Genomic DNA, 267,596 nt, shown 5'->3' on the forward strand with positions numbered 1-267,596 from the left:
ACAGCAAGCTATAATTGTTTGGTGTCTACTGTCTACTCTGCCATGTCTCTCGCCATTTCACAGGAAGAATTTATGACTCTATGATATAACAATATGGCACAGTGACCATCTCAAAAATCAAAAAAAATATTGTGTAGTCTGATCTCAGCATAGAGAAATTTTAGATTCAGATTTCCTTTTTTTTTGGCATGAGCTGACATATTTGACACCCTCTTCTACTCCCCACTCCAAACATTGAAATTCTATACTTCCCAGCAGGATAGGTAGATTTAATTTTGTTGAGTGTGTTGCCCTCTTCCTTCCAAGCTTCCTCTGACATACGGGCTGAATTAGCAACATGAACTGCCAACAATGAGCACACAACCACTACCTAGTGCTCTTTTAAAATAAATAAGTAATATGGCAGCTCTAACTTTTTATTGCTTTTAGGGTTTTTGAGGAAATATTGAGAGTTTTCTGGGACAGACAACAAATAAGAGACAGCCTTCCAGCGCAGTAGAAACCTGGGAAAAACAAGAGGTATGCTGAATGAACATGTGTTCAAAGTGGTTCATTTGTAATATGATGATGAAACTTGTCTTTGATTAATGGTGCTTGGAAACGTATTCAGGGGTCAGAGCCTGTCTTCTTCTGTAGCATCGTGCATCAACACCCCACCCCATCTCTACCAGTATGGCCAGAGGCTCGAGTTCTCATTTGCTTGAATATAAGACACAGAGACACAAAGCATGACCTGAAGGACTAAAACATGAAAGAAGACACGCACTCTGTCTCTTGCATCTTATTTATTCCATTGTTCTATCACTTTATTATTGCTGCTTCTCTGTAAAATGCTGTGAAAAATGTCTTGCTCATCTCCTTCTTCATCCTCTCCTATCTCGTTAAATTTGTTTTCTTCCCTCATTTCTCCTTCATCCTTTTCTCCCGCTCTCCCTATCCCCTAATTTGTCCTCCTCTCTCCTTTCCATACACCCCTCTCCCTTCCTTCGTTCTCTCCGTCCTTCCTTCTTTACATCAGCGCCTCTGCTCTCATCTTCCCTCCAATCCTCTGCCCTGATCTCCCTCGCTCTCACCACCTCCCCTCTGCACTTTCTTTTTCTCCGCCTCCAAAGGCTTGTGGTCCTGCTTAATAATTGATTCTGGCTGTCACAGTGTGCTGACAAAGACAACAGTAGGGCCATTAAAAGTTCCTCGCCTGTTCTTTCTTCCTGTTTTTTTTTTTTTTTTTCCTGTCTTCACTTTACAGACACAGACACACACACGCTCTCTCTCTCTCTATCTCTTGTCTCTCTCCCCCTTCTGTTTTCTCACTCCATTCAGCCCCCCTCCCTCCCCTCTTCCTCTCCGCCTCCTCGCCGCCTTTCCTTCTGTTCGTTCAAAACAGGCAAAGTTGACTTCTCCATCTGATTTTCCTTTTCTTCTTTACCTCTCTTGCCCCTTTTTCATCCCTCCCTTCTCATCTTCCTCCTCCCGCTGGTTATATATCCTTTGTGGTCTTCACTCATGTTTTCAATCTCATCTGAGTGACACTTGATGTGCACTGTGATGCATTACAAGCAGATGATAATATTAAGTCTGCAGAAAGATAGTCATTAATAAAGAATAGCATTAGATTCATGTCATTATACATACAACTCCTCTAAACATTTTGTCGACAAATTAAGAGAAAAAACAACATTAAGTGTCTTGGTGATGTATTGGTTCCCCATGAGCCTCCAAAGCAGATTCAGTCCTCCTTGGTAAAGATTACCCCAAGTCTCTGGAGGGATGAACACAATTCCTCCAAAAGATATTCCCTCCTTTGTTGTTTTGATGATGGTGGTTGGGTGTATCCAAATTTATTTCCTCTACTTATTCATTCTTTTTTTCTGTCAAAAACTTTTCCTAGTGAGAAAGTTTGATTTAACTATTACCTGTACTTGGATCTGAATAAACAAGACTAATAGTCTACAACCATGCTAGCTGATCTGTGACTTTTGGCACAGTGGTGCTTTGAGATAAATGCTATCATCCATAAGCTCACAATGACTGTGCTAATATACTGATGTTCAGCAAGTGTAGTGTTTACCATGTTTACCGTATTAGTAAGCATGTTAAAATTAGCTAATTAGCACTAAGCATAAAGTGCATCTGAGGCTGATGTGAATGTCATTTCTGTTGCAGGCATTTGGTCATAAACTAAAGTATTGGACAAAGAGAAAATTTGATCTAATGATGGCGCTAGATGAAGAGTGATTAGATAACCAAAATTATTACAATTCATCCTGAGGGGAACATGATTGCCACTTAATGCAATAGTCATTTTAGTCTGGACCAAAGTGGTGGACGGACCAAAAGTCAGACCAACATGCTAGCTGCGTGGCTAAAAAATCTAAATGATACAGCTGAAAATATGTTGATCCAGTTGGTTCTGACTACCTTGGTCATAGCACAGGAAAAACTCTGATCGACACAGCAAATTGTTGGAGTGAGGGTGTTTTCACAGGTTCTTTCTACATATTTTCTTACTTAATCTTTAACGATGCTTCACCTGGTGACTTTGGCAGAGCCATGAGATTCCAACACTTCACAAAGGTTCAACATCCCATAAAAAACACATCATCATCTTTTCCAATCACAATGAAGAAGACACGTGATTTTATTTGGCAGAACAAACATGTAGAAAACGAAGAAAGTGAAAAAACAACAGACAGGAAGCCTGTCGCAGTAAGAAAGTGTTGATAAGTCATCAATCATGTAGAAAACAAATGTTGTGATCATTTAACAAAGCACATTGCACCTGAAGAAGAATGTTGCTAATACCTGGTTTTTGGCAGTCATGCAAATACTCATGGATTCACAGTTTGCTTATTATGCACTTTAAGTGGGGGGATCCATAGATTTAGTATTGTCTTCTCATAATATTTTGGGATGTTGGGGTACTTGTGAGAGACAGATTTTAAAAGAACGCTTAAAATCTAAGACGCAGAGATATCCTAAAGTCTCTAGTATGGGTCAAGCTCAAAAATCCCTAGATCCTACACTTCCCACAATGCAATCCACAAGATGAGTAGTACCTACCATGACCAGTAAACTGAACCTAGAGTTAAATTGGTATTTTCAAGAATTTCTAAGTTTTAGTTTTACAAAAATAACTTGAGCTTGAATGGAAACATACTCCTCCTGCTTTCCACTGTTGCTGTCACAGTCCTCCTTTCTCTTTTCTTTGTTGAGTTCAATTCTCTCGCTCATCTTCCTGCACTTCCTTCCCCCTCCCTGCCTTTTGTTCTTCTGCGTTCCCTCCTCCCCTAGTCTTCATTCCCTCCCCGTTGTTTTCCACATGTCAGAGCAGCACCATACGAGTGTGCGAGTGTATACACACACAAACACACACACACAAAAATGCACACATCAATAACCTTTCACATTGACATGCAGTCTAAGCACATGTACACATACCTGCAACATGTACTGGATTACACACACACGCACACGTCTCTCTTTTGCTGTCTCTTTCTCATCACCCCCGCATACCCTCCCCACACACACACAAACACACACATAGACAAATACTGTAATGCAGACACCGATACACAGACTACCATTTATACACACTCCCCCCACAGTTCAGGGAGAGACATAACAGCACTAATCTGTCACGCTCTGTCTCTCCCATTCATTACCCACACTATAATCCAGCACACCTTCGATGTGATCAGCCTCTAATTAGAAATCCATCAAGCCCAAGGTGCGTTTAATTGCCTTGTCGGAGCCGCACTTCCCAAGCCGACACCTTTCTCCCTCCCAACTCTTTGCTTCACCTCACTCTGTGGTGTACTCCTCTCCGGCAACAGGATGTAATTTCACATCGACACTGCCACGCTACTACTGACAATGCTGTTTATCCGTCAAATGTTTGTACTAACAGATTCGATATGGTGTTCCTTGCAGATGAGCTCATTGATTGAGGTAGTGCTGCACAGTAGTGTCATTTACTCTACAGCTGTCTGTCGATGTTTCAAAGCTAATATGAGCAACGTTTATGTCCCCTAAAAATGACAAGGAAGTATAAAACATTGCTGTACAATGTTTTGAAATTTGAACTGATATACAGTAGAGGTCTTATTGAGGTGATGTTGTTCTCTCATTGCCATGCAGAATACTGGACCAAATTCCTTATAAACCCATCTGCTTTCTGTCACGGGTGGGTTGTTCTGTTGCAGAGTAAGAACATAAATTGTTAAAGGCATGCTACTGTAAGAGGATGTGCTAAGCTAAAGTAAACTACACAGTTTGAAATATTGGGCCTGAGATTAAAAGGTACTGTTTGGAGTTTTTGGTCATTTATAGCGATATGGAGCAATGTTTTTATGTTGAATGTTTAAGCTCCTGCCTCAGGTTTCATGCCATTGCACTGATCAACATCTGCCAACAAAACGCAGCACTGGAAATAAACAAACGTGGATGTAAAAAAGGCAGAATTCAATATATTTTTTTAAAAAAAGTTCTGTAGATGTTTTATGAGTAGGGAAATATGTTCTATATCCATTTCCTTTTTGTGCTGTAAAGCAAAAGCAGATTTCCTGACAATGCTGAACTCACTGGACAACAATGTGAAATGCAATTCAAAAGTGGTTATTATAGTATAGTATAGTATAGTATAGTATAGTATAGTTTAAATAAGCCATTCTATGGATGCTTTTATTCCTGGATCTATTAGTGCCCTAGTCTGCCCATTGTGCTACAGTAGCATATTTTAAATATAATAAATGAGTAAATCTATATTATACATTTGAGTATATTTTACATTTGAGTGTATGAGGAAACCAAAACATGGCTATCCATTCATTCCGATGAAAGCTGCTCATGCTCTGCAAAAGAAAAAAAAAGATTTAAGTATGTTCTGTATTGGACTCATGGCTCAAAGTATAATAATTCAAGAAGCAATTTTTGAATGTGGCACTCTTTTGCAATGGATGTGTATGGCCAAAAAAAAAACCAACATAATGTGCAATTTCAGCTGTGGCCACGGCAATGAAAAACCTCAGTACAGCAGAACTCCTGACAGGCTGAATGTGCCTAATCTAATCTCTAACCGTTTATCTGTTTGCTCTCTGCTGTGCTAATTCAGCTGTTAGAAAATGACAGTGCAGATGTCATGTTTAACTCTACTTTGAGTCTAAATGCATCTGTGAGATTGACAATCACATTACTATAACACTACCAGCTTGCGATGTACACAACAGTGTTGCTTTATGCTCTGTGAGATAAAGATACAGAGTTTCAGTCTAAACTAAAACAGTATTGACACAGTTAAAAATTGACTGTTGGCATGACTAAAGCATACTGTGCAATACTGAGGAATCTGCTCACAAAATACATACTGTTCTAATGATATTAGGGACAGAACAATGTTGCTGAAACCTTGCCTCTCAGATATCAGGACATGTCCATAATTTATGATTTTTATTTCTCTTGTGTTGCCTGTTCTGAGAACAGTTTCATCATGATGAATTAAAGTTGGTGAGTGGTATTTGACATGTGAAACACATAAACTGTGACAAATAGAAGTGTATCTGCTAGATGACTATGCCTGATTCCCACCATACCTGTCCACATTTACACTTGTTAACAAAGAAATCTGTCAGGTAGCCAGAATTTTGCCCTACCTTGATGGAGCAGCTTTCCAATCTTCCAGCCCTGTTATGATCATGGACAGTTCAGTCAATAGAAAAACATGAACAAGACATTCCCAAAGCTAGAAAACCCTTAATCTGCTCTAACATCAAACAATACATTTTCTGCTCCATTGACAATGTACAGGAGGGTGAATTTATGGACTCATAAAATGTTTGCTTGAGGTTGTACACCCGAAGGAGCTTTAGATCACAGTAGCACTAACGGCTATGGTCTAGAAAATGTGCCTATATCCCCAGAAAATAACTCCAGTACAGTGTCCAGAGTTGTAGCTCCAGAAAGCATTGCTTGAATATATAACAGAGCCTCAATTTTTCATTTTTTTATCTTTAGTTTCCCCTTGTAGATGGTGCTTTAGAAGCTGTAAGCATATAACACTGACACACAGTACAAAACAGTAGTTCACCAACTGTGCAAGAGGTCACTTAAGCTTTCTGTAGTGATTTGTCTGTGTAATTAGCATAATTAATTCAAATACAATAGCATCAAGCATATACATCCTGTGATGGGCCTTTATAAAATGATCACTTTGATTAACTGTGTATTATCTCAAACACAGGAACAATACAAAAATTATGTACTGTATATCCAAGATTTTAACAAAAGTAGTTAAAGGGGTGTGACTCTCATTTAGTGAAAAAAATACTTGGCAACATGGACAACAACATGTTACATGGTAAAAACAAGCATGGAAATAAGAATAGCATTTAAGATCCAAATAGATTTTAAAAACCACTACTAAAATCTCAAATCTACATGAGAGTGCTTTACATAAAACATAAAAGGCATTAAGAAAATAATTACAATTCAATATAAAAGGATTATGTAAAAAAGACAGAAACATGGGATTTAAAGGGAGTAAAATAAAAAAGAAGATTGGAAGTTTGGATTGGATTGGAAGACTGGATTAGAAGTTGAGTCAGAACAGACTTCAAGTTTCTGGGAGTTTGTTCCAGATATGTGGTGGATAAAAACTGTTTTTCCGAAAGCAGAGAGGTCTTTATAACGTAGCAGCAGATCAACATTTTGCAGCTGTTGTTTGCAGATTTTCAGTCACTGAAAATGTGTTCTTATTATGTTGATTAAAAAATGTCATATGGGTGGCATTACATCTTTTACAAAACCTATTAGCTGTAGAATAATTAGTAGTATATAAATGTAATTTATAGAAGACAGGGTTGTGAGACTGAAGAGAGAAGTCTATTATGGAATGTTAAGCCACCAAAATTGTCTGATTACTATTTTATGTCCTCTTTTAATGGAGCTCCTGTGTTCTATGGCTTTTATACTGTACGTGACTGTACTGTACATGACAGTGACACCAGGGAGCTGTTTAACAAAGGGCTTGATGTGAAAAGCCTGACCTGAGTTAACCCAACAAATGGAACCGAAATGTCACGTAATCAAACCCACTCTGAACAATCGTGATGAACTACGAGTTCCTGGTTTCAAATACACACCCAAGATGTCAAGCATGGATCACACAAACTGAGAGAGCAGTCATATTACGTGACCACAGGACAGCAGATACCCATCAGGCTGTATGGTGACTGAAAAAACTACAGAAAGGTTACTGCTGCACCACTTTGAAAAGCACAGAGAAAAATGTGCTGCTGTCAGTCTGTGGAGTGGAGTGCACTGACTGACAGCAGCAGGGATAAAATGCCCCGAGGGGAAACACCTATTGGCTCAGCTGGCTAAAGTGTTTTCTGTTATTCCAACATTTTGGCGGGAGTTGTATTGGGATTGAGCCAAATACTCAATTGAAATGAGTATCTACTAAAATCTACCAAAGACCAATCGGCTGTGTGATCACTGAGTCTAACCTCCATCTATGGTCTTCTCATTAGCTCAGGTAGTCTTGCTTTTAATTTGAAAAGTTTACATTATTAATTTCTAATTGACATTGTGGGTGTATGTGATGTGCTGTTGTGTGTAGCTTGGTATTTTGTATGGTGTGTTCTGTGTGTTTTTTTTTTTTTTTGCTTTGTACTGTTTGTTGTTGTGCTGTTGTATGTTTTGATTGTGGGGGACTAAGGATGCAAATTAGCTTCGAGCTAACTCCGTTGCAGTGCATCTTTAATGTTTAAAACTGCACACTGTCCCAATCAATAAATCAAATCTACAAATCTGGTATGGATAATGTACTTTTTACAAGCATGAGTATCATCCGAGTAAAATGTATCAATATCTGTACTCATGATGAAGGAAAATCCTTATTTGGCAGCTGTGTCCACATCATTTTGTGATAGGCCAGCCATACACAGAGCTCCTCCCCTACACAGAGCCTATACAAAATTTACTGCTGCTATACTACACAACAAAATCTTGCCATTGACACAGCCACAACTTCTGTTAGGCTCCACCCACTTCTGCTTTAAGCCCCGCCCATTCCAAGTACAGATACAGATCATTTATTTGTTGGTTGAACAGATACAGATACAGATAATGGTGTATTAGCTCACCTCTACTTTGTATCTAGTTCTGAAAGCTGAATCATCTCTTACCACTGTCTTCTGAGTCTTTTACTCTGACCTATCTAATAAAACAGCAATGTCTGAGATTAATCTTTTAATAGCCACTTAGTTTCCGCTAAATTATATTAACATCTAGTTTAAACATCACAGGTTTAAAATGGAACACAATATATTTCACAACTTTAAAGCATTTCACATCATCAGATATATATCATGGTCTTGGCGAGACAATGGAAGTAGGATGACAGAGAAGAAGACCAGGTGCACAGTCCAGTTAAATCCATTACTGGAAGTGTAATACCTACTGGTCGAGCCCCAGTCAATCCTGTAATGGCTCCTTTAAGACACAATAAGCTCATTAGCGCTTAAAGCCTTAGTAATCTTGACACATTCTGGCTTTTAAGCACTGTACTAAAGCTCAGGAAATCATATACTGCATGTCTTTCCTTGGACTTGCAAGAACACAAACCCGTCTGCTTTGATTCACACAATAAAACAAAGCTCTTTATCGATGGGGAATTTCACCCTAGCATGAACAGCACATTCATACCTGACATTCATTCCTACTTCTTTCAAGGACAGTTTGTTGTTAATTAATGGGAAACAAAAGAACACCTTGCTTGTTTATGGCATCTTATCTTGTCAAAAGAAAAAGATAGTCAGACAGCATGAAGCCATTAATAAAGTATTGCTTATCAACTACATATCAAAACACTGACCCATATTGTTTTCCATGAATAGAAAAATGGTGAAAGAAATATCTTAAATCCATAAAGGAATTGAAAGAAAATGACTCAGTGACTGTGAGGCCTTTTCATAAAAATATACCAATACTGTCTTTAAAGTCAGCCTTGAGCATTCTTACTATATGAATACAAATACAATATTCAGATATCTCAGTCTCACTGAAACACCACACACACACTGCTGCAACCAGTCCACTCTTTACTGTGGTGGCAGGATATCTGATGTCCATCAAAGGAAAACATCCATAAATCCTTCAGATCCTAGCTCATACTTATCAGATTCAGTCTGTTTAGTATTAACAGTAATCCAGGTCACTGCTGTCTGTACAGAGTAAACGGGAACAGCTAGAAGCCATGCTGTGAAACAGATCTTCAAAAACTGTAAACAAATAGGCTACAGATCATTGGAAGCCTGTGCTACATAGCAGGATTTGGGGTTAGCGAGGTAACTTCAGGTTTAACTCTGGGTTTTCAGTCCTATGACGGTGGTTCACTTCTTACTGGGGTATATCGCCATGGTAACTTATGTTGAACAGCTAACCTGCTCTGAAGCAGGTTAACTTCAGAGGATAGGATCACAACCTGTCAACACCCCGACCACTGACCAATCAGATCACTGGGAAAAAAAGTGACAAGTAAAAAAGAGCAATATATGTTTTTATAGGTCAGTGGAAAAAATGTATTGTTCCAGGCTTTCTATTTACACTCTGGTTTTAAAACAGGGCTTCTAACAAACAGAGAGATTGTTTACTAAAGACAAAATGATGATTTTAGCTGCATTTTAATTGTACAAAGCTGATTTTATCCTCTGAGTGACAGCTGACAGTATGGATGATTTTACACTCTGATTCACTGAATCACTGCAGAATAACATGAGACATCTGTGTGATGATAACTGGAAATGAAAACGAAAGATTTTATTAGAAAAATAATCAACACACTGTTAATTGGCTCCCATGATTATAAATGCAACATTTCAGTCAGATAGATCTCATCAGTCATTAACTACTTTTCCACTCTGCTTGGGTAGCAGAAACAGTCTGACATTACTTTATTTTTTTATGTGACATATTCAGAATGGTTTATCATCCAACTAAATAGCATAAAATTCTCACTCTATACTTTAGTCATATAATAATTCCTACATGTATCTTAAACCTTTGCCTACTTTTAATACTTGGAAATTATTTCTAGTGTGTCTGCATCTTCTTATCCTGTTGTATGATTACAGGCTGTCATTTACATCTCACTTAGCTGAATATGACTTTTTGCTGTCCCTAAAGAATTGTTCCTCAGTTACTTTTCATCCCATATGATATGAAGTACTTCATTCATGGTTCTGATGATGTCGCTTGTAATTAACAACCCCTTGTAACTGGAAAAGCCAGAGTTGGCTGAGATAGCTGATGGCCAGCTTCGTAGTAGTGGTTATCTGGACAGCAAATGTTAGGCTCGGTGAAGCCAGATAATAAAAAGATATCTGGGGTATGTTGAACTTGCTTCATAGTACAAACCCCAGATTTGTTTGGCAGTGCAAGATTAAGCTTGATTAATGTTACTCAGGTGTTGTTTTTACCTCATGATGTCACATGTAGCATGAGCAGGTGGACCCAAATGCAGAGACTGAGGCAAAATTACTGATTTAAGATCTTTACTTTGAGTTCAGCAGTCAGGTAACATAAGGCACAGATAACAGGCTGTCATGAAATAAGAACACTGGCAGCAATCTGATAAACAACTAAGAGAACAGACAGGTATATATACACAGGGGATTAATCACAAAACAAGGCACAGCTGGGGTTAGTAGGGACCAGATTATGGAGGGAACATGATGATTGGGTAACATGGTGATTAGGAGGGTGTGGCAGGCAAAACACAGGATAAGGCTGACAAGGCTAACAGAGGACAGGTGAGCAGGGGAAAGCAGGCTGAGCAGGGCTACAGGAAAACATAGGAATAAAAGCTTAGAAACTGTCAAGAATAAAAGTAAAGCAAGGCAGAGATAAAACTAAAGAAAACACATGACTTAGAGGAAAAAACAATACGAAGCTCAGGCACTACACATAGAAACACAACTGGTGGATGCAGTTATCACAAACAATTTGTAACCCAGAGCACATTCAAAACACACACAATCCTCTTTATCACTGAGACAGATTATGTGCTGTGCGAGTTCAGATCGGAATGAAAACAAAGACGGACCAACCAATATACGCAACCCAAATGATCACTATGCAAGATAGTCTTGTAAAGACACAACTCAAATCAGCTTTCTCTCACTTGGTACAGTCCAAACAAAAATGGAGAAAAGTCTGATGGCCTCTGGAGGACCGGTGGAGAATAGCAGCTAGAAACATAGAGTCAGACTGCGAACAGAACCATAACATATGATCCAATATTGAAGCTTGGCACCTTGAAAACCTTAGACGGAAAACTGACAAGATGATGTAAGGGACCATCTTAAAGGTTCATGCTTTGCCACTGGCCAAGAGAGATTTCAGATTTTCGTCTATAACTTTCTCACTTTTGAATCATAGATGCTTCAGACTAAGATCCATGTGAGCCCTCCCCGGTTATATGCACAACTTCCCATTTTTAAGGACAAATCATGTAATATTGTTCAATTAGCTATTCTGACTTTTAATTTCTATTGTTAAAACCTCTCGTTCTATTCATTTCCTCCCAGACCATTAACAGTTACACAACACAGACTCAGTTTAGACATACCTTCTTTGTTTTTAAGTAGGGTTCACATACAAATCATCAAGGGTAAGGCTGGTGATTTTCTATATTATAGTCAACAAATCTCATGTGCAAACCAATAAGGAACTTATCCTACTTACAAGCATTGTGTGTGTATCCAAAGCATGATATGACTTTGTACTACATTGTAAATTTCTCAGAGATCTTCAGCACAAAGTCAACAACTTGTGTTATGTAGCACAACAAGCTATGGAACTGTGTTCCCACGCATTCTCAGTGGTGTCTGCCTCACACAGAACTGCTCCCCGTAGACTGAAAACATAATCGCTGTCATTAGTCTTTGGATCTTTGGTGTGACTGAAATCTTCGGGGCTAAAGGAACATGTCACCCAGTGTAGCTGTGTGGTTCACTGATGTGTTTTTAATAGTTTTGGGACAACAACAGAGATCTACGACACAGAGGTATAAGATATATCAGGCTTTGGATACACACACAGTACTTGTCAATAGGATTACTTCATTTTTGGTTGAAATTCTCTGACAATAAGAAAAATACAGAAAATCACCAACCATATCCTTTAGTACATACAGTATGATGTTATTTTGTAAGCAGCTAAACAAACACATGTGTTTCTGAGGAGTAAAAATGGCAACAGAAAACAATAAAGTAGTCTTGATTACTTCTAGTGTAAACCCCTTCCACGGATATATTGTATATATTTTTTGTGAAATAATCAGATACAGATAGTTATTTACTTTGCATCACACTTCTAGCTCTCACATTTGTGTCGGTGGGGAGAGCTGCACACGAGAGCTCCCTGGCTGTTTAAATCCAATATTGCAAACAAAGACGTTGAGAAGAAAAGCAAAGGATACACAAAACAATCTCATTCAAAGCTGAACTGCTTTCAGAACCAAGGACACTTCTTTGTTACCTTTACTCTGCCTAGCAGCAGTGACGGCCTCCATTAGATTTGTATTTTTTGCTTTCTTTTGATTTTATGGTGAATGTCAGTATTTTAGCAATTTGGGTGTAAGACTAAAGAAGGACTTCCAACATACTTCACATATGGAAAGGTGAGCTTTTAAAACCTAACAATGAGGGGAAAAAAGGTGACTGGCTTTATTGACATATCCATTCAAAACACCAAAGGTTAAGCAATCAAAACCTCTGTCAACATCCAAGAATGATGTGTACACATGGCAGAGAGAACAGGGTCGTTCTGTTCTGCTTACCTCACCGTGGCATAAACTAGGAAGAAATAGATGGAAAAAAATCACAATATGTGTCAATCAAATTCTCAGCGAGACCTCTCCAGAGGTATTGAGAGGGATGAGAGAAAAAGGAGCTGGAGAGCAGACTAGAGGGACAGAAGGTGTAGGAGAGTGAAATCATAATTCTGCATTGTGTTCCAAAGAAATTTGTTGGAGATGGATCCTTCAGTTATGGGTCCTGACATCCCACTGGTTCTCTGTGGGATGCCAAATGCTAATCTAGGAAGTACTGGAAGTAACTGAGGTAGAAGTACACATGGTTTTGGATGATAGATACACATGGATACAGTAGCAACAAAATTACACAAAAGAATCTAATAATCATTGCAATCAAAGAGAGCTGATATACATTTAGTAGCTAGTTTATTAAGTACTGTAATGAGGTACAGACGGTGTCAAAAAATTCAATTAATATTTAACATAACTTTAGAAGAGACAAGATGAGTAATTTAAGCAGTTTTGAACATGGTAGAAGTGTTGGTGGCAGAATAATTAGATTAGGTTAGAAACATCTGCCCAGTCTTCAGAATTTGCATATTTGCTCAAGCTAATGGGAAGGGCATAATGCACAAATAACAGCTCAGTGGGGATTCTCAAAGAGTACAGCCTCAACTGCGCTGGTTTGGTAGCTTAGTGCTCCACAGGGGGAGGAGAGGTGCAGTAGAGGGTGTGGAAATGCAAATACAGTAGCTCATTGCAATCTTGGTGCCAAGAAAGAGTGTGCCTTGCACCTTCTGCTGCTCACCTGCTCAGAGCAGGTCAAAGTATTATGTTCCATAACATTTTGTTATTTTATTTGGTCAGAGCAAATTCATATAAACCTCTTAAATCACACAAACCCCTTTATTCATTTTACTTGTCTTTCTACTTTCTTTCTTTGTTTTCTCAACTAGTTGACACAAGATCACACTATCTGATTATGGCATTAATGCTTGTGAGACTGAATAAAGATTAATGACTGACTCTAACCAGCATCTGTCATCCACAACAGCTAGTCTTCTGTACTGATGGCCTTCCTTTACTCTGGTGAATGCAATGATGTTGTACACTGTCAAAGCACAAATATACATGGCTGTTTCACTGGTTAAATTTTTCCGCAGAATGTTGCAAAATAACCACAGAAACCTCTGTGGCTTATGTGCACATGAAACTTGTCGGTTTTGATTTTCTGTACAGTTTCTTATGCAAATCAACTCTATATTTGTGAACCAAGCACTGCAGCGCAGATCACAGACCACGATCACAGTATTTTCATGTCCAGGTGCACCTGTGGTGCACTTGTGACGCACCTGGATACGGGATGCAATCAGAGAGAATACATTATCATACATTAGGGGTGGGCATGTTAGAAGCTGTGAGCATCAGGGCTAATCACATTCACTACTTTCATCCCCTTTAAACACAGGGCTGTCCCCGCCAGGACACACTGACAGTTTGAATCCTGCAGAGAATTTTCCTCACATAAATACAGCAGCTTAAATATACCACCAATGATGTCTCTTAAGTTGAATTCCCTTTTCTGGACATGATGAATATCTGACAGTCACAATGTTTTCAGTGCATAATAGTTCACGATTTAACTTGGCATCATAATGATCCATACATTAAGCATCTGCGGTTAAATACAGACAGGGAGAGGATGAGTAACTCCTGAGGGAGCTATTAGTGGAGAGAAAAAGTTCTAATTGGTCTGTGATTTTTTTTTTTTTTTGGAACACAAGCGTTCAACCTGCACTGAGCAGGCAGGTAACGGACCGGGCTCAAGATTTCAGTGCACTACTGGATTGGCAACAGCACACCTTCTACCACTCCTCCTTCCCCACTGGGACGCATGGCTTGTCACTAAGATACCAACCAGTGCAGGCAAAGAAATAACCTCAGTGTGTCCTAGAAAAATGCCAGCGATGTGAGCGCAACCAAGAAAGAGCCCTTTAGGTGAGTACAGAAAAACTTCCCCCTTTCAGCAGATGAATACAAAAACAGCCTTCAAACTTTGCACATACAAATGCTGCATCATTGTGAACACTGAAGAGAAAGTCAAACATCCAAGTGAAGTATAATTTAGCAAAACCCTTTCATGAGTGAAAGGAGACATTAAGTTAATTTCTGCACACTTTCCAGACTGCAGCCCTGTGAATGAGAGAACCAGATCACAGAAGAAATGCATCATTGAAACATCTGACTATAGAATTCTGTCAATTCAAAAGAGAGTATAGTGTATACCTTTTGTTTCCTTATGTGCTGCAGTTCTTCTGAGTTTTTCCTTGCTGTCTTGGAAGTCTTGGCCGGTTAAGCCTGATGTGTTTTTTGGATGACTATACAATTAAACTTGACTTGACATGTAATCTCAAGACAAAAAAGTCCCTAAATTGAAAGATAACCCACAGTTTAGCTTTCCGTTTATTCGCTTTATCATTTAACAGTGTGGTTTGATAGATCTCTGCATGCATCTCATCAATGGCTAATCCAGTTAAATTTGATTAATTTACATTTTCATGATGTGCTGTGAGGAAACTGGCTTCCAACGGCCAAAGAGAATAAGATACTGTACAAGAGATAAAAGATACATAAGAGACTATTGGAAATGATAAAAAAATAATCACCACCAGTTATTAAATTCAACAATTCATTCAGTTTGTAAATAGCAATACCAACTTGCTGTGTTTTAAAGTACATAATACACAACATTTAGAACCAAGGACATGTCAACATCACATAGGAGCTCTTTAATGTAAGATCCAATCACACAATGTGGCACAAGGCCATGTTCATTCAAAAACAAGAAAGATCTAGCAGAAAGTTTTCTTCTATACTGAAAACATAAAGGGGAAAAAAAAGATTGGATGTTTGTTGAATGCGCAAATATGCCCATTCCAGTCAGTGAATAGAGCAGGTAGTAAAAGCCAGATCAACACTGGTTTGTGATACCTGGCAACATCTTCATGCACAATTTTCACTTGCCGTATTTTCACATCCAAGTAAGATCTGGGTCACAGTCAAGACATTCATGCTGTCAAGCTAGAGAAAGGAGGCCTTCAGATGCAAAACCTTGTAGCCTTCACTGCTTTTCTTTCAGTTTTTTCCTCTCAGTGTCTCCTGTTTGCATTCTCCTCTTCTTTCATTTGCTTTTCACTTCTATGATTTTTCATTTTGTCATCTACAGTGAGAAAAAAGTGGAACACTGTTTGAGAAGCCGGTGTCCATGTCTTACAACAGGCGTTTTGAATGTGAGTGATGTGAATTTGATATGCAGACTTGTAGTATGTGACAGCTACCTATAAATATGCCTTAACATTTGCAGCAATTACTCTGACACATATGTTCTTCTAGCTTATGCCGAAAGGACAGAACGTGTGTTGGAAGGACGGCAATAAAGCACATACAAAATAACCATTACCTGTATGTGCACTGCAGTATGTAACAAGCTCTACTATTACTTGTATATATATCTCTGAGAGAGCAGCTGTAATGTATTATATACCTCAGTAATTACACTAAATAACCCTCAGGTCATTAACATTGATATTCTTATTACACCTATTATTAGCTGGAGTGGTCGGCAATAGCAGTAGTTTTATTGTCCATGCTGAGCTGTTAGTCTAGTCATGGAGCTGGCTGGAGAGATTTGTACTCCTGAGACTCTCCTTGTCCTCTTTAAAATAACAATCTCGCCTAAGCATTAGCTAAAGAGACTAATTTTCCTATTTCCACAAAGAGTCTGAAACCAAAAGACCTGAATGTATTATATTTCTACCGTAAGGACTCTTCTATAGTTATGCCGCCCTGGTCTTCACTTCAATAAAATAGACAGAGTGATTATGTGAGACTGAACTGGGTTAATTGCTGGTGAATTGAATCAGAGTTAAATATAGTACCAGTCGAAAGTTTGGACACACAAATATATTCTTCATTTTGCTGCAGACCCACTCAAAGACCCTGGAGAGTTCCCAAACTCCAATTAGAGCAACACTAATCTACACAGAACACAACTGGTAATTTCAACACTGAAACATTGTATGGTTTGTACAACATACTTTTGAAAGAAGAAATCACACATTATTTATCTTACAAATGAACATTTGGAATTCATAAGCAATAAACACACCATCTGGTATGACCAGTTATTGGTGAAAATGTTTGCTACTTTCAGCAAATTTCAAATAGATATTGCTGCATAACAGATGTCACTGAGTTGGTTTAGTTTGGTTTAGTATCATTTAGCTGTAATTGTCACTGACATAACTACATAGTCTACATGAGTATACATACCAATATGCATTACAACCATACATAGAAAAATGCCAGATATATACAATAAGAAAATATATCACACATCTGGAATAGGTCAATATACACACACACACACATATATATATATATATATGTATGTGTGTGTGTGTGTGTGTGTGTTACAGTTTGGCAAAAATGATCCACTTCCCAGCTCTTTTCAGAGCTTTCATCATCCATTCTAGCCTCCTTGATCTCACTCCGGACACTATATATAATATATTATACTTTTCTCTAAATGATTTTAAATGCACTGTGCAAACCCAGCTTTTTGGGTTAATAAAGTTTGATTAAAAGGAACGAAAGTCTACCATCACACCAGCTGCTCTGTGAAGCTGTGCTTAGATAAAGTGGTGCTTAGAGCCAAATGTCAGTGTCAGCAGATTAACATGCTAACATACAGATGTTTAGCAGGTATAATGATTACCCTGTTCACCGTCTCAGTTTAGCTTGTTAGCATGTTGACATCTCTTAATTACACTAAATACAAAATGCAGCTGAGGCTAATGGAAATGTCAAAGATTTTTCAGGTATTTGGTCATAAACCAAAATATTGGACACATTTAAATTTTGACCTCTGGCAGCACCAAAGTGATTACAATTCATCCTGACAGGGATATGGATATCTGCCAATCCAACCAGTAGTTGTTGAGAAATGTCACACAAAACCACAAATGTCAACCTCATGATGGCACTCCAGGAAAAGTCAGGGGATCACCAAAGTCATTGGAGACTGTCACGTGACTGTCTGTACAAAATTATGAGAGTCCATCCAAATACTCATTGATATATTTCAGTCAGTATTAACTAGGTTCTGCACTTGTAGATCATCAAAGGGAATGCAACTACTACTATAGACACAAACCACAGAAGACTTATTATATACTAATACATCTCTTAAAAATCTCTTTAAAATCCCTGGTCTAGAATATAAATTACGATTTATATTCTAGTTACTGTAATGTACAAAATGAATTTTCCCAACAGAGACTTGTAAGATGAAGGAAGATGAGAAAAGCTTTTCTACAACCGAATCTTTTGAGTTTCAAACACTAATCCACTGAATGCTTGCATGGTGGCAGTTCAAGGTTAGTATTTGGCATCTTCACAGAAAACAGCAGCTGTGGTCAGCTTGAAGTCTGCAAAGGATTGTAATGGTCACTAGTTTTTCATAGCAGAAATATGGCAACACTCCTTTACTATCCAGTTGCTGAGTATGTTGCACTACATCATTTTTTGTCATGATATGGATGCTGTGTCTTCAGTTGTATTTCAGTTTAACAATAACTGCTTTCATTTCTTCTGCCTTGATAACTTATTAATAGAGAATCAATGGCAACCATCCAATCCTAATTCAACTGTAGGTAGAGTATCACTTTAAGGTGGGTTACCCCTTGCTAACACCTTTTAATTACCAATACTGATTATTTCTGGGTTGATGGCACGTGCAGTGGTAAAGAAAGCCACGCATGCTAAATGCTGAACACAGATGGGAAATGGCTACCAGTTTTCTCACATGATGGCAAGTTGATCAAAAATCTGATTTGCTTAAATGTTGGTGTGTTCCTTCAAGTCTGCATCTCAAAGTTTTCTCTCTGTGCCACCTCACAGTTGGGCTGAGTGAAGCGGAACAGAAGCTAATTGACTTGTAGTTGTGTTGTAGCTCTCGGTGTGGAGACAGCTGATTGAGATGAGCTGTAAAGGCCTCCTGTGGCTGCACACAAACAAACACACACACACACACATACAGGCATACACAGAGATACAGGCAATTACACACGCTTAGAAAATCATGAGGTTTTAATTGTCTGGTGTGCGTGTGTGCATGCATGTATGTGTGATATTTTTTTCTTGCTTCAAGATCCTTGTATGCCAACACACTCGCACCTGCCTCTATGGCTATACATGCATACATGCAGCTGCTCTCATTAGCAATCCAAACACAGATTAAAGCATGTAGACGTGCTGCAAATGAGTGTACATACACACCCACACACACCTGCAGCATGTATTCAAACCCACCAGTGTTTCTATCAGCCAGTAATGAAAAATGACAGTGATTAGCCACCAGGGGATTAATCAGTTCTATTTCTTCAAACACAATATACATGATAATAACTATACTTCTGTGTTTAAATGTTGATGGTTCAGCGTAAAATAAAAGATGACATGTCTACATGAAGGGTTGGAGAGAGAATGTCAAAAATTACAACTCACACCACTTCTTAACCCTCTATTTCACTAACATGGTCAATGCATGTAGCGATTAGTTAGCCTAACCTAACCTCGTCATTAGGTTCTTAAAACCAACTGAATGCTTAATTGGGAAATTTAACTACTACTGAACACAAAGTGTTGGAAGTTAAATACCATCACATTTATAGAGCTGAAATATTTACTATGAAAACTATCTGAATTTTTCTGTTTGAAGTCCCTTCTAAGAGATTTCCAGCAGGTACTTTCAAGTCGTGCAAGTTTAAAAACATAACAATTTTTGGTTTGTTTGTTTGATTGATTGATTTAGGGTTTGCAAATTCAGAAAATTCAAGTGCCAAATAGTCAATAAAAAATATATTAAGGTTGTTCAAATTCAATTTGTCAAATTCTAATCTAAAAACATCTAGTCATGTTAAAAAGTTTGCTTAAAATTGGATCCAAAACACCATAAAATAAACAAAATTTAAGAATATCCTGGCTACCAATCAATTGAATCTGAAAAGAAGAAAGTGTCCTCCCCAGAAAAATGCAATCATAATTGCCATTGGCCCAAAATGACCTATATTTACATCAGTGGCCGTTGTAATTATAACTGGAACAAAGGAGGAAATCTGATGACTTGAATATATAGTAGAGGTGGAAGGATGGGTCAACAAACAGGAGATCATCATTTGTTTCCCTTCTCCAACCACCAGTCAAGACTGTTTTTTAAAAACTGCAAGTACTATCATCTCCTAACCACATGGTTATTATTGTAACCATGACCTTAAGGAAGTAATGTTAACCATTTTTCCCTTACCTTAACACATTGATCATTTTACCACAACCCATGATCTTTTTCTAAAGCTAATCAAGAGGTTTTTGTACCTAAACCTAACCAGATCTTAACCACAGTGTTGTCACATCATAAAACATTTTATTTTTCGATAGTGATTTGTAATGGTTTTGGAAGGCATAGATAAATGATGTCATCCTGCAGATTTAACATCTGTCCTATCAGATGATCCAGACCTCTAATCAGTCTAAAATACAAAAGGTAGAAGTTTTCTTGGTAGCTTGATGTTCAAGATTTTTAGATCAGAAATGGATTAATATTCATTTGTTAACTGAATGTTTTACTCTTGAATTCTATATCTGAGTCAGTGAAAACAATGTTCAAAGTCAAATTTTTGAAATTGTACTATTTAAAATGATGTACTGAGAATTCAATTCAAACATAAATTCAGATAGATGCCTTTCAAAGCAAAATATTGCAATGCAATAAATTCAATGTTATATATATTTCAACGTTAAGTATTCAGTAGTGGTCACATTTCACAATTAGTTATTCAGTTACTAATTAAATTCAAATTTTTACCACTATTATTTGATTCCATTTAAACCTTTTTATACGGTTTTGCTTGTTCCTCTTATGTTAATTGATGGAAGTTACACTCAATGACACTCAATCTCATGTCAATGTAATCAAGTTATTTTGTTTGTCTTTATATGTACAGAATGATGTTACATATAGAGGGATATGTCATGATTAAAGGCAAGCATGGATTTCTCTTATTCTTAACAGTAAATTGTAAGAATCTCATTTACAACATTTCACATTTCTTGTTTGGAAAGGCATAAGTAATAGTTTTTCAACAACTGACAGGTACAAGATAAAATTTCAGGTAAAATGTTAAAAATTAGTTTTTCTGATTTGTATTTTGCATTTCACAAAAAAAGCTCCTCACATTTTCCATGCATGCTGTGACTTGAGATTTTGGGATGATGGGCAACATCAGAATCAGTAGATTTACCAACATCAGTGGTAAATCTAATGATGGTACAAAACAGCCAGCACCATTAATATTGATCAGACCAACCTTGTCTGTGGGTAGATGCAGGCACACATGTGGTTGACTCTGTTTTAGCCAATTGGACCTGAGAGGAATATGCTCGTAATTATTAGACACCACTTACCTGGCAGAGATTAAAGTGGTTTTAATTACATTTAAAAATCAGTACACTAATGCGGACACAGACAAAAACACACACTCACTCTGCTCCACATACAAATGCATCAGACCAGGTTTAATTTGACTTAAGGGCCTGAGGGAATAATTTAGAGTCAGGTTATTCAGCACACATCGCCTTTCATGTGTTCAAAATAATGAAGCTGATAATCTAAAACGAAATTCTTCTTTCTGCCCAGTGGTTATGAAAGGTTGTGTATGTATGACTTTCTGTGTTAGAGTTTGTATATGTGGAAGGGGTTGGAGATGGAGAGGGAAAAAACAAGATAATATTTCTTTCCCCAGATGCTCATTTATATACAGCATAGAAGCAGCTCGCATGCTGAGATACAGGTATTCGGGTAAACCCTGCATCTGTGAGTATCTTATAAAAATCTTACCATGTCCTGAGGGCAAAACAAGCCCGACAGAGGATCTCTGCCTACCTGACGACAATGTCAAAACACATGCATGCAAGCACAGTGCATTACCACTGTGCAACTATCTGTTAGTCTATGTTATCCAAAGGGAGACTTACAGTAAATCTTCCTACAGCAGTATAAACAGCTTTCATAAGCATTAATTGCTATGTAGCGATGCACTGCTACTTATACTTCAGGAGAACAGCTCCTGTAGTCCACCTGCTCATTGCCATCGTGATATTATGCATGGGAAAGCTCATGGGAGAGTCAAACCTTCACCACACATATCATTTGGTGGATGCTTTCAGCCAGTGGGCCTAATCCTAACACATGGTTTTGGATCTGTGTAGTGTAAGATGCAAAGTGGTTCTTTGGATCATAACTTTCTTTATGGAGCTGTAAACATTTTAGGAAACCACTTCACCATGGTCAAGTAGTTCCACACAGAACCTTTATGGTGCTGTAAAGACACAGATGTTTCACAATGAGATCTATATGAAGTTACTTAACCTTCTCTTTTTGAGATCCCATTAAGCCTTCTTCACTTTGATGTTTTCTCGGAGACCAATCAAACTATGTTGGAGATACTTTTTTTTAAATTTTACTGGTGCTCTTTTCTTTATTTGAAAAAAAACAAAAAACACTCATGTCATTGATGTACTCAATATTTTGGAAAATATGCTAATTTGTCTTATTTCCAAGAGTTAGATGATGTAACCAATACCACTCTCATGCCAGTATGTTAAGTTTGGAGCTGGAGCCGGGAGACAGTTAGCCTAGCTTAGCATAAAGACTGGAAGCTGGGTGAAACAGCCAGCCTGGCTCTGTCCAAAGTTTAAAAAAAACATTTTCTAACAGTTCTAAAGCCCACTGATCAACATGTTGTATCTTGTTTGTTTATTCTGGACATGAACCAAAACATTAAAATGTCATTTTATGTTTTTAGGTGCTTTGTTATGTGCTATAACAATTTCTTGGTGGAAGCCAGACATAAGCTGTAAATAAGCAAACTGGCAGCCGGCTGTGGCTTCATATTTTCCAAAATGTCAAACTATTCCTTTAACACAGAGAGATGGGAGAGGAGTTGATCTTTTTTATCTAACTCTTGTTAACAAAAGGGGAAAAACAGCATTTCCCAGAATCTTGAACTTCATGTTGACTGTGTGTACACATGAATGTCACAAAAACAATTAAGTGATTCTGTTGTACAAGACATTTGAATTTATATGGTGTGTAACACAAAGACTTATTTCAGATTGTTTGTGAAGTCATTTTGTTTATCTGAAAAAGCTTTGGGATAGTGGGTGTCATGTGACGTGCATTTCCAACTGTGGCCACCTTGCCAAAATCACTGTACAGCCCAGCTATGAGAGCATGACTCATGCTAACTGTCATCTTCTATTTTTTCTAAACAAATGAATAAGACAAAGTGCTTCCTGTGCACCAGAGGAGCCTCCCCAACAAAGTCCTCACATACACTGGGTGTTTATATGCACATCAGATAACTACCCTGAGAAGCCTTGAAATTCACTACTTGTCATCCCTCATCCGTCCTTCCAGGCTTTTTCCTCTACTTTTCCATGCTTGGTTTTCTGTTTCTCATATCTTTATTTTCCACATCCCCGTTCTTCTGTTTTCTCTCACCTCCATTTTTTTCCATCTGCATGGACAAACCAAGCCTGGAGAGTTATGCAAGCATGAATAATCTAGCGCAAGAGTGTTTTTGTCTTCTGTGTGCAGACACCTGCAGCTTCTAATCTGCACCCAAACACACACATACACACACATTCGCAAAATGGCCCCTGGAGCTAATACACACAATTATCAAGAGACAATGGAAACAAAGTCTTGAGCTGATTTATAAGCAGCTTTATTTGACAGGGACACATCTTTCTCTATACTTCCCCCTATTCTCCCCCCCTCTCTCCTGTCCTGGTTCATCCTCCAGAGACAGGGAGCTGGCTTTGAGTTGAAGTTGAGACAAAAAGAAAGAGAGAGAGATAGGAGACAAGAAAGGCGAGCTCGGGAGGGAAACCTGAGAAAGAGATAAGCAGAGACTCAAATATCTGGCTCTCCCTGTCTCTCTTCCCATGCAGTCTGTTGCAACATCTTGCAGTGGAGTCTATTATGATCCATTCATTTGAGCTATTTGGCACACCGATGCTAATTGCAGCACTGAATTCATTTACTTTTAGTTGGCACATAATTCTGCTTCTGCTTTGCCTCATCAGATCATATCACATCACAATGCTAAATTTGGGCAAAAAGAATCCTTTGCTTCTAAATTGAGTATTTATTCATGTTCCTAATAGGCTTCTTTAGTGTCACATGGGGGAGTGAGTTTACCTCAGCATTGAGCAGGATACAGTGAGACCCTATACACAGGTTGCCAGTCTAATTTTCTTAATCCCAAGGTGCTGAAACACATGCCAGTGGCTCTGTAGATGGCAATGTTGGTCTGTCAGTCGGTAAGTCCACTACTTTGGTCCAAACTAAAATATCTGAACAGTCACTGGATGGATGGTCATTGAAAATGAAGTGTTGCTGGAGTTATGATGTGAAACCAGAAATCCCTACATCCACCCCTATATCCCCTTTGCTATTATAACTTATTGAAGCAATTATTGTTAATTTACAACACTTGTTTTGTAATTCAGGCAAACAAGAGGAACTGGCATCGATTTAGGTATGGAGTAGGTATGTAAAACAGGTCACACTTTTCCAGTGCACTGTTGTTTCTCACATCTTTAAAAATCTTTAAAACCGTCGGGTTTTTTGGGTTTTTTTTTTTTTCACAAATTTCCACTTGAAAATTTACAGATTATTTTAGAAGGAGCCAAATTTCATGTAAAAAAAAAATTAAAAAAAGGTTTCTGTTTCATGCTGAATGAGGACAATGTTCATTATCACGTACAAAAAATGAGGCGATAAGCACAGCTCATAAATGGCTTTTAATGATAAGATAGGAAGATGTGTTTATTGTGTTTGACTCCCTAAAACAACAATGAAAAAAGAAAAAATTGCTCTGTAAATAGTATTTTTTAAATCCAATTTCAAACATTTTCTTGCACTGTTTGTTTTAAATCCAATTTTCACCTCTTTTATTTATTCAACAAATAGAAAAAAAGTTATTCACACAGACCAACCGTCATCCTCAGTTTGTGAATGTGTTTGAGCCTTAGCGAACTTTCAAACCTGAAAGTGCATGTTGAGCTTCAAAAACTCCCCATGTGGCCTCACTTTTTTTTTTTTCTTTCTCTTTACATTCTCAACAAAGCTGTAAACCCTGAAGTGAAAAGAGGAAAATGTATCACACAAGACTCAGTTGTCAAAGATCATACAATTTTTCTTGGTTTGGAGCATTCTCTTTTTTTTCTTTGGTCTCAAAATGAGACATCCGCTGTCTGAGACACCCGCCATTATGTTAAATTGACTGACAGCACAGAATGAAACTAGAGCAGTTTCATTTAAGGACGCTATGAAGTCAGAGAAGGTACTTTTTACCCACAATGTATCAAACAGTACCCATATAGTGTTCATATACACCCAAAGCAGGTTATTCATTTAAAGAGATATCACTAGAGTAACTATATTTATTTTGTGTTATTTAAACTTTCTTTAACATTCAGCAGTCCACTGATTGAAGAAACTGTTTCCAACTGAAACAGGATTCTCTGCACATCTTCCAGCAAAATGCAGCTGAATCAGATCTGACTCTGATGAAGACACAGTAGTGTTGAAACATTAGTCTGTTTGCACAATTAAAGGCTGTGAATTAATCAGTGTGCTCCAGTCCCTTTTATTCTCTGAAGAAACTGTTGCTGTGTGTCTGAGAAACAAGTACAAGTAGAATAAGGAAGACAAGTCATTGTATCAGACACAGACAGACCTTGTCGTTGGCCTCAATAATTTGTGTGAAGTTTATTTCAGTGATCATTAAGCATTACCAAAGTAGGACAGTCATTCACCGAGATGGCATTGCTATTTTTGACGCCAATTCTACAAAAGCTCTGCCTTTCCACACAACTGGCAGTTTATATCGACAAGAAAGGTGGAGGAGAATGACATACATGGTATAATACAAATTTGTGTTGCCAATCTTTGGTTACATGACCTTAACATGGTGTGTCTCCTTGACACATTTAATCTAAATGTAACATGCTTTATGTTTGCTTAGTAAGGTTATATCAGAAAGAGGGAATGAACAGTGTGAAATTGGTTTAGTGATGATGGTATTTCATTAAAATGTCAATCAAGGCAAAAAGTTGCATACTGTAGGTTTAGAAATAGCATTACAGAGTTGGTGAAAGGAGTGATTGCTGCATTGACCTGCCCAAGCCAGCTGCTTATAGCTCAGAGCCTGGAGGAGTCATTTGGGCTGAATTGATGACTGGCCCCTGGAATAGTAAAGATGAATCAGGTCGTGCCCACATCCTCCACAACTGTGGTCTACATGGCATATTTATTGGTTTTAAAGGTGGACCAAGGACATGGGAGTCCACTCTGTGACTCCTTCAACTCAGACTGGACAGAGGCTTCTCATTTTCTACCTCAGCTATCTCTTCTTGTAATGTGGGTCTCCTGAAAGAGAACAGTCCTCATCATCTCTACCTGTGTCAAATGATTACGATGAAGTAATGCGTGCAGTTGCCAATCAGTGGAAATTGGTGGTTCATGGGGCACTATCCAAGGTTCCCTTCCAAACCATCAACCGAATCTATCTCAGGATGTTGTTTATTGAGACAATTCAGGTGCTTGTCTTAAGATTGGCCAAGAAGGATGAGTGAGCTTTGCGCTCTCTCAGTCTGTCAAAGCTTCATGTTCATCAGAAGATTGAAGGTTTTAATACTGAGGCAGAACCTGTTCATTTTACCTAAGAGAATTGGGAGTTCTTTCACGTCCGGCACAGACCACGTGGATGCTTATAATCCTCCACCTCTCTGGGGAAAAAACACATTTGAGAAAGAGAGATACAAGTGTAAGCATGCATATTATTTCTTTCTTCCTTTATTTTATTGTTGAATAAAGAACACAACAGGAATGTCAATCTTAAATCCAGTCCCGCTGTGGAAAGCCCGAAGTGTTACAGCTCAATCGAAGATATTATGTACAATAGTCGAGGAAAAAAGAAATTGGTAGGGGGGCATAAGAGGAGGAAGGAACAGTGAAATCGAGATGAAAAGAGGAGAGAGACAGAACAGAGGGAAACTGAAAATCAGAAACAGGAGGACAAGCAGAGTGATGGAGTGAGTGGTTTGAAATGTGCCCCATGCAGAGTTTGTGATGGACTGTTACTGCATGGAGCACAGCGTATGCAGCAGGAGGACACTGAATCAAATCCTAAAAGCAATGCTTCGGGTTGTGGCTTCCACATCGCTGATGCTGTCTTTATTAAGACGTTGATTTTTTCAAATCAGTGACCGACTTGAAAATGATTATTATTGGTAGTGATAGTATTCCTGAAATGTGTTTTCTTTTTCATCGCAATCAAGTAAATGAGTTAAGTGATAGAAGGTTAACCGAAACCCCACCATGACATTCCTAAAAACTGCCATTGTTTATGAGCCTTTAAAATTTGGTTTTGCATTTAATGTATCTAAAAGTTAGTAGTGTTGTAGGCATAAAGAATATTCACAGGTATTTGAAATATTTCATCACAACTTTACATTTGAGCTGGATCAAGTCCTGGCTGGCTTTGTAGGGGTCTTATTGGTGGATTTATGTGTGTCACTGATAGAATCAAAATTTAACCATGAAGAGAAAGAGAATTTCACCTTCCACAGTTTTCAACTGGAGATAGTGCCTGTTTCTTTACTCATTGCCCTCTTAATTAGTGACTGCAACATGTATTCCTGCTGACTTGACACTGCTGAAATGTGGGAAATGTTGAGAGATCTTTCCTTAAAGGATAAGGCTGGTGATTTTCTGTATTTTTCAGATTGTACTACATTATACATTACATTATGAATAAATTTAGTATAAAGTCAAGAGGTTGTAATACTTAGAACAACAAGCTAGGGAAGCTGTAGACTGAAATCGTGGCTGTTATTAGTCTTTGGAGCTGTTTCTAAACAACCTGTCAGCCAGTGCAGCGGTGTGGCTCATTGATGTTTTTTTAATAGTTTTTGGACAACAACAAGTCTACAGCACAGATGAAGAAGATATATCAGGCTTTGGATACACACACAATACTTGTAAGCAGGATCAATTCTTTGTTGGTTTGGCTCTGCACATGAGATTTGCTGACAACAAGAAATATATAGAAAAGCCAGCCATATCCTTTAAATAGAAATGCATTAGGTAGGTTGAGAGCATGGATATACCAAAGGAATTCCACCATATGAGAATCACAAAATAACTTTGGGAGTACCCTTAATATTATACACTTATTTAAGTCTTTAACAGTGTGAAAATATAAGGCTTTTCCTTGTCTTGAAAGGGGTAATCAACAGTACATACTTGAGACACGGTATGAGTTCCTCTACAGTACCAATTACTTGCTAACCTTTTTGAATAGTCCACAGCAATTCTCCACTTTATACTTGCACATGTAATCCTCTATACAGAGGTAACAAATCATGTGTTATTATCATGTATGCTATAATCTATTGAAACCAAAAATGCATATTTTTTAGCTTTGTTTGTGTTTTTTCAATAGCAAGGTGAAAATAAATTGTAAGGGTGTCTGCATGGTGTTGATTTTCTGTCATCACAATAATGCATGTTCACTTGCCAACTGACAGAAAGTTTTCTACTGTTTTTTTTTTTTTTTCATTTTTATTTCATTTTCAGCAAAATGTTGCTGAAAATGAAACTACAAAGTCTGAGTTGAGCTTCTTATTCCAATAATTTAGACTTCTGACTGATCCCCCTGCTGTGTGGGACTGCACAGATCAGTAAGCTATTTTTTAATAATCCTGGTAGTGGAAGCTAGGGGGGCATGTATCAGTGTCATTGTAATAACATTGTGGTCTTATTAGCTGAAGTTGTGTGTGACAATGGGAGACATTACATTACATTTCGGCCCACTAACTTAGTCTGAAACTTCTGTTCCGAGAATTCAAAAATGCCAAATTAAAGTAAAATTTCCTGTGAGTCCACATCAGTACACAAAATGTTGCCAACAGCTACAATAGCTGCTTCAGCATCAATGTCAGAAGAATGAGCAAGAATCAAGTCAACTTTTTTGAATAGTACAATATCACATGCAGACATACAGCATCTCAATAGGCTTGTCAACAACAGTTCCAGACCTGACCCAAGTTCTCTAAGAATGGACTGTGTATATACTGTATTGGACTTCTCAATAGGACAAAGTGTTTTGCAATGTCTCTTTTTTATCTGTTCACATGCATTCTTTGGGTTTCAGCATCTTACTCAAGGACATTTGCTCAATCTTGCTTTTCTTCTTCAAGCTGAAGAAGAAAAGGGAAAAACTGAGGACAAAGTTCAGGGAAACACACAAAAAGTTTTAAAGTTAAACAGAAATACTTCATACAATGAAGTTATATCTTAACAATATGATTATGTTACTTCTATTGAAGTCAGTGCGAGGTCAGCAAATAAACACACCACTTTCTTGCTTTTCAAGTGATGGATAATTCAGTTCATAACAACCCCCTTATATCCTCAGGATAAGGACTCACTCAAAAACAGACACTCTTGGAGCTGATATTATTTTTAATGATGTGTAGAACACCCTTGTTTAGGTAGAGTACCTCCCTCTTTTTCACTTATTTTCTGGCCTACTTTACTGTAAGTCACGACATGATGAAAGCTTTTCTCAGAAACACATGAATGAATGGTGAAAAGGGCAGAAAATTAGATGATGCATCGCACAATGTCAGAACTCCAATAATGACCCATTATTATAACAGAAAATCTGGTTGTCGGGGTGGCCACATATTGAAATCTTTGGCTATCTTGGAGAACATTCTACACTGATATACAGAATCAGTGTCTGGATTATGAAAGATCAATACATTGATATTTTTTAAAGTGACATCATTTGGAACTTTGAAAGCTGTTAGACTTTGTAGGTTGAAAGATGATTGTAGTGCCAAGCCAATGTGAGAAATCAATATGCAGGCTGCTTATAGAGATGAGCTGACCTTTACTGAGAAAAGGGTGAAGCCTGACAGATGTGATGACAGTGAAGGGTAGTAGAGGTAAAGAAAAGAAAGACGAATGTATCAAATGTATTCAAATAAACATTCTTTTCTCATTTTGGTTTGTTGTTTTGACATAACTGTATAATATCACATTCAATCTGTGGTTACTGTTGCTCTATCTATCCTGGCATTGCTAGGTTGTCCATGCAGATAATACTCATTCAGGATGTTTTTTAAGGTAAGTTTCTTTTGCTGGTGCTTTATCTCTTGTTGGTATTAATTGCTTAATTAATCATTAATTGATTGACATTAATTATTGCTGTTGCTAATGTCATTGTAATACAGTTGTCAATAATGATACTGGTGTTGATTTTATGGTTGTTTTCTTTCGTCCATATCCATGTGAAGTTGAATTTATGGTCCGCTAAGCCCCTCCCCCGAACAGTGATTTTCCAATCATAGCTTAGCAACCGTAACTGGGCACGGCAGACCTGTTAAGCTCTGGATGTCTCCGCATGCTGAAGTAGTGTCCTTGTGCCTGTTGTAGAAGAATAACACTCAGCATTTTCATGCAAATTTGACTGGACTGTTTGAGTAGACTCTATTTATTCACCCCATACCAGCCAATTTACCAGTGTTCCCTGTTTGTATGTGTTTTTATGTTGGTTAGGCGACTGATCTCAGAACTCATCTGAAAATCCAGTTCTTACTGTTTTCTGTACTTCCTCATGTCTTTCTCCTTTCTCCTGTTTTCTCTACATCTGTATGAAACCAGTCTTACTTGGGGTTTGTGATTTGACAACATTTTCAACTTGCATGTTTGCGTCTTCACCTCAATTCATGCTGCCCTGGATGAATTCACATCCACTCGCGTCTTTCCATTTTTCTTACAACCTTTATTTAGTCAGGGAAGATGTCTTTTGCATTCCTGTAAAAGAGAACTTCCCTGAATACACAGTCTAAAATTTGCTTTTGCATTCTGTCTGTACACACAGTAACGAATGAATTAAACTGTATGTTTAACAGCTCTAACGTAAGCTGCAATCGATGGCATGTCAGGCTAAGCATAGCTTACTACCTACAATAGTAAGTTACCTCAGAGGTGGAGGAGCACATCCTCAACTAACTAGCATACATTAGTTAGTGAGTTTGCCTTTTCTCTGATAAAAGTAAAAACATTTTGTTTGAAAATATGTAAAGATAAGCAGCTAAACAGGATTATGTTAGAATGAAACAACAATGTGCTCTTAGCTTTAGCCTCAGTGTTTCAGCACATCACATATGTAGCCATCAAGTACATATTTAAGACCCCTTTTACAAGATTCTGTTAAAAAAAAAAGTCAGCCAGATTGCTTTAGCTTAATTAGCTAGCTAGCTGCCGCTAATAGAATTGAAAACTTGACAGCAACAGTAACAAAGGGGGGCAGGGCTTAGCGAACAGTTGATAATGTTGCAGGTCATGTTGTTAGATTAGCCATTAGTGTTGTTTCTGTGTGAAACGATACTAGCGGCACTGGTGAAACATCACATTAGTCATGTTGTTGTTGCTGACAGTTATGTATTGAAGCTTAAGGTGTTACACTTAGTGCTGTCATGGCTGATAATCCAGTTGTTGATGCGGATATCTGTCAATTATATTTTTATTAGCAGGTTTGTTGTTGTATCTGCACTCATGAGAATTTTTTCTTTGTCCTGTATTTGTCATTATCTCTTATTATTTTTCTTGTCATTTATTATTGCTTGACAATACTGATGTTGCTTGGGTTTTTACTGTTTTGCTGTTTCATGTGTGGTTGTGGTTATGTGAGTAAATATACTGCATCAAAATGGTGTTTGGATCAAAGATAATTGAAATTCGAAGAGCACATGGTGTGTGGGGGGGATTGCTGGCTCTATCAGTGTATCTCATTGTGCAGTCTGTAGCAGCATCTTGCAATGGAGTCTATTAGGAGTCATTTATTTGAGCTGTATGGCAGATTGATGTTAATTGTAGCTCTGAATCCATTTACTGTCAGAGAGAAAGACAGACAGAGAGAGACTGCGGGTGAGAGAGACTCTCCAATATCAACTTTTCAGGAAAAGCAGCCTCTTTTTTAGTGCTTATAATGTTTTCATTTTGGATTTTTTTCTGTGTTTGTCCCAAAAGGTGTAAATGTAATCTGTGTAAACCCCTTTCATATGCCATAATACTTGCATTCTGGAGTTTTCACCACATTTTTAACGGAGTAAACTTCGACAACTTCTTTTAACTCACATTACAACAGCATCTGAAAGCAATATGAAGGACATCAAAGATGCCAGGTTACATCCTGCCAATGCAAACCATTTTGTACAAAGGATTCCCTTTTAAACCTTTTCCTATTTGACCTTTAACAACAGTGTAGCAAAGACAGTTGGGGCCAGGAGAGACTTTGTGAGTCATCGAACAAAATGGCATAACCCTAATATGTACTATCTCGCATGAAAAAAAAAAGATGAAGAAAACAAGCTGATTTCATGGTTGTAGGGTATTAAAATACAAAAAGGTTTTGTATTGTGGTTGTTTATTGTAGGGTAATCAAGCTCACTGAAATGCAAAATTGCAGACAGACAGAAGACTAGAACAGACAGAGAAACTATTCTATCAGATTTGCATTTGAATAAGTACCGATGGTATTATTAGATGTCTGAACAGTGATTTATTCCCCCAAATATTTGCTATCAGTGAAAACTATAAAGGCCATGATGTGCTCCAAAATAGACACAGATGTGGACAGCTGACACCTGTGTGATTCTAAGATATTGGCACAACATGTTCACACGTGCAGTCAACACATATGGTCTGTGCATAGCATACATACTTGGTTGTTTGTATGATCCATGCATAGACTGAAGACTCACACGGACATAGGGAGATGACAGAATGTACATCACACAAACCATTTCAGCTATGCAGACACAAAGTATCATTTTAGCTGAGGGCATCCTTTTTCATTTACACTTGCATTTTCATGTACACACACTTACACCAAATATTCTCTGCTAGCCAGATCACACATCTGATTGCCATTCATCTTGGTTTTCTTGGGCTACTCACTATTCCAGCTGCTGCTGAAGCTGACTGGCAAAACTACCAGAGGGCATATGCAGTTTAGTTCCAACAATAACACTTAGCAAGCTAGCTGTCTCTAAAGTAGTACAAACACATGGAATAAGACAAACATTTTATTGTTTTCATGGGCTCTCACTCACACAGATCATCCAATGGTCAAACAGATGCGATTCAGCTGCCTTTATCACAGGCGATGCAGACCTCTTACTGATGTAGTTACTCTTGGGGGGAGTAAAGTTTACATAGGCGTCTCGGAGAGACAAATGCATTTACACCTTTTCAACATCTGACTAGAATGGAAACAATCTGTCTAGAATGTTTCTTGGATGTGCTTATAGTTTTTTGATTGTCTTATTATAAATGGATACTGTTTTCAGTTTTTAGTTACTATTATTTGCAAATACAAAATAGCATGTTTGTAATGCCAAAGGCATGGTCAGCTACAGGGTGCTGACTGAATGACCGATAAAATGACAGCATGGTAGCACCAAGGGATCACCCGTCTTCCCAAATTATGTGTGTAACATGACTGACAGCTGTCAGTAAAGCTGTGCTGCCTCTGGGGTTTGAAGGGCTTGCTGTCATTACTGGTGACCATCAGTGATAAAAGGGTTTATTCCAGTCACATACAATTCCCGTCATTTACAGTTGTTACTGAAGTCATCATATCAGTGTGTTTCATGGTACAGTTAATGCCTCTGGGAAATCCAAATTTTCTATCCAAACAGCAAGTGCATGATCTGATTGAAGACTATGTTTCTAGCATTCTATCAGTATTGTTGCAGTCTTTGGGAGTCATGTTCAGGTGCTAACACAAGACTATTCAGGTGCAGTCATGTTCAGGTGCAATCAAAACATTTCACAGTATCTGGCTCAGCTAACAATCACTGTCATGTAAACACACATGAGCTAACATGATAGTACAGTAGTTAGCCAAACGTGTAGCTATACTATAGGAGTTCTTTGGCTTTACCTCAGTTCAGTCTATGAGAGATGGCTTATACATACAGAGGTTCTCCTGAGAGTAGAGGTAGCCATGTTGATATAATCTGAGAAACAAACATCTGTTTTCCAAAATTGAAAAAAAAAAAAGAAATATCTTTCTAACAAACTGAGTTGAAGCTTTATTGACATGAAAATTACATTTCTTTGGCCCCGGTTTTGTTTCTTCACTTTCCTGACACCTATGGACACCTGTAATAATGTAGAACAAGCACTTTGAACTGTACCTGCTTCAGCAGCCATTGGCGGATGGCATAGATCTGTGAATCAGTGTGCAGATGCATCAAATCATCAAAATGCTTGAGGCAAGAGTTTCCAAAAATGTGCTGGCAATGGAGATAAATGGTTCTTCTGACCTCTCCAAATCGCATCTCCCAGTTAAGGATTCGTCCCTAAAGTCGAGTATGTACACTGAGAGTCCATCCCTCTCCTGCAAAAAGGCACTCATGGGGTTCTAGTTGTAAGTGTGCATAAGTGTGCTCCTCCCGCTGTGCAGAGATACTGTATGATGAGCACCTGTATGGAAACATGTGTGACAATCACTTCAAGTTTATCACATCCTTTATGCTACTTTATCCTAACCTGCCATCTCCCCTATTCATCCCCTAGTAACAGAGAGAGTGCGGGGGCAGAGTGGTTGTTTAGTTGAACATGTTAGTCTAGTCTGCCCGACTCATTGATCCTTTATCTGACTAAGGCTTATGCAAGTTAGAATCTATTTAGTGTCCCTGTTAAAAATTAACGAATCACCTACTGTATGTACCTGTAGTCACAGTGAAGGCTGACAGTTTCATCATGGGGACATGTGCTTTATCATTTCTCGGCAGGGGGGGATATTGTCAACACTGGTTTCACCTTGTTGTCAAGCATGTGCTTTCATCATTTTCAGGCCAGCTGATAATTATTTTTAGAATCTCTACGTTGTCAACATCGCTGTCCTTGCCTAAATATCTTCTTATTTACAGTGATGGATAGGATGGGGCTGATTTTCAATATGTTTACACAATGCACAATTAGGCATTACTATTAATCTTTGCAAGGTTGTGGGAGGTTGTGAGGTCAGTAGCTTCACACTAGCTCACATGTTTAGCTTATATGTTTATGTGTATATATATATATATATATATATATATATATATATATATATATATATATATATATATATATACACTATAAAAAAGTTACAGTGATAATTTACTGTTGAGATCTGCGCAAATAATTTGAAGCGAGGAGAAAATACTTTGGAAAACAAGCAACCACTGGAAAGGTGAAGGCTTAGATGGATCAGGGAATGGGGCTAATTTTATTAACAAGAAGTGAACCAATATATTTAACATTTATTTGCCTTTCAGTTTATAATTAACATGGCTGATAGACACAGGTACTACAGACCATTCAGTAATGCACTGCAGTAATGTTCACTCTAGTTGTGGAGCAGGCTTTTCAAGTGGTTTTTGTTTATTTAGCTAATGCAGCAGAGTATGATTATTAGTATTTTGTCTGCAAAAGTGGTGAAATAAAATTAGTTTGAAGAGACCTCAAAAACATAGATTGGAGTGAACTGTATTTGGATTCTGTGTTGTTTACTGACCACTGCTGCAAATCAGGGGCGGTTCTACGTTTGGTGTATATCTGGGGCTTGCCCATAAACCTGTACTGAGAAGTTACATAGAAAGACTGGGAATGTTTTCTTTTTCTACACAAAAGTTAAGCATTTGATATTGATCTCAGAGAATGCTTAATATGAATGTCAAACTGTATCCGATTGACCTAAATATGAGTTACTAAATGTAACACTTTTCAAGATCTTTCTATCATTATTCTTTATGTACAAATGTCCCTAAGCCAGTCAGGTGATCCTTGTTTGCAATGCACACTGACATCATTTGTAATTCAATTAATAAAATGTATTTTCATAAGCTGAACTTTGAATGATCCACATCAGACATAAAAGGCAATGTTCCTTGACTGATGAACAAATGATCACACCTGATCTGAAACAGGCCATCAAAGTGACATTTAATGGTTATGCCAAACACAATGATAAGTTAGAGTTCAGGAACATAAAGACAGATGAATAAGATAATGATGGAAGATGAAAAGTCCTTCTCCTTTCTTCGCTGGCTCTCTGTCACATCATATTGCTGCGCATGTCAATGTCACATGTCTTTATCTCTGACTTTGCTTTCCTGTATCTGCTTTGATTATCTGTCCAGACTCTTGTTCTCTTACAGTGAAACCAGATTAATAGTTCTGTCTGAGGCATTGTTGTGACAGACATTTCTATCTTCCACACACAGTTATCAGTCATAGCATCCTTTGGTTCATTTCACACAAATAAAACAAGTTAAAACACAGCTTTAAAAAACAATACACTGTGTACGCAAGTCACTCTGGCTCCAAAGTCTCTACATCATCTGTATCCAACCAATCTGTCACTGTGTGGTTAGCTAGACTGCTGTTGCTGAACTACTGTACACTGACTGGTGATCTGTTTTAACAAAGTCTTGCCAGAGGCAAACTTTTCACACTTTTAGGTTTTTGTTTTCAAACAAAGAAGCAGAGGTACAGTGAAAATTTCTGCTACACGAATAATAAAAATAGTTTTTCTAAATAACTTTGTGTCTGAGCTGGTCAGAAAGAGGAAGACAAACAACAAACTATAGCTTAAATCATAACTTGATGTGTAACAGGCTTTGTTCCTCAAGTCCAATTAGCACTTTCTACAACTTACTGAGACCTTGAAAGCATTAGAATATAGTATATTTTACATGCTAGAGAAAGAAAACAGAGAAGCTGTCATGGGTAGCTACTTTTACCTGTCTCTCTGCTCACTGCTCAGCTGCTGCTCTGCAATTGACAAGACAAGGTGCTCTGTCAGAGCAAACAACTGTAGACTAGTGGCTTTCTCTGCTTCCGCAATACTATAAATCTCTGACATCATTTTCTTCCAAAGCTGAGAATTGGGAGTATGTCATGAGTGCCTGTGATTAGAGCTCTTTGTGTGAGTCTTACACTCATTGCATAAAAGTTGGCAGCGCAGGAAATAAGACATTATAAGTGATGAACAGATAGTTATTAAAAAAGAAAATTCAAGATTTAAGCCCTCTAAGCCCAGCAGTGCCGTTACAAGTGGTGCAAATTCACAGGACTTCAATTTTAATGATAATAACAATGCCACTTCCTGAAGATCAGTGTGTGCCACAGTTATTGTTACAGATCTGACCAGGCCACAGCAAAACCTCACCTAGCCCTGCAGTGAAAATAAGTCTGCCCAACAGGCTTTCTTGACAATCAATCAATCAGCTTTTTGACACTGTGCCAGCCGGTCATGCAAAGTAATCACCTCTCCAACACTGTGAGCATAAGACAGAAAGAAGATGAAGACTAAGGGGAGGTAGGCTAACCCCTCCCTTCACTTCAGAGGAAAAAAAAAGAGAGGAAAAGAAAATTTAAGAAAAAAATGTGAGCAGAAAAGAGATTAGAAGTACCTCTGGTTTAAATTACTATTTCCCCTCTCCTGTAATGACCCCGCTGTCAGTTCAGTTATAAATATAGACAGACCCTTAATCACTTCCATATGTGTTAAACAGCAGATAATATTCATCCACCTAGTGTAGTGTGAACAGTAGCAGAGGCTCTCACAAAAGACATTTATAACCTAAATGGTAATTTACACATTTACAGTGCAGTTTTGGTGTTTTTTTAGCACCCTATAGCATGGGCCTGGGTTTGAATCCCAGATGTGTGTGATGTTTTTTGTCTGTTTATATTTCAGCCTTGTGATGAGCTGGCAACATTTTGCCCAGTGCATGCTGGCATAAACTGTGACCTGTTTTCCAAAATGTGTGAATTGTACAGAGATTATTCATTCTCCACTTTCTTAACACTCAAGATCCACTCATTCAATCTGGAATAATATGACATTATATTGATTTGGCAACCAAAGTCACCAAAGTACAATAAGTTCATTCAAACTCAAATGCACAAGAGATACATCTCATCAAAAATTGAAAATGCAACATGCTAAAAGCATGACAGAAAGCTACTAAGTGCTCAGTGCAGTATGAAAAGATGGCAGTGATTCTGTTGTTCAGACTTCAGTGGGAGGTTCCACCACTGTGAGGCCACAACAAAAAAGAGCCTTGACCGAGAAGAGCGGCCACAAGGTCCTTGAAGTGATGGGGAAGCCATTTGTCAAGAGTCGCAGAGCACAATGGTAACGCCAGAGTGTAAGATTTAACTGTGGCTTTGAGGTGGATCCCTGCAACAGGGAGCCAGTGTAGTGAATGGAGAGGAGTGATGGAGGAAAACCTTGAGAGTTTAAGAGCAGGCAGGCAGCAGCATTCTGAACTAACTGTGGAGGTCTGGTGGAAAACGCAGGGGCTCCAGGAATGAGGGAGTTGAACTAGTCCAGGCGGGAGATAACAAGCGCCTGGTTGAGAACCCTTCTGCCCCTTCCTTCTGATGTTGTACAGGCACAGCCTGCCCTGACCAATTTCGTGCCCTAGGCAATGTTCATACACTCACACAGAAACTGCATAGCTTTATGTCTTTAGGTTTTTCTTTATTTTAGAAACAAAACAAAAAAACCTCACAAAATAAAAACAGTATTAAAGAACCTGATGCTGCATCACTGGGCTTGTCTGAGGTGGAGGGTACAGGAGAGCTTGATGCTGCATCGCTGGAAGGTGCTGAGGTGGAGAAGGTGTCTGCAGGTGACCCAGGAGTTGCAAGGGTGGGATTAAAATATTTCAAAAGTGCATCTGAAGAGAGAAGAGGAATATATGTAACCATTGGGTGCTACATTGTATTAATAAAAAAGCTGCTGATGGTGAAACTCGGCCAATAATAGCTCCTAAGCCCCATTATAGCCTATAACATTCTAAACAGCCAGAGTAGACCGGGGGGCAATTGTAACATCTCAAATTACACCAATCAGAAACAAGACAGAACCATGAAACTCATTATGCACACAGTCTGTGTTGATCCCCCTCTGCCTGCCAAAGAACAAACTGATGTCTCTAACTATATCTAAATGTTGCTGAAGAGAAACCCTGTTTTATTGTGTGATCCTGTTTCTGTTGCTTATTCATTAGAAATTGTTCTTATATTTGTATAATTATGATTAATTATACTGTTTTAGTTTAAGTGGCATTAATTGTTCAGTAGATATTAAAGTGTTTTAACCATATCTATATTCTTGGGCGTCTATTGTGGCCCTTGGTATTTATATGAAGGTATTATGTGTGTTGTTAAAATTGCCCCCATATGCCCATATTGCCCCTGCAGGTGGCTGGCTGATGTAACATTTGATTTCTAGTGCTTCAGTTAATATTGTGACTCTAACATTGCTTGTAAAAACATTTGATGACTGTTAACAAGTAGAACACAGATACAAGTTACCTACATAAAAATTGTATCCATATAGTTCAAGAGGTTTTTGAGGATTGACATCAAAACCAAACATTGTTACAACTATTACTTCTACTTGTTACCACTACAAGCAGATCTAACATTGGCTAACTAGACTAAGATTTCAATAAAAATGTCTGCCTGGTTTCTTGAGGCAGACAGTGGATGGTTAGTGCAGCAGCAGCACAAAATTATTTCTCAAAATTATGTTGTAGGTTATTCACCAAATACCTGAATAGTCTCTCCAACTTTTCCTTATTAATTTAAGGTGGGAGTAACTGATGTTAACTCTAGCTATTTAATAAATTAGTGAACATTACCATTGTCCAAAGTAAGCTAGTAACACTGGCACTGGGCACTATAGGGCTTTCGTCTTTTTGACATGATATATATATACATTTGAATTAAGCTACTGATGTTAATCATATCATGTTTCACAGTGGGTGTCACTCACTAGCTTGTGGAACAAAGCCTATTAAATAATGTCTATTCAATAGGCTATGCTATGTAGTTATGCTGTTGTGATTTGTTTTTTTGGTATTATTTCAAAATAATAGTATTAAAATAGTATTAGTAAAAAATAGTTTCTCTTCTCTCATTCTAGCATTCGACTATACCACCTGTGCCATGGGCCTGGTCTGTGTGCAGGAGGAAACTACAGGAGTGGGCTACTGCTGCAATATTTGGTTAGATTGACAGTTTGTCATCCAGAGTCACATTCTGGCTCTTTGTTGTCCAAGTTGGCACCACCACAGTATTGTCAGTGGTAATGGACAGGTTTTGACACAGGCATCCTTTCCCATGTCGGGACAAAAGCTTAGTCTTGTCCAGGTTGAGCTTAACATCCACTCTGTGATATCTGCCAGGCAAGAAGTGATGTGTGCCTCCACTTGAATGCCATAAGGAGGGAAAGAGATGAATAGCTGGGTGTCGTCAGCATAGTGATAGGGGAAGGAATGCAAGTCAACCCATGTAAGTCTATGACAGCACCTGCCTTATCTGCTACCATAAATGAGTTAAACTAAAGAGAAATATTCTAAATGTTACCCTGTGAATTTTGATTTTTTTTTTTTTTTTAAAATGCTTTAACTATATATACTATATATTTCTCTTCTATCACAACAAAAAGCCATGTCAAAAAACAGAAGCAACACTGGTCCACCCACTCTTCATTTGTAATTACGTGATAGTAACTGCACAGATTTTAACATGAAGTAAACCATCGAAACCATGACAAAGAGCATACTGAACCTTGTGACTACGTTTGCTCCTTTGTTTCAATAAAGAATGTTGATTTCTTGGAGAGAAAAGAGCAAACTCAGAAGTCTCAGTGTCTGGTGAAGAATACACCGACTATACCTCAAAATGTCAACATATCCCTCTGCTGATATAGTCCTACATGCAAAGTGCCTTACCACTTTGAGTGGAATACATTACCAGTGTAAGTGGTAGTTCAGAAGGAGACAGAGATTAGATGAGAAATAAAAGGAGAACGAGGCAAAGAGAAATTGCTATCCACATCTTTGTCGTTAGCACTTATATGTTGCTGTGCACATCATTATTGCTGCTGCTATATGTCTGCTTCAGAAAGCAGAAATGTATTGAATTCTACAGAATGGAAAAAATTTGAGATGAAGTGGGCAGCGACTAAAGCTGAGAGAAAACACACAGAGAGACAGTATTTTCCTTTGAAAGCGTATAGAGTTCTCATCATGCCAAAAAGACAAAATTTGCATATGCAATTATTATGTGCTTTACAATACTTCTCTTGCAAGTGCAGTGAAGTGCTTTGAAAATGTATACAATAAAAACATTCACTCTCAGTTATTGGTTTTATCGGAGAAGTACAGTATGATGTTTATTCTCTTTACAGCCATTCGGCAATTGTGGTGTACCCAACTTCATTTTGGAATAAAGAAATACTTTCTTGAAATGACTATATTTCTATGTTGTGCATTTTCTTTCCATTTATGCTTTTGCCTGCGCTCTCTCTTGCCCATGGCGACTGAAAAGCAGAGTAACACCCATTCTAACTCAATTACTGAAACAAGAGAACTCTCCCTGGGATTATTACCCTAGCCTGTCAAACAGATCTTAATATTATCTGCAAGGTTCTTGTTTTGCTGATTGTAACAGCAGCTTTGGACTTAAGACATCAGCGCGCTTTGGTAGCCCAAAGTATTGTAATGATAAAAATGCTCAGTGACACGGTGGCTCCTTGTATTTCTTTTACCTTTTCAGTATTCATACCAGACAAGTAGTGTTTTGGATTAGAACACTAAAATATAAAAGCTCTTATGAACTGACTCTAAAATGTGATGCCAAACAGCTAGAAAGAGTGGCAGAGAGAATGTATGAAAAAAGCAATAGAATTAGAAGTCATGCCTGGAACTGTCTTCAATGAAAAATCACAAATGAATGTATTCATATACAATAGAACTTGGTTTAAGATTTGATTCAGTGTTTCTTATAGGTTTTGCTATACAACAGTCCACCATCTCAAACTGAAGCATAGTGAGCTGACTCACTGCATCCTGCTCTTCTCCCACTCACTGCCTCCTCTGACTCTCTGACTGTCTCTGACTTTCTTTTCCTATGATGTCTAGTGAAGACATAGCAAACCAATGCCAAGATTGAAGCTTTCTGCAGAATCGTGATCACCATGCTTGGTTCCTTACCTTTTATTCCGCCCTTACTTAGTGATAACTTCAAGTATGTGCATGCCACCTGAACATAGTAGAAGTGAAGGACAAATTAAAGTTTTCCTATTTCAGCAAGCCTCATCTGGTGCTGAAGGTTTCACACAGCAAGCACTTTCCAATACATAGCGCGCCGGAAAAGTTTAGACAAGTTGAACTTTTGCCGGATTGCATTGCAGGGGCATCAGGTAGTGAATCACCGATCGAGTTTGAAAATCAGCTGAAAAACATGCTGAATTTACAGAAATGTCACTCTACTGGGCTGAAAATCAGACACATTCCCAATGATGCAGACTTTCCATACAAATCTCAATTTCAGAACCCCATGAGCCATCAAAACATCTCCATTCATCTAATTTATTGGATTGCCAATGCAGTGCCAATAAATGTTTAAAGTATAAGACTGGCATTACTCTATATTACAGCACATTTGTACCTACTGAAGATGTAGATCTTTAAAAACAGGTAACAAATTCATAGTTCTATTTTTAAAAAGGCTTAGAAATTTCCAAATATAACTGACCACTGTGGTTCTTAGCCAACATTACTCATACATTTGTCAGGGAGTATTTTCAGCTGTGAAAACACATTTGATGTGTATTCGGTTGATGAATACACATTTGGTTCATTAGTAGTGTTGACGGCAGCAGGACGGTGTGTGTGTGATGGACTCAAAATAAACTACCACCAGTTCTCATGGTAATGAAGGAACATGTGACTCTGTTTTACAGTGTGGCTCATTAATATGCTTTTGGACAACAACAGAGATCTATGGCAGTGAGGAATAAACAATTCAGGCTTTGACTAAGCAGGCAATACTTGTTAATAGGACCAATTCATTGTTGGTTTACGTGTTGTCATTATATTAATTACTGGCTATTAAAAAATAAAGAACACCCAGCTTCATTTTTAAATGTGTTAGTGGTCATTTGACCCTTCCTTCAGACCAATTTTGCAAAGGCAACTATCATTTTACAATTTAGAAAGTGTTTCTTCTCAGGCAGCATGCATCGTGGCATTGAGTCATTGTTTGTAATGTGTAGGCATCAATAAAAGAGCTAAGTGACTCTCAGTTGTCAGACAATTTGGCAATTGATTCAAAATGAGAACCAGTTTTTGATTACCACCACTAATCACCGACCTCATTTTGGCAAATACAAAGTGTGATTCATCTTGTCGCTGTTTGCTTTTTTAAAATGACTCTAACTGACTTGATAAAAATGCAAACATTTAAAGAAACATACCGTATTATCTCATGCAATCTTAATGAAATGTAAAGTAATGACACATCTTGACCCAAGAGAGACCTGCATTAGTGACAGTGCACACTATCTTTGCTTTGTTTCCATGTAGTATTTATTTTAAATGATTTAATGGTGTGTTACAATTTGTCTTTACATTCTACAGGCCATGTTTTGCACAGTAATGGTCTATCACCCACCCTGCAAGGGGTCCTTTAGAGACTCAAACCAAATCTTTTTCTCTCTTTCTTTTACCTTTTCTCTCTTACCCTTGTTTCTCTCTTGCAATGTGAATGTTTTGGGGCTTACAATACATCTGCCTTGCCCATATGAGCCTCTTAGAAACTCTAAATTTGTTGCTCATATCAGAGTGTAGACGCTGAGTTTATTAGTAATGCCAGCCTTGTTGTTGTTCGGCGCTGAACAAATAAGAGGCTTGCAGGGGAGGCTTATCTGTCAGGGTGCACACACACACACACGCACACACACACACACAAAGCCATGTGAGCATGCATGTAACCCCAGATAGTAACACATCTTTTGACACACACATAACATGCATTAATGAAGGCAAACTCACAAACACATTCACACACAAACTCTCTTTGGCCATGCTGAAGTGCAAATAAGTAAAAGACGGTCTCAGAGTGATTGTGGCCTTGTCTTGTTAGGTGCTGCGTGAATAAGAGGCTTCCAAGGAAGGCTTATCTGTTTGGCAGTACACACACTCTCTTGCTCACACACACACACACACACACACACACACACACACACACACACACACACACACACACACACACACATCTACACACTTTTAGAAGCCTTATCTGAGTCAGGGTAGATAACATTGCGAGGCAGAGAGTAAGGAGCAGATCTCACCATGAATGGAACATGTACCTGGCTTAGGAAAGTAGTCACACAGTCAAACACACACACATGCACGGTTCCCTAGGTTACGGAGCAGATGTTGTGACCTGAAGCACAGTCGCCCGACAAGGCGAACATGACTAACAACACTGTTTGCTTGGTGATATATATGCACCAAGAAAGGCATATGGCAGAGCTTGCTGATAACAAGACTAATGTTTGGGGAGAAATGCATCACGCTCAGATGATAGCAGTCTGTTGACAAAACAGTTAGAGCTCAATCTGTCAACTGCAATTGGTTAATATAAAAAAATAAAGTAGAATGATATTGATTAGTATCTAGGTTTGCTACATTTTGATAGTCAAAGTTGAACTGAAATTAACATTCTTTTTTTTTTTGCTAAGAAAGAGTATCCTTGGTGTTTGTTTTGACTTGTGTACTTATGTCGAAGTTGTAATTACCAAAAAGACAGTCAGTACAGGCAATTCCAGTGGTGCTATATCTGTTCAAAATAAAAAATATTACTTCCAACAGCCAAACAGGATGTTAACTCACTGGAGAGCAGGCATCTTGAGCTGTTACTTAGTCCCATCTGTGATTTGAGCACTCCTTATTTTACTTCATGTCATGATTTAATACATGGTATAACATACTGGGTGCTAAGGTTACAGAACTATCTGTTTCAGGGACTTTTCAAAGTCTGGTAAAAGAGATGTTAATGCTAGCTAGACCTCCTCTTTTCTATAATACAAACACAACACTGAGTGTGCAGCAGCTGGCAACTTAGCAGGTCTTGACATGAGTGAAAGGTAATGTCAAGTGGTAACAGGTGTTAACATTAGCAGGCTAGGCTAAGCAGCTTCCATTCAGAGAGTGGACGATAGCTACAATGTAGTAAAGGAACACATTGCTTTCATCACTAAAAATGCATAACCTACACTATGTGGACTTGGAAAAAGGGCCGAAGACATTTTATGTTTCAGTAACAAGGAAATCTCCATTTCTGTAATTTTGTTTTTTAACTTCCCGTCTACACCGCAGGTGGGGATATGTTACATTGTGTACATTGACATCTGGTGCTTTTGATCACCTTGCACCTGCATTTTAGCAAATATCTGACAGTTTTTCACCATAGACATAGTTACAGCAACACAAAGTAATGTGGACATGTGTTCCCAACTTTGAGATAATGTATTGTAGGCTGTGTGAACTGATCAGGACTAGAACTTTTTACTTGTATTTACTGTAGCCAGCAATAGCAACCAGAAGTTAAGAGAGAAAACAGACTGGAAAATGGGCAGGCTGCAAAAGGTCAATACATCATGACGTTCTCTAGTAAGTAGTGCACCATGGAAGTTTTCAGCTCATCTACTAGCAATGCTGGCCCTTAGATATCAGTCAACTGCTGTCAATGAGAAACACCCTCTCAGAGGCTTGAAGCTTAGTGACTGTTTCCACAAATACTTCAAAAAATGGTTTTATCGCCTTTTGAAAATTAAAAGGATATGCAAAATAACTGCAGTATCAGTGAGTGAAAGTGAGTGTTGCATGATGCAGGATTTTAGCTCTACTGTGCTGTTGCAAAGACAACTGCAAAGTTCTGCCTTATTCTCTCTCCCTCTCCCTCTGTGTGTGTGTGTACGTACGTGTCTGTGTGCGCGCACGCGCTTTAGTATGGAGAGAAAGTGTTTCTTAGCCTTATTATTCTAGAACAGAGCTGACTGTGTCAGAGCTGTCAGAACTTTGGCTGCAAATGAACCTCATACTTTAACTGTAGATGCTTCATGCACTATAGATGACTCAACCACATAAAAGGCCAACTTTAGTGTTAAGTGCTTCACCAGTGGAGGTATTTTTTTCATGTGGTTGCAGTTTAACAGATGATAGTTTTATTTTAATCCCTACAGTTGGAACATACTGATGTCTTTGCTATAGTCAGAAGTTCATACTGTCTGTTCTAAAGTAGGTTTTAACCTGCCTAAGTCGCTGGCTCCAACTGTCCAGACATCCATAAAAACAGCTTTAAGACACATACTGTTGTACTAATACACTCAAGGTTTCAGAGGAATTATCAGCATTATAACTGCATATAATCTAAATCATTTACCATTTAGTTTTAGGGCTGCAACAAATATCTCTTTTTGTCCCTTTTGTAGTGAAACTAGTTCCCTATAACTCAACATATTGTCAGCAAAAATGTTATCTTAGAGCAACAGAGCAAATGGTCTACTGAGCACACAGTAGACTCATGTTAACAGTAAAGCAAGATACCTTTCCTGGACAGCTGTAGGGTCCAATTCAGTGCTACATCAATCATACTGGAGTGTCTAGGACTCCAGTGCCAGCTAAATAGGTGGCTGATCATTTGCAAACAAATCACACAATCTTTCCTTTAGGGTTCAAATAAGAGTTATATCATGAAATAAAATATTGTGTTCAAACAGATTACCTCTTAAAATAAACTAGGAATCTAAAGCACCCACTTTAGGTCTAGTTTTAATCAGTTAGTTTCAGTGTAGTACTAGTCTGGTTCATTTAATTATTTCTTGATCAGCACCAATGCAGTGTTGATGTGACTGCAGCGCTGTCCATGGTGCTGAAGTGCTGTTCACTGATCATCTAGCATACTAGATATTTTAACTGCAGATGTAAAACCTCACTCACTCTTTACACAGTAGGTCTGTCTGTCTGTCTGTGGTGGCAGCCTGTCCAAGATGCTTAAATTACCTCTAGTTTTAGCTGCTATGCTGAATTTAATGAGGGTGAACACTCATTAACTTGAGTTCCACAACAGGATCAAATGAGGCCAATGAGGGATTACTCATTAGTCTGGCTTCCGTGTTAATGATATTCACTTTCGCCTAAAAACATTGAAGTGTATTACTTTAGTATGTTGTCAGTTATTTGAATATGCAATAATGCAACAACTGCAAAAGGCTATTCCTAGTGGGATGAAAACATCATGGTTACAGATTAGAGTCAAATAATGTGGTCAGAAATACCCTAAAGATTAACTTCTGAATAAAATCCTTGAATTGCAATGTTTCTTTTTCCATTTTCTCTCACCTTATACTGAGTCATTTGCTTGAAATGATATAATTACAATCCTATATATGTGGCCTGTAGTTATGAAAGTAATTAGGCACCTTCAAGTCTTGTAATTATATGTAACCTTGAGTCAATTTGGTGATATTCACGGGGCTACATTCACTTGATTAACTGTAGGTTATTGGTTATAGGCACAGTAATTGTTTAGTAAATGTAACATTGGATGAAAAATAAATGACCTGACTTGGCCAGCATTTCTATTACTAAACTTGACTTTGACCAGACAAATCAACATTATGCATAATATAACATACTGTTGTTCACTAAAGAGAAGCGCTTTCACCTTTGTGTTCTTAGTATTTGAGACACAATGATGCTTTCAGTTGATGCAAATGGGTTACAATTAATAAATGTAATCTGTATTTCTTCAAGTTTCTTCAAGGTCTCTCTTTTGGCATTGTTTGCCACAAGCTTGTGTCTAATAAAAAAATGATGATAGGATGACATACCCAATAGACATATATATATACATATACCAATACCAATACCACCAATTTCACACATGAAGTTCAGTTTACTTGTCATACTATTCAGCCTGTAAAAATAAACCTAATGATGTCATCAGGGTTACAAATTGGGGGTGCGGGGTTTGAAAGATATGGGCAAACAGTATAGCCAGGCAGGCGAAGTCTAACAAAAGATCCTATTCTGTTAAATTATGGGAAATGTAAGATCCAGCATTTCATTTAGAGCTTGACCCATACTTAGGACTAAAAGCCAAGATATCATTTTTAAAATCTGACTCTCATGACTCCCTCTTTCATGGTTCTGTCCTAGTCTGGCTCTATGTCTCTCCACCAGTCCACCAGATGCCCTCAGAATTTTTCCAAATGTAAGGAGAAGGATGGATAAGATATGTTGCAGATAATATTAAAGGACCACTTGAAATATTGTTGCTTTTTGCATTGAACCTTTGTTCAGACATTTTACTGCCTAGTTCGTCATACATGTGCTCAATTGGAAGAGCATACAGAACCGAAGTGAAATCTGAAATACTTTTGCCTTCACCCGGTTAAGAATGGTTTGTTTTATGACCAATTGTTGTGAGAATGTATTTCAGGATGCTTTCTCTGAGCTGCTAAGTTTTGTGCTTATCATGCAATTCACACTCCAAGTGGTGATGTATCATTTTTTGGGTAATGGAACAGATCTATGTTTTGGACTTCTAGGGTTGCATGTCTCTCAGATTATCTTGCAGCCCACTTAGCTCTGTAGCACAGAGTGTTTTTTGTTTGCATTTGGCCTTCTGGCATTTTAGGCCTTCTAGAGCCTACTTACTGTGTTTTTCTGGGTTTTTAGTTTCAGTTTGCCTTGTGTTTTTCCTCCTGTGTCCCCAGCCTGCTTTTCCCTCTACACTTCCCTCCACACCTGCCAAGCATCAGTCTTGTTAGCCCTGCCCTGCTCCCTGTGTCTTCCCCAGCTCCTTTCCTGTTTTTGTGTTCCACCTGCGCCTCATCCCTTCATCAGTTCAGTTTTTGTTGGATCCTTTGTTCTGCTCTGTTTGTTCTGTATAGTTCTGTTTCTGGTTTGCTTGGTACTGCCAGCTTTACTTTGCCTGCACAAACCGAGAATAAAAGTTATTCCCCAGCCTTCCTCTGCCTGCAGTCTCCGGCATTTGGGCCCACCTAATCCACTATTCCTAACACCCCCAACTTCATGGAGGTGCTGCAGTCAAAGTTTACTCTCTTAAACTTACAGTTTTTTTCACCAGTAACATGACTTGTGTGTTTTGATTAACAAACAATAATATCAAGTATAAGTGAAAGAATAATATACAGTATGTGTTGCAGTCCAAAACAACAGTTGATCTCCACTGGCATTTTTTGGGTCAAGTGTTTAGCTCACTGATAGCTGGATGTAGCCATCTAGTGAGGCCATCAGCACTTCTGTGAACATATCAGAACAATTACGTGGTGTAAATGTTATTCCTGAGGCCATTACACCCCACTAAAGGAAAATGAATGCCTATTTGAACCACAGGTAAGAGATGCAATTGAACAATTCGGGTGAAGCTTTAAGACATTGCTGAGTGTGTACTTTCCTGACCACTCATGTGTGTGCAAAAGGATTTCAGCCAATATGACCTGCTGCTGTCTGCAATAGCCATAACAGCTAATCAATAGCTTGATCCATAGTGACAGAAGGCTAAAGCTTCAGCAGCTTATGTTGATACTGACAGTACTTTTGTGCTCCCATCCACAGCTTTTGCCTCAATGGATAGAGTATGACACAAACACTACCAGGGTTGGGGATTTTATAGCTTTAGGGGCAGTCAATGATAAAAAAAAAAAAAAAAAAAAAATACTGCCTGACCAATCCAATTTTGGCTGGTAAAGGGAATTTAAAAGATAAGCTCTGAGGATTTCAGGCTGACGACTAGAAATAAATGGAAAACAATAATTAAATAACATGTACAGTCATTATCAGTAAAGCTGTATAAGATTCATCATAGTGTTAGGACAGGTTAAGAATATATTAGAAGGCTAATATGTTAAAGCAAATGTTTTGAAATGATAATAAAAACATCACAAGAATGTAGCTATCTTACACAACCTTACAGTACATCAGACCTTATCTTGAATTACTACATGTCTACCTTTCTGATCGCTGATCCAAGTCTCACTGAAGGGATTTCTATCCAGCCATCCAATTATTTCAGTCTTACCACTGTTACCAACATGGTCCCCAGATGATCAGACAATCAATGCACTGATCAGCACCACTGGAAGCCTACAGTTTTAGTGGTTTACGGTGTCAAGAGCATTGGCCAGTGACCAGTTGTGACACTGTGCTTGTTAAGAAAAGCCCTTGTTATACATTTTACAAACTGTGGGTTAGAATGATTTTTTTAGGGTTTATAAGGAATGAGGCTTTACTGGTGAGCTCTAGTAAATCTAATACCACAACACCACACCACCGAAATATAGGGCAAATTTTAGAAAGTGAAAGGGTTTGGGGCATTAAGTATGTGCTGAGTCTCTACTTTGAATTTAGTAATTATCTGCAGAGCAATCCTGTAAGCCAATAAGTCTATCCCATATAGTCCCCTATAAGATAACCTCCATATGTGTGAGCAGAATCCAAAGGGATAAGCTACTTCTGTATATTTTCCACAGATCTAGACTTATTCAATGCGGCTTTTAGAAGTACCATATGTTGTCTGATGGATTTTGTTTTACCTATCATCTTTAACTTGACTGACAACAGCCTCCAATATGAATAAATTAATGTACCAAAATGCGTGCTAATTCTTCAAGTAGATGTTCAGATATTTTACTAAAAACATTTGACTTGCATGTAGAGATAAAGCCAGGGGATGTCTTTTTTTGTTTGTTTTTTTTGATACAGGGAGGTGGAGCTAAACTGGCTAGCTCATTTGATCCTTTGCTATTAACCATCATGGAAACAGATGGAGCATCATATTTTTGTGTTTGTGTGTTCTTCATTTATCCATCCAAAAGAAAACAATGCATTAACTGCCTTTTAAAATTGTTAAATTGTTTTCTGTCTTTAAATAATATTTGATAATCTTTTATTTTTTTTAATTTGCCGTTGGAATGCTAAGGTTTTGTTTTAAACCAAAATAGACAATTTCACTTGCAATAAACTTAACAGCTTTTTCATCTGTGTAATCTATTAAAGTTGGATACCTTAATATTTCAGTCCTTGTTGATGATTTGGCACTACCCATGGTTACCATGGTAACTGTGAATGCGTTTCATAGTATATCACTTGTTGAGCAGCCACTTTGTCAGAAATACAACTGGTGTATCTGTTAACAATGCAACCAAACAACCTCATGTTGTCTCAGTGAAGTTGGTCAAAAATAATTGCAACCACAATCTCATTTCATGCTCCACATGGCATCGGCGGTTTACCACACAACAGCAGGACACAGTAAAGTTGGTCACCTTTCTGAGAAGTTGGAGGTGTGCAGCCTGTCGCCTGCTATACTTCATCTAACAGCTCACTGTGGCTGCTGCTTCTTTTTCCATTACCCCCTTACCTTTTTGATCAACAATAATGGTCAGCGCTAATTGCTGTTTCCTGTGGCTGCTCCACAATTAAAACCACCATGTGGTTCACCAGTTGAACACTTTTAAAGTGAAGCAGCAGCAGCTTGATGTTCCATGCCTGGTTTGCATTAGCAGTAACTTAATACTGTTGAAACTGTGTAAAGAGAGCGAACAGTAGACAGTGAGGCAGATAGCAATTGCGCTGGATTACATTCGTGCTTTGTTTTCCTGTGAATCCCTTGTGCTTAGGTAGGCAATCTGAACACAATTCAAAAAGTGAGTTTGACTTCATCGCAAGGATTATAACTTTGAGATTGTTTTTATTCTAAGTAATTTATCATATTTTAACTGTGTGCAGATGAATGTAATACATTTTCACCACAAATTTGTTGAAAAACTGTATTCAGTGGACATTTTTTGTGGTCAGTAAAACCATAAAAAACTGCATTCATTGTGATCATAAAGCGTCTCTTAACTTTAACAAAGTGGTATTCCAGAACTGATTATATGACTGAATGGCGACGCAACTTGGAAAAAAATTAGGCTTTAAATGGTTAACCAATTGTTGATTGCCCACATTAATGAGAAATGAATAGTGATTTCAGTAGGGAGCTCTCCAATCAGCCGCCTGACAAAGTCTCAATGACTTGAACAGCTGTTAAGAGCTAATCAATAAACTGATTGACAGCAGCAGTTGCCTGGAGGTTAGATTATGCTGGTTTATTGTCATGACCAATCATTCTGTGGTGGTGAGGTAACACTGATCATATATTACAGGATTTCCAGCTGTGTTTTGTTCAAATAAGCCCACATTGCAGAGAGAAATGATAAAATAATAAATTAAGTCTAAGTTGCTGATCTAACTGACTACACCTATTTTTATAGTCCCCCATGTGGCATGCAAAGACCAAGAATCAAGGTTGAATGTAGCATGCATATGTCATTTGTGTTTCTGTGGAAAATTTGCTCTCATTAAACACAAATCAAAATGAATCAAAACTAATCAAAATACCACTTATCACAACTTTAGGTCATGGGCTTCTGTAGAATAATAGATGTGTTTTATTATTATAGTTAGTTCTGAGTCACAGCAGAGGAATTTTGCAATTTAGCACCAGAAACTGTCCAACACATTTTATCCCATATGTGATACACAATTAAACTCCAGTTCTTTTGTCCAACATGGATTCATCAAATCACTATGTGTAGGCCCAGCATTGTCCAACACAAATCTAACTTGGCTGTTATTAAAGAATGGCATGCAGTACATTTATGCCACTTGTTAGATTCCCTTTAGTCTTTTAAGGTATTTGAACCATCAAACCGCTAATGATTTATACAGTATCATCCAAACCCAATTTCTGAATTCATACATGATACTGCACATCATTTGTAACTTCAAATCATATGATGTCAAATTTTGCTTTCACATATATTGATTAACTGGTGATGAAGAGGCCTTACCGACACTTTAAAGGTTAACGCCAACAAGATGATGGAATTCACTGGTCAGTGATCCCCTGCAATTGACAAAAGAAAGGTTGACAGAAATATATTCTACTTATATGATTTTATCCCACTATGAGGGTTAGGGTTCGAGGTTAGGGTGATTAGGGTGATACATAATACTAATACTTAGTAATAAGTGTTAGTATTGAAAAAAACATGCTCTTTGCACTTTGAGCATTGGTATTATATTTTCCTTGCTGGGAAATGGAAGGAGGGACATTTTTTGTTCACTTCTCCCTCCTTCCATATTCCCATCTGGTCCAGAGACCAGATGCAAACTGTTGACCTTTCAGTCTCTGCTTCAACAGACCACCACCAAGCTTATCAGTGCCCAGCAGAAACCCCATATCTCCAATTTTGTCTTTTATGGCACTGATAGTCACCCAGATGTTATGGCAGAGGCATCGGCTCAGTAAACCCTTGTGGACTCCTGCATCTGATGTCAGTTGCCACCTAAACTTAGAAAAAAAATGCAAAGATGTGGATACAATGTGAAACAATGGGTGATGAGAGGCAGAATATTCTTAGGTTATCAAAACTCTTGAAGGCATATTGATATATTGTTCCGTTCCCACACAGAATCAATCATCCATTTCTCCCAAAATCTAAATTCTCACACTGTATAGTTGTATTTCTTCCTCCCCACCTCTCTCACGTCTACCTTATATCATCCCCAACATATATTCTACGTGAGAAACAGATAAAGGGAGAGAGAGACAATAGCCCATACCACTCTCTCATCCTTTAGGACTTCATCCTCATTCACACAGAGAAACGCCTTCTCAGGGAAGAGGACAGATGGTTGAGAGAATGTATTTTAGGAGGTGATATATACATCTGGTGTTACGGTATTATTTAGTTCCAGATGGGCCAGAAAAGAATGGCAATCGCACTTTCTCCTCAATTTCTTGCACGGTCTGGTTTTATCTGCGTCGCGCGGAATGATTGATGAGCAGGGATGGCGAGATGGACATTCAGAACACACAATCTGACAAATGATGGGATAATCAATATCTAAGAAATGATGTGTGTAAATCTAACGTGAGCCCATGTACCGTCCAGCTGAACACGCAGGGTGTCGGCCACTACAGTGCGCCATACAGGGAATAAAAGGGTTTTCACCAACTTCAACGCAGCAGGCTTTCTTAAACTGCATCAAGCAGGACAGGGTTATCAAGGCGTACTCCGGAAATCAGGCAATGATTACTTCAAAATAAAAGCATCTGTATTTTTCGAGTTTGTCAAAGTGATGATGCAGGTTTGGCTTTGGGGTGAGGTGGGGCAGAGCCACAACACCAACCTAAATCTGGCTCTTGTTTGTGTGTGTCTCTCTCTTCTTTTTATAGACCAGATAGGCCCATAGCAATAGACATGGAGTAGATAATGTAGTTTTACTTCTCACAAACTATCCCTGTAGTTGATTGTTACATATACTGCAGTCGCTTAAGCCTCAAAGTCACTGGCTGTTCATATCAACAGGCAAAATTGTTTTTTAAATAAATGATAAATGATATCGTAAATTATAAAAGGCTTAAAACTCATTTTTGACATTAGACTCTTGTGTGAGAGATGGTAGGTACTGAGATTTAGTAATAATGTAGGGTATGCTCATTTCAGTTTCAGTTGATATTGCAATTTAGCAATGCATATTCCTAAACATATTCACAAGAGGTTTTACTGGAGGTGGGACAGTTGATCACTTCACCCGCTTGGTAATCCAGCCATGGCTAAATGTGGATCCTGTGATGTGTACATAGCATACTTTCTGAGAAGCAAGGGTAAAATAAAAATGAGCGCCCATAATGTCTGCACTACTGTAAATTTTGGGGTTCGGTTCATTTGTTTAGCCCAACGGTCACACCACAACTGACCAGCATTTTGAAACTATTTGGGCTAGCTGATCCAGACAGATGCAGGGGGACTCGAGCCATTCACATACTACTCTGATTGGAAATGAGGCAAAAATAAAACACAGATCCATGTTTTTCCATGTTTTATTTTTCCCTAATTTCCCACCATAATCTATATATCAATTTACAGATTATGATTCGGGGCCTGATACAAGAGTCTTATTTTGAAAAGAGCACCAGGAAGTGATGTTCCTTTAAGGTTTCAAACTTGACTGTTGTCATAATCGCTGCGCTATCTGGATTAACTGCGCAGGAGAAGCGACCGGCGAGGAGGACCGAGGATCAGCGGGACTGTACCGTTAAGCTTTCGGTGTGAGTGACCGGACAGACAGTTAACTCGTCTTTATCTTATTATTTTTTAATTCTAATTTAGTCTATTCTACTTTCGACTGCAGAGGAGACGCACATAGTCGAATAAACAGAGGGTGAGCGACATAAAGACTCAGAGACAGAAAGAGAGAGAGAGAGAGAGAGAGAGAGAGAGAGAGAGAGAGAGAGAGAGAGAGAGAGCCAGAAGCTCGCGACTGTGAAGTGAAGATCCAAAAATCCGTTGTTGAAAATGTTGGAAATTAATGGTCTCTATCAAACCAGGAAAACTATTATTTTTGAATTTTAGGAGTGTTCAATAACCAACAAACTCCACCTAACCCATGGGTAATTTTTAATGGAATAATTAAGACTTTTCCGCCCTTTTGCCTGGGATTTTTTTTTTTCTTGTAGTGGAATTCTTCCTCTTTCACCTGCGCGAGGACAGCGACCGGCGGGAAAGAAAGAGGGAAGGAGGCACTGCTGGGAAGAAGAGGAGAAAAAGAGAAGAAAAAGAAGCGGTTGAAGGGGAGGGGGTTGGAAGGGGGGGGATCATTTCAGTTTCTCTCGGATGGGATTCTTCCCTTACCCCGCGGATGGAGGGATGAAACCGGGAGAAAAAAACAGGGAGAGAGAAAGAGAGAGGAGGGAGAAGAAGAGGATGTAGTCGTCGGGCGCTGTGAGAATGCAAAACGGACGCACCCCTCTGGAAGACAGGATTGAACTATAAACCTATACGGAATTTACAGCCACCCAAAGGATATCACACATATTTACCTCGATATATACACATATGGGGCATATACTACTATTTGGAGCCTATTTGTGTGGAGTTACAACTGTAATCACATTCTAATTATGGGATTTGGAAAGATACTAATTGCGCCCTGACACTCGGTGATCGAAGGAACCATAACCCCCGGAAAGAGGTAAAGTTTTAACTGTTATATTTCTTTTATACGTGCAAAATGACGGCTCAGTTCTTTCCTTCCCTTGTCTATCTGTTTCTACTTGTTCTTTCTTTCTGGCTGCGTCTGTTTGAGCAGAGGAATGGTGGTTGTTCAGGGGTAAAAACGGGGCAGTGGTAGAGTTATTTCTACATTTTCTTGTATAGGCGTTTAGTCTGGATCCTGAAATGGGGCGGGAGGCAGGCAGTGAGGGTGTACTTGAGTAGCGGAGTGGGCTGAGGTAGAGAGAAGGAAGGAAAACCAGCACTGAGTACATTGCAAGGTCAAGAAATGAGTCCGGTACAAGTTATATAGAGGCTCTGTGTGTGTATGTGTGTGTGTGTGTGTGTGTGTGTGTGTGTGTGTGTGTGTGTGTGCGCGTGTGCGTGTGTGGGCACCCTCGCACCGGAGACCGAGGTCGGTGGACCCAGACGTAGGCTAGTTTCAGTAGGCTAAATTTCAGCAGCTCTGCACCCAGCTGAGTACTGTGAATAAACGCTTGTGTGTGAGTGTGTGTGTGTGTCTGTGTATGTGTGTACGAGCGCGCACGCAGAAGCGCTGCCAGAGAGAACGAGAACTTGTGTGTGTGTGTGTGTGTGCGCGCGCGCGTGTTGTGTGTCAGCAAGGCCCTTGTATGTTCATGTAGGCTACAGGATAATTTGAGAAGCCTGGGAGGACAATTAGGGCTCAAACGCAGAAAGCACTGCGCCTCTGCCCTTTTCTGCGCGCCACTACTGCACCTGTGTGAAAAGAGAGAGAGAGAGACAGTGTTCTGTGTTTGTGTGTAAGTGTGTTGGTTATGTGATGAGGTTATACAGCCTACTTTACCTATGCTGCTGTGAAATTTAAAATAAAAAAAACAGCACCAACAGTATAATATATGGATAGAAGATGCATGTGTTCGTGCGTTGTGTGTGCGCGTGCGCAACTGAACCCCAGCCCTATACCTTGTTGGAACAAAGCTAGATTATGATTGCTCGCGCATTGTCCGCCGTGTGTGTGTGTGTGTGTGCGTGTGTGTGTGTGTGTGTGCGCGCGCGCGCTTGACCGCATGTATAGTATCACGCCTCACTGGTCAGTTTCAAATGAAGATAGGTGTGTATGTATGCGTGCACGCGCGTGTCCTGACTGACAATACTGGATATGTGACACTAGTGATGGAATAGGAGAGAATCGCACAATTGTTAAAGTCCAACACATTGCAGTTCATTTGGGTTCCACTTTAAACAAAACAAAACAAAATATGGCGCTTTCTTTCAGTCGATATTAGGCATTCAAGGTTCTCCTATGAACTGATCTTGAATAAATGTAAGGTAATAATGTGTTTTATACTAACATGCTATAGTGAATTTATATTTAGAGCTCATCATGTTTTGTTAGTAGAAGCATTTTTTGAGCTGTTCTTGCAATAAGAGGTCTTTTAAACATGTCCTCTCGGAGCAGGAAACATGACAAATTTGGGATCTGGGAAAACACATCAAGGAGAATGACACCCATGTCTATAATGCTTTAAGTAAAGTAATGACATTTCTGAGGTATAGGCAGATATAATACATTACAAGCTGCTTATAGGTCACGATAAGTGGTCATTGTTTGTTTTAAGTAAAGTGAAAAAAAACATTAAAGCTGTGCAAGAACAACACAAAACACTAAAATTAATTGATTTGTTTAACAGGTCATAACAGACAATGAACTGAGAACTGGGTGATAAACTGAATGATGGACATTTACATTTCACTAATGCAATGTTTCTAAACACTTAATTGACTCAATTTATAGATAATACTTGAGACAATTTCTACTACTTTCTACTTTCTACTGTACCTGTAGCTGTATATTTTACTTTTATGTCAACATAAGTGACTCTTTAAAAACAACTTGGTAAAAAACAAAACTTGGTAAGTGATAAGTGATTATAATACATTATAAAATGATTAGAATGTATCACAAGTATGGGAATTATAACACACTATGATCCTTTCAAAGAATTGTCAGCAAATGACCATCAATTATGAAGTATTATGATACTTGACCTTACAAATCAATACAAAATTCTCTATAATGTGTTATGATTATTGTTATGAAGCATTATGGATATTTATGAGTGCTTATAACTATCATTATAAAGTGTAATAAGCGGAGTATAACACATTATAAGTATGTTTATAATGCATTATAGACGTGGGCGTCATAGAAAGTGTTACAAGAAAATCAATTGAAACTACTCTGTTCTTTGTCAACAATCTTTTGACAAAGTATATTACGGGTGAAAATTGGTTTAAAAAAAAGAAAAAAAACACACTAAAATGAAGAGACTTACACATATTTAAACATGCTGCATGAACATTTGTTTGTTATTGTGTTGTTTCTTTGCTCTGACCTGCCAAAAGACCATAGATGTGAATTAGTTTGAAGCTATAATCTGTCTGAGCTGCACACTGCTCCTTTTAAATAAAATAAATAAACATTTGCATTGATGTATCACTTACTTTATATGTTTTTCTCAATATTATAGTTTGTACAGCCCACACAAATCATTTGAAGCCTTTCAGAAACACAGAAAATCATTGAATCCTTATTTGATATATTTGCATTTTGGGTCTAGAATCTTGCTTGGTCCTTTGACTTCAACTTACTCTTGATGTGAATACTTGAAATATAGGAATTACTTAAGGAATGACTTAGGACACATGGCAGCATTAACACTTGCCCCAATACATTATTCTGGGTTATACTGAATGTTGCCAGCACCAACCAGGCTGAAACTGAAAGACTCATAAAAAAATAGTGAAGTGAAAGCAACTGGCTATGCGAAGTTTCTTCAAGTTCCATAAGCATGCATGATGTACATGATTTGAAATGGCATTTGGACATTAGCAACAATTGTATGCATTATTGTGGTCTTCTACCAAAGCTAATACCACCTGAAAACATGTTTTCCTGAACTGCACTTGCACTGAAAACAATATCCACTTTTTTTTTTTTTGTACCAGTGAATATCAAAGTGGGTTTTTTGACACTGAAATCCTTGCAGAGGGTACTTTGGGGTCATCACCAAATGAGAAGTTATTTAATTTACTGTGATTATAATGTACGATGAGAATCACTAAAAATGATCTAAAATTACCATTTTAATCAAACATTTTCCCGTTGAGGCTCTGTGGAGTTTAATGTGTCTCTAATTTAGAGAGACTTTGACATGTCAGCGTTTGAAAATTGCCCTTTTTATTCTCTTTGCCATCCAACTTTTGCTGGATTGGAGTTTCACTGGTTTGTACCGGTACAGTAGCTTGCATTGATTGATCAAGGCAATAAATTTATGCACACGAGCCACTCATGCTGGTGCTAATGGCCCGTGGATATGGAGGCATTATGCAAATGCTTCTCTGGTTCTAGAAAAAGAGTGTGGGTGAATGAACGAGGGAGAGAAACTGGTGATTTTCTGTCCATTTTAGTTGTGTTTAGTCTCCTATTTACGTCTAAAAGGAATGGTTTGCCATTCCATTAGCTTCAGGATGAATGGCAATGCATTTGTGTTACAGATTGTGTTTTGAGTTTTTAGCGGGAAATGTAAGACAAGAAAAGAAGAGGTTGTAACTTAAAGCTACTTCTGACTGTCACTTCATTTATGAAAGTGAATTTCCTTTACTGGTTAGTGCCAAATAAATAACATATGAAGTTGGACGAAACTTAAGGATAAACATCAGGTGCACTTGTATGACTTTTTGTGTGCGTTGCCATGTTTATAATGAAAGATCTTGTCATATACAAATACATTCCACAATGGCATGTATAGGGCAGGCTGAGGTGAGGCAGAAGCAACATATCTCTTATCCTCTACATCCCCCCTCTCATTATTTTTGTCTCTATTTCACCCTCACACCACCCAAAGAAAAGGAAAAATGTGTTGACTCTTGTCAGACTGTAGTAGAGGCGAGCAAAGAGGCTGTAAGGACTGTTCTTTATTCTTTATAGGGGCAAGGGGGGATTTTTACAATGCCCGTCTTTCTTCCTGCCCTCTGTTTATCTCTCTGCAGCTCTCTCTCTCTCTCTCTTTCTCTTTCTCTCTCTCTCTGTTTAGCTATCTGACAGAGGGCTGCAGGATCCTGTGGAGTGGGTGGTGGAGCTCTAATTCAATTTATTCTACTGCTCAGAGAAAGACAGAGAAAGCAGGAGAGAGAGAGAGAGAGAGAGGGAGAGAGAGAGAGAGAGAGAGAGAGAGAGAGAGAGAGGCAGTGAGAGAGAGATAGGGAGAGGGATAGAGACCACAGATGTTAGGGAACATTTCCTATTAGCAGTGGAGAGGCAGGCCTTATAAGAAGCTGGCTTGACGTTGTGACATCTGGATTGATTCTGCAGGTGACTGAAATGATGTGCGTGTGGCCATTACAGAAACAATGAAACAATATGTGTTTAAAAATGCCAGCAGTAAGTCTGAAGGTAGAAAACAAAGCCAGACCCTGTTTTATTTCTTCATTACTCACCTAACTATCAGCTGAAATACAGATGATTGACAGCTATTATTATGTTCACTCAACATGCAAAAGTAGTGATGAAAAGATCAGATATCGGTTGCTTACATTATCGTCATTGATTTTTTTTTTTTCCAAGCTACCATTCCTTTCCAAGGATTTAGAAAAAAAAGATTGCATGAAAAAAAAAACTTATGTGACTATAACTGACAGTTTGATACCTGACAATCTGGTCACAAATAATATTTCATTAACAGTAGATGCAGGCAACACTTCAGTGATTCTTCGTGGGCTGGCATCTCTAAGTAGTGGATGGCACAAAAAGCTTTTTGCAACTGAATGAAATCGAATCCAAAGTTGTTCTCATTGTTCCTCCTGAAGCTGAATTCCAGGAAGAACTCGGTGGGCTGCCATTGAATGTGAAGCCTTACACAGAATCATGGTGCTCTTTTTGATGTTAGTAGTGGTGGGTCAGGTAAAAGTGTTATCAATGAGTTTTGTCAGCACTGTCTCATTCTCTTTTGTAGCATCTGATATCCAGAATCAAATCTTTCTTATTCTCTTACACACCTAGCACAGGTCTGTTTTTATTTCACTTCATCTCTCAAAATGCAGCAGCCAGGCTTCTAAGTGCAGAGGAAAGGAGCTGTACTACCTCTATTTCAGCTTCCTTGCAGTGGTTTCCGTTTGAATTCAGTTAAACTTTACTTCATATCTTCAAGATCTGTGTTGAAATTCACATTATCTTGATACACTGAATAAATAAATATTCTGCCAAATCATATACAGAACAGTGATGAAAATATTTGCACATCCTTAAACACATTTACACCCTTAAATTCTAAAAAAAAGTAACAGTAAGACGTTGCTTTGTTGACATACAGGAGTTAGTGTTACGTTGGCACCGTTGTTAAAACACAGTGACTCTAAATAAATAGCATGTCTTTGCCAAGGCAGGATTAGTCTTTGCAGGCTGGTAGCTGTAGTTAAGTTCCTGCTTAAAATCCATTACATAGTCTTAAGTACATTAGAATAGATGTGTATGTTGTTGTTGATGTTGTTGTTGTTAATGTTCAGTGTCATTTTCTTAGAAATTTAGCTCATCTGCTGTGTCTTTGTACCAACTGCGACAAGTCATCTTTGTTGTCGATTTTATGTGGTAAATGCTATTTGGGTGCTTTTAGTTTCTCAGTTGTAGACAGTCTACATCAATAAACTTTCTTTCTGTCTTTCTTGCCTTGCTATGTCAGTTAAATTACTCTTTCACCCACATGACCCAACACCCACCCACCCACCTGCCCACCACCACCCCTTTCTCTTCACACAACTGCTGCTTCAAAACCACCTGTGACGTGTATGACACTGGATCTTACTTTAGGAGAGCAGTGGGAAGGATGTGTGTATGATAGAGTGAGGGTGAGGATTGGGTGACATGACAGATGTGAAACATGTTGGGTGATAATGAGCTGTTTTCAGGACAGATGACTGGGTAAATGTGGTACAATATAGACAGACTACTGGCTTAGTGCCTACGATTGAGCCATCGATCAAATAAAATATATTCAGATATATTCATAGCTGATAAACTAGAAATTCATGTTAACATCTGTCTCATGAACAATAAATAGGAAACAAAAAAAGGGAAAAACTTTATTTGTAGCACTTTTAAACAGCAGCTCCCAAACTTTTTGGCTTGTGACCCTTAAAAATGAAGCCACCATATGTCTGCTTGCTTGTGATCTTTCTTAACAGGTTACATTATGTCTGTTGATTTCAAAGGGTGCTTCTCAGACTGTTTAATTTCTTTAGAGGCAAAAGAACACAGTCATTCAGTCAACAAGAAAAAAATCTACGATTAGAGGAAAGTCTGAAAAAATAAACCTAAGTTTATGTAGCAAAATTTGTTCTTTTCTACTTTTCTATCTGTTTATCCTCTTAATACCGCCTAGATTTATTTTTATTTATCACCAGGTTGGGAACCATTGCTTTAAATCATCGTACATACAGTATGTGTCTGTACAGTCAGTTAAGAATTCTAAATTTAAACTCAGGCAAATGGGAAAAAATAGTATTACTCTTTCTTCCTTGGCTCTTTATAAAAGTCAGAAGAACTGACTGTACTGTTTTATATATTCTGTCTAGAGAAAGGCTGAGGATGTCTCTGCACTCAGTACGCTCAGTAGAGTTTGTTGCACTTACTAAACATACCACAGACCATGGAGTGGTTGCATCAAGTCATTGGCAGTTTCACTGTATATGGGGTATGTCATAATGATTTGGTCCTTTCATGGTCAGCTGATGTTTATGTAACATGTTTACATTGGCATTCAGCCCGATGTTTGTATGTAACCAGAACAGCTACAACATGTTGCCTGTATAAACTCTATGTGTATCAACAGTGTTAGAGATACATTAGCCAGTTTAAAATCTTGACTAATGAGTTGCACACACTTTGCATAAATATACTAATTAACATAAGTCATCTTATATTAACAAGTAGTGCCAGAAAACAGATAACATTTAGAGGAACTTGGAATTTTTCATGTGTACAGTCTTTTAAGCCTACACGGGACCCAAATTCACTGTCATCATAAGACTAATTATACATATTATACACATTTCAACACTGAGGGATTCCATCAGATGTGGTACTCAATGTATGAAACTGGCCCACACTTCATATAAACACTGTTTTAAATGGCACCATCCAACAGTACAGTAGCTCTTCTGAAAAAATCCCAAGGGTGAAACATGTGAAAAATCAGTTCTGTGGAAAGCTTTTTATAAATTGAGAGGGATGCTTTGTAGTATTGCCATTTGAAAAAAGAAGTAAAATTCACTTTATAGACAGCCATAGCAAGATCAGACCAGGGCACGCGCATTAAAATACTCTCCTCTTACACATCTATGATAACATTATCTGAACTAGAGTGCATTGAATTATTGTTTATCTTCCTTGTGTAAATGCATTCAGATATTACCTGCACTCCATGGCCTCCCATTTACAGTTACCACTACTTAACATTTACAGTATGCACCCTTACCTTTCTACCGCCTACAAAACAGCTGACAGACTTGCTGAGTTTGTGCAACTCTAGATGCCTGTAAGTCCTCAGCCTCCGGTAGCAAAGCATGCTGACAATGTGTGTGGTCTGTGTTTTTTGCAGAACTGCAATTGTATGTTGTACCAAACCAACACGTTATGTCCTGTGTGAATGGTTTTTATTTCAGTGTCTTGCAAAAAAAAAAAATCCCTTGAATGTTGTCACAATTTTATCTTTGAACTTGCTGTTAATTGCTTTATTACTCTAGGATGGCACTAAACCAGAGTATGCATCCAAAACACAGATCAGGGTGATAAGAAAATTTCTAAGCACCCGTATGGTTTTGTCTTTTGATTCCAGGCTTCTACACTACACCAACAAATTGCGTTGAACATCATTATTTGTGTGCTGTGCTGAATTAACTCTTAACTGCAAAGAATGTATTTCTTGATACAAAGTCATGAGAAAAATCAGCTATGAGGAGAAACAAACAACAACAAATACTTGGCAATTATAAAGCACCCCAATCCACTGCCAAACATTGCTGGAGAGCACTTAAATACAATGTGTTGAAAGATTTGGATAGAATACCTAAAAACAGTTAATTACTCTCCCTTCTGTTTTTTGTTGTCTTTTTGACAACATAGACTCCTAGAAGCTAACTCTTTAAAAAGCACCCAGTAAATATGACTATTGTACATATTAACCAATATTACATACACCGTACAACACTGCACTGATGGGCCAACTCTAGGTGCGATTTTACATATGTGTGTGTTTGTCTCCTCTAGAAAGTAATCCCCTAGGCCCTTTCCATAAATAACATTGCATTCTGAGTCAACTTGTCAGGTTAAATAAGGGTTAAAAACAATCAAGACCACCCCTGCTCTCTAAAGACTTAGTCATAATAGTTGGAGCATTAAGATAATGAATAAAGGGTTCTTTTAAGACATCAATGAGATTCAGTTTATTCACTACACACAATACATGTGGGCTTATCATGGTGAAGTTGGTGTAGATGTAAGACTTAGCCTATATCACAGTTTTGTGAAAGACATTGAGATTATGGACGGGGATTTGACTTCTTACATATTTGACTTCTTATATATTGAATTGTACTCTATATATTAATGTTTTAACTTAGATATGTGTAATGTAGACTTTTGATTTATGGAGCCACTGTAGAAGACTGCATAAGTAAACTATGTTTTGACACTTTATTAGTGGAAGTGGTCCCACATGATTGGTCTTTTAGGCATTAAAGACAGTAAGTCTATAGAGAAACTCTTGCATGCAGTAGAGCTCAACACAAATATTACTAACATGAGACTCGGGGCCCCATGTGATGTATTGCAACAGCATGTGATAATCTCCTGATTGCACCTAACACATCTTCTTTTGTGTTAACTGCTATTCTGGATGTGACATCAGGTATAAATGGAAATGCTTGACTCTGTTCATTGTCCATTAGTCTACACAGACTTTTTGGCCCACTTATAAGTGAGAATAAAACTCCGAAAGACAGTTTCCATCTGTGAATCCATTACTATCACAGAATTTCAATGACACTCCCATTGGGAAAAAATGGGTCACTGCAGTAGCAGCAGCAGCAGCAGAGAAGAACCTATAGATAAGCAAAGCACAAATACAGTGAAGAAATGTTACAATAGATAAAGTAAGATAAAACATCTATTGTCATTAAATATCAATGAAACAATACATTTTCTTTGTAGTCTATCACTCTGCTGCTGCTTGCAGGAGACATTTAAGGACCATGGAGAGCTCTATGTATCCACTGTTTGTGTTGCAGAGTAAATCAGCACCATGGACAGCTCAGTCTGCAGCAGTTCAGTATCACATACAGTTCCATGTGATCATTGACTGACAAAATCTCAAATTCAAAACATCAGCAATAATAGATTATGATGGATTGTGCACTTTACTTTGTCCATCCAGTTAATCTATATGTCATTTTTCATTTTCCCAGCTATCTTAAGTATATTTGCAATGTTGATCTTTTTGAGAAGTGATGCATTGTTTTTGCAGTGAAAGTTGGTGCTTCCATTTCCTTCTTGTCAGTCAAGTTGCCAACTGATTGAGGATGTAACAACATTTTGTATTTTGTGTTACTATTTAATCTAAGTCTCTGAATTTAATACACATTTGAAATTGAAATTAAAACCATTATAATGAAAGGTAACTCTTTGTTGTATTGGAAATGTATGAAGTTGTGACACCACTCTTGAAGATCAAATCGTGAATTTCACCTACTGATGCATGTCACTCAAGTACCATTATACCACATTTGGTTGATGCTATGTTGTGAAATTAGTTGCTGTATGTTGCTGGAATGGCAGGCTGCATACATTTTTCATCATTCAAATGGTTGAAAAGCCCTGAGGAGGTCAGATCTGGTCTACCCTGGACATGTTGGCAATATGTTGATGCAAATGTGAAAGTACAGTCAGTCAGTGAGTGCCATGGCTCTGTTGTCTGCAAGTTCAGTCCAAGCAACTAGTCTTGGTATTGGACACCTCAAGATACATGCATCTCTGACTCTTCTCACCATAGGCTCTATGAACTTCTGTATAAACATCTATACAAAGTATGTATCCTTGTTTTATGCACCTGCATATCCTCAATTATTGGTCCATTAATATCACCATGAATAGCACTGTCTATCCGAAGCTGTTGTAATCACGCTTTTAACAATATGGATTTGCCATCTTCATTGGCTTGGAACTAACAGTGTGTACAGTAGAGTGAAATGTGAAAGAAATAATTATATTTAGTTGATAGTTATCAGAAACAGCATGCTTATTGGTCATGCTGATCATCATTGCTTAAAAACACTGCCTGTATATGGAAGGCTTTATGACATTCTAATTACTTCAGTTAGGCCTGGAATTTCATCATTCTAGGGGCAAGGCCATTTGGCCTTTGTTGTTGTCCACTTTTTGAGGACACAAAGGCCAAATGCCAGGGCAGCAAGACCATCAAATAAAACAATGATTTTAAGTCCATGGAAAATGAATTTAACTTGAGGGTTAAGGATGATTTTACTTTTAATACATAGTATAACTATCAGTGAAATAAATTAATAAAAAAGCTGTTTCTTTCACAAAATAATTTATTGGTATTTACAAATTACCAATATTTGTGCAATCTCTCTAAAATGATACAGTAAAAATGCTTGGTTTTGGGTTAGTGTGTAGTCAGGGTTGTCCTGAACTCAAATATATCATTGTTTTTTTTTTTTTCTTGCAACCCAAAAATAAAGAATAGTCCCTCACAATTTAGTGGGATGTTAATTTATGATGGACACAGATAACATGTTTTATGCTTCCTGTGAGTATAATTAAATTAATCTAATTTCCATATGTGTTTTTTGTATATACCCTGAGTTAACATCGTATTTTGAAAACCAGACATAGTCACATGTGTATCTATGTGCTAAGTGCGACACACTTTGATGAATTGTATTGAATTTGGTGTGCTCGAGTAGAATAAAGATGTCATAGCCTCTCTTTACGCAAGTTTCATACTGCAACACTTGTCTTTGTAAAGTGAGAAATTTGACAGAATAAAATCAATGACTCTGGGCCCTTTCAGTGCATTTGCTATAAAGGTGGGAATACATGTGCACTCCAAATTTAGGGGCAGCTGGTTTGACCATGGAGTTGCAACTTATGGCTAGCTGGACTGCAGTGGTTTTCCAGTGGTTCATACCAGGCTTTAAGTCAAACCCACCACTGGTAATGTTGCCCAAGAAAAAAATCAGAATCACATCAAAAGACAGTGGTTTCTAAAAACCGTATTGACAGGAAAGAAGCAGAGGAGAAAACGATGAAATCAACTATGCCCACAGGGCATATCGCTTTTTGAGGGGCATAAGGCCAAACTGAGGGGCATGGGGACCATGGCCATCATAGGCCCGTGAAATTCCTGCCCACTTCAATAGTACAATGTTCCAACCACCAGGACGAGGAGGTCATCAGTGATGAACAGTGTTGTTTTTTGGAGCAGCAGAGGGGCTGAAAACTGAGTAGATTAAATGGTGCATTTAATTAAGAGGCTTGGGATCAGGAAGTCAGAGATCAGTCTTGGCCCATGCCAACGGGAGCTACATTTAGCCTAGCTTGTTAGCGCATGCCATCTGTTCACACACAGATTAACGCTACACTGCAGGCGCTAACTACGGGTACAGTTTCTGGTTCAACACAGTAGGCTACTATTCAGTCGACCTTATTCCCTCAGAAAGTCTTTGGGTCCTGTGATCCAAAATGAAGAGGTTACATTGGTGGTGTGTGGGTTTCTGTTTTTGGGTTTCATTAAGTTTGGAATTAAATTAGACCCACAATGCAGAGTATGACTCTTTGTGGTATGGGAAACCTTTTATTTTACCTCCATTTGCACTGCCTCTACCTTCCATATGCATAAGATACTGTGTATCTCATTAAACTCACCATCTGTAACAAAAAATTGTCAGTCATATAAGCAGCTCAGATAGTATGTTAAGACAATGAAAATCTATCCTAGAACAGAATTCTTGTTCTTCACATGACTCTCAGTATGTGTGAAGCAAAATAAGTTGCTGCTAAAGAAAAAAAAGGAAAAAAACAGTCTCTTTAGGACATGACAGATCAGGGTGTTTGATCTGTTATCATCTGTGAACCTTTGGGGTATAACTGTTCAGCAGTACAAATATTGATCAAACCCCGATCATTATATTGATAACAGCTTTTAGGTAGATTTGTTTTCTTTTCCTTGGTAAGATTCTCTACATTATTTTTTTTCTTCTCTGTAGTGTTCAATGTCAACAAAGTCATGATGCTATCCATGTGCTTACATTTACAATAAAATGCAATGAAATCCAGTTACCCAAATTTCTTACTTACATTTTTTAAATTGGTTGTTTATGATGATTTACATCCATGGATCTTGATGATACACTTTTGTGGTTTTGTTTCCTACTAGAAACCTATTTTAATGTCACACATCATATCAATAACACGTTTAAGTGTCTCTATGCTTTTACATCAAAGCTAGTTTGATAGCTCTGGCTAGTTAAAGTTTATCCCATCTGCTTTACAAGCAGGGATGACTTCCAAATCACTGCATCCCACTTAGCTTTTACACCAAATACTATAAATAGCATCCAGCTAATCCTAGCTGTTGGCTGGTTTTATTTATTTTTTATTCTTTCTGTTTGGCACTAACCTGAGCTAAGCAAGCTGCTACTCACCAACAAACAATCCAAAATCTGATGGCTTGATATTTTTGGCTGATTGATATGGTTTGAGGCAGTTGCCAGGGAATTAAGTGGATATTGTTATATTATTGAATGACCCAATTCATTATTTCTGAGTAAGAACAACCCACTGCTGGGGTACAGAACAGCAAGACTAGAACAGAAGTGAATGGAGGTGAGAATGAGCTGCATGTTTGAGGATGCAAGATCAGAAATAATAACTATTGCTTTGGAAATCCTGTTTTTAGTGGTGCTGTTGTTGTTAGGCCCATAGGCGATTTATAACCTACCTATCAAACCCCCAATGCACACAATTCATCAAGGTATCATGACGCCTTCTTTGTTGTGACATCTTTAAAGATGTTTTAAGAATGAATTTAACCTTTGACACTCCAACAAGAAATATTAACAGTGATATAACACATCCTGACCCCTTAGTAGTCCATCCATGGTTCGGTCCTTTGACCTTGATGATGAGATGGCACCATATATTTGCTTACAGCTTCTTGTGGTATACAGTTGAGAGTTTGGCCTTTAACCAGTTTTAGATTAGACTAAATTAATCCTTTGAATTCATGTAAGTTGATAATTATTGTTTGAAGTTGTTTCCTATACAGATAAAATAAATGATATATTTTCCTAAGTACTGTGTGCAGTAATATTAAAGATTAAGAATTAAAAGTACCCTGTGGCATTTTTCTGTGGCAAGTTATATTTACATCCAGTGTTTCTTACCAAACACGTTGAATGCATTTCCCTTCTCACAAAACACTTGAAAGGCTGCTTTTATTATTTTGCTAACTTGAAATCTTCTTTTTCCTTGTATGTTACTACCACCAACTGTCAATCAGCAGAAGAGAATACAACCATCAGCAGCACTGTTTATCATGTCTCCCAAATGCATGTGCTTGTGCATGAACATTTCATGCATGTACTAACAAAACCAGACCCACTCTAAAAAACATTGTTCCATAGTGCTACTAGTGAAAACCTCTGCAGGGTACCTTTGATATATGGATTGATCTAATGTATGGAGGTGGCCTGAGATAACTCTTTTGAGCAAGTGGCTGTTAGATTGAGTAGATAAAGATAGGATGGATGCCAATAAGATAGTCTTTTGGCTTGAGCCCTTATAAAATGTATTTTTTAAAAGTATACCAACAATGGAAGTAATATACAAGGACCAAATAGAATTGATCTATTATTATTGAAGTTAGTTCTATTAACTCTATTCTAAATTGAGGTGCATATTGCCATGTCAACAAGTTACTGTGACAAATTGTTAACTTATTGATTGCATTTTATGAAATATTTCTGGGTGTAGATCAAATTAATACAAAACACCAGATTTTCTCTGTTCAATCCTCTTCTGTAATTCATTGGGATAAGCTAATGGAACTGTGTGTGTGTGTGTGTGTGTGTGTGTGTGTGTGTGTGTGTGTGTGTGTGTGTGTGTGTGTCTCCATACCCTTGGGGGCTGTTTGTCCCTGATAATGAGCTGTCATTTTGAAAGTCAGGATGGCTTGATCTCTCTGCCACCCTGCTGACACACACGGAGATACACATACAAACTTCTGACTGCACATACACTGCAGTGCCAGAGTATTACGGGCTGCCAGACAAAACAGAAATGGGTCTGCCTTTAGAATCCTTCAACCTCTACAGCCTCATCTACGGCAGCACTGTTACTGTAAAACACACCTTAACACACAAATACCTTTATTAAACAAACACATGAAACTATGGTTGATGCCTTTGCTTTTTGTATTTGCTAGTTTGCTTCATCCCCCAGAGGATTTAACACATCAGGGTTTGGGTTGTTCAAGGTTTCAGAAGCTGCAAGGGACCAATAATTTTAGACCACAGAGGACCCATTTAATCAGTTAATTAATTAACTTATGAATGAAAAATGACTAAAACTGCTACTCTCAATTTATTTCTGAACTTACAATCTGTTTTTCATGTTCTTATTATATTGAAAGGATAAGGACTCAATGAAATAATGATGCTTAAGAAATACACAACAACAGAGGAGACACACAAATGTGTTTAAAATATGTGTATCTAAAGTGGCTTAATCTGACAGACTGTCAATCAAAAAGATACCAAAGATCAAATCCAATTTTACCAGATGAAATTGTTGCTATATTACTAATTTCATTTAAAGCTATTTTAAGTTTTCCACTTCAATAATTTTGATATTTTTTGCTAAGGGGTGGATTTGAGCGACAAAAATTAAGTAAATGCAGAGTGTAGTTCAGGCGAGTAGAAAGAGAAGCAGTGGCAGTGAGCTGAGATACAGTTTTCCACGTCTTCCTCACATTAGAACAATAGGGTTCATGATATCATGACTTACAATCTACTTATCTCACAGTATCAACAGTGTATGTTGTTGTGCAGGAAGAGATGGATGAGACACATAGCACAGTACCTCGTGGATTCATAAAACACAAACATAAACTCTTAAACGCACTACAAGACTTCCCTGCAAGCTCTCACAGACTGCGGATACAAAGTACTGCAGGCACACAAAACATCCACTCATGTAGGCAAGAATCTGCATACACACACACACACACACACACACACACGCAGCAAGTGGGCCGATAAAAGGATGTACAACATTACCACAGCTGCCCTCTGGGAACTAAAGCAAAAGCATGACTCAACCATTTACCAGCACCACACAGTGAGTCAGCACATTTGCAAGATATGGACTAGGCTTAGTGAGACATCCACTGTACAACACCTGTACACACATATTGGACATGCAATTTCTACATAGCAGTTTCTAGGATATGGTCGATGATGTGTCAGATTATTGCTTTATTGTGAGGCTGTGACAAGATTATTCTTGTCTGTGACAAGAGGACTGCCATTGGTTAACTCTGGTGTCTGGGCTCCAGACTACATACCTGTAAACTTTATTAGAGAACAACTGTGCTAGATCTCGTATTAGGGACAAGCTTTGAATGCAACATTATTTGCCTGGGTGCATTTACACTTTAAAGGGGACCTGCTATGCTTTTCCTTATTTTCAGTCTTAAAAATATAATGTTACAGTGTAGGATGTTCATATCTCTGTCAGATTCTCTAACATATCATGTAGCCTCCTACGTCTCCACTGTATTACCGTATATCACACAGTATTTGTGCAAGCACATTAGACTACCATATATGACAGTTGTGGTTGATATTTTTAAGAAGAATGTGATGATGATGGTAATGAGCTCAACCCCACGGTATTGCGGTAATGCGGTTATCATCACAGCCCTAGTGGTCAGAGGTGTAGTAGACTTGATACTTTCAACCAGAGAGAGCAAACAGCCCTTTTAAACCTGGTGTTGAAGGAGAGGTCCATGTGAACATTTAACATTTTCAGCAGTCTGAGTTAGTCAAATAAAGTGAGTATCTTCCACTGTAGCTCAGCATGGAGACAGCGGGAATTTTAAAGTAGAAAAACTAACTTTGAAGAAATACCAACTTGATTTGACTTACTCGGGCTGATGAAGCCTCATATTAGCTTCAGCTAAATTCAACAATGCATTTTTGCATAGAATGAGGACTGGATTTTGTCTCCCATCTTTTACATTTGAATTGCATTAGGAAGGGATCTCTTCACAGCCAATATGGACAGGAGGAAACATAACAGCAACCAGTAGCTCTGTTAATGTTCAACTTCAAGGATAAACTGCTATGGACTTGCTTTCAGCCCAAAATGTTGGAATAATTTAATTTTTAATTAGTTTGTTAACCTATCACTGTGCTAAACATTTAAAGAGAAAATAGTGAATGTCTCATACATACTGAAAGTTTATATCAGCGCTCCGAAACTATCTGCAGTGAAGTGAAGTAATGCCTGAGAGAGAAATGCAAAACATCTCAAATCCTGCTGGAATCGTCCTTTAAGTGACGTGTCTATGATGCTTTTATCTTAATTCACAGTGTAACGTTATTATACTGGGCCTGTTTGTGTGTATTTGTACTGTTCTAAACTGAGTTAGGACCACAGTCTGTCACTGGCCTGTTGTCAGCGAGTTCCCACTTTTAACCATTATTATACCCACATTGTATTCAAACTGGAAAATCATGTCATCCCTCGAAGAAAATTCAGTCCATAAAAGGCTACACTGTACAGAAACCACCAGCATTAACTTAAAGACAGGCATTGCATTTTTTTTGCTCTATATATTGAGTCAACACATCAACAGTTGCAATTTTAAAGAAATTGCTTGGCAGTAATAGATGCGCAGCAGCCCAGGTCAGTGAGAGCTCTATGCTGATGCCTCTTTGTGAGGTGGGGGTTTTACTGAGTCCAGGTATATTGCAACATACAGTGAGTCACAGCCTGTGACCCAGTTGAGCTTTGTCGCTCAGCATGACCTCATTCTGACTGCACAGTAAAACAAATCTGATGCTACTGCAGATGTTTTCGTCAGACGTGGGACAGAAGAATGCAAAACTTACTTGAGCATTTCAGATGATTTCTGCTTGATTTAGATCCAATTTCACTGATTTTCATTGTGCTATTAAAACTAAGCAGCGGCTGTCAAGGCTGTTTAGCAATGTGTATTATTTAAGGACCAGCGTGTAGAACTCCTAATAACTGACAGTGAAACGGCAAAGAATTTTCCTTTGTGTGTGTGTTTGTAATTGTGTGTGTGTGTGTGTGTGTGTATTTGTACGTGTGTGTATGTGATCTCAGGTGATGTCGAGCTTGCAGACAACAAGCTAGTTGGCCTTAATCCTGCATCAGAACACAAGTACAGTTGTGTGTGTGTGTGTGTGTGTGTGTGTGTGTGTGTGCATGTGGTCGTATTAGATGTGTCGTATGTAGCACGTTAACAAGTGCTCACAAGACCGCACGCACACACACAGTACGCGGCAAGATAAGCTTGTTAGTGAGGCTTTGGCTCAAAGGAAGTATCTGATTGTGCTAACAGTATCTAGGCAGCATTCTTCTTTGTGTGTGGCTGGGATGAAGGTGTGTGAGGGTAGGAATGGGTGTGTATGAACATCAGCATCAGGTAGAAAGGAAAAGAAAATCCTCAAATAATGTCTGGTTTCAACTTCAAAAAGAAGTCGGTCAGGCAACAAAGCAGTGAAAAATTAAAGAAGAAGTGAATATAGAATAAATGAATGGATAAACAAATGGAGATGCTTCCATTCAGGGCATGATGACTCACTTATGGGTTCATTAGTATGAAAATAATTTATATGCTATAGTTTTCACAATCATTACATCTCAACCTGGTTTAACACCTCTCCACCACCATCATCAAAACAATAAATGAGTCAATATGTATATAATATAATACAATATAATATTTGGAACATTTTTGGTGGTTGCCTGACTTTTCCTCTAGCACCATGAGGTTTACATTGGTTTAAAGAGTGTCTCAACAAGTATTGGATAAAGTGCCATAAAATTTAGTATACATGTTCATGTTGCCTTCAAGATGAATTCTTTTCATCCATCACCATGTCAGGTCAACATTTGTCCAAATACCTGCAAAACAAGTGTAATTCCCATCATCCTCAGCTGTACTTAGTACTGATTAGCAAATGTTAGCATGCTAAAATGCTAAACTAAGTTGGTAATGGTAACATTATACTTGCTAAACATCAGCATGTTTGCATTGTTATTGTGAGCGTGTTACCATGCTAACATTAGCATTTAGCTCAAAGCACTGCCGTGTGTAAGTACAGCCTCACAGAGTCGCGAGTGTGGCTGTCAACTCTTCATCTTGTTACTTTATGTTGTTTAGCTTATTGTGGTCGACCTTCCCCATATTTTCCAATGTAAATGGGTAAGCAGGCATGAAGAAAAAAAAAAACAAGCTAGGACTGCTCTGTCTGTGTTTTAGTGTGTTATATATGTGTCAGCATTCTTTTAGATCAGTGTTAAGTATTATTGTAGTTAAATGTTGTGTCCCATCTCATCTACCCTAATATGGAAGTAACCTACTACAATCTTATCGTTTCTATTAGCCTACAATGTTCCCGGGGAAGATTTTGGGAACATAACACAGCCAGCAATCCTTGAGGACCAGCTTTAATCTTACAGTAAGCCTCAGACTTTATTAAACACATATAGATTATATTTAGAACTATTTATTTACCCTAATTTCTTTCCTTTCCTGGCTTATCAACATGTTTGTTTATCATTGTAGTGGGGCATCGTGGTGATATCATATCGCCACTTAAGTCTTTTGGCAGTTAAATTCTGCACCCAATTTTAACCCCCTCTCCTGTCTCCACTATGTCTTTCTGATGCTTGAGACACTTTAGAAAGAAAGACATCACAGTGTGTGTGTGCGCTTGTTTCCCTATGAGTATGTTTGTGCATGCATGTGTGTGTGTGATCATTATGTCGTGATCTGAAGCCATCTGGGTTGGCTGGCTCATTTGCATATCTGGTGTTAAGCGTTATAAATATTCATGACCAGGGTCTAAACTGGTATGAATATTCATTTTGCCTCCGGGCCGTAGACGGGTGGAGTGGCTGTGATTCCAATCAGCAGAACAGAAATTAACTCAACCTTTTGTGTGGTGGACGAGAACACTTGATTGCCGTGGGCCTCTCGGTATGCTCGGCGAGCTCCATATGTATGTGGGTTATTACATTTGCTTTAATCGCATGGCGAACATATTTGATGCACATCATACTTGGGAAACAGTGCCTGGAAGACAGAGGCAGATGGCAGCACAAACAAACTCAACTCATCTTGGACTAAAACATTTAAAGACACTGAAATTACTCTTTAAAATGGGTGAGGAGCTGCAGGGCAAACTATCCACCAAAGTCCCACTCAGAGGCGGCAGCAACAGGATTCAGAGACATAATGATGATGTTGAACCACAGTGTTGGCTAATGTGTGAAACTGTCAAACCAACTAGGCTGGATACTTAATTTCTTTCTTAACACCATTAATTGATAGTTTGACAGTTTACTCGCTAAAGCTACTGTTAGTTCATCTGAGCTGTTAGAGCTGTTACTACAGCTGCTAGCTGCTATTGATCCAAACTGATCAAGTTGGTTAAGAAATAAATTTAACATTCGCATAGAGACATTTAGAGTTGATGTTATGTTCATCCTCTTGGCCTTTGATTCATTTGGACCTTGACCAGCACTGATCATCATGACAATAACATCAAAGTAAAATTTGGGTCTATATTTAATTTATTCAATTTAGTTTGATTTTAATCCAATATGGCTGATGTGATTCTGTCTTTGATGTGTTGACTCTGCTCTCTTATGACTTTGGATCTGTCTCAGTGCTGCCTTTCTGTTCGCCTTTGGTGAAGTAGGAAATGACAAACATGATGATGATGATGATGATTATGATAATAAATGTGTGAAAATGGTAACAAGCAATGCTGGCTGGGTAGATATGACTCAGACACACGTATCATTAATTAGCAATAAAAAAATATGATGTGGTTTTGCAACCACCCCCTCTAAATATCACTTTGAAGTTGACTGAACCTGCGCCCTCAGATATCATAACTCTGCAGGTCCCAGGAGAACCTACTCCCATAGAACCATGTCTTCAGTAATGTAAAATAAAACAAAGACACAGTGTGAGATATATCAAAATGAAATGGATTGCCACCATCTTACCACATGCTAATTTGGTCAAATGGGAGGAATCTGTGATGAATGTTAAATGTGAAGAGCACCATGGCTGACTCTGATTGGCTGACACACCTGTCAATCAAGCAATCAAGCACACTCATTAACATCTCTGTCAAAGACCAGTTATTTTGACAATCACCACCAAGATGCACACAATGTTATTTTGGGGAAACTGATACCAGTAACAAGCCTCCTTTCTCTCACTCCGGTTGACGTATTGAATGTAAAGGTGTGTGTGTGCATGTGTGTGTTGGTGTGTGAGAGAGAAAAAGAGTACATCAACATGCAGGACAGAAGGTTTAGGAAGTGCCAAACTATAATGATCTCTCATCTTCAATAATACACACACATGGCATTGTTTTCAAGTGTTATGGTGAATACTGATAAAAATGGTAATGTGAGGCATACACAGGGATACACACATTCACTCAAACACACAGCACACTCTAGACATGCTATACAGAATTCAAATAAATAAAATGAATTCTACTTTTATCCTTTCACACTCCTACTTTTTTTGGATTCAACACAATATATGCAAATACACAACACGGGCGAGCACATTCACAACACACACACACATATTTACTAGCTTGCAGAACTCGCTCTCGATTTGCAGAACTCTTGATTTTCCTCTCGTCTGGCAAAAACATTGGTACACAAAGAACAAAAAATGTGTGCGCTAATGTGTGTGAATAGAGTTAAAGTAGAAGAATCTGGGATGAGTTTAACTTCATTCAACCACACAAACACTGCATATATATATACACACACACACACACACACTATCCCAAGTGCTTTAAAAGAAAACACTAGGGGGGAGAACAAAGAGCCTCCTTGAAGAATAGACATGAATTATTCACTCCATCAGATAAGAGGACAGAGAGGGAACGAGAGAGAGAGAGACACAGAGGGAGAAATGAAGAGAGAGAAGGAGATGGAAGTGTGGGTGATACAAAGACAGAGACAGAGCCGGATTGACAAGGACGGTAGGGTATTATATTGTATTAGCAGTAACGTTGACAGAGACATTGAGAGGGTCCGCAAGAGATTTTAGATAAAAGAGCACAGCTTGCCATCAAGCACTAAACTATATCTGAAAATCCACAGGGTGTAAAAAATATTAAACAGACTGAAATAAATAAATAAAAGAACTCCTTCACCATCAAAATAAATGGCATTACTTATCTGTAGAAAGCAGTTACTTTGGAAATCAGGATCCTTCTCTGACTGGAGGGCTGTTTTTTCTACCTGAAGGAAAGAGTTTATCCTGTGAAAATCCACAGCCAGCAGCTTAGCTACAGCATCTGTGCTGCTTTCCACCCAGTTACATTTATCAGAAAGACACATGGAACCTCTTTTGTTTTCTACTAGTAATGCAGTGATGCTGTAGTACTTCAGGAGCAGCAGACAATGCAGGTGCTTTATTTAATATGAGGAAATATGATATTAGAAGTACTTTGCAAACAAATGCTTTATCAGCTGAAACAGTTATGTAACTCTGTACTGTACTGCTGCAGTAATAGAGGAGCCACTGTAGTACATCTAGTGGCAGGAATTATTCATTATTAATTAAGTACATTTACTGAACTACAAGTGTGTTTTTGCTACAGTGGTCTTCTACCACTGCAGTGTTCCCACTATAACTGCAAAGGAGAACAAGAACCCCCGCCAGGCCAAAAAAAAAAAATTTTTAATGCCAAAAATAACACCATTTATCCATTCATTCAGAAATCAATAGAATTTGGGAGCCTCTGTGCAGCGCTTTTCCAAAATGTGAGTCAACCTGTGTGTCATTGCCTGGGAAACTCTTGATAGCGTAGCTCCTTTAATAGGGCAGTGCGTAATGTGTGTGTGTAGTAAGTGAGTGGTTGAGTGAAAGAGCGAGTGGCAGAAAAGTGACGGTGAATGCAGGTGGACCAGAGGAAAAGGTTAGCAGCAAGTTGTCAGTCTGGCAGTGAATGTACAGTATAGACTACAGTGTTTCAGTTCATAAATGCTGCAGTTTCACTAGACCAAGAAAAGCCTAACCTGAAGACGCTAAACAGAGAAACAGAGCTGCTTGTTAAACCACAATGTCTTGTTTTATTTTAATACGTCTAAAAGCAGAAGATATGATGTGTGGGTGTGGAGTCTGTAGTTGTTTAAAAGCCTCTTTTACAGAGTTGAGCTACCAAAATAATGCAAAGAATGATATAGCTAATTACTTTTGCTACTGAGTAATGAGAAAGGCGACGTTGTCAGTGAGTAATATGTAATGAACCCCATTGTACCCTGCCTGCAGTATGTACTTTGTCAGATACAAAAAATTAATGTTTGAGTTGCTGTTTTTTGAGAGTCTGTTTTTTTTCCAGACACAATGTTTTTGCTGCCTTCATTGCTGTTACTTGACCTTGCCTTTTCATAACTTACATAACTAAACACTTTTGAACAGAGCTGTAGCTTTGCGACTATAGCGGTACCACACATAAGTGATGCTGAACTGTAAAATGTAAACAGTCCCTTTTTGGAGACAGACTGAGGGTGTATGATCACTTTAAGTACTTTATTTATGTTGCACCTTTGTTCGAATAAAGATGGAGTGTTTTACCCAGACTATGAAAGATTTCAGCAAAGAAACACTAGTAGTCTTGTAGCAATTATCAAGAGGAAGCCAGACACATGAATGTAAATGGGCTGCATTTATATACACCACTCAAAGCACTTTACACTACATGTTAACATTCACCTATTCACACACTGATGGCAGAGGCTGCCATGCAAGGCACCAACCTGCTCATCAGGAGTTCTAACACTCATTCACACATACACACACACAGCCTTCAGGAGCAATTTAGGGTTCAGTATTTTGCCCAAGGACACTTCGACATGTGGCCTGGAGGAGCCAGGGATTGAACCACCGATCTTCCGATTAGTGGACGACCCGGTCTACCTCTGAGCCACAGCCGCCCCAATGAGATAAAAGAGAGGATTACAGGACAGACAATCACAAGGAAAACTTTGCAATCTCATCCTTTATTCAATTTCAGAGATAAGAATAAGAGACAGTAACACAGGACGAAAAAGGAAGGGAAACAAAATACTGGAGTGATTGCAGAGCCAGATTGAATTTCATTATTTATTCAGTAGCCAGGGAAAAGGAGAGAGACAGGCCAGGGAGGGAATGTGAGAGAAAGAGTGAAAGGGCTTAAGAGGCTTTAAAAGACCCTGTAAGAAGTTTAATATCAGGTTTCCTAATCTTCTTTCTCCATTTCATCCCTCAACCATCAGCTCCACAGCTGGCAGACAGTCACTTGGGAAGGCGGGCCCTACAGTACTACAATGAGGTAATTTGCATTCACTTATGCCTTTTCTGTCCCTAGTTACACTTAAATTAATTCTTGCTGGGAGGACACAAAACGGCCAAACTCACAAAGGAACTGTGGCATCAAGAAACATAAAGAGGTTTATATTTATTGTCAGTATAGGTTTTGCAGTAAATGATGATGGATGGGGAAACGTCACATGTAGAGTGATAAGTTCAGTCTCTAATGAGAACCATGAAGGGCACAAACCCAAATAGGTTACATTCAACATAAGCTTTTTAATTCATCAACACAGCTGCAGGATTAATACACACGTGGTATGCTACTATAGCAACTATTTACGGCGGCAGGGCAGTGAAAGTGGGAGTGACCCAAAATAAACTGCAGTTGCTGGATGTTGCTGTTTCTTACTGCAACTAGCAATGGTTTTATTTATTCATTTCACTGTCACTTTTCAATTTATCAGTTAATTGTTTGGTTTTAAAATGTCAGCAGTCCAAAACCCCAAGATTGTCAGTTTACAGTCACATTTAAAACTGCAAGTTGCCACAGTTGAGAAACTACTTTGCTTAAAAAGTGACTTAAACAAGGTCTGTATTAAAACAATGGTCAGGAGCCCAAATGACCATTGAAATTGTTTTTTCTTGCCGTAATCATTCCTCCTGTTCATATTGACCATTAGAAGATCCCTTCATAATGCACTTACAATGTAAGTGATGGGGGCCAAAATCCACAGTCCTCCCACTGTGCAAAAATGTATTTAAAAGTTTATCTGAAGCCAACATGAAGCTTCAGTCGTCCAAACGAATCAAATCAAGTAGATATCTTTCAATGTTACAGTCTTTTTAGTGCCAAAGTCCCTCTTTTTCTTACTGTACTTCCACCACAGCTCAACAGGAAAACACTGTCCGAGGAAACACTAAGAAGGAATATTATGTATGTATATATATATATATATATATATATATATATATATATATATATATATATATATATATATATATATATATATATATATATATATATATATATATATATATAATCTATATAATCCAGAAGATGTTGGAAACTAAAACTCTGAATTGACTGAAGTGCATGGCTGTTTGATGATCTATATGTTTGCTGTACTTTGTCAAGTAGCTGATTGGATAAGATGTGGCCATTTGTTTTAGTTATAGCCCGGGGTGACACAGGAAAAGTCCTGACTGAATAATGTGACTGCATTTCTAATTTGTCTCCAAACCTGCGGGGAAGCCAGCTACTTGTTATCTGTTAGCAGCTGTTCCATTCAGAATGACAAGAACCCAGCGCAACACAGCCTACACACCTGGTCACCTAAACACACACACACACTGGACCAGGTTGCCAGATGCTGTCCAGACAAGGTAATTGAGAGGAGGAATGGACGGACAAAAAGAGAGAGAACAACAAGGGGAATCGAGAGAGTAGAAAGTGTGAAAGAGAGAGAAAGACGCTCGGAAAGTCACAAGGGAGAAATGGAGGGAGGTGCGAATGTTAAGAGGAGAGGAAACAGGTAACACAAGAAAGTCATATCGGAAAAGTGTGAAAGGATGCAAAAAAGGGGGATGTCGTGACAGAGGAGAGGAAGTGGTGGGATAGTCATAAGTAATGTGGAGGATGGATGGAGAGGTGGAGGAGCTGCACGACAGAGGTAGAATTAGAAACTGTAACGGTGTGCATCACATCACATCACTCTGGAGGAGCAGGGAGAGGACAAATAGAGACAGGGAGGAGGGGAGAGAGGCGGACAGAAAAAAGCATGAGGAAGAGAAGAAGAGGGGATGAGGCAAAAACTGGACAGGCACAAAAATATGTAATACTTTTGTTAAAAGTACATTTACCATCAAAGAAGAAAAAACATTTTCACTTAAAGGATATTAAAGTTGAATGTTTTGGGAAATAAGCTTAACTTACTGAGTTAAATGAGGAGATTGATACAACTCTCATGTCTGTGCACAGGAGAGGATTTAGCCTGATAATTAGAATGAATTGCCATTTTGTTCAATGTTTTTCACATTGATCAAAGAAATATGTTGATCTAAGAGTTTGCATTCCTGTACGAAGACTTACAACAACTTGTAGAATTGTGTCAATCTCATCTTTGATTGTCACTATTTTTCTGCTAGGCAGCTAGCTATGTAGGAAGATATCTCTCCAAAAGCCATGATGAGCACAAAACCATACCTGTATGAATCACTGAGCAAATCCAAGATATGGGCAGTGACTAGCAGTCTGGAACCAGGTTAGATGTGATTAGCTTAGTTCAGCATAGAGACTGGAATCAGAGAGAAACAGTTGGTTGGAGTCTGTTAAAACAATCAGGATACAACATGTTAATTTGTGAGCTTTGGAGGTGCTGTTACTGTAGGTGGATTTTTGAACTTTGAACATAGTAACGCTAGCTTTATCAGCTTCAAGTCTTTGTGCTAAGCTAAGCTAATCACCCACTGGATCTAGTTAAACTTTTCACAGACATGACTTTCATATCTATCTTCTCATCTTACTCTTTGCAAAGTGTATTTTGCAAAATCTTCCTTTAATTTGAGAAGTGCATAAATTAGTTCACAGTTAGAGAAAGGATAAAAGCAGGAAAACACCTAAATGGCTTTCAAACATTTAAAAACAACAACAACTACAACAAAAAAAAACCCCTCTACTCCTCGTGTCATCCCGTTTTTTCTTTGGTACTTTGTGGTTGACTGCATTTATTCTAAATGAGTTGAAATCAAACAATTATTTGATGTTTTGCTCTGATTTTTTAAAGGATAGCATTAGTATCATTACTGCTTCTTTGCCAGCCTGGCATGACAACGCAAGTTTTGTTCTGCTGCTTGATCTTAGTAATTACAAGAACTTTTTTTTTTTTTTTAATTGGCCCCTTCTAAGAAGCTGTTTGATTGCTGCATTTGTCTTTGCCAAACCCATGTTTCTTATCCCTGCTTTTCTTTCTTTCCAATCATTTTCTCTATTTCTCTGCCTTAAAGGACCAGTGTTTAGGATTTTCAGGTGATTATGTACTAATGAAAAGATATTTATGAATATTATAATCCATTTCTGCCAATAGAGTCCCCTAAATTTTACACACTTGTCTTTTACTAATGTCCTCTCTCTCTTTATCATCTCTCTCAACCCTCAGCCCTATCTCTTTCTTTTGCTCTCTCTCTCATCTCCTTCACACTTGAATCTTCAACACTCAACACTATAACATCATATTTGTCTCAATTCCAAAACACGCACGCATGCACACACACACACACAGACAGACACACACATACATTAGCCTGACCGTTTAAATGCTGTTTGTACAGCTCAATTCAGTTCACAGTGGGCAAGCTGGGAGCAGCTTCACAGCCAATTCTTGAAATACCCCTACTGTGTGTGAGTGTGTCTGTGTATGTCTGTTTGCTGATGGGAATATGGTAGTTGGTTAACTTTGCCAGAAAGCCTGTTCGTTTGGGTTATAATTACGTCAGTAGAGAGACAGACAGGAAGACACACAGTGAGTCGTGCTTTTTAGAAGAGATCTTTTACTCAGATGGGAGTGAGAGAGCATCAGAAATACCGGAAAAGAGAGAGTTATTCTTATTTATTTGGTTTAAAAAGTAGAAACCTTGACTTTAGTTCAGTTATAAAATCCAAACGCACCAAGGAGCATCTCTCCTGCCAGTTGGTATGCGTCTGTTCAAACAGGAGTTTAGCCAACTTCACTGCATTTAACACCACAGCTGAGAGCATCAGAGCTTGGAACAGGAAACACAGTCACTCTGCGTCGCACTGCTGTCCTCCGCTTCCATCATCTCATGCCGATTCATTTTGAAAGAGCAACGGTCAATGGGGAAACTCCAAGTCCTCCAGCACTCAGCCAACTGACCAATGGTGTTACTTCATCACTTACTTACTCACTCACTCACTCACGGACGACCATGGTTATAGGGCTGGACAGTGGCCTGTCCAGCCAAAAAGGGGAAACATCACATCTGGTTAAAAATGAAAAAAGACATAATTTCCACTGATAAAACTATTCTTTTATGTGCAAATTATATTCCCCCAATAGAATCTCCATATTTCAATGATGAGATTTCCTCCACCATAGGGAGAAGAGATCAGTCATTTCCAGGCCCAGGGATCTGTGCTGATCACTGGAGATTTAAATGCCAGAACTGGTGAGGAGCTAGACTTTACTGGTACTGAAGATAACAGTTACATCACTGGAACTAACCTTAACTTCCCTATCCTTCCCAACAGTAATAATTATGACAGAAACATACACATTGTTAATGGAAGGCTGCGGGGGGTGGGAGGGGGGACTCCTTTGGATGTTATATGTATTGTTCAAACCTTGGCAGCAGCATTGTTGATTATGCTTTAACAGATTTAGACCAAACCTCTTTGAGAGCCTGCATGGTGAGAGAACAAACACCTCTATCAGATCATTCTCAGATCACTTCATATCTGAAAAGAGCAGACGCAGGTAACATATGTTCTCAGTCCTGTAAGCTGTATAAAATAAAGAAGCAATACAGATGGGCACAAAACAGCCTGGAACAGTACTAGGAAGCAATGGCCAGTGAAGAAATGCAGTGTCTTATAGACCCTCGGTCCTTTACTACAAAATGATTGGGAAAAATGGGACAAAAATCCAACTGACACCTTGCATGCAGAGTTCTACAAAAAAGTATCCTCCAGGTACAAAGAAAAACCTCAAACTCTGCATGCAGGGCTGAATTAGGCCAATATCCTTTACTTCTAAGTATTCAAAAAAGATCTATTAAATTCTGGAGCCAACCCTGCCTGTTACCATTATGAAGCCCTCGCCTGCCAAGAGTTGAACAGAGTTGAAAGGAGTCCCCTCAGCCAATTGGTCCTTAGGCTGGCTGACCTTTCACTTCTGACACCACAAACCCCTGCCAGCCCCAGAGCAGGTTCACTCAGAAGATTAGATCTAACCCAATTATAACTAAAGAAAAATATATCACTTATTGGAATGATATTACACACTCATAACACAGACTAGAAACACATTTGGCCCTAAACAGACAGTGTACTGCGGCAGACTACCTAACTACAGTAAATGATAAGAACCTGAGAAAGACATTGACAATGTACAGACTGAGTGACGATAGTCTGGCAATAGAGAAGGACAGATGCAGGCGGATCTTGCTGTCCAGAGAGGACAGGCTGTGCTGTCATTGTGATGAAGGAGCTGTAGAGATAGAATTACACTTTCTAACAGAATTTCAAAACTACAAAAATATTAGGGAGGTGTTCTTTCCAAAATTTGAAAACAATTGCCCCAAATTCTGAAGTCTGACAGAATGGGAGAAATTACCCCTCATTCTGGGGGAAAAGAAAGAATGTTCAGTGTCGGCTGCTAAATATGTCACTTCTTGCCAAAATAAAAGAAACAACCAGCAGGACATAGACATATAGACAGAGAGATATTTATACAGATACTTATACTTACCATATTCCACTCACTGCCACCATCTCCTTTTTTTTTCTTTTTTTTGTATTTATGTTGTTATTTATAGACTAATGGCTGTCTTGTATTAACCCTACTATTGACATCTCTTTATTTTATTTTATTATTAGTAGATTTTCTTTTGTTATCTATAGAATGATAGATATCTTTATCCCTACTAACGTCTCTTTTATTATCAGTAGATTAACACTTGCATTGGGTTTGTTTGTCTTGCATTGTTACACACACACACACACACACACACACACACACACACACACATATATATATATATATACATAATTTTTGTTAATTTCATTCCGAAACATTGTCTTTCATAATTATAATCATGCTTTGGCAACACATGTCAAATGTCATGACAGTAAAGCCCATTGAACTAAATTGATTTGAAATGAGTGGGTGATGCCAATGAATGCCTGAGGCCTGACTAAAGTAGCCTAGCCATTCATACTTCCAACACACATATACTTACATAAGCACACAACACATGAAGCATTGCAAGCACAAGGAAATTTGTTTCCTCCTTGTTAGAATGAATTATTAAATATGCCCCTGCCTGTTAATTTCATTATGATTTGGGGGAAAATCTGATAGAAAACAACAAATTGCCTCCTGCTATTCCCATAGTTAAGTCTGAATAAATTTCCCACTGGGTGCACGCACACACACACACACAAACACACACACACACACACACACTCTCTCTCACATGCATTGGATAGGTCTCAGTCTTGGCAGTGAGCCATGCCTCTGTGCTCCCTGACAAACTAGGGGCATAATGGATCCCACATAACACACACACAAAAACACAGGGGAAAACATACAATGAGGAGGCATAATTGAGATGTTTCAACATGAGACAGAGGAAATCAACGCACAGTGGAAAGCACATATGCAAAGCCAACAAACAAATCACAAACACACACACACTACACACCCAGACACAGAACGCAAAGCTATATAAGCCCAACCATTAGTCTCCTCAATGATGAGATGGAGGCTTAATTTACTGAGGCTTTTAGTGACTATAACCATAGGAAATTTTCCTGTGGAGCTCTAAAAATGTGTGTAGATTGTATAAATGTTTATCAACATGTATTGAACCATTGCAAATACTTTATGGCAGTGTTCATTTTCTTGTCTGTTTAATAAATGTTATATGCTTTTGCTTCCCTGAATCCTGGTAGACTTACACACTCAAAGAATTAGGGTCAGAATGTCTCTTTCTGTAGTGTATAGATGGAAATGGAGGAGAGCACAACTGGAGAAGTGGAAAAGAGCAGCATCCTAATGAAGTATGTCCATGTTGGACAATTTTGTACCTCATGATTTATGTCCATTGCCAATGTTTAATGTAGCAAGTGGTGTCAGTCAGTCAGTCAATTTTTATTTGTGTAGCCCAATATCACAAATCACAAATTTGCCTCAGGGGCTTTACAGTCTGGTGTGACCTACAAAATATGCAATTAGGTGAAAAGTTTGGATGTGGACGTCTGGGTAGCGGATCTGACTTTCATGCAGGAGACTGGCATTCGCATCCTGCTACATACCTGCAATTATTCACTTTTTTAGTAACTGTAACCATGATTTCCTCTACCCTTATCCAAGTGATTTAGTTCCCTTACCCTAATCATACCTTAACTTTAATTTATTTGCCATGATGATGATCTTTCCTAAACCTTAAAGAGGTACTGCAGTGATTAAGAATTGTACTCAAAGTTTGAGCACATGTGAAAGGAAAGATTTAAAAAAGAATGGTCAGTCAACATTGACTTGTATTCCCTCGGCAGACTAAAGCTTAAAAAACACTGAAACCTACAATTCCCATCATTCAACTTGATAGTGTCTTTCATTAGACCTCCCTGTCTGGTAAACAACCATATATTTCAAACTCCACACCCCTACTTTGGAATGCAGACTATCCCTTAAAGATTTGTTGCCTCTGAGCCCAAGTGAGATAACCCTGGTAATGTTAGCAAGGTTATTTTTTTCAGAAATCACCTCAAGAGCTACAGAGGATATTACAGCCTACAGCTGATTTTATCAACTGGATTGTACTCCCCATGATGCACAAACTGATCTTTATGCTTAAAATTGGTGAAATGCCCCTTTAACCATGCAATAGTTGTGAATTTCCCATCTAGGGATCAATAAAGTTTTATCTTAGTTGCCATACACAGGTAATGTGTAAATGTTTAAAGAATGTAGCCACCATATGATTAGACTAACTGAAATATATTAACATTGGCTGCATTTATAACAAGGTTTCAATTCATACTCATCATTCCTAATAAATAATAATAATAACCCAATAATTAACCTAAATCTGTCACCTACCTCCATGCTTCTTCACTCTCCCCTCATTTCTCACCATCATTGATTTTTAGTAATACCAACAAATAGTGTTTTACAAATACTGTGTATGTCTTTGAGGCGATGATATGCAACAGTACATTTTGTAATTTGTTTTTCTCGTGTATACCATTACCAAATTTAATGTCCAATTATAAAGGTGTGCAAACATGTCATAGCACACATATGAGAGGAAATAAAGCTATTCTTTCTCTGTAGCCATTTTGCATTTATTCCATTGTTGACCCAATATACGCATCCACAACCTGATCATACCTCAGTGATCAGTAGAAGGCGGATTTCACACAAGATACCAGCTGAATTATACCATGTCTTTCCCAGCCTTCACTTCTCTATGGACTGCAACATTAGCTGCCAGTTTTTCTGTCATTTGTCCAAGAAAGGTGTTTGCTGAGCACTGTGTTCTTTTCCAGCAAAGTCGTGCCTCACATTCATTCACAGTTACACACATTCACCGAGCAGGCTTTTACTGTCAGCCATACTGGGGGCTTCCCAGTACAACCAGACTTTTACACTAATGATCTACCAATTGAGTAGCATCACATCAATTTGTCAAAACATCTTTCTTCAGGGCTTCTTAACAATGCATTTTTTCTACCATTTAACACTTTTGAGAATTTTTAAGTGTTTTCATTCCCTAAATAGACCCATCTCTCTCTTAAAAATCAATCTCTTGGAATTCTCTAATAGGTATAATGTCTTGTAAATTAAGCAGTAGTGAAAGCAATCTCTTCTTCATTTTGCTAGAGACTCTCTGGACCCTCTTCATGGACCCTTGGGTGGCCCCAGTCCCTTATTTTCAATTCTGCTGATTTAGGTCATCACTCCCCACAGATAAGGATGAGATAAATGGAGAGAAAGGAGAGCTGTAACACGGTGTGTATGTAAAGTTGACAGGTGTTAGAGTTACAGGGTCATTACCACCGTAATCACCTAGTAATGACACACTGGGTGAAATGGGAACAAAACACTTCCCTCTCTCTTTCCCTCTGTTTGTCTCTACCTCTCTTCATCTCTCCGTGTGACCTTGCAGCAATCAATCAGTATGCAGCAGATTCCTCACTGATTGCAAACTGTCTGTGCAAGACTTTGTGTAAAATCTTTTTGGAGACTTGGAAACTGTGTTTGGCGGTCCTGATTTTGAGCTTTGTGTGAGTGTCTGTGTCATAACATCATTGTGTGTGTGAGAGAGAGAACGCGACTGTGCGACTTGATCTGTGCATGATGAGTCAAGAGGAAAGTGGTTGTGACATGTGACATGCTTGGTGGGCAGCAGCGTGACAGTATGTTGCAGGGAAGCAGAGCACACACACACACACAGAAACGCGCTGAACAACCTGTCACCGTTGCATTAGAAGCTTTTAGCACTTTTTAGCAAAAGCGGTCTTCCTTGAAACTGTGAAAAGACACATCCCCCAAAAAAGGAAAAAAAAACCCAGCACAAACATTCATCCAGCATTTCTCTCATACTGTGGGGAATAGAAGAGGATTTGCAGTTGGAAAACATGTTTATGATCAGATCAAAAAGGTTTCTGGTTTGAGTATCTGGACTGCATTTGGGAACATGGTGACAGAACCCTTTCTTCAGATAAAAATGGTCTTTCAGCAAATTAAACTTCATTTCATGTCACATACAGCTGCCAGATGATTCCTCTGAACTTCTTGCTAAGAGCTTCCTCTGGTGGTTTTCCATAATCCACATAAGGCTTTGATGGTACCCTCAGTAACAAGGAGGTTAGGAAACAGAGTTCTTCAACCTGATGTTGGATTTACTATAAATATGTTTTTGGTTGGTTGCAACATTGTGCTGCATTACAGAAAATACTCTCTTGTAAACAGTCTTATTCCTCCTTACAACTGACCTATTGACACAATGTTCTGCATACAGATACCCAGACTCTTTGCAGTGCTTGGGCAAAGGATTCTGTTATATATACTTTTAAATATATTTAATCTTTATTCAACTGGAAGTCTCTTGACATACAATATCTCTTACAAGAGAGAACTGCCCAAAATAGAAGCATGGACTGGTTAACACAGTCACATAAGAGCATACAGTATATAGTTAATTTACATCATACACATACGACATAATAAAATAGGACTTGAGAGACATGGAAGAGAGTTAGAGTCCTCATGAAACATGTTTTGAGTATGACATTTGATTGCCTGATGTACAATAAAGGCAGCATTTCCAGATGGAGTTTATCTTGTGAATATTTCAAGCCCAGGACTTACTGGAGTTAAACAATGGAAACTGTGACTGATATCAGTGGTGGACTCAGGCTGTCTGAGGGGCAGGGGCACAAAAATATAAAGGGCACCTGATACATTCAATGGGCCCCCATCAGCAGAGAAGAACAATGTGTATTTGGTAAAAAGACTATACCCTCAATTAAGATTAACATTTTATAAAGTGATTCAGAATATAACACCTAACAACTCCTCTATATTAGATTTACATTTTAAAAAAATGTTTTAAAAAGTCATAGAATTGGCAAACATCCTTGAAAAACAGCGCAGCTCTATCATATGTCATGCATGTCCAGTTACTTGGGGTGGTACGGCCCAGACATAAAGCACTATAGAAGTGCACTAGCCCTCTTGCCTTTGTCATGTATGTATTCCAAATTTCATAACAGTTTCATGATAGGATACATTTTTAAAACGTTTTAACATGCCTAGGCAGAGGTTTAGGTTCTACTAGGCATCTCTTTAATTGCTAATGGTTAATGTAGACGTTCTCTTATCTCCTCCCTTGCTGTCTCTCTCTTTACAAGTGCAAGTTAATCCAAGCCAAAGTGTTGTAAAGGCATTTTGGGAAAAGTTCCTTAAAGATTTTACTGCACAACAATGTTGTTTCCAGTTTGTACCAAATATTTAGTATATAGATGGTTAAGTATGTATCTAGCTGGCTAGCTACTATCCATCTAGCATATTTTTAGCATGTTAGAGCTTTGGACAGGCCTACATGTAAAACCAAATCAAAAAATACAGTCTACATACATTTGAAATGCATCCCTAATAAAATTTAATCCATACAGCTGTTTTAATTGCAAAAATGTAAATTAAATTTCAATTCAATTCAATTTTATTTATTTAGCATCAAATCACACAACAGAAATGATCTCAGGGCACTTTTCACATAGAGCAGGTCTAGACTCTTTATTTTACAGAGACCCAACATTTCCCCATGAGCAAGCACTTGGCGGCAGCAGCAAGAAAAAACTCCCCTTTAAATGTGGCCCACCTCACAAATTGTAGTATGATCAAGGTTGCAGTTTGACTTACCTGACCCAAAGAACAATCTAAAGGGGGTGTGACTGAACAAACTAGTGAGCAGTACTGTACCAAAATCAATCAAATCAATCAATTAATTTCTACCTTAAATGGCCAGTTTTCTCCATTGTAAGGACATATTATAGGGCAAAGTAGCTCATGTTCTTCAAAACCATACATCCTCTGAATGCCTTGTTTCTCTAGTTTGTGGTTGTAAAGTTTCAGGAGGCTGTGATTATCCTAGAGGTCACAATAGGTAATTTTATACAGTGAAGTCAAGTTTCAAAAAATGGTCTCACTACAATGAAATGGCTACTATGGGGACTAACATCATCAGACATGAATAAGATTGGGCTCATTGAATCCACAAGAGTCTCAGCTTTCCAGTCAGACCCAATTTTTGCAATTCCAAGACTGTTTAGGGACCCCAGTATGCAGAAATATTCAAATACACCATTTTTAGAATAGGTGAAAAGAAGACATTTATACTGCATGCAAAAAATGCATGGTCTTTGCCCAAAACTGCTTGGGATTAGCATTAAGTGGGCATGTCTGTAAAGGGAAGACTCATGGGTACCCATAGAACCCATTTTCATTTAGATACCTTGAGGCAAGAGGTTAAGGGACCCCTTTGAAAATGGCCATGCCAGTTTTTCCCTTGCCAAAATTTAGCCTAACCTTGGAGCGCTATTTAGCCCCCTTCCCATCAAGCTATCATGACATGGTTGGTACCAATTGATTCCTTAGGTCATCTAGTTTCATATGATACCAGAATCAACATTCTACAGCCTCTGAAAGACAGTAATGTCAGCCAAGGACACCATTGTCCTTGGAAAGTTTAAGAGGTTAAACACTTAAGGAGAGGATTTGAATGGCTATTTTTATTTTCAATTCTTATCATTTTGGTTCTGGGGATTTTCCTTTGATGCTGGCTAAGACCTCTTTTTCCTCTATGCAGGAAAAACTCTGCCATCCATCTAGGGTGCTAGTGTGCAGACTTACAGCTCTCTGGATGGACTGAATTTATGGTTTAAATAGAGACGGTTGCTGCGTTTATGTTGGCTAAATTGTGAACAAGAAAATTGCATGCGATTACGAGAGCACATTAACCAAAAGGGGTGAGGAATAGCGCTAGCCTGAAGGATGATCAGATCACTACTGAAGTCAGGAAAGTCGCCCCATTACAGAACAGATCACAACTCTGGTGAATTCTAGCTGTGGGCTTTTCTGAATGTGTGTGTATGTGTAAAATCAGGATTGTGTGGGTGTGTGCATAAATGTTTTTCCATGTGGGAGAATGCTTGTCAGCAATGAGCGATTGTCTTTTTGCCTTTGTAAGAAAAAAGGGGCAAGACTGAGGAACCTGGTATGTGTGTGTGCGCACCCAGTTATTCAACATGGAGCTGCCCTCCAGGGCTAAAGCACAGAGACACTGTTTCATGTGCCATTTTGACAGAAAGACAGTGGTTAGTTAAGAATCTGCAGAGCGACAAGGGTATTGTAGAGTCTTTGTTGTGTTGTTCTGAGAAAAAGAATATTTCTGAGATATGAACAAAATCACTGCATGCTGTATGCTTGTGTGTGTGGTGATACATGCTCATTTTTGTGTTCATGCATGTGTGCACTCCATAATTGCTGAAGTAATTGTCAAATGATTATTAAATCATATGTAATTATGCTGCAAATATTTTTACTCAATATAGTTCAAAATTAGCCTAAACTATGAGTTTGTATTGGACCCACTGGGTTGAAGGTACAAAGCGACTGGAAATGTGTGTATGTGTGTGTGTGTGTGTATTTGTTTGTGCAGAGTGTAACAAAATAGTAATTAGTTGTACAGCATAACGTGCATGAACTGTACTCTCAATTGTAAGTTGTTCACTTCAGTTATTATTCCAATAACATTTACTGCAGGTGCAAGCACAGTGTGTGTAGTTGTGTACAGTATATGTGTAAGTGTGTGTGTGTGTTTGTGACTGGTGTATGTGTGCTTTTATTCGTGTGTGTGTGCAGGTTTTTGCCTTTGTAGTTCTCATATATCATCTGTGGGCTGACATTGGTAAAGATACTGCTCTGATTAATCACCTACACACACAGACACATATACAAACATAAACGCACACACACACATCACGATGTAATTCAAGGTTACGGTCCAGATGTTTTTGCCTCTGAGTACATCAGAAGGTGACTTTGTTTTGGCAGAGCAAGGGAGTTGATGTTGTGTGTATGTGTGTGTGTGTGTGGGTAGGTGAGCGTGTGCTTACTGTATATCCTGTGGGCAAAAAATCCTCACTGGGTATTAAAAGATAAAGAAAAGCCTAAGAGTAAAAGCCATTTATAAGTATTATTTTTATTTATTCATGTAGTTTCAAATAAAAGTTGTAGAGAACTCTCAACTAAATAGGTTTGTGTGAATGCATGGTGAGAGGAGAAAGGTGCAGAGAGGTCAGAAGAGCAAGTGAGCACAACTGTTATATCTTGCTAAACAGACTCAAGTTGAATACTTAAAAGCATGCAGAGAAGAAGAGAAGGATGATGAGTTTTCAGTGAAGAACCCTTAAGTGCTGTAGAGAGAGAAACAGGGACATGTTGACCTATTTTAAAAAGAAAGCATTCTCTCACTTGTGTATGATTTTTGCTGCTTAACAACAGGCAGGCAGCTTCCATTGAAGCTACTTTGACAAATCACAGTAAAGTGGAGGAGGCAATGATAACAAATGACCAAAATAGGATTTCAAAATCCTAATGATCAAAAAGAAAAAAACAAAAAAAATTGCTGCTCTGAAGGATGTCGCAGTGGCTTAAGCCTTTGAATGTTACTCCGAGATAACCTTGTTGAGAATACCATTGGTATTTTAAATGTTTCAACTCTGAATGCAAGGTTTTCCAGAGGAGTGCTTGAGTGTCAGGCTAAAAATGCAGTCACACATCAGAAAAGGACAAATTTCAATGCATGTTTCACTAATCAGCTCTGAATCACTAGCCTCTCAATGGGCACCTTGTATCAACCCTGTCTCTACATATGACACTATAACATGCTAACACTTTCCAACATCATAAGGGCCACTAACAATGACTTACATGTCTTTTTTGCATAAGAGATTTTGACATGTCACAGTAGGAAAAGCGCAGGTGTAAAAATAAATGATTGATAGCTGAATTCCACTTTAGCTGCTCCGGTTTCACGGTCATGGTATTGTACATGCTTTCTCACTGTCATACTGTCATGGCTTACTGGAACACTTAAACAAAGCTATCGTTAATGTGATTAGTAACACCTGTGCTTTTCCAATGGCAAGTCAAAATATCTGCTCTGAAAAATATCTATTTCTTTGCCAGGTTTTCAGGCCAGGCAGAGCACACACAAAAACTGTTGCAATTTTTAGACCTACGATATAAAAATGAATTTAGGTCTCATCTTATGGACAACATTGAGTAGTTTTCAAGGACATTTGGAGCTTTAAATACATGTTAAAGCTGCTAGTAGAAACATTTTTAAAAGCATTTTTAGCTCATGGTTTTGGTTTTACTTTACCATTTTGGTTCAGTCTCGCCACTCTCATTTGCATCTTTTCAGCCACAGCATGCAGCTGTTTACAGCCGAAAAGCTTTAAAAATCCACTGTAAGTTACCTACCTAGCACTAAACCATAGATGTACAAAGTTAGTGACTAGCTGGTGAACATGGTGGAGCATTTAGCAACTAAAGAACCGGTATTTTACTCAGGAGTTGGTGGAGACCAAAATAGAGCAGAAAGCAGAGTGAATAATGGACTAACATTTGTTCGGTGGACAGAAACATGATTCCAAATAAATGCTAATGTTACTCAGTGTCTGCCCAATGAGTAGATAAGCTACTGTTTTCTAAGGATTTACAACTTTAAGTGGATAGTATGTCATTGTTGTGTTCTCCAAGGGTTATAGTTAGGCTTAAAGGACCAGTGTGAAGGATTTAGTGGCATCTAGCAGTGAGGTTCCAGATTACAACCTGCTGAATACCCTTCCCTTCACCCTTCCCCTCCAAGCGTGTAGGAGAACCTATGATGGCCGCAAAACTTGTCGAAAACGAGAAAGGCACTCTCTAGAGCCAGTGTTTCGTTTGTCCATTCTTGGCTACTGTAGAAACATGGCAGTGCAACATGGTGGTCTCCTTGGAAGAAACCTGCTCCCTATGTAGATATAAAGGGCTCATTCAAGGGAAAACACAACAATTCTTATTTTCAGTTGATTATACACTAATTAAAACATACTTATGAACATTATATTCCATTTCTGCCAATATAGTGGATCCCCCTAAATCTTACACACTGGTCCTTTAACTGGCAAATTCTCCAGGATGTTTCCTGACCTTTTGCCTGTATACAGTATTTTTGGATAGGCTCCAGCTCAACCATGACAAGGAATCAAGACAATGGATGAAAAAATTCTAGACATTTTAAGATACACGTATATCCAGGAATTCTAGACACTATAGATTTAGCCAGATTCACACCAGTTCTTACAATATGTCTTCAGATTTTACAATGAAATTTTCTTCTCTTTCTTGTTTCTTTGTTTCACTGTATTCCCTTCTGTTGGATTTCTTCCAAAATGCACGTTCCTGTACACATGATACTGACTTGAAACACATCATCCCACTTGCTCCAAAAATATCTGCTCATCATTCATTCTTTTTTTCCTTTTTTGACCTAGTACAGTGTGTGACTCTCTGAACTGCTTGTTTCCTGGTTCTGTTACTGTGCCTTACTTTTCTTTGTTTATAGGCCTGTGCCCAAAGGTTTATTTCTGTTTTTGTGTTTTCGCTATAAGTTAAATAAGACTGACAGACTGCTTTTACAGTACATTGGTGGGCCAGTCATGTCTCTACTTAATTGGCTTATTGGCTGCAGTTACAGTGGGAGTTTTTTTTTGTGAAAATGAAGAGAAAAGTTATTGAAATGTTGCTTTGTAGAGAGGTGGAAAACAAACTGATGGCAGTGACGAAAGATGGAGGCAATTTTAATGTCAGTGACACAAAGAGATACACGGATAGTGAGGACAGCAGTAAAAGTTACAAGTCAAATGGCTTTTAAACAGAAGCACAGTCACTGTCACCCTCGCAAGCCTTCAGTGTCCAATGACAGAGCGAGACTGAGAGAGCGAGAGAGAGAGAGCAAAGTAGAGCAAGTGTAATGTCATCTCCGAAAGTGAGAGAGGTAAAGGCTATGACCTGTGTATAGCTCACAGTGCCTGACACAATGACTGTTAACAATGTAATTACATCACTGTCTGGCAGGCAGCCCAGCCTTGCCTAACCCAATATAATACAACCAGCTTGGTCGGAATAAAGTCTTACAAGAGAAAGACAGAAAAGACACTGTCAGAAATCCCAGCACTGCCTAAACTAATACAGAACAAGACATTCTGCTGGTCTATGGGGCCCTGGATTTTGTTTTATTGTGTATAGTGTACACTGGTTTATTACCTGGTTCTTGGGTGAACTGCAGTAAGATAAAAAAATAGATGTTTTTTGGTGAGTTATGCTATTTTCAACTCAAAGCTAGGCTCCAGAACTGGAAGTTATTTTAGTCTCGCTAGCAGATATTTTTTAACAAACTGTGTGGAAAAGAGCACTCCTAAATTAACAGCATTCAAAATCATGTAAAACCCAATATTCATCTCCAAAATACATTCTAAACATTCACCATAAACAGTGTAGTTGGGTTGTCCTCCCCTGGCTGACACAAGAAATAACATAATCTTCCTCTTACAAATGAAAAGTTGAAATCATAAGTGATCAATTCACCCTTGCTGAGTTCAGTACACTCTGGGCTTTCTGTGGCTACAAAACTTAATTGGTTTGGTATGACCATAGGTTATAGCTAACATAAGCTAATGTTAGCAGCCTTTAGATGGTTGTTGCAGTGGTTACATTACTGAGTCAGGTGGCTGACTTTATGATTCTTTTCTACTTGTGTCACTGTTTTTTTTTTAGCATATAAGAGATTAACACTGCAAAGATTTGATCACAAAAGTTGCTGTTTGACTTCCTGTCGTCTTCCTGTGCACATGAATGGAATAAAATTATTCGATCATATGACCCCTCTAAAGTTTCTGAGTGTTATTGCACCAAATGGATCAAATTCTGATTGTACAAAGAATCATTTCAGTCATTTCAGTCTTTTCAGGGGGTCTGTAATATGCCACTTGTCTTCTAATGTATAGGAGAAATGCTTTTTGGGTGTGTCACGTAATGCTACTGCAACACATACATACATTTATTTAGGCTCCATGTATATTTTGAAACAGGGCCCACAATTCAGATAGACAATTGCAGTTCAATAAGTAAGTTGTGTACATACAAACAAGTACGCTAGATTGTTGTGTTGTATTGCATGCATTAGCGTGACTGAAAAAATTGGATATTATTCATAGTGTCATGGCAACCAGATGGTGGGTGTTGATCTTATGTAATACACATATAGGTAGAGTAGGCTTGCATTATTATGCAATATTAGTACAAGGATTATAGAGTAATCTCTAAGAGAATGTGTCATACTGAGGGGCAGAGTGGAGGGCTTAAAGGTGGGTCATGGGCTAGATGAAGGCATATCAGATCAGACGAATGGTATCAACTGTTAGTTATGGACACAATCAGCTTTTAAAGCAGCTTAGTGCTGGAGTATTATCCATTTACCTAAGAGACAAGACAATATTGGTAGTAGCTCCCGTGCAATTCAGCTGAATGGATGGTGTAATGTTCACGAGAGACACAGATGTTGTTTTTAATGTTCGAAAGAGACACAGATGTTGTTTTTAACACTGAGCATATTAAAGCTTTTATATTATGCAGCGGCACCGGTCTGTAACTTCAGCATTTGTGCAATTTTGGCCACACATGATATACATGAATTATATACGTGAGCTGAAATTATAAGCTGCACATACTGTATATAAGCATGTGTGTATTGGTCTATCAGTGTCTGTGCTTGTGTGTTCAACTGTGTGTGTGTCTGTATACATAATGTATAAATAGACGTACTATATGCAGTTCGTGGCGCGGGGCAGGGCAGAGCACCAATGCTGCCAGTTCAGTGGATTTAGATCCACTGGGGCCAGCAGCACTGGAAAATATGCACAGGACTCAGTGAACCTTAAGAGACTCTAGACAAAAAAAATGTGATGCATAAGCTTTGTATTGGGTAATGAAATAAACAAAACTTTGAATGATCACTTCAGAAATAATGAGACACTTCCATGCAACTCAAACTGTTCTATAGAGATGCAATGACTCAGAACTAACTAACTATAGTTTGTGTTTACCCCCATAGGCTTGCACTGAGCATATAACTACACTTATGAGTAACGTATGGATATTAATTTATTCGGAAGCCATCCACTCAGGCTGAACGGGCCACTGATTTCACACCATATAGGACTGGAAACAAAGAGGAAATTCCACCTCGAAGCAGAATTCCATTTGCTACTCTAGAAAAAAAAAATCTCGCATCGGTTTGTAAACATAAACAAATTGACCCCTCCTTACACAAATGTTCACAAATCTCGATCCAATTTTACTGAGATGATTAATGATTAAATGAGCAAATTCTGGGGTGTATTTTTCCCTGGGAGTGTTTTAATATGCATGGGCCTGATTTATCAGGCGAGGTGCAAATGTGTGTGGAAAAGCAGTCAGAAGCACTTTAACTGCTAATGAGACTTGTGAGTGCTGATAGACATCTTAAATGTTTGGAATGGATTTTGGCCCTATAGTTAAGCATTTTCCGAAGCTGTGGGTGTAGAAAAACATTTCTAACTAATGTCCAATAACCCACAGATCCGATTGGCTGCTTCTGAATTGCAGAGTTAAGATGGAAGTAATGAGACAGTATGTGAGGAATATAGTCCTCAGCTGTTGAATCACATCCTCAATCAAAAACACATTATTTAAAGATATTGTTTTTTATTGTGCTGTTGTTATTTTCTGTCTGTGTGTGTGGTGCTTGCTATTTCTTTTTTGCTTATTTTCTCTTGATTATTTTAATTTTTACTTATGTTTGGAACTATTTTGCCAAGTGAATGAATGGTAAGTTTGCAAAAACCAACAAGGAATAATGCACAAATTAATACAGAAGACATAAAATACTTGGTTTGAAAAAGTTCTACAAAATTGCACAGTACATTGACATCATTGTGTGTGTGTGTGCGTGCGCGTGTGTGTTCTGTTTCCTTTTTTTTTTATCTCCCTCTCCTCTCTGTGTTGTTGGACCATCTCTCCATCCTCAAAAAAGGCATTTGTGTATCTCAGAACTTCTTCTACTCTTTGGTGAAAGATGCAAACTTGGCAAGAATACAGACACTACATCTGTTCTACATAACACACACACACACATACACATGCACACGCACACACATTCATGTAGACACACACTCAAAACACACTGCTGCAGAATATATTCTGGCCTGTTTCTCAAAATAATGGGATATGCAGTGTGTGTGTCTCTGTACTTGTCTGATGTCCTTTGAAGTCCACTGACATTTTGTAGAGAGATACATAATTATGCACACACACATACATGCACCGTGTGTGTGTGTGTGTGTTTATGTGTAGGCTGGCCAGTTTCATGGGGCTGCAGATCAAAGGCGTTTGTGTCTCTACGGTGGACCAGCTTCTCCCTCTTCCTTCCAACTATTTGCCGTTTTTCAAGGTTTGCAGAAGTTATTTTTGGTGAAATCCAGCGCTGTCTGAGGAGCTGCATGGGATGAGGGATATCACATCACCTAAAACTGATATTAACTAAAAATTCAAATCTTTATTGTTGTTCTATTGGTTCAGATCCAATGCTCCTTCAATTGTGAGTTTGGTATGTGTACTTGTATAGATGTGATCCCAAAAAGCAACAACAAAAACCCAAAAAACCCACCACAGAGCCATGGTTTCTACCCAAGATTAAGCACAATTTTCTTGGTTATCTTGTTCAATTGCAAAAGCCAACTGCTCTACACACTGGAAGGCGAATAACACAATTGGGTGAATATATCAGCATTACCGTCATCCATTCACATGATGTATGTTCTGAAAACACACCTTGCAGTGTGAAGTGAAGGTTAATTTTCTGCAGTGGCGTCAATGCATGCGTGTAAAACACAGCACAAAAAGCACGTCTGGGGAAAGCTACAGTTAGACTTGGACGTGGTCTGTCATCCATCTCAAAATGGTGATATGCTCCCATGATTTTCCTCTCAAATGTGAAACCTAACTGCTCCACACACTGGAAGTATAACAACGGTGAATAACATCGGTTGAAGGTATAACATATTGAACTATATGACAGTTGCTTATTGACACATTCAGTAGACACAGAGCAACATTAGCGTTCATTTGAAGTCGTGTTTCTGGCCACCTGATGAACTTTAGCTCTGTTTTGGTCTCTTATTCCTGATGGAAACTGGGCTGGTCAGGTAGTGTACAGTGTGTTTTTACTCACTGAAAATAGCTGTGGCTGGAAACTTAAATGTTGCAAAAGTAGGTAAATCTCTTCAGTTGAAAGATGCTGTAAATCTCCACAGAGCTGAGGGGAAATACAGAGGTGGGTGATTTTCTGCTATGAATTGTATAAGTTGTCAAATGATCCATTATTAATATAAAAATATTGATTGTAGCTGTTTTAATGTTTATAACAATGACAAATGCACCTCATTTATTCCGTGCAATAGTACTAGGATACAACTAGCAACAGCTGTAGAATAATGACAGAGGAGTGTTTACAGAAGTAGTGCATGTAATGGATGTGATGTAGACAGTGTACAGTGTTGGCAGGGATGTGTTTTGTAAAGACAGTTTGCCATTTGGAAAAGATTTTCAGTAATGATGCCCCCATCTCTAAAGAATGAAGGAACAAATCCACGTCCACACTTGGACAAATTTTAAAAAGTTCTCAAATTAAGATCTCTCCTCTTCCTTGGATAAACTTTGTCAACCAGAAAACGTCTCTCCGTTTCTGTATGCAAACATCTGTAAACTGCTTGAAAAACCGCTCTACATATGTACTTAACACCATCATTCAGCTTCTTTCTTGTTCTCGTCCCCGTCTTTTTATGTGGACAAAACATCTGCTTACCAGGCCTGTGAAAATGCATTCAGCTTTACATATCACCGAAAGGCAGCTCAATGGACTTAACAGTCTGGAACAAATAACACTATTATTCTGAGTGGATTACACTTACGCATGCTCGGGCCACCTGTTTCATGAAATCAAAATGGCATAAATCCCAAAATGAAATAAATAAGTTCAAATGAAATAAATAAATAAAACTTTATTCCAACGCAGGAGATTAAGCCTTTGTTGACTCAGTGAGTGAACTGACAGAAAATACTAAACAGCTGTCTGGCATTGCTGTTTCAAAGAAGGGGATGTTCCTGTCACGATAACCTCTTCAGAGTCTGAATTGCTGGTAAATCCTCAGACTACCTGGTAAAAGACTGTGGTTGCTACCAGGATAAAATTGCCGGCTGCAATTGCTGCTCTGATTCATCCATGCCTCAAATGAGACTGCAGCAATTTGAAGACCAGCGATAAGTCACCGGGTGAAAGAGATATAAAAGAGGCTGTGTAGCCAAGTTGTTCTGTAGGGAAACGATCCTGCTAGATTAAAGTCAGATTTAAAGTGCTTTTGTTTTACTGAGACGAGATTCTTTGACTGTAATTACCTAATGTGGACATTTCCTCCATGATGAATCTGCTATACCTGACAGTTTTACACAGTTCTCCACTTTGGTGCAAACTTTCCTCAGTTTCCACCTGCTGGCTGGGATTAAAAAAAAAAAAAAAAAAAAAACAGCCATTGCTTGAGCTGTCATCTAATCCAAATGCATTTTACTACACACACACTTGACTGGGAGACCTACTTAATGCTGAAACAATTAGATGATTCACTGAAAAGTCGATGAGAAAATCAGTCATCAGCAATTGTAATAATTGTTTAATCAGGCAAAAACACTAGCCGGTTCCAGCTTCTCAAATGCAAGTATTTATTAATTATCTGTGTTGTATATGATTTAAGCTTAATTTAAATTGAGCTCTTTATGTAGACTGAACTTCATAGACTGAATGATTAATTGATGAATAGGAAAAAACAAGTCGATAGATGAATGCGTAATGAAAACAACCATTAACTGCAGTGCTACACCTGCTCTACTACACTTCACCTTTGCTTTGTTGTACAAAGCACATTGCAGTAAAATCAGCAATGTCAGACTGACTGATAGAGGAAGTTGATAAAAGATGAGGCGAGATATCAGGTTTATTAACAGATCTCAGTCTTTTTTTTTTGTCTTTTTGTCAACACCACACCTCTTTCTGAGGTGGTGAATCTGGAGTTGACAGCAGCTCCAACTGAGGTATTGTTTGCACGCTTGATGAGATGTGTGTCCTTGGCTCTCTGTTGCTGAATGAGATGTTTATCTGAGATTGTTTGCACCTTTCTTACCGCATATGGAAATCCACAGCAAGTATGAAATCGACACATGTGCAAACAATCTGCACAGGTGTTTGTGTGAGGTGTGAAAAAGGCTCAAAGCTAGGCAGCTAATTAAAGCAGAGATCCAGGGATTTGGAGTGTCTTGTAATTCTGCTGAGTGGAAAGTTATTGTTCCAAAACAGTGAATGTGTATTGGAGAATGAGTTTTGAAAACCAGACATCTCAGCACTTGGCTAAAAAATATTCTTGTGGTCATTTAGTGTTATTAGTTAGCAAAGGGAATCTGAGATTTTCAGAACACATGTAAGATACCAAAATAAACTCTCACGAAGAATTAAACTCAGGAGATTTGTTATTTCGTTACTTTAGCGTAAAGATAAAAAATCCATATGATTGATACTGCTGGTGATGGAAACCTCCAACATGACAGGATTTCTCTTTTTTTCTCCGGCGCCAATTAGGCAGTAGCTAATAAATAAATAGAAGAAATATCAATCTGAGCTCTAGCAGGAAATCAGAGATTTATTATTTACTTTGAATTTCTTTGAAATTACCCACATAACTCATAAAAACTACATCACTGAACCTTTCCAGTGTAATGAATGCCATGTTGAGGGTATATACAATATGCAGTATACTGTATATGCAGTAATGACCTCCATACCGTCATTCAATGAAGTTGTCTGATAGTGATTTACCAGTTCCTTAGCAACAGCTGTGTTATGTTAATAACGCGCTGCCAAATATAAAAGGCTGAACTCTGCTCTGATCCACGGTAATCACAATCCATGGACCTGCGTAACTTAACTCTGGTAAACTCATGTTCACTGATGAGTCCGTCTGTGCTCTGTGTTGATTACAGCCCAAGCAGAGATATAGAAACAGAGGCTGGCACTCTTTGTGACATTAGGTGTGATTTGTGACAGAAAGTGCTTAAAATGTTGCTTTAGCATTTCTCTTTTGTTAAAGAAGAGGCAACACATGCATGCAAATGAGGCAAAAAAAAAGAAAGCAAAATGTCTTCCTCGTGGGTCGAGAGTATCTACTGTATCTGTCAAAATGAGAAAAACAAGCTGCGTGAAGGGTGCGTTCTTGACTTCGCACAATAGCTTGTTATTGACATTTGCAGGCACTCTGTGTCACAAATCCTCTTCGATACACAGAGGAACATGTATGCGCTCAATTCAATTGAAGTAGACACATCAAAACCAGTTTTAACTTTGAAAGCAGCACTTCAAATCCAATATTCCAGGTTTTAGACTGACATGTGTAGCAGCATTTTGTTATGTTCAGAGGTTTTTTTCATTGGGACACTGTGAAAGGCTCTAGAACCAGAAAGGTGGCCTTTTGCAGTGTGTCTTTTTTTTTTTTGCTGCCATTTGCTGCTTCTGTTAGTGTGAAAAGAGCTTAAGTGGAGCTAAGTCGCTACCAATGGGATTTTAGAGGAAGCCCCGCTTGCACTGAATGCAACTTTACTAGTGTGTCGGTGCTGAATGTGCATCTGTGTAGGAGTGATGCTGAAGTTTTAAAGAGTTGGGATCCCACGTTCTTTGCCTCGCTTCTGTTTTCTTTCAGTTTTGACATTCTCAGCCTCTGTTTTTGTCTTTTTTGATGAAGCCATTAGTGGAAGGTGGTTTGATGATAGTAGATTCGATGTAGCTTGAACGCCCCTTTTGTCATTCAGCTGGAGTTTAGGGCCTGCCAGTTAGCGCAGTTAAGTGCCTTCATAAGAGGAGAAGCATGTATGGCCACAGGGCTCTGAATCTCCAGGTAGAGGATAACCTTACTCACCGTTGTGTTTCTCATATTGCATATAACATAGGATTATACGCTTAAGGGGGCACTGGGAGTTCAGAGCTTATTTGTCTGATAGTGGAGTGGAGCAATAAGCCTCTGCATACATGATCACATACTTTATATGTTCACTGCCCTGTAGAGCCAAAACACTGGAGCCAGACTGAAATCTGACTGTTTTGGCGTCTGTTTCAGTATATGAACATTTTTTTACCATAGATATGTAAATATTCCATAAAGACAGCATGTAAAATTTGCAGTAACTACAAAACAGAGACAAAAAAACAGCAATTAAACTGCGTGCTAGCTGTGTAGTTATTGGATTCTGTATTCTTGCTTTGCATTGCTGCACTCTCTGACATAGACAACACAACACCTAAAGAAAGAGCGATAGATCAAGGAAAAGATAGCTGGATGGATATCTATGGCTAGCCTTAGCTGAAGACTTTAAACCCCTTTTTCTCTGTTTCTGTAATTACTGTTTTCTCTCTCTCTCTCTGTCACCTAATTTCACATAATCTAATTCTTTCACTCTGCTTTACTATGTGGATTTGTGTGCGAGTTTGACATCTGGACAGACAGACAGACAGCAGAGACAGTATTTCTTTTCATGCACACACACACACTCGCTCACCAGTCTGTTTTTTTCTTTTTTCTTTTTTTTACCTCCCTGCACTCTCCATTTGTATCATTCTCCTTCTGTCTTGCTCATCTCCCTCATCCATCCCTCTTTGCTGCAGCTAAATGACAAGTAGGATGCATTCGCAGAATAACTTGGGCATTTACATCCTAATTAAATACTATAACTCAAGTGTAAATGTGATTTACCATTTGGAAACAGTGGCATCCTTGTAAAATATGTCGACAAGAGCTGAGTTTGTTCAGGACGAGTGTGAAAATAAAGCCCATAACTGCTAGTTAGATTTGTAACTGCGGTTTTAAATCTTGACACATGAAATACAAAGAGGGGTTTGATTCTGCTCTTCTCCTCTGAGGCAGATGGGGTCCCCACCATGACGGCGCAGCGCAGTGGGTGGGTAGAGCCAGATGTACAGAGGGATGATGGGAAGGGGAAGGGAGTTGGGTGGGCAGAGATGGATGGAAAGATGGATAGGTGGAGAGAGAGAGAGAGAGGAGAGAGAGGAGGGGTGGGCAGCAGTCACAGACACGGAGGAATGAGGTGAAAAAGAATGACAGATGCAGAGATGAAAGATAGTCCAGCTGGAGAGACCCCCCCCCCACCCCCACAACATACACACACACACACGCTATGTTGTCATCTGGTGTTGACATTTTTGCAATGAGCTATGTAATATCAAATAAAAGCGCAATGTAAGGCTGTAAATAATGGGGAGTGAGACACAGATTGCGGCCTTCTGTCACTGCTTTTACCTTTTTACCCCCCTCATTTTATGGTAAGAGATGAGTGTCAGACATTTTCCCTTATCGAGTGGCACAAAATGTTGTACAGTGATTCATGGTCCCAACAGGATGATACCTACTGACTTTTCATCTAGCAACATTTGCAGGTCGACATTTGTGGTTTGAGTGAAGTGTCTTGACAGCTGATGTATGGATTACCGTGCAATTTGGTGCCACCGTTCAAGGTCTCTGTGAACTATGGTGCTCCCTTAACTTTTCATCTAGCACCATCATCATCAGGTTAGACTTTCAATTTGTCCAACACTGCGGTTTATCTATCGAAGTGTTCTCTTGAGCATCGCGGTCTCGCAAAAGCCGCTAGTGTGGCTGTAGAGTCCGAGGCTTGATAAGTAAAGGTCAGACAAGCAATTTGATTGGTTATGTATTAAAAACTGTGTTGAAATGAAGAAGTCGTTGCAGTGTGGTTCGGTGGGAAAAGCATTTAAAGAAAATAATGCCAATTTTTTTGGTTTGTCTCAAATGCAGTTTTTAAAACGCTGCAAAGCCAGAGATAATATCTATCGCCTTGTCCGAGTCAGTTTGTTTCTGTTTTCAAAATCCAAAGCACACACTTGTACTCTAACAATATGTAAATCAGCACTTAGCCAGTCACTGCATAACTGAATTGCATTTGAACATAGCCACAGCTAGTGTTTGATGTGCTTTCTACAGTAATGCCATTGTTTTTGGCGAGAGTGTGTATGTGTGTGTGTGTGTGTGTGTGTGTGTGTGTGTGTTTGTGTATGTGTGTGTGTGTGTGTGTGTGTGGCTTGGGGTTTATTTGCATTGACTTAACTTTCACAGTTGGTGAGAGTTGAGGCTTCACAGCAGTGAGCCACTTTTCCTTTCTAAAATTTAGAATGCCTTCTCTCATACACACACACAAACGTTGTGTAACCACCAGTGATTGACCACACCTCAGTTACATAACTGCTCTCTGTAGAACACTACCAGCTCTGTGCTGTTTCAGAGCCACTGCATGAGTTAATATGAGTAAATGTGTGGGAGCATCCATATTGCGCTTTATTACAACAGAGTGGGTTTGACTGGAAGATACCGCTGATCTCATTAGACTTACTCATCGCTTCAGTTCACTATATACACTCATCTATACCTGAGCTGAGGCAGTATAATCTTTATTATCACAGAGGGGGCATGGGGGTGTCAGCGACAAAGAGAACAGGTGTAAATTGGAGAATGAAAAAATATATAAAATACGGTTAGAAAGCGTTTAAATGCATATAAAACAATCAGCATCTTTATGGTGTGAATAAAATGACGGCCTCCGGGCTGAGAGTAGATGCAATTGCACATTTCTTCAGTCAAGAAAGATGCATCCAAATTATGCAAACTCCGCTCCATAAAAATGATATCCTAACCATCGTGAAATGGGGTTGTGATACTGTTTCACTCTCCAAAGTATGTAGAATTTCCTGCAGAGGAATCACACAGCTGTTCATCTGTAGATAAAGCTGAAAAATATTTGTTTTTCATGAAATAGTTAGATGTGCGCTGACTTTCCTGAACCCCTCGCTCTAATGTATGCACGACAGTTGCATTATGTCATGTGTATCTAGGAAAGATATGTGGAGTGTCATGATTTAGTGATTTATTGATTTATTTAGGCATACTGTCACTGGTGTGTAGCGTAGATCAGAACAGAGCAGAGAAAGTAAGAGCAGATCTTTTACTTTATATGCTATCTCAAATCTCATTTGGCTCAAAACTCTGAGGATTAGTTCAATGCTTCACAACCTCAAAAAAATCTTATTTGTGCAGTTCACCAGATATCTTAATTATTGTTTGATTTGTTAGTGTACTGTTGCACTACTTAACAAATATTATTTATCTTAAAAAACATTGCTCTACAGTAATTGTTCTGTGTCTCATTTGATGATTGAACACCTGAGTGGATCCAAGCAAAAATCAAAATAGAACAGCTTGTATTAAAAGAACATTATTCCTTTTTTTTTTTTTTCCCAGGCACCGTTGAACAGATGCACTGTTTGTGCATCTGTTCCATTGGTTGGTAAATATTACAGCAGCACAGATCAGAGGCTCCGTCTACCTTTCTTTATATTTATCTCATCTAGGAACATCGGTTAGCCTCGGTGACTCTGCACCACTATTTATTGTATCTGCTGCTATTGTTAGGAGGAAAAAACAGAACAGGAAGAAGATATTAAAATGTTCTGATTCTTCCTGCAAATTCAAGGGAGCGTTTGAAGAAATGGCGAAATACAAAGAAAATCTGTCAACTGAAATACTTAATTGTTCAAAAAGTGTGCTTTTTAATTAGCACTTTTTAAACAAGTCCAAGTCATGATTTTATTGCTGTTAATTGGTGTAAAGTATGTTTTTCATGAAATATGAGCAGTGTTATCTAACTATATTAACTGTGACCAATACTATTTAACAGCAAAGACCTTGCACAATAGTAATCAGTTCATTAAAGGCTCTTTTGATTGTGCTCGTCGGTGTTTTCTGATAGATTTCCATGTTCAGGAAACCACCCAGCTGATCGAAACACACCTCGCAAGACTTTGAACAAATCAATTTATGATCTTGGGTACAGCCATTAATTCCCCCTATGCAGTGCTGGCTTGAACAGAAAGCTTAAGATGTGAAGCTGCAGTGCAGTGCTGTACACACAGTCAGACAGTTGTAAACACACACACACACACACACAGACGCTGTTTTCCTGCTTACTGACCTGTTTCAATAATTCAGACGAGTGACTTGCTGGCTGGCTGGCTGGCAATGGTTCTCTATGTATGGACTCGGTCAACTGTTACGCAAATATGTACACACACACACACTCACATAAACATGGTGTTTCTTATGCTTAGCAGCTTTACAAACATGCAAATGTACACCAAACCAGCTTTAGAGATTTGAATCCATAAGGACATCACATGTTTGGCATCCATATAGTGTACGTATGCATGTGTGCTGGTGTGTCTTGGTGGTGTAGGTTGGCATGTGTAATTTATATATCAAATACTGAATGCAAAATGTCTGCTTATCTCCTGCATGTATGATGTATTCCACTCCCATAATGCCGTGTAAAAACATGGCAGCTAATGGTTGTAGTGAATGGCAGCTATTTTCTTTGTTTTATGGACACGACTGCATTTCTATTTGTGTCTCCGAGAGGATTTAAATATGCGTATGTTCATGTGTTAATCTGTGTGTGTGTGTTCCAGGTGTGCAGGTATACGGCAGGTTTTTCTGTTTGATGACTGAAGGGAAATATCACCCGAGGGAACTCATAGACTTAAAACAATGCTTTTCCTCTTTTTTAAAAATAGAAGACATTAAAGTACTGTTCAAGTAGCATATTGTAGTAACTAAGTCCTTTTGAAAGTAATGGATAGAGAGAAACCTCCAAACCTTTACAAACATATTTTATTGTGACAACAAAGGATTTTCTAGTCTTTGAAGTCTAAGCTGTGAAAAATGTTGGACCAATGGCCATAACTGTCTACAGCAGGCATCAAAGAAAGCATTTCTGTGCAAATCTAGATCCTTCTTTAATCCAGGGTTTCCACCAGTGTATTGCAAGCCCGGCGGCCCGCCAAAGTTGACCCCCTGCTGGGCCTAAGCATCGGGGAATTTTTAAAAAAATGTATTTTAAGATGTTTTCTGAACTAAAATGTGTTTTACAAATAGCTCAGTGCAGTTGAGAGAGAGAGAGAGCATGTGTGTGACACTGGTCACACACATGCTCTCTCTCTCTGGTCTGCGGCACATACAGATGTGGGGATGACAGATGCCAGAGGACAACCATGTTCACTAATACGAAAGAGTTTCTCTACATCAAAAATCCACGATTCATATCAAGCAAAAATATCAACTCCTCATGTCTACTTGCTGTAGATTTGAGTTCTTTTGTCATATTTTGTGATGTTACGTTGGGATTTGTGGTCTCACTGGAAGTAGAGCTGCAACAATTAGTTGATAAGTCGATTGACAGAAGATTAATTGCCAACTATTTTGACAATTGATTTTTAAGTTGTTTTTTTTTTAAGAGAAAATGCTAAAATTCTGTGGTTCCAGTTTCTTAAATGTGAAAATGTTCTGGTTTCTTTAGTTCTCTGTGACAGTAAACTGAATATCTTTGGGTTGTAGACTGTCGGTCAGGACAAACCAACACATTTTGAGTTCAATCTTGGGAAACAGTGATCAACATTTTTCACAATTTCTTGACATTTTATAGACCAAAAAATCAATCAATTAATTGAGAAAATAATCGTTTTACTTTATAGTCTTCTCAAGCAGAATAAAGGGCTATTTTCTTTTTGCTAAATATGGTTCTATTTGGGAAAATCTGCGCGACCATGCACCTTTTGTTACACTGTGAATAATATCATGTTGTGACGACTGGCAAACTTCCTCTTTTTGACTACGAGAAACATCTATAGAGTCTGTACACATTGTCCATGCTGTGAACTCTAAAATAAAGAATAAACAAGCTGTAATTCAGCAGGATTCCTGTGGCTATGCAGCCTAGTTACGGCTTTCCATAGTTTGGAGTTACATAAGATACTGAATAATTGAAAACAGTCATTCTTTTTAGGAGACTTTTTTTTCTGTGGACAGAATAGAGAGTCTTATTTCATGTGGGGATTCTTCGAAGCTTCCGTCATCATCAGGAACCCGTGTTGAGAAATGTTACTATGGCATTTCACCCCAGGATACATGTACTCTCACAAAGTCCACACCAAAACTGAGTAAATGTAGTCGCACCATGGAGATGCAAGCCTGCACCAGTTGTCTTTTCACATACCGTAGAGAATCTACAAGAAACTAACCACTGACCCGCAGTTTATGTAACGCTGTTGTCTGGTGCAACTTTAATGACTTTTGTGCTGTTGTGGATTTCAACAAATTTTAATGCTGCTGCTGACTTTGTAGACATAAAATCTTTATATTTCAAGCACATATAGACAGTGAGGTGGGATAAATAGACGAAATGTGATTAGATTGATGACTTTTATACTTTTATTTGTCTGTCTGTTGGTGTCTGTAAATAGCCGCTGCAACAAATGTATGGTCTGGAGTTACATAACAGGCTTGGAACAAAAATGGAACACTTTCTCATTTTGTAGTCCTAAACCCTACTCACACAGGACTAGTATTACCTGGGGACCTCTAGTAATTTGGAATAATTGCAGGGGTCATCTGGTATCGTAATCCCGTGCAAATCTGCCACCATATTTCGTCAAACACAGAGGTCATGTGATAATATTAGTCCAGGGCGAATTGGCATCTTGTTGATTTGGGGTTGTATTATTATTATTATTATTATTATTATTATTATTATTGTTATTATTATTATTATTATTATTATTATTATTATTATTATTATTATATTTTAGCAAGATTATTTGTTTCTCTCTGTGCCTTTTTTCTGCTTTTTTCCTGGTCGATAATAATGTGTGCTGCAGTGTAAATTATAAATGAAAGTATTGATGGCATTTTGGGTGCTAATTCAGGAGGCTCATCTTGCTACACAGCATGGAGATCCATTCACAGAAAGAGTCGAGCTCAAATCCATCAGAAGAGCGAAATCTCAAAAAATGATGAGATTGATGATATGCATGGCAGCATGAAAAAGTAAAATAGTGTACAGGAAGCTGATGTTACACAGAGCCTTGACATTTTTTAATCATATCCAGGGGGATAATGTGAGTAAATCTGAGTAAAGTACAGACTTTGCTTATCCCATGCTAATGCACAGACGTGGAGGGGTAATTTCTAAATCACACGAGGTCCCCAGGTAATACTAGTCCTGTGCGAGTAAGGCTCTAGTTGTGTTCTCTTTTGGCATCAAATTCAGGGTGGAACAAAAAAATGTTAAAATGTAGAAGAAGTTCATAAATAAAGCAATATTTAGAGAAGGTACCAAACAAGATTTTTTTCATTAAATCAGTCATTCAATAATTTGCATCATTTGGAGGCAACACATGTTCCTAAAAGCTAAACTAACATCGTTAGGCAGCTGAAAATACAGTATATGCTGAATGTCTTTTTCCTGCAGTGCCCGCTGGACATAAAGCTCATGCCCTTTCATGCAGTACAGGCTGTGGTCCTGCATATTAACACCAGTCAATCACTTTTGCTGCTCCTGACGGATTTGCTGACAAAGAGACTCCTTTTTTACCATCATATATTTTAGTAATGGCTTCTCAGTTATGTCCAAGGTCATATTGAGAGTGAGGAATTAATAAATAACAACCCTTATCCATCTATCTATTTAGAGTAGAGTCTGATATGTAGAAGCTTTTCACTAACTTTTTACATCAATGCTGTGATGTCTTTGAGATCACGATAATAAATAAATGAATAACCTGTGTATAGACAGTGACATGTGACATCAACCCATTGGGCAGATTTAGGAAAGGTAGATACTCTGCATGTGATAAAATGGAGTGCATGTGTTTGTGCTGCTCTAGGCAGATTCATTATTGGCTGACTGTGATAACTCTTAGTGTGTGTGTGTGTGTGTTATGGTGCTGATACCAGACACCAAGTAGCCCTTACTATTGATGTGAGAGCAATCTCTAACTCTCCTCTGCATCTATCTTTTCACTTTCACATTTGTCCACTTTTCCCTTTTTTTCTGCCTCTGCCTCTGCCTCTTTTTTTTTCAGTAACATCCCTCTCCATCTTCAGGTTCTCCTTCTCTCGCTTTCGCCATCCCCATGCTCCCTCTTCACTTTTTTAGTTCTGTCCTACTCACCCTCCCTTCCACCTTACTCTTTGCCCTCATTCTTTTCCTCCTTGCCTCATTTTGATCCTTCCCTCTCTCTCTCCATCCTGCTGGCTCAGCTGGTATAGAAGCATCCTTTGTTTCAGCTGTGTCCTCTATCCTTTGAAGGAGGAAAGCTGAAAGCGGAGGGAGGGAGGGAGGGAGGGAGGGTTGGAGGGAAGAAGTGATCCATGGACAGGAGAGGAGAAAAAAAACAAGGAGAGGAGAAAAAAAATCCAAGTGGGAAAATGGGATAAAAAGCAAAGAAGGGTGGAAGGATGAAGGGAAGGGAGGAAGGAAGGAGGGAAGGGGGATATATTTGGATCAATGGCCAGGGTTGTTCAAGTCATTGATATCCAGTAGCAACAGCATGTGAGGGCAGATTTCCTGTGTGGGGGGATCAGTCTGTAGGATGTGTGCTGTCAACTTAGCACACTTCCACTTGGTTCAGTGGTGCACACTTGCAGCTCTTTAGCTTTCAGTTAAAGGCCAACCAAGCAGTTTATTGATAATTAAGCTGTCTGCAATGCCAGAGAACCATGAACACCTTTACTGTGCTGTAATGTAGGCCAATGAAGATGAAAAAATACAAAGGTATCCAAGAGCCATTTATATGGTCTAAAATACTGTGTTCTTCTCTTTCTTTGTTGAATTTGTTGATTGATTGAGAGACATAAGTATTGAATATCTATCCCTCTATGTTTCTCTTGTTTCTTAGAGAGGGAAAACTGACAGAAGATTTTGGACTGCACCCTCATCCATGATGTTATCGCCACGGTAACATGTGATTCCTGAAGCAGAGTGTTATCCGCTTTTACATCTCAGAAGGTAAGATTTTTATTTTTATTTTATTTTATGTTATTTTTAATGGTTTTGCTTAATAATTACTAATAGGAGGCTTGTAATAAAAAGGTTTTGTTTTTCTTGCAACTGCTTATTAAAACTTCTTACTTCTTACTAAACAGTCAAATACCAAACTTACTATAAAAATGTTCAGCAGCGTTTGTTTGAATTTCCTCATGGTGTGCAGTGTTCTTACACATAACTATTTCATCAGTGTTTCACTGATTCTTGTATTAGTCTGGTAAATAAAAACAGGCTGGATCTGGTCAGAGGTGGCCAGCAAGGTGATTGGGTTGCAACAGCCTCAAGACATTTATTGTAGCAGATCATCAGTAAAAGTGATTCTTGCACTAACTTTTCAGATCATCCACTTCATAAGGAGTTTGAGCACCTATCCTCAGGCCACTTTAAACTATATTTCCTTGGAGATGATATAAAGTTGAAGTTAGCCTGCTGCAAGGCTACCTTAGCTTGGTCTTGTGGTCGAAATGGAGATGTTGTAGAAACTATGTTAGCGTTAGTTTTGGCTTAATCCCAGGATCCATGCTAACTTTGTTTGACCTTGTAGTGGATCCCAAGCGTGGTCTTTTTAGTTCTCTTTGCCATGGAAATTAGTTAGGTCCTGTTTGGCCCGGTAGTGGGAACCAGGGGGTCTTGTTTTAACTCAGTGTGAATGTACCATGGAAACCAGCTTGGCCCAATTTGACTGTTTAATTAGGCTCTACTATGGAAATCAAGCTAGCCCCATTTGGCAGTTCCAGTAAGAATCAGCAGAGCCTTTGGTCTTAACCAGTGGTTATATTGCTCTCCCTTTTTGTTAATAAATCCCTGCATGTGTTTCATTCTCACCCACTTTTCCTTTCTCATCATCTCTTATCTTTCTGATAATGTTTCCAGGCTGAGATATTGCAGCTTGTCATCTTCATATAGGCTTTTCTCTGTAAGAAATCCACCTCTAACCTCCCTACCCCCTGACACTGTGCTGCTGATTCCCTCTCCCCCATGCCCTCTCTCTCTTTTCCCCTCTTCAGCTGGCTGTTAGATCTTCTAACCTCGATACGTCCCTCTGGGATGCGGCTGACTGCTGAACTCAGCTAGAAAGAGGCAAGAGGAAGGGAAAGAGGGAGAAAGTAGGGAGAAGAAAGAAAGGGGGAATTGGAAGGCGGAAGGTGGGCGAATGAAGAGTCAAGAAACAATCTATCAGTATATATGTGAAAGATGTAATTTACAGCTAAAATCAATTTTAACCTTGATGCTATGTTCTCAAAAACCCTACTGGAACAATCAAAGTGACGATGGAAGATAAGATACAGATTGTGTGTGTGAAAGCAATACACTCATAAGCCTTAGGCGGAAGTGAAATCTGTTTTGACCGTAACAAATGTCACACACATGCATATAAAGAGTGTTTGCTGAGATATAATCATAGCTTCAGGTAGAAGATGTTCACAGCACATTATCCACTAATTTTACTCTAAAAAAAACTTTTTATAAAGTATACCACACGTCCTTGTCTCCTTTAATTGACTTCTCTTGACAAAAGGATCCCTTTAACCTCTCTCAACTCTATTTCTCATATACAGTTATTCTTGTCACAGGAATATCAAGAACTCAACACTGACAATTGACCTTGAGCTAACAGATTACTGTAAAACACAAATGTGAATTTTTTAATGGTTCTCATGGTGTCTGTAGGTTGTAAATCACTCTATAGTCCTCCACAGATGTCACCCTTTCAGCTCTCCTACTGGGTGTTTTTGCTTAGTTTTTACTCTTCTCATTCAGAGGCTTATGTTATTTTCACAAATGTCTTCGCAAGGCATGTTATATATTGTTATATTAAGAATAAGTTAGACTACTCAGAAATGTTTACATATGGCATGTCAGTGGTACTACACATGTTTTAGGACATTTTTTGGAAAAACATGAAGTTTGTAACAATTTATTTTACAAGTCTAATTTGGGACTATATAATTTGGCATACAATTATATAAATATAGACTATGTTTAATTGATAGGCAATTGTTATAATGGAGTCAGTAAGCAAGTGGTGGGCTCTAACTGAGCCCCATTTTTTACCCTAAAGTTTCATATATTATATTATATAGATATTAAATCATGGAAAATCTGCATATAGAAGACCAAGCTGTATTAGCTGCTAGTGTGCACTGTAGCTATAGAGGTGCAGACAATAAATTGATTACTTATAATAATAACAATAATAATTTTAAAAAAGTCAAATTAGATGTTTACGAGGCAAGAAATTAATATGGGGCATTTTTAAAAATAAAAATGAATTTCATTCTGTAATAAAACAAGTTTTAATGAACTTGAGTGAGTGGCACAGATGAAAAATAGCTGCTTAAATTAGTCGTGACATTAAACACAAAGGAGAACAAATAGGCAGGCTTACATAGAAAATATATTCAGCATGTATGACTTGTCACGGGTGTGCGCGTGTGTTTATGTGAGTTTCAGTTCACCTGGTTCATCTTTCTTTTCACTACCTGTCAATCAATCTCTCTAGTGAATGTGCAGACACACCGAGGGTGAAAGCGAGAGACGTCGCGAGATAGAGCATGTTTTTTTTTTTTGTTTTTTTTTAAGGTACCGTCATCGCTTCAGGGAGTGAGAGTGAGATGCAGACGCAGACAGGGAGAGACTGAGAGAGATCAAACACCAGCCTCTGTTTGTTTTATCTTTTTAATGAACAAAGTGCCACACATTTCACTGCTTTGGAGTTCACTCAGAGGCCTGTACGCCGATGGGGGAATTCAACCCGCAACCCTTGAGCTTCTGAGAGCGATTTCAACTAATGCTCTCTTTAGAGCTGGATCACACTTGTGTGTGTGTGTGTGTGTGTGTGTGTGTGTGTATGTGTGTGTTTGTGCCCTCAACCGCTCAGCAAAACAGATCAAAGTCAAAGTCAAGTCTCCCTCTGTCCCCTACTCACTTTGATGAATGGAGGCCTGGAAGGATGGATTGATGGATGGATGGAGGGAAGGAGGGATGGATAAAAAGGGAGGAGATGGAGAGAGGGATGAATGAATGACTGAAAGTACAAGGAGTTCAGAATGGATTGACGGATGGTGGGGGTGGAGAGAGGACGTGAGCTGGAAGTAGATGGATGACTGGGTGGACGGATGGGTTTGACCTTTTCATCACCCTCTTCAGAAATGCCCTGTAAGGTACAGATGTAGTCCCATTTTCTCTCCCTCTTTTTTCTCTTTTGATCTCCATTTTTTGTCCCTTCTTCACTTTGTTTTTCTGTAATGGACTTTCCCTGGTTCCCCCATCTGCTTCTTCTGTTTCTCCTTTCCTTTTACCTTCCTTTTCTCTGTATGTGTACACTCCTTTTCTTTCTTTATTTCACTTGCCATTTTTCATTTCTTTTTCATCCCATATTCCCTTTCCCTTCATTTTCCTATTTTTCTTCTTCAATCACATGCCATTTTTACTCTCCTTTGCACTCCTCTCATCTCCCTCTTTCCTCCGTTAACCTCCTCCTTACCTTCTTCTCTGGCAGCTTGTGAGTGTGTGCGTGTGTGTGTGTGTGTGTGATAATCTCACTGGGTTGTGTGTGTGTGTGTGTGTGTCTCTGCATGTGTGTATGTGTGTTCTCTCTCCCAGAGAGTTGAAAGACTGCCTTGATCCCTGGGGGGAGTTTGGCAGCCGAGACCTGCCGATGGCCAGCAGGGCCTGGGTCACCAAGCTAACCTCTTCCCCCTACTTCGCCTCTGGCCCTCTGGGATAATAGGTGTGGGGAGGAGGAGAGGAGAGGAGAAGAGAGGAGAGGAGGAGAATGTGTAGATAAACTAGAAGAAGAGAAAGTAGAGGGGAGGGGGTCGTTTATACATAAGGGGGAATGAAAATACATAAGGCACGTACCCTAAGGTATTTAGTTAGTCATGCTTTAAACTCTCTCTCTCTTTCTGTGTGCAGTTGTTCATCATTCTGAACACTTCCAAAGTGGTCGATGCTTTATTTTTGTTTTCCCTTGGTCAGCAGAGAACACACATTCTCAGCTTGCCACAGATACCTAACGTAAGATGTAAACAGATGCAGCTTAACATGATATTTGATATGTTTGCTTTAAAAAATACTTTGAAACAAGAAGCAGAAAGAGGGCTTGACTCAAGGTTTGTTCTTTAAAGAACCAAAAATTCTTTAAAGCAATGTACCAATTATTTTGTTTGTTTGTTTTACAGCAGTGAAGTTGGGGAAACATAGTTATAGTGCAGACAGATTTGTAAAAACTGTAGAAAAAAACAAAAAAAAAACAAACGAGACCTCCAAGATGGAAAAACCTGAAAAAAAGAAAAAATGAGAAAGAAGGAAAAATATGTTATCTCTGTTCTGTACGGCCTCCTTTTCTCAATAGTTTATTTAATATGATAATTTAATAATCAACAAACATTGCTAAACATTATAAAAATGCTACTTTTATCAAGAAGTGCTCAAAGTAGTTTTTTTCCCTGAAAGGGGAACTCCACTTATTTTACACATCAAAGTCTGTTTACAGGTCTAGAGGAGTACTACTATACTGTATGTGTAAAAAAGAAAATGTATAATGCCTGCCTTTTGTGGCTCCAGAGGGAGCTGTGCAAAGTCTGATAAACTGCCTCAAGTGCGTTTGGGCTACAAGTTTGAAAATGAAAAAAAGCGGGTGGTGTGTAGTTAGAAATTAGGAAAGAAATTAGGTCATCAGACCTCTGTAGCTCACTCTTCATATCTGCTTGAGGCTACATCAACTGCCATTACCATAACATACCCAAATCTCTAACTGAACTGTCTGTGGTCAGGTTGAATTGTGGGTGATGTAGGCACCAGGTTTTGACAGGGAAGAAGAGTGTAAGGAGGGAAAAAAAATATATATCTCTGATTTTGCTGCATCCATTGTGAGTACATCAGTGTTGAATGAATGCAATGCTAATACTTCTACAAATACCACTACACTCCACTGGAATACTCCATATAAACAATCTGACCATAAGTAGCATATTTCAAAATGTGTGTGTTTCTACCAAACACTGACCCACAAACACTGTCAGTGCAGTAAGACTTAAATAGAAAACAGTATAAATAACCATACATATCAATAACAGTCTTTAAAGCGCACAAAAGAAAAAAAAAACAAATATAAGCAAAAGTCTGGACCATGGAGGAGATTTTTTTCTCTATTTGAATGTACTGCAAGAAAGCATGTAGTACTTCCTATGGTTTGATCTTCCTTCCAAACAAAGGAAGATTTACTGATCCTAACACAGTAATAAGTTACTTCTTGTTATGCGATCTTACAAAGAATGCCTCTCAGGATTGAGTTATGTTTTGTTTAGGAAGTGAATATCTATCTCTATCTACCTCACCACAGTACACATACTCATATTATTTCTCACTTCCTCTCTAAAAATTCTTGGGTGTTCTCTCCGTCTCTGTGTTGTTCTCTCACCGTAGGCAGCAGTAGGAAATGGAGTGTGTGAAACAGGATGTGAGGGTAGCCATACTTGTTTTTTTATACTGAGACCCCTACAGCCTGGCTAGAAACCACTGATGGATGACAAAAATGGACAGAGACAGTGACGTTAGGGACACAGACAGAGGCTGGTTTTCCCTCTCTGCATTCCTTTATGCCAGTGATGACATTTCAGATTACAGAAGATTAAAGACAATTGAAAATATTGATCAGTGCTTCCCAAATATGCTGGAAAAAGGTTTGGAGAAATCAGTAAGGAGAAACAAATTTGTGAAGTGTAAACAGGCTGCAGATTAATTAAGATGTGTGTCCTGCTGCCTTCAGATGGCTGCAGAGATTAAATGACCTTAAGGAGAAGCTTTTCATACAGCATAAAGCAGCTGTGGACATCAGATACCATCAGAATCAATCATATTCATTTATAAATCAATGCAGACTACTGCTTGAACCACATCAAACTTTATATTTTTGTGCCCATTTAAATGCATCTATTGGCTGGGGAGTGTTTGATTAAATATACTTTATTTATATTTTAAGCATTATTCCGTTATTTCTGTGCTTTTGCTAAAAGAATTTAGTTTGCTCTTGTTGATAAAATCATGCAAGTGCCAGCTGAGTGACATGGCTTCAGAAACAGACATCTATTCTCAGCACAGCAATACCAGCAACTCGCTTTGCACTGCTTCATCTGAATAAACCCCCTACCTGTTTTTTCCTCTCCTCCCGCCTCTGAACCGCGTGTGCTGCGCTTGGCACCAAAATACACAGGCAAAACAAATTCAGGAATCGTTTGGAGCGCTACTTGCGTTGGTCGTTACAATCAGTAACTAGAGACGTCTCTCCCACTGGGTCTCTCAGCTGTCTCTCTTACTTGCTTGCTCTCTCTCACCAAAATAACCTGTTAGCTATTGCATCCAAATAACAATCAGCAAGCCAAGTAATTCACAAAAAGCTTCAGCATAATATTTCCATGGTCATTCTGAGGAGGCTTAGCCTCACCTAGCCTCTTATTAGTGACTCTCACTCAGTGTGAGTTCATTTACAGAGTACTGTAGATACAAAGAATATGTTACTGGTAATATGCAGTATTCTCAAAATACATTCAAGGATGTCTGACAAGTAGGGATTGGTATTGTTAGGATTTTATTTATACTGATATCGATACCGATACTGCTTATCAATACCAATACTTGATACGATACTCTGATACTACTCTCCGTAATTTGGTCCAAAAATTAAAGACATGACTTGAAAAAATGTGAAAAGATTCAATAGTTATTTATTTATGAACATTACAGCTAATTCGAAGTGCTTAAAACCAATGCTGTGTCGTGAGGGAATAACTACAGACTTATTTTTATAACAATTAGAGCTGTAGTCAACCAAAGAAAATCTTGGTTGACTGAAATTTTACCTACTCTTCAACCAATGGATTGGTCGATGGGGACAAAAAAAGCAACATTCACGTAATATAGTTAACAAGCCAAGTTAGCCCTCTGAGCTTAATAGGTGAAATCGTGGTGATATCTAGTGTCGGCAACATTTTTTACCAACACTAGATATCAAGCAAAAGCCAGAGACTATACTGTTTTAAGTTACTGTGAGCTGTAAATTCACCACTTTTAAGCAGAAGGCAGAAGATAACGTTATCTTGGAGCCTGACTCTCTCTTCCTCTGGGCAGCTCTCCTGCTCCTGCTTCTGTCTCAGACTCACCCTAGTCAGTCACCGAGGAGACACCTGCAGCTGTACCTTCTTTCTTCTATTTTATGACAGGTGGCAACCAGCATTAAGGTGCATTACTGCCACCTACACCATCTGTGTTAGAATGAATTAATGTTACATATATACCAATAGCAGTATAGTTTGTCCAGTGGCTCATCAATATTTCCAAACTGACCAGTCAGGAACCGGAACCAATTTAGTACTGGTTCTTGATACCTATCCCTACTAACGAGTAAAACATTCTTTCCAAAATTTATGTTGTAGGCTGAGGCACTATTGATATCCAGCATTAACTACTTTACTCCAGCCCATCAGAAAGCCTTTACATAAACAGTATCTGTATGTATTTTAGAAATATAATACAAACAGAACTCAATATAGTGAACTTTTATTTGTAGTATTAAGGACACAGTTCCCCCACACACTCAGTGAGGTGTATAGCGATTACATGTTGAACTCTTTACAGCCTAGGGCATTTCAAACAAGGATTTCGTCAGTTTTTTCTCTTTCCCTAGTCACCTCTCTTCCCTCCAACTCTGCCTCTTTTTCCACCTCCCTGTCCCCAGCCTCTGTCTCTTTTTCTATTTTAGTCATTCCAACTTTATCTCCCTCTGCCTCTCTCTGTCATATCTATCACTTTGTCTTCTCTGTTGTCTCCACCTGTCTGACAGTGTGAGTATATCTATATTCATCTATATCACTATTGCAACCTTAAATAACTTTACAGTTAGAACACACCAATGTATCTGTATGAGTATTCCAGGTGTGTGTTACCTTTTGCTATTGATTGACAATGCTTATGGTGAAACTGTAAACTTCAGATGCTAGCATTTTCACAGCAATAAACTACTAGTTATTCACAGCAATAAACTACTTCAAAGACCTCATGTTATCCAGTGTTCTATGAGTATTAAAGAACCATACCATCAGCAGGTACCCCACATTAATAAGGTGATGGGAAGTTGTTGTTTCTTCCAATCAATTTGTCAATTGTACTGTGGGATAGTGTTGATGACCAGCAAACTGGCCTTTTTAAGTACACATAACTTTTTCTCACAGCACAGTAAAGACCTGCATTCTCAAAACACAGTTAAAATTGGTATATAGTTTGGGATTGGGACACTAGCCACAGTTTTCAGAACTGTGGCTGCTACCTATTTATAACCACATATTACTTATGTCAAGCAACATTCAAGTCTCCTACCATACTGGGATAAATTTAAACCAGTGACTGCCTGGAGTAAATGTGTGTACTAATGTAACACATTTTGCAGTGCCATGTAATATGGCAGACTACTTATACTTTTTATTTTATTTATTTATTTGACAGTGACAATGTTCATTAATCATCAGAAGAAAGAACCTTAAATTAGCCAGAGTTAGTCTAGAAGGCTAATATCCATCTGTTGTCCCTGGAAAAAATTAGGATAAAATGACACAAAAATTCATGGTACACAACATAATAAACACAGACTAAAAACAGTACACATCCACCAATAAAACAATGTCATACACAATATAAGTAACAACAATAGACACTAAGTTAAAGAAAAAAACAAACATACAAAAAGAAAACTCAATATACACTCAATATATTCACATAAAAACCACATCACCTTTTTTTCCAGAGTCAGAGTTCTGGTATGTGTCAGCATACTTGGTCAGTAAAATTGATTCTTAATACACAGAATCAGGTAAGCTACTGACTGTTTTTGCTTTGAAAGCACTTTGTTTAGGATATTGCTTTGGGTGAATTTGTTTTTTGCTTATGTAGCCAGAAGAGGAATGTGTTTTATTTTAAATGTATTAGACATATTCCCTGTTGTGCTTTTTAATTTAGCTGTTTCATTAATGCATGTCATCCTCTCATCGTTTGTTTTCCCTAAGATGCCTCCATTTCCCTTCTAAAAGCAATGTGTTTAGTTAGACAGCTTGCAGATGCTATCCTTCCCTCCTTAAAGCTAAATATGTCTCTACCAACATGCCTAGCACTTTTTCATAGCTCTGGTCTCTGCTGTGCACACTTCTACTCTCAGATTTCTCTTTCTCTTTTTTTCTGTGCTGGATAGACCGTATCTCTTTTCATTGTCTCTCAACCTGTGGTCAGTTACCAGTCGTCATCTCCATTCCTCTTTCTTTCTGCCTCATTACTTATTGAGCACCTTGGTTCAATGTTATAAGGTTTCATTCTGTTTCTTTCTTTCTTTACCTTTTTCTTTCTTTCTTTCTTTCTATCTTTCTTTCTTTCTTTCTTTCTTTCTTTCTTTCTTTCTTTCTTCATCTTAGTCTGTCTCTGCCTTTTGTGTCTTGACTTGCTTGTCGATGTGAGTCTGAATACCTTTCCTCTCTTTCTGTACCCCTTTGTGTATACCTTCACCTCCCATTTCTTTCCGATGTTAAAAATAGATACTCCAGCACATCCTGAATTCTTAACAGAAAGTGTGTGTTGTGCTTGTTTTCCATATTTTTTGGTGGAGAAGTGTTCTCTTGCAGTGATCAAAGGATAACACAGGTACTTTTTAGGGTTATTTTGCGGTCATTTTGCTCTAATTAAAGCTGTAATGTTTTGCTTATTGGTTATTGTTACTTGTTTAAGGTTTTTACTGAGAGTTGCAGTGCCCCAAAATGGTTGAAAAACTATTCCAGAGGCTTTTCAACATTGCAAATGTGTGAAATGTAGGCCTGAGCTAAGTAGATAATACTTGTGCCTATGTCTGTATCCATGTCCAGAGGTCACCCTACATAGGTACATGATTGCACAAAGCTCTGAAAAAATGAAAATAAATAAAATATCAGAAAATGAAGAGGGTGCTTCTGTGCAGATTTATACACCAGAGTACTGTCCATAAATAAAATTGTCCAATCATTGCTCAGCAACTGAACAACAGGCCTGTCAAGCTTGGGATTTTTCAACATGCTCAAGCAGCGTGCAGTGGGATGTAGAAAAGGGGATGGACTACTTGGCATTTCAAGAGGGTAGAGGGCCATGTATTTTTTAAGCCTTTGGAAAACTAAAAGCATAAGAGAGAAAGTATATGGAAGGGATTCATCAGTTTGTTTATCTGTTCTAATGTAAGCTGCAAATGTTAGCATGCCTGGCTAACTAGTTATCAACAGTAGTAATCCAGTGTTGCTTCCAAAGCCAAGAGGGAGCATCCTAAAGACCAACAGACTTAATATTGGTCAGAAAACTAACCACAGCTAATAAAATCTGCCAGCTGCAGTCATCATTTCAGTTGACAAAATCATTGGTCACTGACTAAAAATGAGAAGCTCAGTTTTGTTTACTACTGTCTGAAGTCAAGGACTCGTTGTTTCAAAAATTACTAAGGATTTTGAGAGTTAAATTTGCTCCAGTTATCATTGTAAACTGCATACATGCTGTGCTAGATTGGTGTAGGTGTAGCAACAGTAACAGTAACTTATAGTTGTGGGTGACTTTGTGGAGAGCATTTGTGAACTTTGTTCTGAATGTGTTGGAGATCCTTTATCAGTAGGCAGAGGTTTAAAGATTTTGTCAGTGTGCATGTGATGTGGCAATGTATCTCACAACAAGCATTAGTTATTCTATGTGAGATACTTGGCCACTTTGTCTGATGTAGCATAGCTTAGTGTTTCCAGTCAGTTCCCTGGGTACTTCATCATAACGGATAGACTGACACAGCAGCAGACTAGACTGTGTTCTCATTACACTGAAAGCATTTTTAACCCTTTGGATTTGAATGTTCGTGTACTCTGTGGAAGTATGGTAGACATTTTGAGGCGTTTTGGTGGCTTCAGTCTTCAGGTCAGGTTTGGGCCATGCTCTAGATAAACAAATTAATAAACACACAAACACAGAGATGTACATTTTGAAAAATGGGATTGAGTGGGTTTATGCACCACTGCATCATTCTCTCTCTTTCTTTTTCTCTCCATCCATCTGTCCCATGATGCCTTTGTTAACTGCTGATGTATGTGGAACACTTAGTCAGGAAGTGCACTGCGGTTATCCAAATATGGACGTAGATGACTGTACCCATTGGAGAAATATGTTGTCAACTCCCTCAACAGGAAATGTGCTGCCTACACCTTTTAAATAACTTATTTGTGTGAGTGTGGGTCTGTTCTGTAAAAAAAACATTCTAGTTTACAAACAGATCTGTAAGTTCAGGCTATGAAATACAACATACAGACAGTTTGAATAATGGCTGGTGAATGTCAATCCACATAAAAGGCTAAAGAGGATTAATTAATTTACTGTTCATAATGGTGTACTGTCAACTGTGGTGTAATTCTTAATGTCAAAGAGGAAAATATTACAACATTTTCTCACACTGTTTCCAGTTGGACTGTCTCATCCGGTAGACAAACAAGACTGATGTAGTGGGTGGTGAGACTGCCCTGTGTCAGGTTTCTATTGGTAATTAGAGGTAATATCACACTATTTTGTTTTGAAACTGCATATGTTGCCCAGGATTAATAATGAGGAAAAAAGGAATGAAAGTCTATAGGCATTGCTGTGGGTGTTTTGTTACCTGGTGCCCTTTTCTGGAACATTGCTTGCTTTACAGTTTGATGGAGCAAATTGTAAAGCAAACAGACCAGCTTTTGGATTTAATCTACTATGCCAGCCGCTCCAAGAGAAAGGAGAAATTCTGTGGCTGAGAGAGGCGAAGGGAACCTAGACCACCCAGCTTGTTAATGTAAGATGTTGCAACCGCATTGTCCATCCTTAGCAGTATGTGTCGGTATTGAAGCTATGGAAGTAAATGACAGAAGGAGAGCAGTATTTCCTATAGCTCCAGGACACTGATATGCTGGTCTACCCATGGGTCAGGTTTACCATGTGCTTTGTGCACTGTGCACACCCCGTCAGGGAGGGATCTTCCACCACAAATTCAAGATGCATACTGGCTCCAGTGAACTTCCATTGCCAATTTTGTCTTTGCTCTGCCACCTGCATAGGACTAACCATAACCTCCTGAAGGCAACCACCATGGGGACGGCTCAAGCTCTGGTAGCTCACGTGCAATAACCTGATTCCCTAATTGTTCTCAATCTCCTAGGAGCCCTAGCATTCATGGCACAGTGTAGGAATTCACCACCACCAGGCCCAAGAACTGAGAAGTCTGGAGCCTGGTCTTAGCCTAGGCGAGGTGCATGTCTAAGTGCTCCAGAAGTTGAATTTGTCAACTTCCCTTCAAAGCTAAACCTAAGCAACCATCAGCGCCCTTTCCAGACTAGAATCTGAAAAATAGCCATCCTCTATGTTCACAATAACTTACTCACAATGATTTTGCAGGATAGCAGCCGTGGATATGTTGAGCCTCAATGAATGTGAAGGAGAAGATTCCCATCCTTGTTTGAGATGTGAAAGGGCCTTGCAGGGCCTGGGTCTTGGCCCCTAACAAGACCATTGACATCCTGGAAGCTGGTAATTGGACATAGTCCAAAAAAAAAAAAGTAAAAGAAAAACACAGGGGCATGCTGGGTAAGCACTCACTTGCCCAGCAATGTAAATAATTAAGTGCTTGGAAACAAACTGAATGTGGAATATGCTTAGCAAATGGTGGGCATCTTCTACTGCTGTCATGTTCACAACTTACCAAGAGAGAATCCACCACCTCTAGAGGCAACTTGCTGTTGTGCAATCAAAATAATCACTGAGGGTTTCTGTAGACACAGCTGCTTTTATATGCTGCAACCTCACAGATGGTTTGTCTTAAAGGCAATCATCCTGTCATCTCTGGGTCAGTCCCTGTACAAATAGATAATGACACTGGGTGGAGAGATGGTCTCACCTTGTTCTTCTGTATTTGATTGAATGGAAAAAAATAGTGATGCAGTCTGACATCCCAAAGCTAAGCATTAGCTGTATATCAGCACCATGGAGAGCTCTTCCCTGCTACTAAATAGTGTAAGCAGTCTGTTCAGCTTCATTTATGGCAGCTATGTGGCTCTTCAAACAGCAATTTAGAATTTGGAAACTGTTTCTTCGCAAAGCTGGTTATACCAGTACTATACCAATTATCATAAATGTAAGCACCATAAAAATAACTGCTATCATTATACAATACTCACATTTTTATAAAGCACTGCAGTGTTTTAGCTCCTTTGTAGGGCAGGTGAATCCATTTAGCAGCTTTCAGAGACACGGTGTGTCAGTAATTGCGGCCTCTTGAGGTTAACAGATTGAGTTTGAAGCTCCAGTGGTAGAGCGAGATACACACAGTATTCTACACTACATTGGTAATTCAAATGTGATCCACTCTCCACCATTCTTATCTCTGGGGGACCAGCCTCATGTCAGTACAGTTGATATTGAACGTGGCTTTCCTTATTGAACCAAAACAAAATGACTACTAATGAGGTCATCATTTTGAAGAAAATAACTCACAGTTAATGGGGTTTGATTGCAAATGATTTACAAAAGAACCACTCAGCTGTGTTACTATTTTAGGGGTGGACACACTGGAAGAGCTGCTGTTGTTTCTTAATTCTGTTATTCAGTCCGAAAGCCTTTTAAAAACGTATTTTAATGTAAACACAATTTGAACAAAGCATTGCTTTAAAGTGCCACTAGTGGTCAAAAACTCCTCCTTATTAACTATGTGGATGTAAGCTGATGCTGAAATGGCTACTTATTCTCATTAACAGGTGTGACACATTTAACAAGGTATTTATAGATGACAATGTAACGATTCAAGGAAAACGCAGGGTGAGTGAACGCAGCTTTTTCTGTCTTACACACACACACACACACACACACACACACACACACACACACACACACACACACACAGACTTATCATCTTTCACAGTAGCCAGTGAATGATTCTATGACTGTGAGGTGACAAGTAGCTTTTGATGGATAAATTTAGATTAGTCACACTCCCAAGTATTATGAGGTGATCACACACAGTGGCATGCAGGTATTTTTAAGCAAGGGCTAATCACACACACACGCACACACACACACACACACACACACACACACACACACACACACACACACACGCAAGCTGTATTTAGCCTAGTTATTGTGTTGGTTATTTGTGTATCTTTGTTTGTGTACTGTACACCCATGCAAACAAGTACATACACAGTGGTGATCTGTATTTAACCTAGATATTGTAGTGATTAACCAGTAGCTATTGATAAGTCTCTTGCACATTAAAGGCAACATAGCACAAGCATACACACACACACGCACACACACAAACACATACACACACACACAGAATGAGGATGACATAAGACATGGCTCAAAGACATTTGTAAATTACCTTCCATATGTGTGAGGTTCACTGCACTAGCATCAGGTATCAAATTGAACCTAATTAACTGAATACACTAATTTGTATCAGTTTCTCATTTTCATAGTACCAGGTATTAGTCTATGATGAAACTGCAGGTTTGAATCCTCCCTCCACTTTCACTGTTATGGTTCTGTTCACAGTCTGACTCTGTGTCTCTAGCTGCTATTCTCCACTGGTCCTCCAGAGGCCCTCAGACTGTTCTCCCTTTTTGTTTGGACTGAACTAAATGGGAAGAGAGAAAGCTGATTTGAGCTATGTCTATAAATGTCTAATATGTCTATGATGATTATTTGGGTTGCCTATATTGGTTTGTCTGTCTTTGTTTTCTCTCCAGTCTGAACTCGCACAGCATACTCTGTCTCAGTGATAAAAAATAAAGAAGGTATTCTTCAGCCTTGCTTTGCTCTCCTGAATTTGGGGTCCACCTGCTCCATTCTACCTAACATTCACGTTTTACAAAAGAGCTGTTCGAGTTCATTAAAACTGATTTTAATCTGAAAAGGTCCAGCCAATTAACAGAAGAGATCAAGACAAGTCTAAGACATCATTAGAGTGGTTTTGACACTGGTGCTGTGCGCCAGTCTTGCTTAGCTGTCATGATTTACACATTTTGTGTTCTGTATGAGATTGAAAATGCTCTAATCCATTTACAAAAGCAGACTAAATCCAGAGATAACTGCTGGTTGACCCATCCATCTTGTACATCTACAATGAGAACCTCTAAAAGAACGTCTATGGTACAATCTGTATGATTGTCGCAAGTCAGAATGCTACAATTACACTTTCTAGGCAACACAAGATATAACCTTTTACTAATGAAATAACTTAATGTGCACAATATGCGAGACATAGGAGTAGCATTCAGAAAAGACAATAAGAGGAATTTGAATTTGACAGTGTGTCAAGTAGTCCACTGTCTCTCTAAACATCTGGTAAATTAATAAGTACAGTTGATTCCTTCAAAACACATTATATCATATACTGTATTAGACCTGGTAGATTTTAGGAATAGCCAGTCTAAGAAGTAAACCTTTAGTGAATGATAATTATGATTTTCTTTTGTATTCTCTCTTGCACCAAATGTAGCTATAGTTAATATTTTTATAATCACAATTTATGAAATGACAGTGTGTAATGTGAGAGGTGTTGCTTGTAGTGACAAATCTACAGAGAATTATCACCTGACTCTGCAGCTCCCATCGGTTTTACAAAGCTTTACAGCAAGTTTCAGCTCAGTGGTTAGCTGTCCAGCTGCAACTTGACTGTTTTGGTTCACTGTTACCACTCTCATCTGTTGTCAGCTTAAAAGCTCTAAAAACTCACTCTACACTACCTGCTCAGCACCAAATGCCAAACAGACACAGTCTGTGACTAGCAGGTGAACATAGTGGAGCATTTAGCAGCTAAAGAGCCAAATATTTTTCTCTCTATGTAGCCAAAAAATCAGTTATTGCAGCTTTAAACTATACTGCATGTCTTGCTTCACATTGATTCAACTCACACACTGACACCTGGGAGCTGCCTAAAACTGCAGTCTGCTACTTTAAAGTGGCAATCTGGAAGATCTCTGTTTCATTCTCTTTGGCAGCACCATATGGCGTTAAGCAGTGATTGCAGGTGTGTTTTTGGACCTGACTCAACCTCACTCCCTGAGATCCAAACTGTCGCTTCATGACATCACGCAAGCATAAGCAAATTGAAGAGTGAATCTTTTGCATTAGGTCCGCCGAGCCTCTCTGGTGGATCAACCACTGGGTGATGGAAAATGCATCACTAACCCTGCCGCTTGTGATTTGAATTCATGGCGGTAAAGTAGCCACCAACACTTGATTTGTAATAATCATAACACTGCAAATGCAAGAGCTTTCATCAGCGGGCCATAGGCTTATAACCATTGTGTTACCTCATTTGGTGATAGATAGTGACTTGAGAGACATTTATTTAAATGAAAATCTTCGAGATTATAACTTTAAGCCACTGGTCTGCTTCAGTGGAGCAGGCAAGACAGCTCAAGAATCTTGCTCAAGGGCAACTTGTCTGTAGCTTTGTATGTAGGACAATATAGTAGATGTTCATTTGCAAGGCTAAATAAATCCCTGAAATGTGTATTTAAAAGCCCATGTACCATGGGCTTCTGGGAAAAAAGTACTGGAAAACAGCAGCTGACCTGACTACAACCCCCCTCTGTTCACTTTGAACACTTTGAAGTACTCTGACTATTTTTATTGCTATGACACAATGGGACACCAAGGAGCAAGGGAAATACTGAGAGAAAGGTTTATGGAAGTTTAGTATTTTCCCCACATAGCTGCTATATATTTACTATCCATGTCTCTCGCTGTGATTCACCTTTACTTCTTTTCTTCCTTGTTCTTTTCTCTCTGCTGCTTTGTGTCTCGGAATATCTTAAAAATTAATGGTAATTCTTTTTGACTGACTTTTTCAATACTGAATACATTACATTTGGCATTTGTGTGTGTGTGTGTGTGTGTGATTGTGTGTTAAATGCGGTGCGTGTAAATAATGAAAGAGTGTGCTCATGTTTGGATCACTGTAAATTATTTAACCAAGCCCACACACACACACACACACACACAAATACACAATCCCCGGCGACATTCTGCTTGCACGCCACAGTTCTACCTGTCTCTTTCTGTCGGTCTGTCCTCCCCTCTCGCTCTCTGTATCTCATTTCTTATTGAGCACCTCGGTTGAAAATTACAAGGTCAAGACAGCTTTTTTCAGGAAGTAAACATCTCAGTGGGCTGGCATAGGACCAGCAGTTGCCATAGTCTGTTTCAAACTTGACCGTGTCTGAAGTACTTCCTTGAGGTGGACTCACAGGGGGGAAAAAGATATAAAAAGTCTTTATTTAGAAACCTTGATAACAACAGGATGGTGGATGCGTTAGGAACAGGTCCCATGGAGGAGTCCACAGGGCTCTGCATTTTCATTTATATTTTAACCATTTAGTTGGCAGTCTTACCCGGGGTAACTTTTATACTTTTTCTCTCTTACTAACAAAAACAGTTTTTAGATTTCTTTGTACTGCGTTATTCTAGGTACATACAAGTAAACAATAGTTGTAAAGAAAGCACCATTGTTGCACCTTTTGGCAACATTTGAAATCGTGAAGAACTCACTTGTACTCTGCTGTAATCCTCTCTAATATTATAATATATGAACACTAGCCCAAACCTCAATATGAGCATCTCTGCAGACCTTTACTTATTTTTCTATAAAATGATCCATGTCAGCTATGTTGCTCTGAGGCTGTACTTTTTTCTTTGATGACACTGTAAAGAAAGTCTGAGGTTCACCAAAGTCAGGTTTCAAAGTAGGTTTCATCCTCTGGGGACCATGAATGTTTGTACAAAATGTCACAGCAGTCGAGATATTTCAGTCTAGATGAAAGCGGTGAACCAATCATTGACTGGCAAACCGTAAAGGAACACCACTAGCGATGCAGGACATCAAGACAAAGTAAAGTGTCAAAAGTTGAGATGTCTGATAATGGTCATGTGACCGAAATGTAGCTTTTTATAAAGGTATTGGGGAATTTATGCACACTGTCAACACTAAAAACTGCTGGCGACAAGACATTAACATCCATCTGCTCTAGGATTATTAAAGAATAGAGGAGCGTTGTTATACATGGTTTGAGGGAGTCAGTTTATCTTGAGGCAATGGCAGACAGTTGTCTTATATTCTTAGTCAAACATGCCTTTCAGAAAGAAAAAAAAAAAAATATATATATATATATATTGGACTGACCAAAATAATGACACATTTTATTTTTGAAAAGTCCTTTTTCTACAATCCTAGCTGTCCCTTGTACCCATTTCTAGGGCCTCACTGAGATTAATTTGGAGTTCCAGGTGCAATATTCTCAACAGTGCCAACAAAGGCAGGAGTGAGAGTAAGGTTTCCAAAATTACAATATACCACTGGAGATGTGCTACACTATGTAGCTGCTTATAATGGAACAAGCACATAATGAGCTATGTGTATTGCCTTCAGAGCTTTTCTCTGTCAAAGTAAATGGCAGGGCAAAAATAAGATATTTTATAATTAGGAAGATTTTTTTTTCATGTCAAGTAGAGTGGGTAGAGTAAAGGTATTATTCTTTGGTAAGAAGGGTGAAATGAAATACTTCTTAACCAGACATCTTTCTTCTTGATGGCTGTCAATGCTGAGCTCTGGCTATTGATGAAACTGCCAATACGGTGTTCTGACTGACTTTCCCTGGAGACTGAAGGTAAATTACTGTCAGTTAATTACAAAGTAATGACCGTAAATTAAAAGATAATGGTGGTAATTATTGAGTCATGTGCAAATGAGAAGAAGGCACTCTTTACCAGAAACCTTACTGCAGTTTAAAAAACAAGGCAATATGTAAATGTGACCATCAGTGATTACATTGTAATGACTGGAAAGGTTATGGCATTTTAATCTTAGGAGATGTAAGATTTTTAATTTAATGTTTAGCGTAAAGGCCACAATACACCATGAGGGAAAGTTACCGAAATTACCACACAATGCCATGCATAAAATACACTGTAAAAATATAAAAACACAACCTAACATACTAGTTTCAGTCTGTGTTCTGTTAGTGGTCGTCCAGTACTCCCATAATGGTGTAGCAGAGTAATTCCACATTAACAAGTGAGTGCTAATTAGCCAGTAAAAAGTTGTTACCATTAGTCCATAGCTGTGAAAAATAGCATGAAATAACAGTCTTGAAGTTCACATGTAACTAACCTGTCCATCACCTGTAAATTACAATCAGTGCAGTATGGATGAAATAATGGTGCACTTTGCAAAAGGCAAGTTAATGAGAGAAATAGCATCGTTCATTCATTCTGATTGGCTAAAGGGGTTGTTGTCTCATTACATCTGACACCTCCAACTGAGGCTTCTAATCAATATTGTAACGTTAAATGAAAGCAAAGGAATTAACAGTCCTCTCCAGCAAGATAGAGAAAGGCACTATGAATGAGTGACACAGTTAGTGATGAAGGCTCATGAAAATAATGTAGTTGGTGCAACACTGTAAGCAGCTAATATTACATATTCCCAGATGTACCTGTGCTGCTTGGGGGAAAGTTAACTCAGGACATGTTTTGAAATCTATGTCAGGATGATTGCAGCTAATTTGTTTTATTTCGTAAAGTAAATTTAGAATTAAATATGCATTAGTTATCAGATTTTGTACAGTCTCAAATATCCCAATCATTGCCCTCATCTGTGCAAATTTAATGTTTGGTTGGATCGTCTTTCAAGAGGAAATCTAGTTAGACCAAGAAAAAAAAGAACATTTAAGCAATTCATATTCAAGGTAACGTTCAGAGCTACAGGAGCTGTTGGGGATTGTCTTGTATGCGTGTTAGAGACTGTAGCCGTTTGATTGCTTCTGTACCAACACAGAAAAAAAGTCAATAGTTGAGATGTGAGGGGCAAGCAGCGGGATGGGGAAATATTTGGGATGGGCTCTAAGCTCCCACAAACCTCCGAGCGGAAGAAAAAAAAACTGCTCCTCCTGTAAGAATTATCCTTTCAGTGATATTTGCCATGCTCTGGTTTCCCAGTGAGAATTCAGATGTTTTATTTTTAATTGTTTGGAAGATAAAAGATGGCTGCCTCTTGGTTGTCATTTTACTGTAACCACTATCTCTCCCTTCCTCTCTCTCTCTCACACACACACACACACACACACACACACACACACACACACACACACACTTACTGCTATCTCTGCTGTTAAAGCCGCCAGTGCACTACAGTAGAAAATAAGATGCGAGATAGACAGGAACAGAGATGAGAGAGACAGAGATTTATGCTTCCACATTCCCCGTTGTTCTGTCACACGAGCTATTTTCAGACACCACACTCACACACGTAAACCAACAATGTGTCATTACAAGCTAATGCCATAATATGTTTGCCATGTCCTCCCACAATGCTTTGCTCCGCAGGCCAATGCCATTTACTGAACTGCATATAAACAAACAAAAACAAGGTCTTTGTGTATGTGTGTGTGCATATGTGTGATGGGTTTTGTGTGTGTATTCTTATGTAAACACACAGCCTCCTCTTGCCTCGAGGATGATGATGGAAACAGTTTGTCATCCTCCCACTTCTCTGTGTCTCTCTCACCTGCTCTCTTTCTACCATTCAACCATTCAAATCAAATATGCCTTATTAGCATACCAGAAACATATCCGGGGTAACAAAACTGTGCAGACATACACAAATGACTAATTAATTACCAATCTCAAACGCATATCAACAATGATGTTTGTTACTTGAGCTGTTGTCACACACTGTCAGATGTTAAGCCCCCCACACACTTCTGCAGGATTGCAGAGGAGAGGTGAGTGGATGATCCTACAGTCTTTTTGTAGACACTGCCATGGCTCCAAACAGCCACTAGAGGTGAAGTGTGAGTGAATGAATGTCTATGTGTGAGTTGCCTGGATCACTCACTACGTTACTCAAAAGAAATGCAAAAAAGTACAATAATGTCACGCTGTCAAAGTTACCCTTTTATAAATAAGGGACCACTCCGCCTTTTTTGGTTTTAGTGTAATTTTTCCCAAATCGACCAATTGGAGATGAGCACATACCTTTATTGGGCTTACTGTTAAAATTCCAGCTAAAAACATACTACGTTTTTGAAAGTAAAAAGGTATTAATCTCCAATGGTAGTAGCTAACAGTACTAGCCTACTATTTTAATAGTGCCCATAGTAAACCTACTAGGTTATTCATGTCTTCTAACACTATGTTGTATGTATTAGTGGAAGTTGCACTGCTTAATATTTTTATATTAACATCTTTATAAGGAGATAATACAGCAGTAGTTTTATGGCTTGTTTTCGCTGCCCCAAGCTGCAAAAAAAAAAAATATGGTTACTGTTTTAATATATTAAAATATGAAAACATATACTGAGAAAGACATATTTGGCAAATTCTTTATGTTAGCAGTGTGCACTAGCTGATGCACTTGAATGGAAACAGTGTCTTCTCTCGTTTCGTTTCTCTTTTTCTGTGTCCTTCTTTCTTCTGAGATCTCGCTTTCTCTACTACTGTAATTCAGTCCATTACTGTCAGTCTGTCTCTTGTGTATTTTAATATAAAACAGCCTGAACTAAATTTAGGCTGCTTAAATAAAATATTCAGTGTCCCTTCATGTTTAATACTTTTTTCTCACCCTTGTGAGCCCATTATGAAAATAAACCCTTTCTGTGTAACCCCCCCCCCCCACCCCCATCACACTTTTTAGCCATTTAGTATTTTCTCTGATTTTCTTTTGAGTCATCTCAGTTTGACTGAGTTCCCTTCACATCAGCATCTTTTATTTTGTCACATTTTTATGAATTCACATTTCGTCAACTTCAGTCTCCTTGCTTGAGAACTACAGCACCCTGTGATTATAAAATATTCATACTGATATTCACAGTGTCATCCCTTCTGGTGATGCTTAGTTTGTTCATAATTGCACACTCACTTTGTTCCCTGATGGACCACAGCCATGTCATTCTTGAACACACACATACTTATACAGAATTTATAGCAAATGCCTTTTATAGCAAAAGTCCAAGGTTGTCCAACATATTTATTTACTACAAATTGTACTATTTTCTAATGCATACCATGTTTATGTACAGTATACCTATCCAAAATAAATGTTTAATTCTCTTAAAATGAAATTTAATCGCATACTGAAATGAAAGAAGGTCTGACATCAACTTAAATACATGAAAAATGGTGGAAACCAATGTGTACAATTTTGTAGTAATGATGTCAAACATTCCAAAAAGGTGTTAAGACCTCTAAAAATAGCATACATCTTTCACATCAGTACTTTGTTGACACCACACACAAGCATACGCTGAGTTATCCTGTCTAAATAGCCTGTTCAGAATCCCCGGTGATGTAGTCTACAGAAAGTTAAAATATCTTGCTATTTTGTAGGGGTGCGCATGTGTGGGTGCATGCGGGCGTCTGCTTGTGTGCGGGTGAATGAGAGAGGAAGATGCAGTGCTGTGAATCAAAGTATATTTGGCAGATTTAATCTCAGCAGATACACAGAACGCTATCCATTAGAATTAGGTCTGATTGTTTAAAGCAAAACGTGTGCATGTCATGTTCCCATCTGTATACTGTATATGTAAGTATATTTAGAACACCAAGGCTTCTCAGTGCTTCCCCAAGTGTAAACGTATAATATAAAGTGAATGAAGTGTATTTGTAATGACAGGTAAGCTTAATAGGATTTTTTTTGTACAAAAATGGAACATATCTCACCCTGTTCTTTATGCTTTTGGCAGGGGAGTGTATCCATGCATTGTGGCAGTTTGGATGACAGAGTGAAATAAATGGTGTCATTTTATCAACATCAAACAGTTCCATACCACAGAGAGAATGAGAATACAGCAAAGAAAATCAGGACTTGTAAATCTAAGAAGGCTCTCATTGTGTTTCACATTTTGAGACGCTGCATCCTTTGGCAGATGTGAGTAGGAAAAAAAAAATACAAGAAAGCATCTGTTCGTTCAGCTTCCTGTGCCTTTCAGTGTGGTAGTGTTATGGAAGACATTGTTGTACTGTACAACCAACACCTCTTAAGACATTTTCACACTTATTTGGTTTGCAGCAGTCATTTTTAACCCTGGAGTGCTTTGTTTTGGTGTATGAGAGCACTGTAATCACAGAGAGACCCTGCTGGTTTGTCAGTACATTTCCAAACAAACCTCGGAGCTTTGTTTGGAGCGTGATCCTCTGCAGCTGCAGAAATCACTGAGCATTATGGGTTAAATAAACTGTGAAGTATTAGTTAATGACACACTCCCTGATTTTGTTATAGTGCCTAATAGTGCCTGTAAATCCCAGTATCTCTGCCCAGCTCACTGAGGATTCTGATTCTCATCTCTCTATGTTCTGGCAAATTTGACTACTGGAGTGGTTTTTGCTGTCTGCGTTTTTTACCCACAGAGACAATAGACATGTTCCGCTCACAGTACAGAGGCTTGGTTTAGTTGCCTGTGTGTCTGGAGTGCGCCGGGGTATACGTGTATGGCAGACTGATTTCAGAATTTAGCAGGTAATTCTTCACATCTTCTTTTTGGTTGTCTCACAGGAGCAAACACAGGATAACCTCACATCTTTTCGCTCAAGATACACCTTTTTCAATTCAAGCGCACCCTGTGACCCTGAACAGGATAAGCACGTATCAAACGTAGATGAATGAAATTGGAGTGGAGCTGTCTTCACTGCAATCCACATCTTCCCATTGACCTTATATGCACTCACACCACCTCTATGTTTTGCTTTGCTTTCTATCTGAGAGCACCTTTCATAGTCTTCAGTTGCTTCTTGTTTGCGTGCCGCTTTGAGCACTCAGTGTGCTTTTCAAGCAAATGCTAAATGCCAAAATCCAAATCAGCTTTTATCAAAAGAATGCTGCATTTCAAAAGGGATTCAGTAGTCTCATACTGTACTGTAGCAAAGGCAAGACCTGCAACAGATGCTTCTTTTACGCATCTTTTTTATGCAACCATCTAAAACACAGATGCCCAGCAGACACAAAGCCTGTTAACCTAAAGAGAGCATTGCAAAGGATCAGTGCACTGCCCTAGAGCTGCACTTATGGCTTTAAACAATGCGTATTTCTAACGAGCTATACACTAAACACGCTACAGCTTTATGCATTCAAGCATTGTAACATGTGGTATTACTAGCTGTATTGATCTAGTCTACCATGAGAAAATTGAGAAAGTTTCCCTTTTTTCTTTTTTTGAGGTAAGCCTATATGTCTCCATCATGAAGTCTGAAGTGATTACTGTGCAAGAATAATAGCATTCAAAAATCTGAGAACAATACTAAATGTTAACTATATAGAAATTCACCACTGTGTAGTCACTGACTAAAAAGGCTAATGTCAGCATGCTAACATGTTCACAACAATGTTAGCCTGCTGGTGTTTTGCAAATATAATGTTAACCTTTGTCACAATCTTAGTTAACGGTGGTATCATGCTAACATTTTATATTTATCACTGCAGTTATTACTATCACTACGTATCACTATGGCACGAGAGGGAAAGTCATAGGATCATCAAAGTGATTACAATTCATCCTGAGTCAGACTTTAATGTCTGCACCAAACTTCACTACAACCCATCCAACGGTGGTCGAGACATTTCACTCTGAACCAAACGCTGCTAGCGTGGCTAAAAAGTATTTTGCATTAGTTATTACCCTGCACTCCATGACATATGCTCTTCTGTCTGAATTGTAGCTGTTTGAGTGTAGCTTACAAGGCATAATGCTACTGAAACAGCTTAGTGCTCTAGATTTTATCCTGGGCCCATGATGTATGGACTGCTTTACGTTCTAAAAGATAGGTCACATGTCTTAATGGCACCACCAGTCCTTGATCTCTCATAAAACAATGAGCTGAGAAACCATTTCACATCAGATACTCTTCAGCATCACTGATATATGCGCTCGCATGCGTTTTGAGGGATAGTGATAGTAATGTTATGGCATAGAAATTGTCTTGTAAACACGATATCATCTGATAGCTGTTGATGGATGCACTGCGGTCTGTTCTGAAAAATAGTTCTGTGATGTAATGGTGTGGAAATAGCATTATAGACCAGATATTACACAGCACCATCATGAATCAGGCCCTTAAAGTACCACTTTTAGATGCCTACCACCAAGATCTCCTATTACACATCTTCCTCTCTCTTTTTTTCTTTCACTGCTTCCCTTTACTTCCCAGTTATAAAATGGGATCTAAAATCAATACTCAAGTAGTCCATGTGTGTCTGGATATACATCTAGTGTGTACTTCTGTGTGTGCATCAACATTTACATTGTGTGTAAGTGCTTAAGCATGCTCACATGTGTGTTCTCTCATTGCACTGCTATCCGACTGACCTTGGCGGTGATCGTCTTGTATTCCTGGCAGCTCATGCACTCCTATAAATCATCCAGCTGGCTGTATGTGGCTTTGATTGGTTTGATTTCACCTATTAAATGCAATTTAGTCAGGAGATATGGGCAGGTTATAGAAGGATTTCTAAGCCTCAACACAATGAAAACATGCATGGTGCAAAATGACTCGCAAGTCAATATGAGGAAAGTGGATGGATTGGAATTGACTGTTCGCTACACCCCTCCCCCAAACTGTGATTGTACAATCATAGTCTTAGCCACCATTTCCCCACATGCCAAAGTGGTGTGCATGGGGCTCTAGTAGGAGCAATATTCTGCATTTTAAGACAGTTTGGAGGGTGGTGTCTCCTTTTCCTAGCTTTTCCAAAAACAAAAAAAAAAACAAAAAGCCCATTCACTTCTAGCATAAAAACCGCCCTGTATTTTACAACTGCAGCTCTGTGCTCTTTATTGCATTTGGGGAAGTTTACACTCCAGCAACACCAGCCAACATTACCCAAGATAGCATTAGTATGTTACTTCAGCATTATACATCTGTTAGTCCTTATCCTAAAAGTATTTTCTCTTGGAACATTAAAAGTGAAAATACAATTAGAAAATACAAACAAATGCAAGCCTGTCTGATTTTAGTGGTGAAGATGCTGATTTTTTGCCTGAGACATTTAGCTTTAGGCTCAGTCTTTTAGCACAATGCCATTTACTTCTAATGCATATTTAAGACCTCTTTTACAAGATTCTCATTTTAAAACCAGTCAACAGAAAAACATTTGCCATTTTCAACCAAATTATAGAGCTAATGCCACGTTCACACTATGTTGGATGGATAGGAAGAATCAGAAGGGTTCCCTTGTTAAGGGCTTGGAAGTTGGTTGTGTACATGTTCATATAGGCAAGTTCAGCATTTCTTGAGCTTGACAGAGTGTGTGTGTGTGTGTGTGTGTGTGTGTGTGTGTGTGTGTGTGTGTGTGTGTGTGTGTGTGTGTGTGTTTGGTCTTGCTCAGTGCAGCAGTCTCAAAGTGCACTAATTGAATAAAGAGTAATTGTGATGTATTCAGGCACCTGCTGTCCCCCGTTGTTCAAGTGGGTAAAGCCATTATCTTAACTAGGGATGAGAGAGTACACCATTATCTGTATCTGTATCTGTTCAATCAACTGAATTATCTGTATCTGTATCCGCACTTGGAATGGGTGTGGCCTAAGTGGAAGTTGATATTATAAGTCTGAAATGCATATGGGTTGATCAGAAGTTGTGTTTTTGATCACAAGAGTAAGAGAATTATTTATTCATTCAAGTTTTTTATAAACTTGAATGAATAAACTTCAGTGAATCAATGAACACAACACATGCAGTATTAAGAAGTGTTGCAGGTTTGATACTTAAATGAAGCAGGGTGCCAGTCAGAGTCATATCTGACAAATAATGGTTATAGAATAGAAAGAAAATAGCTCCATCAGACGGCACAAAACAATAAAGCAAATAACAAGTAGAAATGTAATATACGTCACCAAAAACCAGCACTGTAAAAATAAATAGACCACAACACAATTCAGATATCAATAGGTGTATTAAATCAAGAAAGCAAAGCAATATCGGTATGTGTGAGTGTGTGTGTTAGTGTGTGCGTATCAAAGACTCGTTCCACAGTCTCATAGTTTAATCCAATTGGTGAAGAGTCCATTTTGTTTTCCCTACAACCCCAAATCAGTTTAGTTCATCCTAGTTCACAACCACAAAAAGAAAGAATACAGAAAAGTCTGCTCCAGGTTTTACCTGTTTTACCTTTTAACTCTGACAAGGAAATACACACATCCAATGGATTATTCCTCTTCCTGACACAGACTCCAGAGATAAGGCTTATGTTTTACCACGAGTTGGTTACAATGACACGAACATTACAACGCTATTATCACTAATAATGGATTTCCCGTTGGTTGGTTTCACACTGAGCAGGTTTTTTGAGGGGTTGTGATTGGATTACTGGATGATTGTGGATGTTAACTGTGGGAAAAATGAATGAACTCTTGACAGGTGGGCGGTGATGTAATTCTGATGGCTGGTCGCTACAGAAGTATGAAGTAAAATACATCAGTAACCGATGTAGAAGCAGTGAGAGTCGCGAGCTGTTAATCCCTGTGGACAGAGCGGCTGTGATGATGGCAAGATTGTGTTGTGTGGCGCAGCAGCAGTGAACTCTGTATAGGCTCTATGTAGGGGAGGAGCTCTGTGTGGCTGCCTGGACTATCATAAGTATGGATATTGACACATTTTACTCTGATGATACTCATGCTCGTACATTAAAGTACATTATCCAAACTGGATACTTGTTTCATCCAAGTATTTGGCTCAACCCTAATCCTAACCATAAGGTCAACTCCAGTGGACACACAGAAAAACAAAGTCAAGGAGTGGAAGCGAGAGAATAGGAAGGCAGCTTGGGCATTGGTGCTTTTTTGTTATGCATTAGATGCTGGTACAAACAACCAAGGTACATGCATGAAGGCACAGAAGACCATGTAAACTATTAATTCACTTGAGAAAAAACAGGAGCTAAAAAGGTTTTCCAGCAGCAAGAGCAATATACTATAATCCATGGGTGTAGATTTGGGTATGGACCCTACCAATATTTTTACCAATCTCAAACAATCTAACTGCTTTAAATCTACATAACGTTAATGGTAAGATCTCTGCAGAGTTGCCAGGTTTGTATGTTTCCTGCAAAAAAAGTATGCTATTATGATAAAGAGTGAAAGAGCAGGATATGGAGGATATCCAACTTGATGATGTGGCAACACTCAACTTCAAGCTGTACGCATTGTTGACTAGCAGCAGCAGCAGTAGTGGAGTCGGTGAGGTGGAGAATCTGAAGCGAGGTTAGTATTTATAGTTTAAATGTTCCAAATTTCACAGAATTTCACAGATCATTTGATATTATATTTAATTTCAGGCGTTGATGTCAGCTAATTTGTGGTTGTTGCTCAGACATGCTGTTTAATTAAATAACTTTATTACTGTTGATGGAAATTCCTCCCAGAAGCAAATTAAGACATCTGGTCCTTTTTAAGAAGAACCAAAGTGTCAATAACAGTTGAGCTTAGTTAGTAATAATGTTCTACAATCAATCAAAACATTAATCTTTTAAATTAGTGGGAGGAATACTTACTATTTAATGCCATCTCTCCCCTTTTCCATGAGTGGATGAGGAGCAGAGTTATTAATGCATATACATCACTAAGACATGAACATTATTCAGAAGCTAAATTAGCCATAGCTTGTCCACCTGTTTTGTTTGACTGTCAGGCATCATTTAATTATGAATATCCTGTCTGCAGCAGCCTTAGCAGCACAGAGACACACAGACAGGTGAGCTCTGACAGCACAGTCAAAGACCTAGTCATAAGTTCAGGAGTTAAATGAAAAATAATACAAAAAGAAGTTTTTGAGATGATTTAAACTGTGACTCTGTCATGAAACTCTTGAGTTGTGTCGCCCAAATCTACAAACTGAAAGAAGAACAGAATCTCAGGTGAGGTTTAAAAACCTTACAGCAGCACATCACCTACAGGTTTCTATACATTTATTGTAACGTTTATTGTGTACTTAACCACATTAAAAATAAACACAGTATATAATTTAAAGACCCCATCACCATGTTTGACCTTACATAACACAGATAGTTTGTGTATAAAAGACCTTTCAATCAAAGGTTCAAAGATCATTCTTAACATTGGAAATGGAAGTTAAGAAAATGATCTCACTATAGCTGTTTTAGAGCTTCCTGTCATATGATCTTCATCAGCAGATGGAGTTGTCACAGAGCTTTAGATGTTCAAATTTCTATTTTTCTGAGCACTTAAAAAGGCTACTTTAATAGCTACTAAATCTACTGTGTGGTGAGATTGTTTTCTTAACTTCTGTTTCCAAGGTCAAGAGTAGACCTAGAAACTCAGCTTTTAAGCCAAACTGAACAAAAAGTCCTTAAAGTGTTCAGGAAAAAAATGTAAATTGGAACATCTACAATTCATGACAACTGGACATCGTCATCGACTGAAGGAGGTTGTGTGATATGATCACAAGCTCCGGAAGAATTAGTGAATGGAGGTCATAAGACTGTTTTTTCACCATTCAAACAGTTCGGGAGTTTAAATCATTTTAAAAGGTTGGTTCACTCATTTTCTCATTGACCTTAAGCAGTATCTACAGTAGCTGTCAACAGTTTTAACTGATCAATTATTAAAGAGATATTGCTGTTAAATGCTTTAAATATAATTTTCCAATGTTGTTAGCACCACAAATGAAATTTCATTAATTTTATAGGGGGTGGAGGCACAAATTTCTGCATTACTATATACTGCACAAGAGTTAAGAGACAATTTGTCATTGAGGTTAACCGACCTTTTACAGTTTGGTGGTGGGGCTACACTGTTGTTTATCACTGGATCACAGATCACAGATGCATTTACTGTAACTTTTTTTGGTCAGATTAAGTAAATGCAATGCTGATACGCAATGTGTGACTGTATATGATAAATAAAATGAGAGCACGTGCACATGTATCCTCAACAATACATATACAATCAGTGATCCTATATATTATAATGTCAAAGTTCATACATTATCTTAATCTTCGCATGCTATGTTCCATAATGGCTGATTGAAATACAACGGAGCAAATGCTCCATGCCAAATGAAATGAGATATGCATTAGAATAATCTGATATCACTCTGTTCAGCTGCAGCCAGCAGGAATCTGACAAATGAAGGAAAAATCTGCATAAGCTTCTCTTTTTGAACCACCATCCTAATATCTGTACAGTAATCTAAAAAGAAAGAGACTGTTATGAAATCTAGTCTGTGTAATGGTCTAATTTTGTATTACACTTAAAATCTTTTGAGCTCGTTGGTCTGCGTGGAATTGGTGCTGTTTGAATAGTAGTATGTTGCAGTAAACAATGTTGCTCTCCTCAACAAGAGCCTGGCGCTTTGAGACTGTTGGAGAACACTTCAACATATGAAGTGTTTTCCTAACTCTGACATGACTAATCTATTTTAACACCACAAGTACCATAGCAAACTACCTGACACTCCTCAACAAAGAGCCCTGCAAACCACCAGATGACACTTTAGGATGTCAGAGTAGTTTCCTACCTCTAATGTCATATCCACGTCCTGTGGTAAAGATAGTGGTTACGGGCTCTCTACTGAAAAAGTCAGTCAGCCAGAGATACAGTAAATGCCAATATAAAGGTGCTGTTCAAATAATTTTTTATCTCAGCTGTCACCAAGGTAACAACTTCACATCCAGTGTTAACATTGAATCATCCTCTTCCACACTATGTGACAGTATACATTCGGTCTTGACTTGTTCCACCTCTTCATTGAAGCAATACGATATTTACACTGAGTGAAATGTTAAAACCCAGGAAGTCATGTTTTTTATGGCTGTATTATACCATCAAATGGCTTGTTGGAACGAGAGAGAGATGAGCTTTTGCCCCACACAGCACTGACTCCATCTTGGCTCCTTACATAGTCGAGTGTCATCAGAAATGAGTAAATCACCTGCAGATGTCGGTAGTAGGCGGACCAATCACCTGCGCAGTCTGGTGAACACCTATTTGCAAACATTATTACTCACTCAAAACCTGTCAAACAGATATAAAGAACACATACTGACAGCAGTCCAAAATACCACCTCATTCGTAACACCTCCATTCCCAATCAATCAACCAGTCAATCTCATTTATTTGTATAGCTCCTTTCATACAGGTTAATGCGGTTCAAAGAGCTTCACAGATGACTGAAAAGGTAATAATAAGACAGAACAAGGGAAGTCTGTAAAAACAACAAAAAAGGAAGAAAAAAAAAGCAAAACAATTTGAGACCAATGAATGCAAGAAAATACAAATGATGAAAATGTAATAAAGTCGATTTAAAAGCTAAAATAACAGTAATAGTAGTACAATAGAGTTAAATAAAAACTAGATAAAATTGATTAAAAAGACAAAAAATGATGGCAATGGAACACAATAAAATTGATTTAAAAGTTTTAAATAACGATAATAATAACGATAATATCTTATCTATTATCAACATCTGTGGTGGACTCGGGCTGTCTGAGGGCCAGGGACAAAAAAATATAAAGGGCACCAGATACATTCAATGGCCCCCATCTGCAGAAAAGAACGACGCATGTTTGCTTAAAAGGTTAAATCCTCAATTAACACTTTATAAGGTGATTCAGAATATAAGGAAAACAACACCTCTGTATTAAAAAGCATTTACTTTTTAAACATTTATTTTGCAAACAACTCTGTAATCCAACACAGGGAATGGGTAATGTTTTAAATGTTTATTTCGTAAGCACATCTGTAGTAAAAACATGGAACTATTAACATTTTGAGAATTAGCTGTTTTGAGCATGTCAAGGAAGTGAGAAGCAAGATTGTGAAATAAAAGGAGAGTTCTTTTGGCCATGACTTTGTGAATGTTAATGACCTTGTAATGGTCAAATGTGATGTCCGTTAGTGGACAAAATCTGAGAGCCTTCCCTCTCCACATCTGTTTTTAAGCTGGGTCTTGATCAGCTTCAATTTGGAGAACGATCGCTCAACTGATGCAGTTGTCACTTGCAATGTAGCATTTATTTTGAGGGGTTTTGTCAGCTTTGGGAAGACTGTGTCCACATCATTTTCTTTAAGGCACGTCAGCATAGCTTGAACATTGCTGGTAGAAGGAGCATAGGAAGAGTGGAACACTTTAGGTTCAGTGACAATACTGTCTTCCTCCATGTCATAGAATTGGCAAACATCCTTGAAAGACTGGGCAGCTCTGTCATTCATCATGCCTTTCCAGTTACTTGGGGTGGTAAGGCCGTGACAAACGGCACTAGAAGTGCACTAGCCCTCTTGCCTTTGTCATGTGTGTTTTTACCCCTACCAAGGAAGTTGTGTTTTCCCTCCTCTCCATTTGTATGGCTGTTAGCAGGGTTCCTCAAAAGGTTCTCTTCCAGATTTAATAACATGACAAGATACATTTTTAAAACATTTTAACATGCCTGGTCAGAGGTTTAAGTTCTACTAGAGATCTCTTTAGTTGCTAATGGTTAATATAAACGTTCTTTTATCTCTCTCATCTCCTCCCTTGCTGTCTCTAGCTGCATTTTGCAGATCCCTTCGTATTGTTTTCAATTTTCTGTCTCTTCTTGGCATTCTGTAATTATAGGGAAAACAGGATATTAGTATACTGTCTGTGAAGGCATGCATCTGCCTCTTCCTTGACACTGATAATTCGTCATGGAGCTGTCCATAACTGTGTTCGACCTTCATCAATGAGAGCTGCTGCTAAAGATGGGTTCGGGGCTTTCCACAGAACAATATAGGCCTATGTCTCTCAATGAACTGAACAAGAAGAGGATCTTTGTTTAAGATATGACATATGATCTTCACATGAATAGCCACTATTGTAAAGATGGCATTTTGATTTTATTCTCATTTTAGCTTCTTATATCATCATTACACATACTTTTGAATATAAAAATGTATGCATGTTTTACATAACCAATGAAATGCTTTTAAACAATATATGATATGTGCAGATAGCTGATAGGACAATCTTAGTAAGACCTCCTCTTTGTCCTGGAGTATTACAGGATGTGTATTCTTTGGGAAGAAGGGTTGGCAGACAGCTTTTGAGTTTCCAGTGGCAGTTGGCAGATTTTTTTAAAACTATTTTTGCATGCTCTCTTTTTTTGTATTTTTTTGTATTTTTTACTTGCTTTTGTGCAAAAAAATCCAAGTAGATCATCTTGATCTTCTGAAAGGCAGAAAATTCTCCTCTTTTTTGGACTGCTAAACTTTACTCATCCAAGGCTTCTTCAACTACATTTCGGTAAGGTACCTTGCATATTAACTATTCTCTAATGTGTTAATAGTACTAATTTGGATCTCTCAAAATAGGGACCAGCATTAGAAGTGTTAGGACAAGAGCCACCATATTGGGGTAAAGCCTAGAGTGAGGGGTGTAGCTGCCCTGGTGCTGGGGCTCTCTGTCAGATACTAACATACTTCTAGGAGGAGAAGAGACCTCTTTAACACATACTGATTTCGCTGATAATAATAATTTACTCTGTTATTGTAATTATCTTATCCCCTGATTAGAGACACTGGAAGTTGGATGGAATAATGTCAGCTACAACAACTTTAACATGTTTTTAAAGGTGCTTTTTTTCCCTAATGGTCAGCCTACATAAAGGATACATTAATTTCTACCATAATGGCCAGTTTACTCCATTGTAGGGGCATCTCATTGGGCAAAGTATCTCATGTTCTTCACTGGAAGGGCACTTCACCATGTTCTTCTCTCATACAGTGCACCCTATTGGGCACTTTTTTTCATTGAAAGGGCACCCAATTCTGCTCTTCAGTATGTTAGATTTAGGGGAACCCTAAATTGCACTTTTTCTTTTTTTTGTCCACTAAGGGAACCCATACAGAAACTCCAGCTCACCACATTATGGCAACTCATAGGGCATTGCATTACATCCTCTTCATTGATAGGGCACATCATGTTTTCTCAATTCCTGGGGTACTATCACATTTTATCATACTGTGGGGGCACCTTAGAGGGAATTTTATCATTCTGTGGGAGCACTTTAGAAGACACTTTATCATACTGTGGGGACACCTTAGAGGGAATTTTATCATTCTGTGGGAGCATTTTAGAAGACACTTTATCATACTGTGGGGGCACCTTAAAGGGCACTTTCGTTGTATTCTTTTTATATAAAATATATATAATAATTTTAATCGCATATGATTGATGTTTTTATCAGCAGTTTCAGAGGTTGTGTTTTGATGTATACAAGATTGGTCATGACAGTGTAGATAGAATCACAGATGATCAGCATCGCCACTGCAGGGGTTCCAAGGCTGGAGTTTTTGCTTAGGAGGGAGAGATGACTCCAACCTGCTCAACAGAGTGGTGGTGGTGACCCACCTGAAGGGACAAGACCCAGGGAAGGCACCTCAACTGTCAGGTCCAGGGTGCAGCAACAAACACTGCATGCATGGCGTAGAGCAACCATCTGGGGAGAGCGTTTGTACTCCAGTACCAGGACACCTGCCGTTTGAAGCCAGTGGGGGCAAGCAACCAGTGAGCGCAGCACCATCCCTGTCCTGATGCACAGAAACCGGTCTCCCTGACTCCTCCAGCACAGCAAACCGGTTGTCAAGCTGAATCGGAGAAGCTGATTTGCCTAACTCCTCCGAAGCAGCGGACTTGCTAGCTGGGTGCAGTGGCGAACGGGAAGAGTGTTTACCCTGCTGGTGTTTGTGCTTCACTGAGACCCATGCCTCCTGTGTGTGTGGAGAAGAGCAGGCCTGGGCAAGTGTAGGCCATTGGTCGTCTGACAGAAGCAGAGGTTATAGAGCTGGACCACGGCAGTGTGACATCAAAGTCCTGAGCCACAGAGAGGTGCTTTGGTCCATACAGCCAGATTCACCCAAAGCTGAAATATGCTTCTGGGCAGTTGCAACAGTAGAAAATGCCAACATAAGTTCATCCTTTTTTCTCAGTTCATTTTCTAAGCGTTGAATGTTCTGTTGTAGCTTTGTGTAGACATGTTTACAATTTACACATACACATTACAAAAATTTAGACAATGAATAAATAAATATACAAAATTAAAGGTGGATAAATAATAAGATACAATCAAACCCAATGGCTATCTGTCTGAAGATGATTTAGCCTCTGGGGGCAACGGCCAATAATTTGGGGGTTCGGGGGTAGCCAGCAGATATTTGGGTAACAGATAATGGATATTTGGGCCAAGGCTTCCTCTTTCGTGCAACTTCCCAGAATTCTTCAGGTCTCACACCTATCCTTGAACTCCGACCATGGATCCAACAACCAGCTGCCGTAGGTCATTTTGGTCTATGATCTGTGATGTCATCCTGCCAACAAAAGCCCAGCTGGCCTCTGTTCTAACTCTTCTCTTCACCGCTGCTGCAGGTGCCTCTCCCTCCGAGCTCTGCCCTCATGTGTAGTCTGCTTGAAGTAGATGCACAGAACTGTTTTCTTCACAGCAGTGGCAAAAGGGCAAACCTGATCCAAGTTATTTAGCACTAGTGGCTACAACACAGAAGCCGCACAGCGAGCACAGCTGATCTTCTGCTCACAGTCTGCCAGCTAACAGGAACAACTGGTTTCCCTCCAACCCGCACGACCGGACCACTGACTGCACAGAAGACTGCACATCAGCACTGGAACCAAAACTCTTCCCAGCCTGGCTCCTCCACAACCGACAGATCGCCAGCTAACAAAGCAGCGCGCCAAAGCAGCACGCCAAAGCAGCAGGCCAAGGCAGCACGCCGAAGCACCCTTCTCCCTCCATGGATTGGTATCAAACAAACTGCGCAACAGAGCATAGTACAACATGGGTGTATTGATGTATTGATTTAGTTTAGTGTTACTCACTGAGCTTTATTGTTATGATGTCTTTTCATTGTCAGGTTATTGGATAGCCACACCGCTAAGTTGATTTTACTATGCTTGCACACATATTCATAGCACGGGAGTTACATCCACCGACTACTAGGCCTTGCATGCAACTAACTAACCTCTCTTTTAACCTGGCACCTTTATCCTACACAAATTGGCCTTAAACATAGATTCGCAGAAACTCAAAGCACACACATGCGGAGGCAGAGCAAAGAAACATGCACACTCTCTCCCTCACAGGCCATGCAGTCCGGGTGGCCATCTTTGATTCTGCCATCTTGTTTGTAGTTTTCCTTTGTCTGCCATCTTGTTTTCCTTTATGTACCTCTCACACACACTATGGGATCTCAGCTACCATTTTGAGTCAACCATATTGTTTTTGTCTGTTTTCCTACACACATGCACAAGCATACACACACACACCTGTATAAAGTACCATTAGTTAGATTATATATTGTGTATTTTTAATCCTGTTATCTGTTAAAATAACTGCTTTTGGATATACCTGCTGGTCTATTTAATCAGCACAAGAATCAGTGTTGCCAACCTCTACTCTGCAGAACTCCAAAACCCTTCAACCTTTACTAGTTATTGATATGATCATTTTGGTTGTAGTTAATCAGAGTTCCAAACTGATAATTAGTATATTTTATGAGACTGAATCAGTGAATTAGCTATCCTTTCCCTTTTAAAGGGTGGTGCCCAGAGGTGGATATAATGTAAATTAAATCGTATTACTTAACGTAATTATTAATTATTTCTGATAGCCAAAAATGGATAAGCTGTCACACCTTCAAAATGCCCTACATTGTCCTATCATTTACCTTCTAGTTGCAGATTAGAGTATTAGTTATTACCACAGAATAAATTATCAGTCATCTACTAATCTAAATAATATTGTAGAACGTTGTTTCCCTATAATAACTGTCTCCTTACAAGCTGCTGCAGTTCCAATTATCCTGTCTTACATTAAAATTATAGTGGGAATACAATACATCTACAGTATAATTTGTTCAAACTTCACCTGTGGTTTGGTATAAACCCAGTTCCTGTCTCCTGTAGAAATCACTTAAATGCCACTAGAATTCATTGCATCCTAGGTTTGAGGTCATGAACGTCATTTCTTCAGCTCAGAACATTTTACTAATTTCTTAATGATAAAATTTTTCACCATGTATGATTTTACAGAGGCAGCACTATTAGATGTGTCAAAAAAAATGTGTTTGCTACATTTAAAAGGTGTTGAATCTGCCTCAATTTATTTGGATCCATGGAAGAGGGTTACTGATTATCTGACAAACTAAAGAGATCTATGTATGAGCAAAGTCTAGTTTTTCAGGAATGCAGACAGGAGATGTCTACATTCTCCTCAAAGTGTTTTTCAATGCATTTAGTCACAGTAGCTCTCAATGGCATACACGGGCTCAAGGTACGAATATCAATAATTATATGAATATAAAGGGACCCTGATTATAAGACAACCCCTCCCCTTTTCCAACAGCTGTTTTTGGAAAAATAGTTAGAATATAGAATATAACTTACATCATAGTATAGTTACATACTCACACACTCTCCTAGCAGGCTCTTTGAAGCATTAAAAAATGATTTTCTCTGGCAGATAGCATTTATAAGACTGCCTGTTTGTCTATTTGAGCTTCTTATCATCTGTGACAGTGGTATTTGGCAGCTTGACATATTCCCTTTCTGCAGTAGAGACGTCAGAAAACACTTTGGACTCGTTTTCCTTCGTCATGAATTTATTTTCTCTGTGGCAGAAAAACATGTTAAACGAGCCCTCAGAAACTCCTGCAGGTTGAACTGGACTAACGTAACACTTTTAGTGCTGACTGACTCTAACACACTCACTACAAACAGACTTTAAGACACTTTCTAGCCTAATAACATTTATGCTACAGACAACCCATAATGCAACACTCCGTGTAGGAGTCAGTCTTACACCGCTACTTAATCAATTCAAAAAGAATATCTGATGTTGTGAACACGTAATTGTCTAGCCAGTAGCAGAGTGTGTATGCAAATCAACCTATAGACTGACATGCATATTCAGTAAAAAATATTAGAGGTTAACCAATAAACGGTTAACTGTTGACATCCGTAGTTTAAACCACAGCTTCAGAGGACCCAACAACAGGGTTTAAAAGACCACGTTTTTGTTTTATACACCAGCAGCTAAGCTAATGACATAATAACAGCTCCCATTAGATTTAGATAGGCAGAGAAACCCCTTACCTCAGCTTTCAGATTCAATTAATACACGGAAAATGAGGGTTGGAACTTGCTGGCTTTTTTATTTGCTCTTAATACTTCAGTGTATGGTTTGCTGCAAAACACATGACCTCAAATGCATCACTCGCTAATTGGATGTGCATTAAGTGTAAAAAAGCTGATCAGGAGCAACAAAAGTCTACAGAAATCTTCAATCATGCTTTTCTTGGCAGCTTCAAAAGAGTTTGAATGTGTGAATACTTCCAAGCCGTCGCTTTTAACTGCCAAGTCGTTCCGCTGGTTATCCCTGTGAGATTTGAATACAGCCTAAGATCAGTTTCAGTATATGGAGTGTGTGGAGAATCCATTTGAGCTGTCCGGGAAGCCAGTTGTTCATCAGTGAGCAAGCCAGGGGGGAAACTGGCTCTACGGAGGACCTTCAGGGAACTGGGGTGTCACTGTGGAAGGGTTTCAAAGAAGTAGATAAAGCAGCCTGCACACATATGTGAAACAGAATCGTATTTTACACACAACTACAAACAGAGCTTAATTTGTCTCCCTTACCCATAATCCCTTTGGTTAATTCACCATTCCATTTGATCCTAGTGGTCCTACATGTCACCCTTAAGCTATACTGAGTCAGTAAGTTGAGTGTGTGTGATGTGTTTGTGGTGAGGACTGAAATTGAGCTTCATGCTGATGTATTTTTTTTTTCTATGACATATAGCCTATACATCCTCTCCCATATAGTGAATGTTGTATATGGTTTGTGTGTCATGTGTAACCGTGACAGCATGACGGCAGCATCAGCTATCCCACCTCGTCTCCTCTTGCTAAATGAAATTCGTCCCTCTCCCCGTTTTCCTTTCACACCTCAGCACTCATTTTAATTAGCTCGCTCTCTGATCTCTCTTTTTTTCTCTCCCTCTCTGATAATTCTCCCCCGTTTCCTTTGCATTTCTCTGTCTCTCTCACTCATTCACTCTCATTACAGCCATTTCTCAGTGTAATTAATGAGCTGATATCTGCTTTCGTGTCACAAGGGTCATGAGCTCCCTCTCCTTTTCTCTCTGTGTAGCGCAAGTGCATATGAGTCATCCGGTGCTCTATTTAGCTGCCGCTCTGTCTTTCTGCTCTTCTTTTCCTACACTCAAATAGAGAGAGAGAGAAAAACAGGGATTCTATGACCTCCAAATTCGCGGCAGATTTCAGCTCAGTAATTACACTGAGAAATTAAAGAGATATATAGAAAGTGGACCACACAACTAGACAGATAAAGGTGAATGGCTTCTTAGTCAGACTAGTGATTTCATACAATATGAATATGCAGCATTTGCATTAACCTGCAGCAGGGGTTTATCACACAGACACTATCAGGAAAAGTGTCAAATTACTGAAGCAGATACTAAATAGATTTCCAAACACTATTCTCTGATCGTCCTTCTAGCAGTCAAAGTACTGTCCCATGCTGCAAAGCCCAGTCATTTGACTCCCATCACAACATTAAACCACGACAGCTGCTGTATTTGCCCAGATCAGGTTTGCTGGTGTACAGTTTCAGAGCCACACATTAAAGGAAAGGCTGCAAATATTCTATATTTTTCATAAGAACTGGACCTAAAATGGCCTGTCTCAGACCAGTATAAGTTTTTTTTAAAACTGTAAATCATGCAAAGATATTCCAGTAGAGCCCCAGAACATAAATATAGACCTGGAAATGTGTATGATATGTCCCCTTTAAACAAGGATAAAGAATATATTACCTAGAATGGCTTCATGTTTTAATGCTAATGAATGACATTGTCATTTTGGCAACATCAAGTGAAAAATTCATTGAAAAAGTTGAATACCTTGAAGCTTATTGGAGTTAATATGGCATGGTTGTAAATGAGAACAAAACTAAGTTTATGGTGATAATTGGCTCTGATTGGGGTCGACACTAAATCAACCTTGGTTCTTTTACAGTCAGGCATTGTGATAGATCCAGTTATCATGAACCTGCATGTAGAGGAAAAAATAAAACACTTAAAAAGACAAATTACGATGCCCCATTTAGCATGAAAAAGAAAGTGTTTGAAGCTGCCCTCTCTTCTGCTGTTTTGTGTGGATGTGAGGATTGGCTTAAAGTGTTTCTAAAACTCCATTGAGACCCCATACATGGCTGCGGCGAAAGCCTCATTTGGAGTGAGGACCTCCACACCCAGCTTAACCTGTTTATTAGAGGCAGGACTTCTCATCAGTACAGGCTCTAGTGAGAGAAAAACAGTTCTCAAGTTCCTACATAAGATGAAGCATCGGCTTCATATGCATGAGGATCCTTTGGGTTATGATCTCAGATTGACTCGATATAAGGATCATGTCATGAAGTCTCATATTGTACAAGGGATGTAAGTGAAAAATTATATCAGAACTGACAGAGCTGTCTGATGTTTGGTCATAACTCAGAGAGTCATATTCATGTTGCTTACTTGCCTGAAAACACTGGAAAGTGACCAGGTTGTTGGGTGAGTTTACTTTTCAATTTGAGCCAATCCCACATACACCATCCTGCCGCAGTAAACACACATTTGCACACCAAATGTGTATAACTTGCAGCTTACAATAGTCCCCAGCGAATGCACCATTCACTCCTCCAACATGCCACACTTTATTGCCCATTAGGGTTGTATCTGAGGTTGTTTTTTTATGTGGTTCATCATTTAGTGATGTGACTTGCAACCACCTTTTCCAAAATAACTTTTATAATATTTGTGGTGAAACTATGGCAAAATGATATATTTGTGAGCCGTTTTTATAGATTTACATCCTAAATATGACGCATGGGCTTGGAGCTGAGTGCCACAGAGCAGGAAAGTCAGAGAGTATTGAGAGACGGGCTGCTGCATGATAAGTAATCTGTGGCTGTGATTTAATTGAATATAACTTATAACTCTTTTTTTGCAAATTACTGTGATGTGCATTTCTTCACACCTAATGTCTGGTACTGTCGTTATCTTGAAGTAAATGTCCACTGACAAACAGGTGGTCAGGTTTATGTTTCTAGTTTGGAATAGATAAATGTACTGCAGGGTTAGCGCGAGCTGTGACAGCCAACAGTTCTGGCTGCACAGTTTGACTGACAGGCTATCTCTGGGAAGTGCAGCACAGAAACACCACAGTGATTAATTCACACCACAGATGGAGGCAAAATAGAGCAAAAAACATTTTGATTGTAATATCTCAACATCTTGACTTAGAGAGAGAAATTACAGCTCTCTGATGGGAACTGGATGTAATGGGCTCTCTTAGAGCCATTCAGTTACTATTTGATTACACTACTGAGACAATTAATGATATGAATAACAGATAATGTACATATTGATTAAATTAACCTGCTTTGTCACTACTTAGCAAGCTAAAATTGTTCTTATTGATATATTATAACTGTAAAGAAGCATTATTAAATGAATTATTAACATGAATAAAGCCATTCGTTACAACTCATACACTCTTACTAAATGCTGACTCATTAGAAAGTGGTACCTGAAGTGTATTACTCATTGGTTTGATTATTAATGCCAATACTCTTGAAGAAACTTTAAAAAGAAAATATTATTTTTACTAACACAATTAGTCACTGTATTTCCATGCAAATTACCCTGCAGCTCACCAGGTTTTCTTCCAATAATATGATAAGTGAGAAAAAGATTCATTGAGACAAAACCTGAACTGTTGTTTCACCCTCACCAGACCTGTGTTGGGTTTGTGTATCATGTGTACATATATATGCCAGTGCCTATATGTGAGAGTGTGTGTGTGTGTATGTTTGCACGTTGATCCCTTTAATCCTGATTCTCCCATGTCCTTCAAACCCCAATCAAGGTTGTCATTAATGAGCATTCTCTCTCCCTCGCCCTTCTCTCCCTCTTTCTCTAAACCTTTTCCTAATTAACTACAAGCACCACTGCTTACTAATGATGACTGGAAATGTGTGTGCACGCATGCACATGCACGCACAGCAACACTGTTGGGCAATAAATGACTAATAAACATCTTCTCTGGTTTGATTAGCAATGCCTAAAAGTTGTTGGTGATTCAACTCAGAAGCCTTTGGGTCCATCTCGTCATTAAAATTTTTAACTTCATCAAAATCAGATTCACTCCAGTTGCCAACTGTAATAAATGTTTAGAGGTTATTCATTGATCCGCGCAAATACTGAAAGTAATTCACAATGCATACATAACACAGTGCAATAGCAACAAGCCCTTGTACAGTGCAAGTCCAGCACATACTGCACTTACCATCCTACCTACAAAATACACTACACACTCAGCTTCCACTACATGCACTTTAGTTGATATAGAAGGAAGTGCAGTGGGTGATAAGTAGTCTATTAGTCCAGCATACCATGAAAAAGTTATACTCAATAGACTGAACACTGTTGAGCAAAGTGTCATTGTGCACAGTGTGAAGCACACAGGTTTTTCCTTGCATTTATACTCCAAAACTTAGCAAAAAACCCCACTAATATTAAAACCATGTCAATAAATGGATAATAATTACCAATAATTTGTTTGAGAGAAGAAATGCCTTTCAATTTCTTGCTTTTTTCTAGTATTTTATTTCAAATATTTATTTCTAGTATATCATATATGCCCAGTTTTAATATGCATTTCATAGTCAGAGAAAAAGTCCAATGTCAGTAACGTCTCCATGTCTCTCTCTCTTTGTCTCTCTCCGTCTCCTTTTTCAGGTGTCGAGTCCAGGTGGGGTGGTAACCATGGAGAGACTGTTGCTGTGTGTGATGCTGGTAGTTGCCATAGCAGTGCGGGCACAGATCTGCCCGAAGCGCTGCGTATGTCAGATCCTGTCACCCAACCTGGCAACCCTCTGTGCCAAGAAAGGTCTACTGTTTGTACCACCAAACATTGATAGGCATACAGTGGAGCTACGGCTGGCTGACAACTTTGTCACAAGGTAACTGTCACACATCACACAACCACCAATCTGATATGTTTTTAACCTAGCAACTAGCCAAGGTAAGATCCTGATAAGGGACACAGGGGTATTTGTTCAAAGATTTAGTGTTACATGATTTTGAGAGTATACATGAGTCTACTGTTTTTTTTACAATTATATTTTGTTTTATTTAGGACCTGATAGTTTCCTACTGATATAAGCCTTGAAACTCACGATTGCATTACTGGAAAAAGCCTTTTAAATGCAATTTTAGTCTGACCACCCTATGCCACTACTACTCTGTTACCTCCAATAGGCCTGCTTCTTGTTACTGGTGTGACAGTTACTTCTGTTGGAACTACCAGTGTTGTTGTTAATGATAAAGTTACAAGTAAATCTTTTGCTAATTCTACTGCTACCACTACAACAGCTGCTTCTGTTAATGCTGTTAGCCTGCTGCCATTAGGCTATTACAGTAGCTACTACAGCCAAAAAACTGCTAATCTATTACTGCTCAAACTGCTGGCACTTAACCTCTTAACATCCACTGGGTCGCCGGCAACCCGCTTAAGCCAGTTGTAAGCAGTAGAATAACACAGTAATGAGTAAAAGCAATTGGCACAATTTGGCCAATCGGAGACAACTGGAGAGGTTCGGGGACACTGGTGACACCATAAAACTAAAAAACTCCCTAGCTCCCATAAGGTTAGACCTAGAGGTCTGGAATTTTATACAGGTTGACAAGATGTAGAGGGTATGTGGTGATTTGCATGGTTCTGGCATAAAGCATGTCCTAATTATACCTGGAGTAGTGATATTTTATAAGCCTCTATTTAAATACGTTTCTGGTGCTGTAGATCCTCCAAATTGATGATATCATCCTGTCCTCTGAAAATCTGAAAAAATCTTAACACAGTAAGCTGCACTTTGACAGCTGTGGGAATAACCTTAAAAAAATAGAGCTCATCTTTAATATTTGTGCTACAAATTTACCAGACAAATTAAAGTTCAATCAGGAGAGACAAGTAAATGAAGCAAAGATAATTGTTTATTGTACAGACGATACTGATAATTAGTCTTGTCAAAAGTCTTTGGACTTAGACTCCACAGGGAGATTTTGTAATCGAGGGACATCAATCCTGAGCAGCAGCAAGATAAATCCCACCATGGAGTCCAGACGCTGGTGGTGGTGGTGGCTGATGACTTCCGCTGAGACTGATAAGGCTGTTGAGGTTGATGAAGTGATGAAGTGATGAATCTGTTAAGACTGGGCGGTGATGGGGAGGCAGTGGGGCATACATAATGGCAGCATGAAAGCACTAAAAGCAGAGAGGAAGAAAAACATATTTAAAAAGACAGCCACAAGATGATAGTGACAATGGAGGTGTGTTGATGTACTATTGGATGGATTTTACCAGCTGATGTAATAGCTGATAGCTCAATTGACAGCCCCAGATAATGACAGCAAAGGAAATTATGAGTGAGCATGCATGAGAGATGTGAAAGGCATGATGGTATGAGAAATATAACTACAGGCTTATGTATGCAAAGATAGTCTTCCTGACTGAACTTTTGCATAGCTCCATTAGTCAGAAAATCTCCAACAAGACTCATTAAACCACTCCCATTGTATGTGGAAAATGAAAAGTTATCATGATATATAATTTATGTTTTATGATATTACTACTTCATTGACACTGAATTATTAACAACCAATATCTAATACTCTGGTGCGACTTGGAGATCTAGTAATACTTCTCCTTGGAAAGTTTGGTCTTAATCTGTGAGGAGGCAGAGACACTGATCTATGATGTCATCAGGCAACAAAGCCTGGAGCTTCTCCGGTGAAGACGATGAATAAGACGCTTAATTTTTTGGATAGAGCAGCAACACCCAGGGTGCTTTTTATGGGGATATGAGTGCATTATCTGCTGGCACTAGAATGAAATAAAACTCATTTGGGTGTTAAAAAAGCACATTCTTCAAGGCCCCAAAGTCATAGTCGGTTCATAGTCAGTGGAGCAGCTCAAGGCTGTCTCCTGATGGCATTGCAGTTTAAAGCCTCAGTTCTCTAGTTTGTAGCCTTTGGAGAGAGTTGTTCACGCTCATGAATATTGAATGAGCTGCACAGGATAAAAGGAATTCCACATGTGAATCCTGTTTTAGCGTGAATTCTGCTTCTAAAAATTGAAAGTTTTCCCATAAAATGTCTCTTTCAAGTCTACCATGCATTGGAACACTTAAAAGACAAACATGCAGCGACACCTTTGAAAGGAATGCTCTGTAGTAATAATCTGCAGCTTCACTCTGACAGCTTCACTTCTAAAAATTTGGTGTTGTTGGAGTTTTTTGGTAGGATGATTAGAAAAAGAGTATATATATCTTTGTCTCTATCTATTTTAACTATGCACACCTCCGTCTACAGTGTGAAGAGAAAAGATTTTGCAAACATGACACGACTGGTGGACCTAACGTTATCCAGAAACACCATCTCCTACATCACACCTCATGCCTTCACCGATCTGGAGAACCTCAGAGCTCTACATCTCAACAGGTAACATACATACTGTATACTGATATGTGTTTGTGATAGATGAGTAGGCTGTAGTACAAAATCCTTTCACTTCACATGGAAGGCTACAAAGTACTGTATGTGGACAAAGATTTCTATTTCCTCAATTTCTCTCAGTAACCGGCTGACGAGGATAGGCAATGATACATTCAGTGGGATGTCGAAACTCCACCACCTGATTCTGAACAACAACCAGCTGGTGCTGATCCACCAGGGAGCATTCAACGACCTGCTGGCACTGGAAGAATTGGACCTCAGTTACAATAACCTGGACTCAATTCCATGGGAGGCCATCCAGGTCAGGATCTCTTTAAACTGCAGCAGCCTTTCAAACCTGTTTGGCTGGAGGCCCTTAAAAACATCTGAAGCACAATGAAAGTGTCTTTGAAATTAAAATAAGAGGTCTTAGGGGCTTTTGGACGGAACAGAGACCATTTCATTAAGACCATATACAGTCACTGAAGACGATTTTTTAATATTTAAGCATTTTTATTTGCTCACAGTTACAATTTTACTAATGCTTTTTGTCAGTTAGCTAGCATTTTTTATGTATTATAAATGTCAGGGTCTCTGTGGATCAGCTTATAAAAACATTTGGGACAGAGATGTCTAAGTAGTTACTATACAACTTCCAGTTTTTGACTATGCTGTTTTTAGTTCAACTGTACATTTCTTTTACCCAGGGAGACTAAAATGACATATTGTGATAATGATGTGTCATAATGTGATAATTTCCAGGATGCACCCTGGAAAGCCTTAAGAAATTAAATTAAAATTGCTCTTTCTCTACATCCCTACACCCTTAACCTAACTGTGTTACACCTTTGTAAAGACTTAAAGAGAAAACAAATGAAGAGAAAAGAACTATAAGAACTATAATTCTTAGGAAAAAGGAGCAAAAAGATAACAAAGCTCTCTGTTTTTCTCTTCCTACAGAAAATGACCAGCCTCCATACATTGAGTTTAGACCACAACATGTTGGACTTTATTCCAGAGGGAACCTTTTCCCTGCTACAGAAGCTCAACCGGCTGGACGTCACCTCCAATAAACTCCAAAAGTTGCCACCAGACCCTCTTTTTCAGCGAGCACAGGTATTCCAAGAGTTTGTTTTTTCCCCCCACTGCAAGTCTAAAAAAAAATGCCTAAAACACAGCAATGAGGCATTTCATACTGAATGATTTTGCATTTGTTGTGTATAGAGGGCAACAAAGTACATACTCAGCTATTCAGGTGGAAACTGGTTGAATTACACAGCTCATTGAGAATATGTGGAACTGGGATTTGCTAGACTAATTAAGTTTTTAAAAAACACTATGGTTTCACCCCGTCAGGTTCTGGCCACATCAGGGGTCTTGACCTCCTCGTCTTTTGCGCTGTCATTCGGTGGAAACCCTCTCCACTGTAACTGCGAGTTACTCTGGCTGCGAAGGCTGAACAGAGAGGACGACCTGGAGACATGCGCCTCACCCCAGCACCTCTCTGGCCGCTACTTCTGGTCCATTCCTGAGGAGGAGTTCCTCTGTGAACCCCCGCTCATCACCAGATACTCCCATGAGATGAGGGTCCTCGAAGGCCAGAGAGTTGCACTCAGGTATCTGTGTCAGTTCTTCTCTGAAAAACATGAAAATAGGGAACACACAATCAGTAAAAGTTTTTATTCTATTCTACACTTTCCTTATTATTCCTTAACTACTCTGCAGTCTTCTCCATTTCCCCCTCACACACAAACACACATAGGCATACTCTCTTTTAATTCCTGCAGTTGTGCATTATGTTTACAAGCTGCTCAGGAATACATGAAATGCCCTACTGTTCAATGAAGCACAAGACAGGGAAGTCACACTAAAAATTTTAAGGGGGACAAAACTAAATCAAGACAACAATAGGTCTGAGAGACGATGATTACTTAATTTGCATATATATTGGTCACACACTTCCAATCATGATAGATGTTATGTTTTCAAGTATGGAAATACGATGAAACCGGGAAGAAGGAGCAAAGGAAATCAATGAGGGGCTATTATTCTTTTTCCTTTATTGTGTCCCATCTTTGGCTCCATGTATAAGGGATAAGTAGAGATTAGCAAAGGGTTACATGTTTTAATGTATGAAAATACATAATGCCGGGGAAGAGTGGTGGTACTGTATATTATGGAGGCACATATTTAAAATGATAATGTAAACTTGAAAATGAAAATATAACTCCACAATAGCATTATAATTTTCCACATATGTATGTTGTTAATTGACTAAAAATTAAGATGAAAATGCAATAATCCAATTTGCATTTGCAAAATGAGAACAGCATAAATACAATAGATTGGGGGTGCTGTTTTGTTTATTGCATTTAAATATTGTCCGGTGTAAATCAGGTTAAGCCTTTGAAAATGAAATGTCAAATGCCATTGTTAATTTCATTTTCAAATTGTTAGAAAATTGCATTTTAATTCTAATTGTTACTTAAACATTGCTTGCATATATATATATATATATATATATATATATATATATATATATATATATTGCATTTTAATTTTCAAATTTGAAGTAACATTTGAATATTGTCCACTGTACATCGGGGCACAACTTTGAAAATTAAATGTCAAACAGCTTTTCCATTTTCATTTTAATATGGTCATAGAACGCCCATATGAGTATGTGAAAATGTAAATGCAAATTGGATTATTGCATTTTAATCTTAATTTTTACTCAGATAACTATTGTGGAATTACATTTTCATTTTCAAGTTTACATTATCATTTTAATAAAGTCCCCTATGGGCTTCCATATCACATGAATAGGTGTTTGATAATAGATTTTTTGTATTTTCTGGTAATAACTGATAATTGTTTACCCAGTTTTCATTTTCCATTTCATAAATATGTATAAGGTAATGCTTCTAAACTGTACAGCTGTATGTTGCTTTCACTAGCCCCCTATCTTCTTCTTCATGCGATTTGGAGCTCACTTTATGAGAATGTATTGAGAATGTGAAGTGTGATCCTGCAGCCAAGTCCACCAAAGAATTACCACACACCTCTAATTCTATTATTTTTCACAGCCCTTTACAGGAATAGAGAAAGGTCACATTGACCTTGCCATTTGCACTCTATATGTTTGACTGCTTATAATTTTGATGACATAAAAGGTCTCTATTATTGCATCCACTTCAAATTAGTCATATGTTCAATTAGATGAAAAATCATTGTAAGAAATCCAGAAGTATATTTGTTAGGCAAAATTTTCAAAATATGTGACATGTACCTTTTTGCACAATACATGTTTCAGTTGTCAAAAGGCTTAAAAATCAGCCATTAACCTGTTTTCTGCCCTGCTTTTGCATCCCCCACTTCATGACAGAACTAAATTAACAGGTCAAATCATTGGGATTGTAGCTTGTATGGCCTCAGATGGTTATTGTTATTTACAGAAATTTACAGAAAATTATGTATACTTATAAATGAGTCAAAGCTTCATAGCCCCAAACTATAACTGTACCCTGTGAATATTTAATAGACACCTGATAGATGAAAAAAATATACTTAGTCTGAGTGTCTTCGGTGCAAAATTGTTGCCCCATTACTCCTTAACTTGTCTTTATTTCTTATACCTACTTTTCTGTTCCACTGGGTAGCTGTAAGTAGTTCTTTGGTATCCAATATGTATGTACAGCAAGATTACACTGTAATTTGCGGGCTGTAATGTAACCCAGTAGGTACCCAATATTCTAACTTTAAATAAATGAACTCTGTCTAAAATGTAGATAATGTTCAGGCTCTTTTTCCCTCCCATTTTGGTCCCAGAGGGAAAGTGGAGAACCACCATCCAGCATTGATATGCTTTTACTGTACAGTCGACCCCATTCTGTCTTGTTTCTAATATGTTCCACTCCACTGGTTTTCACTCCTTAAAGGTGTAAGGCAAGAGGTGACCCAGAGCCAGCCATCCACTGGATCTCTCCTGAGGGCAAACTGGTATCGAACTCCTCCAGAACATTGGTCTACACCAACGGTACTCTGGATATCCTCATCAGTACTGTGAAAGACACTGGCTCCTTCACCTGCATCTCCTCCAACCCTGCCGGTGAAGCCCACCAAACTGTAGACCTGGCTATTATAAAACTCCCGCATATCTCCAACAACACCAACAACATCCAGGAGCCTGACCCAGGATCATCTGATATTTCCACGTCAACCCGCGGCGGGGCCAATGGGAGTAACGTGACGGGCGACGTGAAGGGCGGGGTGGATAAGAGGGTGGTGACAGCCGAGGCCACGTCATCAACGGCACTAATCAAGTTCAACTTCCAGAGGAATATTCCGGGCATTCGCATGTTCCAGATACAGTACAATGGGAGCCAGGATGACTCACTGGTGTATAGGTAAGACTGACAGAATCACTGCGTCACCATGAAGAGTCAGACAGCATGACAGACAGCACACCATGGAAACAGAACAATGACACGGCCAATGTGGAGGGAGAGAATTACATGTCTCAGCTGTATAGGTTAGATTACATTAGATTAGATGCAACTTTAATGATCATGGTGGAAATAGAGACACAGACAGACAAAAGTGGATGGAATTAAGAATATAAGGCAAACAGGATGAGGGCACTACAATGTTACAATCGTGTGAATGAAATATAGGCTACGGATAAACAAGGGCAGGCAGCATATATGTACTATGTAGGAAATAACACTCAAGATATCAAAAAAAGGCAATTAAAATATATAAGAAGCTATTTAAAAATCAAAAATGTGAATTAACCAGGATGAGTTAAATTTGTTGTTGTCAAAAGCAGAAATCATTGTAATGTGAAAGACTCTATGATCATTGTTTTTCTCAGAGCATATGTCATTGTCACAGTTAATAACATTGCAGAACAGACAGATAGTAAAATGAAAATGACATGGAGATAAAACAGGGATGGAGAGCGAACATGGCAGACAAACCTGAGACATGAGAAACTTCATGATCTACCATCAAACCTGGCAGAACAAGGGAGCACATTCCAGCCTGCTGACTCACCAGGGCGGCCTTGACAGGGAGAGCTCTCTGCTTGCTGTTCTTGACTTTTGCCGTTTGCTCAGGATTACGCAGATTAGATCGATCTCGCTGGGAATGATTGTTATTTGAGCTAAATATTTACTCCAGTGAAATGGGGGTGAGGGAATTAACAAACACAGAAAGCATTTGTAGGGAAATCGTCCAGTATTATCTTCCTTTCATATCATTGCTAATCCCCATACATACTTCATCAGTACACATCATCATCAAGAGATGCGGGAGCATTAGGATTGACCGTCTGAGTCACAATCATGACAAAGCCCTAGGTTGTTATGAAATTCATCTCTGAAGACAGACTTTTTTTTTTTTACTATGAGCTATGAATTTGTGATGTTGATCTTTTACAGTATTTATCTGTCTATACTAACATACAATAACAGACACTGATCATTCATAGAAGAATCTGGTATTATCTGCCTTGCATATTATTCCTAATCTCTCTACATAATTCATCAGCACTTATCCCTATTCAGAGGATGCATCATCAAGAGATGGCACCGATGGGATTTATAGCGGTCTGTCTTGTAAAATATAACATCATAGCCTTTCACTTCAAGATCGCTGCAGAAACTGTTGCAAAGAAAAGCTTCTTTTCTTCTCTGTCTCTCTTTTTCTGTTACTCTGCCTGTCTTTCAGCAAATGCACACCAAAGCCTTTGTGCATTTGTAGGATTTTTATCCTACAAAAGGCAGCATTTATACTTTTAGCCAGAGACTTGTTGAAAAGTATGAGATTGGAGAGTATGATGGACACAAAAACAAACAGCTTCCTGTGGGGGCACGGTGGATGAGTGATTAGACAGCCTTTCACCACCCACCCTGATACTTGCTCGCTCTGCCACGTCACTCAAAGTCTGCCTTTCCTCCTCTCTTCTTTTCATCCACCCCTCTTCCTTCAGCAACCCCTTCCTCCTTTTTTTCCAATATGAAGAGCTGAAGTCATTTGCGTTTCTCTGTGTTATTTTGCAGCTCTCTTGTCTTTAGATAGCGGATTGATTTCCATTCAGTGCCTCTGCTGGCACAAAGCAGCAACACCATTGATTCTGCTTTTTCATTACCCTAACACAGAGAAAAGGGACAGGGAGGGGACAGGCAGAATAGAAGAGAGGGAGAAAGGCAAAAGATGAGTGAAAAATGTAGGGAAACAACAGAGGGGAGAGAGGGCTAAGGAGGGGAAAGAGAATGACTCAGACAGTATGCTTACTTTTCAGGTTCAATGAGAGCTTATTGATTTGCCACACATTGACATTTCTGCGCTTTACTCCCTTCCAGTTCAACATAATGCTCTTGGGTGTGGTGTGTTTCTGTATGTTTCTTTCATACTGTGAATGCAGCTCTCTTTGTAAACAGGTGCAGATGTGTGTGACAGTTTAAAGCTTTTACAGGCATATTGTCCCAGTTATGATAACTTCCTGGACATGCAATATCTGAAATGTAATAGTTGTAATACTTGATTCCAAATTGATCCCTACAGGAAAACCCCCACCCACTGCTCCTCTCAGTAGGAGGTCAGGGTCAGCTGCAGAACAGCACTCCTGGAGCTGACAGGGATTCAGTGTCTTGCTGAAGGACACTTGAGACAGGCAGATGTTTATTGATACAGTACTGTTGTTCTAACACCAGTCCTCCCGCTTAAGTATTGTGTTTCTGTTCCGGAGGCAGGCCTGTTGCCCAGTTGTGTCACAATAATAAACCCACAGTAAACAGCAAACTATCTCAGATTAGTGTCTGGTCATTTCTTGATATAATGATGGGTTTTGTCCTTGTGGTCACGATCAACTAGAGTAAAAAGTAGTGCTGAAAAATTCAAATCAAATCCATCAGTTATTTTTTATATCAAAATCTATTTGTTAGAGTGCATGTGAGTCTCATCATAGCTTTAAATTAACAGTGAAAGTTTTTGCCCATGACTGTTGACCTCACCGGATTTAATGAAAACTGTCATATAAATTTACTCAGCTGTAGAGATTAACTCAGCTGTGGAAAATTAACATTAACTGCATGAGTTGGTGAAACAACCAAAACCTGTTACCTAGTTAACATGCTCTCTGCATGCTGGAGTCTGAACTATTTCCAGTCTTTTTGCTGTTCATAAAAAACCCACTGATTGGTAAATCCCCTTCTAGATAAACATCAGTGATGGCATCAGTGCGGTTGTTGTCAAGTGTATGACAGACAGCTGCTGAACAGAGTTGTAAGCAAAGCTTGTTTTAAACACATTATATCCCCTTTTGAAGATGAATCTGGACCTCTGATATAGGGACTTTGAAGTAGTTTCACTGTCTCTGTGAAACTGACATTGGGCCAAGCAGCTACAGTGTAGAACTGTAAACTGTAGTGTTAACTTATTGCTGTAATTAGATGTCACAGTCAGATATCAAACCATTGTCAAACATCACTTATCAGCAGTTTGTCATTCTAACCATAACTAGCCAACAGCTGTTATATAAATACACCAGTTTTGAACATCTTTATTTACTGTAAATATTACTGAGCTATGTAAAGTACACCACATCAGATATTAATCTGAAATGTGAGCTAAATTCATAGATTTTCTGCAGAAGTTGACTTTTGTTTGACTTACTGGTTTGAACCCTGGTGTATTGCAATATTTCATATGATTCTATTCATGTCATAACAAAACAAATATGCGTGATAAAAACATATCTTCTTTAAAACTATGTTGTGTTTGGATCTTTCAAGATCACCTTTCTATCAAACCAAAACTAAGAATGATGCTAATGTTGTAGTGTCTTCAAGGTAATATTCCAAAGAACTACAATATTTCATTCAGTAGTGATTTGAAGAGGCTTTAGCAAGCTGTATATATATATAGCTTTTATCACACAGCTACCAAAAGGTTTTATTTTCCCCTAATGCTACTCAAACATAAGCAACTCTAAAACCTTGAATATTTTCTCTCTTCCCTTTGACGCCTCTTAAATGGAAACTAAGGTATGAAATTGAGTCATCCACACAGCCCTTATCTAAGCCTCAGCTGTTAACCCCTTATTTCAGGGTCAGGTCAAGGGAAAGCTGATGTTGATGAAATAATGTGGTGACCTTTTACACATGGCCTGTCTCGGCAGAGGCAGCACATGCAGTCTTTGGCCTTTACACCTCGATGGTTTTATTGAACAGTTCACAGCCATGTTGATGATAATAGTAAAACACTCAGCCCGCATCGACAGCGACAACAATAAAATGGCCACAAAGTAGAATGTGCTCTTGTTCAGACGTAGAGCCAATTATCGCCCTTAATTAAGGGTTTTGATGAATGCAAACCAATCTGAGATGATAGAAAGAATGAATTCACAAATTGTAAGATGAATAGATGTATTGTTTAGTAGATGAATAGATGAATGATGAATGAGATGTGTCTCTTGAACAGAGACAGAAAAGAGCAAAGAAAGAAAGAAAGAAAGATACATAGATAATGATTCCTAATAAGGTTAACTTAATAAAACAGTTTAAAGGTTGTTACTAATGTCTTCATTAATGGCTAATAAATTGTGTGTTAATGCTTTATGGATCAGTAATACACCATTAATAAGGTTAAGGTTAGTAAACATTAACAATATTTGAGCTGACAGGTTTTTAAAAAAAATCCTTTTCTACAGGATTATAAATGCACTAAAAATAAAAAAAAAATAAATGCAGTACAGGAGTAAAACAGATAGACATAAAATAAGACAAACAATAAAATAAGAAAAAGATGAATAAATAAAACAACTCTTAACAGTAAGAGAATACAACATCCATAAAGATCAAGGCAGTAATATGAAATCACTAAAGCTTGTCTAAATGCAGTAGCTGAAAATCAGTGTTTCACTGACACCTCTGGTTGACAGTTTAAAGTCTGTTTCTTCTCTGACTTTTGGCTGTGGTCAGAAATGTGCTGTACCATACCCAGCAGTGATGTCATGGGGTCCTGAAGTACATCTATATGTCAGTGCAGCCAGGTGACAACCACTGGTGGTCAAAACAAGATTTCCAGGAGGTGTTAAGTTACTCTTTAATTGCAGCAACTGAAAATTCAGTAATGGTGTCAGTACACATGTTAACATGCAGCTACCTATGACAGTGATTTGTGTGAGATAGTGTACCTGTGACTGGCAGAGAGTTACAGTTTGTTGCTTTTCTTGCTAGTTTGTGGAGAGGGAGATGTGTCTATATGTGGAGCCCAAGGCCCAAGGAAGAGGCTGGTTCAGAGCTTTCAGTGATAGCTACAACCATGACTAAGATATGTTACCCCAAGGTCTCGAAACCCCATTAAACAATGAAAAAGTCCATTTTGGTGTTCATACAAAACAAGCAGGTCGGCAGTATAGGAGCTAAACCAAACTGAAAAATACTGAAAATTAATCTCCAAATTTTTGAAATGCTGTTTTCCATGCATATATCCATGAACACAAGCCCTACACAAATGGTTCATTTAATGCTTAAGTAGGTAGAATAGTTCCTTCACTGTACCACAGACATTTAACCATCAAAACACAGTATGCTGCTAAATCTACAGCTAAATTGTCTTTGATAGGACACAAACTCTACTTTGACATTCACTATGTCACTTAAAAGCACACACCAAACCTATTCTCCCTCTATCCTAGTCCTCATCTGCTCTGCCCATTGTTTTTTTTTTCCCTCTATGCTCTTTCAGCAGTTGTTTTCCACTCCAGCAGACCCATTGAGCTACAGGGGCTGGTTGCCATTTGCCAAAAAAACTACACATCAAGCAAATTGTGTGGCAAGCTTTTTTATGAGGCTACACAACAGGGGGTGGGGGGTGAATCCAGGCTCTTAAAAGGCATACCCTCTCTCTCTCTCTCACTCTCTCACACTAGCAGGAAGTACTTTATCCTTGCCAATGGTCCCTGCGGCCCAGGTATAACACCTCGCTCAGCTGTGCTTAAGGCGTGAAAAAACATCCGCCTTTATCCTGCCGTAATGTTCCAATTCTTATTTTATAGCACCATAAACATATCGCAGGCCTAACGTAACAGTGTTGTTGTTGTAAGTAGTCTATGGGGTTTTAAACATGGACAAGTAGTAAAGAGGGAACAGCAGTCAGGGTGATTCTGCTGGACTGGAGAGAAAGGACCAAAAAAGTGCAAAGGTAGTAAGTAGTAGTTTTAGAAGACAGGATATTAAAGAAAGAAAAGGATGTAATGAAGGGTAATTACAACAGGAGGGAGGGTTAAAGAAAGATGAAAGGGATCAAATTGAAAGAAAAAGGCAAAGGAGAAGGAAAGGGGGAAAGAAGGAAGGGTTTTGGGTAGGAATGACAGGACAAAAAGAGGATGGTCCAGATGCATAAAAATAGAGGGAGAAGGAATGAAGGATGTAAGAAAGGGAAAGAACAGGAAAAAAAGGGATGGAAAGAGGAAAGATGAAATAGAAGTTGGACAGAAGTGGGAGAAATTACATGAATGTATGGGGAATCAAAAGGACAAAATTAAAAGTAAGCATGCATATGGAAAGAAACAGCAATGTGGAGGAGGAAGCAAGGGAGGAGCCAACCATAGCATTAAGCAGCAGTGTGGATGACTCAGCTGAACTGGAGGAATGGAGCTGAGCTGAGCTGGGCAGGTGGAGGTCTACAGCCAGATACACATAGTGCTGAAATGTCTTCCCTGCATCTAGGACAGCTTTGGTTGCGTGGAACTACTCTGCTGTGCTTGTTTGCGCTGAGCTCAGCAGTAATGAGCCCTTGCTAAGTGTGGATCCTTCCTACTTTTGTTTTGGAATTAGAAAATTACAAAAGTGGCAACTAGGCCCTGTGCTTATTGTTTTCATTCAAGAGAAGATCCCAGAGTCTTCCCATCTGACATAGTATATAATATACTTATGTGTTTTGATTCATTTCATGCATTCATTTCATGCATCTTTCACCATAGTGGTCAATAAATATATATTTTCAAGCTGTTATCACTGTTTTGGCATAGAATGGAGGCAGCAGTGTTGTCCTGTCTTTCATGCCCATCACTTTATGTTTTAAATTACTTGGCAATGGTGAGAGTGAATCAAAACACTGAAAACCAAAACAATGAGCTTAAAGACACTGAAATGTTCCATAGAGCTGAGTGGGACTGCAGAGTAAGATGAAAATTCAGTGTACGTCCATCACTATTAGTAGCTTCTTTCATATTTCACATAGTCATTTCATCCATTGCTAATATAAAATGATATTGACTAGTGTAGCTTTAACCTTGGAAGTTAAAGGTCTTTTGACTACAGATTTTATTTGCTAAAGCTCTTTTTGAACAGCAGTCGTAGGCATGTTACTCCCTAACAGTAAAATCTTATTCATGGAAATAATTGAATTATAATTTGTTTCATTTCATCTTTTATTACTATATCCCAGCATTAATGACCTTGTAAAGTCCTAATATTAACTGATAGAGGAGAACAGATAGCACTGATGTGTGATGTCTGTGGCATCTTTTTGCTTGATAAGAGGAGTTTTTATGTCAAATACTTCCACAAAGAGGAGCTAAACTTTTGCGCAATGTTTAATCTCAGCAATTTTAGTGTGTGAGAGTGATTATGAGGAAATTAAACCAAAGGGTGGGGATATTTATAGTTTTTGGATAATACTGCAACAGTCTGGTATTAAATGAGGTGGCAACGTGTTTTATTGGAAGCTATAATATTATGACAGTAATTAAAACAGTAATTGTTAGACTCTTCATTACTGAAAGAAAAAATATTCTAACCCTTTGAGTAAATTGCTACCACCAGTGTGAACTGTTATACTTACACTGGAAATGTTGCTAGACCAATAGCTAGTGGCTACTATTGACTTTTTCAGCAAGTGCATGACTGTTCTCTTCAAGTCTGACTTTGAACAGGGTTTAATGAATAAAAATGGATGGGGAGGTGTTAGCAAAGCCCACCTGGTCTGGGCTTAAAATCCCTGTTCCACCTCTGACTACAAGCTGTGTGGTTGCTTGTTAACCATTAGCTCTGGCATCAGGGGCATTATGCATGGTAAAACAGAGATAAAAAGCTAGGTTCTGCAATGTTTTCTGTCTGCCTGAGAGACTCAGACCTATTAGCATGGCTTTGTGCCATCTGCTGTGTAAGCCACATTAGCTTTGAGGTCAGCAGTAATGGGGCAGTAGTTGAACTACCATTAATACTCTTCACTTTGTGCTTAGAAACCAGTGATTCTTAACTGGTTTGATTGTATTCACCAACCATACAGTGGGCTGGGATGTCATGTAAGAGTGTCTGTTTAATTGAGATATTTAATTAAATGATATTCAGTATCAAAGAAACAAATTGTGCAACTGTCATGGTATCGTTTAGTGGATGCATTGTATAATAATGTGAGAATATGAAGATATCACATGTTTAAAAAGTGCAGTGTAAAGAAAAGTTTTTTAAACCCATAACTGCTTTTGCATGCTATTTTGTTGGCTTATCTGACAAGGTTTTCCATGTTTCAGGCTATTTAATTTAGACTAGCTTGCATTACGGTAGCATGGGAGGCTTTAGCCAGAAGCACTGAATACCATTTTCTAAAATAATTGGACTGCCTACTTTTAGATATGTATCTGTGACCCATATTTGGGTCCTATCCTCTTTGAGCAACACTGCTGTGCAATTTTACATTGTTTTTTTGTTTAAACACTTCTAATGAGAGTGGATAGTGGTAATATAATGTAGTAACCTACTGATATATGCACCAATTTACTTGTTGCTTTTACTTTTACCAAGTCAATTAAAAGATGCAAATAGCTTTATTATCAGGATTTTGGTGTGTAATGTGATAAAAGTAAATGAGAATTGAATGACAATGTTTTTTTGCACAAATTAATTTATCACCAAAACAGTAGCTCTTTTGGTGCTTTTGATGATACCACAGAATCTCCCTCAGCAGATCAGGTTTAGTCAGTATAGAAATGTAGATGCTTCTTACCCATGTTGGCTTAAAGGTTCAGGTTCAAAGATCGTCCCTGAACTTGAAAACAGCGGCAGATAAATCACCACAAGTTCCATTTAGTAGATGTTCTTGAGCTTTTGATCATATCACATTATGTTCATCACCATGTAATTGTATATCTTTGGGATGATGATTGAAATTTTGCTTCCAAAAACAACAAAACATTGTTTATCCATAGACATAACATCAAATTAATGACACATTTCTTACTCACTTTTGTTTTACTCTTAAGATGTAACATGCAACATCTAAATATAATAGAAATCCAACTGTCAATTGTACATGTTTTTGAGTAATTTTCATCAATATTTAACAGTTCATTTTTAGGACATTTTACAAAAAATTTGGTGCAATTTGATACAAATTACAAGGAAAATGAGGGAAAAAATGTTAATATTGTATATTAATAGTGATATCTAGTGGGTAAGTACTCACTTAATATATTAAGCTTCATATTTAGTTCTTAATTAGCAAAAAAATTAAATGAATTATATTCTTAACAATTATTGAACAAACAGAAGATAACTTACTTTTCAGTGTGTCATTTTGTGTATACCAAATTGCACAACCCTGTCTGTAAAATGTCCTAAACTTAATAATTAATTAATAATTACTCACAAAATTTCCAGGAAATTTGTAAAACATTAAAGGACCTGTACAATAAAGCATTTTAACTTCATTCTTAAAGGAATAGTTCAATATTCTGGGAAATACACTAATTCATTTTCATGCCCTTTAGCTTAGCTTAGTACAAAACCTGGAAACAGGGGGAAACAGCTTGCCTGTCTCTTGCCAAAAATTGCAAAATCCATCTAGCAGCACCTCTAAATCTCACTAACTAAGTCATTATAGCTTGTTTGTTTAATCTGTACAAAAAAAGACTCCAGGAAGTACAAGAAATTCAAATCACCGCTATCAGGAACTGGAGAACTTTCACTTGCAAAAAAACAATATTACCTTGAAGCTACACGAAACTACTAAAGAGCTAGCCCAGAGTAGTGAATATCATTTAAAAACATTGGAAGTTGTTCACCCAGTGTATCACACATGGTCTGACAGGGCTCTGCTGCTAGCGGAGCCGCTGAGTGAAGACTACAGCTGAGTTATTAAGAGCCCTGGCCCCTTATCGCGCAGCTCCAGCTCGACCTGGAAGCCCTGGTCTTGTGTGTTGAATCATTGCCATGAATGCCCTTTTTCCCCAGGAATAATGCATGTTTGTGGCCTGAAGGCTTTGTCCAATATTTAATCAAGTGAAATGGCCTGAAATAGAACAATCTGGTATCATAGTTCACTGTTCTGTGCATGGAGGCAATCATTTGTCTTGAGACAAAAAGCTGAGAGCAACTAATGGAGATCACATTGGCCTCCTGGCTTTGTCCTCGACCGGAGCGAGGAAAGCTAGAGTTGATTAACACGCACACAAACTCCTGTGCACTCACATCCGTGTGTACACGCGTACACAATAAGGGTTTGGGGTGCACCAGCATGTACTGCTGTATCAGTGATGAATGTTGGCAGAAAGCCAGACACAGTGACAGCCACTGGGAAGAGGAGGGTGCCATGGGAGGAGAAGATTACTGTAATGGAACTCAAACACATGCACAAACACACACACACACATATTTATACAGTATACTGCAGACACATATAGACATGAGTACACGAATGCATACTCATAGAGCAGCATGCACACAGACCCTTTCCCTCGCTCACACTATTCATGTAATGAAAGTGTAATGAAACCCAGAAACACACACACATACACACACAGGCGCCCTGGGCTGAGGGCTTGGCAGAGCAGAGTAGATAGATTAGTGTAATTGTCTCGGCCAAGGAAATCATCTGCCCACTGTAGGGCTTCAAATACTGGCAGCGAGATCCAGCTCAGACACAAAGAAATTAGCTACAATGAATGAGTCAGTTTGGAAGAGTTCACAATGCTAACAGCTCACACAGTAAAGAAATAATCGTATGCGAGACAAAAAATCCACTGATTTGCATGGAAATGTATTTTGTAGGGTCAGCATGCAGCGGAACAGAGTCCAACATATGCCAAACACATTCTCAATATCTTGATTGTTCCTTGTATCTATGAATTATAAATGATGACAGCTTGGCTTACATGATGATTGTCATGTTGACAATGAAAACTAACTATGCAACGCGAGTGTCATTGGCTGGAGCATCCGGTTGGATGGATTTTGTTTAGGAACATTCTAATTTGGTGTGTGTCCAGGGGGAGTCATGTAGCTAATGGTTTCTGGGAAGTAAAGGTTTCTGAGGTGGGGAAAAGAGAGAATGTCACGTATTCATGTGGATACAGGGCGAAACAGCAAACAAACCCTCAAACAAGACACATAATAACTGCCCATTCACAGATTTTCAAAACACATCCAGTAGTTATCCAAATAAATAGTTTAATATTTATCAAACGTTGTATTATTCCGTTAATGTAGCTATAACACGTTGACAGAGATAGAAAATAGATTGCATGGTTTGAAGCAGATGTGAGGGGCAGGGGATGTGTATTTCGTCGTTTTAGAAACACAGGCAAGTCAACTTTAGTAATAGAACCGAAAACTACAACTTTGCCTCAAAGGGCTTTACAACGTACACAGCATACAACACCCTCTATCTAGACCCTCCATATGGATATGGAAAAACTCCACAAAGAGCCTGAAAACCTGGAAAAAAGGGAGAAACCTCAGGAAGAGCAAAAGTCCAATAATATCTGTCTTCCAGGACAGACACAGATGCAATGGATATTGTATAAAGAGCGAAATAAGAATCGTGAAAGAAAAATATAGAGAAACAGAATGATAAGTATAACTATTAAAAGTGCAGACTGTGACAAAAGAAAACTCTGAATAAATGAATGATGTATGGCTACATAAACTACGCCACGCCATAGCCCTCACCCTCCCCCTTTTGGGAGATTTTGGAGCAATGTCATTGACACAACATGAGGGAATATCTTTCGGAAGAATGGTGTTTGTCTGTCCACAGAGTTGCACAGCTTTGATCATTAATTTGGCACTTCTACTCTGTCTTATTGACAATGCTGATGAATGATGACAACAATTTCTTGCTACATGGAGACGTTTATACTTAACACATTAAATGATATTTAAAGACTTTCACCCAGAATGAGATTTGACTCCTTTATAGATTCCTTTATTGTAGCTTATTGTCCAGTTTACAATAAACAGAGTGCCCTGTAGTGGCAGACCAACAAATATCATATAAATCAGTGTGTATGTTTGCCAATGAGAAACATAAAAAGAACAACTTTAAAATAATATGTCATTGTTAAAAATCCACTACCAGCCAGGCACTTTATTAATGTTATTGTGAAAAACTAGCAGTACTAAAACTGTGACTGTCACGTCTCCATGTCATGGATATAAATCATATACTAATCAGACTACAGGCACTTACACCAAGGATACATTAATATTTAAGAGGCTCAGCCATGTGTGTGTGTTCTATCACTTTTAAGCATGATTATATTAACTCTTATGTGTGTGTGCATGCATGTACCATCTGCCTATGTGAGTGACTAAGGGCACTCACACTGTCCAAATCATCAAAGAATCACACGGTGCCAGCTTTCAGGGTCAAGAAATGTTCCAACAACCCACTAAATATTCATAACTCTGTTTACTCTGTCTCTCTATTATATGCACACACACACACACACACACACACACACATATATATATATATATATATATATATATATATATATATATATATCAGAGACATACTGTATTAATGAGTTAATGAACAGCAGCCTCTGTTTGAGAATATGACAGTGTTTAAGCCTGCAAGAAAAAGATGAACCCAGAATGTGCCGGCAATAGACTAATAATAAAACAAACTTCCTTTTTTTTCACAAAGATATTAATGCTTTGCTGACTAACGCACAGCCACACACACATTTATAAACAGAAATGAAGCCCAAGGCTGCAGCAATAATATGGAGATTAATTTCTGTCTGTGTATGTATGTGTATACAAATGTGGCTGCTTGTATCTGAGCTTGTAGGAGCAGGTGACATTCGCTCCTGTCATTAACCTGCACACTTCAATGTCACTTTATGTGTCCCAGCACAGAAATAATGGCATTGTGTGTGCGTGGGTGCATGTGTGTGTGTGTGACTTTGGCGGCCAAGGTTCGCCTCCTTAGTGATGAAAACATCAAGAGAAGCAAAAGGGGAGAACACTCATGGTCAGCCAGCGTTCAAATGGTCCTATTAGTATTCATGGGGTCATATAGATGCTCACACACACACACACACACACATTCTTACAGCGTTGTACTGTTATTCCACTGAGGGCACTCTAATGACCTACCTGTACATCCATTCCCTGGCTCTTAATACCAACCATTAAACCTGAACATGTCTTCTAACCTTCACTTAACTCTAACTCTAAACCAGATGCTTAACCTGGCCAAAACAGCCCTCTGCTCCACTCAGTGCACACCAGGCCACGGGCTGTGAACTAGCCGCCCTCACTGGTTTTAATGAGGAATTCCATTAGCATTTTAATGAGGAAATCCAGGAAAGCTGACAAACCATTTTAGGGAAACTGAAGGGCAGATGTGCAAATTCCCCGGTCAACGTGACAAGTCTACAGTGAAGAATAACAAACTGAAACACAAGTGGCAAAGAACCTTTGTATTTGTCTAAATGAATATCCGGATTGATTCACTGTGAGCTGAAAACAAATTCCCTTTTATGTTTCATTGTGAAACCTGAAGACAAAACACAAAATATTTTGTAATAAAGAACACCTGTACTTGGGTGCAACTCTCCAGTTTGTACACAGAGGAAGGGCGTCTGCCTGAAATGTCCGTGCAATAATACATCATTTAATTGGAGTGCTGTCCTGCTGCTGTCTTCTGGGTTTTTGTTTTTGAGGATTCAGCACCCAGCTATACACAATGGAGCTGAGCTTGTTGATTCTTTATCATTTCAATCCTTACATATTGTAGGAGAGTAGAAAGAATTGTAGTAGAAAGAAAGCACAGGGTTAATGTAGTATTTATAATGTGCAGAAAGCATATGTATTTGCTATTATCACACACTAGACTCCTTTGCCTTTGCCTGAGGACATGTCCACCTACTGTTATACAAAGGAATATAGCTAACATTTTACCCAAGTCATATGACAATGAGTGAGTACGGATGGTAGAGTTCTGTACAACAGCAATAATCACTATTTTTATATTAACCAAGTATCAAATGACTATTTGTATGTAAAACGGGTCGTGCATAGTGATGAACCTACAGAGAACGATCAACCAATTTAGCGTTTTAGTGTCTTTTAACTCATTGTTTGGTTTTACGGGCCACAACTTGACTGTTTTGGTTCACTCACACAGCTCTCATCAGTTTTGTTTCCAGATGCAGCAGGCAACTGTTTTCAGCGCCAAATATTTCCCTTAGGAGTTAGTGGAGAGGAAAACAGAGCTAAAAGGAGAGTGAATATTTGACTTAAATTTATCAGGTTTACACAAACATGACTCCAAATGAATGCGAATGTTGCTCCGTTACTGTGGGATGTGTAAATCGACAACTGTTTGTCTACAACTGTTTCAAATTAAAAAGTGATTATATGTCAATGTTGTGTTTGCGGATTTTATTTTATTATTTTTTAAAAATAAATTTTATTTACTTTTTTGCTGCCCCCAAGTGGCCAGAACATCTGTTATTGCAGGTGTAACATTTGCACTGAGGGCAGATTATAATGAATGAGCAGGTAGGGCTTCAGAGTTGTTGATGAACATCAAATTGGCTGTTCTTGTGATTTCAAAGAAGTACAAAAGTACAATATGACTAATATGCCTTATTTCAGACCATATAAATGACAACTATACAGTAGTTTGAGGAAATTTACAATGACGTGAGTATATATATTGTTACAACCTGATTGGTCCCAATGGGAATCCAAACCCTAACTTTCCAGTGCATTCCTCTACTTATTGCGCATTTACATTGTTCGTCTAGTTGTTGATGTTCACAAAGATTTAATATTTTGTATTTCCTGTCCACAGAATGATCCCCCCATCGAGCAAGAACTTCCTGGTCAACAACCTAGCAGCAGGGACCCAGTACGACCTCTGCGTGCTGGCCATCTATGACGATGTCATCACCTCGCTGACAGCAACCCGTGTGGTTGGCTGTGTGCAGTTCACCACTGAGTCAGAGTACATGAGGTGTCATTTTATGCAGTCTCAGTTCCTCGGTGGGACTATGATCATCATCATCGGAGGGATAATAGTGGCCTCTGTGCTCGTGTTCATCATCATTCTGATGATACGGTACAAGGTGGGTCTCTGTCTCTCTTAATGCACTCTGGCCAGAAAGTAGAGAGAAGAAGAGGAGAAGAGTTTTCATTATGCATGTGAATTGGCATTATTGGCATGGCAGCCATGTATATGCCTGGTCTAATTCTGATTAACTGGCACACCCATGATTTTTAGTGCTGTTAGTGCTTTCATGCTAGGTTTTCGCTACAGTAGACAGACACTCACAAGCCATTTTCGACCATTTAAGATATAACAAACACCCAACCAAATTCCATTGAGTCTCTTTGTTTCTACATGATGATTATCTCCCATTTCCTTTTTTATGGCAGGCCATTTCTGCCAAGAAAAAAAATAGATGAAAAGTTAGGAGAGATATTTATTTATTTTTGCATTCTGCCTTCATTGCATCATGATAGTGTTTAGGGTATTTTTTTAACATTTTTTTTTAAAAAACCATAACGTTGTGGTGTTTACTGTTGCCATGACAACAAAGGTTGTATAACTTAAAGGAAGTATAGACCACATATATTCAAGTGATCATTTTAACCCAAATCATGATCTTTCCCTAAACCTAACCAGACCTTAACCAAAGTTGTTTTTTTAACAGTGATTTCTAACAGTTTTTGGAAAGCCAGAGTCCATTACTATGGCTGCTAGATGCTGTTGTTGTTTTTTATGAGGATGTGTTGTCTTACAGTCATAATTTTGACTCTATATCATCATTTTATTTGTCCTAAAATACAGCTAAAAAAGTGGTGTAGTTTTTCACTTGCATACTCGAAAGGGTTAATATGCAAACAAATCATACAAGAAAAACACTCAAAACCTCCTTGTTTCCCTCTGTGTTTGTCTCAGGTGTGTAACCCCGGTGAGGGTGGTAAAGGCGTTTCAATGTCGATGACCAACGTTCACTCACAGACCAATGGGCAGCAGTCGCAGGGATGCACTGTGACTCCTAGCGCCTCTAAACACGGCTCAATCGGATTAGAAGACCACTCAGGAGTCACAAAGAAAAGAAGCGGCGGAGCAGGAGGAGGGGGCAAGGATACGATGACTCAGTCGTCCGACTCTTCCCTGCCTGACTGCTCCACAGCTACATCGGTACTCAGTCAGACTTGGACAGCCAGAAGCCCGACAGGTGGAGCCGAGGAGCGAGAGAAAGCAGGTGAGGAGAGAGGGTCTTTGGCCTCGGAGAGAGCTCAAGCTGGCGTCTTGTCACCCACCGCCTCCGGTTCACTGACCAAGCCAAAGCGCAAGCCTGCTCCGAGTAAGCCAGGCTCGGCTTGCTCGAATGCCTCAGCCACCCCTGAAAATCTGCCCTCTTCCTCCCCTCGCCCTCCGTCCTCCTCCTCCTCCACCACCTCTTCTGCTCTCCTCACGTCCTCCACCCCTCTGGAGAACCTCAACACCAACCGCAACAACTCCACGTCTCTCAACCAAACCCCGCCTCCTTTCACCCCTTCCACTTTCTCCAGCCCTTTCGCCACCCCGAGCCCTGTCCCCTCCATCCGATTCAGAGAGACGCCCATCCTGCGCCGGGCTCCTCGCGCTTCTTCCTCCTCCTCCACCAAGTACCAGACTCTCCCTGTGGAGGAGGGAGGGAGGAGCAGGGCAAGGAGGAGGTACTCCCTTAGTGAAGGAGGTTCAAAGACTCACTTGTCCCATCAAGGAGGAGGAGGAGGAGCGCCCAAATTAGGGCGCATAATGCGAAACAAAAGGAGCCAATCAATGAGCGGGATGCTACTCCCCAAAGAGGGGGATGGAGACTCGGACAAAGGGCGGTGTGACTCTGACTGGATCTTAGAAAGCACGGTTTAAACTGGAACGAGACAGAGACCATAAAATAAACTTTGGTTTATCCGTTATTGTTTATCCTCTATGAGTGTGTGTCTGAGGTTGTGTGTGTATGTTCGTTTAAATTTGTTTATAAGTGTATGAATGAAGGTAAAAGTGTGTTTGTGACATATGAAACAGAGCGTGTGTCGTTACTGTTTAGAGTGTGCGTTTTCGGTGTGTATGTGTGTGTTCATGTTTGCACTTTTGTTTATAGGTGTGTGAGAGGATGATTGTGTGTTTCTGTGTGAGAGTGTGACTTTTTCTTTTTCAACCAGTTTTTTTTTTTCTTTTTTTTTTATTGTCATAACTTTTTGCAACAATTCTTTGTATTCAGTTTACAGTTTTTTCCACTTTGACAGTTTCCTATCTGTTTCGCAGTCGGTCATTCAGCGAGTGGATAACTTGCCTTGTCACGTTGCGTCCTCGAGTTGTCTCGTTGGTTCCACTTTATAGCACAAAAGAAAATAAGACAATGGGCTCGCCACGTCATTTCCCAACTCACACTCACCTTATCTGAAAATACAACGAAAAGGGAATTATTGCAGGAAAAAAAGGAATTAAGAAAAAAAAAACAATACAAGAACTGAAAAGCACACCATTCTACGTTCACACGCCCACAGAAAGTGTGTGTCCATACCGTGGCAAGAGAATAGCAGTCGGTGCCTTCTTTTGCACAGACCCTCTGACAGATGATATAACCGGATTTAGGACTCCACCATGCTCCGCGAACAAGGGATTAGGACGGAGGGGACAAAGGAAGAGAGAGATTTCACACATAGCCTTTCTTACCTACTGAGGAAAACAGACGTTTCTTGACATATACACTGACACAAACTGAGACAAAACGTAACAAACAGATGAAGACTTTAACAGACCTCTTATGAAATTGATATTTTTTAAAGGGAAGAATAAAAAAAAGAACATAAAAACCTTGTGAGCTTTTGACTGATATTGGTATACTACAGCCTGTGTTGGTCACGAGCTCCCGGAAAACTTCTGTACAGAAAAAGACAACATGTACTGTGTTGTTATGTTGTGTAAAATAAAAAGGGATAAAATGAAAACTGGAAATGTGACAAGTGTGTTTTATGTTTAGAGTTGACTTAAATCCATGGTTATATAATTAATGGAACTCAATCTATTACATTTGTTATAAATCAGTTTTTAAGTGCACACATGTCTAAAAGATATTTTGGCATACAGAATAAGTGAACATTTGAATTTTTGTTCTTGTTGTGATTTGATGTATTGATGATAAGCTAAAAACCCTGAACCTAAACCCACAAACACATTATCTGGCTGTTTATTCACAATTCTTCCACTTTTCCCTGACTGCAAATGCATTCATAGGAGTGTAACACTTCAGAAAAAAAATGCTGCCATGAGGCTTTGACAGTGTGCCAATGACTAAGACTCATGGGATTTGTTGTTGTTGAATGCTAACAAAAATAATCATTGTTTTATCTTTGTTAAAATGCTGATGAATTTACAGTAAATGTTATTATCTAGTGCAGCAGTAGACTGTTTAGCAGCTTTTTAGAGGCATCAGTAAATAAAAAAGCTGCTTTGGGAAAACCAGTGGAGCAGCACATGCTTGTGGAATGGAAAGTAGACTAGAGATGAGCAGGACTTTGGCTCTCAGCAACTACATGAGGAACTTAATAGGAGTAGCTAGATATAATGGTTTTATTGCTAAGGTTGCTTTTACACCTGTTCTGTTGGTCCACACTAACATAAACAATGACACAGTACATTGTTACCTTTTATTTCTGGTCCATTTCATGCTCACACTGACCTATACAAACAGAACAAGACATGTAAAGAAGGCTTTACATGGACTGCCAGGTAAATCATTAACTGGACAGTTCTGTTAAACTGGATCATCATCATGGATCCACATGGGGAAATCAAATTCTGGTGGCTGATAGCAGGTCAAGCTGCATTTTACCACACCATGTGTGTTAATTCATCTTTCTTGGTGGTCCAAAAAGCTCAAGAAATAACTTTTTTTTTAATTGTAAGTTATGTTGCAAAAGAGGATGGACAGATGAGGTACAAAAGGGGCAAAAAGAGGCGTTTGTACTGTTACATTAAGAGTAAGGGTTAGTTACATTTCCCTTACTTTTTATCAAACTGCTCAAATCTAGTACAAAACAAGCAAAACACACTGCTGTTTTACCTCATTTTCAGAGGTCAGAGAAAATACCAACACTGGTAGATACTTGTTGCCATGGTTTACGGATCATTTTTTCATAAATATATACAGTTTGCTAAGAAAAGCAATTCCTTCACAGCTCCCATGATCAGCAGATAGGCTAAATAGCAGCTTATCTTTTGAATTGCTGCTAAATTTACATCCTTCACAAAATACTTGAGTTGGTCTTTTTTTCTTTCAATCAATCAATCAATCAAACTTTATTTACATAGCACCTTTCAAACAAATCAAACACAATTCAACATGCTTTACAAGTGATTGGAAAAATGTAGGATGTTGAAAATGGATTTAGAGACTAATGTAAACCAAAACAACCAAATAACCATTAAATAAAACCACACAATTATAAAACACTTCATGACAGACAAAAATATCAATATTTTCCGCTCCTCTCAGATCCTCCTGAAGGCTGTTCCAGTGGCTCGGAGCGTAACGGCTGAAAGTAGTTTCACCAAATGTTTTTGTTCTGCTTTGTGGAACAGCTAAAAGAGAAGAGCTAGAGGATCTGAGGGGCCTTCCTGGTTCATAAACCAAAAGCATTTCTGAGAGGTAGCTTGGTGCAAGGCCATGTAGTGCCTTATAAAGCAACAAAAGAATTTTAAAATCAATACAAAAACTAACAGGTAGCCAGTATAAAGACATAAATAATTGTAATGTGTGCTCTCCTTTTGGTCTCAGTCAGCATCCGTACAGCAGAATTTTTTATTAAGTTACTTTACCTGATTTATTGCATTCTTTGTAGACCAGAAAGGAGAGAGTTACAATACCATATTTTCTCTAATAGTGGCCGGTATTCAATTAAAAACCAGGTTTCCAATAATGGCCGCGGGTGTGGTCGACATGAAAAAATAAAGGCCGGCCCCAAATACAGGCTGGGGAGGGAAAAAACAAGGATATATTGAGGCTGTATTCAGACCAAATCAGGTGTTGCTGCGCACCGCTAAAGGGTTGTATGGTGGTGTGCGGGGGTACTTGACTGGTCATACTTCACACAAGTTATATTGAAATGTTTGCATAATGTTTCACAATAAAAGTCAGGAAATTAAGGCTTTTATTTTATTAATAGAATAATGCAGTAACAAAAATTTAACAGAGCAAACGGAAGCAGATCAGAAAACAGGGAGGCTTCATACTAAAATATGAGCAAATATACTTATCAAACAGAGGGAATTAGGAATAAAGGCCTCTCTCTAATATAAGCCTGCTTCCAATAAAGGCCCGGTACCCTCTGCAGTTGAGGTAAATAAAGGCCCCGGCCACTATTAGAGAAAATACGGTGGTCTAGCCTACCAGTTATAAAAGCATGCATCAGTCTCTTTGTGTTGCTCAGAGAGAGAAATGGCCTCACTTTGGAGACATTCTTCAAATGATAAAATGCTGTTTTTGTGACACCCCACACATGAGCCTTGAAATTAAAATCAAACAAAAATCACTCCTACATTTCGTCCTTCTTGGCTTGGTTTGGGCCCCAGTATATTCAGTTTGGAGGCTTACTTCGCTCTCTGAGCTTCTGAACCAATGATCAGTACTTCTGTTTTATCCTTGTTGAGCTGCAAAAAATTGACATCCAGGCCTGTATGTCTAAAATACAGTTAAAAAGTGAGTCAATCGGCCCAGTGTTATCAGGAGACACAGCCACATAGAGCATTATCAGCATAGCTGTGGAAAGAGATGCCTCCTGATGGCTCTGCCCATAGGTAACATGTACAAATTAAAAAGTAACAGTCCTAAAATTGATCCTTGTGGTACCCCACAGGTAACCTCATAGTGTTTGGAGGAGTGGTCATAGATACCATTTTTTTTCCCCTCAAAGATAGGAGGTAAACCAGTTAAAAACAATCCCAGACAGGCCAACATGCTCACTTAATCTATCTAAAAGAATCTGGTGGTCAAGGCAAAGGTCAAAGGCAGCACTCAGGTCAAGTAGCACCAGAACTGAAGGCTTGCTGCTGTCAAGATTTGTTCTAATATTGTTCACTACTTTTAGCAGGGCTGTCTCTGTGCCATGATGTGTCCTAAAACCTGACCATTTCTAATTTAGTGTTTGAGTTTAAAAGGGTATTTAGCTGATTAAAACTAGTTTCTCTAAAATTTGCTTAAAAATGGGAGATCTGAAATCAGTCTAAAATTGCTGTTAAAATATCCAGACTCTACACCAAGCTGTATGGTGTGATTTACTAGGGCAAGGATGCCTTCAGATACATAATTAAAAATAGTTTTAAAAAGGGAGGCAGGAATTGGGTCAAGTGAACACGTGGAGGGCTTTAGTTCTGTTACTATTTTCAGCATCAACCAGGTCAAAACGTTCCAACTTGATATCACTCTGTATGCAGGATATAGGTAAAATGCAGTGTGCTTGTTCTGCTGGCAGATCCTAGATATTGATTATTTTCTCCCTAAAGTAGCCAGCAAACTCTTCACATTTAGAACCTGGAAGCTTAATACTGTAGTTAGTTGTTGGATTTACCAGAGAATCTACTGTACCAATGAGCAGTCTGGGATTGTGAATGTTTATGTTTATCAGGTTTGAGAAGTATGCTTGCCATGATTTTTGAATTGCCTTGTTGTAAGTTTCAAGTTTTTCGGTGAGTATATTGTGATGTATTACTAATTTTGTTTTTCACCATCTGCGCTCAGCAATTCTGCAGTCTCTTTTTAGTTCCATGATTTGACTATTTTTCCATGGGGCAACCTTTTTTGTAGTTATTTTGTGGTTTTAATTGGCACAACTGTGTCAAGCACTGTTTTCATTTTATGCTTAAAATCATTAACTAAGTCTTCACAGGATGGCAGTAAGATTTTTTTGTAGGCTGTAATATGTGATGTGAGAGTTGTGGCTACTTCAGGGGTAATGCAGCATTTTTGGACGATATGTTCTGTGGTACTCGGCAGAGAATGAACAAAAAAGTTAAAAAAGACAGTGGTGGTGCTAGACAGCCAGATCAGTGACAGAAGATATAGTGATAATAGGACCATATGATATAATTAAATCCAAGGTGTGTCCATGTTTGTGAGTTGGCAATGTTACTATGCTGTTTAAAAACCATACATTCCAACAATTCTTAAAACTCTTCGGCTCTGGTATCTGCCAGATACATGTATGTTAAAATCACCAATTAAAATGCAGGTATCATAGCTTGTGTGAATGACAGACAGTAAGTGTGAGAATTACGTTTAAAAAGAGGGGATGAGGCTGAGAATTTTAAAAAATGGTGTTATATTAAAAGGCATGAAATGTGCCTAGAAATGTGTCCTTCATTGTCTCTGTGTAGACTGCAGCTGCCCCTCCACCCTTCTTTCCCTCTGGACGAATAGAAAAAGGTGTAGCTGGGTGGACAGGCTTCAGTCAGTGTGGCAGGTGCATCTGTGCCCAACCAGGTCTCAGTAAGAATATATTAAAAAGAGCCAGTGCAGTGTTGATTTCTGTCCGTTTTGCAGACAAAAATGAGTTCCTATTCATGGGAACTATAACCAAACCATTTATACTGATAGCTCTGTTGGCAGTGTTGTGTTGAGTTTTAGCTGATTAAAAACTAGTTTCTCTAAATCTTAAAGTTTAAAACTCATGGTGAGTGTGTTGTTGCTGCCAATGAGTGCCACCACAGTACTCAGCGTGTTTTCCAAGCATGGCTGGAAGCTGTGCTTTGAGGTCTAGCACACAGGCTCCGGGGAAACAGTGGACTGCTGCAGCGGTTCCATGAGAGAGGAGCGAGAGCCTCCAAACAATGGGATCACCAATCACCACGGTGGAAGCAAGAGATGGTGGAGGGGCGGGTGCAGCGGAGGGATGGCGGTCAAGGGACGAGTCTGGGCTCAGTGCCATAAAATGTCTTTCCAGCCTCAGCTCTGGACAAGAAGGTAGGGAGCAGAGGATTTCCCTCTGTCTTCCCCGCCTGCCTCTGTCACCCACCTGTTTTGACTGATGTTCCCTCAGGCATGGTGTGGAGCAGGAGCCCGTTGAGCGTGCCACAGCTGCAGCTGCCACATTGGTGGTCAGTGGTGGAAATTGCTCCTCGGCCAGTGTTTCCACACATGGCTCTTGAACCGGGAGAGTTGATGCAAGGAGCGCCAAATTTTGTGCTCCCATGCCAGCTGATCCAATTAAAATCGTGGAGTTAAAAGTGTCTTGAAGTTTCAATGTCTCTTTTAAAACAGTGCTTAGTTCTGTTATTTAATGAGTTTCATGAGTTTCATGTGCAAATCAATCAGCTTCTCTTGCAGTTATTTTATTTTATTGCATTTGGTGCAGATAAAAGTCCTCCATGCTGATGATGAAAAACACATAAGAGAGTTTGCATTTTTGAGCCCTCTTGCTCTCAGCCATAGTTGGTCCTTGGTCCTTCCCAAATAAATTCTGGAGTGGTTAGTTTGTGGTGGGAACGTGATCTCCCATAGCCAGGTGTGCTTTGCATACTGGTATGTTTGTGAGCAAAACAGTTGCTAGCAGCTAGCTGGAGAGATCCAACCTGGACTAGTACAACAAAGTATGTTGCATCTGGCTGGAAGACCTTCTTAAGGACCTTCTTACTCTGTTCAAGTTTTTGCTCCCTCCCCAGACACAGCTAACCAGTGAACAGAGTGAACATTCTCATGTTGCTTTTTTGGGTGTTTTCAAACCTATAGTTTGTTTGCTCAGGTCCGAATCAGTGGATGAGAAATTTGATGCATTTTTCCCTTGGTTTGGTTTCTTTGCAAACAGGGAAAAATCCAGGTAAATCAAAATGCATCACAACAAGCCACATGAGACCACTCACTGCACTCATTGGTCAGATCTGGGGTAGGAACAAAAGCGTAGGGTCTTGGAGAAGGTCCTATCTGCCAATTATCAAAAATACAATGTACTTTGTTATGCTAGTCCATGTCAGACCTCAGTTCATTCTCAGACTAGTTGCTAGCAACTGTTGATTTTGCTCATCCGCACCCCAGTATGCAAAGCACACCTGGCTACAGGAGCCATTTCGCTTAAACTTGTAGAGTACACCTAGTAGTTGGGTTGGATCACATTCCCAAACAAAGTGCTCCAGAGTTCGTTTGGGATTGGACCAAGACCACATCCTCAAAGGGTCTCAGTATGGTTGTTTTGGTCTGAACCAGAGTATGATTGCTCTGCTCAGACCTGCCCAAACGAATTGCACCAAGGGGGAAAATCCAATCCAAGTCCGATTCAACCAGACTAAAAAGTGCAGGTCTGAAAACGCCCTTAGTGATGTTTTTTGGTTCGCTTTAATTTTTTCTGTGAAAAGAAACCAAATCTAGGGGAAAACACAACAAGTATACCAACTCTGACACGGATTCAGACCAGAGTAAACAAATTTACTCTTACTATTATGTTAGAGAATACCCTTAGTCTGCACCCAATTACATGCTCAGATCTGCCCGAACAAATTTTACCAAGGGGAAGACAAATCAGAATTTGATTTAACCAGACTAAACATCACAGGTTTGAAAAAAGTGACAAGTGACAAAATGAAATTGGAACTCAGATCTCAAACTCCTCCATAAACAAATCCTGCTCTAAACACTACTTTAAGAATATATTACTGACACATCATGGAGCAGCACATACAGTAACAAGGTGACCTGGGGGCCACAGCCAGTATATGGTGAAGTCACTATCAGTTAACATCAAAGCAGGAAATTGATTCATGTTGTAATTAAATTACTGAAAAGTGTTTGACATGACACAGTTCTGACAGACAATTACAAATGGATGTTCTCACTTCAATTATCAGACATTGCTGTTTTAATAAAGTAAATTGAATTGACTGAGCTGATGGTGAATCATTACTGACTTTTGTTTAGAATATTTATTCTGTGTTTTTCAAATGTGGAAGGCTCCCTCTGGATTATTAGTATTGTTAATAGTGAAAGAATAATACCTTCCATATGTCCCATCACTGAGAGAGACATGCTTCATCCTGACAAAGTTATTTAATTTAAGAGAGTGAAGCGCTAGCAGCACTAAAACCCAGACTCCTGTGGGATTAAAACCAAAATTACCCCCAACCACCACCACCACTATCGTATCCCTGTCCCATTCGAGTTCTCTCCCTGGTTTTACATTTCAATAGTCGATGACGGCAAAAGACATCAGGTGAATGTTTAAACAGGAACCTGAGTCACTGGAGAGTCATACGAGAAGATGAGAGGGAAAACAAATTATCTTCCCACAATTCTCCTTGTTTAATTTGTGTAAAAAGCCCTTTGCCTCTGCTGTACAGCTGTCCCATACAGCCACAGAAGGGAGCTCCCACACACACACAAGCCTCCTCTCTTTAAAAGTGTGTCAGTTACGTCCTGGTTCACGCCTCCTTGACTGACCTTCCTATGCCTTTCTTAAGCTGTAAATGCTTAATGGTAAGAGGCTTTAGAAGAGAATATCCCTCTCTATATCCTTCCTAGTTTTCTCTCCCTTTTAGCCCCTCTCTCCCTCCTTCCCTCCATCCCTCAGTTTCTCTCATTTATGATTTTATATTTTACAGATTTAGCAGCTGCTTTTGTAGAGATAGTTTGTGCAACAGCGGAAGAAGCTTAAGGTAATAATCTATGACATTTACACTGCATTACAGCTAATAAAGGCTCCATCACATTCTCAATTAGATGTTAAACTAATGAATGAAATTTTGGTGAAAATTCAAGAGTTACATGATCCATGACTGGGGAGCAGAACTTGGCAGAGAGTTCTAATGGAGCACATCTGATCAAACCCCAGCAGGAGTTTGAGTCAGCTGGTGGAAGCAGGAGCTGAGTAGCAGAGGTTCCTGTGAGACAACATACTGAAACTGAGGAAAATGAGTAGACATTACAAGACTGTGCACATACAGTATGTAGGAATTTGTGCACTGCTTTATTATTTTATGGGGGAATTATGTATTATTATTGTGCACAACTCAAATATAAAATTATTCGTCTAACGACAAATCTCATATCAGAGTAGGTATAATATCAAGTAAATAGTCCTCCTTGTTGGCCAAACAAGAGGTCAATTAGAATTATGATTGTTATAAATCTTAATTATGTTTTTGCAAGGATATAGGTCTTTTAAGGTTAAGTGACTGAGATGCAAGCACAAGAAAACACTAACAAGTTCACTTTAGTTACATACACATTTATTACTAATACTACACCTACAATTACTAAACACTACAACATTTTACAAGCAAGACACAAGAGGGAAAAGGAAACTGGTACACAAATCAATGGCCAGTGAATGATTTGAATGCATGATGCAGAGTTATCTATTTTGCAGTTGGTATGAGAGACCTGATAAACAGATGAGATGACTGATGTTACTTGGGAAGCAGTGAGTCAAATCAATGGTTCAACAGCTAAATTGTGAAGTGCCAGTTGAAGTTACAAATTATGAAAGCACCAAGGTTTAAGCCAGTTGATGAAGGTTTTGTAGGAATACTTGCTTGCTCCCTGGGGTGGCTTCTCGCAGAGAATGGGGTTCGGTGTGCTGGGGTGAGAAGCTGGAGTCTGGATCTTGTAATGATGAGTAAGTCGGCCGGTCTGGACAACACACATATGATTTACACGCATATATCAACATGAAGTGTTAATTGTCCACAGACATGTCTACATATAAGAGTTTGTGTGTGTGTGTTTGTGTGTGTGTGTGTGTCCATCCACGTTTGGTGTGGATTGTTGTGGTAAATGTCTGTGAGTGTCTGTATGTCACTGATAATGATATGTTGTGCTGCAAGTTCTGCTTGTTTTTGGTGGTGATGACTTGCAGGCTGTCTGGTGCTCTTATGCTGGTTTACCTAGTGATCAGTGCTTGGGTTGGTTAATCAAGTCCTGAAAATCAGTTCACAGTGGGATTAAAGTTAGTGCCAGCTCATCTCTGTGTGTGACTGGCTGTTAGAGGTGAGTTATAATAACAAATGGTGGAGGTTGTTTATCCAAGTGGTTCTATCAATTCACACTGGGGTGTGAATTGGTCTTCCATCTTGCTGGCTCTTGACCATGCAGGAGATGGGGGTTTCCTTATCTGATCCTTTCTGTTGGCAGGATGTTGTTTAGATGGTCTGGTCATGTTATGTGTTATTGGCCAACATTCCTGGGGGGTTGAAGAAAGGGCTGGTCTGTTGTTTGATGCTTGTACTGTCTTCTTTTGAAAGATGCAGGGACTTTACCCTACAAGCATATGTAGCAGGTGGGCATATAATGTAATTCGCTTCAAACTTTTCAAGATTTAGATATTTGACACATCATGCAAAAACTTTTTTTTTAAATTGAATTAATTAGATATATTGCCCAGCCCTGGAGCTATCATTTATTTAACCTCCTACTTTTTAAGTATGAACTGCTCCACAAAAGAGGAATGGTTTTCAGACAGTTATGAGACAGAAATTGATGGTACAAGTATGTCTTTTGAATTAACTGTGTGAACTTGCTGTCCTGTTAGTGACCAAACTAACACACTTGCTAAAGTGACACTAAATAACTGACATTTAGATTTTTTTTTCACTCTTCAATAACTTCACTGAATGACATGCTATACATCCCGAGTACAAAATACCTGGATGGAATAAAAGGCACAGTACAGAGAGAGAGAGTAGTAGTGAGTGCGTAGTTGAGCAAGTGGCAGAAAAGTGACTGTGAATGTGAGCGCAGAAGAGGAAAGGTTAGCAGTAAGTTGTCAATCTGACAGTAAATGTACAGTAGGTTACAATGTGTCAGTTAATAAATGCTGCAGCATCTCAAGACCAAGAAAAGACTCATCTATTGAAGGGCGTTAGCCCCGAAGTTAGCGACAATGCATTAGCCTAACCTGACCAGGCTCACTTCAGGTGGACTAACGTTTAAGGTGGACCAGCTATTCTCATTTTAGTGTCAATCTCAGCCACTCTTAAACAGAGAACGGAACAGGCACACCATGACACTATTTGCTTGGCAGCGCAGTTTGAGGTGCATTTATTTTTGTCTCATTTGCACAGTTGCACAATCCTTTTGTGGATTTGGCCCAAAGTGTTTAAAACAATGCTCCAGTTTACACATGATGTGCCTCCTGTTATCTTGTTATTGTATCAACGACAAGAAACCGACAAGGAACCCATCAATCAAAACTCAAATTGGTGAAAAATCCAAAGAAGACAAAGCAGTCCCCTCCACAATCTCTGACTGTCAGCTAATCTCAAAGAAATACAGCACAAAACCATCACAGCAGAGTCCAGCACCAGCAATAAACTGAAGGTAAGAAATAAGAAAAACTGCTAATTACACTGAATGCAAAAGTAGAGTAAGCAGCCAAGGCCACAGTGACAATATCATTTTCAGTCATTTAAAAGAGAAGTGAGCTGCATCCCTCATTTCCAACCTCCAGGTTAAGGCTAAAGACTCTAAAGCTGAGCTTGTGTTTCTTTAGTCATCCATCCATTGAGACATGTCCACTAGAGCTGCAATTAATGATTATTTCCATTATCGTTTAATTTGCCTAATATTTATTTGGCTACAAAATGTCAGAATAGAATGAAAATGTCACTTATACAGCCTCCTACAGCCCAAGTTGATGTCTTCAAATGTCTCTAAGGGGGCCGAGAGAGGGGCTGTTGGTTTGTTTCCCAGGAGAAGGTTTGGTGTGTTGAGTCTGCTGGGAGCTGAGTTGTCTTCACATTTTGCCATATTTTGTGTTTTATATTTTTTAGACTTTTAATTGAAACCGCAGTGTCTGGTTGGTGTCCATGAATGATATATTTTTTTTAAAATGACTGCAAACCACATTTTCTAGCAAAGACAGTAACAACTGATCGAGAGAGAGAGAGAGAGAGAGAGACAGAGAGAGAGAGAGACAGAGAGGGAGAGAGAAATCTGAGCTGGTGCTTATTGAATTCCTCCACCACAGTATCAGATAGTCTTCTCATTGCCAGCTTCCTTCCACCTTCTTACACCATCCATATGGTTATATGAGCATGTGAGCAGGTGTATCATGTAGTGTGGAGACACGTGCACACACACACACACAATTCTGTGGGTTTGCAGTAGATTTCCCATTTTGAATTATCTCTGCCTTTAGGGACTGTGGTGTTGTATAATGAACTGAACACTAATTATTCTGCTGTATGTGTGTGTGTGCGTGTGTGTTTGTCCATCTACAGTAATAGACTGTACTTTACTTCTGCAGGATCAAATGTCAAATTGAAGGATTAAAAGAGGTTAAAATTAGAGATGTAATGTAAGTAAATGGATTGTTCTCCAGAGTAGAATAACACAAATGTGTGTGTGTGTGTGTATGTTTGTGTGTTAGAGTGAAATTATTCTGCCTCTCTTCCTTTGCTCACAAAGCCAGAAAGAATGCTTAATGAGTGTGTCAGCATGTGCTGACCAACTGTGGTGATGTGTTTGTGTATGGGAGAAACAGGGCGTCAGCATGTACGAGAAGCAAGTAAGTGTGTATGTTTGATTTGGTTTGTACATTTGTGAATGTGTGTGTGTAGAAAGAGTGAGTGAACATCACCTCATCATCAGCTCAAAGGAAAATAATGAGTTTCATTTTTGAATGGTATCCTATTAAATAAGTGCAAAGTGTCAAGTTTGGAGCATCATTTAGTATCAAGTAAATGGACTGCACAAGGAACAAATGAGGCTCTACCTATTTCCCTCTGAGCAGGCGTTTGAAAATTACTCACCGAGGGCATGGAGTTCAGACTGCACAGCAAAACAGGAAAACAGTTAATCAAATTATCATCTAAGAAAGAAAAAAATAGGGAAAGAGTCATTGAACTTTAAGAAATAGGGTAAATCATCTGCAGAAACCTTGCAGTGTCTTCTGTTTATCCCTAAAAAAGACATTCTTGGCATGATATTACTTATACATCTCCAAATGCATTACTTGACAGAGAGGCGAAACAACCACTAAATCGTCCTCAGAATAAATAAAAAGGTCCTTGAAATAACAAAGACTTACGTAAATGGTTGTGTTAGTGGATCTGGCATCATTTATCAAGGACTTTTCAACAATGTGTAGCTTTGTGTGATTTCTGCCTGACAAGAGCAAAGCCTTCACATATTTCTTTTAGGTAATTTTAAGTATTTCTTCCTTACCAGGTGAAGGGAACACTGGGGTTCTATATGGAGAGAAGAAAATGCAAGAAATTAAATGAAGGGAAATCACCAGTTTATACCTGGTAGACAAAAACAACAACAACTGTATTACAGGAAAGAGGTTGTGATGGTACAAATAGGGAACAGAATCATATTTGGAACTCAGGTTCATCTGGCCTTGAGTATTCATACCGTGTGTTATTTTGAACGTCCTCTTCGTTTGTGGGTGGTTTTATTTTCATTATGTGAAAAAACTCAAGGCAATATAAAAAATGACTTGCTGAAACAACTGAGGAAGGCGAGGTAGTTTACTATGCTGCCTCTGATGTTAAAATTACAATCTCTGTCGAAACAAGGACAGTGACATTCACATCAAGCTACCAACACACACCGCAGTATTTCAGAGAGGGTGCAAAGTGACATGTATTATGAATCCAAATAGCCAAAAGGCTTATTGTTATTGTCTGGATCCATGAGATGTGTGTTACACGTAACACACTGTTACCACCCATCAAATATCTCTTAATGGAACTGAATCCTTTATTTGCTGAAAATATATCACAATTTTAGGGTTTAGGGTTAGTTTGGGTTTTTTACTTTTTTTAATTTTGCATTCATTCTTGTGGTAAGTCAAGCTTGTGTTTCTTCAGTCATCCATCTATTGTGACATGTCCACTGGAACTGGCTGGAGGGAGATCACCAGGGAGCTGGAAGTTTCTGGTTAAGCTCCTGTTTGCTATGTTAGATGTCATTTCCACTAAAGAAACATCTAAATATCACCATATAAAACATGTGTTTTCTATTTAAAAAGTAGAAATGTAGGACAGCAAGTACTCACCCATCTGTCACTTGAGTGGTTACGTCTCCAGTCTGATCTTCAGTGCACAGCTGATAGGTACATGGTTTTTTTACATGACGTAACAGAAATGCATATTTAATGGATTCAGTGTGGACAGAGAGCATCCGATGTTATGTGATGTGACCTGATAGTCAGACGATTACTTGCTGCCAGGACACAGTGTAACTTCTTTTTCCTTGCTGTCACAAAGAAGCTCATGAAGTTCAAATTAGCTTGATACAAATGACTGTATTGGACTTTATCTGCCATTATTATGACTGACTAATTAAGAGGAAGAAGTTAGGTGAAAGATGTAATCAATTACATATTACTCACTGAAAAAGTATTTACCTCACTAAAGCTCCATCAAAGATGGATAGCTCAAACAGCTCTGGAGCCTTCAACCCCACATATCACATCAGTAACACCGAAATAAAAAATTAACACAGCAAGTCTAGCCCCCCCACCCCCACCTGGTGCTGCTGTGGATCCACAGTGAGACCATAGCTACAAGCTCAGCTCATGCAGCTCAGAAATAAACAAACAACGCTGTTGTCGCACTCATGATGTCAAACTGCTGCACCTGGATAGAGCCACGAGTGTGGACTAGAGCCAAACATGGCTTTACCAGGTGGGAGATGTGGACTTTTTTCACAGTTTCAGAGGAAGACAACACGATTGAAATTTGTAATACATGCTCTGCAAGGATTCTGAGAGGAGGGAAAAAGTCTGCGAGTTTTAATACAACAAATCTTTTAAGTCACCTGAAAAGCTGTCATCACAACAAAGATGTATTGAGGGAATATGAAGCACGAGCAGTCAGTGTTGGCAAAAAAAAAAAAAAAAAAGAAGCGATTTCAAAACTGCAGGAAGTTTACTAGAGACAGCCTAAAGGCTAAAGCAATTAATGACAAAATCACAGAATTTATGGTACTTGATGACCAGCCTTTTTCTGTAGTAGAAGACCAAGGATTTTGTCAGCTACTGCCGCATTTGGAACCCCAGTGACCTCTCACAAGCTGCCACTACTTTGCAGACTTGTCCCTACCTGTCCTGTATGATGTGGTCGCCACACACATTCATAGTGTGACTGATACCAACGTAAGCGACACAGGTTTTACCATGGACTTCTTACATTAGTCCAGTGAGTATACTTAGTTTGACAGCCCAGTGGCTGGATGAGGACTTTAACATGAAAAGGACATTATTACATGTAAAGGAGTGCTCCAGTTCATGTACAGCACAGCGATCTGCGAAGCTTTTGAAATCATGTTTGGGCAGTGGAACATTACAAAGGAGAGGGTGCACATTGTGTTTAGGGACAATGCACACAAATGGCCAAAGCTATAGAGAAATGTGGGGTTGCAAGGTTGTGCTGTATGGAACACACTTTACAGCTTCTTGTGAACAAGGCTGTACTGAGCCAAGGAAGTATATCTGACTGTGTTTCAATCAGGAGGAAGATTGCAGGGCATTTTAAGCACTCCCAACTTCCCGCCTCCCGTCTGAAAGATTTACAGACACAACTGGGCATGAAAACCACACGGCTCCAACAACATGTAGCCAAGCGATGGAATTTATATGCTGAGGAGTTTGTTGGAGCAGAAGCAAGCGCTCGCAGCATATGGAGTAGATCACGCATTACCTGCATCTCTAAGGGTATACCAATCGGTGCTAATTGAAAACATGATGACCATTCTCGATACGTGTGAACAGCTGACTAGAGATATTAGCTCAGCTACAGCCACAGCAGCAGATGTGATCCTCTCCAGTGAAGCCTTAAAAAGTCCGTTAAACGAGACCATTGCAACAGACCAGGGAGTGAAAACTTCCAAAAGCACCCTGTTACAAGCAGTAGACCAGAGATTCAGTCACAACCATGCCTCAGTATTATCTCACAACAATCTTGCACCCTAGATGTAAGGCCAGTGCCTGTTTAGTTAATATGTATATAAAAAACTTTAAAAATAGAGAAGTTGGTAGGACATCTAGTGGGCTTGAGGAGAGTTTCATTTTTCCTATAAAGGCTCTTCATCTATAGAGACAGGACAAAAGGGATCCAAAACTTTAAACTCAGAATTCTGACTTCTGACTTCTGACTCACATGTGGCCCTAATCCTCTTCCATACACAGAGTCTTCATGGTTCAAAATTGGTATATATGAGTCATTTAGCTTTGCTATCAAGCTAAAAACAAGCCTGACAAATCAAGTAGCCAGAACAGTAGGCAAAGTGTAACGCAGCTGAATTTCTTCAGATAAGATAGAGAGTGTTCTACAGTCAGATTCTCTTGTGTTGTCACAGCTATGAACAGTTCTTGAAACAACTTAAAATCCACATCTGATGACTAAAATCCTTTATCCAGTTAAAAGATACAGTTCCAAACGACTAAGTATAATAAAAAAAGTTGCAAAAATGTGGCCCAAATCTGGATAAAAAGTCCATTTCTGACAGAGCATCTGTCGGGCAAAGCACAAACGCCAACATATGCATAGTCTGTCTGTGAAACTTGGCAAAGAAAAGATTAAAGTACTTAAAAGTTTAACACTAAGCTACAGTTGTTTGCAGTTACAAGCAGTAAACAAACCCAAATATATGTATTTTTAGATTTCATTTATTTTGCTCCCTGTAACTGGTAGCCAACTCCTCCTCCTTACTTTTCCTTCAACTCCTAAGCAATCTGACTAAAAAGCTCTGTGAGTGTGTTGAAACACTCTAGCCAACAACAGCATGACAGCATAAAGAGACTGGCTCAGTTGCAAATCGTGTTTTTTTGAAGCTGTGTCCCTGAAAACAAAATACACACTGTTGCTCTGCATTGCTGTTACCCCTTGAATTTGACTTGCCAACCAATTAGTCACACAGCTCAAGCCTTAAACAGAGTATGAATGGGTGAAATGAGAGAACAAACACCTACCTGCACTAGCACCATGCTGTGCGGAGGATGTCTGGCTTGCTCATGCGCCACGAAATGTTAAGAAACGGAGACAGAGCTCAGCGCCAAATACACTTGAGAGGCTTTTTGGGGGGGGGGGGGGTTGAGGGACTCAACAGAGGGATGAAAGGACGAGGGAGGTGTTCTTACAACCCCTGCTCCTCTCTTTCATCCATTTCTCCAACCTACCTCCCAAAGCACCTTAAGTGTACACTCTCCTGCAGCACTCATCTGGGAGCACAGACTGATTTGAATACTCCATGCTGTCTGACTTTTCATATACTTCCTCCCCCTCTTTTTCATTTCAAGGAGGAAGAAGGTGAGAAAGGGGTGGTGGCATGGTGGAGGAGGGAGAAAGAGATGATGGCAGGGCAGAAGGGGAAGTGGAATGAAGGAGGATATAAGGAGGTTTGGATCCATATTTATTAACTGGTGGAATGAATAGTTCAGTGGAAGAAAGTGTGCACTGCTCAAAAGGTATAATTTTCAACACATCTGTGGTAAACATAGTGGTGTAAACACAGTGTGTGCCATAGATGTAGCATTACCAATGCCTACAAACTAAACATGGTTTGCTTCTCATCATACACGTTGAGAGAAGCAAAGTTTCTAAAATCCTCCAAGACCCCCTTAAGACATCAAACTAAAGTAATCATCACAGTGAGAAAAGACATGTTTGAAAAATGTTTTGGTTAATTAGCAAAATTAAACAGTAAAATCGGACAAATCGGAGCTGATCACAAATTTTAATTGATCGGTAGCGGCTATATTAAGCTCAATCAAATTCCAATCCTTTTTTTGTCACAAAGTACATGAAAACCATTAAGGGAAAGGTGTGATGTAGGCTATTTTTTTCTTTAAGCGGTTATTCAATTACCAAGTATATCTTACCTGCATCGGACTGATTTTAATAATTTTAATATACCTTAAGTGTGCACTGTGCAGCTGTGTTATCTAGGAAAATACAAATATTGAATCTGGACTATCGTATTGGTCAGGGGCAAAAAAAAAAAAAACCTTGATCAGGACATCCCTCAAAAAAACTATTTTAAAATCATTGTTTTAGATAAATGACTAGTTTGGGTCAAAAGGACCCATTCCAGAGTTTAACATAAATAAAACACCCATAAACATTTTCTCAGCATGAAAATCCTCAACATCCTCAACCAACATCCTTGGGATATGAACATGTAAAACTGAAAAATTACCAATTTCATGGGTCAAATTTGACTCTGTGGTTCAGAATGGTAATTGAAAATGAAACATAGTTCAGGAACAGAATGCAGATCAAGCCAGTAAAAGTGATACATTTGCACCCCACAGCTATAATGGGGAAAAAAATCAATACGCTGCCAAATAATGTGTTTTGTACTGAAAACGATTGTTGTATCACACAGTAAAAAATATGAACTATTAAGAACAAAAAAGTATTTAAAATCATCATTTTGAGTGCTTAGTTTTTTGAGTGGGGGTAAAATAGCCCGCCTGTTGTCACACACCACACACACACACACATGCTTCCCTCTCCTTTCTCTCCGTTCCAGATGCTAGTTCTGTGGCTGTAAAGCAAAAACAAAATATTACTATTAATACAAACTAACATTACTCTTCCATCTGTGGTTGTTTTTGTGTGTCAGAGATGCAACGAGAGAGAGAGTTGGAAAGATAGAGGTGAGGAGAAAGATATCGACCGAGGGAAAGACCGTGTGAGTAACAAAGGAGACTGTGTAATGACCTTTAAATCTTCCAAGGATTCTGGAAGTCACTCAGGTCTGACAGGAATTGAAGCAGTTTTGGTGGAATGTTGTACTGTTTTGTGCCCTTTTTTCTGCTCTTCTTCATTTATACCCAGCAGGCTCCTGTGGCAAACACAAAAAAAATGTATCATGTCACTTCGCATTGCAAAGTGAAATACACTATAAAATGGACAGAGAACATTGTCAAAACATACAGTACATCTGTATGAACTCCAGAGTGAGGGATGCTCCCTTTTGGTACATGATGTTCAGTACATAGAAGAAAGCTGACAGCAACCACAGGACAGCTAAGGTGGTTTACAGTGACTTTGTCCACTGATATTTTGTATCTTCCTTCATCTGCAAAACATGTAAATAATGACAATATACCTTTCAATCAATTGAAAAATACACAGCACTTGCCATTATTTAACATAATAAATATATAACGTTAAGTTTTGAGCCAAGAAAATCACAGAACTTTGTTGTCGTGCATCAGTCTGATTCGGTCAATCTGATGAGTGTTCAAGATGGTTTTAAAGGTCACATATTATGCAAAATGCACTTTTTCTGTTGTAGTGGCCCACTGTGGCAGTGTGTGTAAAATCAAGCCAAGGCTAATACATTGGTTCTGATCCACAGATACACTTAGTGTTACTGTAATACTAGTATTAGTGACACTACTGCAGCTCCGCGTTGCAGTTCTAGTATGAATATGAATACTATCAACTGCCCTCTGTCTCCCCTGTTGAGGTCATATAATCTTGCATTGTATCACAGCTGGAAAGCCACAACCAGTTCCAGAGTGTTGCGCGGGGAACAGCAGCTCATTTGCATAGACACAGAAACAGCCCATTCTGAACAGTACAGAAACAGAGGGGTATAGAGACATGCTAGAATGTATAATCTCAGGGGTATTGTCAGCAAAAAACTTCAAAGACCGCAGGACCTCAGAGACTATATTAATTTGTCGAAAAGGAGTATAATATGTCAGCTTTAAACACTACACTAGGCTATATTGGCCATTAGCCTATGGATTACGTTAATTTCAATCTAAAATAGTAAAACAAAAGTGTTTAAACGTGTAGGGTAACCTAGTTATTGATAGATTACCAACTGAGTCAGACATAAACAGTAGACTCAAAGCTCGGAACTAATTGGAATCCATTATAATAAAAAAAATCTTAAAAAAATAAAAAAAGTGTTTGCTCACAACAATCCATCTAAGTCCATTCAAAATGTTAAACGGTTCACTGATGACTGTAAAGATAGATTTTCATTTTTGGTGCTTAATCTGTCTAATTACAGTGTTTTAGGTTTATTTTGTAAGTTAGTTTCTGAAAAAAAATATTTTTTCATGCTCCTGACAAAATGGATTTTTGGAGATACACAGTTTTCATTGGACAGCAACGATATATAGTGTATGTATACATATACACATGGTAGAAATGTGTGGACAAAATAAAAAGACAAACACCTCTCAGTATAACCCAGCACAATTCAACAACACACTCTACAGCATCCAAAACGACCATAAAGTTTATTCAACACCTCTCTAAAACAGCTTTAGGTGCATCTAATAAACTGGCAAGTGAGTATATAAGTGGATGCCAGGTTATCACAAAACTCTTTTCTACATTCACATGTAGACTGTATAATAAACTTGAAATGTTGTTTACCCATTGCGATATCCTAGGTGTGCATTCTAATTTCCAGTCGATCGTTGTACATTTTACTGTAAAATGTATTTGTAATATTGCATTGTGAATTATTGATATTTTGACTGTGTTTATATTGCATGAATACTCATGTTCAAAATGGATTTTTGAATAGAAAAAGTAGTAATAACTAGAAGTATCTATATTTGTTGATATACCCTCTCGAAAGCTTGTTTAGAACTTGGAGATGCTGTTCAAAAATTTGGTAAACACTAAAATTCGGATGGTTTGGGTTCTCTCAGAGACTGACTAAATCAAATTCAACATTTTACACCAACTTTCAAAAACCATACCAGGCTGGTTTTGTGGCCCTGCTGCTGAACTATGTGTAGTGTGGATCAGTTAGTTGTTGGCTGAAAGTTATCACCTCCACCCTCACACCCTGAGCTTGCTTGTTTACCTCCCCCGTGTTGTAGATGGCTGTGATGGATGTAAATGTGTAAACACATACACCTTTTGGAAGGAAAAGTAAGAGAGGGGATAATGTAGAGAAGGAAAAAAAGAGGAAAGATATATTTTTCTTAAAGCCTGGTAAAAAAAAAAACAAAAAAACAAAAGTCTAGCATTGGTGTATGGAGATAATTCCTCTTCTTTCCAATGCTGTTTCATATGTCAGTGCTTATTAGAATCAAGCCTCAAAACAAGGCAAAGAAAAGCATCAAGAGGTTTAAGAAAATTATCCCACAACACTGGCAGATTGGCAGGTTTTTGCCACATTTATATTCAGACCTCACAGGGAATTAGTGGAAGAGTGAGTTTGACAGATGAAGAACGAGTGCGTGGAAGAGGTAGAGGGAGGAAACATGGGTAAACAAACTGGACTGTGGGCTAAATATACCGTGAATGAGGGAGAGAAATCGATGCCAAGGCAGCGATGGAGGAATAAAAAAAAACGTGGAAAAGGTAAACAGAGCCCTCTCTCCCTTTCCATTCCGAAAGCGCTCCATTCTCCTTTAATTTCCTTCCCTTTTCTCCCCGCCCAGTCCCTCTTTTCACCCATTCCCTCCATCCCAGTAGTGCGGGCAGTGCTTTCCAATTTACTCCACTCTGCACTGTGACCATGCTCTTCAGTCCCTCTCTGTGGATGGATGAATGAATGGTAAGTGGAAAGATGCTTAAATAGAGAGAGAGCACAGGGAGGGGAGGGTGGATGCACTGATAGATTGACAGGAGGAAGAGGTGAAAGGATGCATGAATACATGTTTTTAAGTAGAAGGGAGTGTTGAGCAGGGAGTGGTATATGGGAGAAGGGAAAGATAAAAGGAGGAATACATGTTTTTTTTAACTTGGTGAACGCTCAGCATGAGAAATAGAGGGAACAGATATGTGGAGAAAGCGTAAAAAGAAAAAAAGGGGGCAGAATTGCTCTTCTGGGGCTTTAGGTAACAGACAGCCTGAGAGACTAACTGCTCCACAGTGATTTTCAGCTCTGGACCTGACAAGGAGTGAATTGGGCTACGTGGCTAAAATGGCAATTTATACACTCTTACAGTATTTATCAGCAAACTTTTCCAATAAAGCTATGGTTTGCACAATCATTGGTTGTTATTTCATCCAGACACATCCTCACTAACACAGTAGATAACATGTGCTTATTAGCCAGACAATCTCATGATCATCAACCTTCATGCTACATAGTTTAGCTAATGCTATTAAGATAAACATAACATTAATCTTAGTACAAATTACTGTTTCAATCTTGATATTTGAAATGCTCAGTAGGTAGATTAGTTCTGATATCTGTAAACAAAAAAAAGCAGGCTAAAGCTGTGGCTGCAGCAAAGGTTTCCATTGGCTCCCGATGGCGGCTCGCATCAAGTTCAAAGCTTCGATGCTTCCCTTCAAGTTGACCAATGGAATTGCACCATCATACACAGAGTTACTCATCAGGAACTATGTCCTCTCCTGTCCACTCCAGTCTGAAACTAAAACACATCTGGTAATACCATCACTGCCTGGTACAATCATGATCCAGACTTGTTTGTGGTCCCATGATGGCGGAATAAGCTACCAGCCTCACACGTTCTGCTGACTCTTTTGGTGCATGCAAGAAACAGAAAACTCAGCTCTTCTGTGAACACCTAAATACTTGAGTCCCTTTAACCTTTCAGTACTTTGTTGATTGTTGCACTACTTTCTTTTTGTTTATGGTATTTTTTACTACTCCCAGTCGTTACTTTAATTGTATATATATTTAAAATATGAAACTTCTGTCTAGCACTCTTTCTATTTACACATGTACCTGGTGAACTTTGGATAAAAGTGTCTGCTGAATGACAAAATGTAAATGTAGAGGAAAGTGGAAGGCTGAGCACTACCTATCAGCTTAGAGTAGAAAACAGACAAGAATAATTGTCTACCTCCAAACAACAACTTTTTTTAAAGGCTTGGTTAAGTTTAGGCACAAACTTGGTCAAAGTGAACGATTATGGTCATGATTAAAAGAAAACAACATAGACTAGGGATGCACGATATTGGATTTTTTGCCGATATCCGATATTTCCAACTCATTGTGGCCGATTGCCAATGCTGATACCGATATATGCACATATTTTTTTTCCAGCTGGCTGAGGAGACTATTACACATGCAAGCATAGATTGTACTAAGTATGATCAAGAAAGACAATATATGAAGGAAGAACTTAGGAAGACTGGAGTTCAGGAGCTCAGCATCAAAACTTTAATGAACCTGCCAAGTGGGTGGAACAGTAGAGTTTTCTTTGAGTTTATTAGACTGACAGGATTAATGAGTTGGATTTAATCTCTGGTCCACACTCCAGAGGAGCAGGTGGCGGTAATGCACCTAATACGCTGGTTGCCAACACCGTTATAAACCAAAAAGAAGATTTTTTTTCCCCAAACCTATACATCCATGTTCCAAACAGAGTAGTACATCCTGTCGGCCGAGGTGTTTCCTATCTGTGCAGCCGGACATAGCAGCTCCTCCGCGGACTATTTTACCCTGACGGTCCCGGTGCTTCCTCCACAGGCTCCACTTTACTTAAGCTGCCTGTCACATCAGCTCCTTCTTCCCACTTTAACCTGAATAACAAACCGGGGCTCGGTGCTCCGGTTGGATCCACACTGAGAGCCGGGGATAACGTTAGCTGAGAGTCTAGTGGAGCGTTAGCAGCAGCATGACCGGAGGGAAGCACAGCCAGCTAGCCTCAGTCCGTGGAGGGAAGCACAGTCAGGTGGCGGAGGAGACGGCAACAAATCGGCCTCTCATAATCAGCAGAAAATGTTCATCCAGGCCGATGCCGATATTTCATTTTAACGCTTATATCGGCCGATACCGATGTCGTGCCGATAATATCATGCATCCCTAACATAGACTGTAGATAAGTGACTCTCACGTCGAAATCACACACTTTGTTGACCCAAACTCATCTCCAAGAAACTCTATATCAAAGTCATGCTACTGCTGCCTTTAGGCAGTGTTCAGACTGACATTAGTTCTGTGTGGGAAAAAAATGCCAATGCAGAGAGCTCCAGCAAAACAACATAGGGTTATCTGGCAAAAAAGTTGAACCTGGTTTACCTTTTGCTGTAAGGCAACATCATCCGACAAGATGCTGCGTTGGCCAATCATATACCTGCAAGCACACATTCCTGGTGGATTACTTTGTAATGTGAACGCCATGTTTGTGCTGTTTACCTCGTGGTCATTGTGATGAAGGATAAAATAGTTGCTGTCCCGTTAACTCTCTAGAGTTGTAAAATCCTGTCTGTGAGTATTACAAATCACTGCACAGTGTTTTGGCATCTGATAAGTCTTTAAATGCATTAATCTGTAGCTCCAACAAGACTTCCTGGATCATATTTCATTGTCTCATCGGAACCTTAAACAACATGCTCCCATCAATGCAGCCTTTTGCATTGTTTTAACACAAGGCTGTTTTCAGTCTGAATGCAGCCTTAATCATTAATTAATCACTGGTGTTAAACTGCTTGATCTGAAAGGGAGCAAAGGCTTGAGTCATTTTAGAGCATTTTAAGTACCAACATCAAGGTCTAACAGGGTGAAAAATTATTGTATCTTTCATGCCAACCAACTGCTAAATGCTCATGAGTCAGCTGATGATGAGTCTCATATAAAAATGAGTGGGTAATGACCATGATGTTGTTTTAACCATTGATAATTGGGTTGGATGATAATGACTGCACGCTCTACTTGTTTTATAATATCCTGTCACTTCATGTATATGTCTGTATGTGTTTTACCTGGCTGCAAGATGAATTTCCCTTTAGAAACAGTCAAAGTTGAAAGACAACAGTTCAAATTTGCAGAGCCACAAGATGTCCTTGTCATGAAATCATAAATACAGATCATTTTTTAGGCGAGGATAGTCTCCTATTACATAATTTCTGATGAAAAATTTTTAAAAACTGGTGTTATATGGAAAAACGGGATGGAAAATATGTGTGTATTGCATTTAGTGTCTTCATGTGACTGATGCACCCCAACCCAAACTCAAGTTCTCCTCAGGAGTAGTGAGAGGAAGCAAAGGGAAAGCATGCTGGTAGAGCAGCTGGGAGGAAATGTAAAGGAATGGATGGGAAGAGAATGGGGTGGGGGGGTATGAGAAAGATTTTCGGCAGAGAGAGAAAGTAGGAAGGGAGATGGACCAGAGTAGTTACAAAGATCAAAGAGTGTTGAGTTGGCTATTTATTTTATCAATCCATATTTCCTGGTACAGGGCAAGAGGGAGTGGTGGAGGGAAGGAGGAAGAGAGGAAATTCACAGGATCAAAGCATGGTGGGTTGTTTACCGTGTTTTGCCGGGTATGTGTGTGCTCTGTGTGTGTGTGTGTGTTTGAAGTGTGTATTAGTGCCTGTAATGGTAACTAATGTGTTATAGACTGAAATGGGGCAAAAGGAAACCTCACTAAGTGGTTGTATCGCACTTCTCTGTGTGTTAGTGTTTACTTTTATAGGAGAATATTGCTGCAGATGATTGTTTAACTGCAGTAATAACTCTGTGGAGATTTGTTCTCTTTTTTAATATGCATACCTGTATTGAGAATTTTTTTGAATTTATATATACTGCTTTCACAAGTTTTAGAATTCATCTTCACGTAACTATCATAAAGTCAAACATACAGTAATTAACCCACCTAGACTTGCTGCATGCTGATCTTGAAACCTAGGTATAGCATTTCTTCCAGCGTGAGTGCCCAAATTTCTCTAGCCTCGTATTTTTTCAAACCGAAAGCTTCACAAATCAATATTTTCATATTAACAATGGATCTAATGACTATGTGCAATGTGAAAGTGGTTAGTTATAGTAAGAAACCCACAGAGAATTATCACTCACCTGCAGTTCAACTTGGCTCTAAATTGCATTTTAGCATCTTTTAGTCTATTGTTTTGGTTTTACAGCCCATAACTATATTGTTTTGGTTAGATCTCACCCCATTTGGCTGCTGTTGTCAGAGAAAAGGCCCTGAGAAACACACTGTATACTACATGCACAGCACCAAATCGCAGACAGATAATGTTTAGCTAGCTGCTGAACAAAGTGTAGCATTTAGCAGTTTAAGAGCCAGATATTTCTCTCAGAAGTTAGTGGATAACAAAAATAGTGCTGAAATTAGAGTTAATACTGGACTTACCTGTATATTTATGAAGTGAAAAAATGTAATACTAATGTTGCTTTTTGTCTGCTAGATGTGTAAACAGAATAGGTAATTGTTTGCTAACATGTTCACCATAATAAAGGTGATATGTCAGTGATGTGTTTACAGCTTTTTACGCTGCCCCCAAGTGGCAAACAGCAAAAAACAAATAACACATAACCTGGTGCTAGATTTACAGAACTCAGCAAAGTCATTCATAAAAAAGGCTGCCTTCTTCAAATGAAGTTTTTTGTTGCAGTAATGTTGTTTAACAACCCCATAACTACTTCAAAAATTGAAAAAACAGTTACACATTATCCAATGTCTAGAAAAAATGGCATATCTGTAATTAAAATATGATCCACTACAAAGTTTCTATGTGTGCCTATTCCACAGAAAATGAAAATCTTTCAAGTAGTAAATGAAAAAAAAAATCTACAGGCAGACATTTTTTCCCAGTGACAGGTTTGCTCAGATACAGAGGCTGTAGCTATGGCAATAATGGCTTAAATATCTTAGAACTCAAAGGGTCAATATCTTGAAGGGCAACACTAGTGTATATTTGTATTCTTCTATCGCTGTTAATGTCCATGATTTTTTTCAGAAAGTCTATTTGGAACCACTCAGCGACATTCAGTTCAGCTTCCTTGACAAACATAATCCATCACTGTAAATCAGATAACACTGACAACTTCTTTGTCTTATTGCTTCTTAACGCCACAGTTACAGTCGTTGAAGTTTTTTTATTTGACTAGAAATAAATGTAAAGAAATCACTTAGTGTCTCCAGCTATAACACTATTCTCCATTCTTCTTTCACTGTCATTGTTATCAGGCATATGAAGCTGTAGTTTGAAATGAGAAAAAACTAAAAAGTGTTTCACTCAGAACAAAAAGTATGAGTGAGTCTACGTTAGGAAAGCTGTAATGCACACACTGTCCAACATGATTTGTTATGTTAGGACACTGCAACACTCTGTCTGAGCTGTTTTAGGGATTTTTGAAAATAATGGGAGCCTATGATGTCTGTGAGGTAAGTTAATCCTACAGCAGCAGACAACAGGAGCTTTATGACAAATCCAGCAGGGTTTAACTCTTCATAGGCTTTATTTGCTACATGAAAAAAGAAAGGTATACAGAGTATGATGCTTTTAATCAGGTCATCTACATAGCTGCGTTTGTTCATTTGTGTGTGACAGTGATGTAATCACTGCTGTTGGCAAATGTACAGATTCAGACAAAAACCCAGAACAGATAGAATTGCACACAACACACACACAGAAGAAAGCAGAAGAAAGCAAAAGCCTATTTTGGCAGAGAAACCATCACTAATACTCAGTAAATACACCAGACTTTCCATCCAAAGCAACACCAAGTGACCCAACACTGAACCCATGGTTTCTGCATATCTTTATGTTGTCATTTTTATGCATGTGTGTGGTCTCTTCTTTAAGCACAGAGTCCAGATTCATTGAATTTTCATTACCCTAGAGAATACAATATACAGCATGTAATACATATTTATATCTTTGTATCCAAAATCTACTTACATTTGGCTTTGTTACATCACATAAAGGGAGAATCATATATTTTTAAGACATAAAAATATATGCACAAAAGTAAACATTTCAGTATGTCCTGAAGGTGCCACAGTGTTTTGTAATTTGGGATCACAACATTCACAGTTCGGTATGCACCTCGGTTTTGGGGTCAGGGTTTGGTACTTCTTTGCACAGCAGAAAAAAAAGCTAGAAAATAATATTTTGGTCCTTATTTTGAAAAATGTAAACATCCAACAATGGCTCATTGCCTGTAACTATTACTGAAATAGTTTAGTTGTTCCGCGGTAGAAAAGGAAAACAAACCTTCTGTTTCCTACAAGGAGTCAGGACACTTGCTGACAGCTGTTTTATGATGATTTATGGCCGCTCAGAACGGGTTCTTACGATGTAATGTCCAACAATGTCGGAAATCAATTGTGTTTATAGCTGCTCCGAAAGGCTTAATCAAAGGCAACTGTCAGAGAGGGGAGGGGGACAAGGAGATGTGCTATCGTTTAAATATGGAGATAACAGTACGTATTTTAATAATAATGACGGCAGCGACACTACATGAGCATGGGTAACGAGGGTTACTTGGCTAACCCGGCAAGCATACATCGTGGATGTATACATCCGTGGCATACAACCATGAGCATGCCACTTGCATGCTACTTGCTACCAAACATCCTGTAGGACACTGAACGGTTCAGGACAAATACACAAACTGCTACACCCCTGGTGTGTACAGCCCACATAAGTGCAGCCTGTTCTCATTCCCAGGGCATCAAATAGTGCCACTTTGTCACACCCCTCTGAGTCACTTTTTAACATACTGTGTACCCCCTAGCATCATCTTTCAAAATGCAGAGCAGTCTGATAGACGTCTATAGAACTCCTACAATGTCTGAAGACGTCTCATGACCTCTATATAAAGTGACAAATGTCCTTATTTGGAGGTGGAGGGTTGGGGGGATGGCGAGATAAATAGATGGCAAAAAGTTGGACTGATGCAGGGGACCACTGTTTGCTTGGCTGTGATCATTTTAACCCAAAAGTGATCATTTTAACCCAAACCATGATCTTTCCCTAAACCTAATCAAGTGGTTTTTGTGCCTAAATCTAAACAAGACTTTAACCACAGCGTTGTCACACCATAAAATATAATTATTCTTTAACAGTGATTTGTAACGGTTGGAAAATGATGCAGATGGGTTTATATTGGACTAAGTCAAAAGCCTGGTGCGTCTCAAACCAGTGCTAAAGTATGCCTTGTGTGTCAGTATCAGACGCCAAGGGGTGTGACAAAGTAGCACTATTTGACGCCCTGGGAATGAAAACGGGTTGGTAAGTGTGTGTGACATTTTTTTATTACTTTCAAGTTTGCCTCTATTTGTTTTGAGAGGTGTAAATAAAATGCTTGTCCTGCCTATTTGTGTGTGCAGTCTGCCCTCATTCCTACACTTATACTTTTCAGATGGCATCATAAATGTGACTGAGAGCAGTGTTAGGGATTAGAGGATTGAAGTGGGGGATTACAGTAATGCTGATTATTATGTGGATTATGAAAAAATTACCTGTTTTCAATATAAAAGACATAGGTTCTTGTGTGCCCAATTAAGAACAGTTACTTACCACTGGTAATTCAGGTAGGTAGATATAAGGTTATTCCAGAGGGGCAGAAAAAAAAAAAAGTTAAAGGAATGGGTCAACATTTTGAGAGAGATTGATATCTCATACTGTATTTAGCCATTCAATATTAAGCTATAGCAGTGAGCCAACAATGCAGCCCTCAAAAAACTGTGACTTGTGAGGTATACATTTCTGTTTTTCAGAGATTTGTACTTTTGTACTGTTATTCTCTGTTAAAAAGGAAATATGATTAAAAATGTTTGTATAATGCCAAATTTGTCAGATTTATTTTTTTGTGTGTGAGAGTTTGCTACAAATGGACAAGGGAAAGTAAAGTCAACTTACAACTAAAAAAGAATTGTTAAGTGGTGAGAGCTATTCAGACAATTGTACATGACTCAGTCAGCTACAGCTTGGATGGGCATGAAACTCTTCTGGTTAAATCATCAGTAGAAAGATTAGCAACTAAGTTAGATAATATCTAGTTCTTTGCTAACAGCTCCTGAGGTGTGTTTCAACTAGAAGGCAGAAGCTAAATATTACGCTGTCAAGACAACTAAAAACACAATCTGCAACTTAAAGCAGTTCAGTTTTTCATTTTTTACAGCACTGATTATGTAGTTTAATTGATGTCCATCAGTGAACGTCTTATATTATTTCCTGTTAGTACAAACTTAGACATTCATTTTGTGTATCTTAATGGCAAAACAGTATATAGTACACGCTGTATCCTATTATGGTGCATTACGAAATTGAGATAAAGGTCAGAAAAAAGTAGAGAGTAGATAACAGCCACAGGCCTTTCATTAGAGTCTTTCAGTCAGTCACATTTGGCAGTCTTGCATCTATTAACTCCATGCAACTGGGTGAATGAATCATGACTGACTTGGGTTCAAACTGCATCAAAACACACCCACTGAAATGCTGTGGTGAAGCTGGCAGTGCTTGATGTCAGGAACTTAGCCAGCGATCCCATTATCAAAAATCAACCTAGTTTTCCTTGCAGACACATGGCTAGATCAAACAGGGGCAAGTGCCTGAAGCCTCACCTCACTTGAGCCTCCCCCCCCCCTTCCTTTTTTCCTTTTTCTACAGGAAATTATTTTTTGCTACCTTGCAGTACTTTCCCTTGGCTGAGGTGGTCAAGTTTACCCCAGGCAAAGCCTCTATTATTTTCCCCACCCCAAATAGTTAGTATGGAATTACAGCCATTTTCTTACTGTGGAATTAGATTAGTTCAAAGGCCTTTAGTAATCTTAATATTGGCATGACAGCAACTGAAGGGATGTAATTCAGTATGTGTAAATCTTACCACTCATGAAGTACAGGTTTCCTATTACTGTCAAAGTCACTGTTTTTGATAAAGACTGTCTGGGGGGTTTAAACTATTCACATACACTGTGCACCAACTTGTACCTTTTATAGGAATAGATGACTATTTCTACCACATCTGCTGTTCTTATAAAGGATGTGCCCCCACTAAAGATCTTCAATCTTTCATTAATTAAAATTTTAATATAATACATGCAATATATTGATAGTTCACTTGTCAAAGTCCATCAAGTCCATGATTACTGTTTATGGATGTGTTGTCACAAAATCCTAATGCATTATGCCAGGTTGTCATTCAAAGTTATTGTTATGGCCAAGTCATCCCAAATTAATGTTATGGTCATTGACTTGTTATTTTTCTCAGATCACCATCACTATTTCGCTATATCTTCTTATATATATTTCCATGATTCTGATTCTGCTGCACAAGAAAAGGTCTACTAAAACCTCAAAATTTTAGAAATGCAGACTTCTACCAAACATTGTGCACCATGTGCCATCCCCTAGGGCTATGTTTGGCTTCTGCAACCTGACTGACTGAAAACAAGCTGGACAGAGAAGCCTGAAGAAAGATTTGCATTAAAAATTGCCACTAGTATAGACAATAAAGTTTTTTTCTACTCTATTGTATCCTGATATGATGGTAATAACTTATGAGTTTGTTTTTGTACTTTCCCTGTAAGAAATGTGAATGTAATACTATGCATTTATGCATGAGCGCGGTTTCGTCCTACAGAGGTGGGCGTGGTTTCTTCTAAACTGGGTGCAGAGTGAATGTACATCTGATGTGTCAAGGACCTCACATATGAACATTTAAATTGGTGAAATTAAGCTGAAAAATAGATTAATTTCAATGGAATCACTGCAGACTGTGGATTCGCTCGAGAAGGTGAAGTAAACCTGTGCAAATCTGTCATGTTTCAACTTCAACACGATAATTTTTTAGCAAACTATCTGGACAGTGCTGACCTTGAAGGAAACAGGGAGCCAGAGGGTCTGAAATTGAGGAAGCTATTTTAGCTCATTAGCTGTATTGCACCATCCACCGAAGTTAATTGTGTAACAATATGTCTTTTGAATAAACTGTTCTTATTGTTCCATTAGCAACCAAGCTAACAAGCTTGCCTGGCAAGCTTTCTAGCTTTGAGAGCTTTTTTTCCCCCACTTCAATAACTCTTTATTGATTGCAATTATGCACAATCCTGAGAATGTAAATCCAGGGGGAAAACAACACAATACAGAGAAAACAGAAAGAAGCTAATGTGACTGTCTAGCAATGGTAATGTGTTGGCCATGAGCTCACCAGCTATAGTAGTTCACCATCTACAGTAACACTGCTTATTTTGGGAAGACATGTGGATGAATTTTGCAGATTAGTTAATTATCAGGCTTTACAGAATGGAAGAGCATTTCACAAGCACAAGAAAGTTAGACCCATGGTTCAGATGTATAATTCAGTCATGCAAGTGCGTTTACATCTCATGCACAACACTCTGCCCTCCACATGAAGAAAGGCTTGTCCACACAGATTGATGCTTGTATTTCTGCATGCACAAGCATCAGCTACACCACAGACATTTAGTTAAAGCAGTCCGTAGTGCTTCATCACCCTTTAACTTCATCAGAACGCAGTGACTGGCCAAATGTTAGGCTGAAGGAATCAATACTCGTCACACATCACTCTCTTTTTTCCTTCTCTCTGTCTCTGGCCTTGACTAGTGTCAGCATAGCACCATTCCACTTCCTCTAAATTACAGTGTGGCAGCCAATCAAACACAAGCAGTGACCCTGGAAAGGCAGCGATAACAAATCAGCTTCAGAGAGGAAGTGTGAGTGTGTGTGTATGTGTCAGTGCCACGGTTGGGTGATATGCAGTATTGGACACTCACATCCTCATGTCTTGTTGAGCAGAGACCTTTGACTTGAGGCTGTCCGATCTATTTTTCATACTTCTGATGGCTCACAGCCTCTTCTATATTCTCCTCTCCTTCTTCTTCACCTCCTCTCGTCCTTGTCCCTTTTACGCCATCTGGTAACATTTTTCAGACTATCTCTTTGGCTCTGCTTAGGTTTTGGGATACCTCTTACTTTTAGATGTATAGTGTACTTTATGTTTCTGAACCTGTACTTTAGAACATACCAGCTCAAACACATTCTACCACCTGTCTCAAGGACAACTACAATATTTGGTAGTTCCCTCTACCTCTCACAGCAATGAATGCTATAATGATATTCTCGCTTTTTATCAAGGCACACACATAGTTGCGCTGTGAGGGTCATTGTTCACATACTTGCCTGGAGAGTTGTGTGAACTCAAAGAATTTTAAGTATATTCACAGGGCAGCAATTCAGGGATGAATCATCACTGGCCTACACTTGAATATATTCCTTAAGAGCATTCTATTTTGCACAAGCTAAACATAATAGCAACACTCGAGGAAGTAATTGTAATAATGTTGAGACCATGGCATATATAATGCCACAAATACTGTTGGTTTCTATTCATAACTTTGCTATTGTTGCTGTTGTTTGTTCAGATTCTGCTGCTGTCTGTAGTTCATATCCTGATACTGCCTCCTTCATTCATGAACAGGTAGCTAACCCTTTTTCAAAGTGTCTCAAAACACAGCTGAATTTCTAGAAATGGAGTTACTATTATAACAAAGCTTCAGGAACAAGACCACGCCCCTCTCTCTCACTAATTCAATCACCCATGCATACCTATATAAGCGTGTCTAATCCCTTTCTCTCCCGTTTGTCTCAGTTCTCACGCGACCTACGCTTGCATTGCAAACGTTTGCCTCCCGCCCGTGCTCCGTGATCCACGTTCCTCGGCAACATACCGCCCACGACTAGATCCAGCAGTACCAACGAAATATCTCCTTCACCACCACACCCACACGGAACCCATCTCCTCCAGACACCGCGCTTCTGATCAGCTGGGATCCAGATGCTCCACACACATCCACGCAATGGTATGCATCTATGCAGACTCTATTTCCATCAACCCTCTCGCCGTCAGCTCAAATCCTCCCTCTCTTCCGGTTTCATTGTCCGCCGCCGGGCCAACGCACGCCACACACCGATGATGTCACAATGCCGCCTACTACAACAGAGCCCAGACTTCTTCAGCCCCGGCTGAAGGCCAGGCTGAACTCTGGATACAGATCCCGTTTCGCCGAACTGACAACAAAGCCAGGTTCTTCCTGCTCCTCTCTGCCTCCACCTCCACCTCCGCTCTGGACGGCCGCTCACTTCCGAGTGTACGCCGCACGTCGATGACGTCACAACGCAGCCAACTGCTTCAGCCCTCTTGCAGGGCCAGGTCGTATATTCCCCTGTGCCTGCTCCCTCCCTGTCTGATCTGTCTCGGGTTTTTTGTCTTTTCTCTCATCCCCGTGTCCGCAGGCTGCACAATCAATCCCCGCACATAGATCCCCTCATCCTTTACTCTTGCAGCTACCTCTACGCTTTCAGCTCCACCCGCTCCAGAAGCTCCTTCTTTTATGTTTCTTTCCTCAGCCACCTCCGGTCCTGCCATTACAATAGCAACAGTTGCACCGAGCCACAGTGCTCCCTCTAATGGACCCACTCAATTTCATACTGTTCTGTCCCTGTTCCCCTCCCTTCCCCATCACCCAAATGTTTTTTCTGTGTCTCCAGCACCCCCCGTCACCGATCCCCTCGCTCCAGCCGTCATTAACACTGTGCCTGCAAGCACTTTCACTCTGGCCTCCGCCACTCTGCCCCTCCACGGCCTACAAAGCCACCCTCTTCATCCCTCACCCCTCAACCCTCATCTCTTCATCCCTCACCCTTCAACCCTCGATTCTCATCCCTTCATCCCTCACCCCTTGGCCCTCATCCAGCCCACCATACACTATCCTCATCCAATCCTGAACCCTCTTGACAATCCAAATAATTTTATACCATTCAAATGGCGTGGTCTTTGTTAGTGAATGAAACCAACATTAAGGTAGCTTTACAGCCATGTCTGACAGTGAAGTTTTGGTGAGGAGTTCACTTTGATGAGAAGATTGATATTAATGCATTGCCTATGCACTAACTATGGAGCGAACCAGGACCTGGTTAGCTCAGCTTAGCATAAAGACTTGAAACAGGGCAAAACAGTTACCCCGGCTTCTCTCCAGATATCAAAATTATGTCTACCAACACCACTAAAGCTCAATAATAAACACATTGTGTTGTGTTTGTTCTATCCATACACAGGATATCAATGTGCACAACCGCCAGAAAGAAATAGCCTGGTTAGAGCACATAACTCCTCATAGAAAAACATTCTTTTTTACATTTCATTTTTGTACAGATTAAACACACAAGATATATGTTTTTTAGTGAACTTTAGAGGTGCTGGTAATTTGTAATTTTGAACTTTGGACAACTCCAGGCTGGCTGATATCAATCTTGTCATCCAACTTTCACCCAATTTCTCAAAATGTCAAACTATTTTTTTTAAAAGCAAGTATCAGCTCTCTTAGTCTTTTGAACTCTAAATTCAGTCTAAGAGGTAGAACATTGTGAGGTCAAGTTTGTTGCCTGAAATTACATAATCACCATCATTAAACAGCAGGACCTACCTGGCTCTCACTACCAGAGATGGATGCTGGTTTCCGGGAGGCAGAGTGCTGAAGAGTCGGTAAGGAGGACTGACCGGGTTGCAGTGACTTTTCCCCATATAAATTCTGTGATTTTTTTTTTCCATTAAAGTTTGACAACTGTTGTTGTCTGCTCTTATAACATTACTGTGTGGGTTGAAGTGTGGGACGTTTTATCTTGTTATTTTGAAAGCCGAGCATTATCTAGTGAAGGATCTGTTTTGTTGTTAGACTCTGAATGTTGACTCAGGAAGCAGACGGAGAGAAATGTTGTGGTTCACATATTTGTTATAAAATTGACCTGAGGTTACTTTCTCTTCTTTTAGTTAGACTCAGATGCATTTCTCAGTGAATGCTTTGATTGTTTGGCATACTTATATATTGATTTCATGTACACCTAAGTAAAGAAAAAGTGCAATTATAGGCTATTATTTGTTGACAGTAGGAAGCAGATGGAGAGAAATGTTGTTGATGACCTGGAGTTACTTTAACGTCTTTTAGAATCCATTGCATCTCTCATTGAATATTTTGATTGTTTGGCATCATTACATTTATTCATTTCATATTATGTACACTTAAGTAAAAATAAATGGGATGTCACTAAAGGCTATTATTTGCTGATATTGAGATTTTACTTTTCATAACTGCGTGTACAGTTTGTAATTATGATAATTAAGTTTCTTCCAAAGGAAAAAAAAAATGCTGTGTGTGCGTGAGGAAGATAAGATAAATTGTGAAGAAATATTGTCAACAACTTTTGATTGTCAATTTCTTTCTTTTCTTCTTCCTCTTCTTCTTCTTGTTTTTGAGATAACACTGTTTGTTTGGATTGAGTAGGAAAATGCTCATTTAAGTGAAGCTTCTCAGTGAACTGCAGCAACTTTCTAGAATTCTGTTGGGGTCTAAAGGGTTTTAAACCAGAGAGTGTGTCCTTGTATTACACTAATAGGAGTTCCTTGTTTGTCTGTCTGCCTGACTTCCTCTCTTTGGCTTCAATACTGCTCACTGTCTGAATATCTCACTCTCTGTCTCTGTTTACCAGTTTGTCATATTTTAGCCATTTTTGGATCTCTCTCTGTCCCATCTCTACACTTTATCCCCTTATGGCTAACGACAGCTATCCTGCTGGGAAATGATAACTCTCTCTTTCTCTCTGCATATATTATTTTGTCTGCATGTCAGTGTGTGTTTGAATGTGTTGAGGACTGCATGCATGGTGTTTTTTGGAGCTGTAACCTGAAGTGGAAGCTTGAAAAACCAAAATGTATCAGTGTGACGCTAAAAAAGCGCAATTAGAGTGTGCTGGGTAATTGTGTTGTGATGATGGTACTGTTCAGCTTTTGTTGGAGTAGGTTAATGTAGATTGGCACCTGGTTGTTCTATCTGCTATCTGTTTGTCTTCCTCAGCTCACCTTCTCGTTCTTTTCTTGTTCACCTCCATTTCTTTACTCATTGCTATTATACTCTCCTTTCTTCCATTCTCCATGGTGTCCTTTATTTTCCCAGATCTTTTTTTTTTTTTTTACCAAGAGAGTTTCAGTCTGATCACATGTTTAACAAATCTCAGCATTCAGTGTCACCACTAACTATCTTGAACTGGAGTGAAATTGTTTGTCTCATTGTCTAAATCGGTGGTTCCTAGCCTATTTTGGGTGAACACACCCTTAAATCAGATTGAAACTGCTTGCCACCCATTCATTTAATGGGATTTGTTATGAGTGGCACTTATTGTCAAATAATATACATGTCCCTACAATTAAAACCTGCATTGTAAAAATCCAATCACATATCACACATATCACATAAACAATACTGAAGAGTTCCTTTGAAATGTATATTTTCGACCTCAAACCTAAATTCATAATATAAAAAGTGATATAGTTTAAGAATAAACATAAATGTATAAAAGTTTGCATTACATTTTGAACAAATATAACAATTAAAAATAATACTTAAAAAAACAACTAATCAATGCCTGCCAACATTAATATTACCCAGAGGAAAGTCTTTAGTGTGTATGCTCATCAGTGGGAGCTCTGTGCCTGGTGATCTGCTGTTAATTTCTTTATGGATGGACAGAGGGATTTTAATTTGAGTCTGAGTGCACCTGAGGCTATCAGATTAGCGATGCAAAGATAATCCACGCTTTACTGGCGTCACTTTTTCTTCATCTGCGCCATTATTTTCTAGCCAGGCTTTCACAGGCACGAAACCACTTAACACACACCTGCGCTTCATCAGTGCCAACCATTAGCATCCAAACACCGCTGCCAGACGTCCACCACCCCCCTGGACACCCAGTGAGGGGTTCTACCGCCCCCACTGAGAATCACTGGTCTAAATGAACAAAAGTTTGCTGTTAGCTATCACACTGACCTAAGATGGTGTGATACTTGTTTTATGCATACCATGATTGTGTATTGGGCTCTGAGTGCCTCCAAAACACGGGTGACCTACATTCAACATTGTGCCTGAACGCCTCCTGACATAAACAGGGCTAACATGCTGCTTGCATTATGCCTCCTGTGGACACATGGTGTTAGTCTTGTTGCTGACATTGTGTCAGAGAAGTTTTGATTCAAACCCTTTTTTGAGGCTGTAGTTAGAGCTTTTGTTTTATTGGACTGGATTATTTTGAAAGATGTTTCTAACACCTACGCCAACATCAACTATCATCTTATGACTATGACCAGAGGTGTAAAAGTGGCATAATATACCACATATTCCATGAAACACATATAAAATCATATAAAGTTGTATCTCTCTTGCTGTATTAGACCATTAGCATTAATTTCACTGCTCTTTATTGCTCTACCACTCCCTTTCTTCCTCCATTTCCTAAATGTTTTTCATACTAGAAGCTCATCAAATGTTGTTTATCTGTCCGGCTTTCGTCTTTGCATTTCGATTGATCTGTGTATCATTTTCATCAAGTCATTAGCTTGCTCCTGCATTTGTTTAATTGGTTCATTCTCTCTCTCTGCTCCCTCTCTCTATGTTCCTAAACATTTTATGAGTATTGCATCAGTACACTCTGTGTAATGAGGGAAGAGGTTAGCATTTTGCATACTGGAGTTTGTTTTGCACAGTGCTTATGTTTAGTGTTCTTTCTGCCCTTCATCTATGGACTCACTGAAATATATTTATACACTTTTTACACAGTGCAGTTTTTAAAGGTCTGTCTGTATTTTTAGCAACTGATGCGTTTGGGGAGAAATTGGTGATTACTTAATGGATCCATCCAACTGCTGACAGAAGAAAACCTCTCAAATGCTGCATATTTTTTCTGCTAGATGTTTTGTATTCTGGATCAAATTCTACATTTTTTACCACTTACTTTTTTCATCTCTTCATTGATCTGAAGCGTTTGACCAGTTGATTGTTAAGTCAAGCTTGGTTTTATTGGGTTCTTTTGACATTCAGTTTTATTTTGTTGTTTCTTTTTTATGTATAATGAGGAGCAAAGTAATCTTTTCTTTGTAAGACAAAACAATATCAACAGCCGCAAACTCTCAAAGAGGAAACAACAAAAATGGTACAGATGGAAAATGAAAAGTCAAAGACAGAGGAAGGAGGGGGAATGCAGTAAATAAATGTAAATACAACTGCTTGTTCAAACACAATTTCATCCCATTCATATCCTCCTGAGATCATTTGACTACTGCTACTACTAAGATGTTCTTATTGTGGCTGTTACTCTATGTATTGAGCTATAAGGAAAAAGTTCCTCAATCAAATATCAGCATGCTGATATAAAACAATTTTCTGCTGCTCAGTGCAATCCAAGTTACTGGATGTTAGTTATATATTTTTGGTATACCCGTTACCCATTTTCAAACTGCCTCATTATGTGAGTTGTGATTTCGTATAAGAATCATTTTTATAAACCATCAAAGTTGGTTTGTTTTCTGTATAGCCCAAACTAGTGTGGCCGAACTTTTATTTTTTACCTGTGTTATATTTTAGTCGCAGGAAATGACAAGAAGAATAACTGAGTTCCATCTCATTCTTCCTGGTCATCAGAGGTGATACTTTAGTTCAGGATTTTCATCTTTCACATGCTCACAGTTCAAGACATTGCACCAAATAAGTCTCCTGTGACCTGGGCTGATGTAGGGCAAACACACACAGGATAAACTCCTTCATCATCCTGTCATCTGGTCTTGTGAGGTTTCGGGATGCAACTGCCCGTACCTCAAATGTTTTCTCTCAGCAGACTGAAGCAGGTTTGATAAGTGACTCTTGGCCCACAGTGAAACCTGACTTACAATATGACTGCATGAAGCTCCTGCTTCAACTACACCCACCAGTGTTTCTAATTCCTTAACCCTTATGATCTTATGTTAATATTGCAATGACTTCATTTGTTTGTCACCAGTGTATCTGCTGTTGTATTTACTTTAAATGTACTTTTCATATGTCTCTCTCCTCTGCGATGACTCACTCCCTGTACAACGCCAAAACCTTAAACTGAGTTAGAAAACTTGTAAAATAAAAATCAATACAGCAGATGAAACTCTAAACCCTCACTATCATTAAAGGGCTTCGATATTTTGGGAAGTCTGTAATTTAGGTTTTGACATTCAGTCAAATATCACAGTTTGCAAAAAGAAGTGTTATTGCCTGCCATTTTTATCAAAAAAAAATATCAAGATCTAAAATAAGTTCTTTTATAATGCAATAAAACTTACATTTATATAAGACAAAGTTCAAAAAGTCTTCAAACTAATTATTGCTATTTTATCTACCAGTTTATCTTTAATTATTTCCTGCCTACTCCGTTATTAATTATTCATCTTTAATTTGACTGTTAAGGACATAGCAGGTATCAAGACATTTTTAAAAACATTTTTAAGTGCTTTTTTGAGAAATTAGTCATTCATTCCCTCAAATTATTAACTACTACCTGCAAATTATTTAATTGATTTCCTCAAAATTAATAATATGTCCCCTTTGAATGACTAAATTGTGCCCTCAAGTTACACTTAATTAGCTCAAATTAATTTTGTCTAATTATTGTAGTGGGAATTGAAGTTACAGGGTGTAGTGCAGTTATTTAGGGAGGAGGCTGCACCTGTTAGGCAGACTAACAGGTGTGTTTTAATATGAATTTAGTAGAAGGTGCCAACAATTTGCCTCATTTCTTTAAAGTAATATGAATTTAACAAATTCATTCCATTTTTTTCTCTAAGTTTTGATGCTACATCTGACATTGTTACAGAATTCTTTTTAACTCCTTACTGGACAGCTATGCAAATTCAACACAACATTAAAACGACATATGTCACCTTTTTATGTAGCTTAGTACAAACAGAAAGATAGAGTTCAAATTCTGCTCACTGGAACTAACACAGACTCTAACTTTTTTTGGGTTTTCGAGGTTTCGCAGGATTTCAGAGCACTAAGTAACACCATATATTATAGGTTTTGTTTTTGCACTTGTGTGCCTTGCAGTTGTCACAATGGATGATTGATCTTTGGTGCAAGGTTTTCTGCTTTCAGATTTGAGATAATTAAATCCTATTTCTGCAGTGCAGATCTGGTCCATGTTTAGTTGCTGTTTTTCTTGTAGTTCTCATCTTCTCAGACAGCTTACACTGCAATAAGTTCGATCATTACTGCCCAATGGCTACAAAGTTACCATAGGTTTGTTGAACAACGGCAATGATTTGCCAATAACTGGAATACCAAACACAAAAACACTTGGATTTTCTGCTCACCCATGTTGGATTTCTAATTACTGCTGCTCAGTCACATTATAATTAACTGTACTTATTTATTTCAAGCCACTGCAAGCTATGCTGTTAATGCTGTTAGAATTTCTTGGTCAAGGACAGAGCTTAGTTAAACCCACACTTCTTCATAACCTTTCAGAGTAGTCTTTATTATCTCCCATACTAAAGCAATAGAACAAGATGCTGTGAACACGAGAGGTGAAAAAAGATGAAAGCAACGTGAGAGGGAAAAGTGAGCCGAAGCAGAAGAAAACAAGCGAGGAAGAAGAGAAACAGTGACTTCTAATTCAGCTCATCCTGTGCCTCGTCAACAACAGAGATGTGTAGAGGTGAGCTGAGAGAGAAGAAAAATGCACTTCAGCGTAGCATGTGTGGCTTGAAAACAGAAGAGAAGAGGCAACAAAAGAAAGGCCTGAGAGAGGAATGTGTTCTCAGTAAAGATAGGACATTATGTTCCTGAAAGAAGAGGAGAGAAGCATATTCTGGCTTGTGAGCTCTGAATATGTTGGATATTTAAGGGAAAAGAAGTGGCAACAGGACAAGGTAAGACAAGAGAGGACAAATTAAGAGGAAAAGACAGTTCCAGTATTCCAGTCCATTGACCACAACTGACAAGGTCCTCCATCAGTTGGGTAATATGCTGATCCAGCCCTCCGTGCTGGGATTTGTTCAAATGATTTTTAACCCTATAAAGGAGGAAAAAGAGAGAAAAAGAGATTTAAGGGCAGTCACAGCTTGGAGAAGAAAATGCAAGGTTGAGAAATAACATCACACAGAGGAAAAATTGCATTTATTTACAGAAAGATGACACTGGAGGTGTATATTCCTGACCGCACTTTATACGCTTGATATAGTAATCGGATCTATATCTCCTTGAAAAAAAGAACATACAAACATAAACTGCAAATACACACAGCATGTTCTGCGATAGGAATGTGATGTGATTTGGGAAACTTGAGCAGGAGATTGCATCTCACACAGATGTTGAGGCAGTCGGTACAGTACAGTATGTTTTCACTAGCGAATGTCATCACCGTGGGTACAAATGTCATTGCCATGAGTAGGAACATTGTGGCTGGTAGAAGCGTCATTGCTATGGTTACAAACATTGTCACCGCATATAGAAAAAGCTTAACAGCTGGTGTAATTGTCGTCATATATATATAGCATCTGCTCATGACCAGCCTGCATAGTGCATGTGAAAAATACAACCCGTCTCTTACAAATTCTATTGATGTACGACAAATTACTGTAATGGGAGCTCCTTACCATACCCACAGAAAGTCAAACTGAAATTTGAATTCTCCTCACATCAGCTGTAATCATACTGCAGCTATTGTGTAAAAGGATAGGGAGATAAAACACTTTGGATGAATTTGTGAGTGAGCGTTTTTTATGACAGAGGTTAACTGACATTTGAGAGAAGGTGTTGCTAGGAGACTTCTATGGTGCGCTACTGACTGGAGCATGTCATAGGCTACTGTATATCCATATGGTGTTGGTTATCAACTTTAATTGATTTTAACCCTCTTTAAGCTCTTTACAACCCTCAAGATTTTGGAGAACCCATCGTGCTGTTAAGGTTGTGTTCTGCTGGGACAGTGGAAACTAGTTTGCATTGCTTGCTAACGTTAGCACTGTTTCCCACCAAACATAACTTATCACCTTAGTCATGCCTTTGTTGCCACTGCCCTACAGCAATGTAGGGAAACACTTGGATGGACATTTTGCAGGCACTTTCAATGTGAACATTTAGTTGTTATGGATTTTTCAAAATGTAATCTGTTTGATTATTCAGTGTTCTGGTACTTTGTAGGAGAAAATGGTTATGCAGCCACAATGCAGACAGAGTGCAGACAGCAAGACATTTCAAGTCAGGTGTAAATGTAAGGGTGTGATTGCATTACTGATTATCCACAGAGCATATCCACATGCAGATCACATTTTAATACCAGGTGTAAATTAAGTCTGTCTCCCTCCCTCTCCTCTATCTTTGCCTCCCCTGCGACTGGATTAGCGCTGAAGTGGACTGCTCGTCTAAAGCTGCTATTGCACCTCTGCATTAGCCGTGGCATTTTCATTCAACTGGGTGATATTAATATGTCTTTGGATTATTTAAAGGTGATAGGGAAAAGAGGAGAGGAGAAAAGCAGAGAGGCAAATCAAACACAGACAGAAAATGAGATAAGAAGATGAGAGAGGCCAGTTTCTCTCTCTCGCTCTTTCTGTCCCATGTGATTTCCACCCTGATTTGGATCTAAGGTGAATTGATCTACAAAGGTAAACATTATAACAGACATCTATTCAGTAAGGATAACCGAATAGCACGCTGTGTGACTATCCAACTCTATAATGTCTCTTATTAAGTATTGATTGACAAAAGATTTGAGATGAAAGCAGCAAATTTAATTTAAAGTGTCTGAAAATTGAAAATAAATAATAATAATAATAATAATGATAATGCTTGTCAATAAGGAAATGACATGGAGACACTTATTGAAAAAATTAATTATTTAAGCTTGGCATGATCAACTCAGTGGATGATTTACATTGTTTGGGAAACAGTTTTTTTTAAAAGATACGATTCATCATCAATCATAGCTGTTGCTTGAGAATACATAAATATATGAGATAAAATATCACTGGACCTTTCACTTCCCCTCAACCATAGAGAGTCTTAGCATCTTTCAGCTCGTTGTTTTGGTTATACGAGCCGCAACTTTACTGTTTTGAAAGGTCTGATAAACCTACTGTATGCAACTTGCCCTGTACTAAACAGCAAACTGACGAAGAAGCAACTATAGCTGGTGAAGAAAATCAAACATTTAGCAGCTTAAGAGTCAGATATTTCCCTAAGCAGTTGGTGGAGACCAAAACAGAAACACAACTCAAATAATTGCTGATGTTGCTTTTTACTTTAGCCATATCAACTTTCATTTTCAGTGTGTTATGCTGCTCCAAAGTGGCCAAAAAATGATAAGTTAATGGAGGTTTAAAGCTGTATTCATCATTTTTATTCATATTATATATGTATATATATACATATATATATACACACACACACACACACACATATATATATATATATATATATACAAATATTTGCTAGCACATTAGACGAAACAGGTTTATTAAGTGATAACGTGTCAAAGCTGTGTGTCTGTTAGCTATTGTTGGTGTTTTTCTGCATCCTAGTGGCAAAAAATAATGAATGAAGACAACAGACGAGGTAGAGAAACTGAATAGTTGAGAATAAGCAGAAATGATATGAGATGGGTAAAGTCATACGCTATGCTTTGCCAATGGACTACATTGACCTCTGTCTCTGTCTCTCTCAGTCCCATGTGACTTTTATCTGGATTAGTGCCAAAGGTGATTGACAGGCCCGCTAATCCAACTAGGGGGTCGACAATCTGGGACTTAACACTCGATAATTGGCCTATCAGCCCAAAGCTTGAGCTGCTCGACTTAACTTAAGGAGGAAAAAAATCCACTGGTGACACATATAGCGACTGGGGGGGGGGGGGAGAAAGGGGGGGCGGCTGGGAAACTGTGTGTGTGTGTGTGTGTGTGTGTGTGTGTGTGTGTGTTGGAGGGGCATCAGTTGAGGTGTGTTCATTGGATGTGGAAAACATGTGATGTGTGTGTGGTCTCAGTGGGTAAAAAAAAAAAAAGATCCACTCATGACATCTACAGCAGCTGGGATGTTTGTGTGCAGGTCAAGCGTGTGTGTATGTGTGTGTGTGTGTGTGTGTGTGTGTGTGCATATGCATTTGTGTATCTTAGCGAGGCAAATTGATGACATGCAGTACTGAGTAAGACTTGTAGCACTATATGTGTACATTTGTGTGTGTGTGTGTGTGTGTGTGTGTGTGTGTGTGAGAGAGAGAGAGAGAGAGAGTGATCAAGTTCTTGGGCAGGCTTTTCGTTTAAGAGCTGTGGTGTGTGTGTGCGCAAATGTGATAAATAAGGTGTTTGTGTGGGTGAGTAAGCATGCGGGTGGGCATTTACTTTGTGTGTGTACTGGTGCATGCAAGCATTTGTGCATATCCCTGTGTGAGTGCGTGTGTGTGGGAAATGGGCAATTTGTTGCATGACACCTGGGCATCAATCACTGTCACATCTCAGCCCAAATGAACCACCATCACCAGTGCCATGTGGTGGTCAGCAGGGGGCTTTTAATTTGCCAGCCCCATCACAATGACATGATGTGATTTTATTTTTAACATCTAGATATATCAGGCAAAGATGCTTTTCATTCTTGTCAATAAATGAACTGTCTGACATACTTAAATCAATGGGTGACATTTTCTCTTTGAGTCCAGAACATCAACGACAACTACTGAGTTTGAATAGTGTTGTGAATTTCACTGGTGAATATTTTAAAGACAGACAGACAATAAGATGACATCATGTTATTCATGCTGACATTTCACTAAAAAACAAGATTTTATTGATTTTTTTTCTTTAAAAATACTGGCCTCCATCCATCTAAACCTGTTTATCCTGTGCTGGGTAAATGAATAGTAAACTCAATATTTGCCAAATGCTTCAGTCTGAACACAGTCTGGGCAAAAGTTGCACTGTCAACAGGTAACAGCGTGAGGAGATCAAGGTCAACAAAGGTTATTTTAGTTCAATTTGGCTTTGCTCAATCATTCTGAACAATTTTAGCAAAATCACGTTGGATATACCTCACAGTCACTGTATTTTCATTGAAAAGTGATACTAATTATAAGTTTGACAAATATACAATGGAATAACATTAGGTTTTTATTGACAACAATTTCTTTATATGCAATGGGAAAAGTCAATTTTTTGTAAAAAAATTTAAAAAATAAATTGAAATTAGCAATACTATCTTTGATATCACTGTACATCTTGACTGATTGGATGAGCAAACGTAGTACTACAAAGTCATCAGACTTTATTAGGGGTATTCATTTACATCATTCTGTACAGTAATGTTTCTAAACGAAACTTTAAAAATATGATTACCTATAAAAACTCTTACACTCATGTAAACATGTAGGCTTCCTTTAAAGAAACCAGGAAAAGGACTGGTTTTGAAAACCACAGTGCACCCTGGGGATTTATTGGGGGGCCTAATGTACATTACTTCAACCAAATGCTACTGCTACCTGCTCATTCAGGTTAAGTGATATCACAATAATATCAATATATGATATCACAATTCAAAATATGTGCTATCAAACAGCTGAAAATAGCATTAAAGGGTAAAAGGAAAACAATAGAGAAGTTTCTTGGTAAGATGTTGTTGGGCAACCATGAGCCACCAGAACAGGTGAAGCGCTACAGGAAGTCTGTGAAACACTGTACTACAGAGATGAACATCACGCTTCCAAAAAATATTCCTATATTTAGTTTTGATGATGGTAGTAGAGAGCCCTGTCAAATCTCCCATTGGTGTTCAGTTATGGTTGAGATCTGGTGAGTGAAGGCAAAGCATAAGAGTCACATCATATTCATTGAACTGTATTTATTCTCTGTTTTACTCAAGTTTTTCTTTTAATTTGTCACTTTGTCTTTATGTTATATGTACTTTCCCTGCACTGTACAGTATTTAGTTGTGCCCGACTATGTGCTGCTGCAACAGCCCAGTTTCAGCACAAAATAGACACAATTGAACAAATATATGATAGATGAATCCAAAAATGTTTTACATGAAACGAAAAACTGAGAAGATAAAGCTGATTTAACCTTAAATGTTATTCTGAAAGACTACACTGACATTTTGGGTGTTTGGCCCATTAGTCCCCTGTGATAAGAAGTGACTCCGAAATCACCTCCGTGTCTCAGCTAGATTCGTCTTTCTGGTTCACATGCTAATGATTTAGCATACAGAATGTTAAAAGATATTTTCCCAGCCAGATTCCAACTATGATCAATGATGTAGAGCAATGGTAGAGGAAGGTTTTGTCACTTGTGTCAGTGCACCAATCAGGATTTAACAATATTTGAATCAGGAAACTAACTTTGTTGCTTATAGAATCTATAATGTTGCTCAGAAATACTTGAGATTTGGAACCAAGTTTTCAGCGGCGGATACACAGGGAGCATTGCTGTATTTACAAAATGTGAAGAGTTTTGTCTGAAAGATGAAGAGGGTTGTATTTGTGAAAGGAGACTGAAAGACAAAAAGGTAAAGATAGATAAAGAGCTTAACAATGAATCTGTCTTTGCTCTATCTCTCTTTATCCAACTCATGTCATCAATTGTCAACTTCTACTAAAATTATATTATCTTGGAGCAAAAGGAGTTTGTATCGTTTCAATCCAGTAAACAGCATATTTATGTATAATTCTCTCCAGTCTTTCACAATGTAATCTATAGCACCCAAACATGTGAAAAACAGGTACCATCTGTTGTTGATGGAGATGGCGTGGCTTTTTTTCAGATACCACACACTGCAGCACAGGTGTATGACATGCAAAGCCAAGCAGTAAAAGTTACTGGAGATGAGTGGGGGCTGGAAGGGAGAAGAAAAAGAGAAAGTGTCTTTAGCTGACAGTGCTGTCAGTAATCTGAATTTTCTTCAGCTTCTGCCAGTAATGCTGCACCACTTTGTGTATTTTTGTCAATACTGTACGGTCAATTTCACTGCAGCTGCTGCAGCTTTTGTGACACATTACAACACATTTTAAAATGAAGGGAATACAAACTATCAGCAAATGGTTGTTGTCAGTTTTCCTGTAAATAACAGCAAATGCTTAAAATTGTCACCTATTCTTGTTTGTGAACGACAGGCTTTAGTTCTTTTATGTCTGCCGTGCTGGAACTCACTTTCTATGATCTGACTCATCTTATGGCTCATGGGGAATAAAGTTTTCTCTCTCTATTCCAGGTCTGGCAGATGGTCAACTCTAATTTGTTTACTCCAACCCTTTCACCACACTTTCAACCTGTTCTGGTTATATTCACTCCCATAAACTCCCAGCCCAGAGACTCAACATTACAGATGTGTAACTCTTATAGTCAATGGAATGAAAATGACAGATGGTTAAATTTGTATTGAGAAACACATTTTGAATATTTTTACTCTACTAAATACATTGAATACAGTAATACTTCTACTGTAGACAAAAAGTTCCACCGGTATTCTAACAGAGAACACAAGAATGTAGTGGTAATTAATTTTTTCAATAGAATGCTCGTAAAGGATAGGTTCACAATTTTTCAAGCCTTATAACAATACAATAACAATTACAATTCAAATAAAAACAATAGTCAGGTGTCCAAAAAATCACTGAAACAGGTTTTTCTTGCTCTAGTCATTCCTCCTGTTCATACCAACCATTAGAGGATCCTTTCATAATGCACTTCCAATGTAACTGATGGGGGACAAAATCTACAGCCATCCCTCAGTGCAAAAATGTATTTAATGATCCGAAACTTATATAAAGCTCCAGCCATCCAAATACGTCAAATCAAGTGGATATCTTTCAAAGTTACTGTCTTTTTACTGTCAGAGAACTCACAGAGAGAATTCTAATCTAAAAAAGAAGAGTCGCCTTTGGATGGAAAATGTAGCAATATGATATTATTCTTTCCCTTCTTTTGTTTCCCCGCAAGTGATTTAATGGCAATTTCTTTGTCAGTCCAGCAGTGACATATACAGCACAGGTGTGAGTAAAACTTGTCTGTGGACATTGCAGTCAAATATCTACAAATGTATTTTTTGCTGGCATTAAGGTTTGGGTGGATTGGCTTGTGTTTTTCATGCAGTGTGCTTCTTTGCTTCATGGTATGGATACCTCATGGTATGGATAGTTAGCTATATGTATATATATATATATACACACACAACAAATCTGCCTGTTCAGTTTAATCTGCAGTTGCTACTTGAAACTAGAAAATGAAATCACTTTATCTTATTGCACCTGCATATCAAAACATATTTTATGGTTTTATCATTATTAATAACATGTCAGAGAATATAAAAATAGCTAAAAAAAACCCCAAAACTCTGAGTATATTCTGTGCATTAGTGCTCCTACTGATCTGGTGGCTTCAATAAACTCTTAATCAGCTACTTCTTTAACTTCATAAAAAATACTTCATCACAGCTTGACTCATCCTCTCTATCTAATTCATATACAGTATATTATTAATGTACAATGTGCCAGGATTTATTTTTAGCTTTGTTTGCCCAGTAGAAGGCCATATATAGAAAAAACAGTGAGGGAGAAGGAAAGAGGGAGCAGGAAATACAGTATGTCAAAGTGGAAAGGAGGAAGTCAATGATGGAAAGAAAGGACAGAGACAGATAGAGAGACAGATTGATGCGGTCAAGAAGCTAATACAAGTGACAGTATTTTGCTCTGTCTCCAAACAGAATTGGACTTCAACCCTGTGCAGTCTGTTCCCAGAGGAGGGAAATTAACAATCTGTCTGTTCATTTAGTGACTCTTCGTTTCCTGACGCCTCCGAGCGCCTGCTAGGAATCTTAACAAGGACCAGACATGGCAGCGAGAGACAGAGACGGAGAGTGACGAAGGACAGCGAAAGGAGAGAGATGGAGGGATATGCTGCATTCATTCCATACAGGAAAGCTGGTAGATATAAGTTTCCTCATTAAGATGCAGGTCAGCTTTTAGGTGTTGAATTGCCGAGAACTGGGGGTTTAGGATTTTAATGTCTCTGACTCCCTGAATACTAAAATTGCCAAAACGAAAACACCTTTTGTTGAGTGTAAGGGGATGATTAATTACAGGTAAAGAAATGGATAAAAATGGTAATCACTCAGCAGGAGAATGTATTTAAAAACTACACTGCAAAGGTTTTGCAGGCGTAGAGGGTGGGGTGGGGTTGGGAGTTGAGGGAGGTGTGTGTCTGTGTGTGTGTGTGTGTGTGGGGGGGGGGGGGGGGGGGGGGGGTCATCCAGTGCACTTGAAGAAGAAGTTCCATGGTCAAAGCTCACTCACTTGTTTGAATGCAGAGTCTTAGTTAAGATGAATGGGACATTCTTCTTCTCCTCTGAGGAATGTTACAGTGACATTTTGACTGAAAAGACATAATATATAATGCAGTGTTATTGTATGTGTAGAAAAATTTCACACACGATGTCTCAAGAGCCTCAAATGAATTCAAATAAATGCACAAATGCCTCTAAGTTGTTGCTTTCAACCATCAACTCACAGACACTACTGTATATTGAAACAGAAAGCACAGTAAAGACAGATAAAGCACAATGACTGGCACCACTGTTTTTTTTTAAGTCCATCAGATAAAAGTACAGCAGACTATATGAAAAAATTTGACTTTCCAATCCCAAAGTCATCTGTGAAAGGATAATTTTGACTGAAACTTGTATTAAGCTACTAATTTGAATCTTGATTTTTATCTTAAAATAAACAAGATGTCTACAAGCCATGCTTGCTGCTCTGTGAGGTTGTATGTGGGCACAGCAGTGCTTTGAGCTAAATGCTACCCTTCTCACAATGACAACATTAACATGCCGATATTTAGCAGATATGCATGCTAACAGTTGCTGAAGCTGATGGAAATGTGATTAGTTTTGCAGGTACTTTGTCATAAACCAAAGTATTGGACATATTGAGAATTTGACCCGGTGATGGTGCTAGATGAAAAGTCATGAGATCACTAAAGTTACACCAGTTCGTCCTGTGCGGAACACATATGTCTGTACCAAACCTCATTACACAAAAAACCTTAAGCGCCAATCACATGGTGGCACTCCATCCCAGAGCCATGTCAGTAGCATGGCTAAAGACAACTAACATGAACTTTCAGAGTACAAGACCAGCACCATCAGTCATATCTAGAAGGATGCCTTTGTGGTCTTGTTACATTGCTTGACTGACAGTTGTTTTTATAAGTATACCATTGAGCTATATTTTGTTCAGTAGCTTCATTGTGAGATTAAAATCATAAATTGCCAGCAAGTAGGGTTAGGGTTAACACCCTTGGTCTTCATAGGCATCTATGTTATGCTCATTTATTTTATTTATGATCATGCTAAATTTTTGCTGGAATAGCAATGGTTAAAGCCACTGTGTGTAGAATTTGAACATTACCTACACGGGCGCCCTCTTGTGGACGTATTAAAAGAGACACCGTGGCAGACAGCAATGCACCTCTCAACCGTCCCCCAAACTGATCGGACCTGGGAAACACTGAGATGAATGAGTAAAAGCAACACATAGACTGCACCAATTTGCACCAGGATATTTTATTTTTTGTAAAAACAAAAACTTATGCCATCAACTTGAAAGACATTGTAATAACATAGCATACACATGGCTTCAATTCAACATGGTGCCAGCAACTTTTGACAGACTTGTAAAAAAACTGATTTCATGAAGCAAGAGAGCTTTTGCCTCTTTAGATTTAATATCTCTTCATGTCCCTTGGGACTTAATAATCATTCTCATAGCTGTACAGCAGATTCCTGTTAGTTCATATTCCTTTAGGTTTAATACCACCTTGCAGTAATGCTTTTTTTACAAGTCATATTTGAGTAAGCAGGGATGGGAATAAGAACAGCTTTACCCAAGAGCTGGGTGCAAGGGAAGAGTTCCAAATGAGGAGATCGATACATCTCTGCTACTCGCTGGTGATTTTCATGCCAGCTACTTGAGATTCAATATGCATTCATGTCATATTCATATACAAGATGAATTCCTGAGTGCTAAAACAGATCTGCACCAAGGGCAGACCTCTGGCCTGAATTAGTTATTCAGGACTCAGTGTGGTAATACAGATATAGTTCACATCTTCAAGAGTTAGGAATATTCTATGTCTACAAGGGGACATGTAAAATACAAACAAATCAGGGGTAAGCTAATTATAATTGGGGTATTCAGAGAAGAGTCCTAAATGGCACACATGCTGATCTGTGTGCTTGTTAGTCAGCTAGTCACTCACTTGAGGTGTGATTTATTCCTACTCACAATGACTTAAGCAGCTTCAAAGGTGGACACACTTTATCAGAAATATTGTACTGTAAAACAAGATTATGTTTGCATCATTTAAAACATATGCAGCTACAACTGGTTTTCTTGGACTGAACATAGGAAGAGGAAACACAAAATAAAATATAATCACATTGAATAAAAAGATCCATATATTTATGATGTTGTGGAGACAAAAATATGGAAAGAGAATTTGCAATTAGAGAGGTTTAGGAGAAAACATTGAAAGAGCATGTGAGTGTCTTATCGCAAATTCCCAGTGACACCTGGCCAGTGGAATGGAAGCAGTAGTAGTAGTTACAGGATAGATAGGACACAGCCAACACACATACAGACACAGTCATGTTACAATACAGGAAACATTTAAAAAAAGCCTTCTTTGTTCAAATCAAAAACCCTCAATGGGGTAATTTCTTTGGTCTTTTTTGTTTTGATTTTTCACTGTTTTGTCAAACCCTCTGCGTGGCAGCTTCAATCTCATTTTGAATTCGAACATAGAGGAAAAAATCCAAGACTATGACTCTCAGGAATATATCATAACAGTCATTTTCATTTTGACAAAACAAGCTCTCAAGAGATGAGCAATAACTGATGTCTGTGTGCACACCAATTATTGCTTGTAGATGGGGGTGGCATACAAGATTAACTCAAAACTTAAGAACTTAAAAGGTTTTTTTGTTGTTTTTTTCTCTCTCTCTCTGTTGTACTGATACTTATCAGCAAGTTTGGGGACAGTTTTTCTTACTTTTGATAACTGTCTCAAAACTGTGTGGTAGCCACTTTTTTTTATCTGCTTTGTGCAGCTTTCTCAACAGACTTTTATCATTCTCCTTTTCCTTACTGAGAATGCACTAGAAAGAAACCCCTACTGAAATAAAATGTCAATAAGGTGACATGCAGAAATGGCTTAAATATCTGCTAAAATAAAATAAATCACCAAGATCATAAAACCTAACAACCTTATTCAAGTAGAATGTTTCCATAATTCGACTGCCTAATGATGTTTTTCTCATGTTTGAGTGGTAAAATATTCAGCCTGATTCAGTTCAGCTAATTAGAACAGAGACACTAATCACAAACACCAGACCCATACAGTATCAATACAGCAGCTATATATTTGAAAGCCACAGACAGTTCCTGCCTCTGCATGTGTAAATCTTTTATTCTACTGATGTCACGTCTGCAGTTCCAGCAGACTCCCTGCAATGACATTGATTCATCTTGAACTACACTAATCAACTAATCAAAGAGTCGCAGATTGGCTGACCAGTTTCATCGGGTGTGACAACACACAGCTCAGTTTAAAAGCTGTGAAAATACACCAATGCACCAAGTGCAGAAATACTGTATGGCTGCCTTGTTTGAGTTATGTTTCATGGTAGTGTTTGAACTGCAAAAACAGATATCAATGCTCATGAACATACAAACGGTTGACAAATTAAAGGTAAAACCAACATGAAGTGTCTTAGTAAGGTGTTACTACACATGCCGCCAGAACAGCTTCAGTTTAATTTGGTATTGATTCTACAAGTCTTTGAAACTCTACTGGAGGGATGAACACCATTCTTCCAAAAGATATTCCCTCATTTGGTGTTTTGTTGATGGTGGTAGAGAGTGCTGTCTAACACGTCAGTCAAAAATCTCCCACAGGAGAAATTGGATTGAGATCAGGTGACTGCGAAGGCCATAGCATATGATTCACATCATCCCCTTGTGCCATATGGATGGGGGCACTGTCATCCTGGAAGAGACCACTCCCATCAGGATGGAAATGTTTTATCATCAGAACAACTTTATATAGATTTGCAGTGACCCTTCCCTCTAAGGAGACAAGTGGACCCAAACCATGCCAGCAAAATGGCCCCCACAGCATAACAGAGCCACCAGATCCCCTCACTTTAGGGGTCAAGCATTCAGACCTGTACTGGTTTTTCCTTTAATTTGTCACCTGTCTGTATCTGCCAAGTCACAAAATGTTAATACTGAACAAATTTGCAAAATGTTGACTAGCAACATATTTGGTTCCCTAAAATATTCACTCTTACAGTACAATATCTGCTCATATCAACTAAACCATCCCATCTTCTTATGGTTATGTGTAGGCACTCAATGCACTTGGTTAAGGTTCAGGAAAGATCGTGATCTTGGTTAAATATTGAAAAATTCAAAAGTGACTTGAAACAGGACATGATTACTTTATTAACAATGCAAAGCCGAGTCTCTGACATCAAAGTCCTACATGTTGTAAGGTTGTTGTTTTTTGTAATTTGCTTGAACTGACCTTTCAGTTTGTTTATTTTGCTCATAGGGCTGTAGTGGCAAGTATAAGCCATGCAGCTCAAACTTCATTTTCCCCAGCAACTTCTCTCCAGCTTCATATGGGGGATTCCCTTGTTCCTTAGGCCGGATGAGAGATGTCATTCGTCCATTGTATCCTGTGTCTGCCCCCAAGTCTCCTGTTCAGGAGTCTCCAGAGCAGTTCAATATTGAGGCTGCCAAGGGGCATCCTTGGGCCAAGCACCCTTTAGACAGAGGAATGTTTCAGGATCCAAACATGGGCAGGATCACTATAGAGTTTTATCACCATCCTGCTGTGAAAAGGTCTTCATTTAATTGCAGTCATGTGATCCTGACCTTATCTGAGACGTCTGTCCTGATTGTTATCACACATGCTTGATATTTTCTGGGTCTTATTGTGTAAGCGGTCGAACAAGTCAATTTTCAGATGGAAATTGCACTGGGTAATGTGATATGTTGTCTGATAAAACCATGTCTAGTGGGTGCCTAGTCTTATTGGAGACCTGAAACAATTCATCTGGCTTGTGTCAGTGCAAAGGAGCAGTGGCCCAACATCTATGACCTCTCCAGTCGTTAAGCTCCTTATTCTGTCATGTTGGAGTGTGACTAGCGATCCTGGTGGGAAACCTCATCTCGGCTGATTGTATCTGCAGTATGATTCTTGTGGTTACTACCCAATACTTATGGGATAGATAAGAGTTCAAGTAAAGACTGACAAGTAAATTGAGAATTTTACTTTGGTTCTCAATTCTCTTTTCACCAACACAGCCGGAAACGTACAGCTGTGAAAGCATTAACTATTGTGTGGCTACCACTAGATGACCAATGGGACAATCTCTTATCACCACTTGTTAATAAGGACCCAGGACTGAGGTGGGGGAAAAAGTGGCTTAACTTTTTCCAGAAGAGAGTCATGGTCTCACATTTTAAGATTCTAATTCTGATCCATGCTGCAAATTCAACTGTTCAAGTGCACACTACAGTAAGAAAGATACCATCATGATGTCACAAAACTAGACACTCCTCAAACCTGCCAGTGCAGCTGCAGTTTCATTTCCTGTCCATAATAATCAGTGATGGCACACCATTGTTGGGATCCAAAATCTACCTTTTTATGTGCTAATGGTGGAAATGCAAACACAGTTCTCACAAAGGGAAGTGCACAGGGAATGAATGGTTTGCATTAGTACCCCATGGTCTCATACCAGCACTCACAGAATTCCCCGGGGAGCATAGTCAGAAGTCTTCCCCACTTCTATGTGGACCCAATTAGTAAATTCCAATAAAGTCTCAGCTATCTGTGAGAGAGTGAAGAGCTGGTCCTTCATGCTTGCCACTCCTCCTGAATATGTGGTTCAAGAATTAGCTAGTCTTCTTTCCATGATCTTGATCCAACACATTCTCACAATTAAATGACCACATAGGTCAATTGTACCATGCACTCCAGAATGACCCATAGGAGCACTTTCTAATATGCTGCCTCTCTCAGTGCTTTCTAAAACAAACAAACAAATCCCTGTTAAAAAATAATTATGTTTTATAGTGTGACACTGCTGTGGATAAGGTCTGGTTAGGTTTAGGCACAAAAACCACTTGGTTAGATTAAGGGAAAGGTCATGGTTTGGGTTAAAATGATCACTTGAAACGTGGTGTGTGTTGAAGTTACTACTTCCTTAAAGTTAGGCAACCTTTGTCCTCATAGCAACAGTAAACAACACAACAATCATAGTTACCGTTTTTAAAATAATGTCCCGATTCGCAGTTGAAAACATGACACTCAAGGTTGGAAACAGGAAGCGAACAGCAGTCTCTTGCAGCTAAGTCTACTTTTTACCATCTATCAATCTAGCTATCCACCCAACCCGCCACCTCCGATTATGGAAATTTGTCACCTTATATTGACATCATCTGTACTACATCGCTTCTCTTGGTCATAATTACTACAGCCACTAGATGACATGTGTCACTCAAACGTAACTGTAGGTCATTGAATTTTCTACCTATAATGTCATTTTTCCTTTGAGAATGGGCTGTCTTGCTCATGTCTTTCCTGTGGAAGGTGAGCATCGTAATTCTACAACAACTGGAACAGATTCATTCAATCTCATCCACCTCCCCAATGACCTCTGAGGCAGTGAACACTAATTATTATCAAACTTGCAACTACACTTAATACTTGAGGAGAAAAGGAGAGCAATGTCTGATGAATGACTCATGTATGTATAGTGTATATAAGTGATGGAATATAAAATGTACGATGCAAGAGCGTAAGCTTGGAGAAAACATTTGAATGTCACCTTTCTGTCAATTTCGTCAGTGGTTAAGAAATATGAAAGTTTAGTTTTACAAAAACTTAGGTTGAGGAATAGCCAGTGCTTTTCTATTTATTATTACAGTAAGTACTCTTTGAAAAGTGCTACACCATGGAGGACATTAATATTACGTTCAGTTTGACTGACAACCATGCTGTCAATCCATCCGAGAAACTCTTGTCAGATCCCAGGAGTGCTGCCATGACAACCATACTAATCAGAGCTCTGCAGCCTGATTACCATCGTATAATTAATTGGAGACAGACACACATCAACCTATCAGGTCTGGGAAGTGTATGTGCGACCTATCTTTATTAGGCAGTGCCAAGCTTATCGTCATTTGCCATTTTGCAACCCAGTCTGTGAGATGCCTACTTTTTTTGCCTATTCTTTTCTATTGGTCTGCATCCATGTCACATGACTGTAAGTATGACATATTTCTTCTTCTTCTTTGGATTTCCGACAGACCACAGTCCAGTGGGCAGACCAGAGGACCTGCTGTCGGGAAGTATTTTCCTCACTGTTAATTTTAATGATATCCTCAACATTTTTCAACCCAACAACTCAAAGGTGTTCTTGATTACGCAACAATATGATAGGATAATGTTATGGCCATCCGTCTTAATCATTTCACCTTCGATTCTTTTTTTTTGTTAGTTGTGGATAACGGAAGTGGCTACATTAGCCTTTTTATTGAAAGAACATCATCAAACAGTTACATAAAATAAGACAAATAACATAACAGCTCAGATAACTACACAACGCAAGCTACATGTTTTCAGCGATAGTAGCGTCCATCACAACCACCATAGCAACAATAGAAATTTATTTTATGAAAATAAAATGCACATTTCTCTCTAGAAATGTTTTCAAAATGCATTTTAATTCCCAAACTATCTTAAAATATTGCATTTTGCACTGAGAATAAAAGGAATGTCTGCTTTTTTTGTTTTTGCAGAAAGAAACTTGACAGTGATGTGACATAGACGCAGACCAATAGAAGAGGATAGGCTGAAAGAAACCGATAGGCATCTCACAATTTTAGAGCCGTTACACATTACACATTTTGATGTGAGACTGGGCTAGACTGACTCTCTCTTACTACTTTACGTTGGTTATTTGCCCAAATAAAAACTAATTGAATCTGGATTTTCTCTCATTTTTACAGATTCCCTATCCCTCTATGGATTGGGTGGAAGGTATAAAGGACAGATTTTATCAACTGGACCATGGACATCCATATTCAAACCAACAGGCATTTTAGACTATGGCAGCAAACAAGTATGAACACAAAGAATAGACAAAAAGGGACTGGAACTTGGGTCCTGCTATGAGGAGACCCATGTGAAAACCTCTGTTCCCCATGCAATCTTCATTTCTTACCTGTATTGGGTGAAATAACCACTAATCCTGTTACCAAGTGCCAAAGGATTCTCATTTCTAGCATACCATTAGAAAAAAAGGGCAGCACTTTGGTTGAGTACATACGCACATCCTTCAATTCAGGCTACAAGCAATTTCATCAAGTTTTATAAATTTCTTGCTTTTCACGCCACTTAAGACTTTTTTTGTTTTATTTAAATCCACACTTCCGAGTGTTAAGGAAATGTCTGAATTTGCACTACCTAAGACCTGCTTTTGGAAACAGTTCAAGAGTCATTGAAGGGTTTTGACTGTGAATGTCTTCAGGCAAGTCTTTGCCAAAGCAGAATTTTTTCTTTCATATCACGTTGGTTCAGGCTTATTGCATGAAAATCCCAGACTTGGTTAAATTAATCTGGCAAGCTTGTTTTAAGTGGAAATACTGTCAATCCATTTGAGGAATTATGTACATGAAGTTTTCATCTCAGTGAGGAGAGATCAAGGATGGAAGCTCAAATAAAAATTAAAGTTTGAAAATAACGATTATGAGCATTCAACTAAGAAGGAACATATGAACACAATGAGAAAACTATACGACTTATGTGGATTTATTTAATACTTAATCTAACTTTGGCTTTAATCAGATTGATTGATTAAAATAGCAAATCAGAGCTACATGTGCACTTCTTCTTGTGTTGTAATTTCACTCTTCAGCAGCTAAAGTCATGTCTTCAAGGTTAAAAAGTTACGTCACAGATCTTAACATATAGTGTACAAATTTCTTAGATCAAATATAATCTATAAACCTCTGACTTGGATCAGCTGCTGTGATGCATCTCCATAGCACATTTAAATTTAGGGAAAGCCCACACTGTTGCCACTGTGTCTTTTTTGATGCAACATTTTCGATTCTTGACACAATGGGAAAGACAGCAAAAGCTACTGTAAAAGCTCTTATTACAGTAGCTTCAGCTGATCTTTAGAATGCATTTTTACATAGAATTAGCACTGTGAATTTGTCCCCCAACACTTAAATTAGAATTACATTAAAAAGGGATCTTTTCAAGGCCAGTATGGACAGGAGGAATGATTACAGCAACCAATAACTCTTTCAATGAATACAGTTATATGCGTAAGTTTGGGCACCCTTTGACAAATAATTGAAAAGATGTAAACACAGCCTCTCTAGGATATGGAAAAAAAACACAATATTTTCTATAAACTTTAATGCATAGTTACTTTTTATGTCATAAATTGAAAAAATAAAATAAAATAAAAACATCTTTGTGGCATGTGCAAAGGTTTCGGCACCCTACATAGTCAGTACTCAGTAACACCCCCTCTGGCAGATCACAGTTTGCAAACGCTTTTTGTAGCCATCTAAACGTCTTTCAATTCTTGTGCTTGGGATTTTCTCCCATTCTTCCTTGCAAAAGGTTTCTAGTTCTGCAATATTCTTGGGCCATCTTGCACAGCTCTTTTAAGATCATAAGATTTTTTTTTTTTTTTTTGTAAATCTTTTTTGATTAGATTTTACATTTTTTTTATACAGAACACACTCAACTTAAAATATGAACCTATCCTTTAAAGCCACAAAACATAGTGGATTTGAGAAATGAAACTTTCAAGGACTCATTATGATAAAGTAACGCCCTGGGCACAGGTGATAATGCCCCCCTATAAGTACAGTATAGCAGCCTGGTCGCCAGAATAAAACGTTGGCATTGCATGTTTCTGCAAACCACAGAAACGTTGAATATCTTCATTTCAACACGTGTAATACGTAGCAAATTAACATTTCAACAATATGCATCATATCAACATTTCTACAAAACATATATCAACATTTCCAAAATACGTATCCTATCAACATTTCTAAAGTGACACAGTTCACAGGAGATCTATATGAGCTGACTAAGGTGGAGGAGGGGTTGGTGGATGGTGAGGAAGTTAGGCAAAAAATTGGAAATCAGCAGAAAGCACAGTTTGAGACCATCTTGAAACCACTGCCCGCTTCCCATTTCAACCGATAAAAGCGAGTGTTTTTAGCAAGACACCTTTAAGTTTCCAATTTTGACATTGGCAGTCGTTTTCCAAAGTCACAGTATATGATTTTGAAGTAAACAACCTCTCAAATAGTAATTGTTGTCCTATTTTAGTCTTAATATATTCATGTAACATGTTATAACTTTAAGCCAGCATAATAATTATAGAAGCAAAATATGTAATCAGTCTGAAATAGCAGATTAGTTATCCTGCCACTTTTATCTATCAATGCCAGTCCATTAAATGAGACATGTTTCTCAAGGAGTTTTTGTAATGAGCAACCAAGCACAAACACACACACACACACAACTCTACACAAACAGCTGTTCCTCTGTGAATGTGAATATTAACACTCCTCTAAGCAGGTAAACACAGGTAAACAGTTGCCAAAAGACACACTCAAACAGAAGCCTACATGCACACACTCACACACGCATTCTTTGTTGATCACACATTATTAAACTGTACAGAGTTGATGTAAACAGCCTCCGCTCGATTCATTGAGCTGAGAACATTTTCATGCATAATGAGGCCTGGACACATTTGAATAATTGATAGGAGAAAATGGATTTGGGATTCCATTGTTATTTCTCCTCTGAGCAAAATAACCACATTCCCAAAACAAGACACTGCTGAAAAATTTATACTGGAGAGAGGGCATCTGGGGATGGAAAGAATGTGTGTGTGTGTGTGTGTGTGTGTGTGTGTGAGTGAGAGTCAACATAGTTTAGTGTTAATTAATCAATATTCACATTTACCTGAAGTGGCCTGATGTTGCCCTTCATGCTTCCTGATCAGTGTTTCCTTCTGTTCTTAATCCACACGTCTCCTCTTTCTTCCTCTCCATCCTCTTCCTCTTCCTCCTCTTCCCTTTTCCTCTTTTCTTCAGTATCTCTGATCTTTTGCTCTCTGTAGTGCAGTTGTAATACAGTTAATGAATACTGCAGTTATGGACCCACAGAGTCCATCCAGGTACATGCAGGGTGCAGCTAACATTGTAGCCAGGGATCGTTTTGAAGCTTAACATCCATATTAATATTTTAAACGCTGGTATTCAGTCCTTATATGACCATTCCCTTTTAAAAAAAAAAAAAATCTAAGTCCAGTTCATACTTGGAAACATTGTATGATATCTACCTTACTGAAAGTAGATGTCATTAACATAAAATATTAACCCTATGGTTAGCATTTTAAAAAATATGCCCCAGATATGCACTCATATGGAATTTTATTTTTAGCTCCAAAAATATACGAGAGCCATCTTTTGCCTCACAGAGAAAAAAAAGTCTAAATGAATTATAACAGGACCCGCATTAAGGTCATGTGTCTACATCTAACACAAAATTGTCAGTTCACTTTAGCCATCTAATGTATGAGTAAGGACACAATAAAAAAACAGCATTAATATAAATTTTATTCTTACAGTGTGTGTCTGAGTCTGTGATGTCTGAGAAAAGCGAGAACAGGGAGAATTCCATGCTACTCCCTGAAAACTGCATGAATATCAAAGTCAGACACCAGCTACAGTCTGTTTCCACTGTGCAGCACCAACATGTAGTCCATGTGCCTTTTACAAGGGTGACACCCAGAAGTATGTCAGCACCTCATGCATATTACAAAATTTAAGTCTAATGTCAGACATACTAGACCCTGAAAAAAATAACAGATTCACTTTTAGAACAAATGCCATTCATCTGGTAATACATGGACTACAATATGCTTCAATCTTTAATAACAAACTCAGGTGAAATGCAGTCAACAACTGCATGGAAAGTTTGTCCCCATAAAATCAAGTGTATGTTGGTGAAACCTTAACATGTCTGCAGGTTTCAGTTGGAAACCATAAATAAAACTGAAGGGTAGCTTAACCTGTGATGAATGATGATACATCACCCAAAAATCTATCTTGTGAGTATCAAACCATCACCCACCAATGGATTTAAAAGTTTCCCATTTGTTCGTTTGCAGAGGGTCACAAGGTGACAAAGTTTCACAGACATGGCATCTGACAACTTTGATAGGAACATCTCAAACCACTCCTGCGGCTTTATCTAATCTCCACAATCCATCCCAATGCTCAGTATGTCTCATATTTTCACCAGCGTGACCTTGTCAAGCTTATGAGTTGTGTGCTTACAAGCTCTACAAGGTCATGCATCAGTTTGTCTACAATCAATGTGTAAGGAGAAAAATCAGAACCAAAAGCTTTTGTGAACTTTCATTAATAGCCTGTCTTATACAGTGATTAGTCATTTTTTTGCCCTTACTTATATGTTATATATGTGATTTTTGTTTATTGGTGCATTTTCCTCTGATGATTCCTTTGAAAACTCAGTTGACTCATAAAAAAGTTTGTTATTAGTTATTGATTTGTTATTAGTGTCTGTATTTGCACTCATTCTGGTATTAGCAGCAGTAGGAGCAATAGTGGTGTTACAGGTAATAGTAGTGATCATATAGTATTTGTATGCAGACTTTGCTCTTCATATTTTGCTGCCTGCTATTGACTTTATTGACTGACAAGCTGCAGTCTTGTCTGTCAAGTGTGTGCTGGCCTGAAGCCGTGAGCTGTCCCTCTTTTCAGTCTGTGCTCATCCGACAGGCTGCTGGCTGCGATTAAATGGCTCATATGGCATTCATTCCTGAGTTATATTACAGATGTCTTCAAACTGCTGTGCTGGAATCCAAACGAATTGCTGTCAAGTGCCAAATGTAGGTAACTTTTTCCCTTTACGAGTCAATGTCAGACGGGCACAAAAGCAAGGAATTATTGTAAGAAAAAACAGACTGTCTAACCTAAATTGCTGCATGTTCTTTTTATCGGAACTTTTTGACTGTTAGGGTCATTTCCATTAACATATGCTGACCCCTGCAACAAAATGAATATTATTAAGAACCTGAAAAAGGCTGATAAACTAAAACAACAGCCTAATAATGTTTGCAGCAATACATTAATTAATATCATCAAAATAATAATTTGTGTGACGTGCACCCTTTTTATTTCCTGACTGCTATATGCTGTTAAAGATTTTTCCATCAAAAAACAGTAAAGAACTAGCAGCAGGGTTGGCATTAATTTGTAAAATTAAGTGTTTTGCTGTTGCTGAAATAAAGTTTGTTGCTGTTTTTAAAAATACAGCATAAAACTGTTATTTTCTACTTTTACAGTAAGATACTGCCAAAAGGATTGCAGTTTATTACTGTTAATTTGCACTTATTCAGAGGTAAAATTACAGGTTTTTACTGTAAAGTGCGTTATGTATGACATACTACTCAACACACTATTGTGTAACTGACTACTATTGAGGACTAGTGAGTTTTGTTAAATAAAAAAAAAAATCCAAACTTGCTATAATTACTCACTGACAGTATTTACAACAGTGAATAAACAGCCATTTGAATTTAAGACTTTAAATGTTAAGACAAATGATACAACTTCAAGGTGTTACTTTCGAACCATGTCTCCCTTTATTAACATTTTAAATGAAGATGCTAAACATTTGTACAAAATTAGAAAGTAATAAAAAAAACAAATTCAGGTCATTAAACTCTTTTAAAACGTAAATACTTAAATGAGTAGTGCAGTCTGTCTGAACATTGTACACAAATAAAGACATAAAACATTATAAGTATATTAACATGCTCCTCTTATGCGAGCCAAAACTGTCCAAGTTAAGTGTATATTTATAAGAGTTTGTGGTGAGTGAGCGAGTGAATGACTGAGAAAGTGACTGAGTGAATGACAGTCACTATGAGTACATGACTGAATGAGTTGGTAAGTGAATATCAGTGAGTAGAGAGTGAGAATAACTCAGTGAGTAAATGAAAAGTGTTGCTACGAGACTGATTGTGTGGGTGGGTGAGAGGGTTCACTGACTTCTGCGAAGATCCACTCGAAAGTCTATTAGGTTCTTTAGTAGACTTAACACACAAGGGTTGACTGATGTCATCTTTTCCTGGGTGACTTCTCTGTCTTCTGTGAGAGGACATTGTCCCATCCTGCCAGATTGCCTCTCTTAGAGTTCATCCCTATGAACCACCTGAAAAACAAAAAAGTGTGCTCAGAGAGGGTGTAGAAAAGATATTATAGTTCTATATGTAGTTAGTTATTTATAAAGGTAATAATAATAAGAATACTTCATTTATTTAGTACCTCCATCCCTGGATGGATGCAACGCTGAAATACTAAGTTAGGGATATCACTGTAAATTGCTGGTGTGTTTCCTATAGGCCACTATTGTACTAAATCCACCAGTACTTAGGCATGAAAGAAAACAATTTCATCAGTTACAAAGTGGTACACAGTACTACATAGACAGCAATGGGACAATAACTGAGTAAAATTAAGTCGTTCAGAGACGTTGGCATATAAAACTCACTGTGTAATTTGAAACATCAGAGTCACAAGTCCAGTGCCACTCTCAGAAATGTTGACTTGCCACTGAAACAAGAAATTATTTTAGTGACAGTACAGATGTAGCTAGTTGGTAAGACTGATTTCAAAACTTAATTCGAGTCCAATGCTTTTCACATTTAATCTGAATAAAATTCACTATATATATATATATATATATACACACACACAAATAAAATAGTATGGATAAGTTGTATTTTGATGCTTTGGCAACATTGAAACTTTAATGCCAATGAAGCCCATTGAATTGGTTATAGGTAATTATTTTATTTTAGGTTGTAATCAGATGGTACCAAGTACCAAATCATCATAGTGACAGAAGTAAGGACATATAGCACAATTCAAACTGATTGGAAATGTAGCTAATGTATTTTGCCTATGCTACTAAGCAAAGGAACTGACCTACTACTCCTCTGTGCAGGCAGATGTGTGCCAACTCTCTACTGTTGTTTGTGTTCCCAAAATGCAATGCAAAATACTGTAAAGTATCTTTCATCTGAGCTATTTCATCAACCCAAATTAACAGTAATGTACTGCATTTAAAGATAAGAGGATTATACTGTTGACATTTTGGTGTAAACAGTATAACACTTCTCATTCAGAAGCAATGTTAAGGCACACTATATTCATTCTCTATTATCACCTCTATTTGTGGCTGTTCCACTGATGGTTAAGAAACCCTGACTCTGCCTTCATTGGTTGTTTGAAGCTGTGAAGCCATATAAGCTCTATTTTACTGCAGTGTTAGCAACTCCCAACCAGAAAATGCATTTGCTTCTCACAAATGTCAGACTGGGTAATGTGGCATTGTTGGCAAAACTTATGTCACACACCCCTTCAAGATCTGGATCTTTAGGATCCATTGGTGGTGAAAACACATTTTGGAATCTTTGCCTCTTGCATCAAAGGAACCATTTTAATGTTCACAAATCCAATTGTACTAAACTAGTCTAGTTTACAGACTTCAGATTTTTTTTTGTGGTAAATTAAAAGAAAGTTTTTCGGCCTATGACTCAACTCACTTGTTAAAGACATACTAAACCAGAGGGCAATTATCCTCGCTTTACTTTGCAGTTTTGCTGCTTCAGTCTTAAACTAGCCTATGCTAAGCTATTTGCTTCCTCTTCAGCCTTGTATGTAACACACAGACACAAGAGTGGTATTGAAGTTCTCATATACCTCTTGGAAAAAGCAAATAAGCATATTTCCCAAAATTTTGAATAATTTCTTTATATGATGAGAACATAAATGCTTTATGCACACTTCACTTTGATGACACTAGCATTAGCTCAATCACAGAATATAACTTGTTGAACTTCTAAACCTAAAATGTCTTTATTCATTTATTTTATCTATTTTAAATAATACAGGCTCAAGTTGTTTTTGTAAATTGGAGCAATTTAGACTCCCTACATACATCCCCAGTGCCCTTTTACCTGGTTTTAAACAGTGCTTTCTTGATATAAAAAGCCAGAGCCTTTAATGCATCAACAAAAACATAGAGATTCTTCTCTTTTTTATACTTCTTCTCAGTGTTTTGTCTACTAAAATGTGAAATCCTAAATGGAATAGAAATGGGGAGTCTGGACAAACCAGTGTAGACAAGCAGGACATGGGCAGAGCAGATCCAACTCTCTGTGTGGGCTTCATTTTCAATTTGGACAACATAACATCACATTGATATTCCTCTATCATCACCAGAAACATCCCAGGTGGCATTCAGCTCTTGCCAATAACTGTTAACCTCTGACACTCATCACATGGGAAACACAGATTTCCTTTTTGAGGCCGCAGAATTGAGCAGGTGACCCTTTCAATCACACACTCATCCCTGCTCAACCAGCCAAGTGCTTTGAATTATGTAGAGGAAAGTGACAGAGAGAGACAAAGTGAGGTGGAGAGAAAGTGACTGAGTTGGACTCTTAAGATGCTGTATGGCTCGATACGCCTGAAATCCATGTTTAAATAAACATCAGACAGAGAGAGAAGGTGCGAGCCATGCAGAGTCAGCTCAGCCAAGTCATACATTATTCCTCTTGGCTTCTAGCATATCAAGCTGCCCTGATTCATCCTAGATGTCCATGTATACATGTCCAAAGCTCAAAATATTCATGCATATACCTACCATAAATCTCCACTCTCTCACTCCTTTGCTCTTCTGTCTTGAATTTAACTGCATGGGGTCTGCTGGTGGATGTTAATGATAACCTCCATCACATCTCTCTCATAGCTTCTCTAAATATAGCTACATGGGGTCTGCGGCTGAAACGAGAAAGAGTGTGACTGATGGAAAAAACAAGTGAGTTTCTCTTTTCTGTGTCATCCTGGATGTGACAGTAAGGGGACTGAACACTGATGTTAATGATCACCTGTATGTCCTGCTCTTGTCTGACCTGTCTTCTATCTCTCGCCTTTTCTTTTTTTTTTTTTGCCTCTATCCATCCAATTTAAATCTGAATGTGACGGCATGGGGCCTGAGGTTGAACGTGTCTAACGTTCAACTCACAGAGTAATATATATGAGATCACATTTTTAAATTAATTTTTTTCCCTTAAAGCTGCATGAATCAATTGTGTTATTTTCCAAATGGATTAAATGACTACAAGTATGTGAAAGGGGAAATTATGACCAGACTTGAGTCCTCTTCGGCTTTAATGCTACACAGCTGTAATTTTTGTGTATATTTTTGACTGATATGCACCATAACACCAAGGCAAATTCCTTGTATTGTAATTACTTGTTCCTGCTGTATGTGCAAACTTACTTGGCAATAAACCTTGGCTTTAGATTCAAAAGTAGTTAGCATTGTCTCAAGTCTGAGATCTTCAGGTAGTTTGTTCCAGATGTGAGCAGCATAGAAGGTATAGTAAAGCATTTAGCACCTAAAGAGCCAAATATTTCCTTCAATGTTGTGTTTACTGGTTGTTCTGCTTTCCCCAAATTGCCAAAATGTCAGTTGATATTGCTTTAAGAGAGCAATGTGAAGAGGACCTAACATTTAATATATTTCATATTTGAAATTTTTCATTATCAAGGCCACTAAATATCCAATAACCAAATTACCAAATAGATTTTCACATGCCATCTTTTTAAATTAATTAGAGGTAATTAAAGCTGTCTTCACTGATTTTTCACCTTCTTTGAGGCAACAGAACAAGATGAAAACACAAAATCTGAAATATTATTATTATTTTTCTGGCCAGCTCACAAATGTAGGTCAAATTTTTACTCTCCTTTAAGCTCTGTTTGATTTACACCAACTACTGAATAAAATATCCTGGTCTTTAACTTACTAAACACATAGAGACTTAGAGGCTAATTTTGTCTGCCATTTGGCAAGTAGCATACAGTGGGTTTATCAGAACTTTTCCATTCAAAACTGCTGGCTGTTGTAGCTGGAGACGGGGGGTGATGAGAGAGGAGTCTAAATAGGTTTAAATAGATTAAAAAGCTCAGTGTAGGTAAAAAGGTGAGGGGAACTGTAGAGTTGGGTGGGTTTGTTGGCAACACTACGCAATACACATTTGATCCTTTGTTAATACAAAAAATATTGATAGGTGCGGCTTCAGAGTCAATACCTCAGGAGAAATACATGACAAGGTGAAAACTCTGAATTTTCACAACACTTTTGGGATGAAAAAATTATATCAAGGTTTTGAAGAAACCTGTGCACAAGCAAAGGCAAAACCTCTCAGCGCACACAGTAAATAGGCCGGGACTGAATAAACAGCTCCAGTGTTGTGGATCTCTCTCTAGTCTGAATATGACCCTCTGTGCAGCCCGTCTCCCTGGTGGACTCATATTTCTGTAAATATTCATGACCAGTGGGAAGGGTCTAAAGGTGATTGTGTGCCACGCTCGGTCAATTCAGTCATCGGACCAAAACATGATGACCATACATATACATCAGGGGGAGGATCATAAATATTAAATTGATGAGTTTAGCAGTTTGAGATTCTCCTCAGAGCTTTCTGTTAGGTTACGACTGGGTGATCAAGTTGAAAATAGAAGTGGAGTTTGAGGATTTCCATCTATGACCTTTCAAGTGCTGAAACTAAACAAATCTTTGCCACTGTACCTGAGACACTTTCACCACTCCAAAGCTTATTACAAAAGAGGGATGAACTCAGATAAATTAAGTTTAATTTAACTCAAACCCCACTTGTCTTGAGTCATCCAGCCGCAATCATCAAACTTGAAAAACACCTGAATGTGATCAAGTCATTGGTTGTGATACATTTATCACCTAATGAGTTTATGAGTGCCTGAGTGTGCAAAAACTGTAATGTCAGCGGGGAAATTAATTTCAGTGTGCTGGGAAGAATCTAACTCTTTCCAAGCCATAATTTTCACCACCTGTCTATATGTGAACAGGTCCATTAGAATCACTCTGAAAGATTGAAACCATCCAGCTATTTAATGATTTTATATTTGCTGCATTAGAGGCTTCAGCCTGCCACAAAAACACAATTGATAAGAAGCTTTACAGCCGAAACCCTGCAGTCTAACCAAAGAGTTTCACAGTTTAATAAATCATAATAATAATACATTTAATTTGTACCACATTTTTCATTCATAGTGATTAGTTAATAACATAGAACACATGACATAAAGCAAATAATAATAAGAGTTCAGATGAAAAAAGGTTTTTAGGCCTTTTTTTAAAAGAGTCTAGGGTCTGTGCTGCCCTCAGATGGTTAGGAAGGCTGTTCCACAAGCATGGTTCATTAGAGCAGAGGGCTAGATCCTCCATGGTGTGGAGCTTAGTATTGAGGGCCCAGAGGAGCAAGCTGCTGGCAGATCTGAGGGTGTGGGTGGAGTTTTGTGATATGATCAGTTCCTGTAGGAACTTCCTGGAGGTGCATGTCCATTGATGGATTGGTATGTGAGTAGCAGGACTTTGTAGTCAATTCTGAAGGAGACAGGCAGCCAGTGCAATGAAAACAGAATTGGTGTTATCTGTTTGTGTTTTCGCACACTCATCAGGATCCAGGCAGCGCTGTTATGAATGTACTGGAGCTTCTGGAGTAGTAGTCCAGTCTTGAGGAGATAAACGTATGGAAAAGGCAAGGCAACTTTCTCTGCATCTGACAGGGTTAGAGAGGGGTAGCGTTTAGGGATGTTTTTGAGATGGTAGAAAGAGGTTTTGCACAGATGTCATATATGTTCATTTAAAGTCAGCTGAGGGTCAAACCCAACACCCAGATTAGTGACTGAGGAGGAAAGGGGGTGTCCTGGCCATCAAAGGCGAGATGAGGTCTCGGGGGATGACTGAATCTGGTGTGGAGTGCCAATAAGATGAGCTCCAGTTTTGCTGCTGTTTAATTGGAGGAAATTTGTGCTAATCAAGGCCTTTATCTCCTTAAGACAGGTGTTGAGGCGTGACATGGCTGCAGAAGAGCTTGGGGCAGTTTTGATGTACAGCTGGGTATCATCAGCATAGCAAAAAAGACATCCCATGTCTCCTGATGACATGTCCAAGGGGGAGCATGTACAGGGTAAATATTATGGTTATCCACCTTCTCCAACACCTTGGACAGGAAAGGGAGGTTGGAGATAGGTCTGTAGCTGGCAAGAACTTAAGGTCCAGGGTGGGCTTCTTGAGGAGGGGGTGGATGACTGCGACCTTGATGGAAGATGAAACACTACCAGTATGAAGGGAGAGTTGACAGTTTGGGTGATCAGGGAGCTGAGAATGGAGATGTATGATATGAGCAGAGCTGTGGGATTTGGGTCCAGGGCACAAGTACAGGGTTTCATCTTCCAGAGGATTTCATCAATGTGGTTCTTCCTGATGCCAGTGAAATGGAGTAGAGATGGCAAGCTCCCAAAAGGGTTGATGACAGGAGGAGGCAGAGAGGAAGAGCTGGACATCAGAGAGCAGATGTTGTTGACCTTGGCTCTGAAAAAGTCAATCAAACTGTTACATTGCTCTCCTGTAGCCTCAATTGGGGAAGATGACTGTGGCTTCAGGAGATGATTTATGGTGGAAAAAAGATGCTTAGAGTAGCCAGGCTTGTTTAGGACAGTGATTTCCAAATTAATACCTTTCACAATTATGTTACATTAACTATAGTATATACTATGTTTAAATATAAATATAAGTATAAATATATAAAAACTATACAGTTATGTCACAGCTAAACTTGGTGACATACAGCTCACTACACACTTTCCATTAGTGCACAACAGTCAGAGCAATTATGAAATGATTAGTCACTGTTAACAGAATTCTTAGAATGCTAAAAGCTAGCCAAAAAGAAAAAAAACAGACATTAGAGCTTTTTGTGGATAGGGGAAGCTAGCTAGCTTGTCCCACAGTGGAATGCCTTATCTGCAAGGTAACGCTGCAAATGCTGCAATTTAAGCAACTAAGATAGCCAAATGAAAAACAGAATCAACACAGGCTGTCATATGCAAGTTTCTGTCCTTGAAAAACTGAAATATTAGCTATTTTTTTAAACAAAGAGTTAAAAATAGGTCAAGGTCACTTTTATTGTCTCGGGAGAAATTCGTCTTGGACAAAGGTAATTGCTGAAACAACATCACAATAAGAACAATTACATAAAGAAAAACAAAAAACACAGTAATTAAGAACACACATGCTGGCCTACGGTGAAAAAAAAAATCATCAAATTAGTACAAAAACCATTCACTCTATTAAAAAACCGCAGTCTAAGGCAAAAACATCTCAAGCATATTCACCTTAGTAAATAACTTACAAACAGACACATATCACTTTACATGCTAACAAACAAGCACACAAATGGTGGAGAGTAGCAGTTATCTGAGTGCCTTGCTGTCCTTCACGAGTTGTCCGTTGATAAGTTTAACTGATAAAGGGACAAATAAATGTTTATAACTGTTATGCTTATACAAGGGGACCCTTTACCTCCTTCCAGAGTTCAGCACATGAGAGGAGTCAGATAAAATTATGTTGGCCTGTTGAATACTCAACTGCTCAAAACTATCTTGTGGAGTGCGGGGTGTTCCCATAATCTTCCCTGCTGTCTTAACCAGGCTAAAGTTTTGAGCCTTAAACTTCACCATTAGGTTTTGAAACCAGCTGGTAATACCATAACGTAAAAAGGACACTATGGAAGCTCTATAGATGAACATAACACTCCTGCAGACATCAAAAACTCTGAGTCTAACAAAGGAAATGAAGGCACAGACACTTGCGACATGAGTGTGCCAGCTAAGATCACTGTCAATGTGGACACCTAAATATTTATGATTAGTGACCTGTTTGATGTCATGATCGTGTATGGCAGCAGAGATACACAGTAATATTTAAGCAATTAGCATGCTTAATGGTACCCTTTGGACTTTTTGACCACTAGTAGCTGTATGAAGCAATGTTTTTACAAGTGGGTCCTCATTTGTGACATGCATGCAAGCCAGCATGCAGGTGATGTGATTCAAATTCTTGCTGTTGGTTTCACACTACTCAACTGTTTGGAACAGTTGGTGGCGGTAGAGTGCAAAGAAGCGTAGCAACATGCTAATAGAGGCAAGGAAGAAAAAGACTGCAATCTAGTAAACATGGATGTAAATGCAGAATTTTAAGTATTTAAAAATCAATTTTGAAAATGTTTAATGAGGAAGAAAATGTGTTTGTTGGACCTTGAGGATACAGACAATGTGGCAAGAAACACTGAATGTAAACATAAGTTTTGTTTACAATAGAATGCCACAGGGTACCTTTAATATTCATTAAGTGTTTAAAATCAATATTTTTGTGCTAATCTATACAGCAACGCCTTAAATTTATGACTTCTTTAAAAATAAACCCAAATTAAAATTGAATTTAATTATGCCTGTCTCCCTGCTTTTAGGGCAAATAAATATTTACCTCAAGGTGCTATAATATTGAATATTGGCAAACACATAATTAACCATTTCATTGAAATTTATCTGAGCTATTACACTGATATTGGTGGTACAGAAAGCGTCTCCTCTGTGGTCTCCTCTCAATAACCTTCAGAAAGGAAGCAAGAGAAAAAGAAACAGTGGGCAAGAAAAAGGAGAGCAGGGGGGAGAAATGATTAACTGCTTTGAACTTTAACTGATAACAGGCTGGTCATGTGTGCTTAGCATATGTAAAACCCATCTTTTCTGCTAATAAGGCTCCTATCCTGCTCTCTCTCTCTCTTTCTGTCTCCCCCCTCTCTGTTTATGTGTGTTTGTCTCCGTAAGTTGTAAAAAATTTTTTTGTAAAACTGATTTGTAGGAGAAAAATGCTGTCCAGATGATCAGCCAGAAAACCCATCCCTGATGTGTGATAGTGAATCACCAGCAGACTGAAGGCCACTGGTAGACAATAACAGTCTGGATTCAAGTCCTCTCCATCGTCTATTGACCCTTAGTACTTTAGCATCTACTATTGTGTGTATTGTATGACCAGGGACCAACTGCATACTTCTGAATCAATACAAACACAATACAGCTTAGACTCTGTCCCTGATGCTGACTGTGTAACAGCTATGATTTTTTACTTGATTTGTTTTTTTCTTCCTTCAGTACTGGGTGGTAGGATCTTATTCACTAACAGTACCTTTACCGGTGAAGACATTGGGGGAATTTCATTTTCAGTTACAATAATGCATTTACTAATCAAAATAAGACTTCTGTAGCCCTCTAAATAATTATTTTCTTGATCAGTGGTGGAAGAAGTATTCACATCTTTTATTTGTGTAAAAATACTAATACAATATTAAAATACTACATTACAAGTAAAAGTACAAAAGAATCATCAGCAAGTACTTATTCTGCATTTTTCTGTTGTAGCTGGTTGAGGTAGAGCTATGACAACTTTATATACAGTAAGGTATAGTTAGGTAATTCTGTCTTGTGGTTCCCAACCCCTCCAAAGGGTCACAAAATAAATTTGTGGGGTGAGATTGAGATTATTAATAAGAGGAAACTAGAAAAAAAGGTTCTGCTACACAAGTTTATATTCATATTGTAGATTTATTTCCTAATCTTTGTTTTTTTGGTCAAATTTTTCATGAAACAATTATATAAATTAAACCATCTGAGAAGTTTAGCATGCTATGTCTCTTTGGTGGAACTGCTAACAACTCCAAGTGGTCCCAACTAGACACTGCTTCTGCATAAGAGTCACAAGTCAAAAAGATTGGGAGCCACTGGTTTATTGAATTGAATTTTTATGAAAAATCTAAATCTGACAGGTCACAAGTAACTACAGCTGTCAAATAAATGTAGCATAATGTAGCATAAATTGAAAGTACCCAAGAACCTCAAAACTTATTTTGCCCCACAGCGCACAACATTGTTTTTATCCATCAAATTGATAGCGCCAATGTTATGCATGGACACTATTCAGTTCCCCCGAATCATTCACACATGAGTATACAGGAGATGTAATATCACATGAGGTGTAAAGAGTGCAACACAGTTTGTAAATGCAATACAAATGGGAAACAAGGAGAATCAGTCCATGTTTTCCAAATTGAGTCACTCCAGCATTTGCATTGCTCTCTTCTCTCTCTGACTCACATACACACACATAACCCCACACACACTGCAGCATATCCAATTAGTGTCAGTGTGTGCTTTTGTCTGACTTTTGTAACATGTGCTTTTGCTGCTGCAGTCCTATTGGTCCCACTGAGATAGACAAAATCCATCAATGCACACACTGTAACTGAAATTGATTGGAACTATTTTGCCAGCATCTCTCTTGACATATCGTGCAATCTAATCTGGCAGAGAGGCTTTTATTTTTTTTGAAATACCTCTACCTTTATAAAAAATAAACAAAAGTAATGAGGTGTTATGAGGTGAAAGTTGAGAGATCCGAGAGAGCTTGTCTGGGAGGTTATAATTCTGACTCACAATGTTTTGTCACATTTCTCTTCTGTGTTTGCAGTAGACGACTTCAGGGAAAACACAGGAGAAGTGACGCACCTTAGGCTCACAGATATTCAGAGTTTTGGTAAGAAATAGACCTGAGAGACAGAACAGCACGACAACTGTCAACTTATCTTAATATTCCTCTTTTTACTCTTTTAGGCTGCTCCTCTCAGACAGCATATTTTGGTTTCTAATACAAGCTGTATACATGTTCAATGTTCATCAGTAGGAGACTGATGGTAAACTGAGACTGCAGACATTACATCAATAGCATGAGCTTTATCGTCCTGCTGTGATATAGCTGAGGTTTTTCATTTCCCTGCTTAGCTCTGCATTCTTTTACTGTGGGAATCCTACTCAATAATTACTAGTGCAGTGTCCATTCAAAATGTGCCTGTTCGGAACAGGTTGATTGCTGGGCCTCCAGCAGCTACTTCAAGGCATAGAAAAATCAATGCTGTTGATGTGAGGTGTGAACAACGACATGAAAAAAAAAACCTAACATTCTATTATACACAGCTGTTGTAAAAATGCATTTAAAAATAAAATAATGTGCATCCTAAAATAAAGTGGATCAATCATATTGAGCTCTTAGATCGTTCCTATTTTCTGTGCCTTCAGTTCAGATTTGAGTGGGTATGTTTGCTCCAAAGATTATGCTTTGTCTGTAGTGGTGCTTCACAATCGCCATGGTCTCGGAACATATGAGACAAACTGGTTTTGAATTGCCCATGGAAGTATTTGCTCTGTTGTCTGCATGTAACTACAGTCATTGTGTATTGGGCTCTGAGCACTTCCAAAATGCAGATGACCTACACTCAACCATCCCCAGCCATACACCCACCAAGTGCAGAGTCAATTGGATGAATGGTTCAAGAGATACATGAAGGACATACATACATGTATACATACAGAAAGACATACAGACAGAGATTCCTTCCTTTAGTAGAAATATATTAGAAAAGAATAAGTTTGCAGTAGCAAGGCACACATCACCAGATAGCTAAACACTCTAATTCGACTGAAGTTGCACTAGGTAGCTTCAGTGATGAAGGAGCATAAAGTGGGTTGTCAACATGCACTTTTATGTCCATTTATTGAAGATACAGAGTTTCCATGCGGTCAAGTTGTTTGTAGTAGTATGAAACTGTAAATAAACCAATGAATGAAATACAATGAAATATGACCAGAAATAATTTCTATAAACATAGATGAACTAATCTACTCACAAACAAAGATTCTCCAAGGCTTACAAAGGTGGATGGAGCCAGATGAAAAGGGAGGTCTTAAACCATGCTCTTCTCTAGCTTGCTTGACAGGAAAAAAGTCTGCTAACGACTGAACTGATCATGTGACTAACAATAATGTGACTTTAAACAACCATGAGAATGCAAACATCTAAAATAACAGGAATAACAGGCTGCATTCTATTTAATGGCCTATAGGAGGAGTAAGAGCACTTAAACAGAATGACTGCCTGTAACATCACTGGCCAACTGGTCTGACGTTTACCATATATAGGAAACAATCCAGCATGAGTTACTTTGAGGTAAAGTCTAAATGCAAACATGCTCACAATGACAATGCTAACATGCTGATATTTAGCAGGTATAATGTTTACCGTGTTAGTTAGCACGAAACACAAAGTACATCTGAGGCTGCTGTATAGCCTTGTGAGTTCAAGTCGCAGTACCATGCCTCCAGGTGGCTGGGGTATATTTGTATTACAAGATTTTTAAATAAACTCTCCCAGGGGAATCTATCCCTCAGGTAAACCCAGACAGAAAAATAAGCTTCCAACTCCTCCATCCTCAGCATCCTGTCCACCAGGAAATGACACCCAGATGTCCAGAAAGATAAGTAACACCATGAAGGATTGAGTGACTTCCCTGTGGTTCCAGACTTTTCGGACACCCCGGTTAGTTGGTCGCTAAAGGCTCTTTTCTGTTGCAGAGACCAGTCAGAGAGTCTGGAAGTTGACAGAGATTGAATGATAGATAAATGGAACTCTATACCTGTCCATCTGGCTGCCTCTCTGGTCATCCTACAAGCCTTGACTGACACAAGGCAGAGAAGCTACAGTCGGTGGACTTGATAGAAGTAGATTGAGAGAAGGTTGCAGTGACTGATGGATTGAGCCAATACAGACAGGTCTCCAGGTTGATAGAATGATTGAAAAACAGAGCAGGAGACTGGAAGAGATGGGGATTGATGGAGAATGATCGATGGATAGGAGCTCTGAGCAGAGCTCTCTTAACTTGAAAACAAATAGTCATGAGGCTGTCTGATAGCCAGAACACTCTATGTTTTTGTCCATCAGATCTGTTGTCTCTATCTATCATCCATCAGTCCTGTCCGTAACAGACAGAATGAAATACTTCAGCTATTCATGGACAACTAAAAAGCTCCCACATGTTGAAGAACTAATATACAGATCATTCTCAAATGAATTTGACAATGTAATGTAATGGCTGTTAAAATAATGGCATCCTAGCAGAAACTAGTTTACTTTTTGTGTTGTTTTCAGTTTTTATCTGTTGTCTCCCTAGGTACAGTTTCGAGCAAAATGTGTAGAATTGACTTGACATGCAAAGGAGGAGCATCAGCCAAAGCAGCATGAGAACCTAATACACAGGCAAGCTCAGTAGCTCTGCAGTCCCACAGCTCATAGCTGTAGCTGTGTGTTCAGCATCAGCTGCTGCTGTAGCTCGAGTTACAACAGTCCTGGAATAATCAGGATAACTACATCAGTCACACAGTGTATTGTCAAGGGGAAGTGGTCCACGCTAATGCTGTGTTATGCTCCAGTAGGTTAGCTGTCTTTCAGTGTCATACAGTACCACAGCAGTTTATTCAACATCTGTTGCTAAAATCTGTTTTGCCACCCAATCAAGTTAACAGCAGATGAGCAAGTGTCACTCAGTATGTAATGAGGAATGATTGTTTTTGGACAAATGTCAAATGATGTTTGAGGCTGAATTCGTAAAGGCATCTTTCTCTCTCAATTTCAGCCCTCCATCCAGACTAAAACAGTGTTTTTCTCCTCCCAAGACAGAACTTTCTCAAAAGGGTCTCCAGAGTGCATAAAGCTTTAAAAGTCAGTTTGATTTTTCAATGTGTACAGAGAAAACTGAGCTTTTGTAAAACAATGATGTAAGCAGCCCAGTGAGGGTCGGGTGCTGTGTGGCAGTAAAGTGGACACAGAAAAATATGTAAATGAGAACAACTTAATTAAAATACATTAAGTGATTACAGAGAACAGGAGCGGGCTGATCAGAGGTTGAATGGGCTGTCACTCGGCAGAGTAACCAGTTGCCTCTGTAGCTGTCCAGTCACAGTTGGCTGTATGGCAGTGAAGTTCAGATGACAACTTTCTGTCGTCTCTAACTTTTTCTACAGTCACTTATTTTAAATGTTGATTTAGCGATGATAGAGCACAACTGTTGTAATTAACCTGGGCTCCTTAGCAGATGTTGGCTGTGATGCAGTGTCATTGTTTACCAGGTAGAAAGAAGCCATTTTTTCTTTTGTTCATTCACTGAGTGAGTCAGCATGCAGTGAGAGAGCAAAATTTGACTGACTGATCTACTGACTGACCTGAATTTGGCTCCTGATGTGTTGTCTTATGGTGTGTGCATCACTGTCACATTGTTTTTGCAACAGTGATGTAAGACACTACCACTTAGGGACTCCAATTGTACTGGCTGTACATACACATTGTGTTGTTGTGTACAACCTCAGGGAAAGTTAGTTTAAATCTTACAGATATCTTGATTATTTATAAGCTTTGACTTTTTCTACCTTCAATTTACTGCTAAATCTGCTATTTCCTGCACCATTGCTTTGCCAATATTAAAACTAACTGGGTATAGAGAGTGACAGAAGTAGATGGAGGATGTAATATCTTATCTCTGACATACACAAAATGGTATGGAAATTTTAATTGTTCAGTCAATAGCTGGGAATTGGGTTAGACAGCAATCTAACTTAAAAACCTTGTGTGAAACAACTGGTGCAGAATGTGAAGAAAAAAATGGGTTTATTATTAGAATGTTTTTAGACATGTTTTTCTCTTTAGGACTGGAAAACCATTGTGCAATTAACCATAATATCTGTACTTGACTATGGAGATATTTTTTAACCTCATGCTGCTCATTCCACCTCAAAACAACTTGATGCAGTTTTGCCACTGCGCCCTCAGTTTCATTACTGGAGATAAATATCATATACATCACAGTGTACGTTGAAAAAGTTGGCTGGTCCTCAGAAACTCAACTCTAGCATTTCTGTTTAGCTGCTTCATATATCACATCTTTTCTCAAATTTAAAACTACTGTGCATCGGATCCCATGATTGTTTAATTCTCCATACCCGACAAGTAAATATTGAACTTGGGAACTGAACTTATATAGTATTTATATGGAAAGAATTAAAAAGGACATTACAGTAAAACTTGAAAGTTTCATCCCACTGGATGAGCTTAAACTTTGGAGCTTTTTAGAGATGTGTGTGATTGTCACTGATGCAGTTTTTATATGCTTGTGTGTGTAATGGCTGTATTTTGTTGTCTGTTTTTATTTCCTTTAAGTATCCAGGTCTCTCTTACAAAATAGATCTTGAGCTCATTGATTAAAATCAATTAAAAGTTATAATAATTAAAATCCACTAATTTTACAGAAATTACATAGTCGGTTTACTCAGCCCATCAAAGGTTATCTCAGTTTGGGCTTGAAGACTGCTATGGGTTGTACTGATGTAGGATCCAGTGTTTAATCCATACTAGAGATTTAAATCATGGAAGTGCAGTACTAAATTGCTGAAGTACCATTTTAAAGAAATAAGTAAGTCGAGATTTTGGTCAGATCCAGACCAAAGTACACTTTCATTTTCCTGCATCAGCACTGACCACAGTAATCTGCAAACCTATCCACAACATTCCTGCAGGATTCCTTGCTGGAGCAGCGGGAGGCGAGGGAGCATCACTTCACTGGCTGGCTGTGAGCTTTACAGCATATCTTAAAATCCGTACAGCAAGTCATTACATGGACTTGCACTCTAATACCCAACCAATTTACTTCAACTTTATGCCTGGCTCCAGCGAGGCCAAGCTCTTATCCGTCCCTGTCATTTCCAAAATGTGAGCAGGTGGTAGGTCATTTCGTTTTATGGAAACAGTCTGTCTTGCCATGTTATGGAATTAGAGGCAGAGCAGTTTCTATTTTTAAAATGAGAAGGAATAAACTATTTCCACATTGTGTCCTATACCTGACCCATACACACTGCCACACACATCAGGCCCCTATGTCATGATCATTTATGTCTCAATGGGTGTCTGAGGGTGTGCTGTCACTCAGCCATTAACACCCACAGTGTTTAGCTGTGCTAGCTAACTGGTCATTAAAAACCACCGGTGTGTATGTGTGTAGGAGTGAGTGAAGAGAGAAAGAGAGAGAGGAAAGAAATTGACCGGACAATAACAACAATGCTACTTCAATCATTAGTTATGTTTAGTCCAGCTGGGTATGGTCTGCATCTGCATGTGTTAGCCAGTGAGCCAAGAAACAGCAGCATTTGAAAATAATGAGCACATAATGGGACATGAAATTAGTGTCAGTGTTGGAGAGACAGAGCAGGAAGACAGATGACTGACAAATTCCTCATTGCTGTATGTTTATCATTTAAAAAGCTAATTATTAAAAATGCATAATGACTTTTTCATGATGCAAAGGAAATTCGCCTAGAGGCTTTGCTTGGTGCTTGGCCTTGATATAAACAGGTAAGAACTCATTTGGATAAGAGCTTGTATAACAACAAAAGGGAGAAACCTTCTTAGCGACAACCCTAGAGAGTATTATTATTATTGAAATTATTATTGTTGTTGTTGAGCATAGACGGGTTGCCAGCTTGTTACAGTCCTTGACTTATTGAAAATACAAATAAATACAAACAGAACATTATAGTGTAAAAGAAGAGAGACTGAAGAAAGTCATCTAAAATGATATTTTTAGATGACTTATTGGCCAACAAAGCCAGAGCTGAGGTGAACATTTTATTTTATGAACAACTGGTGGAGAGAAAGAATAGCTGAGAAGGCATTACGTTGGATGATTCTGCGGCACACATTTTATGTTTAATGCCAACATTCAAACCACCTCCACAAACACCCTTGCGACATTGTAATTGGCTGTTCTGCGACCGACAGTTTGTGCCACTATCCCCATATTAAAAAATTATTGATATCATTTCAAGCCGACACTGGCCTTAAGGGTGAGGAGTTTGAGGTGATGGATGGGTTTGTAGAATGGGGACTTTCATCTTAGAGTTTGTACCCTGCTACAGATCAGCAATTTGTTATTTTTTCCAAATCAGAATTTAGACTGTAATTAACAAGCGATATTATACAAATGTCATATACACAAATGTTCCTAAACATCATTCTGGGTTTTGCAGAATCATCTGATATCAATGATTCCATGCATTCTTCTTCCTTGTCAAAACCTGGTGCCTACATTACCCACAATGCATCTCAGTCACTGACAGTCTGGTCAGAGATTTGGGTTACTCCATGTTGCTCTTTAGTGAACGTGAATGTCATTTTTTGCTAACATGTGAGCTGCAAAACCATGATTGGCCTCAGAGGTTCTGTTACTGTGAATAGTGTTTAATGAACTATTAATTAACTGCTACCCGACGACGCTACCCAAAGTGACATCACTTGAGGCAATTTATCAGACTTTGCACAGCTCCCTCTAGAGCCACAAAAGGCTTTACACTTTTCCCCCAAGACCTGTAAACAGACTTTGTTATGTAAAATACATGTGGTTCCCCTTTACCAACCAAGTAATGGTTCAAACTATGACAGTGTTGTACTTACTCTGAATCTCTGTAGTGTTATAGCATTGACCACTGCACCTCAGGGCACTGTTACAGCAGATTGGAAGAAGAGGTCTGCATGTCCAGAGGGTATGAGTATAGAAAAGTAGACAGTGTTTCTGGTGGCTGGATAGTCACTGAAGGGGATAAACAGATCAAAGGTGGCTAAGCTGGAGGAGAAGGATACCAGTGTCCTGAAGTCCACTCTTAGCAGGAGGTGAGAGCTGCGCTGTGTGTCTACTAAAGGGAAGGATACATATAGTCTGTTCTGGAAAATCAGCTGTCATATACTCTATGTCTATATAGCAAACTTTGGCCAGGTTTTAAACCAGACAACAAAGCAAGAGAAATAAGAAATGTGAAGAAGGAGCAGTTGAGGGGATAAGATTAGCAGAGAAAATGGATCAGAGGGTGTAATGAGAAAAAATATGAGAATTTAAGAGAAGGAGAAAAAGAAAATAGAGGGCACAATATAGCACGTGTTATAGAAAGGAGGAGAAAACAAAAAAGAATGAAACAAAAGTAGATAATGAGAAGAGAGGGCAGATAAAAGAAAAGAGGAGTGAGGAGAGAAAAGAGTGGGGTGAGCTATCCATCTCAGTTCCTGTCCAGCTGCTTAGGAGGGACTGCAGTGTCTAACATACACACACACACACACACACACACACCAGACAGCCTATTCTGCCGATGGCTGACACAGATACTGCAATGCAGAGAGAGATGAGGGGAGGGAGTGAGGACAGGAGGGAGCCAGCGAAAAGCAACGAGAGGAGGTAAAGAGGGGATAGGAGAGTGACGGAAAGGATGAAAGGATAGATTAAGACAAGAGAAGGCAAGAGAGGGGTGAGGAGGATGACTGAGGAAGAGGAGGAAGCAGAGACAAGGTTGAAGTGGATGATGAGGAGGGTGGTGAAAAGTGGAGAGAAAAACATAAGAAAGAAAAGACAGAATAAGGGAGGGGCTGAAATATGAGCAGCAAGACAAGTAGGAAGGTAATGGTTTTGAGTTGTAGGGAGACAGAGCATAGTGTAGGCTAAATGTATGCACTGTTACTTGTTAAAAATAAAAATAAAGAAACAGTGCATAATGTCAATTTACCTTTGGCAAAAACAAGCTCTGTGGCAGATGTGATGATTTGACTCTTTTAGAGGAACCACATGTATCATTTTAACATTATATTGAGTATTACTATGATAAGTAAACAGCTGCCAGCTTCTACTCGCCAGCACAGTTCAGACACAGCGGGACAAGAGAGGATGCTGTTCCTCCAGAGCAAATGGAGTTTAAGTTTTCGCAGATTAAGCGATGCCTGTGAGCTAGTTCAGGCAGTCAGCTCAAGTCCCTCCTCCCACTGCTGTATATTCAACACACCTTTTTCATGGCGGTGTACCTGAAGGAACTGTTGACATATTGGGGAACTGCTTTCCTGTTGAGAGTTAGATGAAAGGATTGATACCACTTTCATGTCTATATGCTAATGCTATATGATGCTACATGAAGCTAAAGGCGGCAAGTAATTAGCTTAGCTTAGCATGAAGACTGGATCAGGGGGAAAAGCTAGCTTGGCTATCTCCAAATATAAAAAACAAACAAACCCCAAAACAAAATGAAAAAAAAAAATCTGCTGAAGCTCACGAATGTTATATCTCATTTGCTTAATCCATACAAAATCTGAAATGTAAAATGTCACATTTTTGACTTTCTGGAATCTTGTGTTAATTAGCATTAATCAATGAATTTAAGAGGTAGCTTTATGGTGTGTTCAGACAGAAGCGAATTTTCACCTCATGTCATTTGCGCGAGTTTGACAGCTGGACCATTTGTGTTTCATTGCCACAAACATACAATGAACAAACTGTAAATTAGCTGTAAGCTAACCAGCACCGATGCACCGACCTTGTCTGTTGGAGTGTTTCTATGTGTTTGTGTTTAGTTCAGCTTCTAACTGAATGCAGAACTCATCAGAAACTCTGGTTCTTTCTATTATTTCTCTCTAGTCTCTCTCCTTTTCCCTCTCTCCTCTCTGTATGTTTATATAGCAGATCCATAAAGCCCCGGGATACGTGCAAACATTTTCAACTTGCGCTTTTCAGCTTGTGTATCTTTGCATCAGTTCGTGTCTACTCATGTGTTTGTACTGACTTTGTATATAATTGCAGCGCACCTAAAATTCACTTTGCGTTCTGTCTGAACACACAGATAAACCTTTAGACAGACACAGGCTAGCTGTTTCCCTCTGCTAACAGTCTTTATGCTCAGCCAAGCTAATCGCCTGCTGACTGTAAACTTATATTTAGCAATTTTTTTCAGCTGAAGGCTTTCTGATCTAAAAAATACTGTATGTGATATATTTAAGAGGAACAGATTCAACTGAAAAATCTAAAACTACAAAAAAATATGTCAAGGTCCATTCAAGTTTTAAAATACTTGTATCACCTTTATTTCAAAGGCGCTATAGTCACTCAGATAGTCAAGTTAGTCACTGGCAACTAGCTCAGAGGCAGACAGATCCATGAAAAACAGGCACATGGCACTTAGAGAAATCACAGCTCATGTCTGCTTTTTATCAACAACTGCACCTTCTCCCTCTCTTTTTGTCTCCTCGCCTGTCTCTCATCATCTTGGTCTGCCTTCTCTCTTTCGCCTCCTGTCGTTCTCTCTACCACACACACACACACACACACACACGCTCACACATTTCTTTCCAGGATTCGGGATGAATCACAGCTGATGCAATTCATGCTATTTTCTCAAATGTCCTTTCTATCTCTGTGTCTCACTCTTTTCTCTTTCTTCCTGCCTCTTTTTTTTTCTCTCTGTCTTTGTGTTCAATAGATAGACCTATCAGCCCTCTAGCTGCAATATGATGGACAATAATCTGATGATGGACCAGAGTACAGCACTTTACAATGCTGTCATCACCACTTGGGCTGTGTATGGGATGTTGTTGTGTGTAAATGTGTGTGTGCGCGTGTGCGAAGGATTGATTTCTAGCCTCACAGGAAGTGTTTTTACATGAATCTATAATTTTGATTGATGCTGTCCTCTATCCATTATTGACACTATGTGTGTTTGAATGTGTATAGTATATGTATTAGTGAGTTGCCATTGTCAGTGTATGCGTGGATGTGCCTGAACAAGTGAGTGTGTCTCAGAGATTTATGAGCTGCAATATTCTTAGGACAGCAGCAAAAGATAAAATCCTTCAAAACTGCATAAGAGATACAGTAATAACCAGCTTTGAAAGCTATAAACATTTAGAGACTAGACAGATAGAACATTTCATCTGCTACAACACACAGAATGTGTTCTTCTGCTTTTATTGTGGGGCTGAGCCTCCATGTAGATTTACAGAAAGTTTAGCATTCAACTCATATCTAAAAGTGTAATGAGTACTTTTACTTTCTGACTGCAAATTCATGTGGACAGTATCACAGATGACAGAAGCAGAAAATAGGATGTGAAAAAAGAAAGAAAATCATGGAAAAAGGTTTTTTTTCTTTAACAACCACTGAGGTATACTGATGATAAATACGACACAATAGCCTCCATGTTGCATGACTCTTATTGGTGACTGGCTGTGAGAAACATGTACTGCCTGAGAGTTTGTTCGGCTTTTGGCATTTCAAAAAAAACATTTATATGGTCTGAAAAACACCCATTCTCTGTGAAACCACTGATTTGGCTCTGTCTCTCCCTGTCAGAGCTGCCATCTCTGAATAGATGACTGATTAAGACCTGCTTTGATTAATACCTGTTCTCCCTCACTAGATATTACACAAGCAGTTAAATTCCCCCACAATGACTTTCAGTCTCGGTGAGTCCCATTAGACGTGCAAATGAACTGTTCGCATCCTCTCATCCAAATATTTTGCACGCTTTGCTAAAATTACACACAATTAAAACCATATTACATATTCATTAAGACAAACACACAACAAATGGTTGCTACATGTCTAGGGTGCATGTACACATACAACACTGAAGTCGAAAATACTAAATCAAGTCGGTCTTCCAGGACGTAACAGGCAATACTGCCTTGTCCTTGGCAGTATGTGCTATTACATTGCATTTAAGGAAGCCATATATAATCAATAACCTGGCAGCAGACTATCATTTACATGCAACTTGTCAAAGCGTGATTTCCAGCTTCCTGGTCTAGGTAGTAGAGAATCCGCTAATGGCTGTCAGATACACTTTACATTGACTTTAAAGAGGAAACAAGCAAGCTACATAGTGGGAATGAAGGGGAGTAGTATGCACAAAGGTTTTATGCCTAGTAAAAATCCAGTGGGTTTGAAGTGTTGCCCTTATTCAGCCCAGTAAAGTTGTGTAAGGATACTGTCCATTTTTCACATCATTATCAAAGTGCACTGGCGAATTAGCTGTATCAAAGTAATGTGGTTCTTAGGTTTAAAAAGGAAAGAACTTGAAAAAGACTGTGAGTTAGTACTGATGTATTAGTAACGGTAATGTTCTTGAACAAAGTGTTTTGAAGCCTGCAAAGTAATGCAGCCAATATTAAAGCAGCTGTAATCTTTTTTCTTTTCACTACTTCACAACAAGCTAAGCATAAACCTCATATTTGACAGATTATCTGTCATGATCCCAGCTTAGCCCTTTTGTCTTCCTAGTGTTTTCCCTCCACACCTCCCAGTCTGTCTGTGTCTGTGTCTGTGTGTGTGTGTGTGTGTGTGTGGTGTGGGCGTGTCTGTACTCTGTCTCTCTCTCCCTCCACACCTGCTGCTCATTCTGGAATCAGCACACCTCCCTGTCATCAAGCCATCACTTCTCCACTACAAGAAGACTGCACTGACAACCAGTACCGGATGGATTGTTGTGCCATTCATGGTTTGTCATTGCACATGCTTCTAGGTCTGATATCCATTAATTTTCTGCTTGCAGTTTGCCTTATACCTGTTCTCCTGGTTTCCAGGATTGCGTGCCTGTATGCCCGCCTCGTCTGCCTGGCAAGCCCACTAGTCAGCTCTCATCCTTGGGATTCTCTCTACCAAGCCTTCCCTTGGATTCCTCCCCCTCACCTCAGCTCTAACACCAGCCAGCCTCCATCTCACCATTCCTGCCTGTCTCTACAATAAAACACTGTTAATTCACCTTAACTGCTAGCCCAGTGTCTGCATTTGGGTTCAATCTTGATATGTGACAGTACAATCCGGCCAGCATGAAGCCAGAAGACATTGAGCTGCTCAGCCTGCCGAGTACCCAGGAGGCTTTTGGTGTGCCAAGAGACATTCTCCTTGATACAGAGCCAGATTTTTTTTTTTTTGTCTTCTCACTGCCATCTGGAAGAGGGATCCTGAGATGGCCCTGGGGGTGGCTACCTCCAGGTGGAAAGTCACTTTTGGCCCAGTTCCTCCCAAGCCCACAGTTCTTGCCTCCTGTGTTTCCCTAGAGTCTCCCAACTCTGCCTGGGAGCAGCCTAGCAGTTCACCAGCTATCCTCAAGCCTATGTCTCATGTGGGTCATTCTATGTCAAATCAAAAAGAATCCAGGAAAGTGGTTGCAGCACCATCTGCGCCTGAGGTCTCCTGCTCCACCCCTGTTCAGCCCCCAGGCCATTTGCCCCTGAATCTCTCCAGACCCCCTCTACCCACTCTGCTCGCTGTTACTGACCAGCCTGGTGGGATGCCAGGAAGCTGTCACTGGGGATGGGGGCAATTCATACTTATGATTATTGTATTCCTGGTGTTTTCCCTCCAGACCTCCCAGTCTGTCTCTGTGTGTGGCGTTGGTGTGTGTTTGTTCTCTCTCTCTCTCTCTCTCTCCACACCTGCTGTATTATCACCTTCTTTTGGCTCTGTTTTGCTTTTTACCCACTCCTAAGAGGAATATCAGACTCTTTAGCTGCTAAATGCTTCACTATATTTACTGGCTAATTGCTAACAAAGTTGTTAACTGTCTGTCTGCCGTTTGGTGCTGGGCAGATAATGTCCAGCAGTTTCCTGCTACACTAAGCATGGAAACACGGTTGATGAGAGTGGACAATAAAAACAAAATAATAAGCTAAAAACGCTCTGTTTAAGGGAACTGCGGAGTTGAGTAATAATTCTCTGAGTTCATCCCTACGAGCAACCCTTTTCATGTTACAGTCATTTGACCTATTAATATGAAAGTATTGACAAGTGCAGCTTTAAGATGAACATGCAACTGAGGCCAGTTACCACGCTAGAGTGAAGATGATATTACCTTGCAATAAACTGGTGGTTATCTGACTAACTTGTCATTTGCTAGTCAAAAAAACAGTCCACAAATTAACCATGATTGGCAGGTTCTGTTAAACAGTAGTTTTGATAGTTGTACATTGTATATGTCATACTGTAATCAAAGACATACCTAAATCCAAAATATTCTATATTAATAACAAAAAATCAGTATATGATAATCAAATGCAATTTAGCAAATAGTTCATTAGTGTTATAATTAATAAGGAGTTGATTTAGTAATTTCATAAATACATG

General features: G+C 38.7%; 1 protein-coding gene and 3 long non-coding RNA genes across 9 annotated transcripts; 2 read left to right on the forward strand and 2 right to left on the reverse strand.

The window, feature by feature from the left end:
- The first annotated feature begins 13,881 nt into the window (after nt 1-13,881).
- On the forward strand, nt 13,882-41,316 carry LOC122999031. Its single transcript, XR_006407565.1, has 3 exons — nt 13,882-14,812; nt 16,041-16,104; nt 40,015-41,316. It is a non-coding gene; the product is annotated as an uncharacterized LOC122999031 (long non-coding RNA).
- Nucleotides 41,317-55,007: 13,691 nt separating this feature from the next.
- Nucleotides 55,008-181,123, forward strand: lrfn5a (leucine rich repeat and fibronectin type III domain containing 5a). Of its 5 annotated transcripts, none has more exons than XM_044375850.1 (11): nt 55,008-55,996; nt 79,691-79,746; nt 113,031-113,140; nt 156,076-156,299; nt 158,707-158,835; nt 158,971-159,151; nt 159,790-159,945; nt 160,186-160,445; nt 162,768-163,235; nt 177,931-178,204; nt 179,041-181,122. In XM_044375850.1, the coding sequence occupies exons 4-11, from the start codon at nt 156,103-156,105 to the stop codon at nt 180,001-180,003; spliced, it is 2,628 nt and encodes an 875-aa protein (XP_044231785.1). In that variant the 5' UTR covers nt 55,008-55,996; nt 79,691-79,746; nt 113,031-113,140; nt 156,076-156,102; the 3' UTR covers nt 180,004-181,122. The 5 variants fall into 5 exon arrangements, with proteins under 5 accessions (XP_044231785.1, XP_044231787.1, XP_044231789.1 ...); XM_044375851.1 differs by lacking the exon at nt 55,008-55,996 and adding an exon at nt 74,774-74,847; XM_044375852.1 differs by lacking the exon at nt 79,691-79,746.
- An 8,245-nt stretch (nt 181,124-189,368) lies between these two features.
- LOC122997745 lies at nt 189,369-193,868 on the reverse strand. Its single transcript, XR_006407258.1, has 3 exons — nt 193,283-193,868; nt 192,868-192,926; nt 189,369-189,748 (listed from the first exon to the last, which is right to left on the reverse strand). It is a non-coding gene; the product is annotated as an uncharacterized LOC122997745 (long non-coding RNA).
- A 3,303-nt stretch (nt 193,869-197,171) lies between these two features.
- On the reverse strand, nt 197,172-203,692 carry LOC122997744. Of its 2 annotated transcripts, none has more exons than XR_006407256.1 (3): nt 203,371-203,692; nt 198,790-198,913; nt 197,172-198,613 (listed from the first exon to the last, which is right to left on the reverse strand). It is a non-coding gene; the product is annotated as an uncharacterized LOC122997744 (long non-coding RNA). The 2 variants fall into 2 exon arrangements; XR_006407257.1 differs by lacking the exon at nt 203,371-203,692 and adding an exon at nt 199,006-199,131.
- Nucleotides 203,693-267,596: the final 63,904 nt, after the last annotated feature.

Source organism: Thunnus albacares, chromosome 15, assembly GCF_914725855.1.
Source record: "Thunnus albacares chromosome 15, fThuAlb1.1, whole genome shotgun sequence".
NCBI classification, from domain to species: Eukaryota; Metazoa; Chordata; class Actinopteri; order Scombriformes; family Scombridae; genus Thunnus; species Thunnus albacares.

What these genes read in the sequence shown, in the direction of transcription:
- lrfn5a (XM_044375850.1), top strand. Translation starts at nt 156,103, where the DNA reads ATGGAGAGACTGTTGCTGTGTGTGATGCTGGTAGTTGCCATAGCAGTG. An exon ending in GGCCAGAGAGTTGCACTCAG is followed by an intron (nt 160,446 to 162,767) that starts GTATCTGTGTCA and finishes CACTCCTTAAAG; the next exon opens with GTGTAAGGCAAGAGGTGACC. An exon ending in GATGACTCACTGGTGTATAG is followed by an intron (nt 163,236 to 177,930) that starts GTAAGACTGACA and finishes TCCTGTCCACAG; the next exon opens with AATGATCCCCCCATCGAGCA.